This window comes from Bombus vosnesenskii, unplaced genomic scaffold, assembly GCF_011952255.1.
Source record: "Bombus vosnesenskii isolate JDL3184/JDL3185 unplaced genomic scaffold, Bvos_JDL3184-5_v1.1 scf7180000013266, whole genome shotgun sequence".
Classification (NCBI taxonomy): domain Eukaryota; kingdom Metazoa; phylum Arthropoda; class Insecta; order Hymenoptera; family Apidae; genus Bombus; species Bombus vosnesenskii.
The window spans coordinates 3,475-289,235 of NW_022882926.1; the positions used below are offsets into that span (position 1 = coordinate 3,475).

The 285,761-nt window shown below is 33.1% G+C and overlaps 15 protein-coding genes and 3 long non-coding RNA genes across 51 annotated transcripts in view; 10 read left to right on the plus strand and 8 right to left on the minus strand.

Moving 5' to 3' along the window:
• The window catches only part of LOC117230313 (protein crooked neck), a 3,798-nt gene extending 1,691 nt beyond the window's left edge, over positions 1–2,107 (minus strand). Inside the window, exons 1-8 of the mRNA XM_033487610.1 lie at positions 1,769–2,107; positions 1,568–1,657; positions 1,250–1,410; positions 922–1,118; positions 551–852; positions 367–481; positions 101–276; positions 1–17 (exon numbers count right to left, since the gene is read on the minus strand). The exon at positions 1–17 is cut by the window's left edge and continues 84 nt beyond it. Coding sequence (XP_033343501.1) covers positions 1–17; positions 101–276; positions 367–481; positions 551–852; positions 922–1,118; positions 1,250–1,410; positions 1,568–1,657; positions 1,769–1,804 — 1,094 coding nt within the window. The 5' untranslated portion in view covers positions 1,805–2,107. The remainder of the gene's footprint in view (positions 18–100; positions 277–366; positions 482–550; positions 853–921; positions 1,119–1,249; positions 1,411–1,567; positions 1,658–1,768) is intronic.
• A 6,494-nt stretch (positions 2,108–8,601) lies between these two features.
• LOC117230314 (odorant receptor 4-like) lies at positions 8,602–12,432 on the plus strand. Its single transcript, XM_033487611.1, has 6 exons — positions 8,602–9,398; positions 9,806–10,058; positions 10,626–10,729; positions 11,015–11,347; positions 11,435–11,710; positions 11,842–12,432. Exons 1-6 carry the CDS (start codon positions 9,204–9,206, stop codon positions 11,908–11,910), a joined length of 1,230 nt encoding a protein of 409 aa, XP_033343502.1. The 5' UTR covers positions 8,602–9,203; the 3' UTR covers positions 11,911–12,432.
• Positions 12,433–13,026: 594 nt separating this feature from the next.
• LOC117243597 lies at positions 13,027–13,837 on the minus strand. The gene is made up of 3 exons (XM_033511239.1): positions 13,628–13,837; positions 13,184–13,412; positions 13,027–13,110 (listed from the first exon to the last, which is right to left on the minus strand). Exons 1-3 carry the CDS (start codon positions 13,762–13,764, stop codon positions 13,027–13,029), a joined length of 450 nt encoding a protein of 149 aa, XP_033367130.1. The 5' UTR covers positions 13,765–13,837.
• Positions 13,838–14,456: 619 nt separating this feature from the next.
• Positions 14,457–16,490, plus strand: LOC117230319. The gene is made up of 3 exons (XM_033487622.1): positions 14,457–14,723; positions 15,603–15,765; positions 16,195–16,490. Exons 1-3 carry the CDS (start codon positions 14,683–14,685, stop codon positions 16,399–16,401), a joined length of 411 nt encoding a protein of 136 aa, XP_033343513.1. The 5' UTR covers positions 14,457–14,682; the 3' UTR covers positions 16,402–16,490.
• Positions 16,491–16,534: 44 nt separating this feature from the next.
• Positions 16,535–18,787, minus strand: LOC117230320 (keratin-associated protein 16-1-like). Its single transcript, XM_033487623.1, has 4 exons — positions 18,436–18,787; positions 18,297–18,375; positions 17,118–17,755; positions 16,535–17,003 (listed from the first exon to the last, which is right to left on the minus strand). Exons 1-4 carry the CDS (start codon positions 18,522–18,524, stop codon positions 16,751–16,753), a joined length of 1,059 nt encoding a protein of 352 aa, XP_033343514.1. The 5' UTR covers positions 18,525–18,787; the 3' UTR covers positions 16,535–16,750.
• A 150-nt stretch (positions 18,788–18,937) lies between these two features.
• Positions 18,938–28,020, minus strand: LOC117230312 (DNA helicase MCM8-like). The gene is made up of 14 exons (XM_033487609.1): positions 27,816–28,020; positions 23,896–24,036; positions 23,536–23,777; positions 23,337–23,469; positions 22,997–23,247; positions 22,458–22,562; positions 21,995–22,138; positions 21,698–21,917; positions 21,225–21,388; positions 20,858–21,070; positions 20,656–20,780; positions 20,356–20,578; positions 20,101–20,238; positions 18,938–20,030 (listed from the first exon to the last, which is right to left on the minus strand). The coding sequence occupies exons 1-14, from the start codon at positions 27,889–27,891 to the stop codon at positions 19,830–19,832; spliced, it is 2,376 nt and encodes a 791-aa protein (XP_033343500.1). The 5' UTR covers positions 27,892–28,020; the 3' UTR covers positions 18,938–19,829.
• Positions 24,350–25,513, plus strand: LOC117230322. The gene is made up of 3 exons (XR_004492751.1): positions 24,350–24,758; positions 24,826–25,063; positions 25,437–25,513. It is a non-coding gene; the product is annotated as an uncharacterized LOC117230322 (long non-coding RNA).
• A 160-nt stretch (positions 28,021–28,180) lies between the features above and the next one.
• Positions 28,181–30,207, plus strand: LOC117230317 (cyclin-dependent kinase 20-like). Its single transcript, XM_033487618.1, has 5 exons — positions 28,181–28,886; positions 29,011–29,199; positions 29,433–29,669; positions 29,746–29,973; positions 30,037–30,207. The coding sequence occupies exons 1-5, from the start codon at positions 28,701–28,703 to the stop codon at positions 30,190–30,192; spliced, it is 996 nt and encodes a 331-aa protein (XP_033343509.1). The 5' UTR covers positions 28,181–28,700; the 3' UTR covers positions 30,193–30,207.
• Positions 30,208–30,383: 176 nt separating this feature from the next.
• Positions 30,384–33,634, minus strand: LOC117230316 (39S ribosomal protein L37, mitochondrial). Of its 5 annotated transcripts, none has more exons than XM_033487614.1 (7): positions 33,597–33,634; positions 32,873–33,046; positions 31,839–32,045; positions 31,607–31,726; positions 31,415–31,521; positions 30,939–31,121; positions 30,384–30,852 (listed from the first exon to the last, which is right to left on the minus strand). In XM_033487614.1, exons 2-7 carry the CDS (start codon positions 33,034–33,036, stop codon positions 30,431–30,433), a joined length of 1,203 nt encoding a protein of 400 aa, XP_033343505.1. In that variant the 5' UTR covers positions 33,037–33,046; positions 33,597–33,634; the 3' UTR covers positions 30,384–30,430. The 5 variants fall into 5 exon arrangements, with proteins under 5 accessions (XP_033343505.1, XP_033343506.1, XP_033343504.1 ...); XM_033487615.1 differs by lacking the exon at positions 33,597–33,634 and adding an exon at positions 33,423–33,555; XM_033487613.1 differs by lacking the exon at positions 33,597–33,634 and adding an exon at positions 33,225–33,391.
• On the plus strand, positions 33,621–34,602 carry LOC117230321. Its single transcript, XR_004492750.1, has 2 exons — positions 33,621–33,720; positions 33,824–34,602. It is a non-coding gene; the product is annotated as an uncharacterized LOC117230321 (long non-coding RNA).
• Positions 34,603–35,461: 859 nt separating this feature from the next.
• Positions 35,462–44,086, plus strand: LOC117230311 (E3 ubiquitin-protein ligase Su(dx)). 2 transcript variants are annotated; one of them, XM_033487607.1, is made up of 12 exons: positions 35,462–35,787; positions 36,061–36,196; positions 37,088–37,534; positions 39,010–40,054; positions 40,140–40,371; positions 40,493–40,806; positions 40,889–41,131; positions 41,212–41,371; positions 42,835–43,109; positions 43,180–43,405; positions 43,488–43,584; positions 43,705–44,086. In XM_033487607.1, the coding sequence occupies exons 2-12, from the start codon at positions 36,139–36,141 to the stop codon at positions 43,875–43,877; spliced, it is 3,270 nt and encodes a 1,089-aa protein (XP_033343498.1). In that variant the 5' UTR covers positions 35,462–35,787; positions 36,061–36,138; the 3' UTR covers positions 43,878–44,086. The 2 variants fall into 2 exon arrangements, with proteins under 2 accessions (XP_033343498.1, XP_033343499.1); XM_033487608.1 differs by having other exon boundaries at positions 35,462–35,635.
• Positions 44,087–47,557: 3,471 nt separating this feature from the next.
• Positions 47,558–51,105, minus strand: LOC117230318. Of its 3 annotated transcripts, none has more exons than XM_033487619.1 (6): positions 50,901–51,104; positions 50,425–50,505; positions 49,465–49,583; positions 49,250–49,373; positions 48,862–49,136; positions 47,558–47,841 (listed from the first exon to the last, which is right to left on the minus strand). In XM_033487619.1, exons 1-6 carry the CDS (start codon positions 50,963–50,965, stop codon positions 47,732–47,734), a joined length of 774 nt encoding a protein of 257 aa, XP_033343510.1. In that variant the 5' UTR covers positions 50,966–51,104; the 3' UTR covers positions 47,558–47,731. The 3 variants fall into 3 exon arrangements, with proteins under 3 accessions (XP_033343510.1, XP_033343511.1, XP_033343512.1); XM_033487621.1 differs by having other exon boundaries at positions 47,723–47,764; positions 50,901–51,105; XM_033487620.1 differs by lacking the exon at positions 50,425–50,505.
• Positions 51,106–52,032: 927 nt separating this feature from the next.
• LOC117243584 (protein SYS1 homolog) lies at positions 52,033–53,439 on the plus strand. 3 transcript variants are annotated; one of them, XM_033511224.1, is made up of 2 exons: positions 52,033–52,163; positions 52,779–53,439. In XM_033511224.1, the coding sequence occupies exon 2, from the start codon at positions 52,863–52,865 to the stop codon at positions 53,343–53,345; it is 483 nt and encodes a 160-aa protein (XP_033367115.1). In that variant the 5' UTR covers positions 52,033–52,163; positions 52,779–52,862; the 3' UTR covers positions 53,346–53,439. The 3 variants fall into 3 exon arrangements, with proteins under 3 accessions (XP_033367115.1, XP_033367114.1, XP_033367113.1); XM_033511223.1 differs by having other exon boundaries at positions 52,101–52,450; XM_033511222.1 differs by having other exon boundaries at positions 52,101–52,340.
• LOC117243585 (NADH dehydrogenase [ubiquinone] iron-sulfur protein 6, mitochondrial) lies at positions 53,427–54,175 on the minus strand. The gene is made up of 3 exons (XM_033511225.1): positions 53,926–54,175; positions 53,656–53,832; positions 53,427–53,580 (listed from the first exon to the last, which is right to left on the minus strand). Exons 1-3 carry the CDS (start codon positions 54,058–54,060, stop codon positions 53,518–53,520), a joined length of 375 nt encoding a protein of 124 aa, XP_033367116.1. The 5' UTR covers positions 54,061–54,175; the 3' UTR covers positions 53,427–53,517.
• A 638-nt stretch (positions 54,176–54,813) lies between these two features.
• LOC117243586 (60S acidic ribosomal protein P1) lies at positions 54,814–57,146 on the minus strand. The gene is made up of 4 exons (XM_033511226.1): positions 56,904–57,146; positions 56,205–56,349; positions 55,098–55,202; positions 54,814–54,908 (listed from the first exon to the last, which is right to left on the minus strand). The coding sequence occupies exons 1-4, from the start codon at positions 56,973–56,975 to the stop codon at positions 54,895–54,897; spliced, it is 336 nt and encodes a 111-aa protein (XP_033367117.1). The 5' UTR covers positions 56,976–57,146; the 3' UTR covers positions 54,814–54,894.
• Positions 57,147–57,615: 469 nt separating this feature from the next.
• LOC117243495 (PHD finger protein 20) lies at positions 57,616–68,711 on the plus strand. 8 transcript variants are annotated; one of them, XM_033511032.1, is made up of 16 exons: positions 57,617–58,160; positions 62,245–62,761; positions 62,858–62,992; positions 63,142–63,168; positions 63,917–64,017; positions 64,139–64,224; positions 64,740–65,142; positions 65,253–65,657; positions 65,737–65,748; positions 65,907–66,635; positions 66,714–66,839; positions 66,985–67,065; positions 67,294–67,717; positions 67,791–68,191; positions 68,273–68,512; positions 68,578–68,711. In XM_033511032.1, the coding sequence occupies exons 1-16, from the start codon at positions 57,827–57,829 to the stop codon at positions 68,703–68,705; spliced, it is 4,149 nt and encodes a 1,382-aa protein (XP_033366923.1). In that variant the 5' UTR covers positions 57,617–57,826; the 3' UTR covers positions 68,706–68,711. The 8 variants fall into 8 exon arrangements, with proteins under 8 accessions (XP_033366929.1, XP_033366923.1, XP_033366924.1 ...); XM_033511034.1 differs by having other exon boundaries at positions 57,618–58,160; positions 68,294–68,512; XM_033511039.1 differs by lacking the exon at positions 57,617–58,160 and adding an exon at positions 61,579–61,633.
• Positions 68,712–69,411: 700 nt separating this feature from the next.
• Positions 69,412–155,717, plus strand: LOC117230338 (serine/threonine-protein kinase mig-15). Of its 18 annotated transcripts, none has more exons than XM_033487659.1 (21): positions 69,412–70,188; positions 71,067–71,132; positions 114,547–114,603; positions 120,329–120,373; positions 120,472–120,754; positions 120,885–121,096; positions 121,207–121,435; positions 121,517–121,777; positions 121,896–122,074; positions 127,282–127,302; positions 130,012–130,191; positions 131,603–131,706; positions 133,267–133,358; positions 134,291–134,367; positions 135,468–136,265; positions 144,327–144,479; positions 150,852–151,065; positions 151,182–151,402; positions 151,550–151,867; positions 151,951–152,250; positions 152,377–155,717. In XM_033487659.1, the coding sequence occupies exons 1-21, from the start codon at positions 70,123–70,125 to the stop codon at positions 152,458–152,460; spliced, it is 3,960 nt and encodes a 1,319-aa protein (XP_033343550.1). In that variant the 5' UTR covers positions 69,412–70,122; the 3' UTR covers positions 152,461–155,717. The 18 variants fall into 18 exon arrangements, with proteins under 18 accessions (XP_033343550.1, XP_033343549.1, XP_033343555.1 ...); XM_033487658.1 differs by having other exon boundaries at positions 69,413–70,188; positions 121,893–122,074; XM_033487664.1 differs by having other exon boundaries at positions 69,413–70,188; positions 121,893–122,074; positions 150,897–151,065.
• A 13,280-nt stretch (positions 155,718–168,997) lies between these two features.
• Positions 168,998–171,980, plus strand: LOC117230230. The gene is made up of 3 exons (XR_004492729.1): positions 168,998–169,220; positions 169,287–169,427; positions 170,957–171,980. It is a non-coding gene; the product is annotated as an uncharacterized LOC117230230 (long non-coding RNA).
• The last annotated feature ends 113,781 nt before the right edge of the window (positions 171,981–285,761 follow it).

Sequence of the window (285,761 nt, forward strand, 5' to 3'; positions counted from 1 at the left end):
CTCCAAAATAACTTTTCCTATGAAAAATGATATCCTCATACTAACATTTATTTACGATATATGTACAAAATGCTAAATACATTAAATACATCTCTCTTACTTTAGTTGGTGGTACATTGGCTATCGCACGTTCGTAAGTTTCCCTAATGACATCCACATTCCCTTCTGATTCTACTAATCTCAAGTAATCGAACCAGGCATCATAATTAGAAGGATTTTCTTTCACTTCTTGCTCGTATTGATATTTTCGTTTACTTACTATTACATCTTCAATACCTATAAATAATAATACAACATGATTGTATGCATAAATATATATTTATAAAATATTATTCAGTATGATAAATCAAAAATAAATTATAATACCTGAACGATCTCCATATTTTTTCTCATGTATTGTGTATGCTTTATAAATTTCCTGTGTTTTCTCTTTTGGAATATGATCTAATGCATACTTATAAATTACTCTGGCTCGATCATGCTACAACAAAATAATATAACATGCGTTAAATTAAACTATGCGAAAAAAATAATTTTGGTCCTTCCTTACTTCTCTTTGTCCTTCCTCAAACTTTGCAAATGCAATAAATAGTCTTTCATCCAAATTTTCGTCGCCATAAAAATCAATGGCGCGTTCATAAACATTGCGAGCACCATTAATAAAACCATGGGATTCTTCAAATCGTGCATATTTTATCCAGTGCTTAACATCAGGATGTACCATTACAAAACGTTCATAAATTTGTCTAGCTCTCTGAATTTCCTTATATCTCAATTCGAATTTGATGTATGTTTGCCATGCCTGTTCATCAGGTTCCCATTCCATCCATCTTTCAAATACCTGACGTGCTCCTAAATAAATATTTCAATCAATAAATAGTCAATATACTATGTTAGATTAAAATTAAAAGAAGGATTTACCAGCAATATTTTCTAACATTTCTTCCATATAAGTGTATTTGTACCAAAATTGATTTGCTCTAGGTAATATAGTAACAGCACGGTCCCATAAATTTCTGGCATGATTTACTTGACGATTTCGCATTTCCATTTCTGTGTATTTGAGCCATAATGTAATGTTTCTATGGTCAACATCTAAAGCACGTTCATATATGGATCTAAAATTCATAAATAATACAATTAATACTTTTATAATTAATACAAAATAATAATAATGCTGTTTATTTTTTACAAAAAAAAAACATTAATCATAAATATATAATCATGATGACTTTAATATATTTCATACCTTGCTCGTTGTATCTGCTTTTGACTTTCTTCCCATTGAGCATATTTTATCCAATTTGAAATCACCATACGATTTTTACGAATATTATCTTCAAAAGCTTTACGTTTCCGATGTTGATAATCAGCTAACTCATGAGGATCAGAAATCTTTTGTTTTGGTGGCTGAAGTAATAGAAATATATATAAATATTCATTATATATCAACTTTTCAGCTGTTCAGCTTCACATATATTAAAATTTATATATGGATAAAAATTACATAAAATTAATAAAAATAATGAATGGTCAAAATTGAATAAATAAATGCAAATATACTTACTGGTGGTAAGATTTCTAGGTCCCGTTCTTTTGCCTCCCGCAAAAGTTGCTCTGCTGTTATTTGAATTTCAGCAGGTGCTTTATTTTTAACCTAGAATAAAATATAGTTAAAATAATTTGATATAATATAAGAATTATTTCATTCTCATATATTACATTATATGATTTATATGTGTACTAAATATTTAAAAGTGTTACATACCTTTGCCACTTTTGGCATTTTCTGTGATTTTTCCATGATATTAAATTTAGTTCAATTCTTTCTACACAATAAATATTTTAGAAATATTTTTATCCTCCTGGTTAATTCAATTTTTATAATATATTTATGACAAAGAACAATGTATATTTTTTAAACTAACCATGATCTAAGAATAGCAGGTCCAAATACTATTTCATGGGAATTTTTATACAATACACCGATAATATTTATAATTATTATTGATATTTACAATTATTTTTAATTATTAAAATGTACTTTAGTAAACAAATATCAAATGGAAAGGCTAGGTATAACCAGCTATAACCAATATATAACCATCGATTAAGACAAGATAAAAGAGAATAGATGTGACATTAAACGGGATTTTGTGTCTCAGGTTCTGAAATACCGACCTACAAAAATATCATGTAGCAGTACATGATGATAAGAGTTCGCGACTGTGCGTGGTTTATTTTACCAGCTTAGTATTGGAGAAGTCACTGTACGTGGTTGCAGCTTCGGCCTGTTTAGTAGTTTAATTCAATCACAGATATATTTCTATAGATTTCCTCTTTGATATAAAATAGATAGAACATGCAATACTTTTTCGTACTTTTAGTTATTGGTACATATTACAATATTATATGCACGATCATGTATACATATACTCAGATTACATACAGATCCAGCAACGGTGAAGAATGTCATTATTTTAATTTGATTTGTTTTGATGTATTTTAGTTCTCTTATAAGCTACATATTATTACCATGGTACTACCACAAAATTCTTTCAGGTCAATACGCGGTCTTTTTTGACAGATCTTCACTGATTCGAAAACGTAGAATTATCTTCCAAAGCTACCACGAATAATTTTTTGATACTCTGTACATGTACGTACTACAAAAGTATTAAAAGTATATTTGATTTAAATTGCACTCTTTTACAGGAAATATTTTGAGATTTAAGAATTTCGTTGATGCTTTAAGCATTGACTAAGGAGAGGATAGACGTGGCATTAAATAGAAATTTATTTCAGTTTCTCTAATATCGACGAGGAAAAAAATCAGAGTACATATTTCTTACGCCCTCTGTTATTTAATACGGTGAACGTAGGACTTATGATCAACTTAATCATCAAATGCGATGAAGAGATAAGCCTCGATTACATGCAATTCAATACACAATAAATAATATCGGCCGGTACTGATAAACTTCAACTTGGTTTATATGTCTCGCATCGTACATCACCCAGAATATAATGGATCGAGGTTAACGAAAAGAAACGAATAAAATCTAGTTCACTTATGTGAATTATTTCAAAGCTATATTCAATTCGACGGGCAGAAACGGGATAACATGAGCGGAAATGGGATAAAAAGTGTAAGGAAATACGAAGTTCGAATACCTGGTTCGACCGCCTGTTTTTCGTTACCTTCGGATATGAGAAAAAGAAAGCGTCAATATTAAAGGCGCCGTAAATTAATCCCTCATCCGCATGGTGTGTGGACCAGCGGTCCCAACGTCTTGCGATTGTGATTGCCTGGGTTCCGTCATGCTGGGTTCTAGTGAGAGATAGCGAAGTCACTTAGGGATGTTGAAAGGGACCCTCTCCCTCGCTAGCGCACAGGCTGACGAGCTTTGACCTTCTTCGCGGCTGTAACGCCGAGGGTACCCAAGCATTCTTTGCACAATCGTCACAGTGGACAAACGTAAAATTAAAATCATGCGAGTTCGTCATTTTTCGAGTTTGCAGCACGTGCTACAAACAGGATTATCGTGAATTCGCTTTTAATGCTTCTTATAAACAGATGAAAACAGGAACAAATGGGAGAAAACGGGAGGACGCTAGTGAAAATGGGCAGAAACGGGAAAAATCTCGCGAAAACAAGAGGAAACCGACAGAGACGCTAACCCGTCTATACAATGGATCCCCAGTCAACACTTGTTAAAATTTTTTATGTACATATTATATACATTCACACATATATGTATATTTGCTATATGTATATTTGCTTTTCAAATTAAAGTAAATGTAGGAACTGTTTTCACTGAAGAAATATCATTTAAATGTTTAAATAACGGATAAATGCAAATTATTTAAATTCACCAATAAAGGTTCAATTAAAAACATAAAGTATGAGCAAATTTTTTTTGTTTTAGATATGTTTTTTCTAAATGTGTATTTTATACATATATTTAATATAAAAAAAAAAATCTCTACTGGAATTCGAACCAACTTTTTTCAGATCGGTAAAATAAATCTGTGCGCTTATCTCCTAAAATTGTTACATTTGTTGGCAAACATAAGTATTAATATATCTATTTGTCATATTTATTAATTTTATTAGATAATTATAACAAATTTTACCTTATATAGTGTTTCTCGTTACAAAGCATATACGATATTGTTATGCTGTTACGTGAACGTAGTCTTAATGTGATCTTAGTCTAGAAAAGTCGATATATACATTTGGCACGTAATTTGAATCGTCAATCAAATATGTTTTAAAAGATAGCATGTATTTGAAGACTGTCTCATGTCTCGGTGCGTAGTACAGCGATAGGAAAGTTAGAACTCGGGAATAGAAATGCTTTGTTTAGCAAAATTGAAGGCCTCCTCAACAGGTTGCTTCTTCCGAATTTATAAATATATACCTTTTTTTCTTTACGTCATAATTTTCAATTTAAAATTTGTTTACTATCGCTTTCTATAAATTGATCGCTATTACTTACTTTCCGATCGCTCTGTTGTGAATACATCGAATGTAAGGATCAGCAAAAAAAAAGAAACAATTGAGATACAGTAAAACATCTCACAGAATTAATATTTCGACAGACCAATTTAAAAAAATAAAAATTAATTTAATTCTCATGGTTTAGTTCGTTTGGACTAACCAACAAAGGACGGAAGTTCTTGATGTTACAGTGATAAGAAACTGAACGTGTTTCTAGGGTAAATTACACTTTAGGGGCCATGAAATTATTGATATTTCTATTTGTAATCTTATTTTAACGTGTTTTGACAAAATCAAGTTTTAAAGTGCGGAATGCACTGATTCAAAAGTTATGCGTATATAAAATCGAACATTTTTAACATATTTTACAGGTTATTTTGATGTCACGCAGGCTTCTAACCATGCTCTGATTAGTCGACACAAATGAGCATGCAAATGTTCACCTCTTCCGCTTCCCTTATTCAAAGATATACTGCTTGCGTATTGCCTGATCAAAGATCGCATACCACCAATTTGATACACTTTGCAATATAGCTGCCACAGAAATTCGCATAGGCGGTCGGAAGAGTGTCATTATCGTGAAAGTGGTCTTTTCCTCGCATTCAACCCTTTGGTCTCCAATTAAATTGTATCTTCTATACTATGGATCCCATCACTAGCTGTAATTAGACGAATGAAAAGTAATTCAAATCTAATTCAAATTTCATTGTAGCTTCCACACTGTAATTCACTGTTTTATGAATGAATCATTCTGCAACGAGACCCGCGTAACTTCGAAAACAGTCTGTGTGGATCTTGCTGCAACATGTTTCTGTATACGGAAATTAACATCGTCGTTTCGCTATTCTCAACCATCACCATTCTACAATTGATATTTCTGATATCATCTAACATTCAGTGTTCTTCCACCCTTCTGCGGTCATTATATTTCCGCTTTCCAAATTTTACTTCATCATTCTGTTAAATAATATAAAAATAATAATAATAATAATATTAAAATGGAAAAATAAGTAATATAAGAATATAAGGATATAAGGAACATGCACAACGCCCGAACATCCACATTTGGATATCTCTCACAATTTTGGTTATCCGGCTTGCATTTTCTTTTTTTTTTTTTTTTATTAACATGGAAGAAATCCGCACGGACACCAGGCCACTTCTGGGGAAAAGCGGCGTGGTAGAGCCGGACTCCAACCGATTAAAACCTCCACGATGACCGTCCCGGCTGCGATCGAGAGGGGCCCGGGAACCGGTGTGAACGACACACTCCCGCGCACAATACATCCCCAAATGGAGCGGCGTGCGGCCATGTCACATAGCGCTTCGTCGCCGGAGCCGCCGTGCCAGGTAGTCCGGTTCCCCTACTGGACTGCTTTGCGGCCCCGAGGCGCAAAGCTGCCAGCACCTAAATTTGACTACCGGAGGGCGCGGCGGGCCTAGCGCGCCTCGCCGAAACGCGTCTACGGCCTCTGCCGCGCCCTCGCCGGTCGATCCTCTCAGGGTGGGAGTCCCGTACCCTCACCCTCTCCGCCCTCTCTCGCTCACCAACAATGCCTCGAGGATCGCCGGCGGCAAGAGGTCCCATCCGATTTCCACGATGAGGTCGCGGCGCGGCAACGCCCACGCCGAGCAGTACTGCAGCGTGTGCTGCGCCGAGTCCACGATCGCATCGCAGTCGCGGTCTGGCATAGCAACGCGCGGTCGCCTCTTTCCCGATTCGGTGCAGGTACTCACCGAAACAACCGTGTCCGGTGAGCACCTGCATCATCCTGTAGGTCAGGGGAGGCCCGCCACCGTCCAACCAAACGTCCCAGTTTGGAAGGACAACCTCGAGGACCCTTAGCCCCGGCGCACCCGCTCTCATGTCGAGGCTGGCGCGCCATCTGTTGAGCAAGGTCCGCCGAACCCGAACCCTAACGTCGGCGCCCACCGGGCCGACCCCGCCCGACGGATCCCGAATGCGGAGATAAATCTCGCGACACCTCAGGGCCTGCAATTCGAACGGGGGAAACCCGGCAAGCACCGCCACTGCTGCCGCCGAAATGGTGCGGAAGCCCCTCACTACCCTGATGGCCACCGTCCTGTGCAGCCTCCTGACCGCTAGGAGACTGCGACGGTTGGCATTCAGGTCCTCCGCCCAGATCGGGGCTCCGTAGAGGAGCCTTGATCGCACCACGCCGGCGCACTCCGACGCCGGTCCCGAGTCCCGCCCGGCCGAGGCGAACTGTTGAGAAAAGTTAGGTTAGTATGATCGCTAGTTACTACAAGCTAAGTTGGTACGACTTTTAGCGACGCTCTTTTGTCTTAGAAGTCGACCACGTGTTAATTGATCAAGTGTATCCTGCGAGTTAAGACGTGTTGTACAAGGCGGAGAAATATAAAGAGAAAATCGAATCTGAGTGAAGATTCGACAGACAGTGCCAGGCGCTCGAAGTGGGCGCCAAAGGTCCAGTGGTTGTCGAGGCTCAGGCCCAGATACTTCATGCTGGTTTCGACCCCGATCTCAACCCCCTCCAACCTCAAGCGATAACCCGCTGGAGGCGTTCCGTAATCGGCCCTGCAGCAAAACCACATTGCCTCAGACTTCTCAGGGGACACCCTCAGTCCCAATCTCTTGATCTCGGCGACCACGCAGGCCACCGCCAGCTCCGCCAGACGGACGGTTCTGCCCCACGCCGTGCCCCAGACTAGCACCAACGTGTCGTCGGCATAGTACGCCAGTGCCGAGTTCGGAGGCATCGGCGTCCGAAGCACCGCGTCATACACGATGTTCCACAGCAACGGACCCAACACCGAACCCTGCGGGACCCCGCGATACAACGCACTCCGCCCCGGACGGTGTAGACGATACTCCGGTCCCGGAGGAATGCCTGGACCACACTCCGCAGATATGTGTGTACTCGATGAAACTTGAGGGCCCGGCATATCCTGTCCCAGAGGATGCTGTTGAAAGCGTTGACCACGTCCAGCGACACGACCAACGCCACGTAACCACGCCGCTCAGCCCATCCGGCTTACATTTCTAATCTTCCACTATCATCTCGCGACAGTAGTGGAAACACGCCGCAATTATGGATGGTAATAAAATTGTGACACTTTCACCTACCACGACGTTACAAAATTGATACGCAAAGCAGTAGATCAATCTTTAAAGAACTTATCTAATTTTTTAAATAATTTGAAGAATGCGTTAATTACATATTGGTTACTATACTACTACTTACTAGTTACTATATTACTACTGTACGAAGTTATTTTTCTTTAACGTATTACACGTCAAAAAATTTGGAAGTTCATCGACATACATATGTTAAATTTGCAGTATTTACAAGCATCTCACGCAAGACACATATTCATCAAGTTTTAATGAATTGGTTAACCTCGTGGGATTTAAACATGAGCGAAACAGTTTTTTTTTATAAGTGATAATAGGCCAGCCTTAGTAAAAGCTATCAATAAGAACACAAATTGGACGTGTACTCTGTGTTTTACACATTGCTTGCAACTAACAATTAAGTTCACGTTGTAAAATCTTCCATAGTATGAATTGCTAAGTAAGAAATGCAGAACAATAGTAGTTTTTTCTCCGTTCTTCCACTGCCTAAGGAAAATTTACACAAAGATAATTATCGCTAAACCAAAATGCATCAGCCCTACGAGACGTGATAAAGTGCACGCGTACCGAGCGAAAATTCAAAGTCGATTTTCTCGAAAACAAAGCCTCAAAAGAAAAATTTTTATTCTATATTTTCGACTTCTTTTTTCGCGTAGAATCACCCCCTTTCCGCTTGTACCACCAGTTACCAACCACCCTGTATAATATTCTCGCGTTCAGGACAATCGTAGTGCGTGTGCAAACCTTGTATAAATGTCGCCTATGTGCTATTGTTGCGATTCTATTATAAATACTCGCGACCGGGACAATCGCGATGCGTGTGTGACTTTGTTGTGGATACTCACGGACGGGACAATCGCAATGTGTGTGTGATTTTGCTGTAAGCACAGTTTACGTCTCTGAATATCATGGTCTTCTTCACTACACTTGTATGAGGTAAGCTGTCGCCCATGTGTCGTTGGGATTGAAGGTTACTATGCGCCCCACTGCTCAGGCTGACCTTCCTTCTTCGTGTAAGGAGGTTTACTTGCGTGCAGGGGCATTTTGACTGATTTTTAATTGTCAATAACTAGAAAGCAAAGCCGATGATTTTCATTTTATTTTAGCTTCAAGAATCACCACTTAAATTTTTTTACACCTATAACCGAACATCCTGTATAAACTTCTTATTATTCTTATAGCACCTACTATTCGGTAAGTTCAATTAGATCTTCCATATCTACCTTTTGTCTTCGTACCCTTCTATATTCTATATTCAACGGTGTAATCAACTAATCCATTTATAATTCCATTTCATCAGCAAATTGCCACAAGAACGAAGTAACACGACGTCTAACGTTCGAGGATTTAACACAGACCTGTGTTAATAATGAAACAGAAATCGATCACAGCGTAAATGTACCTGTTATTTATCCGTCTATATCTAAAGATAGCAATCAAACCTTTATTTCACGCCCTTTGTGTTAAGTCGATATTAGAATCATAGAAAGAAGGAATGAATAATCAAGGCAACACCTGTTATCATGATTCATATGTATTGGAGCATACGTGAGCGACAGCTTTAGAAGTCGATCAGACACCATGCAAACGGAACAAGATTTGGACATATCGGTCATCTTCTCGATGTTTTTCTTGAGGAACATCGGCTTATGGATATCCGACAATCGCGCGGAAAACCGTCGGATGAAAATAAAGCTAATGTGCACACTATTCAATTCAATAGATGCCTCGATCGTCATTATGAGAGATTTCTATTTTACTTGGTTATACAAAGGCGTGAGTATATTTGATGGATCTAATTGTATTAAATGAAATTGCGTACATGTTATACTGTCGTACGAATAATCTAAAAATTTAATAGTAATTTATTACGCATAGAAAAATGAAACAATTAATAGCGTTAAGTTCTAGAAGATATTTGGCAGGTGTAGTCAATATTTTTCTAATTATTGTTAAATCATATACGTATGTGTACAAAAAATATGTATTAATTTCTCGATGCATGGATTGTTTTCAATTGGCACTCGTATTCAGTATTCGTTTCTATTTATTAAATTAAATAATACTTAAAACCGTTGTTATACGTAACGTGGATAGTAGTTCGTAACATGCGTAATTCAGTTAAAACTCTGTGAAACAAACGACTATATTATATAAGAAAAATTCATAATAGCTCATTTCAGGACATTCTTTACGTTACTACCAACATATTAACTGTGATAATGGGTCTAATCAAGATATGTATCATATTAATGCATAAAAGGGAATTTATAAGTCTGATTACGTACACGCAACGAAATTTCTGGAATGTTAACTACGATACACGCGAGAAAGAAATTTTAAAGAATTGCAGAAAGACTTGCACCTTTTTCGTCTGTTCTGTCAGCGCCATTGGCATATGTGCTATGCTAGCTTACCTGTCAACACCGCTTATTAGTAGGTTAAAAATATTCTATTTGTTTATAATGTGTTGTTTAGAACGTAATACCAAAACACCAACGCTACGTTGTGATAGAATTAAGTAAAAAGCTAGGGACTAAACGAAAGAACAGCTGACGGCAGATTACACGCACTTCTAATAAAATTAAAATTTATTATTAAATGCTTAAAATTAATTAACAGAAAAGACAAAGAATTTAACACCTAATGGCTAAGCCATTCTAAGGGCTAAGCACGGTTGTAATGTTGTGCTGTAGCGCGTACGATTAAAGCGATTAGAACAAGTTAAGATCAAGAACGGTATATAGATAATAATATACTTTTGCCACAAAACTCTTATACTATATAAGAATTTGTTGTCGTATAACTTAAACAACCCTTTTTTTAAATAAAAGAATCTTGATATAGTATTGCTGCATTTAGATGTTTAAAAATTATATATACTGACAAATATTTCTCTACCCTCGAAGGCTGAAAATTTCATAAACAGAAAAATATACCTAACGATAAATAAACAAAACATTTGATATAGAAAAAAGTACATCATCTAAGCGTTTATTACAGCAAATGCTGGGAAAAATAAATCAGAAAGAATATTGCCATTCAACGTGTGGCTAAATTTACCAGTATCTATATCACCTTACTACGAAATAGGATTCCTTATACAGGTATTTAACTTCTCGTAAATTTTTCTAACGAATGTTACTTTAGTTACCTGCGTTATATGTATACCTTTATGCACTACGTCCAACTTATTATACAATGACTTATACTTGGATACTCACGGAGGTAAAATGTATTCGCTGTTAGTCGAAGTACACTCTTAGAATCTTCTATAAATCTATAAAATCCTTCGTATCGATGATTATAGTATAAGCGACATATCTGCGATTTTGTAAGAATTAATTTCTTCCACGAACTGCGACAGGAGAAATAATTTTTACTTTTTGCAGACGATAAGTTTGTATTACATAGCGGTCAGTTATTTTTGCTTCGATAACGTTTTCTGCATCCTCGCCGTACATTTGACTGGCCAGTTTCGCATACTTCGATACAGGTTCGCAAAACTGTGTGACATGGAACATCAGATAACAGAGGAAGACACGGGATTGATGATAATAAAGCATGTGCATACATTTTACAAGCAATTGAAGTTGTACATTCAACAACATCAGACACTGATTGATTTTTGCAACAGGCTTGAAGACGTATACACGATGCTAATATTTGGACAAGTGTTGGTATTTAGCGTGTTAATTTGCCTGTTTGCTTATCAGGGACTAGTGGTTAGTATTTACGTGCCATAATACATTGCTATATTATGAAATTTTATTAAATATTTGGGAATTTCTAAATGAACAATTTCCTCTTAGGTTGCTGCTCCTTTTGCGAGACGTTCCATCTTCGTCTTTCTTTTAGTCGGTTCAATGGCTCTACTGTTTATGTTCACCTATAGTTGTGACGGTGTGATAGAACACAGTGAGAAAGTTGCTATAGGAGCATATTCGGCGCTGTGGACGATCATGCCAATGAACAAACCTGGTAGGATGCTGCGAAACGATCTGATAATGGTGATTGAACGATCAAGACGAGTTTGTTGTCTTACTGCGAACAATTTTTTTCCTGTATCATTGGAAACTTACACTACGGTAGATATAGTATCAACTCTAGAATAAATACTTGTTGCGATCTATAAAATTTGAAGTATAGGACATTTTAAAATACCAGAAAATTATAATTTCTGATATTGTGAAATAATTTACTTATTAACATTTTGCAGATTTTATCTACCGCAGTATCGTATTTCACGTTGTTAAGGAATAACGTAGAAGATAAAAATGTAGATTGATTGATAAAGCAAATCATCAACAAATTCCGTAGAGTATTCGAAGAAAATTGCCTACGATACTATACAAAAAAATTGCATGTTTACACTTAATTAAGGAAAAAAAAATTATTGAAGGGAAAATAACTGCTAATTTAATCTCAATACATGTATAATCAACAATCAATATGGAATTTTTCATATATGATTTCAATACCTTAATATATCAGCCAATCATTAGCAATACGATATGTGCTTTTCTTAATATTAATAATAGATTAGTAGTAGATTCAATATCATAATAATGGATTTTATTCAGTACTCTGAAAATCAAAAATAATATATAATATACTCATAAATATAATGTATAATATACTCATCTAATTTATCCAAGTAAGCTAAAATTAAGTATTAATTGCTGTTAGTTGTTGTTCTTGGTTCTATAGTTTTAGGTACCTTAAGACAGCATAATTTACATATTATTGTCTGCAAATAAAGAAGCCTGTCTTCATGTTACAAAATATACGTGCTAATATACAAAATAAATGAAACTGCGTACTTGTTATAATACATTGCTATAGAATTAATATACATTTTGTGATCAAAAGGAAACTCAAAGGAAATGATCTTTATACACCATGCCATGACTGTACATTTAGAGAGGATTACATGTGTTATACTTTCCAACTGCATTTATTTTTCTAGCGAGGAAGTAATCAATATGTGACAAACTGCTAGTTATACATATATTATAGGAGCCCTCTTCGAAGCATATACGGGGTGAGTCACCAAAAGCAAGCCACTTAAATAATTCTTTCAATTTATACGGCGAAATGTTTGAAAGAAAAGCTTGAAATAAAAGGTTTCGACAGGAAATTATTACGTGATGGATTACACGTTCTGAACATCACCTCCATTTTTTTTAATTGAGCTATATATTTTTGAACATCTACGATTGTAGCCCTTCTCATGACGAATTTTATATTATATTTTATAAATAAAATACGATTTATCGCTTGACGAAAGAAAGATACAAATAACAACTTATCATTAAAATTATCAAATATAAACGACCATAAAAATCTGAATAGCAGATGTTTACTTTCACGTACATTATCTTTATACATGTATAATATGTTTTTAACATTGTGGTGCACAAGGATGTCGTACTGAACAATTTGGCTGTTGATTGTAGCATTGGCTATGCCGATACCATTTATCTGTCTGTTAAAAGAAAACCAAGTTAAACCAAGTTAAATGTTATAACTGCTCCATTTGGTTAGACACTTTTACATACACCCTGTAATAGATAACTTCGTCCTGGAATAGGATAAAGCAAATCTGTTCCAATGCTATCCAAATTTGATGTCATTATTATATCAGCAGTAGAGCTATATGTAATAAGAGGTCTTCTCATAGGCATTGTCCAAATAGGTTTACATTCGTCAGGACTAGGTTTTACATGCCATGCGTCTGGGTCATATAAACAATTATATTTTACACACATCATTGGCTTCCTAGTTTTCCTGAAGATTTCAATGATATATCATGAAAAAGTACTTTTCAGATAATATTAATTTTATATCTTTATATGATCTAGTTTATTTCTAATATTCTAATTCGTCCTTATCTAGTTTATATTTAAATTTATTTTTATCTTACATTTTTACATTACTTAACAATTTAATACGTTACAGAAATTAATACATTCGAAGAAAACATTATAGAATTCATTCCTTACATTCCATCCATCTTATTAAAGAGACATCTTAAACGTCTAAGTTCTTGACCAGAATTTGAGACTCTGTTAGAAAAGCCCCAACTTCCAAGTGTCTCTTCTATACTAGCACCATTGCTTTTTAAACATTTGTACGACATCTTTGATTTCTTTTTCGAGCTATATCAATGGTATGCAATTAAAATTAACGAAATTAATATAACAAATAATAAACTTGGAAATTTTTTGATGTAAAACATCTAAAAATATATTTTAAGAAGATATTACATTATCATCATATGTTTTTTATTTTATTTCTATAATCGCAAACTTCAAGTAATATTAAAACGCTGATATTCATATTATATGTATTGTGAAATGTAATTTATGTATATACTTATAACAGTAGTGAACAAGAAACAAAGAAGAAAGCTGACAAGATCTATGCTTTCTTTGTAGGTTTTATACCATTAAAAGTGTAAATAACTTCATAATATGTTGTGTATCAATATATAAAATAAATGAAAGGTTTTTTTAGAAAGGGATGAGACTTCTTATAATAAATGTTGTTTGATTGCATTCCTACTAATTTATAGCTTTACAATTAAGTCGTATATTTATCACAATAACAAATATTATATACATACATTTTTCTATGATAATATGTACAAGTAATCTAGAAAAGATTATTTGAAAGAATGAAAATGTAACTAGTCGATGCTACTTTAAATAAAATAAATAATAACAATACTTTCACAAATTTTTGCTTGTTTTCAAAAACTATATTAAACTAAATTATATTTGCTTTAAAACTATTATAAATATTATTAGTGCTTTTATATTATATAAATTTTATTAGTGCTTTCTAATGTTGCTTAATTCAAGAATGTTAATATGTATATAAACCACAACAAAACACGATCGTTAGAAAATTTAACCTAAAATTCATCAACCAACAACATTCCAGAATATTTCACTAAATTTTAGTTTAAATAGAACACTTTCTACAACATGACAAATTAACAAGTACTTTGTTCTTAATAGTGCTCCTTAAACATATTACAAAACTGAAACACATAATGCAAACTACTGCAACATTAGAGCCAGCATCTTCAAAATGGTTAGTTTAATAATATATTAATACTATGTCATATTCTTAATTTCCGTAAAAGTATATGTACATAAAATAATTAACTCTCTATAGTAAAAAAAGAATAAGGTTGCAAGTAGCTATAAAAATAATAATAGTTCATGCAACAAATGTATTTGCATTGTACAGTTACTTTACCTTCAAACACTGAAGCATTGTTGCCATTTGTTGCAGCTTGAATATGCCTAAAAAATTTCTTTCTAACAATAACATTTAACTGTGCAACAGCTTTTTATCAAAAAACTACACACTAATATTCGGACACTTGTTATCGTTCTGCAACTAGCAATTCATGGAAACAATTCGAATTGCAAAAAATTTTTTTAATAATTATTTTGTATGATTAGTACTAGGAAAAATTAATATTGATATTTTTATAATACATTAAGAAATTTAACATGTCACGAAGAGGAAAGAATACTAACTTTAAAAGAAGAAGATCGCCATCGAATTTAAGAAACAAGGAAAACAACTTCTGTCCGCTATTGTACAATTCAATGTAATTGTTACAAAGGAATTGTTCATGTATTTACGAGCAACATAAATGATTCATATTCTCTTAGAATAGGCAACACTATATTTAGATCGTCATCTCATATACAAAGCTACAAATATGGAAATAGTGCTGTATCCGAATATTAACATGAGTCATTGTACATGTATTCATGTAGAAAATTTTACCAAGAATCAGGGATACTTGAGCTGATTCTGAAATATCAATCATTTCAAGTTACTTTGACTAGGAGGAGCATCCCTTAAACTTTTTGTCATTTTCATCCGGCTATCTTTTCTTATTCTCAGTAACTTTATCTTCGCCATAAATGAAATGAAATTTTTTCTGCTTGATAGTATCCTTCGCAAATATCCAGTGAAGCAGGAATGTCACGAAGAAAAAACACCACTTATGCTACCGATATTTCTAATGATTCCTTTTGAAGAGAAGTCCTCTGAGGCGCCAAAAACATCGCACAAACAAACAAAGACGGGTGTGAGTGACATCCAAACTTCAGAGGTAAATTGTGGTCAGTACGTAATGTAAGGCTGATACAATTATAATTCAAACTTGATGATCCAAATATGTAAATGAAAAAGCACGTGTGGTAGCCTGTGAAAAATCGTAAATAAATTATATTAAAAATCTATCTACTTCCTGAAATCTACCTGTGCATATCAGGATCTTCGAACATAAATTTCGTACATAGACCATGCATTTACAGTAGCTCGTATTAATATTCGGGCACCATGGCGTGTAGGGCATTACTATTATATTCTCGTAGAATAAGTAACACGACATTTAAATCATCCAGTTTTATATGATGCATCAAATACAGGAGTAGTGCCGTGTTCGAATATTAATGCGAGTAACTGTGCATAATACGTACATCGATAATATCAACATAATGCAGTTCTCATATGTACTAAATATAAATATTTATTTCAGCTCAGTCGTTTGAAATTTCCTGAAATGAGAAATGGTATTCTATCCACAAGATGTCATTGTGTACATAGAGATGGTCTTCAAGATTCTTGTCCACTGAGTCAATGTCAAAAAGAACCCGAATGCCTTGATAAACCATGGCCTAGTTGCTTACCAGCAAAATACTTACAATCTCGACATCCAGAACAGTATCCACCATCCAAAAACTGATACTGTCAATACTCTAAAGCTTATGTAACTTATGTGTATATAATACAAATATAATAAAAATAGTAATATATAATAGTTGAGTAAAATAACCCATTTATTATTTAAATATATTTATTACTATATTTATTGATGCTTTTACAACATACATTATTTATATGCATAAAAAGTATGCAAATATTGGAGAACACGTATAAAATTTTTAGATACATTTGTGATAACTGATATTCCACAGAAATATATAAACTATACATAGTAAAATAGACTCATAACAGAATGATGAAAGGAAAATGTATATTTGGCACATAAGAAATAGAATATAATAATGGATACATACTGATAAATATTTTGGTTAACATGGTAATGGACACAGCGGTAGACATGGTGATGGACACATTGATAGACACATTGATGGACAAGGTGAGGAACAGCATGGTGAACATGGCGGAGGACATGGTGATGGACATGGTGGAGGACATGACGGTAAACATAGTGACACACGCGGTGAGCATGGTAATGGACATAGTTGACATGGTGGACACGGGGGGCAAGGCGAACACAGTGGCGGACATGGCGGACATGGTGGACATGGTGAACATGGCGGACACGGCGGACACGGCGGACACGGCGGACATGGCGGACACAATGATGGACATGGTGGACACTGTGGGGGGCAGCATGGTGTACATGGTGGTGGACATGGTTGTAGGCATGGTGGTGGGCATGGTGGTGGGCATGGTGGTGGGCATGGTGGTGGGCATGGTGGTGGGCATGGTGGTGGGCATGGTGGTGGGCATGGTGGTGGGCATAGTGGCGGGCATGGTGGTGGGCATGGTGGTAAACATGGTGGTGGGCATGATGGTGGGCATGGTGGTGGGCATGGTGGTGGGCATGGTGGTGGGCATGGTGGTGGGCATGGTACACAAATGTTGAAAGAAGTACAAGGTGGTACACAAGGAGCAATACTGCATGGTTGACAGGGTTGACAGGGTGGTAGTTCGATACATACAGGCTTACACTTCGTATTGCTTGAACATATTGCCTTTACATTTGTACAGCAAGATTTTTCTGCACCATTGCAGCATACCAATCTACAATATGCAGCCAAAGCAGCTTCCCTTGCTTGATCAGCACAATAAAATTTCCTTAGTGCAACTTCCATATCTCCCAATTCTGTTAATTTCAACAACGCGTTGCGCCCTGGCATACAAACGGGATATAACTTTGTCATACATTCTGGTCTACCCATACAATCCCACACCATACATCTATCTTGTAAACCATTCCTTTTGATACATTCACATCTATATATAATACCTGCTCGAAAATCAAAACTTTTACATTGTTTAACTGGAATCTGAAATTTAATAATTAAAATTTAGCTCCATATATAAATTGATGTATTAAAAAATATAAAATGATAGAAGGCATTTTTTCCCAAATTTGGTTACAATTATTTTTAGTATTATTCTATTTTGTAACAAGACACTTTCTGTACTGGTACTGAAATATTAATTAATGAAGATTTTAATCTTCATTTTAAAATAAAGCGAAAACCATATTCAAGAAAGTATCTTCAAATTTTAATGAAACTTAGTATATGTACTGTACATGTGCATTCGTTGTATATGTATATATGTGCACATATACTGTATATATATTGTTGGTTTCTATCAGCAAAACTGACTCAATCGATTTTTTTGTTAAGAATAAAAAAAATTTATATTGTAAAAAATTTCTTACGTTTCCTTTAACCAAGATAACTGTATATATTATGTTTATTTTTCGTATCCCTTACTTTTTATGACAATAAATGATTTATACAAAAGCTGTGATTATTGACTCAGGTTTCTTCCCTACTGTACACATTACGCATTTTTAAATCGATTCGTACTTACACAATCAGAAATAGATGCACAAGGTGAAGAACAAATAACAGGTGGAGGACAAGGTGGCTCATCCCATTCACATGCTTTTCTATAATGAACAAATTATAATTTTATTCATGTTCGTAATTTAGTTTCAACATTTTCTTACTTTCTTTCCATAGAACTAATCAAACATTTTAATTGCGCTAATAATTCTCGTCTTCTATCACAATTAGGATTTTTTCCGTCACAAGGCATTTCTAATGGTAATTATGTTCAAATAATTGAAAACAAAAATTTTGATTTCATCCAAGTTTTATAAAAATCGAAGAATATGAATTTTGTTACATATTCATTATATTTTTAGCATATTTCCACTCTATTTAATTTATTTTTCGTTTTATAACACTGGAATGATTTATTTAAAAAAAAACGACTACATCGTCTGAATATGTCTCCAACACATAATAAATGAATAATATCTTCGCATAAATTTCAATTGTCAGCTATTTCGTATAAATGGTATTATCAAAATTTCATGTATATGACATCATAAAAAATAATATACAACAAAAAAGCAATAAAAAAGGAAAACAATGTCTTGTGGAAGAAGTCCATTATCACGTTGCACACCATCTTGCTATCCGCCTCCTGCATCCTGTATCCAGTACCAGTTACCCTCTTGTCCGTCGTGTGTACCTTACCCATGTGTTCCACCAACTTGTGTAGCATGCCCACCACCATGTAAAATTACGATATGTACGCCACCAGTGCCGTGCGGACCTTGTCCACCAAAATGTATTCCATACTGTCCACCTGCATGTGCTGCACGATGTTTAACTAGAGTTACAGCACGATGTCTTAATTGAATTGTTTCAATGTTAGAAGAATAAAAATTTATGTTGTTTTCGTCCGTCCGGCACAAATTAGGAACGATTACTATGCTAATTTGGATATCAATAATAAATATATTTTATACTTTGGTTAGCAGCAGAACCTTAGATATATATGTATATATTTATATATTACATATAACACTATATAATTATGTAAATGAAATATATAATCATTTATACATGTTAAAAAAACAAGGCATAAGAGAATTTTATTACACAGATTTTGCAAGGTTACTATACCTCCAGCACGTGTTTCAAAACCAAAGATATATATCTCCAAAAGACCTTGTCGCAGACCTGGTTGTTTTCATAAACCAAAACCAAGATGCTGTCTGTACCTGTATTGGCGTCTTCCGTGTAAAGCTGACTGTTTTGAAGTGTAAAACCGTGTAGAAACTGACAGATAATATAATGTAATGTAAATTTGTTTATTTTATATTATCAACAATAATGCCAAATATAATATTGTAGTACAATCTTATAATAATTTTGAAAAGCATCATCATATCACAACATTTGATGCTAATCATTAATGCTGATCACTGCAAAATATTATTTATTGTTTATTACAATTATAGTGTCCTAAAATTAATGTAACAACATAAATTATTTGGATCTCGAGAAATACAATGAAATAATATAATAAACATTATATATATATATATATTTAATCTAAAGAAATAAATTTGAACGTATTACTATCCATTTTCAATAAAATGCCGTTTTCGTTTAATTTCGCAATAAATTCAGAGAAGTCACTCATCAAAATTTTCTTATCCGATACGATTTCACGCAATCTTTTCATAGAAAATATCTTACTATTGTTAGAAATTGCTTCTTTTCTTAGTATCTGTATAAATTCTTTAATCTTTGAACAAAAAATGCATATTAGTACATCACAGTCTCCCGTTATTGTAAATCTATATTAACCTACTTACTTTTCGATTAGTTATATTTCTTGTACTTGAGGATTGGCAATTTGTAATTTTGTCATCAAACGTATGTTGTAAAATTTCTATCACATCCAAAGCATCTGTTTCTATTGCCTCTGTACGTAATTCCAATTTTGCTCTAGCCTATGTAGGAATTTTAATTTTCGTTTCATGAGAAAAAAGATATTTCAATTCAAAATCTATACATATGTATATGCATAGATTAAAAATTCAAAATAACAAACACAAAAATAATGGAACCTCTGTTAATCGTATCATAGCTTCTAATTGTCTATTACAGACAGATAAACCACCAACTTTATTATTCTGATCTCGAAGCTCTAAATAATAATTTTGTAATATGTTAGCTGCTTCTTTAGTTAACTTCGGCTTAACATATTGCCGTGCGTATGCAATATATTTTCTGAGAATTGACTGTGGAATGATATTCGTATTTTCTGCTATAGGAACTTTCAGTCTATCTCTAAAAAATTTATTTACAAAAATAAATACATATTTATATATGTTGAACAATTATTATGTCTAATATGTTTTAATTACCTTAATGAAAGTTTAGTTGTATGTGGTATATTTATATGTTGAGACGTACTATTTTGCACACTATTAGTTGCGTTGAAATCACCATGAATTGACATAACATGATTACATAATAAATCATCTATATGCTATTGCAAACAGAAAATATAATCTTAATCAGAAGTATTCACTTGTGTATGTATAACTATTAAATATTAAGTAACACCTTATTCGGTTCATCTAATAATGAAAATATTAGATCAAAACGTGACAAGAGAGGAACACTCATTTTTAAGTTTTGCAATACTGTTTTACTTCTATTAAATCGACCACCAATCGGATTAGCAGCTGCGAGAATTGATGCTCTAGCAGGAAGAGAACATATTATTCCTGATTTAGCAATGCTTACGCTTTGTTGTTCCATAGCTTCTAATAAAACCTATAATTTAAACAATTTGCTTTTTAATATAAAGTGATAAACCATAATCAAGTATTCATTATACGAATATGATATTAAGAATGCTAAGTTTTTATTAATTTGATATTTAATAGTTTTATAGCAAAACAGCTCTAAATAGTTCTAACAGCTTTACCGAATGTTGTTTATGCATTTTGTCAAATTCATCAATACAACAACAGCCTCTATCTGTCAAAACTAATGCTCCTGGTTCTAAATTAAATTTATTATTTTTATTTTCTTTTGTTAGCGTTATTGTCAAACCAGAAGATGTACTTGAATTTCCACACACATATACGCCTATAAAAATCATTGTTACAAATTCTTCGATAATATACATATCGAAATATTGGCATCTTGATTTACATCACTTTTATTACCCGTAGCGATTAATGTATTAAAAGATATAAGATTCCATTCAAAAAAAAAGTTGACCTTCACATAATCTTTACGTGTTCATCTACAGGAAAATTAATAACATCGGAATATAAAGCCATTCAACTTTTATAATAGTAACTTCTAAAATAGCGACGTAAACCAAAAAATCAATATCTGCTCAGACATCCTCTATACAATTATATAATAAAATTCTTATTCATTTTGTTGTACCTTTGACAGCAATTCGCTCGCAGGCTTGTAACATTTGCGATTTTCCAAGACCAGGATCACCAACTACTAATACGTGAATATTTTCTCGTGATTCTGAGTTTTCTACATTTCCACCAAATAAGCTCAACATCAGTCCGGCCTTGACAATTTCATGACCATATATACTTGGACATAAAGAATGTACCAACAGTGGAAATATATTTGGTGTGTTATATACCTCCTATCAGAATTAATAAAACATAAATACTTCACAGGATAGATTACTTAAATTATAACATATATTTTCAATTCATATACCTTTATTGCTAAATAATCCTTTATTGACATTTCATTATTTATGATATTTTTATCCTGAAGTCTTTGTTTATTATTAATTATCGTAATAGCTTCCATGTACAAAGAAAATGAGATTTTATTTCGAGGCTTTGCATTATTATTACCCTATGTAACAAAGTATGTCAGATCATAACATTGTAATATGAATAAAAAAACATAGATTATATGTTTTTAATAAAATATAGGCGAATTATCTAAAACTAACGATGCAAAAATATGCTTAAAGACAAAAATATTTAGTTAAAATGAGAACATTATAAAATAGAAAAGTTAGTTTCTCAAAAGAATTATTTGAATGTGAAACAATTCCTGTATATAAATGCCCTAACTTACTCGAGAATCGATTACAAATATAAATTAAACACTTAATTGCAAACATTGAAACTCTTTCGTAATCTACCACATATATCTAAGTACACTTTACCTTTATAATTCCTGTTAAAGTAATATCATCTCCAGGCATACAAGTATTGACTAAGTCATCCATTAATTCGATATCAATCGTTCTAGGCATACTTCCTTTACTGTTCTATACGAAAAAAGATATGTACATATATAAAAAACGCCAGCAATATTAATGAGTTATAAGTTAATTCATTTTCAACAGTTTTTAAATCTATAAGTAAAATTATTTATTATTTTGTCGCAATATTATTCACACGATCTATATGAAAGAGTAATGCTATGAAGAATCAATTCTTTTATATTATTTACGTTTATGATGAATTATTATGATGAATTATTATGACTATTTTAAAAAATATAATTTTAAAAAATTGCATTTGAATAAAAGTATAAATTTAATTGTTCGAAACAATTTATTCAAAAATTATTGAGTAGTTTCATACATAGTATATAACATAATAAATTTATTAAAATGAATTGTAACTCTGACCTTCATTTATATAAGCATACGCGCAAAAAATAAAAATGATCTTTTTTATTTGTAATAGAAGTACAAACCTGATCGTTATTTGAAAGTTCTTGTATTTTAATCGTTTGAAATGAGATACTTTTCACCAATGATGAATCTAATATCACACGAAATTTAGATATGCCACATGTATTACATATTCTTGGAACTGTATAAACTCCTAATGGCTGTTTCACTATTTTCTGTAAATTACATTTACGACAAGCGAACATAATCCATTGCGCAAGATGTTTTATGTGGCCTACTCTTATTACACAGCCTCTAATTGATACTAATCTCCCTGTTAAGAAAATTAAATATACAAAAACAGAATTAGGTCAAAATTAAACAAAATTATGATCTTTATTACTCAAGGAATTGTATACATACCGTAAGAATTTGCTTTCAAATCTTGCAAACACATAATCGGTTGATGATTTAATATTTTTATTCTAACAGTAGAAAGTGTACTTATAATATTTGCAGAGCTTAGACTTTTTCGTGGTACTGTACTTAAAATTTGCTAAAAATACAGAACTTAATATTTCGTGAATAAATATACTAATTATAAAAAATATTATAGGTATACCTGATGTACAGCCAATTTAAAACAATTTAAGATATGCAATGGATTTTCATATATATCTTTCTTAAAATCAGACCATTCATCCATAAAAATTGTATCATTGTATAATTCACATATGTCAATAATAAAAATTATGCCATTTTCTAAATTTTCCAACGAAAGTAATGTTGACAATCGTTGATGTCTGTTTATAAATCTTTCTACTATTTGTATTTTTTTAACAGTATCAGAATCATTTTTATAAACTAAAAGACAAATTATTTTTCCAACATTATTACTTATCTATGAATTATTTTTATATAACTATTGTATTTCAATTTGCCATTAACCCAATTTAATAAAAAATATAAAAAATGTTTCTACCTTCATCAGAAAAAAATAGCTTCCATCCATAGTATGGAATATTGAAATCTACGTAAGTACTATCTACATTTAATAAATTATATGTTTCAATAGGGTCCAAACGTTGATATTTCTTTTCATCGTTTTGATTGTCATTGTAATCTATAAATTATTAATTATATAGATATAACATAAATAAGTTTATATGTATATCAAAATTAAAATTCCAACAAATAAAAGTTTAATTATTATGCCATTAGAATTTAACGTTTAATGCTTAAATACACTGCTTAAAACAATTAGAGGATTGCTATTATGAACGATTTTATTGCATCAACCAATTAAACGAAAGTAAAAAAATCCTACGGTCTTAATATATTGACATATTATTCATCATTATTGTAATAAAAAATGACTTTAAGTCAATCGTTAAAAGGACTTGCAAACATGAAAATGAAAAACGTCAAAAATCAAAATAAAATCATTCCATACACTAAATTTAACAAAGTGAAAGTAAAAGTATTTTTTAAATTAATCATTTTCAAATATAAATACTTCAATATGTAAGCGATTTCGAATAATTGATGTATGTGTTAGTGGCAACACATTTTCTTAACGATATTATGGCAAGTAGCCCACCGCTATTTAGGAGGAGGAATCAGTAACGGTCTTGACAGGATGCTCGACTGAATATTTGGCAAATCGATCGCCAAGCCGTTGCACTATGAGATGTTGATAATATGACTATTTAGTTAGATAAAGAGTAAGATAGTTTACTAATGGCAAGTGACCCGACCGTGACGTCATATTGCCAGAGGATAAAGACTATGTCTAAGGTTCCAACAGATCTGGCCACAGAATAGGGAAGACAGTAATGCTTTTCGGTAAGCGAACCTATTTTGACAAATTTCTAATATACACAAAAGAAGACATGTTTTGGTGTATGTACAGATAGAACTCAACTTCTCCGATTTCGATGACACTTTTTAATATGTGGTTGGAGGCATGATCCTGAGCAACTTTTTCCTACACATGTTAGTGGTGAACGGCCTCGTCGTCGAAGAAAAGACTTTCACAAAAGTATGGTTCGGGAAAACTCCTTGAGGAACTGCTACAGATTTATATTGTGCCTATCGGAATCATCAAATCCGCAGCACATGGTTTATTATAGTTTGGAGTTTTTCAACAGGTGAGTCATGGATCAGAATTATATAAATTATTTACTATTTACCATTAATATTTTCTATCTGTTATTTATTATTCCTATATTTATTAAATTTGCTTTTTTGCAAATTGTAAAAATGTTTGGTGATTACATGAACACAAACTATTATTCAGATGGTTGAATAGTAACAGTAAAAAAGCAAAAGAATATTTTTAAGGTATTGAAAAACATAAATAAAATTATTAAATTTTGAGTTTCTGTCAAATATTAACAATAGATACACAAAACAATAATAATACATACACATATGTATTAGATACAGAATTATGCATTTATTGATTGTTCTTTTTTTTGTTATTCATTATTCGATAAAATTTTAATTGCTAATCATTACAAGTTTATAGACTGACAACTGACAAGCAGAAACAATAGCGTGGCGATCAGCCGATGGTGGCATAGATGCCTAGTCCATGCGTGTAGAAAGGGAAAGGCTCCCTGGTAGGTCACTGAGGTCTCCGAAAAATCGCTTACGCGACAACTAAACTTTGTTTTAGTAGAAATGATTTTAGAAAATTGATTTTTCAAATGGCTGAGCTAATTTAACTTGTCAATGGAAACGGATATTCTTTATAAATGCATTAAAGCAAATGTCCTTGTATTGACTTAACTTGCCAGTGAAGATATCCAGCTGAACACCGCTCACGGCCAATTGTATATTGTAAAACTGACGACGTGGGTTTTGGAACAGATACATACAAAGAGTCTATTTACGACATATTTGCGAAAAACTATTACTACTACATAGAGAATTCTACATAGAATTGAGCGTCTGTGATAGCGTATACGTCTATATTAGTTACCAACGAACGGATAAAATGACCTGGTCTCGAAAGCTTTTATTTATATATACAGAGGGTGGAACGTGCTTGAATATTCGAGATGAAAGTTCGTACGTAACATGCATATGCGAGGTTATAAGGAATGTCTTATAACTCAATTAAAAATGAATATCATCAATGCATTGGGTTTGAATTTAGGTTTTTCCAATCGCTTCCGTAAAATGATAACAATTATTCTATTTCGTAAGATAATATCAATTATTCATTTACCTATTATTTTTATAATTAATTTGTTATTATTTCACGTAAGCCCCGCTGTATTGAAAATTCTCACAATAATACACAAACTAATAACTACAGTATTTTTCTAATAAGCATGTTACAAATCATAACACTGTGATACAGTACACATATTCTAGTTTATAATAATAGTTATTTTAATTTAAACGTGATAATAATAAAATAATTTATATAATATAATATTAATATAAATATAATAATAAAAAAATAAAATAAGTTAATGGATATCAAATGTGTACAGGTATACATAAAAAACTAATCGAAGATCCATCTTCTTTCTCCTAGATAAGGTAAGCAGTTTATTTTATAGAACTATTTATTTTGTAGAAAAGTTCAATATGCCAATTAAATGCCAAAAATGAAATTTGCCACCCCTAATAATTTAAGAAAAAACATTTCTTGACATTATATTTGAACCACTCTATATAAACATTAAGTCTAATAACTAGACAAGATTATAGCTTTATTTTAAATGAAGGTGGAAGAAAACCACAATAGAAAATTTTTTATAGTTCAACAAATTTTATCTTTTTATGATACAACTATACTTACAAATGTATCCTTAAATACAACTGCACTTTTTGTTAATAAAATCCCATCTTCATTATTTATATTTCAATATTATAAGTGTTAATTTAATTGTCGGTTGCTTCTACATATAAACACCTCTTAAAATATAATGTTCTATACTTGTTACATTTCTATTGTATATTCCTAATTACGACATATTATAATTGAATACAAATTGCAATTATTCTTTTTCTATCTTAATCTCTTATATCATGAAATGTTAGTAATATATATTATATCTATGAAAATACTTATAAATTCTGATAGTTAATCAAATAGATCAATACCAAGATTATGTAATTAAGCATACATCCAAGCTAATTAAGAATGCTAAATAAAATGAGAAAATTTAAAGATTATTATGTTATTTAGATATATCATATAGTGGCAAACATCCTAATTATTAGCTATTAACATATTGATTAATATATAAATCGACAAAGATTCACAATTATATTTTCTAAGAGACTACATGGGCTACTACTAATTTGCATTCATCTATTATGAAAATCACCTGTGGTCTACAAGCATATCTTTATTTACATATACACAATATAGGCTATGTAACCTAAAATACAAAAGTATATGATATATGCATAAAAACATTATATACTTAAGACACTGAAAAAAGTATTAACACTATAGCAGTCAATGTTGTAACAGTCAAATTAAGCATAATAATTAAACATCTAAGATAATTTAATAACTTAGAAACCCATATTGATACTTTCATTTATGTATGATCTCCATAAATTCATATTGGCTTTGAGTCATAAATTATTGAGCTTACCTTAATAAGTTTCTTTGAATATAAAAAGAAGCGATATGTGATAAAAAAGACGATCATCATTTCTTCTTTTCACATATAATTAACGTAATTTTACTACATTACAACACACTAAATAATCAACACTTAAAAAAACGTTTCGTATATTTCAAATATTAAAATAAAAATGTGATATACATATGTACAAAAAGTAAAAACAAATTCATTAATTGTATTTGATTATATTTCACTAAATTATTTAAAACTATAGATTTATCAAAATGAACAAAGAATATCTTACTCTTTTTAGATTTTGATGACTTCTTACCAAGATACCATTTGTTCTTATAAAAATTGTTCAGTTTTCTATTACTCATAATTACAAATATCTAATAAATCTCCATTAAAGTTACTATAAAATTTTAGCTACAGAATATATTCTATTCCAATTCCTACATTTCATTCATACATTATAGATACATATATAATTTGTCACGTTTGAAATTTACTAACATATATTATATAAATAGACTATAACTGATTTTCCCACTTATTGCCTTTACTGTTTACATTCATTGACTGCTATAAAACGCTTTGAAAGGATTTAGGGCTCTTTTCCATTTGCGACTAATCGTACATTCTAGCAGCAAAATCACATTCAGTAACGCAATTGTTCTGCATGTGAGTATAGCACGTATATATTCCATATCTATGCTTTATAGTCTCACAGGACTGTTCTGACGTCTGATGAAAATTATGTCATATTCGACAATGGGTTTTGTCGTCTTGCGGGACTACTCGCAAGTGGAAAACAGGCTTTAATCACACTAACCAAAGGTAAGGTTAGTCAAGCATTTTCAATTGTAACTATGGAAACCATTAGTTGACATCATTAACGTTACTATGTAACGAAACCGAGACCTGGTATTATTACGTATAAGCTTTACAATATATTTATTCAGTTTTTCGTTTATTAAATTATGTCCATAAATTTGAATGAGAGGAAGAGAGAGAAAGATAAAAATTTCAATGAAAGAAAATATATATACTATAAACTTATAAAATTATGTCATATATTTTAACAAATATAGTATATTTGTTAAAAAATAAAAATAGTCTTATTTATCTCTAAAATGCGGAATTATTTTAATATTATAATTGATATTAACTCATAAATATCTTGAATATGGATAGATATATAGTCACAGGGAAAATTGGAAAAGGAGCACAAGGTATTGTTTTAAAAGCACATGATGTGGAAACAGAAAAGGATGTTGCATTAAAAAAGTTATTCTTAAGGAATATTGATAACGGTATATCCATATCCATTATTCGAGAAATAAAAATTTTAAAACAATTAAAACATCCCAATGTATGTTTATCTCAATTATTTTATATATAATATATACATATATAATTCATATAAACAATTTTATAAAAAAGAACTTTATTAATAATATAGAAATAAATTTAATAAAAAAGATTGTTTAATACAGGTCATAGAGTTATTAGATGCTTTCCCTACTGGTTTAGATTTTATAATGGTATTTGAATATATGCCAACAGGGCTATGGGAAATAATAAGAGACAATGATATATTATTAACTCGAGTTCAAGTAAAAATTTATACAAAAATGATTTTAGAGGGCATTGCATATATACATGGAAAAAATATAATACATAGAGTAAGAAATATTTATATTTTTTAATATAAACTTAAGCATAATAATAATAATAATAATAATAATAGCAACAACAACAACAATAATAATAATAATAAATATACCTGAAGAACTTTAATTACATACATATTAAATTTATACATAGAATGTTATATATTTTTAATTTTTGGTTTATTTACTTTTTACCTTTAAAATTCTATTGAATTATAGTGAGAGTACTAAAATACTATTTTTAGGATTTAAAACCTGCTAATTTACTAATAAATGAAAAAGGTATTTTGAAAATTGCTGATTTTGGTTTAGGAAGATTATTGTGGAAGAATGTAACAAAACCATATTCTCACCAAATTGCCACTAGATGGTATAGAGCACCTGAATTATTATATGGTGCACGATATTATACATCAGCGATTGATATGTGGTCTATTGGATGCATTTTTGGTGAATTATATAACAGATCACCATTATTTCCTGTAAGACATTTCTATTTTTACTCTACTATTGATGGTAATTTTAATATGAATTATATAGTAAACGTCAAACTTACAGGGAGAGACAGATATTGAGCAATTAGCAATAGTTTTAAAATATTTAGGTTCTCCTACGTCAGAAACATGGCCAGATTTAAGTATATTACCTGATTATAACAAAATTACATTTCCATATCATAAGGGAATATCATGGGATGAAATTCTTGAAGATACTGAACAAGAAGCTCTTGATCTAATTAGTAATATTCTTATTTACAATTCATCACAACGTCTGACAGCTGATGAAGTGTGTAATAAAATAAATACAGCAAGCAATTACTAACAAAAATTAAAATATTTCTTATTTCAGGCATTACAACATCCATATTTTCATATTAAACCATATGTTTCTTCAAAACATTTGATAAAACCACAAACTAGTCATCGCTGTCAAACAAAGCAGAAAGAAATTAATACAAACATCCAAGCTACTACCCTTTTTAAAAATCTGTTAACTATTATATAATAAATGTTCATATTACACATATAATTAATAAAGCAGAAATATATACACTAAGATATAATATATTATAAGTAACCACACAAATAAATTATACGTTTAACTATAATAAACTTCGAGATTATTTAATTTTAATCATTTTAAAGCTGATAGAATAAGAGCTATAAATATTTTTATAGGTACATAAAGTTTGAATATTTTCTTAAAAAAGATGTACGAGTTTATTGTCAATAATTATCTTATTTTATTTATTTTTATAAAATGCAAGAAATCTATTAAAAACATCACGATTGTAGCCTGTAAGACAAGGTTGCCCATTTTCATATAGAGCTTTTTCATATAATTTTATTGATGGTTCTGACCACCAAAAATTTTTGATTCCTTCTTTGCCATCAATATCTAAGGTATTAAGTTGGTATACAGAGAAATGAAAATTTTGTCCATCTGACTGAACACATTGCACAACAATAGGTTCAGGTAACTTCTTCACATTTAATCCAAACTTTTGTCGGGCACAAGTTGCTGCTACAGTAAATGATTTCATCATTGAACGTGCGTGAATTTGATCTTCAGTGACTGGCAATTCAGTTATATTTTTAACTTCTTCTAGATTGTGATTTATAAAAATAGTGTGAACATTCATTAATGGCGATTCCGTATCAATTGCTATAATGTTAAAATGTACATGTTTAAATTTTCTAATTATGATTTATAAACTATAATGTACTTTTCTATAACTATAATCAACTTACGATATAAATCCTCAGTGTTATCAATATCTAATTTAGATAAACCAACAGTACAATGTAGTGGGTGAAGATTAGGAAATGCATATTTGTTATCCATATTTACATCAGCTATAGATGCTAGAGGTATCGAAGATGTCATCATTATATCCATTTTTAAGGAAAATTTAATAAAATCGTTTTCTTTCCCTAAAATATACGAAATGACAAATTACGAGCTTGTAAATAGACATATACATGAAAATGTGCTAATAAAATAACATAATTAACTTGTACAAATTATAAAACTAATGATTTTAAAGTTATGAATCATAAATATTCCTAATTGGTTTATAATAATCGTAACTGAAAAAATCAAATACTTTATAATATTATTGTCTTGCATGATCATTAAAAATAGAAATATTATATATGAATGTGCAACACATATAATACATGAAGTTTAATGTATATTTTATAATATTTTTCTTTTAATAATATACCTATACACATAGATACAAGTCCATCATGAACTATTGATTTGTATTGTACATCATTTAATCCACATAATGATTCACAAAGTTGTAAAAACTTCTTTGTTAAATTATGCCTACAACATATTCTTTGTTATAGAATTAAAATTTTAAATTAAAAAATATGAAGTAAATGTAATCATACAGATGATTCATACTCACATTTTTCTTGTACTAGATATACCATATACTCTTGGAAACACCCAAGCAGGTCGATTAGGATCTTTCAATCGTGGTAATTTTACTTGCTGTGCATCATATATTACAGATGTATAAACAAATCTGAGTAATTAAAATGATTTTTAAATTGAGAAAAGAAAATCATTAGTTGTACATTTCAAATACAACGACTAATGAAATTATATGAAATATAACCATATTTTTATTAATATACCTTTTTAATAAATTATCTATATTATCTGGAACGTCAGTAATTAGCTCTTGTATATTCTTTGGTAATGCATCATCAAGTTTTAGGGTTTTCGTTAATACACATGCTTGTGGTACACCTTCTTGTAAAACATTCCAATCTTCAATTATCAAACAACTTTTACTATTGGAATTAGGTTCTGACTTATTAAAAACAGTTGAATGTTCAATTCTAATATGAAAAAGAAGGAAATGTATTTATAATAAAACTTTATAGCTACAAATTAACAAAGTGTTTCTCAATTTATAAATATATATTATGTCAATTAACTAAAGAAAAATTAATAACATATATATATATGAACACGAAATACTGTATTAAGGATTCATTAATTTCGTTGAATACAAACGAATATTTAATAGCATTTGTTGCTAAGTACTTATCTTAAAAGGAGTTTGTAACCTTCTATACAGTTATATTATAGTATTATTGGTGTTTTTATAGATATCAATGTCCTTAAAAATAAATTCTTATAAAGTAAAATATTATAATTATTAATAAGATTTAATATTCATTTCAATAAGATTTAATATTATTATATTAATAAGATTAATATAATAATAATAAGAGTTATAATTTAATATTCTTCCAAATTTCGATACAAAAGATACATTTAACTGTAAAAATTACTACAATGTCCAAAATTACAAAAAGTAAATACATCAAGCAATATCTTTCTCAAAATAATCTTTCTATAGAATAATTTGCAAGTTAGGTAAATTATATTTATATTATTTTGTGTCACTTGACAAAATAATTTTTAAAATTAAGTAACATTCAATGATTTAAGTTATGAAGTTATTTAGATTAAGGATATAAATATGTTATTAACCTTTTATTATTAATTAAGTAAAACAATGTTTTCTAGAAATTTTATGAAACAAACAACATAAAGTATAAAGAAATAAATATAAAAACAATGAAAGATAAATATTAAAATAACAAATTAAATAAGATGTATATTATAATATACCTCAGTGATATATGAAACATTTTACCTTTTTGCTGATATTAATTCTGTAGCATCATGTACTGTAAAATTCATAGATTTCAAAATTTTTTCTGCTTTAGTTACTTGCACGCGTCTTTCTCGTTCATGTTGCCATAAATATCTTATTGCTTTACCTATGTGTTGTTTATATAATAATTGTGTGAACTTCATTATAATTTATCTAAAAAAAAAAAATGATAATTTACATCATTATAGAGAGTAACTGAGAGTTTTGTTTAATTAAATTTCATTTCACTGTTTTTAGTCAATTATGTACTTTAGAATATTGCTAATATAGGTTAAGTAGAACTAGTCTTTTCTAAGAATAAGAAATACATAGTATTTGTTTCCTACTCTACCTCTTTCTTCTGCTCTTCTCTCCCTTTTCAAAATTATTGAAACAATTTTAACTCCTTAGTTTAAATTAACAACAATTTAATAATTATTATATGAGTAAACTTTTATCCATATTACAATGTATCTACTATACAAATGTATGTTTAATAATTATATTATGAACATGATAATTCCATTAATGTTTTATATTAATATATTACTGAGAAATATCATGACGGTAGATATGAATACAATATTGTCGAGATAAATTTGTAATTTTTAATATCAATAATTCAAATATCACTCAAATACTATCAAAGAATATATACACAGACTACAGTCATACATATAAACAAGTCTGGAGACTTGTTGGGGAATAACAGAAAAGAAGTTACCTCTCTGATTTTAGTATGAGTGTTGGACCTATTTATACATATGATCATAGCCGAACCTGTATACACGACTGTGATGGCAACACTGCTTTTGTATGCATCGAAAGTCCTATTTTATTGCACTGAAGTAAGTAGATTATCATTAATATCTTCCTTAAAAGAATTGATAGAGATATACTTAACTTTTAAAATAAGTTATAATAAAAATAATGATATTAATATAATTGTAGGGCAATGAAAATGAAATATAAATATTGGGAATAATAGAAATAACATATGTATAAACCTTTGGAAGGTATTAAAGGTGTTTGCCTGTATGTAAAATATTTACACTGTTTAAAGGGAATGTAAATGTACTGCAAAATAAGTAAGAATTGAAGTATAGCTTCAAAAATAAATAAATAAAAATATTTAAAAAATGAAATTATCTAAATGAAAGAGGTTAAGTGAATACATAGCATAAGTGAAAATGAGCCATGGACATAAGAATATAGGGAACGAGTAATAACTGAGGGGTGGTGAAGCTATTTCTGGGGAGCGGGGAACGTAGTATTTTGGGGCCGCATTGATAATTAGTCGTGGTAGCGCAAACGCAATCTCTTAGTCTCATCGAGTAAGAGTAAATTAATGTAACTAGTTTTCTCCTTCTGACATACATCATTGAGTCAGTCACTAAGTCACCAATAACCAATGTAGCCCCAAAGTATCACCTGACCATGTTCCCAGTTCCCTGGAAGTAACTTCACACTCCTTGCCTGAACTAGACATTTAAGCTCGATTCTTATATTCCTATGTCCATAAATAACTGAGCAATAAGAATAATTCACGAGAAATAATTAGAATTTTTGCAAATATGAACAAAATTTTCATATCAATATTTGTAAAACATGATAAATTTCGCACACCACTCTAGAGGTAGCGCATTATCGTTTTTAATTTTTAGTAATAATATAAGTGCTAGGATTTCATAATTCTTCATTCTTTGGAAATAACAAAAACAGAAACACAATTATTTGATTTTGAAGTCCTATCATAATTTCCTTTCCAGCCAAGAACACATCAATGTAATAATGTTATTAATTTATAAAACTTTGTATAAAGCTATTATATTGTAAAAAGCTAAAATAAAAGATATAAAATAAGTATTTAAAAGCTTTGACTTTAGAGTCTATTTCACATACACTATTACATGCTATTATATACATTCTGTTGCATTATACTGTAATTGTTTTATATTAGTATTATCACTTACTGTCACAACATACATATATTACACTAATAAACATTTATAGATTATAGAACTGGCTAGATTATATTTATATCAGAAGAAGTTCCTAATATTGTTGTTAGATTCGCTTTTATTATGAAGCGTAAAAGCCCAATCTTTAGAGTTCATTTTAGATTTCATTTTATAATATTTTTTAATGATTTCTTACAATATTACAAACTGATATCTTTTAATATTATTAAAACTAAAATTAAAATATTGAATATCATTATGCTCCTTTTTAATATAAAGTAACAATCATTTTACTTCATTTTGATAATAATTTTAATGACGTAATAAGGCATACATATTTTAACAATTTCCTAATTATGATTTTTATGTTTTCTTCTACTTCTTTTATGTACATATATATTATCAAATATTTTCAACAACTTATTTTAATAACAAATAAATACTTTGACATGTCCAACATTCACGAATTATATACTATTTTTTTAGTAAATTCATATTTTATGCTATTAAATTCTAGGGAATTTGAAATATAGAGACTTAATACAGTTTACATTTTCTGTGAGATAAATACATAATATATGCGCGCGCATCCACATGCTATACTTTTATACCTAGTGATTTGCATATTATAAAAGGTTCCTACCTTTGATGTGTGAAAAGATGGTGACCTACTGATAACGAAGTTCTGTGATAAAAATTGTGAGTGTGGAAGAACCTTTTCTATCATATAAACGTTAATATCCTAGATACAGGCAATGCATTGGAGCTGGATACACTTGCAACAGTCATGATAAATACATCTGTATGTTACAATTATTTGAGTATTTTAATATCCGATCATTAGAAAGGATACCAATAGCAGTAGTGTTTTTAGTATGTGAAAACGATAAAGTTTTTAAATCGTATTGTACTGTATTTAATGGGTAATGTGTGTATTTACTACTAATTATATATGTAAGTGCATTTCTTCACAACATGTTATTTAGTGTTTATCGCCATTATAAAATATCTGAAATACGTTTTCATTTTGGTAATTTATATATTGATGTAGCATAATTTACCAACTTATGATACTGGTTTAAGTATCTCTTTTGTTTTAACATAGTACTAGTTGTTTTCACAATGTCCTTTAATTTTACCTTAAATTATTTTTGTAATTTTTATTTACGCACTTATGATAAGGGTGTTGATACTTAATTGTATTATTAAGGTTATAAAATATTGCAGGTAAAACTTACATATAAATAGTTAAGAAATTATGAATTCTCAAAAATTATCTTATTAAAATATACTAAATTGTATACAATGTCTCATTGTGAAGAAGAAGTGGCATCGTCTGGTTTTCACCAATTAAGCATTACTAGTAAGTTTCTATATCCTTATTTATTGTTATGTATATTTAACATATTTTTTTGTGTATTGTATAGTTCATGCACTATCGTGCATAAGTATTTGAATACTTGGTGCAGTCCAATCTGAACATAGATATTTTTATTATATGTTTAACATTATGATAGGAGAATATTTCTCTATTGTTAATTCTTTATTTCTTGTCATAACTGAATTCAAATGTTCTGCTAAACTAAAACTGAAACAAGGAATATACATGTATCAATCAAGTTCCACATTTATCTGTAATAAATACATGAATCTTCATAAAGTATACATAAACTATTAAAATGTGATTGGAAACACTTGTTCTCATTATTATTGTAAAATCTCAATGTTGAACAGATACACTTAGTTGCCTATCTTAAGTGTTTCTCTCGAAGTATTTTTCATCCTACCTATCCTACTCTAATCTTATCATATTCTACTAATTACATTTAAGATACTGTACTAGGATCAAAGGTAAAAATTAAATTAAAGAACTTTATTTGGGATAAAGTTCCAAGCACCATCTATGTCCAATCAAGACAAAATTTGGTGGATGTTATAAGAACAGAGAGTAGACTCAAAATATAAAAATTTCAGTTTTGACAATTCATGCATTTAAAAGATATAGGAAGTGTCCAAATACCTATACATAGTAGTATATATATGAATATGTGTATATACATGTACATGGTTTTACATTTACATAATTTAACAGTCATAATTTTACAGTATAATGTAGTTTAATTTTAATTACTTACCAGATAAATATTAAACATATAAAAATTGTTAGAAAAATACATAAAAAACAAATTATATAATATTACTCTTAAATATTAATACTGTTTTAGGTACATATAATAAAATTTTATTATTTTAGTTGAAGGTGCTATATTAAGAAGTTCTACATTTTTAAAGCCTAATCCTTACATTGAATTTTCTGTTGATGATAAAAGTCCTCGGAAGACAGAAGTTTCAAAATCCACATATCAACCAAAATGGAACGAGGAATTTACAATACTTGTAACTCCATATTCGCAATTACATTTTCGATTGTTAGATCACAGTACATTCCGAAAAGATACTTTAATTGGAGAAAAAAAAATAAGTCTTTCTCAAGTATTATCTCATTATAATGGGAAATTAGAAAATATGGAAGTAACGTTTGATTTAATGACTGAAAATAAACATGATTCTCAGTTATGTAAGGTTGGAGAATTGATTACAGTATTTGATGGATTAAGAATTAACATGCCAAATACGTCATCACTAACTATTAATGAATCACTATCGTGTCAGACGCAATCTGGCTGTATGCCTTATGATGGTAAGAAATTAAGATCAAGCATATAATAATCTTTAAATAATAAATGAATAAATAATTTTTAACTAATGATAAATGAGACAGAAATTTTTACAAAATTTTAAGGAAAGAATACCAGGATAATGAGTATTATCTAAATAAGTATTATTAGGTTGTCTGAAAAGTGTTTTTCTTTTACAGACACGTCTTTTACAACAATGCACCTTTATACAAACATGAAACCTAATCTGTCGAACGTTGTGATCTTTATTTTGATAGAACAAAATGGATCATACGTAATTCGATAAAATACTATAAAACGGAAAATGTTGTGCATCCATTATTTCCTTATAAAACGAAAGAAACTTTTTGGGCGATCTAATATGTGTAGTGTATGTCATTATATGACATTATATGACATTTCAAATATAGCTGTCTATTATAGAATTTAATAAAATTTTTAAAGCATCTATATTAATTTTTAAAAATCAATAAATTAATGAAACAAGATATTAAAAATGTTTCTCTCTTCTTGGAAAAGTTAGTTACTTTAAATGTTTTAAATAGGGGCATTCTTACTTTTAATTTTATAAGGAATAGGGTTATTTAATTTCCACTGTTACACATACATCTAAAATATTTAATTATGTGATCACATCTTTACAGAACTTCACGATAATTTTTCAATGATGATCAAATTAACAAGTGTAGTATGATATACTATGATTGGCTTTGAATTTGCAGTATATTTCAGAATCACTAAGTAATCAATTTTTTATAGAGAATCATAGATAATTATATTACGATTTCGTAAAAAATATATTTTCTACATATTCTACACATATTTGCTACATACATATACATATAAGATACTTCTAGTGTTGGTGTTCTTATTGCTTTATAATTAGTAGTGTAGGTTTGGAAGAACTAACAGACTGAGAAATAAGTAAACATCTAGTAATGAATAAATAATATTTACAGCAAAATGCAAATGTGATATGTGTAAATTAAAGTATAAATTATTTTTAAGATATTGCAATCATCTGTATAGAAATTATCATTATATTTTATTTATTTGTTATAATAAAATATGTTTAAAGTAAGTGTTATTCGCATTTAAATAAAGTATCAGAAAATACACAAATTTTTTCATTATTCAATTTGGAAGAATAAAAGGAGTTGTCTTCTTTTTTAAGTTATTTAAAATTGAACTTGAAATATCTTTATAATGTATAGTAAAATATAAATGATTGAATAATTTTAAATATAAACTAAACATACATGCTGAGTTTTGTTTTTATGTATTTAATAAGTAATAGATTTCTGAAATAAAAAACCATACAGAATAATTTTATAATATAAATTACATAAAACTTTTGTGCACCTGTATGTATAATAAAAACAAGTTTTATATATTCTAATTATATATCTTATGTATACACATATATATAAATAATGAAATTGTTCTTAATTTAAGTACAAACATAGTCATATTTTAGGTGTTTCAAATAATGATGCTGTTAGTAATAGTAGCATTCTTAATGGAGGGATTCGTGCTCGCATGAGATTACATGAACCTAAACATGTTGCATCATCTACATTTCATGGAACATTACCAAATGTTTATCAGAACTCTACTTATAGTAGTGGAAGTAAACAGGCCAATGCCAATAAGAATAATGAACAAATTGAGCCCGCTGCATCGCATTCATTATCAAATGGGCACGCAATATCGCCTGCAGACAAATCCATTGTAACATTACCAGGACGTTTTACAGGATCTTTACCAGATGGACGTCAAATGTCTCGAATAGAGCATGTATCGACATCTGGTATAGTAGATGGAAGATTTGGTACATGTACAGAACTATTTCCAAAGGTTTCTGTCTCGGAAAGTCGTAATATTTCTCAACTTGAACAATCAACAGTATTACCTGGAACAGTTGGAATACCTAGATCAGATCAATTAACTGTAGTTAATACAGATATATGTTCACATAGTAGAACAGACCAGCCTATTTCTAATGAACGTAACTCTCGAACAGAACAATCTGTAACTGGTCCTCTTTCAGATAGTTATGGAACTATGAGAACGGATCAAGATACTACTTCTTTAGTAGATGGATGTACAGTTTCTAGAGTAGATCAACTTAGAAATTCTGGATTAACTGATAGTCAGGGATATTCTCAAACAGAGCAATCTGTAGTATTTACTTTATCAGATGGTTCTCATTTAGAACAACCTACAGTGTTTCTTATGACAGATGGACGTGGAATCGCACGTTCAGACCCATCTTCGATATTATCCTTGGATGATGCACGTAGAATTTCTCGTACTGAACAATATACAAATCCTACAACTACTCGTTCAAATTCCCGAGTAGTACATCGGGTCGCTCCATTAACAGGACAAACTACTATGATACCTGGTCAGTCAACTCAACCTGAATCTTCAATAGTACTTGCTGAAGTTGGTCCTACAAATCATTCTGAAGAGCCATTAGCTCCTGGTTGGGAAATGAGATATGACATGTATGGGAGAAGGTTGTACTATTTTAAAAAATTATTCAATTTTTACATTTTTAGAAAATATATAATATTCTCTTTTTTATGGTACATTTTTAATTAGGTATTATGTTGATCATATGACACGAAGCACTTCTTGGGAAAGACCACAACCTCTGCCACATGGATGGGAAGTTCGTAGAGATCCAAGAGGCAGAATTTATTATGTAGATCATAATAGAAGAACTACAACATGGCAAATACCAAATACAGAAAGATTACAACATTTTCAACACTGGCAAGGTGAAAGACAGCATGTGGTACAACAAGGTAACCAACGGTTTCTTTATCCTCAAGTAAGTAATAAATAATTATAACATATATATAATTTTATTTTTATTTATATTTTACATTGAGTTTTAAAAATATAGATATTTAACAATCTAATATAGAAATAAATTTAATATGTATATATAGGCACATGGAAATCAAGCAGCTATAGCAGGACCATCAACATCATCCATAATCGATGATGATGATGCTTTGGGACCATTACCTGCTGGCTGGGAGAGACGTAAACAACCAGAAGGAAGAGTTTATTATGTAAATCATAAAAATCGTACTACACAATGGGAGGATCCAAGAACGCAAGGACAAGAAACTGGAATTGATGAACCACCATTACCAGATGGCTGGGAAATGCGATTAACTGAAGATGGAGTTCGATATTTTGTAGATCATAATACAAGAACAACTACATTTCAGGATCCAAGACCTGGAGCACCTAAAGGGTTTGTGTAATCTTTTTTTATCAATCTTTACTAGTTTAACTTTTTGCCTTATTATGTTCTTCACTACTATATTTTTATTTAGTCCTAAAGGTATTTATCGTGTACCAAGAGCATATGAAAGATCATTCCGATGGAAATTATCACAATTTCGCTTCTTGTGTCAAACTAATGCATTACCGAATCATATAAAAATTAGTGTCAATCGACAGACATTATTTGAAGATTCTTATCATCAAATAATGAATGCAGAAGCTTTTGCATTGAGGCGCAGATTATATATCATATTTAAAGGGGAAGAAGGGTTAGATTATGGAGGCGTATCAAGGTAAGAATTGAATCAGCAATTCCATGGAAAAAATTTTATTTTGTAAGAATAAAAATAAATTAAACAAATTCTGATTTCAGGGAATGGTTTTTCCTGTTGAGTCATGAAGTATTAAATCCAATGTATTGTTTATTTGAATATGCCAACAAGAGTAATTATAGCTTACAAATCAATCCAGCATCTTATGTCAATCCTGATCATTTACAGTATTTTAAATTCATTGGAAGATTTATAGCAATGGTATGATAATTTCTACTGTTAATAATATTATATTTGATAAAATCAATGAAATTAATATACGCTAAATATAATATAGTGTATATACAGGGTGGTTGGTAACTGGTGGTACAAGCGGAAAGGGGGTGATTCTACGCGAAAAAAGAAGTCGAAAATATAGAATAAAAGTTTTTCGTTTGAGGCTTTGTTTTCGAGAAAATCGACTTTGAATTTTCACTCGGTACGCGTGCACTTTATCACGTCTCGTTATAACGGATCTCACTGTAGATCAAGAGAGCGTGGTGGCCAAGCTACTGTTCCAGCACTACCAATCCAGCCTTGGTAATGTTGGTTTAAAAAATCTGTCACATGACGACTAAAATGTGGCGGTGCACCGTCTTGTGAAAAATTAAATTTCCTCTAGTTCTCAGCGGTACATCTAATAATTCCGGTAGTTTGTTTTGTAAGAAATCGAAATATGCTGCTGACGTTACATGTCCTTCGAAAAAATATGGCCCAATAATTAGATGTCCGATTATGCCAGCCCAAATGTTTACGTTCCATCTTACTTGAAAATGTGTTTCAAGAATAGAGTGAGGATTCTCATTTTGCCAATTATGCATGTTATGGACATTGAACATGCTGTCCCTTGTAAATTTCGCTTCATCTGTCCATAAAATTTTTAACAAAAATTCTGCATCGTTGGCATGCTGTTAAAGCAACCAATGACAAAATGCCTTTCGCGAAATCTTATCATGAGGTATGAGTCCTTGTACCCTGGTGATATGATAAGCATGTAAGTTGTTTTCATGTAGAATTCGAAGAATCGTGAAGCAACTAAGATTATACCGCAAAGAAAGGTTTCTTGCACTTATGTCAGGATGTTCCAAAACGTCCTTTAGTATTTGCTCTTCAACATTTACACTAACGCGTCGTCGACGACCACCATGTCGTCTAAGTTTTTCAAAAGAACCATATTCGCCAAGGGTTCGTTCTGCTCTTTGAATAACACGTCTGTCAGGATGTCGACGATTGGGATACCGGTATCTGTAATGATCAGCTGTGGTGCGTTATCACCACACGCACCTAACGAAAGTATCATGTCCGTATATTCCCGATTGCTGTATGTAGACATGATGGTAGACTAATAGGTACTGATAGTGGATAGCGATAAAAGTCGGATAGTAAGTTAACAGGTAGGAAAACACTGCGGTCACATTGAAAGTGTTTATCTACATAACGTCAATCGAGAAAACGATCTACAGTGAGATCCGTTATAACAAGACGCGATAAAGTGCACGCGAACCGAGCGAAAATTCAAAGTCGATTTTCTCGAAAACAAAGCCTCAAACGAAAAATTTTCATTCTATATTTTCGACTTCTTTTTTCGCGTAGAATCACCCCCTTTCCGCTTGTACCACCAGTTACCAACCACCCTGTATATATAAATATGTTATATATAATAAATATAAATACATTAATTGTAGGCTCTTTATCATGGACGGTTTATCTACAGTGGTTTCACTATGCCGTTTTATAAACGTATGTTAAATAAGAAATTGGTTATGAAAGATATAGAATCTATTGATCCAGAATTCTATAAATCTCTTGTGTGGATAAAAGAAAATAATATCGACGAGTGTGGTCTCGAATTGTATTATAGCGTAGATTTTGAAATTCTTGGTCAAGTAATACATCATGAATTAAAAGAGGGTGGTGACAAAATTAGAGTTATTGAAGATAATAAAGAAGAATATATTAGGTACTGTTATAATTAATATTAACATTTTACATCTTAAAAAATAATTATTCATTGATTATTACTATATAAGGTTAATGACAGAATGGAGAATGACCAGAGGTATAGAGGACCAAACTAAAGCATTTTTGGAAGGTTTCAATTCGGTTGTACCATTGGAATGGTTGAAATATTTTGATGAACGTGAATTAGAACTTATGCTCTGTGGTATGCAAGAAATAGATGTAGAAGACTGGCAACGCAATACAATTTATAGACATTATACACGAAATAGCAAACAAATCTTATGGTTTTGGCAGGTTCGTTATTATGCATACAAAATTATTTGTAAGATATTATTTAATATATATATCATTTATTATATTTATATATTTTATTCAGTTTGTAACAAGAACAGATAGTGAAAAACGAGCTCGACTTTTGCAATTTGTAACTGGTACCTGTCGAGTACCTGTTGGAGGATTTGCAGAACTAATGGGTAAATAGTAAACATCAATAACTAAATAAATATGAAATAATTTATAGAAATCAGATGATTTATATTTGAAACTATTTTTTGTTATCTTTTTTGTTTTTGTTCTTTTTTTATTCTCTTTAGGGAGCAATGGTCCTCAAAGATTTTGCATAGAAAAAGTAGGAAAGGATACATGGCTACCTAGATCACATACATGCTTCAATAGATTGGATTTACCACCATATAAGAGTTATGATCAACTAGTAGAAAAGTTAAACTATGCAATTGAAGAAACAGAAGGTTTTGGTCAAGAATAATTAGAAATATACCTTATGAAACGTAATATGCCACTGCCTATGAAGCGATGAAGACAAGTTTAGTATAGTGGTACAAGGTTTTAATGATTTTATTTATCTTGTTCCCAACACAACAAGATACAATTGTTAAGTAAAGAAATTTCTTTAAATTAATGAATTGAAGACGTTTGTATTACATCTTTATAAAAAAATCCTTATATTCTTTTTAATTGAAAATGTTTTATTTCAAAATGTATTTCATTTATTTTATGTATGTTGTAATGGAACCTAAACATGTAAAAGTCGTAGAAAATATTAATGAAATGCACAGAAAATATTAACAAATTTGTATATATTTAGAAAATAAAGTTTATAAACAATGCATAGAATAAAATGAAAGCAAAGATGCCAAAATAATTATCTTATAATAATTAATTTTTTAAAGATTAATTTTATTTTATTTTCTTGTGTTTTTCTGTCTTAATAAGAGTTATAACGATAAAATATATCCTGTCTTTTAAGTGTTAGATATTGATGCTTTCTACGATATTTTAGTAACAGTCCCTATGGAAGGGCTTGAAAATTACAGTAACAAATGCTGTACATATTAAGCCATTAATATATTGTATTTTATGTGACAACTCAATGATAATAATTTCATGTTTTGTCCTAAGTAGTTATAAAAACTGTATTGAAAAAATTTTGTACATACATTAGGAAATGAAAAATACTAGATCCAAAAATGGCTATTTGCATAAACTAGATAATTTATAAAATGTTTAACATATGAGTCTATAAAAAAATAATGTCTGATAATTACAGCTTACATTTCAAGTAACTCTTTTTACTGCTTGAAATATTATAAACGAAAAAATACTATATTTTATCGTGAGAATTTAATTCTTACAAATAATATTTTTAAATTATTAGCATTTATTAATATTCATAATGTATAAATTTCAGTTGTTTCTGTAACAGATACCACTGTAAGAATGTGATATAACAAAATTAATGATAATAAACTAAAATATTTGACTATCTCTATTTGCTTATAATGTTTTATGTTCCCAGATAATAAAGCATTAGTTTGAAGATATCAAATTAATAAAAGATATTTATTATATATGTTCACATAAAAATATAGCAGGAAAGATGAACTTAAAGAAATATAAATCCGAATCCAAAAATTGAATGCCTTCATAGCGAAATATTAATTAACATTTGTAAAATATTTATTATATAAATTAACATATAAAGTGAATTTTACATAAATTTATTTCAAGATATGATACAATTATAAATTATAAATTTATGCTTACAGAAATATTTTACAAATTGTTGAATGTCTGTATAAAAGTGGTGGGATACATTTTTTAATTATTTGTTTTTTGATTCAAAACAGTCCATAATGTCCAATTTCACTTTTATGTCCAGAGCTTTGCTTGTGTATTATTGTTATTAAATTAATGTTTAATATTATAACTATTTCTTTTATAACATTTACAATATACCTGTTTGAATTTTTTTTAATTCTAGTATTCTTTATATTATAATCTTAGGACTATAAGCATGAAATTTGTTAATGTTTTCAACAGTAATTTGTGTGCGCATGTATGCATCCGTATATGTACAAATAGATATTGTAATTAATGTAAGAATTAACACATTTAATATACGTGCAATATAAAATTGTATATGTGTGCACACAAATTAAATTCATGGAATGTGTATTCGAACAGTAATATAATATAAAATAAATGCATGACAAATTTATAATAATATTAAAAAAAATAAGTTTACTCATTCATTGATAAATCACTTAAAATACATATAAATACTTGTATTATAACTTCTATATAATGTGTATTCTAAGCTTCATAACTTAATGTATACAATGTATGAAACTATTTACTGTTACCTTCTCAAACTATTAAAGTGTAAACTTTTAATTGAATGAACTTATACTTTACTTTCTATTATTTTAATGTAACTACATTTTATTTATTGTTTATCATTTTTGGGTTGTGTAAAAATTTTTACAATAATAAAAGTATTTTAAAAGGAGAAGAAACAGAAGATATAATTTGTTTCCCAATATTATCATTTAAAATCTGTCCTTTGCAGAATTTGAAAATGACTATGAAATCTGTTTTGAAGTATTATAATTGAAAAATCTCTTTTGCCAAATTTAAATGAGGATGTAAAAGTATAGAAATACTTTAGATTCCGTAAAACGTATTGATATCTATTTTTTCTAAATATATGAAATTAAATATGTAAAATCTATCCTGTGTATATTTCGTATTTTATAATAAAATATTGTACTTTTTTTTATTTAAATTGTTGTTATATACGCATCCACCACAGAGCGAAAACGTGCGCTTTTAGTCTAGTGCACTCCACAGATAGAAATCATTCATACCACATGTGAGCATATCATGTTTAATAGACCATGATATTATAGTGTACCTCATCACAAGATTATCAAAATTACAAGATTTGTAATATATATGTACGGAACTAAATCTTGAGCAATTTTAATTACATTAGGTAAGTCTCATCACTTTTCTTTCTTCCTTATTTACTAAATAAGACTGGAACCCAAAACTAACAAAAAAATGAAGAACAGAAATTTTTGCTCCACATCAGAAGTCATCCCAATAAAACACATAAGAAACAACAACTTCAATCCCTACATCAACTATACTTTAATATATCAAATATATAATATGTATAATGTATACAACAAAAATTTGGAAGTAACCATGTTAGCCACAACTGCACATTTGCATATAAGTTTGAAGCTCCAAGACGTAAGTGAATAATAAATCATATTCATATATGCATATGATAAATTCATGATCCATCCCTACCATGAAATTTTGATATTTTTATGGTATATAAAGAATCGAAAAATCATAATCCTGATACAGAACATCTGCAAGACGTCACGAAAAGTGTCATCATGTAATTTCGCATCGCGTTCGTTAAGAGTCAGTAAGTAAGATCGGGCTAATATTCTTTCATCAACTGTTGACCCTATAGAATCCGCGAATTGCAATTCCCTATCTTGACGTACGTTTCATCCATCCAGAGCCTTGATTTTTTAATGGAGAACCATGTCGAGTCCCGACTATTGAATGGTTCCCCGCCAGTGATCCTTGTACCTGTGAGTGGAAAAACCTGCAAGATGACATCGCATGGCAAGTCCTACAGAATTGGCCCGAGCACCGATCTTTAATGTATTCCATAGGACACTTCTCTCCGATGCAATGCGCCATTCCGGCCGAGATATTCTATTCCCGAAGATAGACCCCGATAACCCATCTAAGATATATGTCAAATAATTTTTATTTATGTATCCATACTCGGCTTGATGCCCTACTAGGCTCGGCATCCATGGGCGCGAAGTTGAAATACGCCCAACCCGTCTATGGTAATATAGTCTTCCAGGACAGAGAATTGAAGGTGTTGTTAAGGGACGCCGTCAACGCTATCTTAACCTACGCATCATCGGTAAGTACAGGATGAACAAGATTCTCCGACTTATCCGACGGGTGTCTAATTGTACCTAATTAATAAGTCAAAGCTTACCATAGGTATATAGTAGTAGGTGTATAGTAGGTATACAATACCGTTCGCTATTCATTTCACGTTTCACGAATATGAAGGTTTTTTATTTTTATAGAAATGATCTACTCTTCTACACAAATACACATATTTATAAAACTACTTTATATATTATATTGAAGTAAATTTATTACATATTACATACATCTCAAATTTAAATTGCTTGACAACAATGTATTACTTATCATTCCATTAATCATTTATACATTCTTACTATAGATAACTATTATTTAAATACTATTTGATCATAATTTCGGATTGGGTTTAAACAATTTTTCCCAGGAAAAGAAATTGAAATGAATATTAGGAAAACTATTTGTTTCATTCAGTAACTTCCTTTTTTCCAATAAATCACCTGAAATTCATATTGCATTCATATAATAATAAATATTCAAACACAAAAATCAATCAACACTGTCTATGTTAAATACTATATAATTATATGTAGAATGATTTTAATTAATATAATGATCCTAAATATTTCTGTTGTTTCTAACAATATCTAAAATAAAACGCACATGGATGGCAGCATGTAAAAAAAAACATTCCTTCATTAAAAAAAGCATGAATAGCTACAAGAAATATTCGAGATATATTCGAAAATAATGACACAATTAAAACAATATAGATCTATTATACAATTTTCGAAAGAGACTATATATACCATCATAAAATATAATTTAAACAATTTAATATTACTTTTACCATCTCTTTCTATAAACATTACACACATTTTTTCATCATATTAAAAACGACAGAAATATTTAGACTTACTATAATAATTGATGATGATTATACAGGGTGATTGGTAACTGGTGGTACAAGCGGAAAGGGAGTGATTCTACGCGAAAAAAGAAGTCGAAAATATAGAATAAAAGTTTTTCGTTTGAGGCTTTGTTTTCGAGAAAATCGACTTTGAATTTTCGCTCGGTACGTGTGCACTTTATCACGTCTTACAAAACAAACTACTGGAATTATTAGAAGATGTACCGCTGAGAACTAGAGGAAATTTAATTTTTCACAAGACGGTGCACCGCCACATTTTAGTCGTCATGTGATAGATTTTTTAAACCAACATTACCAAGGCTGGATTGGTAGTGCTAGAACAATAGCCACCACGCTCTCCTGATCTACAGTGAGATCCGTTATAACGAGACGCGATAAAGTGCATGCGTACCGAGCGAAAATTCAAAGTCGATTTTCTCGAAAACAAAGCCTCAAACGAAAAATTTTTATTCTATATTTTCGACTTCTTTTTTCGCGTAGAATCACCCCCTTTCCGCTTGTACCACCAGTTACCAACCACCCTGTATATAAATGTAAATAATGTAAACAATTATATATTCAGTATCAACATTTTATATAAATTACTTACAGTTACTTATATCAGAAATATCTTCTATTTTGGTTTCTACTCCATTTTTGTCTATTTTTGTAACAATAGTATGAATTTTGTCACCAATTTGGTGTGATATAATAGTTTCCTCGTTTCCTTCATGATCTTTAATAACTTGTTTTTGTTCTATTGTTCCATCAGGTTTACGAACATATTCTTTCCTGATAGATCTTCCAATTATGGAAGGTCGTGCTACTTCAAGTTGTGGCTTGTCAGACTCACCCCAAACATTGGAAAAATTATCTATAGTAACTCTGTTAAAAATATAACATTTTTTCAAACAATTATAAATTATACCTATCAATTATATCTAATTATTTTATAAAGTGATTAAATTAACTGCAATTCATTAAATTTAGATACTAACTTTCCATCTAAATCTGTATCTAATTTTAATTCCATCTGATCATTATTTGGTTTTAACATGTTATCACGTAAAGATTTTCTCTGTGAGGGTATAAATGAAAATACGTTTGTATTTGCATCATTACCTGAACAAATTAAAAAAATATTTGTATGTATGTAAATGTAAATCTAAGTTTAATTACGCGTAAGTTAAATACAATAATTATATGACCATACCTTCATTATTAAATCCATAAATAAAATTCATCATTATATTCTCCATCTGAGACTCAAAATATCTTGTTATTTCTAATGGATCACTAAAGATGTTAAAGTGATCGACTCTCTCGAAAAATCTATTATATATTATATTATATGAGATTTTATGGTAAAATTAATCATTTAAAAGAGTACAAAGTAAATAAATAATACATTGTGGGCAGTAGATGCTAATATCAATAAATATGTAAATGCTGATTATAGCCATAATATCAAGTGCTGAGACATGTTCCATTTTTTAATTAGTAGGTTGCTGAAATTAGGTTGCTGAACTGGGATTCATACATGAATTTTTTATTTGCCAAACAAGTGCTTTCCCAATTGAACTATCCAAGTCATTTGTGTATATTCTCTCCCAAACTCTTAAAACTTAATATGGGTGCTGTCTACAATGTAGATATCATGGAAAGCAAATTGACATCTATTAACGTAAATGTTAAAATAAATTTTTGTTATAAATAAACTAAAGTTACAGTTTTAGGTTAAGTTCTGTACAATAACAACATTTCATCAACGTTGTAACTAAGCAAAAGTATACTGATATTAGCATGCATCTGATAATTTACATATATGAGCTATGTCCTTATCACCAATCACATATTTTTAATTTGTTAGTTACATGATTAAAAAATGAAGAAAATGTTTTAAATAGTATTCAATAAGATAGTTTATACATAGAAGCGTTCAATTCTAACAATTATGTAAATTTAAATCTTGAAAATCTAAAATTCTTCACTACTTTTTTACTACGCATTTTGCAGCATTCCTTAAATTTAGTCATGGTGCAAGTTACTATTTGTTTAACATTTTGTTTTATTCTTAGCTAATCTTTAAAGCATTACTTTACTTCCTACAGTAAATTTATAATAAATAATATGCAGTTTTATACTTTGACATAAGATATAAAGTAAAAATTACCTGCTATCATCATGAATATCAATTTGAGACATTGAGTTTTGAAAATTATCTCCTCCATAATTATTTTGATAATCGTCAAATCTGAAATATTTAGTAATGCAAGTTTAATTAAAATAAGGGTGGAACTGTAGAAAAGACCCTCGTTTATATTATCGAAGATAAGCGGCTGGAGGCATCCAATACTGACGCATATGCTGCCACAGACGCACAACTTTGGCAGAATTTACTGTAGTGGTACTTATAGTTTTTCGCGAATATCTTGGAAACTAAGTTAACCCATTCTTTAAATGTATAGGAAAGAGTTATTCAAAATGTTGTGTTTTACAATATATTTAAAAATCGTTGAAATCGGACAATTCACAAAAATGAGAAAGAGGATTATAATTGATTACATCGTAGAAAATGAATGAAAATAGACTATCGAAATACAGATAGTCCGTAATATAGATATAAATAATGTTTATTTAAATATTTACCCATTATTAAATTTTTCTGATCTTCGCCTACCAAATATATTGCGAATGAAATCCCACAACTCCATTTCTTACTTTTTTAATTCATTCACTGATCCGAAACAAACTTACATCATATTGCAATATGTAATATGATAATATAAACAGATCGCTACATCACGACTAGTTGTGAAAAATCAACATGGCGGACAAGAAAGTTCTCGTCTTGCGCATGAGTGACATGCTATGAATGCCTCAGTAAGAGACAGAGACAATTTATTCATCTCTGTCTGTCTCGCAAGAACGCAAACTTTGTTGATCTTCCATACTGATTTTTCACGATTAGACACGACTCAATTTTGCGACGGTTTTCCCTAGCGAGTGTCGGGACCTATTTACATATATGATCGTGGTATATGCATATATTCTCAAATTAAAATATATAATCAGATTGTACATAAGTATGCTGCATTTAGACACATACTGCTATATTCATCATATTGTATTTTTAATTCATCCACGTTTCATCCATCCGTGCCATCCCTGTATTATGTCTGTAAATATACAATAAATAGATTGGCATTTACAATATAAGAAATATCGCATACATTTAGGCATCATCTAGGACAAAAATTTAAGTCAGATATAGTCATATAAATACATGTTTATTAACATTTGTAGGGTAATATAATAATATTTAAACTTGTGTTTATCATTATTATAATGACCATAGTTGACATTATTATTAAAATTATATATTTAAGAATATAGATTGTATATTAGTTTTGTCCTTGAAAATATTTTATTTATACGATTTAAAAACGGGATATATGAATAGAATGCAAGATATATGTAGATCATACATGTAAATTCAACTTTTGTAGTAACTCATATAAAACGAAATTAAATTTATTATTTGACAAATTAATGTAATTTAAATATAGACAATTTCTATATTTGTAAAGATATTAATGATAATAATAATTTTAATAATGATTCCCTAATAATATAATAATATAATATCATGTAATCAAAATTTTATATAATAAATATAGTGCAAATTTAAACATTTTAAATTGAATAAAAATTAAAAAATTCTAAATTTGATTGAGTACATATTTATTTTACCTTTACAATGAACACAATACAAATAAATATAAATGCTTTTGAATGATAGATTTAAAATTGCCGCCAAATGTCTGTTCATCCCTATTTATATATTAAGTACATATATGTATACTAGATTCATTATAAGAAAATCTCATGAAATGACAGAATTTGAAAAAGGTAATCATTTTGATGTGAAGCAAGTTTATTAATTACAGTTATTAAAATACAGTGTCACAATTTTTATGTTATACCAATATATAAAATCCAGTGGAATTAGATCTTTTGAATCTGTCATATTGTCTGATTGAGTTGTATATACAAATAAATAAATAAATAAGTATTTTATGTATACACGTATGTATCAGGGAAAAGCATCATTTTCACGTAGTAGATAACCATTTGTATTAATTTAAACGTCTGAATTGTCATAATTGTACCATAAATATTTTATTATTTAAATTTATGTGAGTGATATTTTATTATATAAATTTATATCAAACATAAATAATACATTGTATAATCATATAACGAATCAATATAATTGTATATGTTTGTGAAATAATCGAAGTAAACCCTTTTGCTTTAAATTAAATTATACTACAAAGTATTAAACAAATTTAATGAACCGCTGTAAATTAAACAGAGTTGGTTTCTTATGTGATTTAAAAATTATATAATGATTTTTATTCCTCTATATCTTTTTTATAATTTATAACATAAATCATAAATTTATTGATAATTATAATATATGTTCATCTTCCTGTAAATTAAAAATTCTACTTTTTGTTTTAGATCAAAAGAAACTTTAATATGATAAAGTATAAAACATACAGCATAGGATTGCCTTAGACAAAATTAATATCTCAAAGATAAACAATGAATAATATTTCTGGACAATTCCGTAAAACAATGTGGGATCCGTTCCTTATAATATCTCAAATAATTGCAGTCCAGACTGTGATGTACTTCTGTCTTGGATTATGGATTTGGATTGTTGCATCATACTTAGGATCCACAAAATCATTAGATTATGTTTTCCATTATAAACAAATACACGTTAGAGATTTTGCTGGACAGTTTATAATAATTATTTTTATCTTAAATGCATTAATTGGAGCAATCGCACTGTGGTGGTTAGTACAAAGGACAAAACAGTGTATGGATTTTGCCTGTACAGCACACTTAATACATTTATTATGCTGTTGGATATACAATGCAAGTTTTCCATCAACTTTTAGTTGGTGGTGTTTAAACATTATATCTTTAAGCATAATGTGCGTTTGTGGTGAATTCCTTTGCATGAAAACTGAATTACAAGCAATACCATTAAGCATGAGCAGTCAGAAAACAGCCTTATAAAAATTTGCCAAAGTGAAATTGATGTTTAGTAAACAATATCATTTTATACTAAAAAGTTTAAAATAGATAAATAAAAGACTATTTGTTTTTTATATATATATTTCTAACATTAAATATACATTAAAATACATATATAATATATAATTTGACTACATGTATTTGTCCTATTTGTTTAATGATGTTCTTTATAAAAGCGTAAACCACAATATCCACAAGTATGATTACCAGGTTTATCCTAAAATAGAATTATATATTGTAAATAAAATTAAAGAATGTATCTACTTACGTTGTAAATACATATAACTTGTACCAAATTAATGTAAACTTTTGGGTGTCCTAAAGGTCCACCTCCCCCATCACACGCCACAATTTTATCTTTCACTGGTGTAGCAGGAACTTCCGCTATTAATTTAATGGCCCAATTATCATTAACCTCCTTTGGTCTATTTATAAATCGTACATTACGATAATCATCCTCATCATATATCTATTACAAAATAAACGATATTTATTAAAATAAATATTATGTATCGTGGAAAGTTGTAACGATATAAATATATTTTTATCAATATTATTTTACCTGACCAGTATGGGTAACCTTTTTAGCAGATTTTGTAGTTACATCATGTACATTTCTTGTTATTAGTCCTATAATATTAGGTTTATACCTTTTGTTGGAAACTTCTAAAAATTTTACGATTTTCAAATTCGCCATATTTTTTAAAATGTTTTTACACTTTTTTCTTTGAGGTATCACAGCATGTTCATTAGATGCAGGATTTTAACCAAGAATACATATACATATATATATATTCGTCCCAAAGTTAGGCTACGCTACGACATCCACTACAATATTTGTCGAATTAACATTCATGTGACTGGGCTTTTAGTGTGCAACAATTTTTTCTGAGGTCACTATTAGAAGAAATGATTACCTTGTCTTTCTTAAATGAAATGTGATATTAATTTCTAGTACTCGGATAGCTCATTCATTTTAACATCGATTTTCAAATAAATTAAATATAGAAAAGCAATACATTTCATAGAATAAATTTTAAACAATATCAATGTCTTCTTTAGATATTTTATTTAGAAAATTCCAACATAGGATTTTATATATACTTTGTACATAATTTTCAGACAATTAAAAACAACCATTTTACATAAAAAGTTAATTATTTATAAAGATTAAATTCTCATAAAAGCAAAGGAAGATGTGCATTGAATAGTTTGTAATATGGAACTTTGTTTACATTACCAAAATGTACAAAAATTAATAGTAAACGGTATAAACGAAATGTGATTCTTATAAAAATAGAAAAATCTCTAAGATGTGGGGTAAAAAAATTATAATATATAATTTAAACATTTTATAATCATTAAAAGAAATATATAAAATATAATCGTGAGTAGGATGAAAATAAATGAAGTGGATCTTTCAATGAATGAAGTGTATATCACTAGATGATTTAATTTCAAAATATTTTATTTATTGTACAATATAACTGTACAAATTAGGTAATGGACCAATACATTGCGATCCTTAAATTTAGTCAAATAATCCTGTAAAAAAAAAAGATATTTATTAAAACAAGTTCTGTTCCCTATAATGTACCGTAATTAAAAAATAATATTCTCATTTTTTTCATGTCATCATATATAATATCAGTAGCTAATACATAATAATAATCATTGAGTATTAATATTTAACTGGAATATTGATATTATATTAGTTATAAATATATTACATACCAAAGCCCATATCATCGTCAGATTCTTGTTCTTCAGGTTCTTCTTTCTTCTTTTCTTCCTTAGGTGCACTTTCTGTACTAGCAGGTGCAGCGGCTGCTGTGGGAGCTTTAAAAGATAATAAGAAAATAATCTCATTGTTTGAAAATGCAAGTTCATAGTTATGAAAGAAAATGTTGATCTATAGTGTTGTTGTATAGAAATATCAATCACATTTCTAAATATGATTCACAATTTTCTAATACTATTTCTTTTTCCTCTTTTGCTGACCGCTCTACATAAATTTATGTAGTATGGTGGATGTAGAGGATTTGTACTTCTGTGAATGATACTAATATATACATATGTAAGTTTATCATATCTGGGAAGATTAAACTTATTTCATGTATATTTATAATTTTCGATAAAAAATTTTGATAGTGATATAGCTATAGTTGGTGAAAGATATACAACAACATTCTTAACTAAAATACAAATAGCACACGTTTATGCAAGAATATCTAGGCTCACATTCAGTGTTTTATGTTTTTCAATAGAGACTAAATTGAAGTTAAGTTGTATTTCATACATATATTCTATTTCATATATTAAGATTTGATTTTTTAATCTTTTCAATCTTTCGTTAATGCACTTACTCAGACATCAAAATATCTTTTAAATCAATTCTACATATTATACCTCAACTAACTTTCAATGTAGTATTTGTACAATCCAATCAAATTTACCTACTAAAGTAATCATTATGTGTATCTGTTTACAGTCAGTGATCCGACTTGTTAAATGAAATCAATATGGCATCAAAATAAGCTATCCAATGCCTATTTTTATAGACATAACTTTCGATTCCATGATTTCCTAAATTTGAAACTGATATTTTTAGATTATTAGTTAAATACTATCAAAATGTAAATAGATAAAAAATTTGGAAACGCCTAAAATAAAGCGGTATAATTCACGTTTTTTCCATTACCAACAAATGTATATTGTATGAAACATATGCAGTACTTAGTATATATAAAATAGTAAAATTAATTAAGTATGCCATATTTTATATTATGTATAAGGTAGAAATGGTATATGGTATATTATTAAAAATCCTATTTTTAAAACCTGCTGGTGCACTTCCAACTCCTGATCCAATCTTTGTTATCAGTTCTTTTATATTGACTCCTTCTAAAGCCTTGGCAAAAAGTCCGGGCCAATAAGATTCCACATCAACAGCGGCAGCTTTTAAAATTGTTTGAATCTTTTCCCCCTGAGCAATAAACAAAGATTTTAAATATTAGTATTAAATATACTTTGTTCTTATATATTTATTATACTTTTGTATTTTGGTACTACAAATAATAAAATAAAATTGTCGAATTGCATTGTTGATGCTTATGCAGTTTTGGGAAATTTAAACTTCTAAAAATCTAGAAAATGCATATAACATGTAAAAATATATAAAATACCCAACAAATATATTATAGTATTATATTATAGTATTTAGTACATATGATAGAAAATGTTATATTAATACAATAGCAACATAGATATATGTAATAATTTAGAAAGCAATCAGAATTGTATTGCACGTGCACATTTGTAACCAATTATTGTACTATCTGCTTAAAGCCTCAAACAGTGATAAATAATAGCAATAATACATAAAATATCCAAAGTAGAGCACTTATTATAATATTTAGTAGATGAAACAAATTTATATTTTGAATCTATTTCTTTAATCATGTTTATAAAAATATAAAATTGCATAAACATTCAGTTTATTCATGATATTAAGAAATCACATGTATGACTGGTACTTACAGTTACAGCAACGTCGTCATCAACAAGTATCAATGTTGAATAAATGCAAGCAAGTTCAGCTTTGGAATTCATGTTTATTGCTTCTATAATATATAGTTAAACTGGATGGGATGATAAAACGGTGCAAGTCGCTGATTTAGCCTTAGCTCAATAAAAGAGAACAAGCACCCGGCTTCCACTTAATCCAGCTAAAAGGAAAGAGAAATGCGTTGAAGGGAAATCACGTGACTTATCTTTGGGCAGCATTTTCAATACAACTAGAGAGCGGACGTAATTCTATTGGTTAACCTGGTGATATAATACAAAGTATATTCCAACGCATTTAAGATATATTTGAGATGTATTTTTTTATTTATCTTATACATCCAATATTACTATTTATCTTATACATCTAATATTACTATTTTTTTTCATTATATTATTATTATTTTTCATATTATTATAATATAAAATTTTCATAGAAATATGATGGTGGAGGTATTAACATACTTTATTAAAACAACCTTTTTATCTAGTATTAATATTCCAATGATTTTAATAACGATAAAACTTATTTGAAATTTCTTAGAGACAGGGTATTTTATTTTAAATAAATATAAGAGTTCAAACTTTTAACCAATTAATATTATTTCACATTAATGCGGATATTCATGTAAATAGAAGAGGGCGCCACATATTGATAAGTTTGTTTAATAAGTAGTGCATATATACTCGATGTTCTTCGAAAAGTGCAGATCGATTAGTGGATCATATACGCAATTGAGCTAGTTCAGTGTTTTTGTGAACGTAAGTTGAAATATTTTCAGTTAGAAGGGTGCGTGTCAAAGTGGTTGGTACACGACTAGTTCTCTCACGTTTAAATTTTACTTTTACGGATATCCCGGGCAATGTTCTTTTGTGTTACGTTGCTATGTAGTACGTAAATGAAGCGACGACGTGTAGCGTCGCATGTTAAAAGGATATCGCTTGTGAGAACAATGAGAATGGCGCGCAAATGTTGCGTGCGTAGCTGTGAGGCCGATGTGCAAGATGCGCGTGCTAAAGGGTTACCGCTTCATAAATTTCCAAAAGATATTAATTTAAGAAACAGATGGTTGACTAGTGGTGGATTCGAAGCGAGCTTTAAACCTTCACCAGGTCAGGTTGTTTGTCATAGACACTTCAAACGAGCCGACTACGAAGCTGCTAAAGGACATAAATTACTTCTACGTAAGGGCAGCGTTCCGTCGGTTTTTGCAGACTATGACAATCATCCAGGTGTGTATCATTTGTTATTTACTATACTAGGATTTTAATATTACTTTCTTGTGAAATATTGCCAAATAAAAGAATTGTATATCTAAAAGCTTTAATTTACACGTGTCCAAGTTATTATTTTTCTTTCTCTTAATATCTTTTTTTAGTCAGTTTCATTTTGTTATTCTTCTTTCATTCTTTCATTCTTTTTTCATACATTATTAAATATATTTAATTTATTCCTAAATTTCTTCCTTTATTCAATATACAATTAAATAAATAAAATAAATGAATAAATAAATATATATATTGTAAAAATAATAAATGCATAGAATAGAAGGAAATATTTTTATTTGTTATTACAATACTCAGTTATTATCTATTGAAATGATGTAGTATGCTATGTAATTTAATTTAGAATCAATACAATGTTTACTGAGTCATATGTGGAATGTAATAGACAGATTACATACTAGCTTATACATACCTTCACGTACAGGACAATTTATGTTAAAAATTTCATATGAATATTTGAGTTATTAATATTATTTAAATGTTAGAAGTAATTCAATTGGACATTACAACTAATTTAATGTAATGTACTAGACAATGTTGAGTTAAAACAAAGGATTTTATTAGGACAAACGAGGTAAAGAACGGCTATGAACAAAGAATGCAATTTATTTATAGGATATGCCTATTATTTTTTTGAATATGTAATTAAAACATATTTTTAAGTGAAGAATGCGCAAGATACATATTTCTTACATATATGAGATACATTTTTATATTGAAATAAGGACAATGTTAGAAATTTTTAATTTTTATAGAGTATAATCGTAAGCAGATTAATCTCACTGTAGATATTCATTAAACATTATAACAAGTATTATACTTTCAATATTTTCCATATTTTTCCATATTATGTGTATTCTGTGTATTTTTGTACTATTAAATTTCCTATAAATGCATGAAAATTCACAGTCTAATAATAAGAAACAGAATGTACTGTGCAGATGAGAAGATAGATAAGCAAAGGAATGCAGATCTGTTTGGTTATTTTTGATAGACCCAATAGAGTCATAAAGATAAGTATTATTGGACAAAGGTATCACATATACAAATATGGCAATAAGACAATAAGACAAAGCATGACAGAGGATAATAGAGATCAGTACTGCTCTTGTCCTTATGCTATCCCTTGTAATCTTCTCACCTACCTGTAGTACAAAACTTTAGACATGGATGAGTAATCAATACACTAAACAGAGAAAAGAAATCTCAGTTTACAATGCAGTAAATAGAGAAAACAAGCTTCAGTGTACAATAGCAATAAATCTGAAATTGATCATTCACAAAACACATTATTGAACATAAGGATTATTCAATCAAATATTAAACCTTTATACAAAAAATAATTATTTCAATTTTATAATTTAAATTTGTAAAATGTCCAAATATTTTTGTGAAAATTCTTTTTTACCATTTCTTCTCATGTTTAAATAATTGTATATAAAATAAACAGCTTTTTATTATTTATGTCTATATACTGTATTATAATATGTTTAGTACATTATGGTTTCATATTTTGTTTAATATATTATGATTCTTTGAACAAAGAAAGATTTAATAAATGTAAACCTAAAGTTTTCTTTTTATAAACATATTTATAGTCTATCTATATAGTTGTTTGTAATTTCTAAATCTATGTGAAAATTTGTCATTTTAGAGGACATTATATTGGTTTAAAGATCATGAAAACCTTTGTTTTATTCATAAGTAATAATATAATTAATAAGTTTTATGTTGTATTGTGGTATTATTTACTATATATAATAAAGAGCATAATTGAACTAATGATCACATCTTATAAATATTATCTTCTATTAATATAAATCACTATCAATAGAAAAATTGCACATGAACAAAATATTTTTGAACATTTTGATATTACTCTTATTTATATATATTTATATGATGATAAAAATTAAAATGGTGATTCTTTCATTATAGTTGAAGAACTACTGTTATTACTGTTATTACTAGTTATAATTAAATCAAGTAAAAATAACAAACTATAAAGTATAATTATTTTGTACATTACGCTTGATAAAATTATTTGTTTTTTACATAACTATGTATCAATCTATTAGATTTTTGAAAAATATTCTTCAAGGCAATCAGCTATTCAACATTGATTGGGCTACCTGTAGTAGAAGGATGAATGAAAACTTTGGGGGGGGGATAAGGTTTTAAAATCTTTTTTTGCATTTTTTTCATTTTTTTAATTGAATGCATAACATCTTAAGAATATTGCGTCAAAATTTCAAGTTGATTGAAGTAAAATTGACGAAGTTACGAGTATTTTTATACATGTCGGATGATATTACCTACCCGACCCGAGCGTGCTATTGTTACTTCGCAGACAATTTTTTTCTCTATATAATACCTAATCTTACCCCCAGATCTATTTATAGTACTTAACGACTTAAGTACAAACCTCCTTATACCTGTACTGTATATTTTGTCAGTGTAGGGTAAAAAATTTAGTGTAGGAGTAAATATTCCATTTTCATTAAGTTTTGTGTTAAATTATTACTAAAATGCCTAAAAAAGTTACTAGATCTGATAGACAATCAACTGGTTCGGGATTATATCGACCTAGAAAAATTGTATCTCCGCTTAAACGTAAATACGAAGGCACTTCAACAAGTAACGCGTCAACTAAAAAAATAAAAATAACCGTTGAAGATCAAGTTACGAAGGATCGTGAAAAATATTATAGGATAATTGATTTTTTATTAGTCTTTTCAACAATTGCTACGCTCGTGAAGAGGTAAGCCGATAAAATTCGCTTATGAACGTTTTATACTAGATTTTTTAGTGTTCAAAACTTTAAAGCGTTTTCCCCACAACTCACGTTTTCAAAGTCGGTGCCCCCAATTACTTCAAAACTACTGCACCGATCCTTTTGAAATTTTGAAGACTATTTCTGTACATAATTTGCGAGGTAACGCTGTAGAGTTTTTTCAAATTTGTTAATTATTTTTATTTTAAAATAACAAATTAGCCGCAAATTTTCGCACAAAATCGCGTTTTTCCCTTCAAAGTGTTCCAAAAAAGTGAAAAATTGAAATTTCGAAAAAACCTTCGCAGCGTTACCTGGGGAAAACTGTTACCTAACGAATGAACTTTAACTTTTTGATTTCTGATGATCCAGCACCAAGTTCTGAGGGGCACCGCAATTATACTTTTTTCCGAGACACGTCCGAATAATTGCTGCCATTGCCGTATTTTTTAATATTTCTCCGTGAAAATTTTATACAATATTCTTCGAATGTCATACTTTAATGTACTATTGGTTTTAAAAAAGAAATTTTAACTGTATCGTCAGAAAAAACATGCCTTTTTTTGTACGAATTAACCTTACCCCGCCCTTAATGAATGAAGATATAAAACATTGAGTGCAAGTATGGTTAATGAACTTTTAAAATGTGCATTTATGTGCATTATATGAAAGTATATTTGATAGAATTTAATCAAATTACTGCATTTCATATGAAATTCATAAAAAAGAATAGATAGAGGCATCGAAAATATATCTCATAGTTATTGAAAATATATAGTTAATTAAAAAAGACGTTAAGATTTTCAACATGATTGTAATTTTAGATACATGTATTATCACAATATGAAATTAATGAAGCGTTTAACAATTTTCTGTTTTTAAGTAACTGACTGAAAGTTTTGATCTGATTCCTATTGAAAAAATATGTTGTTATTAGTTCAGTTATGCTTCTCATACAGTATATCATTAGTTTTTAATACTAATACTGTTATCTATTATTCTGTATATTTTGTTTCATATTTATATATCTTTGTGATAGTAAATTATTAAAAATAGTTTTTAATAGTAATATCATACAATTTTATAAACAAATATATGTAATAAGAAGTATTTTAGTGTCATTTAAATATTTTATTTATAAAAGATGTTTATTAATGTATATCATCTAAGAATATTTTAAAATTATTGTAGAATAGAGTATCGTTTTTGAAAAATATCTCTTGAAACTTTAAACTTATATATTAATTCTTTTTGCAGATCCTGTAATTATGTCTGTAAAATCATCAACTTCTTATGCACAGGAAGATTTAGATCTTATTAATTCTGAAATTCTGAACTTAGAACAATCTACCTCTTCACTGAATTCTGGTCTCAAAACATTAAAGTCTAATAATTGTGGAGAAACATGTTCTTCTCGACCAGAACCATCAGTTAATTCCTTCAATTTACTAGATTCAACAGAATTACTTGATAATGGATATAGGACCTGTAGTGTGAAACAAGAAAATGTATGTACTGTGCAACAAGAGATAAATAAAAATTCAGAAATAGAAGTGAATACTATGGCAGTGCAATTAGGCATTGTTGAATCTGATATAGCAATAAAACATATACAAAAAGATTTGGCCATTAAAGAGGAACTGAAAAGTATGGAAGTCGAAGATGAAAAAATATTTGATAAACCAGAAGAATTAAAACCAAAAATTTTTAATCGAGGTGGACTAAAATTTTTTCCTGGAGCCAAATTGGAAGCAAAAGATTTCAATGAAAAATGGTAAATATTTATAGAACAGTTAGTGGCAATTATATAATTATGTTTATTGTAATAAATATTGATGAAGCATTTTATTTATTTGATGTTATATTGTAGGTATTCAGCAAAAGTAGTTGAAACTGATTGGGATGAACGAGAAGTATTGATACGTTTTGACAAGTGGAGTTCAAGGTTTGATGAATGGATACCAATGGATAGTTCAAGATTACGTGTATTGCAAACACAATCAAAGTAAGTAAAGATATTCCAATGAATCTACCACAAAATTATTTGAATTAATAGATACAGAAAATAAAAATATGTTTACGTGAATAATTTTTGCCTTGATTTATTATATAAATTATATTCTGCATTACTCATAGACCTATTCTTTTTTAAAGCGAACAAACCTGGAATCTACCATCTCAGTAAGTGGATATTGTATAATTATTAGCTAGGTGAAAAGAATTTGTATAATCTATAGTATTTTTTATGCAGTGATGAGAAATGTTATTAAATTATTTTATTTTTTACGTTACCAATAATAAATTTTCTCCATTTTTCTTTTATCTTTTCAGCTAAATCTATAATTTTAATAATTTTCATAATTTTAAACTATAGGTATTCTACATCATCCTATTACCTAAAAAATGGAAAAGAAATTTTTGTGATTTAATAAAACGGACTTATTATTTTTATTTTTCCAAAATGTGTGTGCACAGTTGTATATACACATATTTTAAATACTTCAAGCTCCTTATTTTATATTTAGATATCATTTCATAAGTCATATTCATAGAAGCTGGGATATTTAAAACAGATTCTTTTTCAGAATACATTTTAACATTATATAAACTGTCGTTCACAATAACTTTTAAGAATTATAATTACAATGCATTAGTGTTTTTTCTTTTCTCTTGTTCCCTCCGCCCCTCTCTCTTTTTCTTTCTCAAATGAATGTAGTAAAAAAAATGTTATTAACAGTCATACAGACTTAAAAATATAAAGTAATCTATATTTACATTAGATCCTTATTTATTTTTTGCACAGTGTTTAAATATTGTTAAACAAAGTTACTGTTTGTATAAGAAATTAATCTATCATTTGAATCTATTTGTCATAATAATTAACCATATTTTTTCCAAATATGGTAATAAATAAATTTGAATCTCTTAGGGAAACAAAAATGAAAGATTTTTCAATGGGAGAAAGGATACTTGCTACGTGGGCTGATGGTAGAAAATATCCAGCTAAAGTAAATGCCGTCTTAGGAAACGGTAAGTGATCTAACCTTAACTACGTATGAGAATTACGTATATTGTTAGTTTGACGTTTCGTGATAGGACATCCTTCTAATTCGAGAAATGGTACTTTTTTAATTTAAGATTATTTTTACAGATAGATATGATGTACTGTTTGATGATGGATATACAAAGACAATTAAATCGTCAAAAATGACAAAAATCGCTACAACAGTCACAAAGGTACAGTGTTTGTAGTAAGGTTATGTTATATTATCGTTAATGTAAAATTCAATCAGCTATAATTACTTATTTTCTTGTCATTATTAGTAACAGAATGTACAGTAAATTGAGTTTTAAATTTGCTTTATTCGTCCAAACATTAAAAAACAGTGATAATTGTTGAAAATATATTTTTATAATCATGCACAACTTCCTTAAAGTCAATGAGAAAAATATAAAATAATTTTATAAATATGTTATATATGAGTTCAACAGTTATTACATAAATAATATACGATGTTATTATCATAAATTAAAAATTTTATATGACATGAATTGTTTCCTTTTTTTCCTTTGAACTAAATTTCGCAATTAAAGAATTTATATTATTACAGAATAAAATTGACATTAAAATAGATAATTTATTTTCTATCCTTTGTTTCCTTGAAAATTGTTTTAAAACTTGTAAAATGTATGTATTCAATAATAGTAAAGAAGATGAAGAAAGTGAAATTTCATTGTATTATTTGTAACAGCAAACTAGTCAAACTGAAGAATATATAGGAAGCAAGCAAGAAAGAAGAGATAAGAAAAGAAAGCATACAGTGATGGAGTTATTTCATACACATTATAGAAGACGTTCAAAAAATGAAACAGATAAATTAATAAAAAAGGAAGGAATTATAGTTAATGAAAATGTAGAATGCTTTTCGGAAAATAAAATTGATTTAGATGGAACTTTATTTGGGCCTTGCTATGATCCAGGCACAGATTTATTACGTGGGTTTGACACCAATGTATCTAAAATGAAAGCTTATCCTAAAAAAAGTAAAAAGGAAGTATCTAAGAGTGAAATAGATCAAGTAGAAGATGTGGGTCCCGAATGGATTGATGGAGAACCTCAGGGAACTGAATCTTATATAGTGGATGGAAATGATGGTATGTCAAAAGAAATGGAAATTTACACTCACTATTCTTATTCTACATTATTATCATTTATGTATATGTGTAAAAATGATATGAACGTGTAATATGTTTGTTTCTTAAAGGACCACGTCGATCAATAATAGTTGCAGACAGAAGATTACCACCTGGATGGCAAAAACATTTTACTCAAAGAAAAGCTGGTACATCAGCTGGAAAATGGGATGTCTTATTTCTTCATAAATCAAGTGGAAAAAAATTTAGATCAAAAAATGATATTAGGGCATTTATGGAAAATCAGGGGCAATTCGACTTTGATCCAGAAAAATTTGATTTTTGCATTCATCGAAAAAAGAAAAATCAAAGTCAAAAAGTAAAACAAGATATCGTTGTGGATACTCCAAAAAAGATTAAGACTTTATTGCCTAAAACAAAGGCAACACCAATAACTGAGAATTCTTTACCTGTTCCCCCAAGTACACCAGTTACAACATTATTATCTACATCAAGTACATCTATTAAAGATGGTGGTAAGATTCCATTTCTTTGTTTCATTTTTATATTTTTCATATTTTATTGAGTTTACTTTTTTATGCTTACCTATATTAGGAGTAATTTATTGTAAGTATTAGTAGATAATATTATTTATATATATTACGTATTATTAATTAACCAAATTAGACTAAATATATTTTTATAAATAAGTGTGTAAATAAGTAGTATATAAACTTTGTTTAATGTGTTGTTAGAAAAATAATTCTTTGTTTATTTGTTGACAGCTGTTTTTATTGGTGGACTTCGAGTAGAAATGGAGGACAGTGCTTATAAATGTCCGAAACAAGGGTGTAGTAAAACATTTAGGAAGGAAAATCTTCTACAAATGCATATAAAACATTATCATCCAGAATATTCGAAATTTTTGGGATCTACGCCAAATGTTGCAGATTTAGCTTATGCAAGAACAATTGGGGAATCTGTTGAAGATATTATTCCAAAAAAGTCAAATAATTTGTTAGAAAAGTGCAATAAATTTGGGAAGAGAAAATTTATTCAAGATAAATCATTGTATGTTTCATCATCTTCTGTAACAAATACTCTTCAACCTATATCGCCAACAGCAATTGTACCAACAACAGTAGAAACAGAGGATGAAGTAGACCAAATGGAAAAATCCAATGATGTGCAAACAGACGATATTAAAATGGATAGAATGTCTCCAAGTTCTAGTCATAGTTTAGATATGGATGATGAAATTGAACAAAAACAGGAAGATACGTGTGCAATGTCACCAGGAACACTATTTGATATGAAAATTAGGGAAGAAAAAACGCAAAGTGGCATTAAGACACTTCTTCCGGTAAGACCAGCCATGTCTTCAGAAGCACAGCGAATTGATAGATCAAAGTCTTTAGATGAAGCTATTCATCTCGACAAAATAAAAGGTCAAAGGAAACGACAATTATCAGAATATAGTTCTGATGCATTAAACAGAAGTAAAAGGCGACATGGTAATAACTTAGTCATTATAATTTAATCATTCTAATAAATTAAAAATATAAAATGTTATTTTTTAATGGGCATTCTAGAATTTCCGGATGAGTATGGTGATTTAGATGATAGTACTATGGATATAGAAGGAGCAGGACCGACACCCACGTATAGGTATAGTCGCAGAAAATCAGATTCAAAATCAGATGAAAATAGCCAAAGTAGTAAGTTGCTTTTTACTTTGATATGCAATTTTCAATACGAATAATTTTATATTGAATCCTACTTTTTAATTTTGCTATTAACATTGGTTTATTTCCATGTAATAAAGACGGTATTTTACTGCTTTATTATTTTATTTTTCTTTAGGTCAACTAAACGATTCGCGTGTTGAAAAGGATGATCCTTTGAAAGGGAATATTGGTAAAAAAGATACTAATGATGGGGAAGGTATATTGTTTATTTTTTCAATGTTTTTCTTTATTTTATGTTAAATTTATATTGATCTTAGGTTTGAGTTATAAAATGTTTCGATGTATAGAGTATTTTTATTTCTCATATTTTGATATTTATTTCATAGTTTCTTTTAGTTTAAGCATATATTTAAGCATGAATTGTATCTTTAACCATAAATGATAATTATCTATTTATGGTGACTTAGCAATTGTACTTTTGTAGAGAATGAAGGAGTTATGATGATGATCAATGGTGAAATGGTGAAAGTGGAGCAGCTTCGTAGGGAAGAAATAATAAATTGCACTTGTGGATTTATGGAAGAAGATGGTTTAATGATTCAATGCGACCTTTGTTTGTGTTGGCAACATGGTCACTGCAATGCAATAGAAAAGGAGAGGGATGTACCTGAGAAATATGTTTGTTTTATTTGTCGGAATCCATATCGGCAACGATTATCCAAAAAATATTTTCATGATCAAGATTGGATAAAGGAAGGGAAGCTACCAACATTATCTAGCCGAACAAAAAATCAGCATCGAGTTAATCAAAGAACAGCTATGTTAAAACGTTCTTATGATCTAGTTGCTGCTCTTTTACACATTCAGCAAGTTTTATACAGTTTAAGAGTAAAAATCAATGTAGCTCAGTAAGTATTACATAACTATAATTAAATTGGAAAATATAGAAAATGATTATTAATAATAAAATTTGTGTGATAGAAAGAAAGATCATCCAAAGCTATATCTGTGGGCCAAAAATTGGGAAAAAGTTGAAGTACCAAAACCAAATGTTACACCAGTACCAATCATGGAGATTATGAAAGTAGGAAAAGAATGTACAGATATTCCAAGTGAAGGTTTTCATCGAACTGAAGTAAAAACGGAAGCAAAGTTCAGTTTAAGAGATGATCATGATGAAAAGTCGATAGCCTCAGATTCAGAATTAATGAAGATATTAGAAGAAGATAATATAACTCCAGATGAATCTAAAATTAACGGCAAAAAGGAAGATATTATACATCAAACTAAAAGTAATATTCTTCTCGATGCACTTACGAAAAATGATACTTCAGAAGGAAAATATACAAACTCATTACCTTCAGAGGTGAAAACAGATACAGGTAGAAAAAGAAAACAAATAAAACAGAGATAAATAAAAATATATCTTTATTTATAACAAAAAAATAATATTTTTGATATAGATTTGTTAACCAATCAATCAGATATATACGAGAATAACGTATCACCGACAACTATATCAGCGAATCACATGCATGAAGAACTAAATGAACATGAAATATCAGCACCGTTGCAACCTTTCATACCACAACCAGAAGCGCCAATTGACCCAGGAGAATGTCGAATGCGATTATTAGAACACATAGAACATTTTCAACATCATATAGATGCAAAATTAACATTTATCGAGGCAGAAGTTTGTGGTTGGTAAATTTTGTCAACGTATTTTATAGATTGGAAAGAAAGTCAAATACAAATCTTTTTTTAGCTTTAGAAGCTATGGATCCTGAAGATACATCTACCTTAGATGTTGAGCCCCGAACTAAACAAACGGTTCAAATGCTTGTTCGAGATTTAAACACCGTACGAAAATTAGCTGCTTTATGTCGAATATAAATAATATTTTTAGAAAATATTTAGAAATAAGATTTCTAAGAATATAGTCTGTATGAGTAGAAATTCTAATATGAATCTAAAATCTTATTTTTTATAATGTTGAAGAATTATTATGAATATAATTTTGAACAGCTCAGTGGATACTCAATTGAGACTTACAATTAGGAACACCATACAGCTGTATTTTATATTGTAAATATACACTGTTTTATGTGCAATTGTAATTAAATTGATTAAAAAATTATTTGTATGTAAATACATTGCTGTTATTATATCAGTCCTGTATTTTCTAAAAATAAGTATAATCATAACATAAATTACTCATAATGGAAGTGTTACAAAAAGAACATACATAAAAGTATTATTATTCCAAAGATGTTTCAATGTTATTTAAAAATATATTAGGTTTTAATGAAAATTGTATTAAAGAAAGAATGTTAAACGGTCATCTTTTTTATTTTTAATTATTTAAATTTTCCATTTGTGTGAAATATGGTGTTATACATTTACAAAAGAAATAATCATTTATGAAATATACAAATATTATTAAAATATATCATACTTATTAATTATAATTGGGAAATAGTGAAACCATCAGTGAAATGATTTTTTGATTTTATTTTATGATAGGAAAATTAGGAAGGGAAGTAAGTACTTGTCGCCATCATAGTTGGGCTGATGACGTCAAGAAGCATAGTGGTATACAATCGTAGCGCACGAAAAACAAAGACGGTGAAAATATTGTCTACATTAATAAGAGAGAACAGAAAAAGCATGTGTGCGCACGCATAAGAACGATGAAGATAGTAAGAGAGTGCCAAGGAGGGAATGAGAGGGAATAGAGGCGTGCAGCAAGCAGTACGACAGGACGTAGAACGGCCGCTGCCGTGGTGTTTGGGCTCGGCTCGGTTGTGCCGCATCCGTTATGACGATACGATAATCCAGCGCTTAGCGCTGTGAGTGTGTAATACGTTACTTGCCATTACGCATTATTGATATTTATATTTTACGAAAAATTCGGGAAGAACGTGATGGAAGTGTATTGTTTTCTAATCTGATTGGTAAACTGTTCCTTCGTTGATCGTTAGAGTTCTTTCATACGCCATGTGCCATTGCTCTATGTGTATTTCCTTTCTCTTTCGGTTGTGTTCGGTTAAATTTTCATGAAAATATTCGTGTAACCAGTTTACCGGTGAATTATTTTAATAAAAATTTTCTATTAGTGATCCTGGTGTTCTGTGTAGTGTAAGTGCGAAGACGAAATTTTCTTCTTTCTATATCTTTACATTATTATACGGTTTAAATTGCAATAAGGAATAAGAACAATAACGAGAGAAGCAGAAAAGGGGATAGACGGTGGATTTGTTGAGCTCAAGTGGAAAAGATATCTCGCAAGGAGCGCAAGTGGCGTATCAAGATGGCGCATAATTTGGCACCGAGCGTCAACTGTTCGCTCGACGACATTGATCTGAACGCTTTGAAGGTGCGTTACGACTTTTAATGCTTTTTATTTATCAGGCATAATCTAATATTTAATGATATTTGTTTATGGACGCAGAAGTCTATTTTTTGTAGTTTCTATGAATTCAATGATTGATAATTAACCTCATAAGAGTAAACGATGATTATTATTTCTTGGTAGCACCACAGCATAATGAAGAAATAAGGAAATAAGAGAATACAATTTTGTTGAATTTCTGTACAATTCTTTAAAATTGCTTTTTAAATGCTTTTTAAAAAATAAATTAAGGAGATTCGAAGTTGTTTAGTTAGTCATTTTTGTATTTTGTTCGCGTTTACAGTTTTGAACTGATTTATACAAATTATCTAAAAATTAAGATTAACAGTTAATATTGTGAACAGATATTACACATACAATTTTTACGTACAGTATTATTAAGTAAATATAAAATTATAGTTAGTTATTATTATCTCATTTTTCTCTCTTTCATTATTGTATTATTTTTCATTGATGCAAGAATTTTTTATTCCTAATAAGTTGTAATATATATAACTTTTTTTAGAATGTGAACTAAATATAGTGCATACATGCATACACTATGCAGATGTGTATACATGTACCTATTAAACAAATATTAACAGTTCATATTATTTGAATATTAAAGATTTAAGTATTGTGATACATCTATTTCTTAAGGACCTATAAAATATTTAACAGTATTTTAGTATATGAAAATAACTGATTGAAAATTGTTGATTCAAATATTATTTTATACATAATATACATCATGCAGTGTATTGTATATATACATTGTACAAAAAACACGATATACAAATATAATTTATACTTAAATTGTATATGCATGTATATATACTTATATGTGTGTATGTGTGTTATAGGAACCAGCAGGTATTTTCGAGTTAATCGAAGTTGTTGGTAATGGAACATATGGCCAAGTTTATAAAGTAAGTATATATTACAAGTTCATACATAGTAAAGTTTTAGATTTGTCTCTTTCTTATGAATAATATGAATGAATAATAGAAAATTTGTATAGAATCTTGATCAAGAATTCAATATATTTTAAAATGTTAGATTACATAATAATAGTAGTTTATATGTCAAAGATCTGGTACTGTTCTTTGAAATGATAATTGCTTTTAGTAATTTATGGTACTGAAAGTTATGATTTTAGATTTTTATTATTCAAAGAATAACTATAGTTTGTCAGAATAGTTAAATGTACGTATACAAGTAGTATACAGTATTAGGTAACTTATGAGTTTTGAAGAATAGTTAAATCTCTGACTTTCTTAATTTTTTCCCTTATTTACATTACATCTAGCTATAACTTTTAATTACTTTATTTTTATACACATTACTATGTTATATATCTTTTTATATATATGTGATTTTATGAAATAAATACATATATAATACATATATTATGAAATAAAAAAACTTTAAAGCTTGATTGTACAAGAGATAAATGCATCTATGACTTTTAAAATTTTTATATAATATGTATCAAAATTAGTGGTAATGAATTATAGGTTAATACAAAATGATATTTTTATGACTACTTGATATTTTCTTAAGATCCATACACACATATGTAAAGATTCATGTACAGATATTTACATATAGATTTATATTAACTTAAGCATAAAAATAAATAATGATTTAGCTGACTTAAATCACAAAATCAAAGAAAATAACCATTCATTTCGAAAGAGAATTTCTCGCGAATTATCTTCAATTTTGGAAGAAAAATATGTGTATAAGAAAACGTAAATTTCAATCGGAAGAATGCAAAAGATGCATCATACGATGTTAAGGTATAAAGAACAAGGCAGGCTCTAGCATTATTAATGTTGTTTTACGTGTATATTTTTTGTATAGTGTAAATTATATCATACATTAATTTATGCTTTTTACAGTGTGTATAGTTTTCGTACTATCAGAGGTTGTTATAATATGCTGAGTACATTGGATGTGACATGATGTGCCTAATTTTTATTTGCATATTGGTTAAACATTAATTTGTACATTGTTATGTTGCTCAGAGACATTATTATGATTCTTACTTTTGTATGTGTATGATAATAAAGAGTAAGAGGGGAATGAGGAAGAGTGCGATGACCTACTATTGATGACGACATAGAACGAATGAAACAGCCGTGCGCATGAGTACAAACGATTAAACGCTGTGTTGTCAATTTGTTCTGATTCCTCAATTGCTTATATCTTTCACAGTCAAAGAATTTTTGAAAAAATTTGTATAAGAAATTAATCAGGAGAAGTGATAGCTGTGTCACATATTTTAATGTTATCGGTAGAGTATTGTAATATTTTATAACGCTAGTATTTTCTTTCTCCTCACTTTCTCTCTTTTTCGATAAAATGTATGTTACGTTAGATCAACTTGTAACTTAAATAAGAATTGAAATAATAGTATATACATACAGTAATATAAGATTTATCTTCTATGACTATTGACTGTCATTAAAATGGAAATTACAGATTTAAATTATGTCAGATCATTTATTCAGCATTTTAGTGCAAGTGTGTGCACTTTTGAATTTATGGTCATTTTAATAAAATTGTTTAATATTTTTCTTATCTGGATTCATCCCCTTCGCCTTCCTCTTTTATTTTTGTATTTAATTTAGTTCCTCACTTTCTCGACTGACTATCTTTTTGTTAATGTACTATTTTAATGTACGTATGTCAATTATTCAGTTATATAATCTCATGACTTCAAATATTATTTTTTGGTTTAAAAAGAGCGATCTCTTTTTTTCTATATTTTTTATATACCAAATTTTAACGTTCATTTTAATTTATATGCATCCTTATTGGGATAGAAAAAGTAGTTCTTGCGAAATATATTTGAAGAAAAGATGAGAATTGAGATTATATTTTTTAGAATATTTTGGGAACTACAGGCTGCAAGACATCTTTTAAAACCCCTAACGGTCATTGTTAGTTTATACACAGGTGCTATATATGCTATATATAGCACCTGTGTATATGCTATATATAGGTGGTATATATGCTATATATGGTCGAAATTAATTTTCAATGAATAAATAGTAATAACATAATGGAAGACAAATAATAAACAAAATTTATTGTTCTTTTCGACTTCACACACATATGTGAAATAATAACATGGTTTCATTTGATATAAAAATCATATTCTATACTATTCCATCATAGTATAGTATCTCTCAAAACATTCTCCGATCCGATGCTCTAGTGTTCGAGGACATGTATCACGAAAGTAATTAGTTTGTTGCAATGAACAGAAATTTTAGATCCAATAATTTTTGTCTCCATCGCGTAATTAATTTTTTATCGATGCTATCCTTTAGGCGTGACATTTATAACAGTATTCTCATTCTCATCAGTTTCTTCTATTCATTATCGCCAGAAATTATTAATTACGTCACTCGTCTTTTTATTGGAACTATGTCACTCTCGGAATTACTATCATAAATATTTTCAGAATAACCGTTATCACTTTCTATGTAGGTACATCACAGGAAATGTTTTGAGTCAATATAAAATTCGTCACCATACTATTAATTTTACGATATACGTTTCTCGTTAACACTCAATTTTCTTCTAGTCATTTTAGAATACTATCCATTAAATGTTATAAGGAGCCCGAGTCTCTAATTGCGTTAAAAAGAAAAAAAACGTGTAAAGTGTTATTGAGAGCCTTGTGTATAGGGTACTCCGGAGTGTGTCAAGATTTTCGATTAAAATACATTTGAACAAGAACAAATTATTGAATTTATAAAGATCTCGAAATGTGACACTGACTTTTTGTTGAATATTTACATAATAAAATTGTAATATGACATTATTTCGTATTCCGAGTGAAAGTGAAAGTGAATATGTAAACTTGGAACTTTAAAAACAGAGCTCTCATTCAATATGTATGATGTTTATATTTTGAAGATTTTTCCAACTATTTTGTTTTATATACACTTTATAGTTGAAACAGTACAAATACTACGTTAACGAGATAACATATTTAAATATTAATTACAGGTAGTAGATTATGTATATATGTAAGAAATGGTGAGAAATGCCGAGAAATGGGATAAGTTTAGAACCAGTAATAAAAACAAAATTACGAATTTTGGCAATTGTATATTTTGACATTTTATTCCACGTATTTCGATCATTTCTGGTATGTAGTTACAATTCGAAAGATAAGCAAACATAATTCTAATGTAAGAGGACAAACAATTTTAAAAACAGATTTTCTTTTTTGGTCTATAGTTCATGTATTTATATAAATTTAACTGGAAATGAGAAACAAGAAAAATGATTAGACATATTCAAATTTTTAAATATATATTTTAAATAAATAACTCTTTTCTTTAAACTTTGTGTCTGATTTGTTTTCAATAACATGCAATTAAAAAACACACATGCAGCTTTCAAGATTCGAAAACTATTTTCATTTCATTGATAATTGGATGATTGCCAATAAATATACGCGCGGTACAGTTTTCTAAGAACTATGTATTTCCCATATAAATTTCAATAAAATTGATGAATGCTGTTTTGAAATGTACCTTTATACGTAGTTTAGTTTGCAAGTGATGTCAGTTATCTGTTTCCAGAATTGTAAAGGATTAAATTTATTTTAATCTCATCGGAATTATTAATAAATCCCGTTACTATAGTTTTACATATTTTGTGGGAAAATAATATTCATTATTATTTTATTGTTCATAATTCGTTAAGTATCCATCTATTAAATAAATGATTTAATTTGAGATACACAAGTAAAATTTAGAAGACGCTATATTAAAACTGTGTTTCAACGAAGGATTTGTCTCTCAATAAATGATTTCAAAAATACAGTGTCAGTATTTGAAAATATTAATCGAAGTTATATTGGAAATTTAATAAACAATAATAATTTAAATATATATATTTAAGTTATTTTATATATATATATATATATATATATATATATATATATATATATATATATAAATCATGAATGAATAAAAGTGATATGAAAAATTCGAAGTTTTTAACTTCACATTCAAGTCCATTAATATTTCATAAAGTAATTTATACAGTACCATGTTTGAAAACGTAACTATATTTTTTACATAAACCCAAGATATTTTTCATCAATTTATACATTTCAACGGTAGTTTTCAATATCTTTCAATAAGCAAGAAGGAAACCTATCTTTAACGATTCTATCGAAAATCCATATTTATTTTTAAGTATGTACTAACGACTTGCCTTTTTCGACGGAAAGTAAGCAATGCTAAAGTTGCGATCATTAAATACGGATATCTTGAAAATAAAAATTTATAATAACTCCGACGTTATTCTCTACTTTATTCAAACACACATGCCATTATAAGGCGTAACGTGTCTTTAACGTGTGTTGTAATGTCTTATGCGTTCACCGCTAATATAATTTATGTTACGGTTATGCTATTAGAAGGTATCTGGCAGTTTGAAAGATGGTAGAATTGCGTGTTTCTAGACATAGAAAGTCAGCTTTTCGTTGGCAAGCCACATAAACGTGCCATTGGTCAGAGATTATCGAAGAGCTTCGATAAACGCCATGCATCAGCATGCAAAGAATAATTGACCAAAGCACAGAAAATTTCGAAACCAGGAGAAAACTTTTCAGAATAGTCACAAGTACTACATTAAGTATTGTTGGAATCGCCTCACCCCATCTGAAGCATAGGCGGGTATAATATCAAACAATCATGGGATCTAGTTCAATTATTAGTCATGACTCATAACACGTATAGTGACTCGCAAGAGTATTTATTTATTTACCATATAAAACTTTTATGTTGTATGTGCATATTATGCATGTTACATAAAACATGAAATTTCATTAACCCTATTATAGGACGCAATTGCCATGATTATATTGGCGAGATTTGAATTTAATCTGAAAATAAATGTAGAAGTTACAAGATATTTACTCCAAACTTATATTTAGGAAAAAATTAGTACATGGTATGAATATAATACGTGTTAAAGATGTTTCCACTGAATATTGAGACGTATTAACGTTGTGACTGCCTGTTTAAATACTTTCGTGATCTCTGTAAAGTATTTGTATACGTGTGCTAAATATCTTATAACTTCTGTATATATTTTTGGAATTGTTTATAACTTCACCAATACAATCATAAGAGTTGCATGCCATTACAGAGCTAATGAAATTTCAAAACGTCTAATATAACAAACATAATATGTTCATGAGATGTGATGGCAAATGTGCGAATACTTTCAAGAGCCTCTGTAGTTTGATTTATTGCAAATTTTGATTAGAAGATATAAGAATTGAATAAAGGTCAAGTTATGTTTTAATCAGAGACTTAGAATAATCAAATTCTATTAGTTTAAGGTAGTTTTAATTAGGCAGCTAAGATTTACTAGGAGTTTTAGCGTAGTTTCGATCAAAAGACTCAGTCAACCAATCTCAATCTGGAGATTCATTACTTAGGAGAATCCTATTTAGAAAAAGCTCTATTTAATACCGTTATGTGCTATTGGCCAGTTGTCGATGATCATTGGATGCAGGAGGCTATGAACCAGGCGTCGATGACTACGAAAACATGAATGACGCATGAGCGATTGCCTGATCGTCACTTAAATCAAGTGCGTTAAGTAAATTATATATACCACCTTGATCATATACAAATTCAAACAAAACGTTGATATTTTTATTATATTTTGAACATTATGATAGAAATATGTTTTTCTAGTGTTAACTCTTTAATTCTCGTCGTAAATGGTATTGCTAATGATTTCTGCATTTCGGGGTGATGAAATGTAAGCATTCTGAAATGTAAAACATTTATAAATTAGAAGTATAAAGTTATGGGGAGTGGTACATTCAAAATTCATAGCATGTATGTATGTATGCATTAATAATTCACTGGGTGAAGTGCACGCTTAGGCATATGTGTAAATGGATTTCCTGATGATAAGAAGTAATGTGGTTGCTTTTTATTGGTGTGCGTCATCACATACTTCATCACAGGTTAATATACAAGCAAAAATGCCTTCGCTCTTCAGCGGAGGGCCAAGCTTCCATAAATCACGAGTCACCACTTTCCCAAGACTCCACAGTTGTATAATTTTCTATAGATAAAGCGACGATTGCATCTTTGTTACCACAAAACCTTGTAGCAAGTATTATTGAATTTTTATTAGTAGTATTTCTCAAATCGTTATCATGAATAATAATCTGGCATTCTTTCCGCGACTTACTTTCAAATTTGGCAGCTCCCGTTATCAGCTTTTGAACTATTTTTATGCAGTCCACTCACTTGGGTGCGGCTGGTGGTTTTGACTGGTTGCATCAGGTCGTGAGATATCTCGTCTAGTGTTATGAAGGGGTTAAAGTACAATTAGGAAAAATTCATCGAATCAAACAGCAGGCGAAAGAAATGCCTAAACGGTTTTCTAAATATGGGGAAGTTTGTCCAATTACTTGATCTATTAAAACCCGATGAACAGCTTTCATTTTCTTTAAACACATTCTAATGTAACGAATAGTCTTTCTTTTACAATTTCTAACAACGAATGTAACATAAAATTGGACATGAAGCTGACGATATTAAATATTTCTTATTCAACATATAATATTCTAACTTAATAATCTGATAAAGGAGTTTTAGTAAGTATAACTATATTTCGACAGAGATGAACGAGATATGCTGTCCTCAAGTACGGATTTACTTTTACAAATTTCATAGTGTAAATAGAATTGTTACCTTTTTGACCTTTATTAAACATAATTGTAAATATTTTTAACTACCACGGGTAACTTCGATTCGCCGAATAATTTCGGCTCGATATTCTGAAGAAGAAAGTTGTGTTTAGGAACATATATGGGAGATCTAGGGTGATATCGTATAATGTAGCCAGAATATTGATAGATGTAGACGTTGAGGTAAGAGGAATGTTACATACATTTTTAAAAGTAAGATTATATTTTTTGACGCATTGATAGATGTAATTCGCTATTCCTTAAAGAAATATTAGCTTGTTATGGGGGTGTCCTAAATTGTAACGTTATAAAACAGCGTTTTTTTGTGATTTTTTTTTTTAGAAGGGAAAGAAAGAAATGAAGTTATTGAATTTTGAAGTATGGTTTTATATATATTTAACGAATACAAAAAAGTTCTTTTTAAAGTAAAAAAAAATTATAACAGATTTCTAAGCCTATTTCATGGGCGTCTTGTCGCTGCAGTCTTCAATCGGCGGGAAAGATCCGCCTCGTAATTCTTGACTGAAACAAAAAATCAAAAAAGGATTAAATTTTTGTTTTCTTCAGGGTGAACTAAAAAAAGGCAGAAAAAAATGTGAAATTAAAAATTTCGGCGGGTTTAAGAAAGAAATGTGTTTAAAAAAAAATTTAAGGCGCTATAGCAATTATTTAAATAAACTTTTTGATGAACTTTTTTAGTTCACTTAGAAGAGAATTTAATACTGAAGGAAAAAATTGTTGGTTGAATTAAATAAGTCGTTTAGTTTTTTTGCTATTGCGCCCACCAATTTAGAAAAACCGTGAAAATAAAAACTGGTGAAAACGCGTTTTAAAGTTTTCAATAGGAAAAAATATCAATTTTTAGTTACTTACGTTGAAAATCTGCTACTCAGCTATTCCTGGTCAATATATCAGTCCTTCTTTTGATGCATTTGATGGAGTCTACGAGCTGTATGAGCCTCTTTACGGCTAAATGCCTGGCGCTTGTTCTCTCTCTCGATCCGTCGCGTGTCAGCGATATCAGTAAACATTTTGCACTGCTGGTCTATATTCAAATTAAGCAACTGCATGACACTCAGAATCGCTGAATACCCTTCGTTGAACATACCTGCAGCCGTGTAGGCAGCAATTTCAACGATCTTTTGGCCCGAATTGAGGTGTTTTGAAATGATGAGCCAAATTGTTGAGTTGAACGACTCATTGGAATTTTGAGTATAACCGCATAAGCATCGCGTTAAAAAGGTTACCGTCTGAGAGATCTTCATAAATTGGGCGAATGTGTTTCTCAACTTCTTTATTAATCAATCGATCGGGATGATTCAGCGTTGCTGTTATAGCTTCTTTCATCTTTTGGACAGAATCCACGTCCCTTCTAATGGCCAAACCATAATATTCTTACGATGTGTACAAATTCTTACAATCTGAACAAAACTAGTTATTAATGCTACAAACTAGTAGGTAAAGTCACGTACACTAAATGAATCATACACATTTGTACTTCTATTAGACACATTAAGACTCGACTGGATACAACGATGGATTATAACTATTGTATTGAACAACCCTTCAACCTTTTTCAGGTATGAAACTCTGAATAGAAAGTCGGAGTGGCGAGCGCTCGCATACCTGCTCCACGCTCGTTTGCTTTATATTCTTGGAAATATTTAGAATTGGCCTTTATCACTTTGCAAATATATTCTTAGATAGTTTATCTATCGATTTAAGCAATAAAAAAAAAACACGATTTTTTGACATTTTATTTCAGGACATCCCCTTATGTCAGAAAACTGTTACTTTCTTTTAAGAAGATGTAAATATTTTAGAGACGTATGTTAACGAGTACCTGCATCAACATTTACGTTTAATGATTTAGTTTAACGCTACTGCTCATTTTATAGCATATGTTCAATAATTCGTACATCTCCGAAAATATTAATAATAATCATAATTTTTAGTTTCTTTGGAAGATAATTAAGACATTTGTTGGGTAAAAGATAGTTGGTAGATATCAGAATACGATGATATATTTACATTACATCAAAATTATAAGCTGTGATTGAAATTCTTTCTAAAGGATTGTCAGCAATTGTCTTCTTATAAGATTAAAATATATTCTATTATATTTTCTTTTAATTCAAACTGTAGAGTATTTAGCATTTTCTTTGGCTTCTAACGCGTCTAATGTTATATTTGATGTTTCCTTTACATTTTATACAAATGAAATTTGGTAAAACTTGTAATTTTTTGCAAAATTACAAAAATAAATAATTTTATACAAAACATCAGAATAGAGATCACAGATAAATGTGAATAATTATAATAAATGCTAATCTTTTACTAACAAATTGCTTCATAACTTGAAAACCAAAGCCGACGAAAAGTTATTGAGAATGAAAATCTTGATAATATATTTCACAGTTATTTAAATCGGCGAGGTCGCCATTCCCAATAATTAAACTCTTAATAATAATTTCGTTTAATAAGACAAATTATAAAGAATACGAGATAGAAGAGGGGAAGAAGAAGCTAATTTGTGTATTGTATTTCTTTCTATATAATATGATTTTATAAATATAAATTTAATTCCAAATCAAGTTTTGCACAGATTATTTACGTATCCAGCGGCTTTGGTAGGTACTCGCACTGATAAATATCCATCGATGTATGGGATGGGATACATAAATCGGAACACCTAAATATTTTCGTTTTTAGTGGTTTCATAGAAAAAACTACACAGCAGTAAGTTGTGCTATATGGAGGAGCACACACAGTGATAGATAATGTTTTTTCTGAAAGTCATTTTTTAAATAAGATTTTAAGGTCATTATCATTTTTTTGTGGGACCATATATTTGTTTAATACATTAATCGATCCATCTCGATATTCCCTACAAAGATTTAATTTAACAGTTACTTTAACTCTAATTTTTCAAATTGAAAATATGAAAGTCAAAGAGAACGTAAATACAAGGAGACCATTTCGCATCTTTCCTTGTTTTCCATATATTGTTGATTCTTGATTATCGTAACTCATAATAATAAATATCAGGATATTAGAAAACAGCTTCTCGTATACCGATTGTCATATATTTCAAACTAAATGGTACAAACAAACAATTCAGCGCTACATAAAATCTTACGTGTCCCATACCTTTCTTGTCAATAATACATATTATATTAATACATATTATACATATTATAATACATATTATAATAATACATATTATATTAATATATTTTTAAATATATGTGTCTTAATATAAGTAATTCCTCCTAATTGCTTTCATTTTGTAGTTCAAACCATCTAAGCCTTTTATGGAGAGTTATTATCAAGTAAATTTTCAAAGTTCGTTCGCCTCTGTATTCGTAGCTGCGTTTATAAAATCTAGAAGAGTTTCCTGGATATCATCTTGTGTGTCGGTATTATGTTCCTTATCAGTTTCAAACCAGTTCATCACAGCGATACTGTCGCACCCTCCGCATCCTGGTATTTTGTTCAGTTTAGTAAGAGCTTCGTCTATGTCTTTTTTTTATTATTTCGGGGTCTTCCGAACTCCGTTCGCTTTCATCTTTCAAAAGCTTGTCCCACGCGTTTTTCAGTATTGGACTCTTGATTTTTGACCAAGCATTATGTACCATACGACAGCAATCGTCTATATTTAATTGGGAATAGATGTGTATAAGTTCTTCCTCTGAAACGCTGTTAGATGTTGGCATTAATGATTCTAGCAATTCGTTTCTGTACATTCGCTTGAAACATGCGATTATTCTACGATCTATTGGTTGTATGAATGGTGCAGCCTCATACGAATAGTACATGATTTTAACAAATTCATCTTTTGTACTTATTATCCTGTTTTCGCGATCCGAGCCACCGTTATTTAACAACAACAGAGTTTTCTCTCTGTGTCCGTTTTTCTGTTGTCTTTCTGTAACTAATTTTAAGAAACATTTATTGAACCATTCATTGAGTATGTTACTGTCCATGAAAGGCTTGGTGTTAGTTTTGTTCATAATTGATGGATCACTTGTGTGAAAACTATTGAAAGATGGAAAATGCTCAATCGTGGCGATTATTAGTACCGGCAGCTTATGACATCCGGTAGCATTTGCACAGAGAAATGTAGTAACTTGTCCTTCTCCCATTCTTCTCCTTGATTGCGATTTCTCAAAGAGCAGAGTTTTTTCTGGTACTGCTTTCCACATTAGTGCTGCGCAGTCGGCATTGTAAACATTATCCAATGTGTACTCTCCGTCTTGCAGAAGTTTTCTAATCTCAGCTTTGAAGATATCCGCTTCATATTGATTTCCTAAATCTTTACTGATATCTTCTTTACGGAAATTGGAATGTTCTTTAAATCTTGTCACCCAACGGAGACTGCCTTTAAGACTATGATTTGTGCGAAATTGTGCATTCAATTCCCGAGCTTTATCCTTTAACATTGCATTTGTTACATTTCTGTTTTTTTTGTACATTGTGTGTACCACTGGTGAAGAGCTTTGTGGAAATTCGCAACAGAGCATCCCACTTCTAATACTGTTGTGTAACGGCTAGTAGCTGCTGAGTTGGTCTCAAATAATTTTATTATCTCTTCTCGTCTTGATCTTATAGTGGACGCGGTGGCACGTCCAATTCCATACTTTTTGCTATGGATCTATGAGACTCACCTTTGTCTATCATCTGAAGGATTTCATATTTTTTCTCAACTGTCAACCGTAACCGTTTTCGTGTTGGAGCCATTATTGTTTGTAACGTTTCGAATGTAAATACCGCACTGAAATATTGTGACGAGATTTTATTTCGACAGTTACAGTCGTTGACAATCTTAATAGGGGAAACAATTACTATATGGATCATATACCTATATAGCTATATACGTATAAATGTATATGACATACACTATGGAGAATTATACGACATTCTAATGATTGAACGTTGTGATAATGTATGTATGTGATTAATAATCGAGGTTATATTCTATATCAAAATAACATTCGACTAATAAAATAATATTCGACCAAGAGTTGATAGAAGCAAGCAGCGTGAAAGTGAGAATAATGAGAACAATTTTTTTTGCAAATAGTTTATAAATAAATGCTTCTTTGTAACTGAATTTATATTTCTGTCTATTCTACAAACGGTAACATTTTCGAGAATACTAATAATCCATTGTTTCTGCGAATATTGCAAAGCTTCTTTTCATGGTTTTATTTTTCGAGTATTTTTACGTAATTTTGTAAGAGCAAAAGATAATGATAATGATTGTTTTTAATGCTTGTGTGGAAAAGACTACACGAGACAAAGTTACGCTATTTCGAGGAGCAAACGCAGTGGTAGATAATGCTTTTTCTAAGAGGCATTTTTTAAATAAGATTTGAAGGTCATCGTCATTTTTTTTGTGGGACCATATATTTGTTTAATACATTAATCGGTCCATCTTGATATTCCCTATAAAGGTTTAAGGTAATAGTTGCTTTAACTCTAATTTATCAAATTGAAAGTATGAAAGTCAAAGAGAACGTAAATAGAAGAATACCATTTCGCGTCTTTTCTTGTCTTGCCTATATTGCAGAACCTTGATTATAGGAACTAATAATAATAAATATCCGGATAGTAGGAAAACAGCTTTTCGTATACCCAGTGACATATATTTCAAAAAAAATGTTACAAACAAACAATTAAACGCTACATAAAATCTTACCCATCTCATTCCTTACTTGACACTAAAACATATTATATTCCTTTATAAATTTAATGTATATGTTTTAATATAAGTAGTTTCTCCGAGTTACTTTCATTTTGTAGTTCAAATCATCTAGGCCTTTTATGAAGAGCTGCTATCACCAAGTATATCTTCAAATTTCTCGTCAGTTGTTTTGTTCGCTTCTGTATCCATAGTTGCATTCATAAAGTGCACAAGAGAACTGTTGAGATCGAATTAATGTTGGGGCATATTTCTTGTTAGCTTCAAACCAGTTCATCACATCGATACTGTCGCACTCTCCGCATCCTGGTATTTTACCCAGTTCTTCAAGTGCTTCATCTATGTCCTGTCTTATTTCGGGCTCTTCCAAACTCTGTCCGCTTTCATCCTTCAGAAGGTTGTTCCACGCGTTTTTCAGTATTGACGTGCTGACATTTGACCAAGCATGACTTGCCATGCGGCAACAATCCCACATATTTAAGTCACACTGGTTATTTACCATTCCTTGCATTGTATAGGGTTGAGTACATGGAACTAATGTTTTCAGCAATTGGATTTTGCACTTTCGCTTGAAACACTCGATTATTCCATGATCCATTGGTTGTATGAGCGGAGCAGCTTCGTATGATAGATACATGATTTTAACTAATTCATCTTTTGTACTTACTATCCCGCTTTCGTGATGAGGGAAAACGTTATCTAGCAACAGCAGAGTTTTCATTCTGCGCCCTATTTTTTGTTGTCTTTCTCTAACTGATTTTAAGAAACATTCATCGAACCACTCATCGAAAAGGTTACTGTCTATGATAGGCAGGGCGCTACCTCTGTAGATACTTGTCAGAATTCTGAAGGATTTTAAACATGGAGGATTCATTTCTGTTCCGACTACTAGTACTGGCAACTGATGACTTCCGGTAGCATTTGCACCAAGAAGTATCGTAACTTTTTCTCCGTGCGGGGTACGCATCTTTTCTGATGCCTTATACAGTGCAGTGTTTTGTGGTACTGCTGTCCACAGTATTCCTAAGCAATCGGCATTGTAAACGTTATCCAATGTGTATTCTCCGCTTTGCAGAAGATTTTTAATTTGAGCTTTGCACTTATTCGCTTCATCTTCATTTCCTGTTTCTATATTTTCAGGCGTATCCCCTTCACGTAAACCGTAATGTCTTTTAAAACTTGACACCCAAGTCGTACTGCCTTTAAAATTAGCAGCACCGCGCATCTTTGTATTCAATTCCCGAGCTTTAGTCCCTAACATCTCATGCGTTATTGTTATGTTTTTATTTCTATATCGTATGTACCACTGGCGAAGTGTTGTTTCGAATTTTTCATTAGCTTCATCTTTTGTAAAAGCTACTTTGGAAGTGCTAGGACCCGGTAAGCTGTTCTGGAATTCTTCTATTATCCCTGCACGGTTGTCTCTTATTATGCCCAGAGTTCTAAATGAAATACAGTACTGATTTACTATGGTATCACGAGTCTCACCTCTTTCAATCATTTGAGTGATTTCGTATTTCTCGGCAACTGACAACATTCCCAAGGGCCGTTTTGGAGCCATTATTGTTTGTAACGTTTCGAATGTAAATACCGCACTGAAATGTTGTGACGAGATTTTATTTCGACAGTTACAGTCGTTGACAATCTTAATAGGGGGAAACAAGTACTATATGGATTATATACCTATATAGCTATATACGTATAAATGTATATGACATACACTATGGAGAATTATACAACATTCTGATGATTGAACGTTGTGATAATGTATGTATGTGATGTATAATCGAGGTTATATTCTATATCAAAATAACATTCGACTAATAAAATAATATTCGACCAAGAGTTGATAGAAGCAAGCAGCGTGAAAGTAAGAATTTAATATGAGAATAATGAGAACAATTTTTATTGCAAATAGTTTATAAATAAATGGTTCTTTGTAACTGAATTTTTATTTCTGTCTATTCTACAAACGGTAACATTTTCGAGAATACTAATAATCCATTGTTTCTGCGAATATTGCAAAGCTTCTTTCCATGGTTTTATTTTTCGAGTATTTTTACGTAATTTTTTAAGAGCAAAAGATAATGATAATGATTGTTTTTAATGCTTGTGTGGAAAAGACTACACGAGACAAAGTTATGCTATTTCGAGGAGCAAACGCAGTGGTAGATAATGCTTTTTCTAAGAGGCATTTTTTAAATAAGACTTGAAGGTCATCGTCATTTTTTTGTGGGACCATATATTTGTTTAATACATTAATCGATCCATCTTGATATTCCCTATAAAGGTTTGAGTTAACAGTTGCTTTAACTCTAATTTATCAAATTGAAAGTATGAAAGTCAAAGAGAACGTAAGTAGAAGAATACCATTTCGCGTCTTTTCTTGTCTTGCCTATATTGCAGAACCTTGATTATAGGAACTAATAATAATAAATATCCGGATAGTAGGAAAACAGCTTTTCGTATACCCAGTGACATATATTTCAAAAAAAATGTTACAAACAAACAATTAAACGCTACATAAAATCTTACCCATCTCATTCCTTACTTGACACTAAAGCATATTATATTCCTTTATATATTTAATGTATATATATATGGTTTAATTCTAGGATAATTCAGGGATCGATTCTGAAAATCGAGTTTATTGTGAAAATACTTAAATGAAATACAGGAGTAAACAACAATTAATAATTAACCACAATTAATAACAGTAATAATTAAATAAACAACAGCCAATTAATAACAGTAAACAATAAATAGCAAGTTCTGTGCAATGTCTACCTGAAAATCGAGAATCGATTTTCAACGTCCTGAGCTACCAATCTTTCTCCGTCAATCTTCAATGTTTTAAATAATTACTCTTTCTTCTGTGATCTTGTCTATCTCCGATGTTGATCTCTGTCCGTCCGTTTGGGAAATGCGTGTCTCTCAAAATGGCTTTCCGTAAAACAAAGAAAGCCGCTCTGCTCGTGAAACAAAAGAAGTCGTGCTGTCCGTAAAACAGAGAAAGTCCCCTTGTTTATCCGCACTTGAACTCTTAGAGAGTTTACATATATGTCCTAATATAAGTAGTTTCTCCGAGCTATTTTCATTTTGTACTTCAAATCATCTAGGCCTTTTATGGAGAGCTATCATCAAGTATATCTCGAAAGTTCTCGTCAGTAAGTTTGTTCGCTTCTGTATCCATAGCTGCATTTATAAAATCTATAAGAGTACTGCTGATATCGACTTGTATGTTGATATTATGTTTCTTATCACTTTCAAACCAGTTCATCACAGCAATACTGTCGCACCCTCCGCATCCTGGTATTTTGTTCAGTTTTTTAAGTGCTTTATCTATGTCCTTTTTTATTATTTCGGGGTCTTCCGAACTCTGTTCGCTTTCATCTTTCAAAAGCTTGTCCCATGCGTTTTTCAGTATTGGACTCTTGACTTTTGACCAAGTATTATTTACCATACGACAGCAATCGTCTATATATAATTGGGAATAGATGTGTATAAGTTCTTCCTCTGAAACGCTGTTAGATGTTGGTATTAATGATTCTAGCAAACGTTTCCGTACATTCGCTTGAAACATGCGATTATTCCATGATCCATTGGTTATATGAGCGGTGCAGCGTCATTTGAAAGATACATAATTTTAACTAATTCATCTTTTGTACTTATTATCCCGCTTTTGTGATGAGTGGCAACGTTATTTAGGAAGAGCAGAGTTTTCTTTCTTCGCCCGATTTTCTGTTGTCTTTCTGTAACTGATTTTAAGAAACATTCATCGGACCATTCATTGAAAAGTTTACTGTCTATCATAGGCTTGGTGTTAGCTTTGTAGATAATTGACAGAACTCCGGAGGATGTTAAACATGGAGGATCCTTCCGATTACTAGTACCGGCAACTTGTGACATGCGGTAGCATTTGCACAAAAAAATGTAAGAACTTTTTCTCCGTACGTGCTTTTCTTTGATTGCGATGCCTCAAAGAGCAGAGTTTTTTCTGGTACTGTTCTCCATATTAGTCCTAGGCAATCGGCATTGTAAACGTTATCCAATGTGTATTCTCCGTCTTGCAGAAGATTTTTGAGCTGAGCTTTGGAGTAATCCGCTTCACCTTCATTTACGATTTCTAAATCTTCATTCGTATCCGTATTACGGAAACCATAACGTTTTCTAAAACTTGCCACCCAAAGCTTACTGCCTTTAAAAGGTAAAGTACTGCGAAATTTTTTATTCAATTCCTGAGCTTTAGTCGCTAACATCTCATTTGTTACTGTTATGTTTTTATTTGTACAGCGTATGTACCACTGGCGTAGAGTTCTGTCGAAATTCGCACAAGAGGCTGCACTTCCAAAAACTGTTGTGGAACTGCTAGTAGCCGCTGAGTTGCTCTCGAAACATTCCGTTATTCTTTCTTGCATTTTTTTTTATATTGCATATGGCGCCTTTTGAAATATCATACTTTTGTGCTATTATTTTGTAATGGACACCTTCTTCCATCATTTGGAGGATTTCCTGTTTCTTTTCAACTGACTACCATTTCCTTCTTTTTGTTAGAGCCATTATTGTTTGTAACGTTTCGTATGTAAATACCGCACTGAAATGTTGTGACGAGATTTTATTTCGACAGTTATAGTCGTCGACGATTTTGATAGGAGGAAACAAATACTATATGGATTATATACTTATATAGGTATATACGTATACAGGGTGGTTGGTAACTGACGGTACAAGCGGAAAGAGGGTGATTCTACGCGAAAAAAGAAGTCGAAAATATACAATAAAAATTTTTCGTTTGAGGCTTTGTTTTCGAGAAAATCGACTTTGAATTTTCGCTCGGTACGCGTGCGGTACGGTATAACGGATCTCACTGTAGATCGTTGCCTCGATGGAAAAATTAAAAAAAAAAAAAAAATTAAAAAAAATGTTTATTGTATATTTTCGACTTCTTTTTTCGCGTAGAATCATCTCCTTTCCGCTTGTACCACCAGTTACCAACCACCCTGTATATGTATCTGACATGCATTATGGAGAATTATACAACATTCTGATGATTGAACGTTGTGATAATGTATGTATGTGATGTATAATCGAGGTTATATTCTATATCAAAATAACGATTAATATTTCACCGAGAGTTGACGGAAGGAAGCAGCATGAAAGTAAGAATTTATTATGAGATTATTATGAGCGGTAACCTTTTCAAGAAGACTAATAATTCATTGTTTCTGCGAATATTGCAAAGCTTCTTTTCATGATTTTATTTTTCGAGTATTTTTATGCAATTTTGTAAAAGCAAAAATAATGATTCTAACTACGGAGACAGTCGAATCAGAAATAATTCTAATTTTAGACATCAGTGAATTATGGAACTACACGTATCATTGTGCTTTATTGTTAATATCGAGTAATTTGAAAACAGTGTCTTCTTCCGTAAAAAATTTAACGTAGATTATACCTATGAAATTTGAATTTTTAATACGTACTGGCAACTTGCCTTTTTCGATTGCAAGTAAGCAATGCTGAAATTGCGATCATTAAATATAGATATCTTGAAAATAAAGATTTATGTTAATCCCGATGTTATTCTGTATTTTATTTGGGCGTTACTTAGGAGAATCCTGTTTCAAAAACTCAATTTAGTACCGTTCTGTACTATCGACCATTTGTCATAAATCACTAGATTTAGGACAATAGGAACCCATGCGCAGTTGACTACGAAAACATGAATGACGCATAAGCGATTGCCCGATCGCTACTCAAATCCGGTGCATTAAGCAAATTATATACACTGCTATATGCACAAGTATGCGAACACTCGGTGCAACTCAAACAAAACGTTTATATAATTATTATATTTTAAAGATTATAATAGAAATATGTTTCTCTAGTGTTAACTCTTTAATTCTCGTCGTAAATGGTATTAAATGTACTGCCAAATCGAAACTGGAACGAGGAAAATATACTTTTGCCAAACAAGTCCCATATTCATTACTAGTAAGTAGCTAACACTTGATAAAATCTATATAAACTTATAGAATGTAATTGAATAAACGCATATTGCAATCATTCTAAACTCTCAACATTGTACAGATATGTATGCTTACAGTCACTGACCTTAGCTGTTTTCATGGAAGTAATGTTCATTCATCTTCAATTGTGTTTTGCTTTTTAATTACACTAATGAATATCAACTATTGTATTGGACAATATCGACTAATCGCACAAGGTTAACAGAGATAAGATCAGATGCGAATGTACATTATAGAGCCTTATTTCAAATATATTTTATGTACTTGCAATAATTTGGAAGTGTCTTAATGCTTACGCACGGTAGTATATACTCACTCTACGAACAATTTTTATGATTTCCCGTTGTGAAACCAGATTTGCCTAAAGCAGTAAAAATTAGTTTCTATTCCACGCAAGAAATTGACATTGACGGAGGAATTTTTTTTTTTACTGAAAACTTTCAAGTCGTCGAATTTCACCGTCTGATTTTCTATCTGTTTAAAATTCGTGGAATTTTAAATCAAATCTGTACTTCTATTAGAATGATTTTGGACATGTTAGATTTTTGGCCATCTAACCAACATGTTATCATGTGGGTTCTTCCCTTTTTACACTGCTGTGCGATAGCTAATTTTTCATATTCAGTATATCGCATGTATCTTTGAGCGGATAATAAATCTACAAACATTTAATGCTTTTTAAAAGATTTCTTATTATGAAGGGCTAATCTTGTTCAAAAGATATGTCTGTAAATACATCCGTTGTGCGCAGAAACATTTTCTGCAAACTTTTTAATATATAAATTAAGCGTTTTAATATAAAGGGTTGAATCGACTAATTTGGCGTCGTCAAATAATTTGAAAATTACTGCAGAAAGCATTGTTTTGAGCAAAAATCAGATAGGACTCATGTCAATGTAGTTTTCTCTTATTCTTTATAACGACGAGTAACTTATAAATCATAAACAGATTGCAAATATTTATGTAAATTTATATTTAATTATATTTATCAGTAGTATTTGTCAAATCGTTATCATGAACAATAGTCTGGCATTTTTTGCACGACTCACTTTAAGATTTGTTATTCCTCGTTTTAAGTTTTTGAACTATTTCTATGCAGTACATTCACTTGGGTGCGGCTGGTGGTATTGACTTTGATGATATTGGTTACGAAATGGCGAATTCCAGCAACTTGAAAAGAATTGCACTTAGTTCTTTTTTTCAGTTGCGTGACGGAATTAACTGCGAGACGTTTCATCGATAGAGTCAAACCATTAGTATTAGATGACGAGATATCTCGGCACAAACGTTAAACAGGTGGTATCGAGCCGCGAGGCATCTCGTCTAGTGTTATGAAGGGGTTAAAGTACAATTAGGAAAAATTCATCGAATCAAACAGCAGGCGAAAGAAATGCCTAAACGGTTTTCTAAATATGGGGAAGTTTGTCCAATTACTTGATCTATTAAAACCCGATGAACAGCTTTCATTTTCTTTAAACACATTCTAATGTAACGAATAGTCTTTCTTTTACAATTTCTAACAACGAATGTAACATAAAATTGGACATGAAGCTGACGATATTAAATATTTCTTATTCAACATATAATATTCTAACTTAATAATCTGATAAAGGAGTTTTAGTAAGTATAACTATATTTCGACAGAGATGAACGAGATATGCTGTCCTCAAGTACGGATTTACTTTTACAAATTTCATAGTGTAAATAGAATTGTTACCTTTTTGACCTTTATTAAACATAATTGTAAATATTTTTAACTACCACGGGTAACTTCGATTCGCCGAATAATTTCGGCTCGATATTCTGAAGAAGAAAGTTGTGTTTAGGAACATATATGGGAGATCTAGGGTGATATCGTATAATGTAGCCAGAATATTGATAGATGTAGACGTTGAGGTAAGAGGAATGTTACATACATTTTTAAAAGTAAGATTATATTTTTTGACGCATTGATAGATGTAATTCGCTATTCCTTAAAGAAATATTAGCTTGTTATGGGGGTGTCCTAAATTGTAACGTTATAAAACAGCGTTTTTTTGTGATTTTTTTTTTTAGAAGGGAAAGAAAGAAATGAAGTTATTGAATTTTGAAGTATGGTTTTATATATATTTAACGAATACAAAAAAGTTCTTTTTAAAGTAAAAAAAAATTATAACAGATTTCTAAGCCTATTTCATGGGCGTCTTGTCGCTGCAGTCTTCAATCGGCGGGAAAGATCCGCCTCGTAATTCTTGACTGAAACAAAAAATCAAAAAAGGATTAAATTTTTGTTTTCTTCAGGGTGAACTAAAAAAAGGCAGAAAAAAATGTGAAATTAAAAATTTCGGCGGGTTTAAGAAAGAAATGTGTTTAAAAAAAAATTTAAGGCGCTATAGCAATTATTTAAATAAACTTTTTGATGAACTTTTTTAGTTCACTTAGAAGAGAATTTAATACTGAAGGAAAAAATTGTTGGTTGAATTAAATAAGTCGTTTAGTTTTTTTGCTATTGCGCCCACCAATTTAGAAAAACCGTGAAAATAAAAACTGGTGAAAACGCGTTTTAAAGTTTTCAATAGGAAAAAATATCAATTTTTAGTTACTTACGTTGAAAATCTGCTACTCAGCTATTCCTGGTCAATATATCAGTCCTTCTTTTGATGCATTTGATGGAGTCTACGAGCTGTATGAGCCTCTTTACGGCTAAATGCCTGGCGCTTGTTCTCTCTCTCGATCCGTCGCGTGTCAGCGATATCAGTAAACATTTTGCACTGCTGGTCTATATTCAAATTAAGCAACTGCATGACACTCAGAATCGCTGAATACCCTTCGTTGAACATACCTGCAGCCGTGTAGGCAGCAATTTCAACGATCTTTTGGCCCGAATTGAGGTGTTTTGAAATGATGAGCCAAATTGTTGAGTTGAACGACTCATTGGAATTTTGAGTATAACCGCATAAGCATCGCGTTAAAAAGGTTACCGTCTGAGAGATCTTCATAAATTGGGCGAATGTGTTTCTCAACTTCTTTATTAATCAATCGATCGGGATGATTCAGCGTTGCTGTTATAGCTTCTTTCATCTTTTGGACAGAATCCACGTCCCTTCTAATGGCCAAACCATAATATTCTTACGATGTGTACAAATTCTTACAATCTGAACAAAACTAGTTATTAATGCTACAAACTAGTAGGTAAAGTCACGTACACTAAATGAATCATACACATTTGTACTTCTATTAGACACATTAAGACTCGACTGGATACAACGATGGATTATAACTATTGTATTGAACAACCCTTCAACCTTTTTCAGGTATGAAACTCTGAATAGAAAGTCGGAGTGGCGAGCGCTCGCATACCTGCTCCACGCTCGTTTGCTTTATATTCTTGGAAATATTTAGAATTGGCCTTTATCACTTTGCAAATATATTCTTAGATAGTTTATCTATCGATTTAAGCAATAAAAAAAAAACACGATTTTTTGACATTTTATTTCAGGACATCCCCTTATGTCAGAAAACTGTTACTTTCTTTTAAGAAGATGTAAATATTTTAGAGACGTATGTTAACGAGTACCTGCATCAACATTTACGTTTAATGATTTAGTTTAACGCTACTGCTCATTTTATAGCATATGTTCAATAATTCGTACATCTCCGAAAATATTAATAATAATCATAATTTTTAGTTTCTTTGGAAGATAATTAAGACATTTGTTGGGTAAAAGATAGTTGGTAGATATCAGAATACGATGATATATTTACATTACATCAAAATTATAAGCTGTGATTGAAATTCTTTCTAAAGGATTGTCAGCAATTGTCTTCTTATAAGATTAAAATATATTCTATTATATTTTCTTTTAATTCAAACTGTAGAGTATTTAGCATTTTCTTTGGCTTCTAACGCGTCTAATGTTATATTTGATGTTTCCTTTACATTTTATACAAATGAAATTTGGTAAAACTTGTAATTTTTTGCAAAATTACAAAAATAAATAATTTTATACAAAACATCAGAATAGAGATCACAGATAAATGTGAATAATTATAATAAATGCTAATCTTTTACTAACAAATTGCTTCATAACTTGAAAACCAAAGCCGACGAAAAGTTATTGAGAATGAAAATCTTGATAATATATTTCACAGTTATTTAAATCGGCGAGGTCGCCATTCCCAATAATTAAACTCTTAATAATAATTTCGTTTAATAAGACAAATTATAAAGAATACGAGATAGAAGAGGGGAAGAAGAAGCTAATTTGTGTATTGTATTTCTTTCTATATAATATGATTTTATAAATATAAATTTAATTCCAAATCAAGTTTTGCACAGATTATTTACGTATCCAGCGGCTTTGGTAGGTACTCGCACTGATAAATATCCATCGATGTATGGGATGGGATACATAAATCGGAACACCTAAATATTTTCGTTTTTAGTGGTTTCATAGAAAAAACTACACAGCAGTAAGTTGTGCTATATGGAGGAGCACACACAGTGATAGATAATGTTTTTTCTGAAAGTCATTTTTTAAATAAGATTTTAAGGTCATTATCATTTTTTTGTGGGACCATATATTTGTTTAATACATTAATCGATCCATCTCGATATTCCCTACAAAGATTTAATTTAACAGTTACTTTAACTCTAATTTTTCAAATTGAAAATATGAAAGTCAAAGAGAACGTAAATACAAGGAGACCATTTCGCATCTTTCCTTGTTTTCCATATATTGTTGATTCTTGATTATCGTAACTCATAATAATAAATATCAGGATATTAGAAAACAGCTTCTCGTATACCGATTGTCATATATTTCAAACTAAATGGTACAAACAAACAATTCAGCGCTACATAAAATCTTACGTGTCCCATACCTTTCTTGTCAATAATACATATTATATTAATACATATTATACATATTATAATACATATTATAATAATACATATTATATTAATATATTTTTAAATATATGTGTCTTAATATAAGTAATTCCTCCTAATTGCTTTCATTTTGTAGTTCAAACCATCTAAGCCTTTTATGGAGAGTTATTATCAAGTAAATTTTCAAAGTTCGTTCGCCTCTGTATTCGTAGCTGCGTTTATAAAATCTAGAAGAGTTTCCTGGATATCATCTTGTGTGTCGGTATTATGTTCCTTATCAGTTTCAAACCAGTTCATCACAGCGATACTGTCGCACCCTCCGCATCCTGGTATTTTGTTCAGTTTAGTAAGAGCTTCGTCTATGTCTTTTTTTTATTATTTCGGGGTCTTCCGAACTCCGTTCGCTTTCATCTTTCAAAAGCTTGTCCCACGCGTTTTTCAGTATTGGACTCTTGATTTTTGACCAAGCATTATGTACCATACGACAGCAATCGTCTATATTTAATTGGGAATAGATGTGTATAAGTTCTTCCTCTGAAACGCTGTTAGATGTTGGCATTAATGATTCTAGCAATTCGTTTCTGTACATTCGCTTGAAACATGCGATTATTCTACGATCTATTGGTTGTATGAATGGTGCAGCCTCATACGAATAGTACATGATTTTAACAAATTCATCTTTTGTACTTATTATCCTGTTTTCGCGATCCGAGCCACCGTTATTTAACAACAACAGAGTTTTCTCTCTGTGTCCGTTTTTCTGTTGTCTTTCTGTAACTAATTTTAAGAAACATTTATTGAACCATTCATTGAGTATGTTACTGTCCATGAAAGGCTTGGTGTTAGTTTTGTTCATAATTGATGGATCACTTGTGTGAAAACTATTGAAAGATGGAAAATGCTCAATCGTGGCGATTATTAGTACCGGCAGCTTATGACATCCGGTAGCATTTGCACAGAGAAATGTAGTAACTTGTCCTTCTCCCATTCTTCTCCTTGATTGCGATTTCTCAAAGAGCAGAGTTTTTTCTGGTACTGCTTTCCACATTAGTGCTGCGCAGTCGGCATTGTAAACATTATCCAATGTGTACTCTCCGTCTTGCAGAAGTTTTCTAATCTCAGCTTTGAAGATATCCGCTTCATATTGATTTCCTAAATCTTTACTGATATCTTCTTTACGGAAATTGGAATGTTCTTTAAATCTTGTCACCCAACGGAGACTGCCTTTAAGACTATGATTTGTGCGAAATTGTGCATTCAATTCCCGAGCTTTATCCTTTAACATTGCATTTGTTACATTTCTGTTTTTTTTGTACATTGTGTGTACCACTGGTGAAGAGCTTTGTGGAAATTCGCAACAGAGCATCCCACTTCTAATACTGTTGTGTAACGGCTAGTAGCTGCTGAGTTGGTCTCAAATAATTTTATTATCTCTTCTCGTCTTGATCTTATAGTGGACGCGGTGGCACGTCCAATTCCATACTTTTTGCTATGGATCTATGAGACTCACCTTTGTCTATCATCTGAAGGATTTCATATTTTTTCTCAACTGTCAACCGTAACCGTTTTCGTGTTGGAGCCATTATTGTTTGTAACGTTTCGAATGTAAATACCGCACTGAAATATTGTGACGAGATTTTATTTCGACAGTTACAGTCGTTGACAATCTTAATAGGGGAAACAATTACTATATGGATCATATACCTATATAGCTATATACGTATAAATGTATATGACATACACTATGGAGAATTATACGACATTCTAATGATTGAACGTTGTGATAATGTATGTATGTGATTAATAATCGAGGTTATATTCTATATCAAAATAACATTCGACTAATAAAATAATATTCGACCAAGAGTTGATAGAAGCAAGCAGCGTGAAAGTGAGAATAATGAGAACAATTTTTTTTGCAAATAGTTTATAAATAAATGCTTCTTTGTAACTGAATTTATATTTCTGTCTATTCTACAAACGGTAACATTTTCGAGAATACTAATAATCCATTGTTTCTGCGAATATTGCAAAGCTTCTTTTCATGGTTTTATTTTTCGAGTATTTTTACGTAATTTTGTAAGAGCAAAAGATAATGATAATGATTGTTTTTAATGCTTGTGTGGAAAAGACTACACGAGACAAAGTTACGCTATTTCGAGGAGCAAACGCAGTGGTAGATAATGCTTTTTCTAAGAGGCATTTTTTAAATAAGATTTGAAGGTCATCGTCATTTTTTTTGTGGGACCATATATTTGTTTAATACATTAATCGGTCCATCTTGATATTCCCTATAAAGGTTTAAGGTAATAGTTGCTTTAACTCTAATTTATCAAATTGAAAGTATGAAAGTCAAAGAGAACGTAAATAGAAGAATACCATTTCGCGTCTTTTCTTGTCTTGCCTATATTGCAGAACCTTGATTATAGGAACTAATAATAATAAATATCCGGATAGTAGGAAAACAGCTTTTCGTATACCCAGTGACATATATTTCAAAAAAAATGTTACAAACAAACAATTAAACGCTACATAAAATCTTACCCATCTCATTCCTTACTTGACACTAAAACATATTATATTCCTTTATAAATTTAATGTATATGTTTTAATATAAGTAGTTTCTCCGAGTTACTTTCATTTTGTAGTTCAAATCATCTAGGCCTTTTATGAAGAGCTGCTATCACCAAGTATATCTTCAAATTTCTCGTCAGTTGGTTTGTTCGCTTCTGTATCCATAGTTGCAGTTATAAACTGCATAAGAGTACTGTTGAGATCGACTTCTGGGGCGGCATGTTTCGTATTAGTTTCAAACCAGTTCATCACATCGATACTGTCGCACTCTCCGCATTCTGGTATTTTACCCAGTTCTTCAAGTGCTTCATCTATGTCCTGTCTTATTTCGGGCTCTTCCAAACTCTGTCCGCTTTCATCCTTCAGAAGGTTGTTCCACGCGTTTTTCAGTATTGACGTGCTGACATTTGACCAAGCATGACTTGCCATGCGGCAACAATCCCACATATTTAAGTTATGGTGCTCATTTACCGCTGTTCCCTTTGTATGGGATTGAGAATGTGGAACTAATGTTTTCAGCAATTGGATTTTGCACTTTCGCTTGAAACACTCGATTATTCCATGATCCATTGGTTGTATGAGCGGTGCAGCTTCGTATGATAGATACATGATTTTAACTAATTCATCTTTTGTACTTACTATTCCGGTTTCGTGATGAGGGAAAACGTTATCTAGCAACAGCAGAGTTTTCATTCTGCGCCCTATTTTCTGTTGTCTTTCTCTAACTGATTTTAAGAAACATATATCGAACCATTCATCGAAAAGGTTACTGTCTATGATAGGCAGGGTGCTAGCTCTGTAGATACTTGTCAGAATTCTGAAGGATTTTAAACATGGAGGATTCACTTTTTTTCCGACTACTAGTACTGGCAACTGATGACTTCCGGTAGCATTTGCACCAAGAAGTATCGTAACTTTTTCTCCGTGCGGGGTACTCATCTTTAGTGATGGCTTATACATTGCAGTTTTTTGTGGTACTGCTGTCCACAGTATTCCTAAGCAATCGGCATTGTAGATGTTATCCAATGTGTATTCTCCGCTTTGCAGAAGATTTTTAATTTGAGCTTTGCACTTATTCGCTTCATCTTCATTTCCTGTTTCTATATTTTCAGGCGTATCCCCTTCACGTAAACCGTAAAGTCTTTTAAAACATGACACCCAAGTCGTACTGCCTTTAAAATTAGCAGCACCGCGCATCTTTGTATTCAATTCCCGAGCTTTAGTCCCTAACATCTCATGCGTTATTGTTATGTTTTTATTTCTATATCGTATGTACCACTGGCGAAGTGTTGTTTCGAATTTTTCATTAGCTTCATCTTTTGTAAAAGCTATTTTGGAAGTGCTAGGACCCGGTAAGCTGTTCTGGAATTCTTCTATTATCCCTGCACGGTTGTCTCTTATTATGCCCAGAGTTCTAAATGAAATACAGTACTGATTTACTATGGTATCACGAGTCTCACCTCTTTCAATCATTTGAGTGATTTCGTATTTCTCGGCAACTGACAACATTCCCAAGGGCCGTTTTGGAGCCATTATTGTTTGTAACGTTTCGAATGTAAATACCGCACTGAAATGTTGTGACGAGATTTTATTTCGACAGTTACAGTCGTTGACAATCTTAATAGGGGGAAACAAGTACTATATGGATTATATACCTATATAGCTATATACGTATAAATGTATATGACATACACTATGGAGAATTATACAACATTCTGATGATTGAACGTTGTGATAATGTATGTATGTGATGTATAATCGAGGTTATATTCTATATCAAAATAACATTCGACTAATAAAATAATATTCGACCAAGAGTTGATAGAAGCAAGCAGCGTGAAAGTAAGAATTTAATATGAGAATAATGAGAACAATTTTTATTGCAAATAGTTTATAAATAAATGGTTCTTTGTAACTGAATTTTTATTTCTGTCTATTCTACAAACGGTAACATTTTCGAGAATACTAATAATCCATTGTTTCTGCGAATATTGCAAAGCTTCTTTCCATGGTTTTATTTTTCGAGTATTTTTACGTAATTTTTTAAGAGCAAAAGATAATGATAATGATTGTTTTTAATGCTTGTGTGGAAAAGACTACACGAGACAAAGTTATGCTATTTCGAGGAGCAAACGCAGTGGTAGATAATGCTTTTTCTAAGAGGCATTTTTTAAATAAGACTTGAAGGTCATCGTCATTTTTTTGTGGGACCATATATTTGTTTAATACATTAATCGATCCATCTTGATATTCCCTATAAAGGTTTGAGTTAACAGTTGCTTTAACTCTAATTTATCAAATTGAAAGTATGAAAGTCAAAGAGAACGTAAGTAGAAGAATACCATTTCGCGTCTTTTCTTGTCTTGCCTATATTGCAGAACCTTGATTATAGGAACTAATAATAATAAATATCCGGATAGTAGGAAAACAGCTTTTCGTATACCCAGTGACATATATTTCAAAAAAAATGTTACAAACAAACAATTAAACGCTACATAAAATCTTACCCATCTCATTCCTTACTTGACACTAAAGCATATTATATTCCTTTATATATTTAATGTATATATATATGGTTTAATTCTAGGATAATTCAGGGATCGATTCTGAAAATCGAGTTTATTGTGAAAATACTTAAATGAAATACAGGAGTAAACAACAATTAATAATTAACCACAATTAATAACAGTAATAATTAAATAAACAACAGCCAATTAATAACAGTAAACAATAAATAGCAAGTTCTGTGCAATGTCTACCTGAAAATCGAGAATCGATTTTCAACGTCCTGAGCTACCAATCTTTCTCCGTCAATCTTCAATGTTTTAAATAATTACTCTTTCTTCTGTGATCTTGTCTATCTCCGATGTTGATCTCTGTCCGTCCGTTTGGGAAATGCGTGTCTCTCAAAATGGCTTTCCGTAAAACAAAGAAAGCCGCTCTGCTCGTGAAACAAAAGAAGTCGTGCTGTCCGTAAAACAGAGAAAGTCCCCTTGTTTATCCGCACTTGAACTCTTAGAGAGTTTACATATATGTCCTAATATAAGTAGTTTCTCCGAGCTATTTTCATTTTGTACTTCAAATCATCTAGGCCTTTTATGGAGAGCTATCATCAAGTATATCTCGAAAGTTCTCGTCAGTAAGTTTGTTCGCTTCTGTATCCATAGCTGCATTTATAAAATCTATAAGAGTACTGCTGATATCGACTTGTATGTTGATATTATGTTTCTTATCACTTTCAAACCAGTTCATCACAGCAATACTGTCGCACCCTCCGCATCCTGGTATTTTGTTCAGTTTTTTAAGTGCTTTATCTATGTCCTTTTTTATTATTTCGGGGTCTTCCGAACTCTGTTCGCTTTCATCTTTCAAAAGCTTGTCCCATGCGTTTTTCAGTATTGGACTCTTGACTTTTGACCAAGTATTATTTACCATACGACAGCAATCGTCTATATATAATTGGGAATAGATGTGTATAAGTTCTTCCTCTGAAACGCTGTTAGATGTTGGTATTAATGATTCTAGCAAACGTTTCCGTACATTCGCTTGAAACATGCGATTATTCCATGATCCATTGGTTATATGAGCGGTGCAGCGTCATTTGAAAGATACATAATTTTAACTAATTCATCTTTTGTACTTATTATCCCGCTTTTGTGATGAGTGGCAACGTTATTTAGGAAGAGCAGAGTTTTCTTTCTTCGCCCGATTTTCTGTTGTCTTTCTGTAACTGATTTTAAGAAACATTCATCGGACCATTCATTGAAAAGTTTACTGTCTATCATAGGCTTGGTGTTAGCTTTGTAGATAATTGACAGAACTCCGGAGGATGTTAAACATGGAGGATCCTTCCGATTACTAGTACCGGCAACTTGTGACATGCGGTAGCATTTGCACAAAAAAATGTAAGAACTTTTTCTCCGTACGTGCTTTTCTTTGATTGCGATGCCTCAAAGAGCAGAGTTTTTTCTGGTACTGTTCTCCATATTAGTCCTAGGCAATCGGCATTGTAAACGTTATCCAATGTGTATTCTCCGTCTTGCAGAAGATTTTTGAGCTGAGCTTTGGAGTAATCCGCTTCACCTTCATTTACGATTTCTAAATCTTCATTCGTATCCGTATTACGGAAACCATAACGTTTTCTAAAACTTGCCACCCAAAGCTTACTGCCTTTAAAAGGTAAAGTACTGCGAAATTTTTTATTCAATTCCTGAGCTTTAGTCGCTAACATCTCATTTGTTACTGTTATGTTTTTATTTGTACAGCGTATGTACCACTGGCGTAGAGTTCTGTCGAAATTCGCACAAGAGGCTGCACTTCCAAAAACTGTTGTGGAACTGCTAGTAGCCGCTGAGTTGCTCTCGAAACATTCCGTTATTCTTTCTTGCATTTTTTTTTTATATTGCATATGGCGCCTTTTGAAATATCATACTTTTGTGCTATTATTTTGTAATGGACACCTTCTTCCATCATTTGGAGGATTTCCTGTTTCTTTTCAACTGACTACCATTTCCTTCTTTTTGTTAGAGCCATTATTGTTTGTAACGTTTCGTATGTAAATACCGCACTGAAATGTTGTGACGAGATTTTATTTCGACAGTTATAGTCGTCGACGATTTTGATAGGAGGAAACAAATACTATATGGATTATATACTTATATAGGTATATACGTATACAGGGTGGTTGGTAACTGACGGTACAAGCGGAAAGAGGGTGATTCTACGCGAAAAAAGAAGTCGAAAATATACAATAAAAATTTTTCGTTTGAGGCTTTGTTTTCGAGAAAATCGACTTTGAATTTTCGCTCGGTACGCGTGCGGTACGGTATAACGGATCTCACTGTAGATCGTTGCCTCGATGGAAAAATTAAAAAAAAAAAAAAAATTAAAAAAAATGTTTATTGTATATTTTCGACTTCTTTTTTCGCGTAGAATCATCTCCTTTCCGCTTGTACCACCAGTTACCAACCACCCTGTATATGTATCTGACATGCATTATGGAGAATTATACAACATTCTGATGATTGAACGTTGTGATAATGTATGTATGTGATGTATAATCGAGGTTATATTCTATATCAAAATAACGATTAATATTTCACCGAGAGTTGACGGAAGGAAGCAGCATGAAAGTAAGAATTTATTATGAGATTATTATGAGCGGTAACCTTTTCAAGAAGACTAATAATTCATTGTTTCTGCGAATATTGCAAAGCTTCTTTTCATGATTTTATTTTTCGAGTATTTTTATGCAATTTTGTAAAAGCAAAAATAATGATTCTAACTACGGAGACAGTCGAATCAGAAATAATTCTAATTTTAGACATCAGTGAATTATGGAACTACACGTATCATTGTGCTTTATTGTTAATATCGAGTAATTTGAAAACAGTGTCTTCTTCCGTAAAAAATTTAACGTAGATTATACCTATGAAATTTGAATTTTTAATACGTACTGGCAACTTGCCTTTTTCGATTGCAAGTAAGCAATGCTGAAATTGCGATCATTAAATATAGATATCTTGAAAATAAAGATTTATGTTAATCCCGATGTTATTCTGTATTTTATTTGGGCGTTACTTAGGAGAATCCTGTTTCAAAAACTCAATTTAGTACCGTTCTGTACTATCGACCATTTGTCATAAATCACTAGATTTAGGACAATAGGAACCCATGCGCAGTTGACTACGAAAACATGAATGACGCATAAGCGATTGCCCGATCGCTACTCAAATCCGGTGCATTAAGCAAATTATATACACTGCTATATGCACAAGTATGCGAACACTCGGTGCAACTCAAACAAAACGTTTATATAATTATTATATTTTAAAGATTATAATAGAAATATGTTTCTCTAGTGTTAACTCTTTAATTCTCGTCGTAAATGGTATTAAATGTACTGCCAAATCGAAACTGGAACGAGGAAAATATACTTTTGCCAAACAAGTCCCATATTCATTACTAGTAAGTAGCTAACACTTGATAAAATCTATATAAACTTATAGAATGTAATTGAATAAACGCATATTGCAATCATTCTAAACTCTCAACATTGTACAGATATGTATGCTTACAGTCACTGACCTTAGCTGTTTTCATGGAAGTAATGTTCATTCATCTTCAATTGTGTTTTGCTTTTTAATTACACTAATGAATATCAACTATTGTATTGGACAATATCGACTAATCGCACAAGGTTAACAGAGATAAGATCAGATGCGAATGTACATTATAGAGCCTTATTTCAAATATATTTTATGTACTTGCAATAATTTGGAAGTGTCTTAATGCTTACGCACGGTAGTATATACTCACTCTACGAACAATTTTTATGATTTCCCGTTGTGAAACCAGATTTGCCTAAAGCAGTAAAAATTAGTTTCTATTCCACGCAAGAAATTGACATTGACGGAGGAATTTTTTTTTTCCGGAAAATTTTTTACTGTCTCGACTTGGAGCATGCATAAATTGTATAAATTAAATTCATCTACTGTAAGAAAGAATCCAAAGCTGAGGACGGCATTAAATTTGGTCGCAATAAAGAGGATTTTACGGGCGCCTAATAGCGGTTTATTGGGGTTATTGTGAGCCTGAGTAAGCATGTTTGCACATTTCGTTACTATTTAGTCCGAAATCGAAGATTTGGGTCGCAGGAATTAACATGCAACATTGTAGAAAACTACTGGGAAAATTTTAATGGGCTATAGGTACAATTGAAAGTGTTGACAGGCCGGAAAAGACATATTATCCCGGTGAGTTATATGGCCTTTGGAGCAGCGACTAATTATAAAGGTATACCTAACTGTCTTGGGTCCTTAATAGTTGTAAAATGCATGTGGATGGTGGGAATATCGGAAATTTTGGTATAAAAGGACGTTTCGGTAGAGAGAATAGCCAGTTACGAGTAAGTTGCGAGCAGTTGCAGTTGCGAGCAGTTGAAGTTGCGAGTTAGTCTTTCCTCGGTAGTTGTCGAGTTGTGAGTTGTTGGTCATGAGCTTCAATTATTATAAATAAATCTATATAATAAATAAAATCTCATATAATTCTGGGACCCCGTGCCGGGATTGAACAAAACAGAAAACGAACTATTTAACAGATCGTGTTAACTAATTTAACTATTGGCGTAGTAATTGTGCAACTGAGTTGATATCAAGTCGATATCACGATGAGCGAAGGATCAAATGCGGACAATACCATGGTGGATATCGAAGAAAAGTGCATTGTTAACGATAAGCCTGAACGAATCGATACAGTGAAAGTTGCGGAGTTCAAAGATGAACTCCAGAAACGAAGATAAAAAGCAGTTCGTAAGAAGAAAGAACTGCAAGCGTGTAAGAGCTTCCATTGCTTTGAAAATTGAGCATGGACGAAGAAGACGAAGAAGATGAAGGACGAAGAGCGCAAAGTGTTTGAAACACACGTAAGAGTTGACAACAGAAACGCACTCGTCTTAATATTCAAAGCTGGTAACAACGTCAATGTGCAAAGCTGGTCGCTGGAATTTGAGGAAATGTGCCACCTTTGTGATTGGATTGACGTGCAGCGAGTAATATACGCGATTTTTACGCGTTCGGCAACATTGTTCGTTAACTATGAAATGTGCTTTAAAAGTTGCAAAATAACGAAGGAAATGTTGAGTACCGAATTTGCGCAAAAGGTAGACGCGCACAAGGCGCATAAGGGATTGTCGCATCGAACCAAGGACGCAGAGACATACCAATAGTTCGACATACCTAAGCAAGTGAATGTGGAGAGTTCAGTTGTGATAAAATATGTCATCGACGGAATTTGTGACGAGGAAGACCGACAAAATAATACTGTATGGCGCCAAGGATATTCGCGAATTAAAAGAGAAGTTCGCCCCGTGCGAGGCCATGAAATAAAACGCGAAGACGGAAAGAAGAAAAATCCGAGAAGACGAGTCGCCACAGAGTTGCACAGAAACCGGTGCGACGATGTTTTCTGTGCGAAAACAAAGATTATCTAAGTGCGAAATGTTCAACAAAAAGCAAAGCTGCTAGATGTTTCAAATGTCAAGAGTACGGGCACATCGCATTGCAGTTTAACAATTTAAGTGTATCCTCTGAGGAGGCGTGTAGTGTGTCGCAATTATTACAGACGAAGTGTTGTAGAGACGTTGACACATCGTCAACCGCGCGCGCGTAGTATCAAGGACTAATGTTCACTACTTAAAAAACAAAGAAGTCTAAAAATTATTTAAGTGGTCAATTATATTTTTCGGTAATGATTTTATGTAACAATTTTACATACTGATTATACAAAGAACAAATTAAAGGTATTAGGTTGTCCGAAAAGTTTTTTTCGTTTCATAAGGTGACAATAGATGAACAACAATTTCTGTTTTATATTATTTTATTGAATTAGATATTATCCATTCTGTCATATTTCTATTATTGTGTTCGTGCATAATTCAATAAACTAATATAAAATAAATAACATTGTGCATTTATTATTTGGTAATCTATTCAGTGTTGCAAGTTCTTCATCTATGTCCTTTTTTATTATTTCGATGTCTTCCGAACTTTGTTCGCTTTCATGCTTCAAAGGCATGTCCCACTCATTTTTCAGTATTGCATTATTGACTCTTGATTAAGCATCATATACCATGCGACAACAATCGCTCATGTTTAATTCGTAATGATTATCTATCAGTTCTTTCTCCGTATTGCAGTTAGGTAATGGCATTAATGTTTCCAGCAAATCTTTTCGGTACATTCGCTTGAAACATGCGATTATTCCACGATCCATTGGTTGTATGAGCGGCGCAGCGTCAAATGAAAAGTTGACTTTTCATTTTATGTTGCACCGCTTATCCTATCAGTGGATCGTGGAATAATCGCATGTATTAGGCGAATGTATCGAAAAGAGTTACTGGAAACATTGATGCTAATACCTCATGGCCATAAGGAAGACAATGAATAGTTCGAAAAATATTTCTTAAAATCAGTTAATACAGTGCTCGCAGAATTATACAACGTTCAGGTGACAAAACGTTCCGATAATGTTTGTATATGTATATGTGTGTATATAATCCAAGTTCTACTGTATATTAAAATAACAAGCAATATTCAACCAAGAGTATAGAAACAAGCAGCATGAGAGTGACAATTTATTGCGAGATTATTATAAGAATAACAAGAATTATTTTATTTGCAAATAGTTTATAAATAAATGGTTTTTTGTAACTGAATTTATATTTCTGTCTATTCTACAAACGGTAACCTTTTCAAGAATACTAATAATCCATTGTTTCTGCGAATATTGCAAAGCTTCTTTTCATGGTTTTATTTTTCGAGTATTTTTACGTAATTTTGTAAAAGCAAAAAATAATGATTCTAACTACGAAGATAAAGGAGTCAAGAATGAATTGTAATTTTGGACATCGGTGAATTATGGAACTGCGTGTATCATTGTGTTTTATTATTACTATCAACTAATTTGAAAAACAGTGTCTTTCCATAGAAAATTCAACGTAGATTATATTTATGAAATTTGAATTCGTGGAAACAAAGAATTTCATACTTCTCACATAAAATGATTCATACTAGTGTTAGTTTGATTCATTTTAGAGGTTTCGATCCATCTTCTTGTAGCGAATAATTCCTTCTTTGTAATTGAAACTTGTAATTTAATCGTTGATCTGACGATTTTCATTAATAAAGTATTTAGGATGCGATTGAAAACTCATTTACGTAAAACTTTTGTACATTGATCTCTCTAACTGCGTGTATCGTCCATATAACAAATGTGTGAGTGACATAATTTAACAATTAGTCGCTGTTATGATGTAAAGATTGTTGTATAAATGTATCGGTGATTATGAAAGTGACTTAAGTCACATATTTTTTGTTTCAGGATAGTTAAAGCTTCGATGCATGAACTGAATTATGTTTAATGATACGTTTCGATTACTGTTACTTTGCAAAGATGGTTTCAAATTATTGTGATGTAAATAGACGCGACGCAAAATAAATGATAAGCTCCTTTCTTTTTTTTAGATTCTCGACTTAGATTATTTTCATAATCATCGACACAAATATGTATGTACTGATCTGTTTGTCAACATTATCTTACATCGTCAACGTATGATCAAATTTAATTGTATATTCGTGTTCTAGAAATCTGTACTAACTGTATTTATTAAATTAATTTCTTTATACTTGACATATGTTTTGCTTAAAACTTTAGCTACATGTATTTTATATTTTTATAAAGGAAAATAAACAGGAAGTTTATTATATATCTACCGAATTTTGTCTATTCAATTTACCTAAGAAGTTAAAAATGCATTTTTTAATAAAATTATTTATGTTTACATATCAGAATAATTTTTTTCCTAAATATAAATTTGTAGTAAATATCTTGCAACTGCTATGTATATTTTCAGATTGGGTTCAAATTTTGTAAAATATAGTCTTGACAGTCGTGTCTCATTATAGTGCCAGCGAAGTATCAAGATGTTAAAATACAACAATCTTCAGATAAAAGTTTTTTATAACAAGAATACGAATACCTTTGCGAGTCACTGTATATGTACAGTGAGTGTGACAGATGGGCGAATACTTATGTGGCCAACTGTATATATAAACAGTACTAAATACATAGAAATAAAAATTAATGAAAAAATTCAGGATATAGCAATAATATTTTCCCAAGATAGAAATATAGGTATACTATCATTAAGTAATATTAATGTTAAAATTATCTCCTTAGATTTCCTTTTTATCCAATAACATCTTGTAATCTATTTGGTATATATCGTTATACATTTTTTATTGAAAAAGTTTTCTGTTCTCTTTTTAAAGATTTCTTGAGATATTATTTTAACGATGTACGATATTGGTGCATCTATTTTCCAAGTTTCTATCATACGTGTTCATTTATGTGATTGTGAAAGAGTAGCTATTGTTTGGTAAGTCTGCATGTAGACGTCATTGACGCATTATACGTTACCTTGTACGTTGGATCATGACCTTATTGGGAATAAAATGCGTTTCGAAATCCTAATATGTCAGCACTTTTTTTATACAAATTTTTCTTTATAATACAGTAGAACGTTTATAGAACGGTTATATGGACTAATTGAAGTACAAGAGTACGGATAAGAATTTTCGAATTTTCGGATAACAAGATACTTTATGTTACGTCGCGTAACATTCTACCTAGCCGAGGCCACACACCGCGGGCAATATGGCAACCAGATGTCTTCGGATACTCGCAGCGTATCTTCCATGATTTCAAGGACCTTCCATAAATCACATAGATTTCCTAGAAAAGGTCCTTCAAACGAAACAAACATCTGGTTCGGAGGAATTTCTAGAGACTATTGTCTACCACGGCTTAACAAGGGAAAGTCAGTTTTTGTCACGTCCGCTGCAACTTTCCTCCCACTAACCACTTTCTCTCGAGGGCGGTTAAGACCCTTCGTTTAACCAATTAAAAACGAAGCCTATTCCCTCACTCTCCTAAATAACATCGGCACCAACGAATCCGATGGTCCCGTGCGCTAGACACACTCATCCTTAGCTCTCCTCCGAGACAGCATCGTCTCCCAAGAGTACTGTTTTTGCATCCTTCGAACGGTCAACATCCTTCGAGCGGGTATACACACCCGCAGATCACTCAGTCACTCATCTCGTACACACGCACCAGTGTAACTATCCTCGCTATAAGTTGTGGAATAAACGGTGAAATATAACTTACTACTGTGTCATATTCAAATCAACTACCTCTGTTATCCTAAACGAAACAGGGGAACGACTACTTCGCGGCGTCGATTCACCGAATCGTAGCGAGAAGTTACGCCTCTCGCTGACGCGTTTTCCTCGCGACCGCGTCTCTCCGCGAACGGTCGTAACACTTTACTTTCAAGATACTTTATTGATGTTTATCTTTATATTTGTATTTCAAGAAAGAACATGGAATGCAAAAAATATGGAATTCAACTAATGAAACTAAATATTTGACTAAAGATTTATTGGTTTCAAATTCTTTTAGCTACTTAATCGCTCAACTTCCTTTGCAAATTTAATTCGATAAACTTACATTTCTTTTGTACCTCGTATTATCTGAACCCCATACCTAAAGCCTAAAATACTTCAAAATGTTAGGGAATGTCATCATTGCCGTTATATTCGTGTTCCAATTCATTATTCCAAGCACACATAACAATGGTACCATAGTCAATTATTGAAGAAGTTTCATCACATTGCAACCGTTCTATCACGTCGCGTCAACGTTATCACAATCACTGAATCCTAGTATTGTACTCAATGCAGAAAGAGCTTCTTTTACATCTTTCGTAATATTATCTTTCATTTTTTCTTTATGGTGTCTTCAATGTAGTTTACTAGCTTTTTTCGTGTTCTTTTTAGCGTCGTACATTTAACACCCGCCCAAGTGTACGTCGCCGTATAACAGCAATCCTTTAAAAATTGCTTGCAAAGCTGTATCATCCTTTCGTCGGTATTATCGTTGGTAGTCAAAAAATTTTTTCTATAGAAGATCGAATTGTTTACATACGAAACGTGTTCGGATAATCGTGATTTTATTGTATAAACTTTTATTTTCAAGCGTGAAAAGGAACGTGTTCGCAGCTGTTAATCCGAACATTTCGTTTGCCATTGAATGGGAAAGAGTTTTTGCACAATTTGCAGAAAATCTCCATGTGCCGTTGTATCTTCTCGCTGAAACTAGAGCTTACCGTGTTCCCCGGTATCAGGAAATTCTAGCAATATACATGTATCTCCCAGTGACATTCCCCTCTAACTTACTGTCACAGTCTGATTATTTTTCTCAAAGTAAGGTTCAATGATACCGAAAGGTGACACTTGACACTCAGTTGTTACTTCGACATTAAATTGAACAAGACTTAGCCTCTTTATAAATCTGAGATGAATTCAATACAGAGAATCCTACGCAACTGGGCCAAACTGTATTTTTGAAACTTGTTCTCTTCGCTCATTCTTCACATTCGTATTCTATGAATACAGAATATTATATATATATTTTATTAATTTTTGCCTGTCGGCTACAAGATGATATTGATCTATATAGATTTCTCACACATGCTTTCATTCAACTTCGATATACACCCTATATTAGACTATTACCTATTATTTATTAAAACTTGTTCATTACGATTTAAAATTTGCTAAATCATTTTGATTTGTTAGCAAATGTAGAATATTTACGTTGTCTTCCGTTGCATTTTAAATATTTTCTCATTTTTTCTTCCCCTTCTTTCACACGGATTATTATACGAGCTGCTTTATAATACTTTTGCAATTGTTTCATTGGAAACGCATTTCATTTCGAAAAGAATACATTTACTCCAGGAACCCTTATCTTAAATTTCGCTACTTCCTCTAATGATGTAACGTTCCTTTATGATAAATTTTATAGTTTCTTTTTATCTTAATCTGCTTCGTTTTCTATTCGTCTTTCCTATGCTTCTTATAATCTTCCCTGTTATTGTATAACTTGTATAAATAATCTTTGCAATCTTTTTGTAAGATTTTTCGTTCGATAGATAGATAGATATATTTCGTATATTTCTATATACAATAATAAATAAATAAATAAATAAACAAACAAACAAACAGACAAATAAATAAATAAATACACGCACACGCACACATACAATTTTCGTGCTTTATAAGAAATTGCAAATATTTCAAATTTATAGCAACATTATATTTTTCTCCTACTAAGAAACACATAATCGTTATGAATTATTGGATTATAATATATTAGTTTTACTTTCGTCTGAGTACAACGCTGAATTTCGAAGTTCGATAGTTCCGTTTTTCTTCGTTAGTTTTATTTGTATAATATTTCTTACCTGCGATTAGTGAAGAATACAAGGTGTTCAAGGATGATTTGTCACGAGCACCGTAGCGTTATGCTACACCTCTGGATCGGTGAAGATCTGCAAAAAAAAAGTAGCCGCAAAATTGACTTGGTCCTTGAAGTTCCAGGCAACATTTTTTTTTCATTGCATTGTATCCTACTCATCGCGAGGATAAAAAGTGTCAGAGGAACCGTGTAATTTGCAACTCCTCCGTTCTCTTGGAAAAGAATGTTAGTTCCGAACTAAAAAAAAGTTCCATTGCTATTCCAACTCGCTTTATTTTTAAATTTTCCTGCATCTTGCAGTCAGATGCAGGAAAAATACTTTTTATAGTCTAATGTCGCTGGTAAATACCTCAGAGTCACCATTATATATCCCATGTCCTCCTGCTTTTCTTTCTTTCTTTCTTTCCTGCTGTTTAAGCGGCGCCGGACTCGCATTTCTACATTCCGTGCATGTTCCTACCGAAGAGTACGCATTGACTTTAGACGATGATAAAAGTGGTGAATCAGTCGATGATGGTGCTCCACCTATCTCACACTAGTCGACCGATACACCAGTTTGTGAATGAAATATTTAGATTGTGTGTCGTCTTCTAACTGCTGCCTTTTATTTTTTTTTGCGGAAGAAAAAGAATTTAAAAAAATTGTTCAAAGGTAAACTATTTCACATCTACGTTCCTGACTGATTAACGCCTTGTTCTTTTATGATGTATGAATTTCGTATAATATAGCATATGTAATAATTATGTCGATAAACGGATCTATTTGTACTTCGTCAAGTCAAACATCGAAATTTAAAAAAGTTTCACAAAGTTATTCCACATTTACAAGTTTGACGCTCGCAGTAGTCCGCAGTTATTTTATATATTTACTGATCGTGAGATATACAGTTGGGGTAATGAAAGTTCCCAGATAGATTTTCCGATATGTAAACAATTTTTAACTAATAGATACCGTTTTTAACTAATAGATAGATAATTAAATAATAGATATTATGACCGCGTGACAAATGAAGCAAACTTTCGTGACAAATAAAGATCGTTTATTGTTTTGTGATAGACATTGTTTTTTATTTATTTGTTTTCGTCATCGTGTTTGTACAAATGACATGACGACAAAATATTACCAAAGATCTACACTAAAATACATAAATCTATTTACATTATGAAATGTGTACAGAATTTTCTTATAAAGCAGTCGGAGATCGTAAATAATTTGAAAAAGTCTGCGATAGCTACGAAGCAATAAGCAATCTTCATCTATAATATTTTTTTAAATATTATTTTACACTTTTAGCTGGAATATCCGAAATCCAATATTGAAACTTGTTTCAGATATCCCAGTTAAAACATCAAGCGAAAATTTTCCCACGCAACTGTATGTGCTATTCGCTCTTCGCGCAACGATGAATTGCGGTTTTCGCGATAACCATCACGCGATTGTATCGCTTGACAGATTTCTTAGATTACGTGCAGGTTTGCATAACCATTTGTACATTTGCTTTTCTTATTGAACCGTGGGATTTTTCACATTGTTTACTGTTCCCTCGTTCGTAAATTTATTTCCTAATTTACCGATAATTATATGTATTACATCTCCTTTCAATTCCTATCATATCGAACAATGTAGAATGGTCTCAGGAACTACAGATGCACCCACGAAAAATTAATTCAATCGTTTTCGAAATTCTTAAGAGAAATAGCTATTTGAAAAACACGCAAGATATTGCGCTCTGCTATATTTTAGTGAATAATACGTGACATAGTAAGCATCTATGCACCATGACGTATTACTTTGGCGAAACTCCAATATTTTGGGATATGGTTCGAAGCAAGTACAGTTGCTCACGAAACTACTCGAACGATTACCATAGAAAATTTGTACAACGTAAGCAGAAAGATATTCGGCTGCTTGTCGGACGGATGTTTTTTTCGATTAAGTTAGCCAGGCCTTCGACGAATACTTCCTTCCAAACTTCTGCAGTCGGAAATAGCTATCGCCTGTGATAAATATATTATGTTCGTTATACAACATTTTTTGAAATTTCATTAACACTGTTCTGAGACGCGATTATCGCAATCGTACGGGTAAGATATAAAGTCAGTCCGAAAATGTATTAAAAATGATTAGACATTTATTACAGATCATCCACTTAGTAAGAAATTAGTATACAGCATAAATGGTGGTCTTAAACGTATAATTAATGCTAAAATCGGTCTCACTAAATGTTCTTACATATTAATATAGCAAATGATCGGTTTAAAATACTTGGGTGATCTTTGTGGTGTGTATGCTTGGGTTAAATATCTTGCATCTGTTATACACATATTCAAAGTCGTTTCAAAGTTTATCAATATATTCATGACAGTCGTGTGTCATTAAATTGCTGAAATGCTAATGAAATTTCAAGATATTCCCTACATTCGACATGATATAGCGATGAAAAGTTTCTGTAAGTGTTCAAATACTTTCGCAAGCCTCTGTATCTTTAGTTAGATGTTAATTACCGGGCTATAAAGAAGATATAACGCCGAAGCTTGGAATTTGGAACATCGATGGATATGTAAAAAAAAAAAAAGAAGAGAAAGAAAAAGAAAAAAAATAATTGAGGAAATGGTCGATTTGGCGAAGAACGTTCGTGAAAAAAACAAACTATTCAAGTATTGTAAGAAATATTTACCTGTTGTAAGGTGCCTGAATTTTTTATGAGTTTAGATTTACAAACTTTTCTGACTTTGTGTTAAACAAAGTTCAGACCGGCTTTTGACTATATCACATCCTTGATTCATCGATGATATTTCAAAAACTATTCGCGTGAATTAAGGTGCAGGTAATAATCATCTTATTCGTTATATATATCGTGTTATCACTTTCTAATCACGGAGATTAGATCCTTCTTGAGCTCTCCTTGTAAGTCTTGAATTAGCCACGCTGGTCCACGACTGTCGCGTAACCAATTACCTAGTAAATTAATACTGAAACGACTGTTTCAGGATAGAGTTTTGAGTCCTGAAGGTGCCGCGACGGTTTAATTTATTATGTAGGATGAACTTTATGCTACCGAAACGATGTCCTGGATAATTCAATTTGGCGAGACGATGCTTTTTGAAGGTCGATTTCTCCATTACACGAATATCAAGTCGATTTTCTAATAACAAACGATAGAACTCTGTCAGAATTTTGAACGATTCTTGAAGGACGAAACGACTGTTTTATCGTTCGATGTGATTTAGTTGACGATTGGACTGATTCTTTCGACAATTGAAATGATTCTTTCTCGTGATGATCGGAGCGATTCTTGTAATAATTGAAAAGATTCTGCCTGATGATTCGCGCGATTTTTACTTGCCATTATATTAAAATGATTAAACTATTAGTTATTAAAATTAAGTAATATCAATTTATTTTAGTCATTTAAGTAAGGAAAAAGCAGATATTAATTTTGTATCTTTTGTTGACTGGCAGTGTATTTTTGATTATTTAACATTAGTTTTATTTAAACACAATACTAATAACTTGATTTTTTATTTTGCAGGGCCGACATACCAAAACTGGACAATTGGCAGCCATCAAAGTTATGGACGTTACAGAAGTAAGTAACTGTCTTTAAAACATACTATTTTTGTCTCATAACAATGCTTCCCTTTACGAGACACACGATAGTCTACTATAGCACGATTTAACACAAATAATATAAAACACTAAATAAGAAACTAGTTAACATTCTTCTAACATGACCAAACTTTAACCTTCTATACTTCTACTTTTCTTCTCGGATCGTCTGTTTTTCTTTTATTTTCCTCTACTTTCCGATTTCCAGTACCCATTTCATTCCTTTGCTTTCTTCCGCTATAATTTCTTCTTTCGTTATATTCATCGCTTCAGACTTTTTACATTTCCTCCATATATGTTGCCATGATTCTTTTTTCTCCTCGCATAATCTACACATATTTCGATTCACTTCCACCCAGTATCTACTTCCTTCCCATTCATTTCCACGTCTAAAATCTCGCTATTGTTTTCAGCTTTGTGACTTTTCCCTTCTCTTCTCGCTATTTTGCTCCACCTTTGTTTTCCACTTGTTGTATTGTTTCAACGATCTTGATCTCTCTATTTTCTTCCTCATTTCCTGTATCTTTTTCTTTCCGTATTTCCTTATTCACTTTTCTATGGCGTTAATACCAACGGTCGTCCTTTGCTTCGCCCATTGATCAGCTTCTTCTTGCTCATAGAATTCCTGCATTTTTCCCTCCATTTCGTTTTCCCCTATTCCTGGCTGTTTATTTCTCCTCTACATTCTTTCGGTATTTCATTTTTCGTGGTCGTTTTCATTTTCTCCCAGAATTCTAGAGGTCTGCCTCCAGTTTCTTCATTTATTTGCTCTATTTTGGCCTCCTCTTTGACTATATACCCCGGTGTGCATCTAAAATGTTATAATAATAATAATAATAATAATAATAATAATAATAATAATAATTACAATCGTAACGATTTTATTGTTATGATAACAATAATTATATTAAAAATGAAAAAGAATGTCTAATGATATTTCCTATGTTGTCCATAGTATCCGTACGCTTACACAAAACTTTTACGCCGCGTTTTATAGAAGAAACATTTTAATGTTTCATTAGCGTTATAATGAAATACGCGACTCTCATGATTATATTGGTAAAATTTGAAGCCAATCTGAAAATATATATACAAGTTGCAAGATACCTACCGTAAACTCATAGTTAGTAAAAAATTAATGTACGATATGAATAGTGACTTTAAGTATATAAAGCGTTCAAGATAATCGATGAAGATAAGCGTCGTTGAATATTGCGATTTATTAATATTGCGAATAATTGCCTGTTTAAGTAGCTTTTTGATTTGTGTAAAATATTTTGCAACTTTTTGTATACATTTTCAGAATTGCTTAGAATTTTGCCAATGTAACCATGATAGTTGCGCGTCATTTTAGTGCTAATGAAATTTCAAAATGTTTCGCATAACAGGTACTGTGATTATAAAATATATGCACGCGAACGAATACTTTCGGCAGCCACCGATTTAGCTATAAAATTTCCCACTGTTAACTACGTGTATCGGTAACTAGCAACAGTCTCTCAGTGACTAAATTCTTCGACGTGTATAGTTCACAAGAATGCATACACGACAAATGCATTCTTTACAAATTTTCCGAGGAGAAGAATGCACGAATATTGCGAAACAGTTTGGAATAAAACTTCGTACAACAATAACAAGACGCATCTCTCAAATATTTTTGAGAAATTCAGCTCCAGGGCTAGCTTTGATCTCCACTTATCAAACTGTCTGAATATCTTAAAACAAGGAACATCCATTTCAATTTTAATCAGACAACCTAATTAGACAAGGGGAAGCGATTAAGAAACGTGCGGTTAAAATAAGGGATCGAGTGAGATAGTAGAAGTTATCGTTCAAATAAAAATTTATTCCAATAAACAACACTGACGTAACTTGAGCATTGATGGCGTGTTTAGATTTGTTACACTGTCTTATTGTCTCGTGTTTAGATCAGGCTGTACACGATTACTGTAGCTTATATGCTTTGATAATTACTGTTAATTCTCAAGTTAAGAAAGACTAGGCGCGTTAAAAAAAACACTGTTAAAGTTATGAATATAATAAATATAAACCAGGAGAGACTAATTTAAGAATAAAATGAAAGATATTAAAGTTATATTTTCGCCAGAAAAATAACATTTTTTTATAAGAAATTCGTTTTTAAAAGATATTTTTTAAATTGTAAGTATCTAGTTTAAATGATTGTATTAAACTGATGTCTGCTGTTTCTAGACTCGGGGGAAAGTATTTCTAAAAAATTGCATCATTGATTAGGTATATCTTACCAGACCATTTGTAAAACTCGGGCGCTATGGTATAATACAGAATGATTATGCTAGTAGGTCTTAAGGCTATTTTTATTTTTTTAAGCAATAGTAAGGTAATAATATAATAAAATAAGGTAATTTTTTTTTAGCAATTTTTAAAAAATTATGTTCTCGTTTAATTACAATACCATGAAGTTCATAATATAGATTGTTCAATTCGTATTGACTTTAACTATCGTTCCACGATGATAAAAATATCTATCCTCATTAAGTAGAATTCAGTAACCTTGAAATTCCAGGAAAAAAATTTTCCTCTGAAACTTTTGCTTATCATAAAAGATAAGCGAGATATTTAAAACGCCGAAGTTACGCGGGAAAAGTTGTACGTATAGTCAACCACATAAGTATCCATTAGGATGCTCATCAAATTTTCTTTCAAAAACATTTCTTTTTTTTACCGTAATTTCTAAAAATACGACACTTGGTGAGAAAATGATATCTGGGAAACTTCCAGAGTGATCGAGTAAAAGGAGCCTGTGCCGCATTTATTTAAAGTTTTGCAATTTTTGTAATTTCACGTTAATTCCGGATTACTCCTTAATTACTCTTGTCGTTTAATTCTAGAAACATGGTACGCAACGATTATAAAGAAAACTGTCAAGGCCGTAGCTGTAGATATCTATCTAAGAATTACGATGTAGGTTTGTGTACTGATAGATTTTTTAAAACTTATCATATATATTATGATCATTAAATGCGTTATACATGAAGTACATTTTATTGTTATCATTCGTGCGATAAGCGAATATCGTACCGAATACAACTTGTAATGCTCTGTCAAAACGCATTGTAGATAAAGTGTTAATTGAATTGTATTTGTATAAAGGAACTCTAACATCCTATCAATATCATGATTTGTTGAGTGAATTGTATCCACGATTGATAAAAAATATTTTAGATAGTATAAAGTAATATTTATTAAAGATAATTTAACACGTATTTTTGTTTAGGATAGTTAATTAATTTCTTAATAAATTGAATATCTAATAAATTAATCTAATTGTATAATCTAAATAAATTAATTAATTGATAAATTTAAAAAATAAATACAATTGCGTAACTATACATATGCTTAATCTTATTGATTATTAAATGTTTGCTTAGTATGGCTTCCGGCTTACATCATATTCACAATGTTTACTATATATGACACATCGGTCTTCTTCGGGTTTACGTAGTTGACAGTTTAGTCATCGAATAATATTAGGTTGTCCGAGAAGTTTCTTTCGTTTCATAAGGTGATAATAGATGAACAACAATTTCTGTTTTATATTATTTTATTGAATTAAGTATGATCCATTTCGTTCTGTTTCTATTATTATGTTCGTGCATAATTCAATAAACTAATAAAAAACAAAAAGCATTGTGCGTCTATAAAACGAAAGAAACATTTCGGACAACTTAATATCTCATGACTAACTCTTTCGCTACGAACAGCGCCTATAGACGCTCAGTCAGAGTATCTTTCTCCGAGCATCGTGCGATCCGCGCGACTGATCTGCCACTGTCACACCGACTGCTCAGAGAGCAATTCGCTTCTGAGCGCTGCGCAGCGAAAGGGCTAGACTGCAAGTTTTGATGCATTCATGCGAAATTTGAAAATGTAAAACTACAGAAATCATACGCATCATACGCAAAATATATAAAATATCCAAAGTACAGTGCTTTCGATAACGCTGTGCGAGTAAAATAATTTTACTATTTCAATCATATTCTGACAAATATAAATTTGCATAAAGATCTACAGTCCAGTGGTGACATTAGAATTTTTTTCTCTGTTTTTAAATAACTTTTAATTAATCAAATAAATCATCTAATGAAATGATACGATGATATAAACATTCAGCTAGTTCTTTAATGCGCTAAGACACATTTTAAAAATGTAACGCTATTTATTCGCTTCTACCTTTATTAAGAAATAAAGCAGCGAAATAAAAATAAGACAATATATTAGAAAAATTACGAACACCTGTTGTATCTATATAAAATCATAAAAATAATAAGTAACATAATATTATATCGATATAGTAACTATAAATAATATCATGTTATCTTCTTAGCGTTGAAAAAATTAATGGTTTGCAATCTCTAATATATACATAAATACATTCATGATAATTGTATTAATATGTAAGTATAAATAATTTTCTTACAGAATGCGTTTTTAGTTTCTTTGATAGGCTAGAAATACACAAAATTCGGTTAGTATATGTAGGCTTTCGTGATTGACGATGTGCGACTCCTACTTTAGTGTCACAATTAATTTCAATAATTTCCTGCAAACTATAGAACACTTTTTCCACATTATACTTAATTGCTTATAAAATTGTGACGCGATTTGAATATAATTTTTAATATTGAATTGAAATAACATTAAATGATAGAAACACGTTTCTCAATTAAACAATATAATTACAAGTAATACACGTATGTATTTTCAAACGAAATTTTCAAACGACGTCCTTCCCACGTATTTGCAAGCGAAGAATTACATTATATCTATTTTTGGAATACTTGTTTGGTCAGCATTCTATGTACTTTGTAAAATGTTCAATCAACAAATGAATATATTATTTTTATTTATACCGTTAAACTTACTTATCTTCCAGACAATAATCAATAGTATTCAACTTAGAGGTATTTCTCATAATATCTTGATAGCCATCAATGTTCCAACAAACAGTTCAGAGGATCTCGTTTTAGTCAGAAGATATTCGTTTATAACGTTCGTAACTTTCTTAACACTTTACCGACTGATAGCCGAATCGGCTTTTTGTCGCCGACGTTTACCGATCGATAGCCGAATCGGCTTTTTGTCGCCGACGCTTACCGACCGATAGCCGAATCGGCTTTTTGTTACCGACGCTTACCGACCGATAGCCTATTAATCAGCTTTTTGTCCTCGACAATCTTTTTCATTATTTGAGCAGTAATTTGTTATTACTAGTACTAAGGTACCTTGCTCAGTTGTGTCCGTTGCGTTGCTTTGTAAGCTCCCACAGTTTTATGCCAATTTGAAAAACTTACCGTTCGCGATGAACGAAAAGAATGGTATTGTAGAGTCTAAACCGAAACAGAGCCGGCGCCAGGGAGAATCTGCGCCTGAGCTGCCGGTCGGACGTGCGCATGCTGTTGAACCGCTAGCGGTCAGTAAAGTGTTAACATAAATATTGCCGAGCATAACAATATAAGTAGAAGTATTCTTATACTGTATCTTATATTATATTTGAAGAGTTTTTTCATATCGAAATAATTATTTAAAATGAGTCAACTATCAACTATCAAGTATCGAGAAGACGTCTCGAAGATATGTGATAACTATGGTTCTCAGATATCATGAAAATTAATTGCAAATTATACGTGTTACGAGTAAGTAATTTCCGTTATTATCTGTTTCAGGACGAAGAGGAAGAAATCAAATTAGAAATAAATGTATTAAAAAGGGTGAGTATACCACTGTCGTAAAGAATATGAATATTTCCTTGCAAAACGGATTCAAAGAGGACGAGATCACATTATTTGCCTTCTGTCGCGTGTTGCAGTATTCGAATCACAGAAATATAGCAACGTATTACGGTGCCTTCGTGAAGAAGTCATCACCTGGAAAGGATGATCAATTGTGGTTGGTTATGGAGTACTGTGGAGCTGGCTCCGTTACAGACCTTGTCAAGTCAACTAAAGGTCAGAGTTTAAAGGAGGAATGGATTGCTTATATATCACGGGAAATATTGAGAGGGCTTAGTTATCTTCACAGCAATAAGGTTATACACAGGGACATCAAAGGACAAAATGTTTTGTTAACCGATAATGCTGAAGTTAAGCTTGGTATGTTCCTCGACCATCTATATCTTAACTAAAGTATATAGTACTTGGACGATATTTCAACTCTATACAGCGTCGTTTGTTGCTAAATCGTTTGAATGATTAAGTAACCGTTTATCCCGTTATGCCGTAGTTGATTTTGGCGTTAGCGCACAATTAGATCGGACAATAGGTAGAAGAAATACATTTATTGGAACGCCATATTGGATGGCTCCAGAAGTAATAGCCTGTGATGAAAATCCTGATGCTACATACGATAACAGAAGCGATCTTTGGTCATTGGGAATTACTGCTTTAGAAATGGCCGAATCACAACCTCCGCTTTGTGATCTTCATCCGATGCGAGTAAGTATTTCTAACGGCTGTGAATCTCCTTCACTGTTCTTCTACATTACTACTCTGTTTTAAAAAGGGTGAAATTTAATTTTATTAATTATGCTTAATTCACACAAAAGGCTTTATTTCTGATCCCACGTAATCCACCACCAAGACTCAAATCGAAAAAGTGGGCGAAGAAATTCCACGGTTTTATTGAAACGGTTTTAGTAAAGGATTATCATCAACGGCCGTATACAGAGCAGCTCCTTAAGCATCCGTTTATTCGGGACCAACCAACCGAGAGACAAGTTAGAATACAACTTAAAGATCATATTGACCGCTGTAAAAAGCGTAAACAGGAGAAAGGTATGAAAGACACGCCGAAGCGATTCGTCAACGATAATTTGCTTAATCGCTCTAACCCGTTATCTGTAATTTGTCACACAGAAAGAGACGATTACCGATATAGCGGTAGTGAAAATGAAGAAGACGAACCGGCATTAGCTGGTGAAGCGTCATCCATTGTTCAAGCACCTGGTGGTGATACTTTGCGTAGAAATTTCCAACAAATTCAGGAAGGTAGGACTCTAACCCAAGAAGTAAATCCACAACCACCCGCTGCTAAAGAAAAACCGAGTAGCAGAACTCAAAGAGATATACCAGAACCAGGGCCACCTGCACGTCCTGCTATACCACACAGACTAATCGGTGCGTTTGATAGTACACCGCTAATTATCTTCTACGTTTTTATGTAAAATTTCTATCCATTGTCACACCGAATGAACTTTTTTAAATGTTACGTAATTACTTTTGCACTGTATAGTAGTTCCAGACCCCCAACCACCATCTCGGCCATTACCTCCAACACCCAGAGATGATCCACGGCAACCTCATAAGGTTTCAACACCGCCATCCAATCATCAACCTTTAATTGGCGGGGCTGGTAGTGGAGGTTCTGGTGGGCAAGCTGCATCGCAAAGAAACAGTCATGTGTTTAAGCCTATGGTAAGTCTTTTCAATTTTTTGTTTTCGCAATTATCTTTTCTTGTATCTTATAACTTCTCCTCCAACACTTATTTTATGTCAATAACAAAATAATAAATAAACTGAGTTATTTAACATTGGTATCTTATACGTCTGACCGATTATGTCAGGTTTATTTAGATTTAGATTCGAAGAGGAAAAGTATTGATAATAATATCGATCAGAGCACAGCTCACCGATTTCGATGATTTTCAAATGCGTTACCAACGTCGATATTCTGAGCAATTTCACTTGTACGTTATGCGTATAACCGCCGCCCAGTTGTAATTTCCGGAACGTTCATAAAGATATTTTGCTCTGATCGTTATAATTACTAAGATATTCATTATAAAAAGACGAATATCACGGCAAAGAGATTTTTCCACGCGATTAATATTTTCCAATATTTGCAAGATTTTTGGCGTTTCTTGTTTGATATATGTATATGTATATGTGTTAGTAATAATCCATAGTGAAAAGAATCTACATAGGCAGGTACATGGAAGTATCCAAACGCTTACCTTTGCAACTTTCGACAAGTCACATACATATGTGGGGCAGTCCTCCTTTGGCAACCGAAACAAACATGAACGTTGATATGCAAGTTATAAACAATTGAATTTCGGGTTAGAAATCTCTGTACACAGGCAATTCGCAACGTTAACACGCACGCGCGCACACACGCACGCACTTGTACTTATATTTTATAGAACAGAAATTTTTTAATGTACTGTCAACTTTCTTTTTGTTCAACGACGTTTTACAAGTTGTAACAGATTTTGCTATATTCGGCATTGTAAGTTAATACGACATATTATTTAAAATCGCAAATGAATCGTTTCTTGGAACTGAGATTAAATAGGAGATTTTCGATTAAACGCAGTGAACGTATTTTCCAAATTCATAGATTTCCTATCACTTCCGAGGTTTCTCCAAGGAAAACGATATCAACAATCATTGTGTATGACTCAATTTGAATTACATTGGAAATTGTGCAAGTTTCAATACCAACGAACTTTTATCTCTGTTTCACTTATGCTTAATGTTTCTTACTTTGAGAGCAACGAATCGAAACAACGGAAACATCATGTTCACACTTCAATCACGCATTCATACTGTATATGTATATTCACCAAAAATGTACTGTTATAATTGTCCTCTCCGTGACATAGATGACGTATAAATGTCCACATAGTACTGCAAGGATAAAAATCAGAATAAAATTATTTTATAAACATATGAACGCATGCTAGTACTAAATAATTTTAGTTTCAGTCGCAATTTATCAACCGAAGGAAAAATATCGTGTTATCATCGATGCGTTCGCGTTTTATGTTCGTGTTAAATATCGATATCTTACTGACAGTCCTTTCTTCCCCCTCGGATACTTGAATTTCTGGGACACTTATCTGGACGAGGCCGGGCCTTAAAAGTGAGAAATATGAGCTATGAGTAAGATAAAGAGAAATGTTCGTCAACTGATTCACTGATACTAGCATATACCTAAAATAAAATTATTTATCTTTTTCCTTTTTGATACACGTGCATGCTTGTATTTACCAGAAATTCTAGCAATAAATGTAAAAATTTCAGTATCGTTAGCTTCCATATCGTAAAAATGGAGAAAACAAATTTTTCGGATTTTCTTCTATATACGATCATTATTACTCGACATTTATCATGTATCACGTTACAGGAAAAACACAAATAACAAAAGTTATAATCAACAGCGATATAAATATATGTATGATTCAGCTATTTAGGTAGTGCTTTGCGAAAAGTTTTGTCAGTAGAGTATCAACATTTTTTTGCAATTAATAATTTCAATTAGGTGTAGTTTCTTTATAGTATTTTCGATCGAATAAAAGCTCGATCCTTAACATCTAAGATATTTTACGTCCTTAATACCTCGATATCATCGATGATATTTTATCGCAATAAAAATACAAAAAAAAAAAAAGAATAAATAAATAGAAAGCTTGATCGCAACCATGGTTTATAAACCATGCAACCATCTCACTTTGTCAATGCAGTTTCGATAACATTGCTTGTATACTCACAGTACATCATTAGGTACGTAATTTAAATCGTCTATATCTTTAAGCGTATCAAGTAATTACATCTGACATTCTATACATATCGTTAAGAATCTTTATCCTTATTTTATAAAAATTCAAAATTCAATTCGTTAAATTCAAAATTTTCTCTTATTGACATCAATTGAGTTTATTGCTCGTTATATCTGATGCGAAGATTCATCGTAAATATTGTTTATACGCATTCAAAAATACTTTCGTGACTCGCTATGGATCTGTGGTTATAATAAATTTACTCTAAACAAATGTAGATATGTAATGGTGAATTTTCCAATTTTACGGATATGATTTAGAATCTACGTACTTCTCTTGCATTTCCTTCTGTAGATGTGTCATTGTTTTAAATACTTTTGTCCGACGTACATGTTTGATTGCGTTAAAAGTTGCAAATGTAAGCTCGAATATTTTCATATGGCTTTGTGTCTGTTGACTGGATAATAAATTTGTTGCGTTCTAAACATGGAAACATTGTTTCCATAAAATAGATTACTTTTCAGAAAGATCGCTTGATCTGTTCAAAATTGTTTTATTTCAATAATACAACAATAAAAACATTGCTTTGTTTATCAGAGAAAAATACAGACGACCTTAAAACATTGGAAAATATGATCACGCGACAAAAATTTGTTTGTCATAATATTTTTTCTTTTATAGCAAATATCTTTTCCTTGGACATTTTCTGGTATCATTAAAACTGATGAAGAAATGCCAAGTTCTGACGTTAGATGACTCAGCATACACATGTTATATATAGATAGATATAGTCTACAAACTACTCCAATTTATAAAGATAGTAGAAAAGCACATGCTATTTTTATCCTACTTTGCTTTCTTGCTGCCTTTCATCAACTTAATGTATTTTGTGTATCATATATTTTGTTACGTATATATATACAGTTTGTTCAATTTAAATGGAAACGGTTAAATATCTCGCAGAGTGTGCAAGATACAGGAACGTACGTTCTAAACAACAGCTGTAAAATATCAGACGTTTAATCTTGCAAAGACCTCGAAAATTCTTGAGAATAGCATGATTAATATTTCAAATGGAAACCAGTATTCAAGCATATTTTCGAGATGGTAACGTTCAAAGGTAATACGTGGCTGATTATGTAATATCATTATAATATTAATAACACATACGTGATAATAAATCGGAAATAAAATATAAGAGTTTTTTAAAATAGGGCTTCATTTCTGAGAAAATAATCGTTCCAATTTCGAAAATCTGGTAGATATTCGTGTATTTAACTTCGATAAGTCAAAATCGATAATTCTGATTCGATTGATTCTTCATATTGATAACAAATCAGTAAGATGATAAGTAAGAACGAGATTAGGTATAACATGTATGCTCAGGAATAAATTTACGTACATGCAAGTGTTATTATTAGACTGCGGATGTTATGTGTTTATGAAAAATTTACAGAACATGTACACATATCGTAAAAAATATATGCTTAATATCCGAAATATAGCACACGTTATAATATCTAGTAGATGAAAAAAGTCTCTATTCAAGTTGACATTTTTTTAATTGCGATGATAAAGATATAAATTTGCATAAATACCCTCACTCTAATTATGATGTTTGAAAAGTCAAATCTCGTATAAGTAATACTTGAACTTCGAGAGATTAGAAATTACGTACATGCAACAGATATGCTCATATTTGAATTTTATTCGAATTCTGTATGAAAGTAAAAAGTTATCGCAAGCTTCTGTTAAATTATTTATGAAAGGGTATTTTGAACCTAATCGTCAAGTTTCGATTATATTTGGAACTATGTACTTATTTACTATTAGATTTGAGTTTACAAAAATGTATTCCTTTTCTCTCCGTTTTCTTTACCAAAGTAGTTACGAGATGCTTGAAACTTTCCAGGAAGGCTCGATTCTGTTTGCGATGATCTTAATACCACCTCTAATAATAAATAGTTAAATGTGTTGTAAATATAAACAGTTATGTGAAAACAGTTATATGCTAATCAACTCATTGCGCCGTAGTTTTTATTATTACGCGGCAGAATTACGTCCTGTTCGATAATATCCACATCTTATATACAATACTTTTCAAGACATAAGCTACGCCATCGTTCACAAGTATCTGGATGTTTTGGTCGATTTGTACTAACGGTACGTGAATTTTACCAAATTGTATAAATTAACGATGAATTAATAGTTAGAAGCAACACTAACTACCTTTTTATGGAGTCGTCAGAAATTTATATCGGGTATTAAAAAATAAAACGACGATTTATTTCACTGTATATACTAATATATACATTTTTATATATACATTAGGTGGTAATGACAAAATCCGCAATAACTTAATTGCCTACCCAGTATAACGTACTATTATACGTAACTAGAGTGATTACGAAGAATCAATTTATCGGAATTTGATGAAAGCTTGCTGTAGCTTATTGAAAGTAAGCAAGCGTCGGTATACTTTTGAGCGATAATGTACAAAGTCCGGACGAGCAACCTTGCGATCTACAATGTCAAGTAATATTAACGCCGACAGCGTACAACGTTTAAAAACTAATATCTTGGGAACAGTCTGTACAAAAGATACGGATGGTTATTATTTTGAAAATACTTGTGAAAGGTATGATAGTATGCAATAAAAGATATTGGTTTCTCTCGGAACATTTGATTATGATTTTCCTCAGAACTTTCATGGCCATCTATAACTATTGCCTGAAATACTCTTCCGCATCTTCCATATCATTTGAGATATTTAATTGGTTTCCATCTAAATCAGACTATATTGTATATATATATATATATATCTTTATATCTTTCTTTTGCTACATACTCATAAACAGATACATATTTTAATCAGTAGTACGTAGACTTTCCTTCTATTTTGCTATTAAGTCGTTGGCGTGCACGCAAATATAATTGCACAATTATTTCCTAGGGCGCGTATACTTGATTGCATTCATGAACGCGACACGTGCACACACATGTTACACGCCTATAAACGCGCACATAGATATATCCACATAAACACATGCGCGCGCTTCTTACACGCAGATTTGAAATTATTCGGTTTTTGTTTTTTTTCCATGTTCACACGTACCGTAGCTGCCTCCAAGGAAGCCAGAGGTAAGAACACGTACACTTATTTTCCTCTTTACATTCCCATTTTTACATTTATACATACAGTTACACGTATTCTTATCTCTACGCGTAACATTTTTAATTGTTTATACATGCAGTCTATAAAACAGGTTACACGCGCTATGACGCAGTCTTGGTATTACTATATAATTTGCTTGGTTTATTTTTATACATACGAAGTTTCAACAACACTTCTGAATTTTATCTTTAGCAAATGTGTACTATTTACCGCTATCGTGCTTAGTCCCCATTACTTAGACGATATAACGTTCTTGAATGCTTCAGACAAGCTCCCTGAATGTATGCTTTCACGGAGATCGATTACACACTGCTTAAACGCATTAAGTGCAATTCATGGTTGTGTTTGTAATTGTTGATATTTTAAGAAATATATCTTTAACATTTTTATCAACGTACGAGATATTTCATTAAACCGACATTAAAACTATATACAATTTGCTATTATTATGGACACATATCGGAACAAGAACTAACAATTACGATTGAGACTATCTTATCCCTGTTGGCATTCTTTCTTTTTCATATGTATATGTGTTGTGTTCCGGCGAAGAAAAACAAATTCAGAAGTAACATAATAATTATTTAATGTCACCATTTAATGTACTATTGTCATAATGTTAGTTATCAGGGAAACGAACAAGTTTATCATTGCCATTTTCGGTTTATGTTATAATTTAACTTAATCATGGTTTGATAATAATTGAACGCTGTTAAAGAAAGAAGTAACAAATTATCACAATTTTATTGTTTTTTATTCCTCGCGATAGATACGTTGCATTAATTATTTTTTCATTTGCGTTCTTTAAGTACGTTCTTAACATAATAGACCGATAAAAGTGTAAGATAAATTAGTATGATTTATAAACACTTTTGGAAAGTTTTCTCATATAGGTAACTATAAGTATTGAAGAAGATAATCAATGGGAGGTCAGATAAAGTTATCTGTAAAGTATGGTCATAAACTTCGATTATTTATACACAATTTTGCCACACGTAAACGATCTACTTATCTATTTTCCTTAATTTAGATTTGTAACAGACAAGACCAATAATATACATATTGTTGTTTGTAGCTGTGTTTCTTTTAAAGAGAATTTTACTAGAAAAAAGCGTTATCTATTTCTAATTGATTCCGTACTTATTTAAAAAAAGGGGAAAAAAATAGAACAAGGTTGAAATAGTACAGCTTTCGATGCAAGTCTAGAATTTTTTTCGATGAAGTATTCTCGTAATTGATTTTCTACCGATATCATATTTTTGCTCAAATTATCGTCTATTCATATTCGATTCACGAGGTACTATAGCTATAATGCAAATTATATTTTTTTTAGCGTGTTTGTGTCCTTTGATCGTCTACGCTACTGTGTTTAATTTAAAACAGTTTAATTTGTTTTACGTGTGCACAACAAAATGTGTAAAATGTAACTCGAATGTGAGTTAGGATTATCCATCATTGTATCAACGTATCATTTATAACATGGTTTTTTCTTTTTATTAAAAATAAGGGTCATATCAGTAGTTTCTTATACAGTATAATAATATAATCGTTTTCTAATTTTCATTAAAGATACCGGAGAAGGAACAATCCATTCATTTTCATGATCCACCAATGTATCTGTTCGATAATCGTTCACAATGACGAGTATCGCTATAATCACAGGCATTACGTATTAATCCATGATCCAGTAATTATTCGAGATCATTAGGAAATATTAGTATAAATATGTATATGTACTTTGAGATCATTGCATTATTGTTAATTGAATCTATCATTTTGATATAAAGGATAGTATCATATACAGGGTGGCTAATCGTAATCTATAAACGCAATTACCTATACACGATACGTTAAATGTTAACACTTTACCGACCGATAGCCTATTAATCGGCTTTTTGTCCTCGACAATCTTTCTCATTATTTGAGCAGTAATTTGTTATTTAGTACTATGGTACCTTGCTCAGTTGCGTCAGTTACATTGCTTTGTAAGCTTCCACAGTTTTATACCAATTTGAAAAACTTACCGTTCTCGATAAACGAAAATAATGGTATTGGGGAGTCTAAACAGAAACAGAACTGGCGCCAGGGAGAATCTGCGCTTGAGATGCCAGTTGGACGTGCGTATGCTGTTGAACCGCTAGCGGTCGGTAAAGTGTTAAGGAATATTTTATTAAGAAAAAAACATGGCGATTGTCATTATTCGAACTAGTTTCTTTCGTACATGTAGCGAAGTCGTTTATTAAAAATTCCTTGTACACAACGTACAATTTACTTTACGTAGCGTTTATCTGAATTTTCGCAAAGTAGCGTGTTTCAATTAATTCTCTTTCGAATTAGAATTAAACATAACATTACGAACCAGCAGATCTAGATTATATGGATAATAATTAATGACTAACTTTGGACCCGAATTATTGTTTCTTACCAATCATAAAAAAAAATCGGTAATCTATTCACGAATTTCATCGTCATCTCAAATCATTCAATTCGATTTATGACAAACAATTTGCACTGTACTACAGAGAGTGTAACAGTTTCACATAAGAGTAGCTTGCATCTTTTGTACCATTGTTAATTGCTTCGTCTGGCTGGTTGGTGGCGGCTTTTAAACAATTTTTGGAGGTGTCTCGGAACAGTGACTAACGGGGCTGTGCGTGTGTGTGTGTGGGTGGTAGGACTTGGACATGCTGGCCGCTCAACTCAACGAGCTTGGTGTGTCACAGGGCCCAGAGGCCCCGCCAAGGCCGAACAGGCAGCATAAGGCTGCGTCATCAACATCCAACTCCGGTCAGCCTGCAAGCAGCAATGATCAAAACAATAAACAAATGCCACAGTCTTCCAGTATACTCGATCAAGTAAGTATTACTGCGATATACACTATCCTGCGTAAGTATTAGGGTCCTTCTAGATTATTGCAAATATATAAAATACACTTTAACACGTTGACGCTGGCGTGCACCATCGGCGGGCCACACGCGTGTTTCCCGTGAGATGGTGTATCTCTATCTATCGATGACACTATCGATGGGTCACTCGAGTTTGTTCCGTGGGGCAGTGTGCATCGCGATGGATCACACATGTATTTCACAAAATAGGTAGTACAAAATAGGTTTATATTATTTTATCTCAACATTATAACACACTTGTGATTTTTGGAAGTAGCTAGCATACATACTGGCTTTTTGTCAGTCCATTTTAAAAATTTAACGTAACCTAACACTATTTTCGTCGTGCATGTTCCTCACGCGCGCTAACGTTCTCCGACGAACACGCATGACTATTTTTTTTCCTGTACGGAATTGAAAATTTTTTTGATTCGCGCTATGAACGTTTCTTATAGAAAAATGTTCACAGAATTGCGTGTGATGGTCAGAATTCGCGCCAGACCTCTACTTTTTGAGAAAAATCGAAAAGAGTACCAAATTAGAACCAAAGCTGGCCCCGTCAGTTTTACTTAATATTTATAGATATATGAAAATTGATATTGCCAAACTATCGTATATCAATGTATTAGTTGAAGTCCACGGAATTCATTGAATCCAACAGGAATCGTATAGTTTTTGTAATTTTACTATAAATTGAGCTCAAAGTTGAAAAATTGCGGTCGTGTCGAACAGTCTAATCTGACGCTGCGTTTCCCCACGAAACAGACCGTGCATTTGGGCACCACAGAGAAAGCCATGAATATCGGCGCCGGCGTCAACGTGTTAAATAACGCTGTGTAATCTAATTTTCACCTCTGATCTTATCTCACTTAGCTGTATACTCGGTTAGTAGGTACCGATGAAAATAATAGTTGACATCAGTAAGCATAAATAAAAAAGCAACATGCATGTTTAGTGACTTTAAGGCTAAGTATCTGTGTAATGTGAAGATCTTACGATAATTAGAACATACGTTTAAACTTTAAAGTTTCTACAGATTCCAGGAAGTGTCAGCTACTTATTAGAGACTAGCATGGAACTTGATTGGCACAAGTATATTCCTTGTTTCAGTTTCAATTTAGCAGAACATTTGATGCCAGTTACGACAAGAAGTAAAGAATTAACAGTGGAGAAACATTCTTCTATCAAGATATTGAGAGTATAGTGGAAACATCAATGTTTTGATTGGATTACACTAAGTGTTCAAATACATATTACTATAGCGTTATAAGGTTCTTCGAATGTTTCAGTTTCTTATTGGATTAGTATCGTAGCGCATCGCGTAATTCAAAATGCCGATTAAAACTTGCTTTGTTTTCAGACTATTTCTTTCGCTTTACAGGCTTTGTCCGTTGAAAGCGACAGCGACGACGATCTTGAAGATGCAGGGGGAAATAACGCAAGGAACGATGGCACATTACTTGCTAGCGACCCACCGAAACCTTTGTAAGTAGAGAAATTAATTTATCAATTTAACAGCGACAAAGGAGGAATTTACATTTACCCTTCAGTGATAGATGGTCGTCGCTATTTATAACAGAACACGATCTGTTTTCCCGTTCTTTACTTCATCCTGATACAGCGTATCTCGTATATTTCGAACTAAATTATTTCCACTGTTATACGAAGATTCAAATATTATAATTGAGAGATCGAAAGAAACTTTTAGTTGTTGAAAGTTCAAGATAATACATATTTGCTCCTGAAAATTTTGTGAAAATCCATGCAACGCGTTCGTGTAGTGCAAGTAAGAATATCAGCTTGATACTATATGATTTTACACAAATTTAAAAAATTGTTTATAAAGTTCTAATGCTTGAGATCATCTTGACTAATTTAATAGTAAAATGATTGCCCCTGGCATCACATCTGTTGCTGACTCAGCTCTTTGGATATCATATTGTAAACTGATCATAAATATTATCTAATCGAATATTATGAAATCTTGTACGATTACTCTTGTAACGATTATTCGTAGCAATAGATTTCAATTTTAGTATTTAATAATGGTTCCGTGTTTCTTATAGCGATATTTTTGTAAAATATTGTCAAAAAATTGCAGATAAAAGGATTTGTAAGATATTTCCAACAGCTTAATATTGCGTTGGCAACTAAGTGATTGCGGATTTTGTCAATACTACCTAATGGCAAGATCTGCAATCACTTAGTTGCCAACCCAATAATTGTGACACGAGGCTCGTTCAGTTGCAAACAATTACGTGAATAAGTTAATTACTTTAGGAAACGAAGAAGGCTATCTTAGATGAAAATATTATGTAGGACTATAGAATAACGATGTATAATAGGTAAAAACAATAGGGTGGGATTGTAAAATCGGTCAGTGGTTAAAGTTCGCAACTGTCGATGATCGCAAAAGTTATCACGAAAGGAACATAATCATAAGACTTCATTACTGCTAGGATAATAACGTTTTCGTTATCAAATAACAGTTATCATGTATATCACTTCCTATTTTTAACAAAGATTGTGCAAAGAAAATTATATTCAATTATATCCAGCACAAGATTATTTCATTAAATTATATTCATAATTATATCAACTTACAAAACAACAATGTAATATTGTAAATCATCAATAAATAATAAGTTAAGTTGTTATTCAGGGTTTCTGTATCGATGGGAACTTTACTTGTATTAATAATAAATTTTTCGTTTGAAAGAAGAATTTTAACTAATAGAGTAATCATTTAACAAATAGTTGGACAAATAGTTGGACAAAGGAAAAAGTTGAATCAATGTGCAGTAATTAATGTTAAATAACAAACAGAGAATAATTTACAGTTAACTTTATATGTTTATATATTTTATATGTAAGAAAAAATGAAATTAATTTTACCGATGTTGTTTTGTTTGATTTCATCTTTCATTCCGCTTCGACACGTTGCTTCGAATCGTCGTCTTCGCCGCATCGCCACGCAACATACACTACGCATTCCGCATCGTTCGTGCGTCATCATGATCCTCTTCATTTCTATGTGTGCTGCAGACCCGAATTTTCTCCTTTCAGACCATCGGCAGATCCATCGTCGACATCGTCGCACAATGCTCAGAATTCACACCTCGAAGGTAAGCCGAAAGGTAGGACATCGAACAAGAATTTTTTTATATTTTTCACGAAAATGCATACTATTTATATGAATGTCTCAATTAAGTATAATTATGTAAATATTGTATTATGTAATTAAAAGATTAGAATACAGCATGAAAAAACACTTTAAATGTACACGGTGTCCCATTGAAATTGTTTCGGCGGACACCCGATACCATCGACGAGATCGGAAATATTTTAGATGAAAGGTTTTGAGGAATATATATGTAATTTGATACGAGCAATTTTGTTGTAGAAGAGTAGAGAAGAATTTGTTGCAACATTTTTTTGTATCCTCAAAAATTGATTTTGAAAATTCATTATCTAGACGTACTTTTCATATGAGACGAAATAACGAATAAGAATTATTTTTGCATACGGAAGCGTATTACCAAAAATAAACGGCATAATCGTTTGTGATATCGCAGGTTATGAGTTTACTAATCATTGTAAAAAATGTGTTTTACTATATCTTGTAAAAAGTTTTGAAAATCCTGTAAAAATATATATTGGGTTGTCCGTAAAATGTCTTTCTTTTACAGACACGTCTGTTACAGCGATGCATCTTTATACAAACATGAAACCTAATCTGTCGAACGTTGTGATTTTTATTTTGATAGAACAAAGTGGATCATACGTAATTCGATAAAATAATATAAAACGGAAAATGTTGTGCATCCATTATTTCCTTATAAAACGAAAGAAACTTTTCGGACGACCTAACATGCACATGTAGAAGCTGAGTTGCAAGCTTCTGTTTTAGTTTATTCTTAACTACGTTTGAATGAATATTTGGATGATATGGAAACAGAGCTGATTCTAGATTTCTTTTTCCTGTCAAAGCTTTTTACGGGATGAAGCCTACAACAAACTTCCATCTCGATTGTAAAGTAAATACTTTTATTTTATTTTTTGCGTGCAGGTGGAGCACCAAATCGACCTCTTCCACCGACCCCTGATGAAGAAGAATCAGGAGATCGTACGCTAGTCATGAAACGGGTAAGTGTTCTCCAATTATGGGTCAACCTAAATGCAAGTCAACGTAATATGTTTTAGCGCCTTCTTGTCGTTTTTATGTGTATTGATGATGACACGGATCGGTCAATTTTCGCATACGGATTGAATGTAATATTTACTCTTGTGTCGTTTATTTACATTTTCATAGAGCGATCCATGTATTTTTTCAATTCTTTCCATTCTTCGAAAACGCTTCAACATTTTCGAGATCAGATTTTAATAGAATCGGAGGAGAGAATGAAGATACAAACGATTGCATTGTATTTATGTTTCCCCTTTTTATAGATATATCTCTCAGATGTGTTATATATCTATCGTTAGTCGGAAATAGTCAGAAACACATGTCAATTTCCATATTAATTATTCTTGTGCAATTCCAACGATCGAAACCGCTTTATTTGTATATCCGTTGTTTTCACACGATACATTATATGCTTGGTGACTATATGTTATGGTATACAAACATATATTCATAACGCCGCTACATATATAATATTAGCACCGTTGTTAAGCAGTAAAAAGCCATACGAAACATACGAAGAATATAAATATAAAAAGAGGAAAAAGAGGGGATCGGCGAAATCGAGAGCCAATCGATAACATCACGATGTACAGTGTATATAATGATCTATTCGCAGAAAGATTATAATTACGCGAGTATACATCGAGCGTTGCTCGAAATAAAATATTCCGAAATTCGCAGCTGAAAAGTTCCTTTCAACGACGCTTGATCATTGCTCGTAGTAGTTGGATAGATGAGATCAATCGGAGTCTCACGATTTCGTTTCATCATGTAGCTTCGTATCGTGGAATGTTTCTCATGACAATGTCGCGCAACATCGTATAAAATATAGTAGATGTTATTATTTATACATTATCTTGCTTCGTGTGGAACGTGTGTCAGTACGTTAGAAAATGAATTCCATTGACCGGTTGATATAATTACACTTGATCGCAATGCACTGCCATATCACAGCTAGCTCGCGTTATGTATCACCGCACGCCTATGATTTTCTTCTTTTCGTGTGAATGTTTTTTTTTCTTTTGTCACTTTGTTTATCGCCCTCGTGCGCGCTCCCTAGAAACTTAGTCAGATGTCAGACGATCGCGGCACGGCTAACAACAACCGGCGCTCCGAGGCGGAGGAGCAACTTCTACTGAAGGAGTGGGATTTCACCCGCTTCTTTCAGGGTTTTAACGAACGGTTGGATAAAATGAAACAAGAACCTTCGCAAGAGACAACGGAGACGAGCAAGTCTATTAATGAGAATCACCTTTCTTCGTCGTCCACGGAGAAAACGTTAAAGAGGCAGGATCAGTTATCGTCTCGTAGGAAGTATGAGAATCATTCGCAGCAGCAACAGCATCATCAAAAGCAGCAACAGCAGTTGAAAGCAGCGCATAGACGACAAGAAAGCGATTCGAAGCTTGGCAACACGTCCAGCGCTTTTGCACGTGCTTTCCGCCGCGAGAATTCCGACTTTTTTCCTTCCGCGAGACACTCTGCATATTTACAGAAGTCAGACTCAGCAAGATCGAGCATATTCTCAAGCGGTAACCGGCGTGGCAGCGAGATAAGCGTTGCCGGTATCGTCGGGAAAAAAGGGAACGTCGTGAGTACCGGCGAGCCGGTTCTTACGGACTTTTCGTTCGGTCGTGACGGTCTTCAGAGGCCTAGAAGGGAAAAAACTGAGAGCGAAATCGTTTTCGGTAGTAGACACGAGGCCAGAAGGTTCGACTTTGGACGTGATAAAGACGACACTACGAGAAGACGCAGTTGTAGACCATCAGATGCTGTTTCTGTCAGCGTTGACGAAGCAGGAACTATTAAATCTACGGCCAGTACAACGGCTAGCGAGTACAGCCCCATTGTCACCCAGGTCAGTCCCCCCTATCAGCCCTGCCTGTGTGCTTGCCTGAAAAATATATACCTATTGCATTACCTTTATCTCTACCTTCGATTTCTCTACCATCGTGTCAATTTCGATACCCTGATTCTTATAAAAATCCACTCTCCTGACAAATGCCTCTCGATAAATAAATCGTAATATCTTATCCTAACTTGATCTTGAAACTGGTCGAGTCGCAAACTTATCTCGTTAAATTATTCGAGCCGAGTACCTACATTTTCTCATTTCGAAATCGCTTAACGTAATTCTCCGCCATTACATTATTTTGCTTGACAAAATGCAAATTCCTTTGACACATCAATTTTTTTCAAATACAATCAACTTAACCAGCAACTTAATATTAACATAAGCTAACCGTTCGAATTGTACAATGTATTTCATCACTTGTATCTTACTTTCTGATGTCACATCGACAGGCATATTTTGTCATTGAACCTTTACACGTTCGTTCTTCCAACATCTAACGGCATACAAAAATCAACATAGAAAGCTAGTCAGCTACGCTCGAATTTTAGGCGCATTTCCCCCCGTTACCTTCCTTCTTTTTATTTCTTCAGATTTACAAACATGAGTAGGATACATAACTATTAGCGCTATGAGTATTCTGTTACCAACAATTACTATTATCCTATACTATCTTACTAGATTATTCATTCAGACAAGGTCGCACAAAGCTTCATAGAGGAACGTTAGAACTTTGATAACGTATACCTGGTATAATGGAATTAACAGTATATCATTTCACGTTACTAATAGTATTTTAAGATTGTTATCTTGTAACCTAGGAAAGGGAACATTTTCACCTTATTAACGAAACTTCTTTTTCTCGCTTCTCATTCTGTTTCTCGTGCTTAACGATGTTTTCTCATATTACAGTATCTGTCGAGTAGTATTAAAACGACACATTAATCATTCTCAGACATTTTTTTTTGATCGATCTCAATCTCATCACTTCTACGGTATACTTTGATGTTTAACCCTTTGCTATATAATTTGCATCTTATTGAACAAACTCGTCTTCAAACTTTGTAAGATCAGTGCAAAGCCAACGATGCGACGATTTCAGTTTATCTTGTATATATATATATATATATGATTAGAATCGATGATTATATGAATTACACAGGAACTAATGCTTTTTAACGATTAAATCGCACACATAGTGCGTATTGTGTTGTCGGATATGTCTTGAATCTTTTCTGGTGTGAATTATAAATTTCATTTTAAGATCTTGCGACAATATACGATTGAACCAAATGTGCATTGATTAGTATTATTCTTAGCAATTCTGAGCAAATTCCGACAACTCAATAAATCATAACTTTAATTTAAAAGAGATACTTAAATCTAAAAAAAAATTCTGTCTACAACTCGAGAGTCTGGCAAATTCACCGCGACAGAATTACACTTTCTGATACACAGGGTGTGACATAAAGGTTGAGACAAAAATGATACTACGTATTACTGGGGTCAAATGGATGAATAGAGTTCGTATAAATTTGCGTCTGAAAATGATTTATCGAAGAATTCTAAGCGCTTAGAAATTTTTATTAATTGCTTTGGTACTTTTCTTATCTATTTTATCACATTGATACGTAGTGTAAGTTTTGCCCCATTCTTCTCGGACACCCTGTACATAGATGTTACTTTCTTAGTAGCAAAGGGTTAAATCGCATAGAAATTCTTAGTTTTGTTATCATCTTAAAGGTACTTGTATGGCTGGTGCCGTCGTTATTACTATTACCATCATGCATATTACTAACAGTATATGTATTGCTACAATTATTGTGTAATAATAACAATATTACTTACGCTCACACCCTACTATAGCAATATGGATATAAGTTAGTATCTCTGAGTTTTATCACGAGCTATAAGAGAATAAAAAGTAACTTGGTTTCTATTGTAATTTATATCTACTAAAATGTACGAAATATTTCTATTAACGAATAACATCTATTTTTTTTTATTTTACTAATATCATCCTATATGGCTTGTTAATGTTTTTTACCTTTCGCGTCCAATTGTAAAAGTGATTAATGATGGAGGATAAGATTAACGATAACAATTACCGAAACTATGTAATGTTTCACTAACTTCATTGTGAAAATTGTTAGAAACATTGTTGACTATTGTGCACCTTTGAGAAATAGTGTCGAAGTTTTACGTGAAAGAACTTCAGTTTTTTATGTCCCCGTGTTAAGTCCAGTGTATAGTACGTATATTACTTCTTCCGATGAATAAAACTTTATCCGTATAAACAAAAGGATTCCTTAAAATTGTAACATTTCTTAAAACGAATCCGCCAATTTCTTCTACACGTTGTTAAAGTAAATGATAAAATGGAGATGAGAGAAGTGGGAAAGAAACAAAGAGAGGAGAAGGAGAAGGAGAGGGTGAAAGAGAAGATCAGGAAATATTTTTTGGATTGAAGTTAGTGAAACTGCATGTACATATGCATTTTTCTTAATAAAAATGATTAAGCTTGTCGCGTAAAAAGGTATTTCCCATCAGAATATTATTTTGAATAACAAAAATCGTTGTAAATAACATTGCTTATCGGTTTCAACGAACATCAGAGTCGATCATTGGCCATAGAAACATGTAAAAATAATCGCTTTCATTTTCAGGAATCCTAATATCCAACAAATACGAATACAGTGCGCTATTTCTAGTACCATATTTATTATCCACTAACATTACTGCCATCGATATCATCATCGTTAGCATCACTATCGCCACTGCTACTATCGCTCCGTTTCTTTTGGAACTAATCCTTTCCTTCCTTTCGAATGATCTACGATACTTAATACGGAGAAAATACGAGAAACCCTATCGCTCTACAACGATATTTATCGTTATTTCAAATTCCGTACCTGAGACAGGAGGATTAACCGCATGGAATTTCTTTGAGGACGTTCGTCTTGTTTCTACGTTACATCACCGTGTGAAGGGAAAAACTGCTAGCGTTGCTACGATCATCGCAGCGAAACATCGCGGGATTCAGAAAAAGAGCAGTTCAAAATTTGTGAAAGTGTGTCTTACGTACGTCATTTTCGTTAAGTTCACGTTACGCATATTTACTACACAGGTTTCACGTTGATTTCATCACGTTTCTTTCTTCTTCTTCTTCGTCTCTATTTACTTTGATTTTCCGTTTCCTTTTTTTTTAAAGTTAAGAGGAAGACATCGTCGTTTCCACAGGAGCGAATCGTTAGGAAACAAAATGTTCCTTGCACTTTTGCAACATTCTCGTTTCGTATAAATATAGGCCATAATTGTCGCAGTAGATATTAAATCCGATCGTAAAAAAAGAAACTTTTACGTAAGAATTATTGCGATGTAGAAGTGATCAGCAACGAAAATAGCAACGAACGTTAACTTCCAAGCTGATAATTAAATCGAATTTCACGCATATGCTTTCATTTGTATAGAATCAATCGCTAGCTTTTTCGGTGTATAAGCGTGCATTCTAATCGATTGTAGTCTTTGCTTTAGAAGAATCTATAGGATCTTTCGAATTGATAACTACTTAATTTGATAATAAACATATCAGTTATATTATTTAATCTAAAAAAAATATCATAAATTTAAAAAGAAATATTTTAATATTATATTTATATATAGATATAGATATAATGCCTTACAAAAAGTTATAATTTTACGATGATAATAGCGATCAAGTGTTATTTTATTACTTTCTTGCATGTCTGTTTCTGGTTAATCGATTCAAATTTTCAAGCGATTCATGTCCTTCGTTCTTCATTCATTTGACAATGTTATCATAAGATACCGATCACTCAAAGCTGTATACGTGTAATGCATGTTTATTCACGTTCCTGTCGATTAAAAGAAGTTCTAAACAAGAAGACAGGGTAATATTAATTGTTACATCGATACTATCGTATGAAAGTTATTCGACTTATATCGTAGGAAAAAAAGGGGGATGGGATAAGTTGATGAGATAGAATCATTAATCCAGTGCTGTCCATGGACGAGATTCGTTACACAGCTTTCTTCTTCTCTGCTAACTTTACCTCTACAGATATTTGTTTATGTTTGATAAGTACGAATAAAAACGGTTAATGGATACATCATTTTTTATTAAATTTGCTTCAACAAACCGAGCGATTATGCTATGCCGAGGATGAGAGAGACAAAGCGGCAGCCTCTAGCACCCGGGTCAGATTAATTTTGAGGGCTCAATAAATGATCGATCAACGGAAATTCGAATTTTTATATTTTTTGTGGATCCCATGTTAAATCGTTATTGTCATTGTTGAGATTCTGCTAACAGAAAAGAATCCAACTACGATCTTGTTCGGGATTTATTACGTTACATGTAAGACGAAAATATTATCGTTATATTTTTTCTTTTACTTTATTGATAACCGAATGAGTTTGTATTCGGACACATTTTGATTGGAAAAACTCTCAACAACGTAGCGGTAGCTTCCTGAAGATCTAATAAAAAATATAATAAACGTAAATTTTCATTATCAAATGACCAATCTAAACTAATGGGTACTCAAAATTTAGCTCTTTCAGTCGCACCATACTGGAAGAACATTCACTCGGAGAGGAGGATGGTAAAAAAATGGCAAATTTGTACCCTTTAAAAATTGTAAAACTCCAATAAAACATCATTCTATAAGTGCAAACGTATAAAAGTACAGTGATTTATGGCAAACGTGATGGAAAAATTGTAAAAAATGTAGATGAAGTCGACGATGCCACGAAATACATTAAATACATTCCATCTCGTTTCAGAATTAACCCCTAAACCTACGATTTACGTTCGAGAATTTTGGGCCGAAAACGTAAACAAGCTATTATACAGGGTGGTTGGTAACTGGTGGTACAAGCGGAAAGGGGGTGATTCTACGCGAAAAAAGAAGTCGAAAATATAGAATAAAAAATATTTTTTTTAATTTTATTTGTTTTCTTTTTTAAATTTTTCCATCGAGACAACGATCTACAGTGAGATCCGTTATAACGTACCGCACGCGTACCGAGCGAAAATTCAAAGTCGATTTTCTCGAAAATAAAGTCTCAAACGAAAAATTTTTATTCTATATTTTTGACTTCTTTTTTTGCGTAGAATCACCCCCTTTCCGCTTGTACCACCAGTTACTAACCACCCTGTATATTATATTATATGTTATATTTGGCCCGATCATCCACTACGGGCTATGCCCGTAATGTTTACGTTTGGTCCGATCATCGTACTACGGGCTGTGCCCGTAGTTGTAAGTTAAGGGGTTAAGTTATAGCGTAATTGGAAACAGATTTCATGAAAGATTCACATAGTAATATCATATCTCAATTTCTTGTTTCTATTAATCAAAAATTTGAGTAATACGTTTTTATATTCTACATATTATTATATAAATATTTATCGACTTTCCTTTACAAAACAGCGTTTGAACTTTTTTTTGTATTATTTTATTCATATAATTTTAAAAATATATTTTCCATTCATATAAAGATTCTGATCGTTTTAAGCCAGAAAGTTCCAATTCGCCTCTGAGAGCACCGTGAACTTCATCTACATCTTTTACAACTTGCCCGTCACATTTGTCACGAATAATTGTACTTTTACGATAACACAGGATTTAGGACTTGTAAAATTCTAGATCCTAGAAACGATACAAATTTCTCCCTCTTTTTACCATCCTTTATCGTGTTTTCTCACTTAACGCATCTAACACACGCTACGTCTTCTCTGAACGACGAGACATTTGCTTCGGTTAACACCAAATGTGACGAATAAAGTAGCTCTTGGTTGTTCCAAAGGAGGCGTACGTATTTGAAATTCCACGTACGAAACTCGTACTTACGTTGGATACGCGACAAGCGTTTTCACATCTCTCGTACGTAAATTAAAGGCAGTGATGGGAATGTTGGTTTGCTCGCGAGTAAAGTTTGGACAGCACTGCGTTAGTCGTCAATGTGGATTGTATACGTAATGTGTGTTCTTGGTTAACAGTGTTTTTATAATTATTTTGAGAATTGTAGAATTGTACGTAAAAATAAATTGAAAGGAAGAGAAAAGCCACTTAGAAGATAAAGAAAGGGAAATACTGCTGACGAAAAGATATTTTAAGAGATGGAGTGCTGTTGTATGCGTGTGTGCGTGTGTGTGTGTGTGTGCGTATGCGTATAATTCGCGCGCATTTGTATGTTACACGTCACATGCATAAATGTCAGCTTGCAAACATTTTTGTGGTAGCACTGTTACGAATCATGATTGAGACTTATTGTCTTGCATGATGCTTTTCATTTTATTTGATGTATGCGATGTATGTTTGTAACGCTATGTCCCAGTATACGCCAAGCATGCTCTGTTTTTCATTTTATGTGTTTCTTGGGCATGGTATGAATTGTGTTTTTATTACTGTTACTCGTAAAATCAACGTACAACGAAGGAAATCGACAATTTTGACGCTTCCGCTAGAAACTGATTCTTCAAAATAGCATTGTCTGTCATGTTGCGATAAAAATCCATCGATACGATAAAAGTATCTTTAATTTTTACTTGCGCTTAATAGTCGCACCTAACGATCCAACCACATATCACACGTGTAATTGATTTCAGATATTTCTTATTATAATCTTTATTGGTCTTATCGATAAGCGTTGAAATGTGATTTCTTTTTTTTTATAAGCATCAACAACAAATAAACGTACGAACGCTACGTACGTTCTCAAACTGTTTATTGTTAATTTTGAAACAAACTTTTAGTCACCGTTCGTGTCAAAACTGGAACAAATACATCTTTTACGATTAAGTTATTCGTATCATTTACGAAACGATTTGTTCGTATTTTAGTACGTAACTGTGTTGTCGGATTATAGTAGTGTCATTTTATTGTTTGTATCCTGTCGCACAATAAAGTGTACACGGTGACAGTAAAATGTGTAGTATTTTAAGAGATGTGTATTGCGTTATAAATACTTAACATAAAATAATTAAAATATGAATGCAATCACTATAAACGCGAGTATCTATAGAAACCAATGTACAATACGATAATTTCGTGCCAAGATGTTGTATTTCATCCTATTGCACGCTTTTGCTAATGTTACGAATATAAAAGCGATCCTGAGATTGCTTATCCCCTGCTTCCGTCATTACTTTAGAAAGTGTGTATTGTTATATGTTTTTTTTTCTTTTTAATGCAGTAGACGAGTGAACCAAATGTTTATTATTTATTTTTGTCAACTTTCTATGCACGAACCCGGTTTACTTACGTTTCGCGCAATATTTTACATTTAATTGTAACAAGTACTTTCTCGTCAATCGAATATATAAAAATCAAATACCAAATATATTTTTATTGTTGTAGACTTGTCGTCGATGCATTAGCGATTTTAAATTAATAACGATTATACTTAGTATTTACTTTCTCTGTTGCTTCCTCGCGCACTTATTCATTTTTTTTTAAATAATTGCGTTTCACGTGTTTTGCTTGTCTTTTCTTCTCTTCTTCGATCCTTGTAAAATCATTATCCATAATTTCATTGTTTTCCCTTCCTTTTCGTTCTGCATTCTTCTTCGCCTCTTACAATTTTTCAATTCGATCTTTGACATTCACTTATTTCATTGCAATTTGCTTGATCGTCTTAAAACCTGAATTTCAAGTAAATACGTGTATTTTTTTGCGCAACAACAGAACCAGACTGTTGACGTTTATCGTAGACGAAACGTAATTCGTATTGTAGGTGAGAGAAAAGAAAGAAAACGAAGACAATCGTTGCGTCCATTTCGTTATCAAGTTGTATGTATAGATCGCTACAATCAATTACACGTCTTTTTATATCGAAACACACGAATGCATATTCTTACGTATCGGTAAGATTTAATCTATCGATCGAGATGAAGATCTCCAGCTTGCTCGAAGATTATCGTTCAAAAAGAAATTCAGGTCTTAAATCTTGAGCAGATTTTATCGTTGTTCTTTTATTTAGATTTTTTCCTATTATATTAATAGCGACGACCGATTGAAGTATTAATCGATATTTTTATAGAATCGGGAAAGTGGTGATCGTTCGAGAGGCGGAGGAAGTGGCGGTGATTTTCAGAGATCGGATTCATCACCCGGATCACGGCCCAGTTCCGTCTTGCCGGATCTTCTTACCTCGTCACCAGGTCAACGACAGGATAAGACAACAAGTGAAGAGGTTAGATATATACATATTTACACACATATATAATTGCATTTCTTTCTATTACTTCATCTTCTCCATATATGTAACCGCGAATGTGTCAATTTCCACGCATTCAGATTCGTCTCACATGTTTGATGCTACGTGGGAATCATTATTGTCCATGACCGCTGATTTTGTGTTATTCTTATAGTGTATGTAACTCGCGTATCGTAAGCCTATTGTACGCATTTCAAAGATTACAGATATAGCCGCTATATTAAAAAAAAAAGGAAAAATAGATTTAAAAAATTAAAAAAAAAGGGTGGTATTTTTAGATATAAAAAAGCGATGACATACGAGCGTTTCAAATGCAAAGAATTCAGATCGTACTTGAAAATCTAATCTTCTTCTTAGGACAGTTTCGTAATAGTTGCACCCTGTGGTCGACCAATTATGTTTTCTCTTTCTTTCGCTTTGCTTCGATGCACTTCTTTTATTTTAACAACAAATGTGAAAGAAATAAGTTAAAATTGTTGCTTTTTTTTTAAATCATAGTAGTCATTGATAATGAGCTTAATATTTGAATCATAGTATTTTTTTCTTCTTTTTATATAATTTTAGGCAAAGTATATTTTTAAATTGCATCCTTTGATAGAATTCGAGTAGTTATAGGAGAAGGGTCCAATGAAAATTTAATCTTCAATTTCTTCAAATATGTGACATGTTTTCACGATACAGCCAATTCTGTTTTTATACGATTTTCTTTTACGCAATTTTGATTCTACACAGTTTAAAAAATATTAAATCTTTTTGTTACACGATTTAATATGATTTAATGCATTCACATCGTATCCTGTACAAAAAAAGAAAGGATCATTTGACGTTAATCTTTTTTGCTCGAAGCTTTTTTCATATTTTTTTTCGTAGATTCCTATTCCAATTTTATTTTACATATCTATTGAAATTTAACTGCTAACTGGCTACTGCTTAGTTATTTATTTTTTGTTCAAGTCCCACTTTATGGAAAAGTCATATAAAACGTATTTCGAAATTGAGTGGTGACGTCGAGTTTCGGTAATTCCAAAATTAAGAAAACTTAATTAATAAACGTATGTCGATTCTGATCCTCAGATTCAAAGTGTATTAAGTCCACTTAAAAAAAAGAAAGAGAACAATGATTTTTATATCTTTGCTCTATCAAATTTTCTACTCTATCCAATGGCAAAATCACTTTCATTCCAAATCGTTTAGTTTTTAATATAACAATCTAAAAATGATACCAAATCTTGTGTATCTTGTTACAAGGTTTTTGCAACATCGATTTACTCTCCTTTAGGATACTTTCAGACGATCAATAATATCGTCAATATTTCAAGATTTTCTACGAAAATGCGGTTTGTCAATAAATATTGACACTATACATTGATCCCTTTAGTTGAGAAGCTGGAAATATTGTCAATATACACAGAATGAATATGAAGTTTGAAAAATGTGACTTAATACACTGCAGTTCTGAGGCCCAGAAACGTAAGTCATATTCTTTGTCCTTTTGTATTCTTGAATTAGTGGTATGTCACTTCCTTTATATGAAAAATAATTTACTTTGTCTATATGTGTTCATGCGTATATAACTATCTTCATAAGTTTCTAAAATAAAAAATATATTCAAATAGATAAGGATGATTTGAAGATTTAATTAAAGATTTTGGTACAGTCTGTTGAAAAAAATATATTGTTTGTTTTCATATCACTGATTTTTTTGAGTGTGAAACAAATTTTCTTTTTTCTTTCACGTGCACTGTATCTTTTTTTTTACATAACTTCTTTTGTATAGTTTCTCTTTTTTTAACAATATCCTACCGTGTAAAAACAGAATTCTCTGTATAAGCCATAAGTGTAAGCCATAGTAAATGTACAATATTCTGTATTTTGCTAATGTGTACTTTTAACCAAAATTTGGTTTCATTTCAATCCAAACGTAGGTTAGATGTAGTGCAACATAGTTTTATTCATTTGAACGTAGCTGGTTCTATTTGAAATTCTCCAGAGATTTAAATTGTTAGTAATGTCATTTAATTCTTAACTAGTGTCGCTAACTTTATGAGACTAAATATTTGCAACAATATTGTTCAACATATCTAAACACAAGAAACGATAAGTCGTTCTTGCAGCAAGGAAACTCACAATAATCGCAGAATAATTATTTATTATCCTTGGTGAGCTAAATCACTCAGTTTTTTGTATTTAAAGAAAATAGTATTTGATTTAACGTAGTAAAGTTTAACGTAACGCCTTGAGCGTAAATCGTTAATGTCGAAATATAGATGTGATATGCTGAAAACATTGTGGAAATAATTTTCAGTGTTAATGTTACAACTCTTACGTTTTCAATGGTTTGGAATTTATTAATAGTAGGAGAATCTTGTTTAACTGTAAAATATAACGCGCTTTAAAGAATATATTTTGTTTTTAATTACACTTTAAAAGTAGTAATATTGTCGCATAATCTAAATTTTAAAGAAGTTGAAATTTTTCATTACAAATATGTGATTATTTCTATGAAAGTTTGCGCTTATAAATTATAGACAAAAGTAAGAGATACCTTATCATGATTAAAATATATAAAGTATGCTTGTCAAAATTTTCACACATTTTATCCAAGATACAATTTTTCTATAAATACGTACACCATGTAATCAATACCATAAACATTATAGTTTTGTGTTCCTCTGAACAGTTACAACACTTGCTTTATGTGATTTGTTCTTGTTATTTTCTATTTATATCTTTCATTGTAGTTTCAAATCAACACGTTGGAAACATATAAAAACGATCTATTTTTGAAACATTATGTATTACGCTATTTCTTTTCTTTTCTTTTTTTGTTTTCTTTGGTAGTACTACGTATTAGTGAAAATATTTTAGTATGCTGTTTTTCTGCGAGTTACGTCCCGTATATGTGCTTATTTATATACATATGTATGCGTAGAATCATCGAATAGTTGCGTATTAGCGTGAATGCATGGTGGTAAAATTCTACGTGAACTGCCATGCGATGGACGAGAGAGATCTGAAATATCTTGACAAATATGTTGTACACATCGTGCTAAATACGATAAGAGAGCTTTCCTGCTATGTCTTCGAGTGTTAGTAACGAATAATTCTGTATGTGTATACACGTTAAAGACGCTTCTATGAAATTGGCATGCGTGGATTGTAAAAATCGTTCTTCAAGGTGGAAATGCAGGAGAAACTGAACTGATTTTCTAAAAAGCGGCTGTACGTCCGCGAGAACAACAAATTGAGCAAGATTTTCCCTAACAACAATATTACATACGACTGCTGTTAACAAAGCACATTGAATTGAGGTATTTTATTATCTTGACATGGAATTAGTACATAGGCAATTCTTTATAATAAGGAGAAATATTGTTTCGAAATATCTTTTAATTAATAGCGGTAGTTTCCATCCGAAAATTATTTCCACAATTTCCTAAACGCGATTTTTCGTAGCTCGCGCAGAAAATATCATTTTTCTCTCAATTAACGAAAGAAGTTCAATTTGGTCAATTTCGGGGCAAATGTTAGTTACGTTGTAAACAGAAACTTTTATCAGGTGTAATAATAGCTGGAAAAGTATCGGAACTATGGAAAATCCTCAATTACTATAAAAAAAATTCTTAACTAAACCTTGTAATTGTAAAAAATTACTAAATTACAAATCATTACTTTTAAATATCAATAATTACAAACGAACAAATGATAGAGAAGTAGAAATTAATATAGTTTCTTCAAAACATATAACAACCACTAATAAGTGAACGATGTTTCAAAGGATCGTTGAAAGCGAAAGGCGAAACGTGAAAAATTTTTCTTTCTCACACGTTCGATTCGACATTCGATAGTAAAAATTGTATATTTATTTTACACTGACTTACGCAACATTTTTGAAGTTGATTCTTCCCTGACTTTCCGGTATAAATATCCGACTACACATTGCTAGTCAATGGACAGAATTTCTCCTTAAACTTGGCCCGCATTTGGCCAGATGATGAGATCAACTGTCACGTTCAACGATTATTATAAAAACGGCAAAACTCGAAAATTATCGAAATTTTAAAGGAAAATTCCAACCTGAGATGAAAGAATTTTTCGTATGGAATTTTTGAACGCGGTTTCAAACGAGTGCGAGTGACAGATTTCTTTGTTTCAAACACATCCATAGTTTTAACGGGGATATTTCAACGAACGCATATGTAGTATTCGTACACTTAGAAAATTTGTATGGATATGTTATGTGGATTGTACGAAAGTTTTGGAAATTTGGAAATTAGTAACAGGACACAACTATTCCAATAATTTCATTAAAAAATATGAAGCTTATGAGAGAAACGTATTTATCGTTTCCATTCAGTTGCAGGATATTATCGAATCATATTCGTGCGTGACTTGGTTGCCAAGAAGGAACTTTAGCACATTTTAGGATAATTTTTTGAGTGAGTTATTAAGAAAAAGTCTATTAGAATACTTATAACAACTGTCATTACAGCACTGAATAGAAAAAAATTGTTGCTGTTAAAATTGGTGCTGTTTAAATAAACGAAGATGACCTGTTCTTTTTTTTTATTGACACAACAACTATGTCGAAGTTTGTGCTAAATATCCTGTATATGTAGTGTACGAGTACTGTATTAGTACCACTGTTTAAGTACACTGATTCTGGTTGCCACGAATAAAATAGTAAGAATATAATAAAACAGGAGTTCACTTTCTCGCTCCATTTATCTATTTATGTAAACAAATTCAATTAATTTTATACTCTGTATGTTTAAATGACATTGCCGACTCATAATCACACTTCGAGTCAACTGGCAAATACTCTCTATATATCAATATTGCTTTACTTTCAACGATATCTTTTAATGATGATTGCAAAAACCGAGGAAATATTGGAAACGTTAGAATTAATTACCGAATAGTTACAATTAATAACCGAAAAGTTACTTTCAATTGATCTTCTTTGATCATTTCAATTGATTCTCATTCTACATTTTTCTTTAATTCTTCGATTTTCTCATTTTTCTTTGGACCATGAAATTATATAGTAATTATAAATTTTGCTTTAGAAAAAGAATACGGAGATTATGTATGGTTACCTTTCCCAACACAAGCTCCGTATCTTTCATCTTTAACTTTCTCGATTTTCTTTATTTGGATGCAACGCCGTGATCGAATTCCTAAAAGTTATACTAATTGTTCTATCTCAACGGATCGTATACGAAGAGTCGAAAGAATAAATCGCTGAAAGTAATAGAACTTTGCAAGAGTTATTGCAATAGAAATTTGCAAGGAAAAGAAAATTTGATATTGTAAGAAAGTCAGCGTACCGGATATTATATTATTTTACATTGTTTTATTGTGCGTAAATATCTGCGCACATAGTCGCATTATGTTTGTCAGCGTGACTAATTCAGGATTCTGTTGTGTGTTTGGGACGCGTGGAAGCTCTAATCCGAAGAGCAGGACCCTTTCTACTGACCATCCCAATCCCAATACTAATTATCATGTAAGTATTCAGTCGATATTGATTTAGCTCGGTGTTGCTTCTGCCTCCTTTTGTAGGATATTTTCTTGCGCATAAAGGACGGAAACGCAACAAAATCCTCTACTATTTTTCTTAACTCTCACCGTGCATCGTGCATGGAATGTCAATATCTTGTACACTATCTCGTCGTATTCTCAATTTGGTTTTATGGGCCCTTTCCTAGATATCGTACGAATGAAATGATTTTCTAATTCAATTACAATCACAGCGCTTTTCTCAGCTCGTTCTCTCTCTAGCTATCACTTTCTTTCTCTTCCCACCCTCTATCTTTCTTACGTGTTTGCTCATACTCCTCCTTTTTTTTTATTTAGGCTTGCTACCTATTTTCCTACTTTTTTTCAACTTCTATTATCCCTTTTTACTCTGAAATTTACTTCGTGTTTCTCATTCTAGACTCCAGGATATATATGACCTAACCCTAACCTAACCCATAAAAAGTACAATACTTTCTGTTTTCTTTTCACCGTAACAATTTTTTACGTTGTACACTTGGTATTTGTAGTGTGTGAAACATGTATATTTGTTGTATGTATGTTACTCGCTTCAAATTGTTTGGGAAATCTGTATGATCTCTGTAAGTCTGATAAGTATCATCTACTTCTTTTATTGCATGTTACTACCTCATTAGGTGTACGTTTTATTGTATTTTCTACTTTTTACACCCTATCAGTTGTCGTATTTTGTCTCTTGGTTGCATCATCTCCTGTAATAACACGTGTATTTTTCTGAATGGTTTATTTTGCATTCTATCCTCTAGATCTATGTATTCCAGTTCAATTTTAAGATACTTTCTGTTGCAGTATCGGCAAGCAGTTAAATCACCACAACCACTTGCATTTCAACAGAAGCAAAGATCTTTTCTGACCTTTGGTTTCGGCGCGGGACCAGCTAGAAGGGAGTCTCACGTAAATGTTAATGTGACACCAACAAGCCACGACCTCGCGTCCGATACACCTGAAATACGTAAATACAAGAAACGTTTCAACAGTGAGATTCTGTGCGCTGCACTTTGGGGTAAATTCATTACATAAGGAATACAATATTTCAGAAACGAACGTGTTACCTTACTTTATTTTACGCAACCCTCTACGCAATCCTTATTAATTAAAACAACGTATAAATATTTGTAGGAGTAAATCTACTAATTGGCACTGAAAATGGCCTGGTGCTATTGGATAGAAGTGGTCAGGGCAAAGTATATCAGTTAATAAGTAGAAGACGGTTCCAACAGATGGAAGTTCTCGAAGGACAAAATATTTTGGTTACAATTAGCGGAAAGAAGAATCGAGTACGGGTATATTATCTTTCTTGGCTCAAAAGTAAAATCTTGCGAACCGATGGACACAGTGATGTAAGTCGCTTTTTTGTTTGTCGATTGATTTCGTTGATCGATGATTGATTTAATATGTATCAACGATACATACACACTGCATTTTATGTTTAATATGGAAACACTGGAAATATGTTTAATATGCTCAGACTTTTTTTCATATTTCAGCAAGTTGAACGACGCAATGGTTGGATTAACGTTGGCGATCTTCAAGGTGCGGTACATTTCAAGATAGTAAAATACGAGAGAATAAAGTTTCTTGTCATCGCACTGAAAGACTCCATAGAAATTTACGCTTGGGCACCTAAACCTTATCACAAATTCATGGCTTTTAAATCATTCGGTGAATTAGCGCATAGACCACTACTTGTCGATCTTACCATAGAAGAGGGTACAAGGTTGAAAGTTATTTACGGCAGTGCTGATGGTTTTCATGCCGTTGATTTAGACTCAGCAACGGTCTATGATATTTATCTGCCAAAACACGTGAGAGAATACTTATAATATGACTTAAAAATAGTCAATGCTTCTTCCTGTATTTACATTAAGACGTTTGTTATCGATTGCAGACTCAGGGCCCCATTTGTCCACATTGTATTGTGGCATTACCAAACAGTAACGGCATGCAGTTACTGTTATGTTATGATAATGAAGGTGTATATGTAAACACTTATGGTAGACTTTCCAAGACCATGGTTCTACAATGGGGAGAAATGCCCACTAGTGTTGCATATATTGGTACAGGACAAATTATGGGCTGGGGCAACAAAGCTATTGAGATTAGAAGCGTAGAAAGTGGACACCTTGATGGTGTGTTCATGCACAAGAAAGCTCAACGGCTCAAGTTCCTTTGCGAGCGTAATGATAAGGTATGTGCATGTACATACATATTAAAAAATATATTATTATGATAGTAATAATGAAAACATACATATTATAATTAAACTGCCTTTATTTTCTATAGCGTAGTTTCACCTTGTGTTTGTTTATTTTAGGTATTTTTCTCGTCAGCTAAAGGTGGAAGTGCGTGCCAGATCTACTTCATGACATTAAATAAACCTGGCATGGCTAACTGGTGATCCCGAATAAGGCCAAATCTGGCCCTCAAATTATCTTTACGAATAAGGACACAAAACCTTTCTCGTGTATCGAGATACGTATCATCGCCATTCATGTTAATTCATTCTTCACTGCCAGGATTTAAAGCCATGGAAAGCAGACAATGTTATTATTGGAGTCAACAACATTGTCATTATTTTCAGTCTTACTACAATTGTCATTATTATCATTATCATCGTCGACGTCGTCTTCGTCGTCGTCTTCTGCGCTATCATCGACGTCGTCGTCGTCGTCGTCGACGACGTCATCATTGTTATCGTCATCGTCAACACCACCGCCATCATTATTACCATCATCATCATCATCACCTCCATCATAACTACTATCATTTTTATCCACATGACCATTATAATCTATATCGATATGTTTGCTCGAGTAATTGCACGTTAATAGAAAAACACCAAATGTTCAATGAAATATCTCAACAATGTCTTCGATTGTTCTTGCAAAGTATACAAGGGACTTGTATAAAAATATCACTTCATAAAAATATTTCTGTGCTTTTTTAACCGTTCATCTTACGTGATGCAACTTAGCATATGACAGAAGAAATGTTCCTTCTTTACCGTAATATTCCTCTTGATAGAGAAAAGTAAATAAGAAAAAAAGCTATCATATATGCACAAAACTTTATTCTACTTCATAATAATTAATTTATCGTGTTACTAATTGCTAAATATATTTCTTATACATGAAAGAATCCTTTGCATGAATTATAATTTCGAAATAACAAATAACAAGAAAGTACGATTTAAGACAAGTCGAATTTTTAATTTGAAATAATTTTAAAAACGAACTCGATACGTTATTAGTGACTCGTAACAGGAGTTATATCGTACTTCTCTAAGTGCAAAAGAACTGTGCAATATCAATGCTTTGGTTTGTATGGACGAAGAGATTTTCCGTAATGAGTTTGTAACAAGCGGCTGAACTTTTCTATGATAATAAGAGAAATATGAACTATTTCGATAGCTGTAAGTGCAAATACGCGAGCAAAATGCAGTGTGAATGGATTTTTGCGATTTACATTTCGAGGAAGAAAGAGTATAGAGAGAACGCGCGCGCACAAGAGTGAAAGTTGGAGCGATATAACGAATGCGAAGGAATGTATGTAACGTATGTTTTTAAAGTAATTTTTTATTGAATTTATTTCCTTTCCATTCATAAAGATTATTATAATTGACGTACTATTAACTTTTTTTTCTGGAAAGATTGCTCTCATGATATACACATATGTAATCAACATATATGTATTATTACATCAAGCTTATGTTAGAATAACCTAAGTGGAAGAACGACATTGTTTTTAACAGTAAAATAATGGAAGAATAGCGATGGTCTAAAATGTTATAACTAAAATTAGGAATAAGGGAGATAATACTAATGTTATTAACTGTATAGTTTGTAGTAATCGAAGGACTCATATGTTCTACTTCTGCAATTTAAAATAATGACGATGACGATGATAATACGACGATATAATATGTGGCGTTGGATAAATTGCATTTTTTACAAGTAATAGATTTATGTTAGCAGTTTTTGAGACGTAAAATGATAAGGTGCAAAGAAAACATTTTTTTTCTGTTTCATTATTTTTTCTAAGATTTACTAATATACTTCTTACGTTTAACTTGCACCCTCCTCTTTGCGAAAGGTATTCGCTTGGATATGGTCGTGTGTTATTTACTTCTAGCAAATAATACAAGCAATCAAGGAAACGCGTTCAATATTCGAATAAAGGACAATTTATATTATATTATATATGATAAGACGTCATGCATAGAAAAATGGTAATTTCCTTTTCTTACCACTTACTCGCTCAATATTATACGAATTAACGAATATTATTCATCCGCAAATTCATAATTTCAAAAGTAGAAGTATTCATGACGACGGTCTTATTGATCAAACTGAATTATAATGTTGTACCTTGAAATTGTGACTTTTGTAATTAAGAAACAAATTAAAACACGTCGCACGTACATATATCGCAAGTGCGTCCTACCATTCAGACTGAAGTTTTATACGGAACTTTCTGCTAGAAATAATTTTAGTTTGAATAGTTCTATGTGTAATTTACTTACATCGGGCTTGCCTTTTTAAATACTTTTGACTTTGTATCAAATGTAAATTGGAATAAGAATGGTTATGCATTTCATCTTTTCTTTTATATAATTGCAGTTTTTTTATGTCGTTTCTGATTGAATTTCGATTTATACCGTATATCGTGTACAAAGTTTATTACACATAAGCTTTCCTCTTAATCGTTGAGTAATATTGGAATTGTAAGTCAGTAATTATAAAGTTGATTTCGTTTTTATTACTATTAAATGTCGGGCATATTTTGCTTAATGTATCATCGTAACTGAAAAATAAAAAGTCTACGGCAATAATGTATCAATAAGGGCGAGATTCGAATTTCGAAAAAAAAAAGAGAAAAGAAAGAAAAAAAAAGATACGTAATGTACACTCATTTATTTATTTGTATGTAAATAAATATATGACGTGGTATATGATAAATAAATAATACGTCATACTTATTTATTTGAATGCGTTTCAACATTTTTTTACGATGTTCTTGAAATATGATGGTTAATTTTTAAGAAGCTTTATTTTTAATATTTTGGACATCGGAAACACTGGAAAACGCATTCGTAGTAAGTAGATGCAAAGAGGAGGACGTTTAGCTAGTGCAACGAAAGACTGTTTTCTGGTGGAGAAAAAGAGTTTCTATTACGCTGGGATGGAAGGAAAGGAACAGGGAGTGATTAATCGATTGCGCGCGCAGAGTGTATGCGAGTAAGAGAGAAATAGAATTTTTAGCGAATGCTATACGTATGGACGGTCATTTACAAATAATAGGGATTCCAATATTATTATAACGATAATATTGCTACGTTAAACAGATTCATGAATTAATTTCGTGCAAGAATTCCTCTATCACTTTCGGTTCCTTTGGTTAATACTACGTTCCATCCATTTACTTTTACTTTATCATCTTGCACATTGTTTCCCAAAGATGGTAGTGATGATTTTTAAAAAATACTATAATAATTATTATTTCTATAGTTCATAATTGCATTATTGTTGCAATTATTCTATCTATCCGTACGCCATTATGACCATCACCATGCGGTATATTATGATTACAATGATTAAAATTACTACTATTATTACTATTAGTGAAGTCAAATATACGGACAATTTGTAATTGATACGACAGCAGTTTTTCATATATCCTATATATGTACATATCATATATATATAGGATATTATTATATCCCATATAGCCGCTTATAATAAGAATAGCTTATGACTTTTCAATTTTATAGTAACATAAAAACAACCAATTGCAATCATTAATCTCGAACAAATGGAAAACATTTATCAATGGAATAAAAAAGACTATAGACAGAAGGCAAGAAAAAAACAATGGGAAAATAAATTGATAAGTATGACATAGATACAGTATCTACAAATTTTGTTTCTCTATAATTTTTTAATTCTAATATATTGGCCTCTTCGAGTCTCATATATATTTGTTTTAATAAATTAATAATCATATATATTTGTTTTAAAAAATATACCATAATTATTAAAGCATTATGCGACAAGAAATTTTGTATGTTTGTATCAATTCTGATTCCCTTTTGGTAACACAAACCTTAATTCGATTAGTGCCAATATAACTAGCAGCATAATTTGTCAGTGACATTAGCAGTATCTTAAGAACTACCTTTCTTCTGATACATTTGTATGAATGTTTGCTCACGTAAGTTTAATGTACTGTAATTATTTTTCATTTGTTCTAACTAAACAGGAGTGATTAATTTGACAGCTATGTGTACTATAATTTTTTTTATAAATAAAGCACGTTGAGTAGCTGGCTATCAGAAATGACGTAACAATTAATAATTTTCGTTAGTGTCGTTTCAAGTACCATCATGACGAATTTTATAGTAGTCAAAAATACAAAAATGCGAACATTTTCATTGAAGCTAGTTTACGCTTTTTGTTGTTTTCCATACGATACAAAAATGTTCCTATTATATCAAATGGAACGAAAAATAAACAGGAGATATTTAAATCTATGGTTGGAGAAATGAAGAGAAATGAAAGAGAAAATTTTAGGTACTCAGTAAGTTATTTAATAATGGAGGTTTATATTTTTCTTTAGATCCTATTGCTTTAGATGAGAACTAATAACATTTACAATTACAAATATAAAACTTCGAATTTTGATTGATGAATGGCGAGTCAAACGAAATAGGTGGCTGGAAATCATTCTTTTTAATTCGTCACTGACTGATCACACTGGCTTATCGCATGATGCTGGAGTGAATTATATGCAACTTCTTCCAAATAAAAACTCTTCTTTATTCTGGAACTCCTGTACAGTTATTAATGTCGAAACGTTCAAATTCGGTAAGTCTATTTTTATTTGAAGAATTAGTTCAAGAATTATTCGAGCTTAGCTTATATCAATTAACCTCTTAGGTACTTGCGCCACTATAGTTGCTTTCGCGGATGTCATCTTATATTACGACGCGCCATTGTAGTGGCTCACTCTACTGACTTATACGCTCACCGTTTGAACTAAATGATCTTTTTCATTTGTCTTGCTCAAACAATATTTTTCCCTTGTAAAGATAATAGCATTTAGCAAGAAAAATTAACGAAAAAATTAGAATTTCTAATACGTTATTCTCCATCTCAAACGCATAATTTCAAACAATTTTTTACTACGCTTTTTAGTGTCGAAGATAGTCTAAGAAACGTATCCTTCAACCCTCAATTTTGAGCAATACTGTCATCTCTTCGATGTGGATGATGTCCAATATAAAAAAATACGTGTCAAATATTTTTTCGGTATCTATCCCCCATATGTTTTATTAAAATCGGCGAGTTCGATATATTCCCTTTAAGCATATTGGTAATAAATATCTCATAACCTCTATATGAATTGATGGATTAGTTTCAAAATTTAGTCTCATAATCGCGATAGTTGCGTGTCATTACTGAACCAACGAAATTTAAAAAAAAGTTTCGTACAATGCGCATAATACACCGATAAACAGAATTCCGTGGTAAGTGTTCGAATGCTTTCGTGTGCTATTGCTTCCATTAAATTTCATAATGAAAATTTCATTGACTTCGTCAATGAACAGAAAGTTGAAAACAGTCTTCTGAGACGGCGTTTGTCTTATACGCATATTTAGTGTATTTAAGAGGAAGACTTTAAGTAAATGTTTTACTTCTAAACGTATTATCTCTCTTATGTGTAATGGCTCGTGTTCTAGGTCCTTATACCTTAAGTCAAGAAAGTGAGAAATATGTCACTCGAAGTTAAATCCGTCGTATATGTCGCAAAATTACACTTTACTCGAATTTGCTGAAAATTGTGAAATTCACGTTATAACGCTTTAAGAAGATATTGGACGAACGTATTAACGCTTTTGGTGAATTGCACACGTGTAACGTTGCAGATGCGGGTACCTGTACATGTTTCGCATTTACGTTATTCACATTCATATTCGGACACAGCGTTATCTCTGTATTTGTCGCTTTCTATAAGATGGGATGATTTAAGTATCGTGTCGTCCATTCTACGAAAATATGAACTATTTATTGCAGTTTGAAAATACGTAAATGTTGCTTCCTAATAATAACGCTTAACTGTATTTTTCACGTCGCATTAATATTCGGACATGTTATGAAAAAGAAAAATATTCTGTCTGCAGAAGTTCGAACATGCGAAATGTATGATGATGAGCGGCGACAATATAAACCGCATATTTTTTAATAAAATAATTATAATGTACAGGGTGTAAAAAAGTTATTTAGTTGAGACCATAGAGTTGTTTTATGGATCACCTCTAGATTTGTGGACATCTGCAAAAAAATTAACCGCAAAATTGACCTAGACATTGACCTTGAAATTCAATGTAATGCGTGAAAGTAGAGCCCATGTAATTTAAAACGAGCCCAAGGGGGCTGTTGCATGACTTTTTCTTCACGAAGTTACAGCAGTTCAAATATCGACAATTTTTCGGGCAAAATTCAGTAATTCTTTAAAAAGTGTTATCGTAGAACAGATATTTTAGGATTTGTATAATAGAAGCATATATATATTTTTCATAACAAAAAAATCATAGAAACTAGTATTCACTATCTGTTACAATAATAATTGAGAAGTTTTTTTAATATTGATAAGCAAAATATCCGTTCCTGCTACAGAAAAATTTTTGCTTTCATATTTTATAAGATCTGTCGAAAGTAAAACTTTTATTTTCAGGAACTTTCCTTTGTATCTGTCCTCATAGGAACTCATAACGTGAGAAGGTTCTCTAAAAAAGTTTCACGGTCCATGTTTTAAACAAAGCCTATTAGAAAGTTCCATTACTCTTTGGCTCCTTGGTTTATATGATCTCTTTCCGTTGCACAGGCTGCGTAGAACACCGTACCAAAGTTTGGTCACCTGTTTCTGAGGCAGCCTGTACGGATATTAGAAATAAATGGTGGTTATCGAGGGAGATACTATTGTTCCACCCTCCTAATGCGGCTTAACAAGTTGACGTACAAAGTCGCCAGATCGAATTATCGAAGCTTACGCCGAAACCACGCTAGATCAGTTATTTATCCTGGACAATGAACCACCAATGCCAGTTATAGAGACCGTTGAGGGATATTAAGTGACCAGGGGATGGAAAATCCACGCTCACGGGGTTATGCGATAACAGTGCTTTGGAGTATCCGATAATAATAAGAAAGTACGATTTTTCAACGTGGCATTTCAGAATTACACGTAAAAAGAGAATCGGAAGATATCGAATTATCTTCGATGTAATTAGCGTTCCATAAATTTACTTCTTTGATTTTTCTTTATTTTCACAAAGTATACAATGTTATACAAAGAAAAGTTGAAAATTTATATTTACTACTCACAGTAACTTTTGCATTAAAAATTTATCATCATATTCGGAATAGTCATTTATTCCATTTTACGTATAGTTTTCATTTATCGCTCTTATTCAATAAGAAATCGTTTTTTAAAAATTACGTTGTCTTCTAATTCTTCTTATTTTATAAACTTCCTTTCGTCCGCCACTGCTAGTAACCGCCAATAGTATATTATAATATAATATTTAAACCTTTGTTCAAATTTCTATTATTTCGCTATCGATGTAGTATATTGTTGTTTTGTAATTCATGCATCTTATTTAATCAGCTATTACCGAAATACTTTTTGTTTACAAATAATTTATTTCATGTTGCTCTCCCAGTTACAAAATTCTAATACAAACATGAATTTTCTATTAATGAAGTGTTAAGCCAACTGGTCATCACTTTTTGTATACAGAAGATTAATTAGTATAAACATCAAACAAATTTGGCGAAATTTGATACTAGGAAATTCCATAAAACATAAACTTTCTATTCCATCACATTTATCCTTACAGATACACCTTCGCAAAGACATGGGCACGACTTTCATCCGAAAGACAGCCTGTAGGAAAAATAAGCAATCACTTCTATTGCGTTTCGGCAACCAATCAAATTAATTAAACTTAAGGTCAAATATAGAAAACTGATGAAATATGGAATGGTATACCTAATTGGAGTAGTGCCGTTTTTAAAAACCTGACAAACGAATATCGGTCAGGTAGCTATAGGCTATCTCACTCGCTCACTGTGATGAAGAAATATGGATCAAGCGCCTAATGTGCGGACTTTGAAGATATGATGAATGTGTTGATGCAGAGTTCGACACTTGGATACGTGACTATCGCAAATAGCTATCCTTTTTATGTCATTCTTTTTTACATGTGATTTTATAACTAAAATGCCTTGATCAATAAAAATAATAAAGAAGTATAGAATAGATAGAGAAGATAGAATAAAAAGAAAAATAAAAGACATTGTATCTGATTTCAGGTATTCCATATTTGGCCACTTTCCCCTATACCGCCTCCACAAATTCAGTTTCACGGAAAGGTTCGCCAACAGATTAACGAATTAAAAAACGGAAACACTTGCGCATCGTTTAAACCCTATTCAAACATCGTACAAGATACTTCCATACTAATGTTAATTGACTATAGTTACAAAAACCAACGGACGAATAAAACACATTTCCCTTTGAGCAATTTTTCCACGTTAATAATTTATTGTCACGCGACAAGTATTTTATCGAGAGTAAGCGTAACTCTTCTTCAGAGTTCAATTCGCTACCTTATTCGTATCGAAACAGCGAGAAGATTGAATATTTTTCCATATGATACCGTTGGAATATTTGATTCAAGAATATTATGGTCGAACAACTTTTATTCCGTAAATCGCGTTCGAAACTGTAGAATTGTTAAAACTTTTCAAAACGAACGATGCACTATTACAGCAAAGCGTCGCAAGTGCTAGTGTATACGAGTTTATCTACATATGACGTGTCTCAGGCGATGCAATTGAGCGGGAGGCAATTCTTCGTGCACAAATAAATTAAAAAAAAAATTGTCTCGTTTCAGGTCTCGTTTTCGAGAAAATTGAGTTTGACATAGAATAGGATATTCATATTGGAAATGTCCGATGGGGTGTACGTGAGTACTTGTTGAATTTTCAAATTCAATTTCCTCGGAAACGAAGCCTCAAACGAACAAATTTCATTCTCTTTTTCGATTTACAGCGCTTCGTGAAAATATTCGTACACTTGTCGTCGAAAACTTCCACGTGTCTACAGTATATCATTGCGCACGTGTTATGCTATGAAACATTTTGAAATTTCATTAGCACTGTTATGAGATGCAATCGCCATCATTATATTGGCGAAATTTGAATCCGATCTGAAAATATATGCCAGAGTATACATACATATGCGCAGGCGGTGAAAACACATATTTTTCTGTCTGCAGTCATTTTCGGATCGTCGAGTGCACGTTACGATAACAAATAATGCGATTGAGACTTTTATCTTGCTTCTGTAATTCATTCTTTGTGAACTTCCATCTTAGTCGTTTACTTTCGAAATCTTATGAAACTATTCCAAAGTCACAAGGGATGAGTCATGATTAGATGCGTTTTGATCTCATTTTTTTAATAGTAAATAAGGAAATAGGTTACTCCGTTAAAAAAAAAAAAAAAGAAAAGACGTTGCAAATTACTAAAATTTCGAAAGATGTGACCCAGAGATGACATTCATTTTCATAGCCTAATTTCCCCCTTACAATACAATGACCTTCTCTCGAAACATTTTCTTGTATCATGTAATATTGTACGATATGTTTATTGTATATTTTATATTTAACAAATAAGAGAGTAATTAAGGGAGGTCGAGTTAAACGGGACACCCTGTATACATGAAAAGTTTTTGGGAGCGTCCGAATATTTTTGTGTGCCACTTTGTATTGTGTACAATACCTAGACCAACGACTATTTTAAGTAGCTTAATCATATTCAAGGGCAGCTGCTCCATTCTTGCTACCGTGCTACAGTAGGCTACAATATTTCGGAAATCTATATATACTATAATATACTATAATTTTTGCTTCGCGCTGTTGTTTCTTCGTGGCTTGCTGTCGGAGCGAGTTGATTCCTTGCGTAAACGAAGCGTGCGTTGATGCTCACAGCAGCCGCAGCTTGCCTTTCGCTCGTCAACATTCGAAAATCGCTTCTAAACTGAAGAAAAGTCTATGGCTGTCCATTGGTATCGATAAGTTATCTTCCCTCAATCTCTCACACTTTTTCTTCCCTCAAGATGTTCTATTTCATACTGCAGTCAGCGTCGAACGACCTACATGTTTTTGTGGTTGCTGTGAATGTTTAAAAGCTCTGTTCTTCACTGTGTTGATTTAATCCGAATCTCAATCTGATACGCGAGTATTATCCTTAAAAGCAAATTCCATGGATTCTTTGTTGAGATAACAACTTTCTACGCGACCTTTCGAAGAAAAATATTAGAACACTGGGAAGGCTACTCCTGATTCGGTTATCAGTCAGACAGCCAAGAAGAGAAAAGCTGTTCCACACACATCGGAATTACCGATATGTTCGCAGCTCCCTCTCACCCCGCTCCCAAAAAACATCAGCTGATTTAATAATAATTAAATTTAATAATTTCAGTCTGTTCATGATCACACATGCGTGTGCAGCTCGCAGCACGCAGCTCGTTAAGCGTAAAATCCGCTACGTTCATTTGAAGGCGAACACGAAGGTAGCATAATTGATAAACTGGTTCGAGAGCAGTCGAGGTACGTTTAATTTCGCAAACGATGTAGAGGGAGGTAGACTTTCGTAAGTGATGTAAGGGACTTACGTAATTGGTTAATGGTTGATTAAATGACAAATTCCTAACACGAAAGTGACATATCGATAGGTTAGCCGAGCGATTAGACAGTTCTAGCGAAGCGTCCTCTGCGTCGTCAAGGAAACCAGATTACGTTAAAGCTACCGTATCACGTACTGTTAACCAACCTCTGGGCCTCGTTGACGATTGTCTGTCACGGAAGTCTCTTTAGCACGTGCCCCTAAAGCGGCGCTGCTTACGCGGCAATGCACGACTCTCAGTATACATGAATTTCACGAAACGGCTATCAGTTTCAAGTAACCTACGGCGAAATATATTGCGATACGTGTATCGATCTTTAGATTTCACGAGATAGCGTAGTTCGCGTTTTGATGCGCTAACGTCGGGGCATAGGATCTTTAGGGATATATGAGATATCTTGCAACGTTGGTGTTACGAATAACGACAGATAAAGTAATAATGAAAAAAGAGTCACAGGACTTTACTTACCGATTAGGTCTGTAAAAAGTGATTCGTGCGAAAACCTCAACTTCCTCATCGCCCAAATCACCTATTCTGCACGAGAGATGATTCGCCAGCAAGGTAATCAGAGATACAGGTATAACATATGGCTGAAACCGTGACTTTTGTGTTGACGAAGATAAAAATCGTCGTTAAATGTTTGATGCTGTTTGGACTTCGCCATATTGTTTCTCAATATTCGGCGCCAATTTTAGAAAACGATAAGGATACATCATTGTTGCGCGGACGAAGGAGTATAAGTCAGAATTGTGGTATTAGTTTTGCGGAGAAGCGCATACAATATCCTAGATGCGATATAAAATTAGACGTAGGTGGTTATGGTTAGGTGCATTGAAAATATTCTTCATAGAAATGAGGCGAAGAAGGATAAAGTAAAAGGAAATTTCATGGCATTTTGAAGTTAAGAAAATAAAATTTATCGAACTCAAGAATGTTGATGTCTATGAAGAGAAATTAAAAATGCTAAACTTAAATTAAAAATACTCGTTAAACGTTAATGAAAAAGGAAAGAATTATGGTAGAATTATTATGGTAGTAGGAAGAGTAGTGGACAACTTTCTGCAGTTTATACAAAAAAATGATGCAACCGTTTGCTTGCTGCGTCATTGTTAAATTGCTGAAAAAATTGGAGTTGAAACTAATCCGAGAATTACTTATCAAATACAATCGTGGCTCACGAAAGCGTTCGAATTCTACTCGAAAGTATTTATGTGTATATTACAATTCAAAATATTTTCTAATCTCATTAGTAACGAGATACGACCATCGCGATTATGTTGCTAAAATTGAGAATGTATATAGAAGTTAGATCATTATAGAGAGTAAGAAGATATGAGCAGGAGTCATTTATTCACTGTTAACTAAACTAGAATACGTGGCGAGACCGTCTTTGGCACTAATTGCATGTTTAAGACCGCTATTCACTAATTTTTTATTCAGCGTATGATTGCAATAAATGTCTTCTAGCTTAAATATATCTACGAATTGGTTTCAAATTTCGCTATTATAATACGATAGCCGTGCCTCATTACGGTGCTAACGAAGTTTCGAAAAGTTTCACGTAACGTGTCTAATATATTAAAAAAAAAAAAAAAAAGAAAAGTTATATTCTGAAAGAATGCGAAGAAAATGGCAAAAACGTATCGTAAACGAAATTCCGTGCCAAGCGTTCGGATACTTCCGTGAGCTACTGTGTATTCTAGACACGTGACAATATTAAACGACTGAAACAAAAATGAACACATGCATCGTCAGCAAGGCATCGATTAACTTTTGACTCGTACGATGGAGGAGGAAGTGACGAAGAATTATACTTATCGATGAAAAATATTTTCAATCTAGATGATTTAGATGGCTTCGATTATTACGATGTATCAGTGCATAGAAAAAGAAAAATTACGAAAGCGCGGCATGAAATGGCTGCAGGGATTACAATACTTTGAGCAGGTATTACGATGGAAAGACTGATATTCATCCCGAATTGTACGAGATAGCAATCGTGAAAAGAGCTAGTGCGGCCATAAACGAGACTGCCTATGTACTTCGGACACAGAGATCCGAACGCAATTAAAGAATTGGAAGAAAAGAGATTCGCGATTGGTATCAAAATGAATCTCGTGGAAACGAGAAACTTGCGAGTGTTGAACCGAAAGGAACGTGTCACGAACGCCTTATCCAAGAGAATAAAAAAGCAAGACTCGACCGATTGTGGATCTTAAGTACCGTTTTCAGCGAAGCAGCAACGAGAAACATTTTGTTGGTGTTCCGTGTTTCTTGAAAAGGTCGCCGTTTGTTGTCGAGCGTTTCTCCAAGTTTTTCCTTGTTTCCGTTGCTGGCAACAAATGTCGTCGCTTGTTTCCTGTTCCCATTGGAAATGGTAAAGATCAAAGAAAAATAGGCAACGAAAACAAATGCCCATTCAGTGTATACACGTTACTGGCGACGAATAGCCTGGAACCTAATACAAAATTCAAATGTTCCTTAGATTACGTTGCCTCGGTGTGGACAAAACGTGTCTATAAGCTGCTATTCGTTGGAAATGTCTTGGAACATGTAGCGAAAAGACGTTGTTCGATGTTGCATCAGGAGGGGGGGGGGGGTGGTAGAACGTTATTCACACATGGTAGAACAGAAAAATAGATCGTTGCTTGAAATGGCACGCCGCGTGCTGATTGTCGCAAATCTCGAGAAGAAACATTGGAGCGAAGCCATAAATACAGTAACTTGCTTATAGAATAAACTACGGAAGATAAGAGATGACGTGCCTAAAAGAGGACACGCTTGACCATGGTAGATAAAATGGATATGAATGTGAAGCATTTCGATGCGAATACAGCGATTTAGTATATACATATACAGCGTATACATATTCAGCGAATGCTGCAATAGAGAATTGAAGGAGATAATATGTATACATAACGCAACCCGAGGGCTACGCTGTCTCAGGTAAATGTGGTTACGTATGCAAATTGAAAAAGGGCATCTGCGGATTAAACAAGCGGCAACGTTATGAAACGACAGATGTAGGATCCTGGTTTTAAGAAATGCGTTTATCTTACATTTTACTAAGGATATATTTACGTTACATATATTTACGGTGTTAGGTTTAATTTTAAGCTCAAACATATTTCCTATTTCGTTTTTTCGATATTTCCAAGAAAGTGAAAAGCAAAGTTGTTTACGTAATGCGTCAAATGTACGCTATAGGATTACACGGCGAGTTATTGACTTTCGTAACTGAAGTAGAAAAAAAAAGGCAAGTTTTCAACAAGACAACGCTTTTATTCGTATAGCCGCCGCTGCGGAAAAGTGGTTCGATTTTGGAATAGAATTATTATCGTGGCCAGCGTCTGTGCTGGATCTGTGTGGAGTGCTGATCTGAAACCGATCGAGAACCTGTGGGGAATTGTAGTAAGAAAAGTTGACGATCAGGAGAAGCCAACTATAGAAAATATCAAATTGAACTGAAAAAATGAGTAAAATCCAAAGGTCAGACGGATATCCCAAACGAATAAATTAGTGAACAGTGTTCCCAACAGGTTGATGGAAGTAATCGAAAGTAAAGAAAAACCCGCTAAATATTAAAGGAAACGGTAACAAAGTTAACATTGAGTTCCTACTTTTCCACAACCAGAACTTATTTACTTACTAAATCTTGTGTACTCAGGGAGAAAAAGCAAATTCGCAGTTTGTTTACGTGAGTTTCAAATGATTCAAAGCGCAGCCGAAGCTGCACGAAACATTAATTTTGCATTTGGTGAAAGAACGATAACCGGAAGAACGCTATAATTTTGGTTTCAAAGATTCCGAAATGGCGATGAAGGACTCGAAGAGAAAGGGAATCGTATCATCCCGAAAACTCTAGATTTCTATGATCATGGAATGCAAAAAAGCTTGTATCTCGCTAGGAAAAGCGTATTCAATTTAACGGATGTTATTTTGAACATATAAATTTATTTCGAATAAAAAAGCACAAATTAGGGTATCATGTTTGAAGACCGCGATTTATTTCCGAACTACCTAATAGCAACGCGTGACGTTGGGTGATAGAGCAGTACTCTTGTGCCTTTGTGCCGTCCCGCGAGACTTCTTTTCATTTCTGTGTTATACGTCACAGTTAAAGCTATTTTTGTCTTCGCTTCGTCAAATTAACATTAAAGGAAACGTTTTTATAAATCCTATTTGAAGTTATAGTGGATGCGCATCCAGATGTGTCATTGTAATTATAATCCTATTTCGCCGCACTACGGATCTAATAGGCCTAAATAACTCACCAGGGACATATCGCGGATACATTGGAAAGGAATGACCTGGCGTTGGCTCCAGTCGCAATTCCACACATAGTCAGTGTTCCATCGATAGAAACAAAAACATCCTGAGGATTTTCGTGGCTAATTTTATGACGCACACTTCCGCAGACAAGAGGCTAATTTCTAGGTCGGGACAATGATTTTAATTTTCCATGTCCATGATGTTCTTAACAGCCAAGCCTGTCATAAAACGGCACCCTCTTATCTAATTGATCGCAAGCTTCACGTTCGTCCAAGTATCGCTCACCCTTTTTCCGACAAGTATCTCCTGTCGGGCGCACGGAAGTGCATTAGCGACACCCAACGAACGAGTATGCTGATTGGCTAGTTTCTTATGTTTGGTGAAAATCAAGCAACATGTATATTTTTGCATCCTTTTTGCGCCTTGCTAGGTACTCTAGGTCAAATCTGGCAAGATCAGTCTCGTGTCTTTCACCTGTAAACATCTCCAAGCATTCGCAGAGTTGAAACGATCAGTTGAAACGATCGGTTGTCAGTTTCAGTCGAGTTTTATATCTCGAATCGACTTTAACTCTCAGTGGTCAGAATAAGATATCGTGTGACCATTCATAACGACCATTCGTAAATCTTGTCTCAGCAATTGGAGACAGTTCGAAATTTTCTTATCGTTCGGGGGTATCGTACCCTCAGTGTCGTCGACAGTTTACCATTCGCCACTCCTCCTCGTGAGTATATCGCCCAAGATTAATTCGACGGGTGCAGTGCAATGCAGTGTCATCGTTATCGGATACACATAAAAATACACACACAATCAGTTTTCAGTTAAGTCAGTCACGCTTCAGTTACTTATAATCCAACGGTCAGTCAGTCAATCAGTGAGATACAATTCAGTAGTCAGGATTAGACTTCGAAATCAGGATCGATCAGTCTACCGCAGCAGCCAGAGCATGCAGAACATCCACAACTTAAGTGAGACCAGTTGTCAAACTTTCATGGACAGCACCTGTTTCATCGATCATATTTCACGACATTCAGGTTGATGGTCGCATTGAATACACCATAAACCAGTATTCAGTGTATTTCTTTTCCCCGCCAAGGGGTGGTCCTTCGAAAAGTTAGGCGATACGAAGTGCAATATCCTAATACATTGGGTGAATCAGCATCCGTATATTATCCATATACGGTGTTCTGTATTTGCATATGATATATTCGCGAGTATACTGGTTAAGCAATTGTCTTCAGAGCTAATAGGATAGTCGGCTGTATTTCGTTTCAATATTATTTTACCTTTTCGGTTCTTCATATTCACAATGTCGGTTTCTGTTCCAGGAATGGATATTACGTACAAGGAGATCAACGAAAACTAATGATAAGCGCTATTGCGTATTTATAATTGAACGAAACATTCATCCACGCGTTAGGAATTTCTATAATCAAATTCAATTCTCGTCTTTCCAAGTGCCTATGTTCGTTTCGTAAGTATCCAGTAATGATATACAGGGTGGTTGGTAACTGGTGGTATTATACAAGCGGAAAGGGGTTGATTCTACGCGAAAAAAGAAATCGAAAATATACAATAAAAATTTTTTGTTTGAGGCTTTGTTTTCGAGAAAATCGACTTTGAATTTTCGCTTGGTACGCGTGCACTTTATCACGTCTCGTTATAACGGATCTCACTGTAGACCATTCTCTCGATTGAAAAATTAAAAAAAAAAAGTTTTTATTCTATATTTTCGACTTCCTTTTCGCGTAGAATCACCCCCTTTCCGCTTGTACCACCAGTTACCAACCACCCTGTATACGAGGTCTTGGTTAATGGTATTACATATTTGGCTAATGGAAGTCGTCGATATGCTTCTGTTTGCGAAGAATCGTAAATAATTGTTTTGGTCTTAAAGTATAAAGTTCGAGGCTTATTTGTTGAGAAAATCGAATGTTCCGTTCTTAGACGAAAACGTTTGTTTATAGAATCAAGTACCATTGACGCTAGCCGTTTGGACACGAAGAGGACAATAGCAAGGCCTAATTTCGCGAACATGGAAAACGTCGAAGCCGAAGACTTTCAGGCCTCCCACGTAACGAGATAAATTGCCCTTGTACCCGTAGCGGACATAGACGATAACGCCTTAAAAAGGTTGGTCTAGAGAGTCACCCAATCAACCTCGTGCAATTTTTAACAGAATCGGCTCTATCCATCTAGGAACTGCTCCTCAGCCTCGCAAGTTCGCTTGAGGAGCCAATCAACTACGAACTTCCAAAGCAAACACATAGTCTGCCGCGATAGTTCAATGGAGTCACATGAATTACAGAAATGAAAAGGGATTCGATCAAATTTCTCTATGTAAGTTGTCCTTATTGCCTATGACATAAAAAACGTACATCATTGACGATCAAGCTGAAGCGTATGATACGTTGAATTCGAAATTTCAGTGTGTCGAGCGATGTGCGACGTGTATCGCGTATGTATACAAGGTTTCCGCGAATTCCTCTAATGTTTCGTTCACGCGAGCTGTTAGTTTCGCTTAATCGCGACCATGAGATACAGGAACAAGGAATATCTCGAGATAATCAAGACTTTGAATGTCTATAGCGGTTATTATTCGCTGCTGTTCGCTATTACGGAGAACGTTGTGCCAACCAACGTGTTCTTGATGTCAGAAACGCTCTCTTAGAAAATGCATCCTTTGAATCTCGGTATCGACATTGTAGTCGTACGCGCGGACGTGCCATCGAAGATGATGCTCTAGATTCTAGAAGATTCATATTTATAACAATCCTTGATTAACACCATCGATATTGAGACGAGACTCTGCACGAGTGTTCGTTAGACCCAACTAAGGAATTTAGCCGTAATTCGTTCGTGCTTTAAGGGAGAAATCAACCCTCTCGTCCGAGTCGGCTTTCTATGTGAATGTTTATAGATCGTAAACGACAAGAGATATGAAAAAGTAATTCAAATTAAAGTTATATCTTGTCTTGATACCTGTTAATTTGTGCGAAAAATTTATTTAAAAATGTTAAAGTAAACAGAGGATTCGGAAATACAAATAGTTTACTTTATTTCACACACAACAGCTATACATATATATTACACTCTGAAGACCTCGATAACCTTCTTGCACTCACGCTTGTTGTCAACCAGACTCTTCTAGAAGCTTCTCCCATCTGGCAACAGTCTTTTGTCTCAACTAAGACCTGGACGCCCTCTAACGTTTACACACACATTCACACGTACAGTGTAAATGTATCATTTACCTAACAAAAAAATCATTTCTTTGCGAAAATTAAAGTGCTTGCCCGCTTTTCTTACAGAAATTTTAATCTTCTTCGAATACAACGGTGTACCACAGTACATAATTATTGTAATTATTCCTTGCAGAATCGTCACTTTAAGTGCTGTGCTGGCTGTTAATTCAATATGTAGTTGCGATGTTGATAACTTTTGCGATAACGATCGTTTCTCCATACGTTTTACATGAAATAACCATAAGATTAATTTTATCGTAACTCGTCGGGATATTAATCGATGGATGATAACATATTGTGCACACAAATCTTTTAACGAGATTTATCATGCTGAAACAATAAAAATGCAAATCTATTTAAGACCTATTAATATACAGGACCGAAGGGAATAATTTGTTTTCATTTAATAATTGACAAAAGATAAGTAAAACCAAACTGCAGATAGTACAATGTTACAAAATTCAATGCTTCAGTATTTACCAAATTATATTTTCTGATGTTCAAGAATGTGTTTCACATTTATACCTACTAAATAGCAGTAATTCTGCGTTTGAACATATTTTGGGTTAGATAGCACTGCTCTGCGTTTTAAGGTTCATTCATCTAACACGGTTCATTGTTCAGGATTGTCTATTCTCTAATCGCTCTTCATCGCATACAAGTTGTTGAAGACTAACTCGCCGGATAGTCGGTCGTGCGAAGATCAGGCGGCCGTGTGACGAACTATGGATCCAAAAGAGGAACAAATCCATGTGAGTCAACCGCGACACAACATTTATCGTATTTCAAATGAATCTCTCCTATAATTAAACTGCCATGTTTACTGGTAGAATTTCTTTAAAAATATTTCAATAATCATTTTAATACACGCATAGTCGAGCTTGTTTTGAAATTAATCACAAATTTCGTCACGAAAAGAAAATTGGTTTCCATGTAAGAAATCGAGGACAATGTAGAAATGTCAAAAAGTGTGAGTGATAGAAAAAAGTGTAATGTGAAGCAGCGAATAAGAATAAAAAATGGAATTATTGAAGTGGTTGTAGCCGCTACTTGTCACAGCTTGTATGTGTACACGTACATTTCTGTATATATATAGATCAAGAAAAGGAAAATGTCCAATAAAAAGTTAAAAACCGCTCTTACAAAGCATTAGGTAATGTTGTGGGAACAATAGAATTTCAAAAGTATTTGAGAACGATATTTACAAACCGCCTATCTGTTCCTATACTGTATCGAACGAAAACTAGTCTATTATTATTTCGTACTGTTGTTGTAATTTTTCAATTAAAGAATTTTTTGGCATGTTTGTATGACATGTACGGACATGCCACATGTATCTCGTTGAGTAAGTAACAAAACTTGCTAGGCCAAAGTACATTGAAGTACTAAAAGAAAAACATTCCAGATGAAGCATTGCGATTGAAGTTGAGATTTTTCATGCACCAAAGACGTTAATGCGCCTATACACCTTTTAAGTGACAAATAAGTCATTCTTACATAATCTTTGGAGAAAAAGCAAAGAGATACAGAAGGAAAGCCTCTTTTATATTTTCTAAGCAGTGGAGCATACTAAGTGATTGAGTATTCTTTTAAAAGCAGTTCTTCTTAAGTTTTTATTAACTTTATAGAGAAGGGATTTTAACCAAAGTTTGCACGCACTATGTTTCACTTAGAAAAAATTCACAATAGCTTTATTGTTGTTGGTAGCCTGTGGATATTTATGTTACTGAAATGTGTAAAAAAATATGTTAATATAATACGTAAGATATATTGGAAATCATATTATTTGAACATCAAAGGCCAATTTACGAGTAGAGAACTATCGTTTGATATTATAAGATGTAACAGGCGCATATCTTTTACATCATTAACGATTTCAGCTTGTAAGGTGTCATTAATTCGTAATATAGTTTTGAAACCGAAATTTTTCTTCAAAATTGTGTTCCATTTGGACATCGTCTTCTTCGAAAATTTCTGAAATACATTCATGTACAGCCTTTTGTACTCATTGGCAGGATTTAAAAATGGTTCTTGGTAAGTATACAATTTTTTTAGTACATATTGGAGTATACGTCTACTATATATATTGGTCTTTTTCGCATCTATATCAAAATATTCAATTATGCGATTCAAAACAAAATTCAACTATTGAATATGTTACAAAATACAATCTCCTTAATCAATTTGGAATTGATTAACGGCTTCTTTACATATACAGTGTAGTACAAGTAAAATAAATGTGGATATTTAATAGACTATACAAACGGTTTTAATCATTTTGATCGTTGTCTTTATAAGCTCGAGAGGGTTTTAAATGTGTGTGCCAGGATTGACGTCCATCCGCTATAGGTGCTGAAATAGACATCCATTAAAATGTTTCAAATGGAAATTCGAGTAAGTATTAAATCAAATATTTCCTCTATAATCTATATTAGGAAATCGTCAATTGTTGTCAGAAACGCATCGTTTTTGTTTTTTTTCTTTATTAGCCAGTAATAACAGTACGTATGAAATGTGTGACTTGTATTGGTTCGTACCACAGACTCTTAGGAAGAATGCGCTTTTATCTGAAAAGATTGAAATATTAAAATCGTGTATGAAAAATAAAATTCTTAGCTTTAAATTGTTATACGACGATAGGTATATGAAGCCAAACACATTTATTAAAAAAGAAACATGATAATTAAGATTTGGAAAATTGGTGCGATAAAATTCGACATCTCACAACCTAATGAATGTTACGAGCGTTTGAAGTTGGTGATAAGTGAAGTAGTTCTACGCGAATAAATGTTAAGCATCCATTAATTATCCATTTTTTTAATAAATATCCTTATTATTCGTGTAAAGTATATAATTTCGAATTACGCGTACACTGAGTATTACACGTTGCTTCCTGTTCGTCGAAATAAAAATATGCAGCAAGCAAACGCTTTGACAGTTGATCGCGGTCGACCGATATCGCGATAACGTAATTCACCAACGGAACAGTAATAAGACTAAATTACAGTAATAAGTTATCTCACTTGTTTTAGCATTTAGTTCGAAGAATAATCGTTTGCTAGTTACCCAAGGAGCATGATCAATCTACGTTGTTAATAAGAATTATAAGATAATAATGTAGTCACTCGTCTATTCTTTGAAGAAGCTTGAGCACGTAGTTGCCTGTGGCAATAAAGCGACAGAGTGGTCAAAATGGAAGAGAGAAGGAAGCTGAACGAACGGTTGCTCGGCACGCGCGCGATCGAGTTCATGTGTACGACAGAGATAGCTAGGACTGAGAGGAAGGTAAGGGAGTAAGGACGAAGTAGAGGGAGAGGAAGACAGAAGGTTTGTTCCGTTGCTGAAGTTAATGGCACGGGAACAAGTATAGGAGAGACTAGCTGTGCGTGTGCAAGAGGGTGCTGGGGATCGGAGAGAGTCAGAGTGGATCAGGGGCAGAGTGGCGGTAGAGCTGTATCGATGTCCGGGCGCGTTCACCACCGTCGGCACACACGCCGTGTCGGTATCCTGCAAACGACTAGCACACGCCGTCACCTCTCTTCTGCACACGTTCGAGGCCAGTTTCAGCTTTCTCTTTCACTAACATTATACCGTCGTTTCCACTACTGCCGATAACGGCGCCACTATCGCCATCGCTGAAACTGCTACCTATCTTTCTTCCACCTGCACCTTTTGCTGCTTCTGCTTTTCCTTTTCACTGCTCGCATGGAAGAACGCTCTACTCGCTAACCTCGATGTTTGCACATTTGCATGTTAGTCGTAAATTAGACGCTTACATTAACAAAGAGATAACGAAAAATAGACAAAAACAAAAATTCCTTGGATTTTAACTTCGACATCAACGAAGGATTCGGATTCGTCAATTTTACGAGTTAATGATTTACAATTCTGCCCGTTCTATTCGTTGACACATAGGTATAATCTGTCTTTTTTACTTTCCTTGTAAACCATCGTTTCGCTTCCTTGGTGGAATCTCGAAGCATCTTCATTTTTGTTATGAAGATACTTCGATTTATTATACTGAATTATCTTTGATAAATTTGATAAGGAAGATACCTTAAATGTAACATTATATATCGAATGCTGTCATACAGACCTTCTACTAATTTCTTCTGTTTTGAATTGTAACTGTAAACGATATATTTATTTATCTTTTTATTTTTTCCAAGCAATTTGCGAACAGATCGCGAACCGTATTCGTCGATGGTACAAGCACTTTCGCCAGCAGCGAACAAGTAATGAATTCGTCAGTAAATACCGTTTTCGCTTAGGAAATGGTAGATCAAACGGCCTGCTTCCACCAGGCCAGCTTATGTTTTGTTCGTGAGTTGTTCCGGAGGTAACAAACAAGTTGATGCAGACGCTGTATAAGAAATATTAAGAAATAAATAAGTACATACGACGATACAAAATATTCGACTCACACATATCTTTCTTATCTTAGCTTTCGTTTTTCTGTACAGGTACTATTTATAAAAAAAAAAAATGCTTGTTTGTAACTTCGTATTATAGATACTGTAGCATGCATAGTAGTATGCATAGTGTATACTGCGTTGACCAGAAACTTGAGGTGTTTAGGGATACTTTTTATTTAGGTGTATTATTACTTAAAGCAGTGATTCCCAAAAGGTGCACCTCTGGGATAAAACTACGTGCGCTACCACGAAAGGGCAACACCTTTTTTCTTTTTTCTTTTTAATCGCGCAATTGCATCTGTGTTGTAGATTCTGGAATTTGTATACCAAGTGAACGCCAGAATATTTGCACAGTTTCCAAAGACCACCGCGCCGTGACTAAACAAATTTTGGGAACTACTGACTTAGAGTTCTATCTTGCGTTACTTTGTTGAAATGCGTATTGTTTGTACAATTATTATTATGAATTTATACATAAATTTTCCTATTGTAGATATGTTTCTTTGTTTGAATTTTTCTTAAATTACTTTTTAACTATATTGTGTTTAATATTTTTCTTACGTGTATTTAGTAGCTTTATACATAAAAAATAGTGTTGTCATACTGCAAGAGCGAAAGCGAGTACCATGTTAAGTACAGAATACGATGAGTACAGGTGAACCGATAGTGGCGTTACATACTAAAGCCGCAATTTGGCCGCGTTCAAGTTACTTTACGCGATTTCCCATCTATAGTATACATATCGGAGGTTCTCTCTGACATCGCGAACGGCTTTTTTTCAACGATCAGGTCAGCTCTCGCAAAACGAAGGAACAAGACACGCTTTCGCAGAAAAACTATTTAATACGTATTTTTTATTCTTTTTTTCTAATATAATACACGAATATTTATGTAATTACAAACTTTCGGGATCCCAATCCCGTTCGAATCTATATACATCGAGTACACGCGACCTTTGGTATGTGCCGCTGTCTCTCGAGCGACTGCGTGAATGTTATTATTTGTTACTTGCAGATTGTGTTTTGATGTTTATCGTTCCTCTTCCTTCTAGTTCTGTTGGTAGGCAAAGACCTCCTATGCATGTATGATTTAGGCAAATGGTTCTTGTCTTATTCATGATTGTTCTTGTTGATTCTGTTTAATTGGTTCATGTTTGTGTTGGTTTTATTATGCTAAATGTATGCATGTCAGAGTTCCTACTGCATATATGATAACTTTGTAGGATTATGTAGTTCCATAATTTCTATTGATTATAGACAGGTACGCTTAAATTTTGTGTTTTGTTTGAAACCGGGATATTAGAATATTTAATCCGTGACATGTTGTCCTTTACATTGGCTATTAAGTGTTTCTGTTCCTTCTATTTCTTTCTACTCCCTTTTCTTACGCGTAGCATTTTTCAATTTCGAAATGTAAGTGTCTTTCTTTGCTTATTCCCTCTGTATTCTACAAGAGTGATTTCATATGTGTGTTTGTGATGTAGCGTATAGTTCAACGTCACCTACATATAGGGTGAACCAAAATTTAGAGGAGAGCTTGAGAAGTCAATAAAATTTTATTAATGAACTAATTTCAATGATATTATATACAATAAATACTTAACGTATAGAGTATTTTTTTGACAAAATGTGGAACATGACATCTTTTAAACGAGCTCCACTTGCTGCTCTTTCGATTGTTTACTATTTGTATTATCTACTTAGGATTCAAACGTTAGTTTCATCGAAGTTCCTGACTCTATCTGGAGATAACAACGTATTGAACTAAGATCCAAGTTGTATTTTGAAAATCGGGGAAGCCTTCTCCAGACTCTGCTCAATTCTTGGTGCCTTCCAATTATGTGTTTTCTGTATGACTATCGTTAACTAGTTACTAGTATAACCTCTATTTTAAGTGTTCTCCACGATATATCTCGACTGATCACGTGTCGATATTTCTGAGAAAGTTTTATTTTGGGCAATGTCTTCTTTCTCCGTTTGATGTTTTTTTACTTAACGTAATACAATTTTCTGTTTAAACGAATCAATTGTAAGTTCAACAGGTTCTGTATTTTTTCTTAGTTGTTGTGTGTAGTTGATGTCCTTATTTGACCGGTCTTCTTCTGCATATGTAGTGTGTTAGTCTTTCTATGTTTGTTCATATTTGTTTAATTTTTCTCTCAATTGTTACTTGCTATGTCGGTTTGTTATTCTTTTGAAATGTTTGATTTGTCTTTATTTGATTTCTTTCGTGTTTCATGTTTTCTGTTCCTGTGCTTTTATTCTGACTGTTGTTTGTTTCGTAGTTTACTGTTGTCTCGATTCTGGTATTGTTCATGTACGTCTTCATACTATGATATAATTTGCGAATAATTTTATCAGTAACTAGTTTTGCTCTTGTAACTAATTAGCTCTGTATCGTAGCTCTAAACGTGAATATTCCACTATGCTTCTGTCTAGTCGGGTTTCAATATTGTCTTGGAAACGTTCTTTGTACATTATATGCTACCGTTGTATTTGGATATTTCTAAATCATTGCGAGTATCTGTCTAAAATATATTTCAGGAATAAAATTCTTTAATGTAATTTTAACCTCCGATGTTACCTGAGACAGGAAGTTAGTAGATCTTGACAAAAATAGCAGCTAACATTAATTAATCGAAACAAGAAGATAGTAATTGAAGGCGGGCGAAAATTAGTTCTGAAGAGAGATTTGAGTTAAGTAACTCTGATTGTGTCTGTTCAATTTAAAGATAAATAGGGAACTCGAGTAACGCAGGCATGTTCTTTGTTTTTGTTCAAATTTGATACAACGTTTGCGGCGGTGAAGTAAAGGGAATTGAGGGTAGAAAAATATTCCCCGATCATAATTTTAAACATTTAATAAAGTTATCAATTTTTTCATCGAATTTCACCATGTCCAACCAAACTTTGACCGAAAAAAATTGTCGATATTCGAACAACTGCAACTTCGTGAAAAAGAATCGTACAGCTGACTTCATCTTAAAGGGTGAAATCTCTGTTTTCTTATATATATATTCTTGAACTCAATTTTTTCCAAAACACCTTTTTCTTACAAAACTGAGTGGGGAAACTGAAGTAGCTTTCCCTCTTTCTCAAATTTTACGAATTCAAGCGACTCCGCAAAGTTTAACAACCTTTTTTCGGAATTCGTTCTAAGATGTGTTTGTAAAGGCGAGTTTCGCCTTTACAAAGATCGCTAAAAAGTTGATGTACGATTCTTTTTCGCCATTTTATCGCACTGTAAATGAAAACTGTGCCGCCGGCATTTGAATAACCCAAGGTATACTACAAGAGGTTGCGCGGTCGGACTTGTACCTTATGTAAGATATGTATTGTGTGTGTGTGCATAAAACGTATGAAATAGTAGTACATGAATGATATTGTACTGTGTTTTGTATGTACAGTTTGATGATTTTTTTGTAGTAATGTAAATTCATTTGTTCAAGTTTTAGTCACATTCTACGTAACTTTCCTAATTCTAATCAAACACATGTGTCACCACCAGGTAGCTCCCATGGTTATGGGTTGATTTCCCGACAAAGATTTATCTCCGGCCATTTTTATTAGCCAGTTCGTTATTGTTTTGGCTGTGCTGGTCTTTCCTGCGACATTCTCGATCGTTACATCGTAGGGTTTACTCTTTTTGGAACCAGTTATTTCACACCAATAAGGTAGTTATTCCATAGTGGTAGTGCGTAGTTAAGATCTGCGGGTTTGCCGAGCCCGTATGGTCGAACCAATTATCCTTTGTGAGTTTATTATTATTTTAAAGAATCGGAACTTACTATCGTAATCTCGTAGAATAATTTTGACGATTGCGGCGTTGTGAGGTATTTTAGGTTTCAGAAAATTGGTAATCATAGATCGAGTGATCCAAAGTGAAATTAACTTTCCACAGGTCTCATAAATTTGAGGAATGTTAGATTCAGTTCTTAAGCGTTTGGTACAACTGCTATTATTGGAATTATTCATTTTGTCTGCATAGGAAATAACCATTGTACGGTGTAGCGTAATTGAATCACTCATGTACGTAAATTTATAGTTTTATTCAGATAAGCGTGATACCAGTCTAGATTTTATATAAAATCTAAGCAAATTTAGCAATTATTTCTTTATGAAGAAGAACAGAATTTACATGATGATGCATAAACGTTTGGTAAAAAAGATGAGCACAAAAGTAATAATTTAAAAAATATTCTTCAAGTCAAACATCTTTCTTTCGATTACGTGGCTAAATTAATCATTTAAAAGTATAAAATTCCGTTCTTTATATCATTTGTGGATTTTTGATATTTAACAAATGATCTCTCTCTTCTACTTCTATGCGATACATAAGAATATTACAATATCCATAAATAATGTATGATCTCTTATCGCGTATAGAAAATGTAATAAAATTTCTTGTTCGTAGCTTTCGCAAGTATCTGAAAAACATTATGCAATTAACGATAATCGTTAATTAATAATTTTGTAATGATCTTTAATAATTCCATCGCTACAAACACTCGCCTTTAGAAACATATACATATATAAGAAAATAATATAAAAAAATGATAATTTATCTATATATTTCAAATTCAAGTTTTCTGATTATATTCTGTTTTTTTTCTTTTTTTTTCTATCACGGACGCGTATATTCAATGAATCAGATATGAGTTCGTACTATACTGGCCACGTGAAAGTTAGTGAACAACAAATATGTTCGGATTGGACTTTTGATATCGACATGTACACTCTCTCTATATGCTATGTTTTACGTGATTTAAATTTTGATTAAAAGATTGAAAATTTTTATTCTCGTATGCTGTCTGTTAGTTGGTACCTGTTTAATTTATTGTCAATCGGATAACGGTAAAGCGTGAACCAAAACCGTCAGTATATCGTAGTTCGAGGCAAATTGAGACGGCATGTTTGGATAAAACGGGTGGCATAATTTTGTATGAATCTACGCCTGAAAATGTGTGTTTTTTTTAGATCTATGAAAAATTATTAATAAACAGATAGATTTTATTTTCAATTTCTAGAAAACCATCTTTTTATTTTATTCTATACAATATACATATGTAAGCAGAAATCGATACCACAAACATGTTTTGTCAATCAGAACTGTTTACGTGTCCCACACATACATTTTTACATGATCAGATATGGAAAGTATGCGTGTGTATTGCTAACAATAGTAAATGTTTCGCGTGGTTGCCAGTCCATTAGCTGTTTCCATAAGTATATGTGAATACAAAAATAAATCAACTATATTGAAACCAAAATATAGTAGTTGCCATAAAAGCTATAAAACTTCTTAGTAGCGGAAATCCCTCGTTCGCCAATATCAAAGTATGCTGTTACATGCTGATGATATCACAGAATCAATTTAAAATCAGCAATTCCACAACGTATAAATCATTTCCGCCAAAGGCTAAATCATAATTCGAACAGCAGGTTATCAGCTTTAAGTATTATTTAACTAAAACATGATACAATAAAATAAATATTAAAATTATCCATAAACAACAGTAAATTATTAACAGTAAATGATTTCAATCTGATGATGACAGATATATTTAAAAAAATAATATTCGTTTTTGCTCAATAAGATCTCCTTTAAAAGCTGGTATGACAGAATCGGAACACTTCCACATGTTAAATTTTGGAAAACAAGTCTATGTGGACGTAGAGATGTCAATTACGAATTTATTTTTAATAGTTTAGAAGATAGAAACTACCAAATTTTGATCACCTTGGATTTTATGCAAATGGTAAGGACACAGTTAAACAATATCTCCTTAATGCTAAAACAAGCGGAAAGTCTCTTACCAACATATGCTCCCTTACAGTTACATAAATTATAGAACCGTCGATCTACAAGAACAACATTATGGAAATTGACACAGTGGGATTGCCAGTAGCGTTACCACCAATAAAACATGGATTAACCCCTTAACCTACAACTACGGGCATAGCCCGTAGTACCATGATCGGGCCAAATATAATATATAATATAATATATAATAGCTTGTTTACGTTTTCGGCCCAAAATTCTCGAACGTAAATCGTAGGTTAAGGGGTTAAAAGGCCATTTTCACAATCATCAGTAGGAGCTACGTGCATCACAGTCACGTTAATTGTATTACAATCATTAAAGGAACTGCTTGCTAAAGATGGATGGAAAAGCAAGTAAACATCGTAATAAATCTCATAACTGCGACAGATTAGATGAACCGTTCGGAGCAGTGAGACACGAGATCGAACTTAATTATATTCAACAAAAGCGTTCTGAAAGGCGTGTTTAGATCGTTCAAGTCGATCGGAATATTTAAAACATATGCAAGAAATACATCTAAGTGCAGAGATCTAAGCAGAAATGATAAAAAAGGTTTGTTCTATACTGAAAGAACACAGCGTTAAAGAACATAAGTTTCTGATTCTCATTATCATTATGAAGATTATATTATATTATGGAGAAACTTCAATCTCGAAAAATCCGACAACATTATAGGCAGCTAGCTGGTCGACGTATATAGATAGCAACATATAATCAAACCACAAGTTATCTTTCGCGTTAAATATATCACCACATGTATCGCGAAATCGATAATAAAATAGAATATCAGCGGATTATCGCGCAAACACATCGGGATATCAACCACGAGAAGTTATATCCGATCTGAAATCGATTCAAGCCAGGAATTCTTTGTTCGGAAGAAATGTATTTCAACGAACATCAACATCCAGGGTACAAAGATTATTTTACCTTCGCGAAGAAAAAGGGATAATGAAAGATAATCAATCAAGCTAAATATAGCTTTATCGAGGTTCCATTGACCACTAATTTAGAAGCAATTAGAGTAGCTATCCGATAATTATCAATAGCGGGAACAAAAATAAACATTTGTAACACATATATGTACATAGAATTCTGAACAATCAAACGTTGGACTTAAACAATTTGTAAAGCAAATTTTGCTATTGTTATTGATGTACTTCGATAATTACTGTTCCATTTTGGAATCATCCAAAGGAACAGATGCAGAAAAAGTGAAAAATTATTCGAGGACTTGTACTCAATACACTTTGAGTTCAGATATTCAGATAATGCAACATAGACTTATTGGTAACAGTAGATTAGTACAAAATACGAAATGGAATATTTTAAAGGACTGTGGTGATAGTCATCATATTTCTTCATCTTTGCTTCTATAACGATTACATATCAAGATATTTCCCGATACTAAAGATCGTATAATTCTGAGTAGTAAGAAAAAATCTAATTGATATTTTAATTCTTTGTAGTAAAATCACGACTGGTTTCAGTAACTTTTACATGACAAGTGATCGATTTAGGTAAATTCTCCTAAAATTCTTTTTCAATTCTTGTTTATTTATAATATTATGTTAGTCATATCAATTTACTCTTTTTGTTTGACAGGAGCGTTTCTACCAATTTTGATTATACGATATAATACTCACTTCTTTTCTTATAGAAATTATGTTTTAGCTTATTATCGATGTAAAAATTAAAATCACCACAATGTCCCTATCTCGCATTATTCTCTAGTATGTTCAGATAATTGCGTTTATCCATCTCTTCGTTTATGGATACCAATATCCTTCGTCAGTCAGTTGGGGATCTTTACGCTCATCTTATCGTTTGATTTGTATCATATTATAGCATTATTATCAGATGTAAATCCTATTTTAGTTGAATATATTTGATTTAAAATGTGTACTTTTAACATAAATTTAGCTACGTAGGCAAATTACGTCAAAACTATTAGTTACTGACAATTCAAATAGCTTGGTTTTCTCATTTAATAAGATTCATAATAGATATAGTGGATGTTTTATTTGGAAATCTGCGCGTATAAAAATAGTTATTATCCAATAAATTGGAACATCGCTATCGATATTTGAAAGTATCCACTTGCAATTAGCGAATAACATATGCATCTTGTTTCTTTTATAATTTTCAATTTTGTAACGAGAACTTGTCATGTCGAAAGTATATCGTGTACATATACATTACAGTGGTGTCTTGTTAACCGGTCGCGTGTTGGAAACTAATCTGACCAGTTAGCAGAGGAAGGTATACGTATACATGCCAAGAATGTTGCTTCGGCATGAAATGGATAGAGAAATTGAACGAGACAGAGATACCTGATACCCAACTCGTGATGCGGAAGTTCTAAAGTCAGAACCTCGAAGCTCCACACAATAAAGGCACTTACAAGAAATGGTGGGAATAGCGACGGCCAGTTAGCGAGATACTGTAGTAAAATTTATCGCGTTCAGTAAATCTTTTTCCTGATTTCTTTCTAATTCCACTGCAAGCTCCTATTTTATAAATCTCCAAGGAGTAAGTGTTACTTAACTAAACGATTAACATCCAAAGTTTATATAATATCATTTATTTATATATAATATTTTATTTATTCTTCATTATCAGATACAAGATTAGAATTAATTTCACGATTTAGATTTGTTATTTTTCTATATTTGATTCCTTTTTCTTCATCTTTCAATTCTACGTTGCATCTACTGGTAGGTCGCTGCAAGGAAATTTTCATGATTTTCTTTTCTATGGGAGTAGGTAGATTTTGTGTACATGTTTTACAATTAATACTTATTATTATGAGTAAAAACTTATTAATGTAACTACCAGTTATATCGACTAGTTGACTATATAAATTAAACACAGATCCTGTTATCTCAATATTTCCTTAGCGGATTCCAAATATTTCCAACTTTCCACGCTCAGAATTTTTTATTATCGCATCTGAAATTATTATCGGTGAAGTTACAAAATAGTTACCTCCTCACCTATTTTGATGCCTTATATGCCTTATATGCCCTATATGCTATATGCTATATACCATCAAGGTTACTATTCTGAACAACTTTTTACATATATAGGGTGGTCGGTTTTAGTTTTCGAGCTATACACAAAAGTAAATTCGAAAGAATATATAGCGAAGAATAAGTGAAACAGACGGACAGTATGCAATGACATAATGTCAATCTTCAAAATATGTAAAGGCGAATTTGTACCATTTCATTTATCAGAAAATATTGTCTTCATCCGTATTCCATGCAAAGTGATTATCCAAAGTGATCAGTGAACAGAGTGGAGCCAAAATAGACAATAATTCGTTCGTATTGAAACGCCACTGACAAGTATAAATTTATCCGAATCCGTATTCGGAAGAATTCGGAAGAAATGAATATAGATTCCTTTCATCTCTTAGACGGCACAGATATTAAGTATTTAAGTTTCAGAGAATATTTCAGACTAGCGAAATGATTTCAACCCGTGAACTGATGTGAATAATTTCATCTTTTATATTCATTGTGAATGAAACAGTCACGATGATCATCCAAAGTGGACAGGTGTAGATTCGGCTTAACAGTTAATCGACGGAACGTGCGATCGTTGATGGGTTGCGCATGGCTACCGTCTCTCGCGATTATATAGCGTGTGCATTATCGTGCGAATAATTAGCGCGAAATCGGTTGAAGTTGGGCTGAGAATAGAGCGGTGAAGTGGCTAAACGTTGATCGGGCTCCGCTATTCGGACTGATACTCGCAGTATTCAGACTGCGAAGCAGCTGCATGTTGACCAGACCTCGCCGCTCAAAATCAAACTTCAACGCTGATTATTGGACATCAGCAATCGCGTATCAAATTCTGCTGATTGCGGCCCGAATTTTGCCGCCGACGAAATCACAACCATGCAATACCCTTCCGCTAATTTTCCTTCTGTCACGATCGACTTCCCGTAAAAATAAAGCATATGGAATAAAAAAATAACGAAGCGGGGAATAATGGGACAAAGAAGCCCGTAAACGAGCGCTTCCTAAAGCCATGTAAACCGTAATAACTAAACCGCAATAATAATACCACGTTGGATGTTCGCAGCTTCGAGCGTCCTTTCTATGAAATATCTTGTTTAATGATGACGCAAAGTTTGCCAATTGTGTATAGATTAACCGAAGAAATATGCACTATTGGAAAACCTTCATTGATTTCACGAGATTGATTACCAGGCGATGATTAACAATATCTGCTGCGGTTTCATTGGGTTTCATCAATTTGTCGACGGACATATAACAGGCGGAAGTTCAGGTTCAACAATATTTAATAGAAACGTTGGCTCTTTTGCTGCAGTATCGTTGAGTATTCGTACAATAACGCAGTAGTAGACACGACGACTGCCATGTACGTTTTATACAATAATCAGGACTACTACTGAAAAACCTTGTTTTATAATCAATCGAATGGTTGTGGTAGAATTCTCATGATCCCCAAATTTCCAGATTTCCTTTGGATTGTACTAGAAAACGAAGTTTATCATGAACCATTATGAAAATCGTGCAACGTTTACTAGAGGCTTAGTTGAATCAGTAGCGTTATCTTTAATCAATAAGTGCATGGAAATCGATGAATACGTACTTAGAGTATCTAAGTATACGCAATTAAAGTACAATGAACAGCCAGAACAGATAACGATTTTACAAATAGCATTTAGAAATATCTCATTAATCAGTGTTTTGATGTGGTTTAGAAGAAAAATAAAACTCGATGCACGTATTTACAAAAAATTCAGAAAATGTTCTTTTAAATTGTGTTACATATTTTAAATTGTAATAGAAAAATAAAAGTATGTGCGTATTTTTTGAAACACATTTTGGACTTCTTTAATTTTCCATAAATAAATAGATTATTTAAAAAGAAGCATTTCAACGTCGTACGTCCCATTCCAAATATTATCCGAAACCTACACATAGGTGCCTTTTTATCCCTTAACGGATGTATTTTACCTGTAACGTGACATTATAACTTTACCGTATCGGACGTGTATGTCTCGTGGAAGGGAGGTTAAAAACTTGAGCCAAAAACATCAAGTCGTATCGAATTATAGATAGATTCATGGGCAGCGTGGGCCACGCGAGTCATTATGGATCTATGTATCCTTGTTTGCGGAAGTCGTTAAAACGACTTCTACAATTTTTTGGGGAGCGAGCAGAAGCAAATATATATTTTTATAAAACGCGTAAGAGAACACGACGTTCCTCCATGTTCCTGCATGTTGTGAAAAAACACGACACATCGATAACATGTAAATAAATAATCAAAGCTTGAACGTATAGATCGCGATGAATAACGTTAGAATAAACGTTTCTGTGCTAAAAGTATGTTCTCGCATCTAACAGTGTTAGCAACATTTTTCACGCAGCTACGAAGTAAAACGGCGACCCAGCGGCAAGTCATGTGCGAAGCGTTAACGTCCGTTAAGGCTTGAAATATATGCTTTGAAAGCGTGGACGGACAAGCTGCATGTTGACTGCGTTATTTCTTATAAAACGGCAAAGCATATCTTTACGCTGTAATATCGAAAATTTAACGATCTCGTTTAGTCGTAGCTACAAACGTAACGAGAAGCGACGAAATTTTTCGGATCAAGCAGATGACAGCCGCCGAGCTGCGATTTGCATTCATTGAATACTGCCGATTAAATGTCGCGAAGAAAATTTTCTTTTTTCTCGCAGCTAGTTGGTAACGGCAGTGATTGGAATTTTCAAGTGAGCTCCTCCTCGTTCGACGAGAATGTTCAAGTGGCGTGCTGCAGGACCCTCGGCGATGAGGGAAAGATCTTCGAAATTAATGAAACTGAAATTCGCCGAGAGTTTCCTTTCAACGGAAATCAGGGAAATGTCTATCGATCTTGTGCCGCGGATTCTCCTCCTCGTCATCGCAATTAACGAATCAAGAAGACTTTACTCTTTTATGAGCCGAAACGAGAGGAATCACCGGTAACTGGAAGGAGAAAACGGTTGCAGAGAGGAAGGGGCTAGCTTTCGATGCTGTACAGAGAGACAGGGGAAAATCGCCTCCCGTGAATCGAGGCTGAGCGAGGTTGGTCGAAGGGGAAATGCGAAGCAGAAACTAGTTGTCGCGGAAATCGATTTTCACCGTCAGGCCAACATTACCCAACGGAATTCGTAACTTAATATTATTCGACGTTACCATTCGCACGATTGTTACTTAACAATGACGCTATCTCTCGATGGGCTACTCTCTCAGAGAGATAAAACACTTCCTACTACGTTCCTCTATCGCGTCTATATCTTCTAACGTTCTAACGCGTCCACATACGAAATCGATATAAAGATTCGATAGCAATAATACTATCCTTTGTTCATTTATATTATATACGGTATTTTTTGATAATTAACAGTTTATTGGGAGAATGTTTTGCGAGCTTGCGCGTACACGTACGAAAGAAAAATTGAACGTTTCTTAAATAGATATAATTAGTTTTAAGAATCGAAAGTAGGAAAATAATTTTTTGCGTTACAAAGCTGCTTCGTAGATCTTGCTCCTATGTACAAAATTAATTTTGTTGCATACGTATACGATGGTTACGTGTGTTATACGAAATATTTTATAATTTCACTGGCTCTATAATTCCATTTAACTATCATAGTTGTATAGGTACAATTTTAAATAATTCTAAAAATGTATGTAGTAGTTACAAGATACTATACAAGCATATATCTTGCAGGGATCACAAGAATATTGAAACAAGAAATTATGTACAATATTAATAAATTTCAGTATTCAGTGGAACCATCTTCAACACTTTTTACATGGATAAGGTAACTATTGATACTGTGTATTAATATTTTACTAAATATACGTTTGTAATAAATATTTTGTAACATGTACATTTTTAGAATTCAAATTTTATTTGCTATCAAATTGTATCTCATTACAGTGCTAATGAAATTAAAAAATATTCTATACAACATATACAATGTGAAGATAATAGTTTTCTGTGGTAGTAAGTGTTCAAATACTTCCGTGAGCCAGTGTATAATATTTTGTACAGGCTTGCGAGAAACTCTGGGGACGAAATAACTTATCAATCTTCAATTTATATATCGCACAGAGTATAACACATGTTAAAAATTTCAGGAATATTAATTTGATTGTAATCCATCCCGACTACAAGATCGAGTGAGATTGATTAAGTATTTTACCTCGATTCATCTCCCATTTCAGTACGGATATTATAATACGAATCTCGCAATGCAGTTAATAGATTATAAATATTAAGCGAAATTAGTGTGCTTCTACCGATCGATATCAAATTGAGTGATATTCGATGTCACATTCAGCAATGGTCCTTTCCATGTTTGTGTTAAGCAATGTTTGATTGGGTCCTCCGATTTGGAGTTCTAGCTCCCTCTAAATATTCTATCACAAATAGACATTCCTTAAATTAAGTCAAACATCGTGGGATTTATACCTGGAAATTCGTATGTTCCGCAGTTATTCGTAACAGCACTTATTTGGAAAAATGAACTTAATTTTATCGCACCAGGCTGAATAAATCTCAGTCAAAGTCGAAAATAATTCGCGGAAGGTTTCGAAATATCGTAGGACGCTCATCAATGCTAACAACTGCGCTGACATTTTTCATTTCAATTTGTGCAACTTTATAAATTTTGCAACGAATTCGTAACAGCGAAAATATATTAGCAACGTTAAAAGTAAAATTCTGTGAAAACAGAATCTACGAAGATAGACGGCAACGATTAGAAATGGTTTGATAATGATTCAATATATATATATATATATATATATATATATATATATATATATATATATATATATATATAGAATTTGCAAGATATTGACTGTAAACTCATATATAATAAAAGCTTGGTATACGGTATGAATCATTTTGAGCATATAATAAGTATTACATACGTTCGCTTTGAATACAGAGAATTATTAATATCGTGAATGAGTACTTGAACAGGCGTTTAAGTATTTTTGTGATCTCTGCGAAATATCTATTTGTACTAAATATCATGTAACCTCTGTGTAACCTTGTAGAATCGTTAAAAACTGTACCAATATAACTATGATAGTTGGGTGAAATTACAGTATCAATGAAATTGTAAAATATTTCGTATAACACACGCGATTTAACTATTAATATCCACAAAACGAATACTTTCACGAGCCATTATATGTATTTTTAGGTAATCAGTTTCTTAGTAAAAGATATGATCTTGAACTTCTAGGTCAAGGTCAGTTTTGCTGCAGCTTTCTTGCATTAACCTCGCCCAAACGAAAGGCATAGAATGTCCTGGTAGTTGTGACACTTACTCTTATAGCACCCTGTACATCTATGTGGCAAACTCGATTTTCTCTAAAAGTAAGTTTCACGCATAACTTTCGATCACACCTCATATACCGAAACTACTTATAAAATATTCTTTTCCCGCATATATTTAATGTCACGGACTTCTAGTGAATATGACTCGTCAATTATAAACTGTGTCAAGAGAAACAACGTCCATTAAATGCAAATATAACAAATAATTGACATAATTCGTAAAGGAATTTTGGTTCACTTTAAGAACATTTGTTACTCGCAATCGTCGTTATCGTCTGGGATACGTAAATAGAAAATCTTAAAGTTGAAATTCATTTCACACTGTATTCTAATCATTCCAGTAATTGTGTTTTGTATTTTAGAGTTCGATGAAGAGTAGGAGGGGATATTGATATTGATACGACGAAACGAACGTGAATATGTATATCGGCGTTCTATATCGATTTACCGATATAATCATATTTTTCTCGTTAGTAGTACGTGAACTATCTTCGCATCTATGTCAAAGCTATTTCCTTTTTTTTTTTACTAGAATATTTTATAGAAATTCCATCGTTTAACGAAAATGTAATCCTGTCCTTTATCATTTTGTTCATTTCATTGTATTTTATAAAATAGATTCCTTTACGCCGGACTAATTGTAATTGTATTGACAGCGAGTTGAACAGAAGGTAGCGAATGAAAAACAAATTTCATCGTTTAGATTCGATTCGTACAGGAAGCAAATCGAACAAAAACGAATGAATGTTTCGGATTTGTATAAATACCGTCAATAGTGCTATAATAGCCGATCTTATGACATATCTATAAACAAGAAATATGTAGGTTAGTGTAACGTGCGTCGATCCATCGATATGATCGTACAGTACAGACGATGCGAGAGGAATACGTACGCGTTTGTGGCTTAGCCACTTCAGACGCCTTGCTCCGATTCCTCATGTAAATTGCGTCGTTTCCGGTTGGCGGATCACAACCAGACGCGAAACGCTGCGTTGCCTATGTATAAGATACGCTCGAATCGATCTTGCCTCCTCATTCTCATGCTCACCTTCCGTTTCCTTTATCCCTCTTCCTCGCTTCTTGTTACTTAACTACAAACCAAGTTGCATCGCTGCGTATTCTCTGTCTCACTTATTTAATTGTTCAGCCATTCTCTCAGAGTTTGTGCAACTTATTAATTCTAATCCTATACAGGATGTCCCAGCAACTGCGACACGATCGGCGACAGGAACGAATAGCTGCGAAATATAGGGTAAAATTTGTTCGCAGGACGCTTCGTTTTCGAGAAACTCGAGTTTGCAAATTTGTCGAATATACAGGAATTTGGCTAATTCCGGATCGAAAATGGGGGAATAATCGGCAGGAGGTTATTTTACGCGTGAAAATAAGCGAGAAAGGTAGAATAACAGTTTCTTCATGGCAAGCTTTGTTTTTGGGAAAAATAAATTTGAAAGTTTATACACTCTTTCCATCGAACATGTTCGAACTATATTTCTTTTTTTTTTGGAAACGAAGCTGGAGACGGGAAAATTTTACCGCAAATTCTTCGTCTATCTCCCGCATGTAGGACAAACTGTTGCTGATTGCTTTCTCATACCTGGTCTGATAATCAATCAAGTTCAAGTATGCTTGACAAATTTTGCAACTCGTTCTTCTCGAAAACGAAGCGTCGCACGAAGGAATTTTGTTTTCATGTAGAATTACCCTATTGACGATTCTATTAGGTTGTCCGAAAAGTTTCTTTCGTTTCATGACAACAATTTCTGTTTTATACTATTTATTGAATTAGGTATGATTCATTTCGTTATATTTCTATTATTATGTTCGTGCATAATGCAATAAATTAATATAAAACAGAAAACATTGTGCGTCTATTATTTCCTTATAAAACGAAAGAAACATTTCGGACAACCCAATATCTTTTCGTTGTTGGGGCATCCTGTATATTTTCCTTTTACTCTCTTATCTGCCTTTTGGAGTTATTAATTAGTCTTTCTTCGTTAGAATTCGCCGTTGACCTGTACTATTTCTTTTTAATGTCTCTAGTTATAAATGTGTGTATATAAAATCTGGTTATAAATGTGTGTGTGTATAAAATATACGTATAAGCATCTTACAACTTCAAGCATATAGGACCTTTGACTCTTGAAGGTTCCAAACACTTGGCCGAGCGCTAATTTAAGGAAAATGAATTACCTCGTCATTAGCTTTTTGAGCTGCCCTTTCATCCGAGTGTGTCTGGCAAACGGCGCTTTGACTGCAAGTTCATTTTTGTTCGTTCATTTTTTAAAATAGACGGCAACGCTAACTGCAACATCTCTTTGCTTATTGGTAAGGGCAAATTACTTAAAGAAATCGCTTCGTTTCGATCTCGAAAGAAGAAGCTAAGTCGTCTCTAAAAACATTCCAATAGCCAAACGCAATCAATTGTTTGCAAATTGTTCGCTTTTCGTTCCACTTTTAAGAATATTATTCGTTTTCTCGTCACCTTTATCTGCTTACTTAGTACGTATCTGTAACTGCTTATTTTTACGTTTATCACATTGTTTAATTTGGCTTGTATTATTACGGGGATTGCTAATCATACTATTTTAGATACATACAAAATTTGTTCGTTTCCACTCTAAATAGTATAAATATTCTGTGTAAGAGTATTAGGTGTTGATATTATCGTTGGTAACATGGTCTGTTTACATGGTCTGGTAACATGTAATGTGGCGGATCGGTATCAATAGGACGCCGACAGGTCGAGGCATCAACGCGGCGCAGCACCTCCCGGGCGATCCGCTGGTACCAACCGTCAACACTAGAGGGCTACGACGACAACGAGCCTGTCTATCTCGCTAGCGGTCGAATATACGAGCGAGACTCCCTCTACGTCTAAGGTAGGGACTACCGGGCATAGCCTTACTGACGAGTCCACCGGTAGTCCCGGGACGAAACGCACAACTCTCTTTTCATCCGCCACAGTAAAAATTTTAAAAACGTATGGGAAGTTGTACAAAACGACGAAACTGGTTAATTGGAGTTCGATAAACAGATTGCTTTCACACTTTGACAAGTGCCAGTTATTTTGATTGGTATTGGTATAAGTAGCCTTGACACAAAATTATTTTGAGTTTGAATACATAAAAAACAAAATAAAATTCATTATATTGTTCTTTTACTCATCGTTGCAAAAGTCATTACATCACTGCGGGAAAAAATATAAAATGAAGTAGAAATATTAAAATAAAATTGTAAAACCAGTCAATTTGATTGGTGCGGTAATTCTATTGTTAACATTTCATTAGATTATATTCGCGCATAATACGCATGTATGTGTAAGAAATTAGCCCGCGAGTATGTTATCATTATGAGTGAAAATAGTTGTATATACATGAATACATGTTTCATATATCATACGTTCAAATATATATGTCGGGTCATCATTAGGATTTAAGGCGCGTAATGATTCTTCGTTTGAATTAGCCATTGTTTTACAAAGCAGAGAATATATTTACTCGAATAAACAAGATTTTACAAAATATTATGAATAATGAGTTTAATAAATGATAAGATTAACAAACGGTAAGTTTAATTAATAATTAAATTAAAGAATAATAAGTTTAACGAACAATAAGAGAAACGAATAATATGTCTTACGAATAATGAATTTAACGAATAATGAGATTAACGATTGATAGGTTTTACGAATAATGAATTTAATTTACGCTATTACCAATGTTCCGGGGTTCAAACGAATCCACGGTCAACGGGATAACTCTTTACTATGCGTAGAATAATTTTAAACACAAAAATACGATTGCTGAGACACTCGGTAAATTGCTCGATGTATCACTTTCCAAGGCGATCACACGAATGAATATCTGATGAAAATCTTTTTCGCTATACGACTACATTTGTTTGTTATATGCTCGCTGGAGACATCGAGAAGGTTCCAATCGTTGTTGCTAGGCAATTTCTGTCAAAAGTTTGTTGTATACTCTTTGGAAACATCGAGGAAGATCCAAACGCCGTTACTAGGCAGTTTCTGTCTCGAGATTGATTCCTAATACAACGTGTGTCCCATTATATCAACATCTCTAAAGTACAATTCTATGTGATTTCTAGGGAGAACAATACAACCGATCCACACCTTCGTCAGGCAAAACGTTTATCCCGTGACCGTGGCTACGTTCGGCGACCAGTTGTCACCTCGAACCCACTTTCGCTTTCACAAATATCAAACAATTACAAATGACAATTGCTTAATTACAGTTATGATAAAATCTAGGCTAAAGCATTAGAAGGCTTCCTCAAAATTGCAAAGGGAAGGCTCCGGTTTTCCTTTCATCTCCGACATATATATTATTATAAATATATATAAATATATATAAAATATATAAGTATATATTTTACTAGCTTCTATTTTTACAATTAACGAATTTTTAAATTTATCGCACGATCTTTAGTTCACGATGTGTGAAACACATGATATTCAGATAACAACGTATAAGTTGAGTCTCCTCCATGTACATCTACATATAATCATATAGTCATAATTTTCCTACGATATACATGTATTACATGCTTGCGTGTCATGAAACGTAAATGCACATTCCTCATAGGAACGCATAGTTTGATTTATACTCACAAACCTCAGTAGTGTTTCATGTTACCAATACTGCATATATGCATAGAGAAATACTGTGAATCGTGCCACCTTATCCATAGAAAATTACCTGTCTGTTGCAACTGATTTCATTTTCTCCCATTAATTATACATTTACACTGACATGTAAATGACTAATTTATTTGTCTGTAATTATCTTATTGCATTTAAGTATTTATCAATACTAATGAATCGTAAGCTACATAAATTGTACAGTGTTCGGCAGTATTATATATATATATATATATAATTATATAAATGTAAATATATACATTGCATAGTTATATATATATTTACTTCTAATGTTTAAACTTAAAGTTTAAACAAAATATCCCCGAGGTCTACAGAAACGAATGTAGCTCAATCCACATATATGATTTAAATACGATGTTCTTCAAACCCAACGGCGCATGTCTGGCAGCTGACCTGCACTTCATAAAAAAAAAAGAAATTGTAGATTAAACATTAAACTTGCCTACTCATAAAAATCCATAAAAGAATATCAAACTCTATCCCGTGTAATTTCCCAGTGGAGAGGATTAATGTCATTGACAGATCGCTTTGTCCACATAATTGCAAAATAAGGCAATAAATGTATACTATACAGGGTAATCCTGGTTTTATCTGTAACAGTAGGTCTCATGAATAAAAGGAAGACAAAAATGTCATATACACATAAATTAATAAATACTTCGTTAAAAAATCACAACAAAAATAGGAAATAACACCGATGTAGTTTTGCATTCAATAAAACATAGAAGCAAATTGGCCATGTTATTAGTTCCATTTTAAAGCACTTCTTGGTTTTATGAATATTGATATCTATGAATTTATCACATTATGAATTTTTTTGCTGGTTTTTCTTAACTTTTAATGAATGCATCATGAATCTCTCGTATAATATAATACCTAAAGCGTATTAGTTCTTGGCCGATAAGCCGAGGAAAGTTTAAAATTCCATTCACGAATAAAAATTCGGTTACGTGATATTTAATGACCAAAGAATCTCGCCGAGAAGAATGTTAATAACCTCCATCGTTAAGGTTAATCCGCGGTCAAGCATTATGTTAAATAAAAACACGTGTGTCATTTCGTATATTTGCAAAAATTTTTTAACAAATTCTTTCAACCTATATTTTTTATCACATTTTTTCAAATCTTATCTCATACAGTATGTCAATTGCGTTTGACGAGGAAAAATCAAAACACCTCGTATATACGAGTCACTGAAAAATATGTAGTTACTGCACGTTATATTACTCAGGTATACTTGCGCATTCATGAAGTATAAAGTGAAATCTTGGGCCGAATATCGGTATCACTGTCGCGCTTTATCTCTCCATTCATATCTCATTGAGGCAGAGTTAATACAAAGCGTCCCTTGATAATAAGCCAAAATCTTTGCGAATCCATGGCCAATTAGCAAGAGAGTATAGAACCTTTTGCTTTAATATTTAGAAATGTTGTAACTCATGTTCGTTCGTATCGATTCAATTTGTTTTCGTCAAATGTTTCGTTGTTTAGGAATTTTGCAGATTCTTTCGATGATCTGTGAATTTATTCGAATGATCGCCTTGTGAAAACAAAGACCATCGTTTTTCCTGATTTTTCGCATTTACTACTTTATTCTGACATACGTATACAGCTTTCGTTATTTGATCTTTCTTTTTAATGCCCTTATATTTCAAGTTCTAATTATTTATTGCTCATCCTAATCTTAGATTAAATAAACTAAATAATTAATTTTAGGCTCTGTTTTGTATCTTTCTTCTTCTTCCAGTTAACGTTACTTCTACTTATCATTATACAACTGACACTATACAACATGCATCGAGCAATCAACGATATTGGAAATGTTCAAATCTTTCGAGAGTATGCGCTTACTTGGAAAGATAAAAAAAAAACATTGAAGTGAATCGAATTTTCATAAACATATTATAAAAAGTCTAGCGATGTGTCTGTACCTAAATAAAATTAAAACTACAGAAAATATCAGCGAGCACGATAAGAAATATTAGAGCTGTTGACAAATATACGTACACATATGTGTATCGTGTGGAACATTTAAATAATATCACCTGCAGATTGTCGATATTTATTTTAGACCAGATATCCTGAAAGCGATAATTGTTGCCAGTACTCGACAATTTAAATTTAGAGAACCCACCCGTCAGAAATAGAAATAGTACGGGCCTTACATCCTTCCATAGGAAAAAAGGATATGGGGACGATGATCTCGAGGCTGCTTGCACATCGAAACTATTTCTTACTATACGTTACTACTATACTTACTATACGATAGTTGTTTGTCGTTAAAGAAAAACTTGATGTGAAAAATAATGAGTAGTTTATTCGTTGTTTAAAAGCGTAATTTTCTTGACGATGAATCACGAGTTATGTATTGTTTCAAATACGTCAGTATTTTCGTTATAAAGCACCAAAATAATTCTTATTCACTTTTTTTATAATGGCAGGGTTGTATCGCAGCGATAAATATTGCAGAATGGATAGGTTTGTAGGATAGGATTAGAGAAGGATTGCGAATACTCAACGATGAAATATTAAAGACAATTTTCTTGTTTTCCACTATTGTTACATTTTAGTTCACAATGTAACACCTTAAAATGTTCAACAGTCTGTACGTCTGGAAAATTATATCTACGCAAGCTAATAAAAAACGAAGGATTTTTCACGTCGCAATAGTTGAAGAATGGCGCTGGTATACTCTGCTATACTTTTTCAAATCAAAGACACTGAAATTTTACACGTGGTATGTAGCGCGTGTTTCATACAAATTCGATTTAACGCGTTCATCGAGGATAGCTTCGTTCATTCAGAATAATGCGAAAAGAGGAATGGGAAATTTTGATGAAAAATTGTGGAATTTTGGTAGAGAAATGTTGCATATAATTGATATTTCTTGTATTTGCTATAATCATACTACACTTGGCGGTCACAATCATTTTATCGAAACCATTTCATTCGTTTTGGCGAGGCGCACGTATGCTTTATATTTTAATGTGCTTCATTTCTATAGACGAGATTTTTCTCAACGATCATTTGTTTTGCCATTTAATAGACGAGAACACCGCGCTTTTGAATACCATGATACGTAATTAGTATTAATCCGGAAATCGATAACTTCGACTACAATTAGAATACCAAACGACATTAATAACGGGCTGGCGAATTCGGTTGTTATTAATTGTGCATGGCAAAACCAAGGTGGTAGCCACGATGGCCAGATATCGGTACGTTATAACGTGTTATGCATAGAACGTTTCCACGTGTTCGCACTTCTGCACAAGCGAATGAAGCAATTTGATCCCAATTAGCGAATCTCGAATTAAATCCGCAATAACCACTAATTAAAATTGTCGCATTATTAAATTTCTTTCCTGTTTAATGACAAAGTGCGTGTACGTATGCGTATAAATATATGTACGTTGTATCGTACACGTACACGATGCTGATAGCCAGATGAGCGTGCGAGAGGAATGTTTGCACGTAAGAATAGATAAAGCGTGCTTCGCGAGGATTTTAATGAAAATCGATGAGGCGCATGATCGGAGGTATATATAGGCTCTCGAAACTATTCGTACACTTATTGGCGTCTTTTATGAACATATTACGTGCGTTATACGAAACATTTTGGAATTTCATTGGTACTGTAACGACACCTAACTATCACGGTTGTGTTGATAAAATCTTAAAAGATTCTGAAAATCTATATGAAAGTTAGAAGATATTTAGTACACCCGTACAGGATGAGTCGTACAAGACGAGTAAAAAAGAAAACAAGTTATTTGGTTCCTAGATGATCGTTATTTTGTGACGAAAATGTATATTATAACACGGATAATATGCAGAAAAATGTTCTATAGCAGGCGTGCGTATACTTTTGCAAATGACTGTATGAATCACGAGGGACGAGGGCGTTATAACAATTAGCATAAAGACTCTAATTGGTGAAGATCTGAAATGACAAAATCAATTAAGCGCTTTAAATATTGACTGCCGGATAAAGAGATATTTCAATGAAAGGATAAATAGGTGGTCTGAAAATTCGAGTGTACATACCTATTCAGTCTTATGGTTGGAACAAATCAAATTAAAGTTCGGTTATAGAAGGGCTAAAGTAAAACTAACATTTATCTGCTGAGTAGACTTTCTTACTAGTTATTTAGACCTCTTACTTCTTTTTGAACGAAATACTGACAAGAATAATAGAATCACAGAGGATAAATCACTTTCAAAATAGATATAGTGGCTACAAAAAGTATTTGCACTCCATTGTATTTATTGCAGTATTAATATATTAATTAGTTAGGTCTACGTAAATATATTTATTAAATTTCATACGATTTTTGTTGATGGTACTTTTAATGCCATAATTATCTACGGAATTAGATTTTTACCTATATGTGCTTAAATAACGAATTAATACTTTAGGAATATATGTATATGGAAAAGGAAACGTTTGATTTCAGTCGAATTAATATAATGTAACATGTACATGTACGAGCGTAGCCGCATACTAACACGCACAACTAAACTATTTATGGCTGACTCATTCTCCGAACACTTTGATTTCGGTTTTCCACCATTCTAAATTCATAACATCATCAACTTTCCAATTCGTTCGATCATCACGCCAACGTGTAGATTGAACTTAATCATTTAATTATTTTTAAACCATTGCTTAAGCATGCAAATACAATTAGTGACGCAATATAGTCGTAACTAGAGAATAAATAGTTAACAGAGAAAATAATTACAGAACTCGAATTATACAGGACAAAAAATATTTGAACAAAGCAAATTTCGTGTATCAATGTATCTAGTGACATATTATATTTTATAATTAGACTGCGGATTTTAGTATAGGAAATTCGAAAGTGCAGAATTGCGTAGAATGCAGTGCATAACAAGTCTCTACCGAGATTCTACTTTTTTAGTAATGTTCCCAGAAATACGAATTACCATAAAAACCTACAAACCGTTTGCACACTTCAGTTTTATTATTATAATTCTCGATTCAGCATGCCTGTTTTTTTATATAGTTCTAACAATTTTCTAGAAAAATTATCACAAATGCATATCAAAAGCAACGATACTTTAGAAAAACATATTGACACGTAAATTCATTTAACAAATAAATGTGTGTAGCTTGTTTGTTCCGTTATAGATAAACTAGATTTTTTATATTTTTTTTCGTATATAGCAGAATTCAGCGATATCTAACGTTTATTCATACATGGTACATTTGAAATAAATTTTGATTCTATAAAAAGTCGATGGGGCGAAAGTGATGCGTGATTTTCGATTTGCAGATATCGTTCATTGAATTTATACATAGAATAAATTGCTTTTAACGGCACACACTTATCATTTTGAATAAAAATATCGTCGTAACCTAACAGCTTATCCGTTGATCTGTCAAAATTAAATATATAGTTGCAGCGTGTGAACAATAATTATGTACACGGAATAACAAAAAAGATTGACGTCACTAGTGAAACATATTGATAGATAAAATAATACATCATTTATTTATTTTCTTCTAAGCAATCCTCAAGAATATACTCAACGCTTGTATTATGGTTATAGTATCTGTTTATGACGATCGTATAATCGTTAAAAACTCCTCGAAAGTTCGTACAATATAAATCTATTGGTGGAATTTGCTAAATATCAAATACGGATTTCGAGAATGTTGTATCTTTAATTTTAACTTTTACTTCGAGAAGAAACAAAAGGTGATTGGAGAAATTAGAAGAATAGAAAATAACAGTTAAACAGTTCAGAAGGATTTTCAAGAATCTTTTTCATAATCGAAAATGTTACAACTTTAAAGTGTATCAATAATGCAAACGAAACGATATATAAAAGTCACCATGTGGAATGGGTGTTAAAATGTCATCGCTTTCAAATAAACTAGTTGTTTGTTTTAATAACTTGGAAACGTTTTAATAACTTTTGTGCAAAAATTGTTAACTTTTCCTGTTTCATTATAAAAGCTGTCATGCAGCCATAGTTCAAGTCTCGTAGCTTTGCTGGCCAAGTGCGTGAACCAACAGAGAGAGAGAGAGAGAGAGAGAAAGTCAATGTTAAAAAAGGGATCGAAGGCGACCACTCTCTATAAATGACCACTATAGGCGGCTTAAATAATTTGCAACAATGGTCCTGTGTAAATGCGTGCAAACGTAGAGTATATCTTCGCGAACTGTACTGATCCAACCGCCGCATCTGTGTGTAATTGACGATTGTTTCGCCACTTCAACGATTAGCTTCTTTTCACTCCTGCAGATGGTCCACCGGGCAACTAGCATCACCTACTTTGTTCAGTTGAAAAAAAAGCCAGTTTGCTAAATACGTCTACATAACGGAAAAACGAAATATCGACTATTTTATTGGAACGTTGTCGTCGTTAAACGTGCCAGCGTGGATTTAATCATGTTGTTTTGTTGGCAAATTTTGCCAGTGTATTTTATTGATGAAAATAAGAGTAAAAATTAATACTGCGAGAAGACCATAAACGCTTCGTTAAGAAGTTGCAATAAAACGTACAACGAAACGTAAATCTACATGTAATTACGTATTTCGCATTTCGAAGCGTCAAGTTGATAGATAGCGTCAAGCAAAGTTGATATCGATGTGCTATTGAATCTATCGAGAACCGAATTCCATGGCGATTTTTTCTCGTTTCTTCGCGTGTAATTTTTCTTTTTGTAATTCAGATATTTCATTTCACGGATACATCCACATTGTAAACTTCCTAGAATCACGCACAGAAGCACTAAACACATGTATAACTTCTAGCAACACGCGTCATGAATATCGCGTACCTTAGATTTCAAACTTTCTCGATGTGATGCCGTGATATCGGTCTTTCTCGCAAATGCAAATGCAATAGGATTGTTCGCGAGAATCCAATATCATGATGCTATGTATCTCGTCTTATGCTGTATCAAACTAATTGTAGAAGAAAGAGTACCGACGCACATATTTGTCGCATTTCGTGGTTTTTTCTATAACTTTTCATTTTTACTTTTATGGATATCCGAGAAGTGTCTTTCTTTTACAGACACGTCTTTTACAACGATGCATCTTTATACAAACATGAAATCTAATCTGTCGAACGTTGTGATCTTTATCTTGATAGAACAAAATGGAACATACGCAATTTGACAAAATAATATAAAACGAAAAATGTTGTGCATCAATTATTTCCTTATAAAACGAAAGAAACTTTTCGGACGACCTAATACATATATTACAATGGGAAAGTTCGTACATCGAACCACAGGACAATAGTATGCATAGTGTGATCAAAGCGAAGTATTATAGAAATAGAACCTTGCTATTTTTGAAGATACACACAAGATACATTTTAGAAGAAGAACATAAAGATTATGCAAAAATAGACGACGAGACAGAGAAACAAGCTGATGGGAAGGAGAAGCGGGCGGGGAATGACGAGACGGAGTACCAGAGGTAAATTTATTTGCATAGGCCCCTTGAGTCTCTTTCGAGCGGAAATACAACTAATTGGATTCCCTGGCATCAGCGTATGCTTATATATGTGATCCTAAGTGTGTATGTTCAAGTGAATTGCTCCTTTTTTAGTCAAAGTAGAAAGAAGCTAGAAGGACCACCAAGAAAAGTACATTGGCTAATGTAATTTCGTCTGTATGCAGTAAGCTCGCGTGCCTTTTTCTTTCTTTTCTTGTCCTTTACTATTCTATCTCTTTTTCTGTATATTCGTTTTATCCTTTTCTCTTCAATCCTTTTTACGCCCGTCGACTGGTCCAAAATTTATTTTTCTCTGCGAGAGCTTCGCAGAAACCGTGCTAAACTCTCAAGACCTAGTACAGATTTAAGCATACCCTAAGGTTGCTTTCGTTTGTTTTCTTTTTCCTTTCATTTCTCTGCTCTGCGCTATTTTCACTTATTTTCCGGCTCTTTCAGTCGTCGTCCATTTGTTTATCATTTTAACGTTGCGCGTTTAAGTGAATTTCGGTTAGAATATCTGCCGAATTGTTTCGATCGTATTTTCTGATTTACCAGCAATTGCAGTAGCTTTTTGTAGTGAATCGCTCACCGAGCGATTGTTACGGCTATTGTGAATGACATTTTATTCACCAACAATTTTTGCCGAATAAATAAACTCTTATAAATACGGAAAACGTAGCCGGTAACAATAATTCTCGTGCGACATATTGAAAAATATTCTTCGTCGTTCAATTATTAATGAAAATCAATGAGAAAAGATTTACTCTCTATACATAAAGTTACTGTCTATATTAATATTCTCCTGTTTGATTTATTTTCGTATACCCAATGAACAAGTAATTGTACAAACTAAATAATATCATAATAAACAGTTGCAACAACAGATATATAATACACACAATAAAATATTAAAGAAACGAATTAGTACAGAAATGTGTTGTTTTCATTCTCCTCTGTATAATCTGATAGAAACAATTAAATTATGTAATAAATTTTATTGAGATATGTGTAATTTTGTGTGCTACACTAGATTAGCCGCGTAGTAGTGACACACATATATGAGTATGAGTGTGTGGGAGTATGTGCGTGCACAGCGTCTCGTAAAACAAAAGAATCCAACTGTTCCGTTGGTAGTGTGGTATAGAAGATGGTGAGACAAAGAGAGTGCTGAGACGCGTGCAAATATGTATCGACAAATATCTTGTAAATCACATGTTAAATAAATCTGAAACTATTTTTATATCAATTCCAAGTGCAATCTAAGTGTTCCTATACGTTTATTTCGGCGATTAAGATGCACAATTCTCAACAAATTTATTGTTTCATAAAATTTCCTTCGAGTATGGTAATACATAAAACTATTGTCCGTTAAATTTGTTTCCTAATAAACTTATAAGGAAAACTTATAAGGAAGTGGTACATAAAATGCACCAATATTTTACAGTAAGAATGAACAGATATGTGTCGATTTTTACCTTATTTTTTAAACAAATGAATTTCTTTAAACGTCGATTATTTAAATAAGCCGCTTGCTTAAAAACAAGCAATTTTTATGTATAGTTGGTGTCTTCGAAACTAATGATTTCCGAGATAATCCGTGAAATATATTTCCAACCGCAAACTTCTGTTTCCACACTTTTGACACGAATACGTGTTAAATATTTTTTCACGAACCACGTCATACATAAGTTTTCGCTTGAGAATGTTGCCTTATTAGACGAGTATCGTATGGCAACCGCGTGCAGATAATTATCTGTCTTACTTCGTTTTGTCTACCATCCTTTATTTCAATTTACTTTATGTTATCGTTTTCACATTGCAGAAGGTACTTCCTTAAGTCACTCCGTTCTACGGAATCACGATTAATCCGAGCGTGGGTGAAGTAGATCAACACCAAGCTGGTGCAAACTTTTAACTATCAAGGAGCTGGAGCAGGAAAGCGGTAAGAAAGTTTTCGCGGAGTTCGTCTATCCGGTAAGTTTCAAGAGTCCGAGATATCGTCGAGCCATCAGCTGCCCTCCTGCTTCTCCACTCAACCACCTTCTTCTACTGACGCTTCTCCTTTCCGTTTCTTCCCCTTGCTATCGTGTCTTTTGGAAAATTAAATTTGTGTGAAATACCTAGAAGAAAAAAAGCTGTACCGCTTGTCCTTAATGATTTTATATTTCGAAATTTGTAAACTCATCGCCACGAAACTTAATAGATTATTTTATAATATTTCGCTGCCCTCGATTTATTTGAACAATATCGAGGCTTTCTTTTTGAGATCCTTGTTTGCGATAAACAATTTTTATTAATAGAGATTGCACAATTTTTTTGTTTTCTATCACTTAGACGATCGACTTGCACGTTTAGATTGCAGTGCAGCTTGTTTCGAAGAGTCGATCGAACGATATAAAATATGTTCCAGCATTTAAGCTTCAGCTCCTATATTATTTGATTATATTATTGTATTATGTGGAATTTTTAGTTGTATATAACATATTGTGTATATCGTATATTGTTATGGTATAGTTTTTGTATCTCTCTGTATTATACGATGTTTGAATTGCTAGTTCTGTAACACATAGGGGTATGTGGAATTCTTCATAATCCCATAGGAGAGGCGATAAAGAAGTCTACCTGCTTTGCGGTATACAGAAGTTTGTATGTTTTCTTTTAGAAAAATATGTTTAATAAGGCTAAAGATTTGTTGTTATTCTAAAAAATAAATATGCCGTAATAGATATAGATACAGTCGGAGTATTTACATTCCATGTAAAGAAACTCTTCTAATACGACTTACTTTTGTACCCAACAAATTTATGTCGTATCGAAATATATCATAATAATAAATGTTTATACATATCAACAGACTTTCTGTCATTTAACAAATCTTTCTCAAAAAAAAAAAAAAAAAAACGATAAAATTCTCGGCGTAAATGAGCAGTGCGTAGACCGAGTGTTTGAAACTACGTGTTTTTCGATAACTGTCATCATCATCATCTAGACCATCTAGAAATATCTCTGACGAATGCAGAGAGAAGAAGGTAAACAAGAATAAGAATAGTAGAATGTAAAATGTATTGCGAGCCATATACAAGAGCCACTATAAGAGGAGCAGAATTAAATCCTGAAATTCCATAAGAGTCTTGAGAAAGTTAAGCGAGTTCATAATTTCGAGTAGTTACTAAGTATATTAATAAAGAGATATTATTATAATCAAACGTTTGCAATGTGTTACCTTATCTTACTGAACTACCTTCAACGTAAATACCGTCATGCAAGATTTAAAATAATCTTCACATTATAAAGACTGTTATTTCTTACTGTTATTCTATTCTAGTAACAAATATCCTAGAGTTCACAAGAATATCCGAGTTACAGGAATCTTACGTTTCTGTAAGCAGGGAAACAATTTTGATAACATTATATAATTTAATGATTAATTTATTATAACTTCGTATTAATTTACAGTGTGCACTTTGTCATCGCAATTATCAACTTACAACTAATATATATTATAGTTTCAAGGGAAGTTTAACCTTGTATAATGCCATGTAACTTGGAAGTTACCCTTTGTGTACACACATACACGTGCTTATATTGTAAAAATTTTCATTCACTTGTATACTAAAATTTAATAAATTTGCTTACTAAACCGATCGATTTATGGCAGCCAATTAATTTTCCGATTCTAGATAACGGTAAAACATCGTAATCAGATGAAATTCTTGTTCTGGAAACTAGGAACGATTAAAAATATTAAGATATTAATGGCCATGCGTGGAACAACGAAAAATAATGTCGAATTAAAACGTAAACTTTCTATTTATTGATATTTATCTTCTAAAAAACGACGTATCTCTAAATCGTGTGAAAAGATCGTTTCGCTGAAATAATTCTTTAAAACAGAATTCCTTTCACAGATGTAATTTAAACAAGCAGACTCGAAAGTAAAATAATTGTGGAAATTATACATATCAGTCAAAGTTAACTTTTGCAAATGGAGGTTTTTAAAAGTACTCCATCAGCGTACACATTCGAGGAAGAAAGTAGGAACTAAATAAATAGAAAATATTGATATAGAATCTGAGATAGCACTGGATTCGCGTGCGTTATATTTTATGTGTAAAAGGGTTTTGATGCACGTTTTACTATTCTCCAATCAAACGCAAAGAGTGCAAATATTACCTTTCTATGGACTGAAATAATTGTGTTCGGATATAAGAATACCAATATGTGTATTATTGCATATGCATTTTATTGTTTTTAAGAATATTACAAATCTTACATTTTTACGAAATACCAGCTTTAAGTCGGCCGTTGCCTCGTCCGTATTTTTCTTTCTATAATTTCGATAGCACAGCTACCTAACGATACTTTGTATTAAATTTTCCTTATATCGCTTACTTCCTAATACGCTACATTCGACGTTTTTTCGGCGTAAATTTTGTATCTTTTTCCTCCATATGTGATAAGACAACGTACAATTATCCACGTGAGAAACAATTATCGCGTAAATCTACACCGACACACTCGGAGGATTGTCCTTGGGCTTTGTTAATTGCCATTGCAAACAAAATTTTTACCGTTTGATATTATGAATTAGAAAGGCATATCCGACGGAATGATAATGAAAATGTTAGTCTCAATTATACTATTTTCGAAAGCTATCAGCTGCGATCTTGTCCCATCGCAAAGTTTCAGAGTATGCAAGTTCCGTAATAACATAATTGGCGCACCAATTTTGATAATTAATTGGTGTGATGGTAGTCTAGGTGGGTTTAAGCGTTTAAAAATTCTCGTGGATAGTGTCCAATGTCATCAGAACTGACGTCGTGTTGTCAAGCAGCATCAGTAGCGTAACTTATCATCTCCACTATTACAGTGGTCAGGCATCCTCATTATCGCGCTGTTGAGCCGATGGTGGTACAGCAACGATTCAGTGACGGAGACAACGGAGTTGACTGACATTTTTGTTCCATAAGTTTCCTTCTGTAACAGAGTTATATTAAATAGAGTATAATAAATAAGTAAAAATCTTACGTCTTTATGTATTAGCGTAGAAGTGTAGATTAATTTCGCACAATAATTATCTTATGGAAATTTGTTGGAATTTTATTTGACTATCTCTGGTTTGATAGAAAGACGGGGTTATAGGAGAATTTGAATACACAACAATAGAATTATGAACAAATATGGTAGATAGTTTTTACCTTTTAAACAAATCAACTGATAATCAGTCAAAGTATAATGCGAAATTGTCGCTCTGACTGTCACTCGTTCGTAACTTTCAATTTCATTTCACGATTATCTTCGACGATTTTCTGATGCGTGCAATTTGCACGCGATAAATTCTAATTAAATGTAATAAATCTGCACACTACTTTTCTCTCTATTTTTTAATTTTTCTTTATTCATTCAAGCAAATTAATTGGACTTTTCTAGGACGTATACATATAGTTACCAAAATCTTCGGATTTAAGCGATTCAATTCATTCTAATCGTATTTGCTCGGTCTTTCCACGTATTTCTATTGTTCGATACTCGAAACTTGTAAACAATGGCTCGCAATAGTTTTATGAAATTTTTGTTCAATAATGATATTAACTACAATTTAACGTAAGCCTTATTTCCTTCAAAATTTTCAACTATTTAGCTTCTGTAAAAATCGTTTTCATTTTACTTTGTTCTGGTAAAAATTACAAGATTTAGTCATTTGGACTACTTCAAGATATTATCATATTTATTAAAATATTTGAATAACGTCAAGTAATATTTGTTTCTCATGTGCGGCCAACAACCTTAAAAAATGATACAAAAAGAAATTCAAATATTAACGATATTCACTTTCGTAATACATATCGATTCTTCTTAGACGTAACGATGAGTTACGCGAGAAAATGTATTTCTATTTCTTCTTTTCTTTTTCGAACAACGCCATATATCTTTTTTATGTAAATCGATTCTTTCGAACATTTTGCGTGTATAAAAGTATGAACGCTTTAAGATAATGTACTCGACAGATTTGTCGAGGATTACGTTTTAGTCCAAAGCGTTGTTAACGTTTGTCAGTATCCTAAACATTTCCAACGTTGTCGTGTTCCTGCTTCCGATGCGTGAAAGCAAACAGCAGCGAGGAATTACGAAAGGTACCTACTGTAAGTGGAAACAATATAGCACGATCGTAAAATCAACGAAGGGATGAAGTTTACATGTTTCGAGTGCTGAAACATATAATCAAAGATATGGGAGAAACAAAGACTTCAAATTCACTCCAGAGCCGTGTAACGTCCTCTATGCTTCAAAAGTATCTCTGATTTTTAACATTTACACGCAGCATTTTTACCCAACATGACTTTATCAATTTTAAATGTTTACTACACCACATGGATTTTAATACCTCTAGGTTTAATGAGAAATTATGAGCAGAATATATATATATATATATATATATATATTCTGCTCATAATTATATATATATAAGTTTGTAATATTATTACATATATAAATATATATATATATTATATATATATATATTATATATATTATATGTTATATATATATATATATATATATATATATATATATATATATATATATATTACAAACTTATAAATAATTCCTCCAGTTCAAAATTTAAATCGCCTGTACAGTCCTGGATGCGGCCGCATCAATGGATGTACCTTTTTAAGCTTTAATTTGTGGGCGCACAATATCGCTTTCACCTTGTATATACATAAAAACTCTTCGCCGAGCAGGTCTTCGGTAGCATTCAGTTTTCGATGGCGTGCTATGTAGATGTATGATATTCTATTCATAAAGTGAATTTTTAATTAGTTCGCTTTATACCTATTCACAAAATAATGGCTAATCAGGAATACCGTGAGTGCAGCGCTTAAGGCTGCTTTCTTTTTCCCGCATTTCTCATCTATAAAATATGTCGCACGTGCGTTTAAACATTTTACTTGTCACTTTGTTACAATGAGTTGAACAAAGCAAATACGTTAATAGTGACTTATATCCGGGCAAGAGCGTATTTATTTCCTCCTCTCCGTGAAAAATTAAGCTGTGATGTAAAAAGCTGCACGTGGTATAATCCGAGACAAAAACGATATCCACTTCCGATTATTAATCGATTTAACTTTGCGAACGTTTTGTGCATATTTCCTTTAACCAATATTTGTATGTAAAGTATCTTTTGTTCGAATATGATGCATTAATACTTTCAACGACGGAATATTTCCTCGAGCCGCATTTCATGATAGCCGGGTAGCTTTCAATTGAGTCTGCAGGCCGTGTTTTGTCTTTTTTCTTTTTTTTCGTTCCGTACAGATGTAATTTCGATATCTTGTTATCTCGAAGTATACAATAAGTTTGATGGTTGAAACTTCTGCGAAGGGTTGTATACATATGTTTAAATTATCATCGTCACCTCTGTATCACCTATCCACTTGTCTAACGCTTTGACTGTTACGCCGAAATCACATGTTTCGCTCAGGACGCCACGGGAGTATTTTTATTATTCAAAGCATATAATGGCAAAATAATAATAAATTGATGATGTAAGACAACATACTTCCCCAATGAACCGTTTATCTTATTGGTCGTCACGGGTGACCACCGTGGCGCCTTGGTAACAGTTGGTAGCGACATATTATAACAAGGCTCGTTTATTTCAACAAACCATTCGCATTCGTTATTTCGTCGTAAGCAAAACGTCCAGAATATATTGTCGAAACGTGTAGAAGATATTAGTAAACGGTATTTGCTCGTTCTATATGTAATAGTAAGGTATGTTCACACTTCTAACTTCAATTATACGATTATAAAGCAGCATTTACGATTATTTTCTAAGCTGTGTTTATAATAATATTCGTAGATTACCCCTCGAAGATATGGATGCAAACACAGTGCACCGTTAGATGCAAGATTTGTTCTCTTTTTTTTATTGATGTTCTAATAAAAATGTTTAATTGCTCAATAGGGCACTTTTTATTTCAAAGTATCTTGTATTCATGGGTTATATTCAAAATGCCCTAACTGTCAATTTTCATTCAATTTTTACAATTGTAAGAAGTTCAAGCGCTCCAGTCACCAATTCTATTCTTCTCGATAGCGAAACCTTGTCCGCGAATACTTTGCTTTGCACTTTTGACTTGTCTTTTCATAAGAAATTACCTTTTCCTCTGATACGTCATAATTACAAGGATGCCCTATATTTATTTTGTATAACGTTAATTCATTTCTATTTTGCGTAATTAGTCTGCGTAATTATGCTATACATAGCGGAACACCACGTGCGATGTACAAGCGAGCATGACGCAATTCCTTATGGACAAAATAAAAGGGAAATAAACGGCGAACTTTTCTAAAATTTTTCGATAAAACCGAGTTTTAAAATTTCTCCAGTATACTTGGATTTGGCTGATTACCGACTAGATGAGTAAATAACCAGCAGAGATTAATTCTATATGGGAAAATAAGTAAAAAATGTGGAATACAATTTTTCCGTTTAAGACTTCATTTTCAAGAAAATGGGATTTAGTTAAGAGCACGTTTAATTAAGAATCGATTTAGTTGAAAAGGTCAGTTAAACGATCTGGCTTCAGGTCTATATATTATTTTTGAGAAACAAGAGTATTGAACAGGTACATGTTATTATAATTTCGTCTCAGATTACGCACGAATCCCGTACAGACAATGTCATTGATTCGTTTTGAATGTTAACGCAATAAAGCACACGTATGGCGGTGAGCGTTCCAAGTAAATTATTGTGCGATGAGTATTCTGCTGTTCAATTTTAGTGCGGATCGATTCAATGACATCTACAATTAGTGTGTACATTATGATCCGTTCTATTCAGTTGCCCTGGTTGTTTTCCGCTCTAATTGTATTTTGAGTCTTATAATTTAGATTGCATATTGTATAGATACTATAGGCCGATAGATACTCGGATTACACAATTAGTACAACAATGATTATAGTCATCGAATGACTAGCAGTAGCGATCGAATGCTTGGCTTTCCATCATGCCTATTCTTTATAATGCTAATTTCCTTTACCAGTAGTATGAGAAATATATACATATTTTTGTATGTAAAGATGACAATACACAGCTCGAATATGAAAGCAAGCAACTAAATCAAAACACATTGAATTCTCTAATAAAATTATAATTCGCTAATTGTAAGTTTTATGTATTGGCGATAAGAAAAAAATGTTTTTCAACAGATAATTATCATATTATATGTCTATATATTGTAATATGCTATGCAACAATATATTTATACATTTTCTCCAAATATCGGATACGCATGTAACATAAAAGACGTTTTACGTTTACGGCTACGGTTTTGTTCTTCGATAAATTTTTTAGCGAAATATCTTTCATCGATAACTTACATTGGCCAAATTGCCACCTCTAGACGTATTTTAAATATGTGTCTTTTTAATAACGCTTTTTCTAAGATTTTCACATGTCTCCTTATTATTTCTTCAATTTCCTGGTGAATATTGCCTTTTACCTATTCAATCCCGATTGGCCTGTTCGCATTGACTGTTCCCTTTAAGTACCTTCAAAATTAGGCGAAATTAAATTAGACGAGGTTAAATTAAGCGAACGAGGAGGCCAATCAATGTCACTACTGTTTAACGTAATTCGAACGATTCATTTTGATCGAACATGTTGTTACGACAATATGTTGCTGAAGCGGAACGAACAAAGCCTCATGAGAAAATTGGATGTTCTTGTCGAGAATTTTGGATCTTAATAGCCGAAATAATGGTATAGGAATACTAAATTTACACTTGGAACTAATATTAGAATAGAACCTGGTCTAACCTGGTCTAGCACATAAAATTATACATATCTCAATAGTTCTATATTGTACGAGTGTTATTACTAGATTGTGAAGTTTTATACAAATTCATATTTTTTAGAGAATAATTACAAATGTAGAATCTCGATGGATCGTTTTACCAATCAACTATTATAGAAAGCACTATACTTCCACTATTTTATTTATATTTTCTATATTTAGGAATAAGACAAATTTTGTAAATTTCTAATTATCCTAAAAGATACAAATGAACATCAGCAACATTTGTAATTTCACATTCGTTCGCTTATTGGCACCCGTGTTGCGTGGCGATTTTTCCACAGACGAAACTACGCTGACTATCAAACTTCTCGGAAAGCTCGTCTATTCGAATAAATATGTCTATAGAAACAATTGACCTGAAAACCGATTAATATTTAACCCCAGTTCAATTGTTTCTAAGGCAATAGAAAGCCTAACCGATGAAACGCGTCTCCTCTCCTCTTCTCGAACATTTTTCCTCCTTTTGCCTTCCTACGGTGTTATTATGCTGAGCTTAACGTAGCGTTATCGGATTTTCCAGAAAAATTGATTTGTCGTGCGATATCCATCTTTCAAGTGGAATTTCGGGTTCTATAGAAAGAGGCATGCGTGCATAGGTTCCAGGTTCGTTCATTGATCAGAGAGCGTTAGGTAGCATCATGCTGTTTATTTCACACTACACAAGAGGGTATAATAACTTTACAGTAGTTCGACATGGTTAGGCTACATAAACTGAAAGGAAAGTTGGATTTAGTTTCGTGACGTAGTTTATATTCATCGTTTATGGAGTTCACTAATTTATTTTCATATACATATTTATACACATAAGGCTGTAAAGCGTGAAACAACGAAGGATGTTGGAAAAACGAACTGTGTCGTCCTGGCTCTGTTAGAGGACTCATCGCTAAGACTAATTTGCCAGGCCCATATCTGTTTTTTTAAACAGATATTTTTTTATTTGTCGCATTGGATTGATTTACTGTTATAAAATATCAATAAAGATTATGTTTTTTCTTAGTCCTTTTTTCTTTAGATTTCTAGTCATGCCTATAATCTCTTATATGTTTTCTTCGACGAGTATGTTATTGTTATTTTCCATCTAGTTCGATTCTTTGTTTCTGTACATGCCAACCGTACCGTTCCAACAACATTATTTGATCTGTTTTGTAGTTCGGTATGTTGCATGAAATAGGACACGCGTTACTTATTATTGATCAGACTCGTGCCTTTTTTAGCATGTTTGGTGGGATAGAAGAAATCGAATCGGAAGTTCTATTTATCGGAACTGATAGACGAAAGGTGCGCTCACAAGAAAGACCTTTGGTAGAGGTGAACGAAGCGAGTGCCCCTACATACATATGCATGTCTACTTTCAACAGTCAAAGTACGTTAAATTTTCAGTGTAAAACGAACGCACAACCATATATCTTTATGTAGATTGTGTGGATTGAATCTTGATCGTTGTGCGTCGAATTGTAAGATTACAAGTCTAGCTGATGTTATGTATGTTTTAATAGTTTACTGCAGTCCAATTTATAACTTCTCCAATTTCCTGCCGGTTGCTTATGATTCAACTGTAGATTTATCCGCTACATTTAACTTTCCTCGTGGCTGTTTATAATTGACTTGTAAATTTGCACGATATTAATAAAGCCTTAAACAAACGATACTTGTCGACTTCCGTTAGACTGTTTTCGACAGTTAAGGTATGGTAATAGACAATTTCTACAGCAGATAGGAATTGTTGTAGGCGTTAATTCTCACCAAAAGTAATCTGCCTGCAAAATAAAAATTCTGAAGATGGGAAACTTGGGAAAGTTAATAGACGTTTATTATCTTTATAAAGTGTCATATATTAGTGACTACGCAAGTAGGTTCACTTTTAAAAACAAAACGTCTATACTGCAAGTAGCTAGTGTTAAACAATGTCATCTATAAAATCTTCTACGAATCCTGCGACAAATTCTTTACGATTTCAACAGCTACAATCCTTTGTGGAGTTCCTACAACACCAAGGCAAGAAGAATAATCATGGAAAGAATAATAAATTCATCTACACTGAATGTATTCAATACTAATCTCCTTATTTCAGCGTAGAATTTTAACATGGCCGTCTCGCTGTAATAAGCTTATCATTATATATACATACAATCCCTGAATTACGTAGAATATTATATAGAATAGGCGATTTATATAACCTATCATTTAAATCCTAAAGATCAAGCTAAAGAAAGATATAGAAATTTCAATAAGTAAACTGCCAGTCGTCTCGTGATATCCGAACTTTAAGTTTCTTACTTACATATCAAATCATACATTTCCACATCACAAATAAGACACTCGATGAACTTACAAAGAGATGTAACGTACCTTACGTGTCTATCTTAAAAACATATATACACTTTGCTATTTGCTACTGTTCATTAAAAGTACGCTTGACTTTACCGAGATCGAGTTTCGGTTAATACTTTGACTGTCACGCCGAAATCACGTGTTTCGTTCAGGACGCCACGGGAGTATTTTTATTATTCACAGCATATAGTGGCAAAATAATAATAAATTGATGATGTAAGACAACATTCTTCCCCAATGGGCCGTTTACCTTATTGGTGGTCACGGCTGACGACCGTGGCGCCTGGGTAGTAGTTGATAGCGACATATTATAACAAGGCTTCGTTTATTTTAACAAACCATTCGTATTCGTTATTTCGCCGTAAACAGAACGTCCATATATAGAATATATTGTTGAAACGTGTAGAAGATATTAGTAAACAGTATTATGATTATTTTTATGATTTCGACGAAACATTCGGCTGAGATGATAGAAGTAAAACAAAAATCATGTTTGTGATAAATCAATGGTAGTGGTAGATTACAACAGAAGAAAATGTGCTATAGATTTATCAGGTCAAATGACAGCATATTCTACACCAAATAGGAGAACCCTCAAATGGTATGTAAAATTAGCTTTAGAGTTATTGTTAAATACATCAATTTCAAACGCAATGATACTCTATAAACAAGCAACAAAAACAAAAGTCAAGATATCAGACTTTAGAATGGCACTCGTAATGCGCTTTACACGGTGCCACTCACCAGAGTAGTCAAATATACTTATTCGACAAAGATTGCGACACAAAACTTAGCACGAAAGTTTTGCAGAGAGTGCTATAAAAAAAAATGTTAAACAGTTAGGATGAAAAATTGCTAAGAATCGAACCAAAAAGGTGACCACCTTTGTCCAGATTGTATTGATGAGACACATTTATGTTTAAAGTGTTTTAACACAGTGCACCGTTAGATGCAAGATTTGTTCTCATTTTTTTTTATTGATGTCCTAATAAAAATGTTTAATTGTTCAATGGGACACTTTGTTGAGGAAAATACTAGGTTGGTATGATCACTAGTTCCTACATGCAAAGTTGGTACGACTACTAACGACGCTCTTTTGTTTTTCCCCGTCCGTCACGTGTTAATTATCAGTGAATATCCGGTGTGTTGTAATGGTTGTACATTGTGGTGAAATACAGAGTATACAAAACTGAATCTATGTGAATCAATTAAATATCGCACTCCAAAACCTATTTAATAACAAACTTTTTGTTTCAAAGTATTTTCTATTTATCGGTTATATTCAAAATGCTCTAACTGTCAATTTTCATACAATTTTTACAATTGTAAAAAGTTCAAGCGCTCCAGTCACTAATGACCACCGTGGCATCACAGGAGAAACCGTGGCCGGTCATCTATGAGCAACGTGGCAGTCAAAGTGTTAAAGGGTTGAAATACACCTTGTGTACGTGTGTGTCTATCATCTACTGCACAAATATTGTATACATGTCCACTTCCAGAAATTTCGAGATTTAAAAATTCAATGGTTCTTCGTACTTAAATGAAAGTCTTTCGCATTGTCTTTATCTTGATCGATGCTATTATAAAATTGCTAGCAAATTCTGCATCGATCCTTTTTAGGAACATAAAACGAGCGACAAAAGTGGATGATTGTTCTTGAAAGTGTATGCTAAATACAATAAACGACTATATTCTTTTTGGCAAATTATTTGTGAAGTACCGACGATCGTTTAGGTGATCACGGACTAGTTGTCCACCTTTTCAGAAGAGAAAAGGGGATAATGTTTCGAATATTCGATAAACACGCGTATCCTGGCAGAAAATCAAGAAAATTGGTCCACAGCGATACTCCGGATATCGATCAATTTCTACTTACTTCCCATTCCCTACCGTAGTATGTAGGATCTTCAAAAACACGTAAAGGGAGGTTTTTGACAAGAGATCGTAGAACGTGTCACTTCGATTCGCTGTACATTTTGTATATAGCTATATACTTGTTGCGTAGTTAAACCTTGTTGCTGTAAAACGTTGTACCTGGAGTTGTACCAGGTGAACGAAATATACTTCATACGTTGAAATAGGAGGTTTCGTTCATACGGTTTCCAATAAACTTCTATAGCAAGCAGCAGTTTTAAAAATAAGAACATGACGTATAAAAGTCATTCATGACTACATTCTCGGTATACGTGATCCTCTCTTACGTGAAATAATAGATTTATTATCTCCGAATAAAGGAAATATCGTACTTTAGCAGTTTAAATCTTTCTACTGCTGAATATACATATACGTATACGTATATTTCTGCGACAGGACGCTCTGAATAAATTTTGCGATTATCATTACTCGGCTTCATTTAATAGAATTCTTGGCCTAGATGATGTGCGAAGATAAAGCAACGTTCAGATGTCTTGGAAATCCCCTTTCCTCCTACGAAATTAATTAAAACAGATATTAAATAAGTTTTATATTTCTAAGGTAATATCTTCAATAAAACATTATCGATTAATCACAATATACTCTATGTCCGTGAATTTGATATCCGGTGAATTTATGGGTTCAGCAGGGCGGACGCGCATTTCACAGAACGTATTATTATAGTTTTAGCAGTGAAAGGGTTAATATCAAAATTACTATAAGGCAAAATCTTAAGGGCAATAAATCAGTTCGACCTGTATTAAATTATTTATTAATTGTATAGAATGGAACACGCTTCAAAGATTTTAATTATTTCGACACATATTGTCGAAATCAATGTTCTGAGTAATTTCAGGTATATGACACATGTATATAGTGATGTAATATGGCTGTACGTGTAGAATGGCTCAGCTAAATGAGATTACGTAAATATTAGGTCGTCCAAAAAGTTTCTTTCGTTTTATAAGGAAATAATGGATGCACAACATTTTCCGTTTTATATTATTTTATCGAATTACGTATGATCCATTTTGTTCTATCAAGATAAAGATCACAACGTTTGATAGATTAGGTTTCATGTTTCATTGTATAAAGATGCATCGTTGTAAAAGATGTGTCTGTAAAAGAAAGACACTTTTCGGATAACCTAATAATTGCTTTATTTGTTGTCGTATGATTGTGATACAACTACTCGTTTCGTTCACATTGACTTAAGACACCGTAAAGTCAATGATGAATAGGCTATCTTCTTCTGTCACAAGTTCAACATCGAACTTCGAACTTTCACGGTAGTGAGATATTTTGATATTGGCTTTTCAGGATACGCAATCACGTTTTGTCTTTGCACTTGCACTTTGCACTTGCATTCCGGGCCAACGCTTCGTAGACATTGCAGTCTACTTCTTCAGGGTAGACCTGAAACTGAGGATGTCAGCCCTCACTGTTTCCATTTATACCGCGCGATGTTTCGTTTGGCTGATCAATCTGACGACTCAACTCGGAAGTTCCAACCGGATGCTCAATCCGGACGATCTTAGCGGAAGTTGTTTAATTTGATTGGCCAATCCAATAAAAAAATCAGAATGAAATGTTGTCAGCTCGGCTTGATGTTACGCTATATGCCCCTGTTCAAATTATTCGAATTGTCCTATATTTCGATCGCCTCGCGGTGTTTCCTGGCGAAGTATGTGGCTGTTTTCGCTATTATATGTATTTTTATTTTGTTGTTTTTTCGAGGTATACGGTGTAACTTGTCTCGATATGATGTTCTGCAAGGGCTGATTCACCGAAATGCTTTAAGCGAATTTTGCCCTGCTGTTCCTTCGTTCTTTGGCCAACCATTCTCGAAAAATGAAGTCTACCCTGAAGAAGTAGACTGCAATGTCTACGAAACGTTGGCCCAAAATACAAGTGCAAAATCTAAATATGATCGTTTATTCCGAAAACCAATTTCAAAAGTTCATTATTGTCCGTATATTCATTAGCGTTAACTTAATTTTTATTACAAAAGGAAATGGTCTTCATTCCTTTACTTTGTTATTCCGCTTCAACATTAGAATTAATTAAACGTTATTTTTTGCATTTTTCTGCTTTTCTTGTATGTCTGCCAAATCTTTATAGGAAAATGACTATTCTGAATGGGTACCTTTTGTGCTTTATTTTCTATAGGTAGTGCATTTTCTTCCTGTTTTTCTTGATATTGCTCTTGAGAATGGCTCTTAAGATATGAGAATTTATGGGCGATATGATAGGGGAAAGGAGGTAATCAGAGTAAAATTCAGAAAAAGGAAGCAGAAGAAAATGAAAGAACAAAAAATGGGCCACTAAAAGCTTCAACCTTTTCAACTTCTGTTTTTAAACATTCAATTACAGTTCTTTGCCAAATTTGAAAAATTATTCATCATCTTGGGGACCAAACGATTATAGCATAATGTACACGTATATTATTTTACCAAAATTAATTGATATGCTTGATGTTAATTATATAGAACATATTAAATTATAAAACTATTTATCAAAGTTAAAAATCTTGTGAGTAGTTAACGCCGATATTAAAAAAGCTAAAAGGAATTTGAAGTTGATGTACCTGAATTATAGAGCAAATAAAAATGATTATCAGAAAATTTTTAACTATCTTACTAATTCTTTACTAATTGTTTTACTAATTAAGCCACTAATAAAGTTCTGGGATTTTTCTTAAATTACAGGAACGAAAAACAGAAGAGATGTAGAAAGAAAGACACTATATTCATCAAAATATTTACTTTCACACAATTACTTTTATCTTTTCTTCGTAGAAAACACGCTCATAAACATCGGTTTTATAAGACACAATGCAACAAATCTTAATAACATCACTTCAACTGTAGTATGCGTTAGGATTATTAATAGTTCGAAGGAATAATGAAGAAGAAAGAAGAAGTAGACACGTACGAAGTTTCCACAAGTCTGAATCTTGCATTACATATAGGAAATGCGGTTTCGTGTTATCGTATGGAAGCGAATGGTTTTGTGGTTTACCAACGTTGGTTATTTTTCCACAAATGCTTTAAAAAGCCGCTGTAATTGGTCACGGTAAATATCCACAGAAATGAACAATTCCAACTGCAATCGCCAACATACTTTTCTTTGATCTTTTTTTAAACTGAAGCAATCAGCTGAAACACTAAATAGACAGGCTGTAGACGTACTGTTGAATGCCTAACGTTCTTCATTTTCCAAAATAATTTTCCACATTAAATTTCATAAAACGGTTATCTAAACTCGTTTTCTATTAATGAAAAGATAATTGCGTACGATAATGAACGAACGAATATAATAAAAAAATTATTTCTTCAATTATAAGGTACCATTAAATTTCTAAAACTGTCTTTCTCGAAAATGCTAAAAATGGATTTGTAACATTCGTGTAATAGGTCATCGATATATCATGTGTTGCTTCTTTATAATTAGACGTTTACCTATGAACACTTTAACATAATATAGATACTTACAAAATGTGCTATATAATATATATTGTACGATATAACGCGCTATATAGTACGCTTCACATGGATGATTCACTCAAGTTTGAAACGGGTCTTATCTCGTAACGTCTATAATGTAGCGAAGATGTAAAGTCAATCAGACGTCAAAATTTATGTTAGGAAATTTACATGCGCTATGTAGCTGCTTCCTGTGTAGTTAGCCTGTTATCGAAAAACTTGGAATAGTGCATGCGAGCGCAGCGTCAATCAATGCCACTACTTGATACGTTCATTTAAGATCTGGCTATACCGTGAAATTCCCCGTACATCTGCCTCGCTATCTCCCTTTTTCTTCAACATTTCAGTGCGTTGAAACAACAAATACCTGTTGTTTGTCAATCGCTCATGCGTATTCGCTCCGTACAGTTCTGATTGCGATTTTCACGCATACAGAAGGTTGTGTAATTTCATGCTCGGAATAACATCTCAAATTCCTGGATGCGAGGAATTTGCCGCGTAAAATCCGTAAACGGTGGTAGATCGGCACTGCCTTCATCTTGTGTAGGAACACCACCGCGAGTATTTACTTATTACTTCCAGTGACCGACGAAGGTGATCAACAATTCAGGACCAGACTGCAAGCAGGCACATTACCATCGCTCGAGACTAACAATAAGAGCGAAAGTGAGATTTGTAAAAGCCCGTCTCACAATTGATGTATTTACCGCGTCTTAAGCCTTGCTGCCTTCTCTGAAATCCCATTCCTTAGCGATAAGTTTAATCGACCAAAATATGCTGTATAATTCTAATTTGTCCGGAAGAATAGTTAGAATTCCGGAAGAGTAGATGAGAATAATATCAACAGTCGTGTTTTTTTTTCTGAGCAATTCCTTTTTAATTTTAAGTAAAATAAGGGAACAGTTAAGAACGCTGTAAAATTTTATATCGCTATATCTGGCTGTAATTAACAAACATGTGCTGAACGTGATACTTCAGAATACAAAATAAATCTGAAATTTAATACGCAGATATGCTACTTATTATTTTAAGAGGGACAATAAAGTTTCAGATTTATCTTTTTCCGCAGCTGCAAGGAAGGAAGGCGCAATTATAAACATTTAAGCATAGAGGAAGCGTTTTGATAGCCTCAGATAGCTTTTTTTGTATTTGAATAGGAAAATATTTTCTTGACTATAAAAAATATCTTATCTTTGTTCCAGAGAGAAATACATTTCCGTTGAATTTGGTGACTGGATATTGATAATTCTGAAATCCCTTTTAAAGCGATATTCAGAAAGGAAACTTCCAGAGTCAGCACTCGAAAGAATTGAATATTCGTTGCCATCTAAGCTGAACTCTTATTATATTATATGATGATAAATTTGTATTCTTTATATCAGCGAATTAGTTAATTGAATTAAACGATTACGTAAGAATTAGGACGACATATTTGCAATTCATTTAAAATACGAGTTACTTTAGAAACGAAATATTTTTATCTAGGTTCAATCAAGTTCTGTTGTGAATTTATCTAAAATTAAACATGTCATTTCTCGGCTTAGGCCATAGATTTTGAGAAAAAAGATACACACGACCGACGATTAGTTTTGATTTTTGATGTGGCAAACGAAAATGTACACAGATTATTTCACAGGAATAAAGCAAGTAAACATGAAAATTTTGGGATAATAATAGCTTTAAATTTACTTTTTTACAATATGCATGAAGCATGATTATTTTATTTCCCTACGTTTTAACGACGCGCTGTTATTTTGTTCGAAATGATTAGCTCCAAACCGCTGTATGGCACACATCTGTCTAAACTAATACAACTCCCTAAAATGTTATTTCAATTATATTTAGACGAGACGATTGCTTTCAAAAATTTATCTGTCCTACATTTTATTTTCATTTGTACATTTGTATTTTACAAATATGCGGTAACGATCAAGATTGATACTTTATCGTTCCTGTTCGCTTATTGTCGTTACTATCGTTCAGTGTGTACTAAGTAGTTTTTCAATACGATACTATTCATGAATACACGGAACACACAGATATGATTCTTGCATTTGCAACATGTGGTGGCAACTTCATTGGCATGCGCTGCTCGTTCTTACAATATCCAAATGATAATATTTATCGCGTTCAGAGAAAGAGAGAGAGAGAGAGAGGGAGAGAAAGAGAGAGAGAAAATTATGCATTTCGAGGAGATTATTTATTACTTCTAGCTATTATTAATTTATTCATTACGATGTATAAGTTTACATAAAAAGTGTTTCATTGAAAATATGTCCTAATATTACCTGCTTAAAAGATAAGCAAGATGATTAGTAAGTACTAGGAGTGTTTTTTATTTTTAATAAGTTTCAATACGGGTATCTCCTGTACAACGCAATTCCCATAGAAAATGGCATGTAATTAAAATTATTAAATACAAGTGTTTTTCATTTGAGTAAGCACATGTATTGTCTCAGTTTGCACACGGGATTTTGGAATATTGAAATTTTTATTTCACTTTTAGCTCGTGGAATAATAACCCTTTGCACTCGAATGTTTCTTGCTATAGGGAAGTAGCAACGTTTTTGATAAAAGACTTTTCTGGTAAAAAGTCGATGATATTTTTGTTCAACAACTGGCGTATATAGAAATCATAGATAAATTAATAAAGCTCAGAAAATTTTGCCAGAAATTTCTCGTTTAATAGTTTTTAGCAGCGGTGAAAAACAGAACAATATTAATATTAATATGCAATCCTTTCGATTAATTACTGATTGCTTGAAACCATATCGTAAAATATGTATTGCTTAAAAATTTTAGAAGCTAATCCTATTTTTCATATTAATTTGCTAATCCTAATTTCATATTAATTAATTAATCATATTAATTTTCTTTCGTATAACATGGATACACATAACATGGCATTTTTCCGGAACCTAACTATTGTATAGTTATGCAGAAGATGCCTGTATTGTACATAAGTATGATAAGTACATTTGGACGTTTAGCATCATGTATTTATTATTTGTACTTGAATATTCGCACTTAGGAAGTTATAAATTGTTGATAGCGTTTTCTTTTTTATCCTAAACAACATTGTGTTCTTCATATTAAATCACGAACTTAATAAATTAGGTCTCGAACATGAAAGGAATTCTGCCTTGTATTACAAATGCCTCTTACTGATTGTATTTCCCAAATATGCGAACATTTATGTAATATATCTCTATAAGTAAAATTCAAGCGATGTTCAATCTGCAGTTCACAGTGACCAGAATAGCATTTCATCGTGACCTATGAAACATTTATAGTTGGTCCAAAACATTTCTCATTTCCCGGTGGAGATGTACTGAAATTTCATGGTGAAAAATTACATTCTGTTTTATTCCGAGGAATTTCAGCTATTGTCCTAACAATTTAGGGAACTTGAAGCGTAAGAATTCAGAAGAAGAAAAAGAGAAAGCTAAGATACTGTCAAGAACCAACCAACCAAATCAACGAAAACATTAAAACTCTAGCTGTATCGAAAATGCATAATTGAAATAACAAGCGAGTGTTCTAACGTCCATCAACATGTATTGTAGATGTTATGCATCGCATTTCTTACGAAGCTTGCTTCGCTTGTGCACAAAAGTCTGAATAAAAATTGTCTATCCGGAAGGATTTGTTGCAGCAGTTAACGAAAATATGCTATCCGTAATGTGAAGTCTCTTGGCATAAGTCTACGTACTCCGAGGATATGATATGAAGCCATGTCATCGTATAGGATATGACATACCGTAGATCGGCCAACGTCGTGCCACGAAAAAAGATTTTTTACGATAATTTAATGTTCACCAGTTCCACTTTATTATTAGTTTTTATCCGCTTACAGCAAACTGATCGACTATCGTAACAATCTTTACAGATTGTGAGATAACTTTGATCAAGAAGTGTCTGCTCCACCCTTTGAATAATGCATTTATGTGTGACCTGTCAATCGATGTTCTCACTGTAACGTCAAAGGTCGATACCGTTCCTGTATCATCGACGGTTACCGCAGCAGAATTCATTTCAATGACATGATACGATTTCAGTGCACGTAAATATGTTTCGGAATAAACTTTTGATTTCTCGGCTGTGGCGAATTCACTTTGAGCTTCTCATCGATATTTTAATCGAAGCTTATGCGATACTAGCTGCAGCGGCCGCCGTTGCTTCGGGAATATAGTTATTCTGTATGAATAATAACAATATCCCAGATTCATGCACACGTAAAGAAAAATTGTTTATATATTATATATATTATATTATCGAAGACAGCGAACCGAGATATCTAAGTAGGTAACAAAATAAGTAACATAAATAAACAATGCCATTAAACGTGACAGTAAATCAAAATATATCAAAGAAGAAGTCATCAATCATCGATGTTCGCCTGACTGGAACTTGCAGCCTATTAGAGATATCTTTACTGTGGTCTTGCTATTTACGTACCGATGGCCAAGTGGTTCATGCGCATTTGAGTTAGCGGAGAAGCGAGGATGGAGGCAGATAAGGACGTACAGTACGTTAAATATACCTAGAAATAGCTTTCGCAAGTTTTTAATCATACGAACGTGAGCTAAGCGAAGATAAATAGCCTACGTTCTAATCCGGTATCTGAACTATGCTTATGGCAATTTTCAAGCGAATCGGTTCGGTAGTTGGGGCATTATCAAAGAGTAAACATTTAAGAATTAATCACATTCATATTTAAATTCGTGTAATTTTTGGTATACTAGTACCATAATGAAAATTCTGTTTGGATATTCTTACGCGATGGAAGGGCCATAGTCTCGACTACATATATCTCGACCATAGTAGTTTCGCCTACATTGCTTACTTCCAACCGATGTACATATTTCACGGAAAATGTTAAATACCCTAATTATATTGTGATTCGAAATAGAAAATTAATCGAGTGAATTTTATAAAATGTACGTTATGCATACAACGAGTAACTCATTCCAACAGACAGAGTCTGTTCCCGGTCGTTCGAGTACAATTAGATAAGAAAAAGACTCGAAGATCTGATACATAAAGTTGAAGAAAAAACAAAGACAAAATTAGCCCTTTCGCTACGAACGTCGCCTATAGACGGCATCCGCGTGACGACCTGTGTGGACGGGTGCCACCTATAGACGACGTCCGCGGGATATCACTTAACCATGAGCCCCGCGCAACATATGAACGCTTTCCGTCGCAGTGCTCCGTTCAGTATCGCTATTTCGGCGGCACTGTGGCCCGTACAGCGGTATCACTCCGACGGAGCACACTGCCGTAGCGAAAGGGCTAGGGAACATAACAGGGGTTATTACTCAACAAATTTCACGACAAAATTTATGAACTCCTCTATGGCATTCTAACGCAAATAAGTAAAGAGGAAAACAGAAAATGAAAAAAGAGTGTGTTTCTTGAGGAGCCTGCTAGTGGAATAATCAGCACTAAGACATCTAATAACGCCTTAACACTTTGACTGCCACGTTGGTCATATATGACTGGCCAATTTTTAAATTGTAAAAATTGAATGAAAATTGACAGTTAGGATATTTTGAATATAACCGATAAATACAAGATACCTTGAAATAAAAAGTATCCCATTGAGCAATTAAATATTTTTATCAGAAAATCAATAAAAAAGAAAAAAAAATGAGAACAAATCTTGCATCTAGCGGTACAGTGTATTTACATCCATATCTTTGAGGGGTAATCTACGAATATTATTACAAATACACCTTAGAAGATGATCGTAAATACTGCTTTATAATCATATAATTGAAGTTAGAAGTGAGAACATACCTTACTATTATATATAGAATGACCAAGTACTGTTCACTAATATCTTCTACACGTTTCAATAATATATTCTGGACATTTTGTCTACGACGAAATAACGAATGGGAATGGTTTGTTGAAATAAACGAGGCCTTGTTATTATATGTCGCTATAAACTGTTACCAAGGCGCCACGATGGTCACCTGTGACCACCAACAAGATAAACGGCCCATTGGGGGAGAATGTTGTCTTACATCATCAATTTATTATTATTTTGTCCTCATATGCTTTGAATAATAAAAATACTTCCGTGGCGTCCTGAGCGAAACATGTGATTTCAGCGTGGCAGCCAAAGTGTTAACCCTCTTTTCATAGTGTACTACAGGGACAGTATGCTTTTTCCATATGGTGAAACTCGCCACGAGTATCCACTTTAGGTCGCGACTACACGAGCGTTAAGCCGACGCGACGCTGCGTTACATGACCTGCTTTGTAGAAACGTATACTACTATTAGTAGCAATGAATACATTACAGATTGCTACACACAAGCGTCGTGGCACATTTTGCGTTGTTTGAGTCTATGACGCAGAGACACAACTGGCAACTAAGTGTTGTCAATACTACCTAATGACAAAATCCGCAATCACTTAGTTGTCAGCCCAATAGATAGGGCGTAACAGTACTTCTTTCCTTCGTTATAATATTATTGTATAAATATTATAAAATATTGCTAAATATTATATATGTATAAAATAGCGAGAAACGGGAAAAATGCAAGAATCCTTTTATTAACGCGTAATCAAACGCAATATGAATGCGATTGTTACAGGCGCTGCGCAGTCGGTACCAATTACCGAGTGCCGACATTAGACGGTACTGCTATGCACGACTCATTACATGGATGCCGACTATAGTTGGCATTCGTATTCACAGGTCGTAGCATGGATGCCGATTATAGTCAACGAGGAATGAAAGGATTGAGCATCGCGATAGTGGAAGCCAAATTGGAAGATGTATGTGTAGGAAAGGACAGTTAAACGAAGGCTCTCAGGAGTATGTTTTTCGGTTGCATCGCTATGAATACGAGTATAGCAGTGTAGCCTGTAATCAGCACTATAGTAATTTAGGGTTTGTATGCACGTTCGCTGAATCGATCGTTGCAAAAATATTTTAAGAATTCTGTTAATAACTCGGCAGCGAGTTTTATATTGTAGAAGAGCATTGATTATCGAAATATCGCTCGAAAGTTTCATGTTAATTTGCTGTCTCTTTCTTGACTATAGACGTTAACATTAATCTACATGTAGGAAACTACGTTGTTAAAGATTTCAACTAAAGTGAATCAATGGGCTCAATTAGTTTGCACAATTGTAGCTGAATGTGGAGAAGTACGAAATCCGCGTGGCCGGTTATCACAAAATGCAATTTATATTTAGGTAGGTACCTAACTTCGGTACGACAGAGTAATTCATCTCGGTCGCAACTATGATATCAGTGGTTGGCTTTTCGTTTGTCGTGTAATCGTAGAAAGTGGAATCACAAGGATTTATGCCTCAGCTGCAGATATGTAGTTACGAAGGATATAGATATATTGCTTGACTACTTGTTCTACCAAAGTTTAGCTTGATTAGTATTATTTATGTTTCACCGTAATTTTTATTCCCGCTGTACAGCTAAAATCCTATTTAATCTTTTAGCATGCATTACGTATCATTCCATATGTGTTTCATTAATGGAGATTCTACTTTATTTAGACAAGATTTTATCCAAAATCGTGCAGACTGTGTAGGAAACTGTGTAAATCACTAACAGATGTTTAAGCAAAATTTTCCAAACTTTAAACTAATAATAATCTAATGTGCGTTATAACATTACTTGGTACTCCAGGTCTAATTACATAACTTAACTGACAAAGCTCCTTACTTACTTATATAATGTTAAAACATAGAATTCTCAAACATAGAAATTTTCATGTTTTAACTTATACACATTCCAACTGATATACGCTTTTGTTTATGTTAGAATTTAATCTCGGAATTAGGATTAATATTCTGTGGAAGACACAATGTTTATGTTGAAATAATACAATGTGATATTTATTAAACAATTATTTCGAGAGTTATAAATGTGCGTTCTGGAATGTAGACAGTTGGCTAGTTATTCACAGACTGGTTTAGTGACCCATGGCCCTTGAAAAGGTTTAGAGCCCCACTCTCTATGCGGTAATGAGTGTGACCTGTGTGGGTGTCTGTGTGGCGTCACATGTGGCACAGAACCTTCTAGTAGCTTCTCGACGTGCCCATCTAGAATGTTCCATCCATATCCTCACGCAGTTCGCTGTGGAGTGCCGAAGCGTGCAGACGTGTCTCTAGTGCCCAGCGTAGTTCGAAAACAACACGTGTCGCCCAAACGTCGAAAGAGAACACAGCTAAGTGCCCCTTACCCCCTAGGGAGAAGAAAATCCCACGCACCTAACCCCAACACGAATACTAGCCTCACAGCCTCACGACTAGTTGTTCATTCCGAATTAACTAGCTCGATGATGGCCCAGCAACCGCGACCAGGCTCTCCGGAGCAGACTCGCAGCTACCCCGAGCTACCCCCCCCCGTGGCAGAAGTGTAGCAGAACTCTCCGCACTAACGACGCTAACACTACAAAGAAGAGGAAAATAGAACCAGCAACGCAAATAAACACACACAACAGGTTCGCCGTATTGGAATCCTCAAACGACGCCATGGAAATCGTAGAACCGCCATCAAACCAACACTCACAGAGAATCCCCCCTCCCCCACCAATTTTTGTGGACGACGTCATTGACATACAGACAATGACCAAGTCCCTAGAGAGAGATACCAGCAAGGAGGAATATAACCTTAAGATAAGCAACAACAAGGTGAAAATACTACCGACGAACCCAGAAGCTTACAGAAAACTCACCAAGACACTCAGGACCCTGAACGCCAACTTCCACACCTACCAACTTAAACAGGAAAGGCCTTTCCGGGTGGTCCTACGAAACATACACCACTCAGCAGATATAGACGAACTAAAATACGAACTCTCAAAACTCGGCCACGAAGTCGTCAACGTAAGTAATATAAGGCATAGAGTCTCGAAAGACCCGTTATCCTTATTCTTCCTAGACATTAAACAAAAACCGAACAATAAGGAAATATATAACATCAGTCGCCTAATGAACGCGATAGTAAAGATCGAACCACCGCTCGTGAAAAAAGAAATAGTGCAGTGCAAAAGGTGCCAAAGGTACGGTCATACGCAGAAATACTGCAACCATACTTTCCGCTGCGTTAAATGCGCAGGCTCTCACTCCACTGACCAGTGCGCCAAATCACCGGAAACCCCAGCGAAATGCATCCACTGCCAAGGGGACCACCCTGCCAACTACAAAGGCTGCCCAGCATATAAAACACTATACACGAACAGGTACCCTAAGTTCAGAGCAAAAGAGGTATCCAACCAAACACCCAGTCCGCCGAAATTCACGACTACCCCAACCCCCTCAACCAACCAAACGCACAGTCCTACCAAATTCATCTCCACCTCAACCTCCTTTGCCCAAGCAGTACAAGGCATCCAAAATAACCCGAACAGCCAAAGGAACCTTCCCCAAAACAGTGACCCCAACCCACTAAACACAGACAACTCCTCAAGGCTTGAAAAGCTAATAGAGAAACAATCGGAGCAAATAAATCACTTGCTATCGCTACTAACACTCATCGTGGAAAAATTAGCACGCCCCGACTCAAAATAAAACCAAGGCGCATAGCACTCTGGAACGCCAACGGTCTAGCGCAACACAAACTTGAACTAGAACTCTTCTTAAAACACCAGCAAATCGACGTAATGCTCGTGTCGGAAACCCACTTCACCGACAAGAGCTACCTGAAAATAAATGGTTACAAATTCTACCATACCCAACACCCCAGCGGAAAGGCCCACGGTGGCACCGGAATAATAATCAAAGCAAGTATTAAGCACTACGAACTCCCATCATTCCAGAAAGACTACCTCCAAGCAACAAACGTAGCAATAGAAGACTGTCATGGCTCAATCACCACCTCAGCAGTATACTGCCCTCCCAGACACTCCATCGCCAAAGAAGACTTTGATAACTTCCTGGACACCCTGGGCAACAGATTCATAGTTGGAGGAGACTATAACGCCAAGCACATCTAATGGGGCAGCAGACTGGTTACAGCAAGAGGCAAAAACCTCTTAAACAGCATAACAAACAACAACCTCAACTACCTCACCACATACGAACCCACATACTGGCCCACTGACACCAACAAAATACCCGACCTTCTCGACTTCTTCATAACTAAAAATATCCCATCAAGACACGTCCAGATCAACTCCTCGGCTGATCTCTCCTCTGATCATTCTCCCGTGATAGCAACAGTCAGTTCAACAATCATCGAGAATACACCTAATGGCTCCATTCACAACCAACACACCAACTGGCAGCTCTTCAGAGAAGTCTTTACACACTCAACCTCAGCCTTCACCCCACTAAAAACAAAGGAAGATATCGAAGCAGCCACGGAATACTTAAACACGAGCATAATAAACGCAATCCGCCTCTCCACACCGACAAAGCCATCTAACAGCAAACAAGAATATCCCCATTACATACTAAAAAAAATAGCAGAAAAACGAAGACTAAGAAGAGTATGGCAGACCCATAGAACACCGGAGGACAAACGCAAACTTAACAACGCAACTAGAAAGCTATCCAGAACCCTAAGAAACTATAAAAACGACTGTTTCCATAAATACCTCGCCAGCTTATCCCCCACAGCCGACGCCAACTACTCACTATGGAAGGCCTCCAGGAAACTCACACGCCCCCCACAAATAATCCCACCTATCCGCCGTCCGCAAGGTGGATGGGCGCGAAGCCCCATAGAAAAAGCCGACCTGTTTGCAAAACACTTGTCAAAAGTATTCAAACCCCATTCCCCCCAAACCGCCGCGGACGTTACTGAATACCTGCACACCCCCTTCCAAATGTCCCCTCCTATCGAACCCTTCTCCTCTGCTGAGACTATAGAAACAATCAGTCGCCTAAACCCCAAGAAAGCAGCAGGACACGACCTAATAGGCAATAGAGCAATCAAGGAACTTCCCACAAAAGGGATAGCACTCATCACATCGATTTTTAATGCTATCCTTCGCCTGGAACACTATCCTAAGGCTTGGAAAATCTCATTGATTACCCTCATCCCTAAACCCGGTAAACCGATATACGAAACCTGCTCCTATCGCCCAATCAGTCTTTTACCTACCCTGTCCAAACTATTCGAGAAGATGCTCACGAACCGACTCCTTCCAATCCTAGAGAACTTGAAAACACTCCCAGATCACCAATTCGGCTTCCGAAAACATCATTCTACAGTAGAGCAAATCCACCGCCTAACTCATACGATCAGCCAAACACTCGAAAAGAAAAAATATTGCTCAGCGGTCTTCCTAGACATCCAACAGGCATTCGATAAAGTATGGCATGAAGGGCTACTATACAAACTTAAAAAGATCCTACCCCACCCCTACTACTCCATCCTAAAATCTTACCTAACCAATAGGCAATTCATGGTTAAATACCTAGACGCCACTTCCGCAACATTCCCAATAGAAGCCGGCATACCCCAAGGTAGTGTCCTCGGACCCCTACTGTACTCCATCTACACTGCCGACCTACCTATATCAAATGATATAACAATAGCGACATTTGCAGACGACACAGCGCTATTAGCTTCCCACGCTGACCCGGTAATAGCCTCATCCACTCTCCAGCGAAGTCTCGACTCCATGGAAAAGTGGTTTCACAAATGGGGCTTCAAAGTCAACGAAAAGAAATCCACACATGTAACCTTCACGCTCCGAAAACAAACCTGCCCCCAGGTCACCATCAACAATGCAACAGTTCCTAGCAGGGACACAGTCCGATACCTGGGCATGACCCTGGACAGGAGACTAACGTGGAAGACACACATCTCAGATAAAAGGAAGCAACTAAAGGACAAACTAAAAAAACTCTATTGGCTCACGGGCCGACGCTCCAAACTAAATATACAGAATAAAATTACCCTCTACAAGACCGTAATAAAACCTGTCTGGACCTACGGAATCCAACTATGGGGAACAGCAAGTAACTCCAACATTGAAATACTCCAACGCTTTCAATCGAAAACGCTAAGATCCCTAATTGACGCACCTTGGTATGTAACCAATGAAACAATACACCGCGACCTCAAGATACCCACCGTCAAAGAGGAAATAGCAAAATATAGCAACAGATACAGCAAAAGAATCAACAAACACCGAAACCCCCTAATCACTGGACTACTCGATACGACGGACCAGACTCGCAGGCTGAAGAGGCACTACCCGCTAGATCTAAACGTCAGATTCATTTAATTATCCAAACTAAGCATATGCACTTACTTATAATACTTTAAATTATACCTATCTATAATAGTATTAACTTATTGTAAATAAACAGCCATGTCACTGCGCCACGCCAGAAAAATTACTGAAAATTCTCAACGCGAGAATTGATTGTAATTTCAACAAATAAATAAAAAAAAAAAAATATCCTCACGCTTCTTCCGGCGTCTTTTTGAAAAAGCATGCACGTGCTAACTGCCGTGGTGCGTCTCACGAACGCACGCTGGTGGGGATGGCGCTGGGCAACGAATGGAAGAATCTGTACGATTAAACACTCTATCCGCATGCGACTGATATCGTTGCATTCCAACAGTTTATATTTCTTCATATAAATAGTTTTAGAGTAATTTATAGCGATTAAGTTAGATGACTCGCTTGCTGTGTATTTGATTGTAAATGAAATTAAATAATTTACTTATAATGGTATAATTATTGCGTGAGTGCATATTGTTTTCTGTAATGTTATTCGTAACCAAGCGTTAAGCGTGGCGTATCCAAGCTAAGCTTAGGCCGCTTCTCCCTACTTCCACAAGAACTGGCGTGCATTCTACGCGAACGACTTTCATGGAAGTGCACGTAGTGTAAATGTACAGGACAAAGTAGAAATCGTAATACGACCGAGAACAGGATGCCTCTTTGTTGAAAAGTAAGTAAAAACTTTGATAAGAGATTTTATTGTCCAAAGCTTCGTTCCCTAGAAAATCAATTCTGAAAATTAATTAGATACACATACAGCTCAACAAATAACTATTATAATTAATAAATTATAATTAATAATTTCGCTGTCGCGTTTACAAATGCGAAGTTTTACCAATAATGGTCCTTCATATGATCTGTATATTCACGAATACAAGTTCCAAAACGCAGATGTCCATTTGAGAAATTCGTACAATAGATGATTACTCTCAAGAGTACTCTCAAATTGTATTGTATATTAATCGTATATTTGAGAATATATTCGGCAATTTTGACCCTTAGATAAATTATAGAAAACTTGCCGAGAGATTCGACAGAACTTGCAGAATCCACTTGAGATTCGCTTGTGCCTACTTTCTGTAGTTTGCGTTTCGGGCTCACGTTTGAAGTTATACGCTGAGCCTCGCAAAGTCACAAAGGTCGGAGCCTCTGACTTCAACTTTTCAATTCCGATTAACTAGCGGTTTTAGTAGTTTAATAAAAAGAAAAGAAAAAAATATAGCAAAGACCATAGTTTAAAATTTTTTAATCCTAATTTTTGAACGCAACAGATTAATTTCTACTAATAGGGAAATTATTATTATACAGTAGACAAATATTTTGTATAGTTTTAATGAAAGATTGTAAGTAGAATGTTGATCCATAAATAACTTTTGTAGCCTCAGATCTTCAATGCCTTTATAAAATACGTTCTTAAAGTTTGATCTACCGTGTTATTTCGTCTTCATATACTAGTACATCCTATCATATTAAGCACAGTAATGCTCTTTTAGTGGCCGCACTTTTTAATCCAGTTAACAGTTTCGTGTTATTCTTAGCAATTCTTAGAAGTTCGTCTAACAGTCACCATAATGAACCCTACGCTTTATAGTAAGTTACATTGGACCTATATAGTTTGATAATAAGTAGGACACTCGACTTCTCATTTTATTTTGTAACTTAGTTAAATCCCTAATAGCCTGAAATAAGAAAACAATCGGTAATACTTGGAAATGCATCTCACCAAATACTGCTCGTTAAAAGGTAGAGAATAAACTGAAGAGACAAAATAGTTGGAAAAAAGAGAAGCATCCGCGACTTTATCTCTTCGAACAGTGTTCGTAATAAAGTGCCGGACTGCGTACACTATTGTACATTAGCCTGCGATTTATGCATTGATATTACACGTGTATTTATGTGTTTGCTCTTCAACTTGTTCCTGATCTCATGGTTATGTATTTCAACATCAATATGCTCAATTATATTTCTATCACAAACAGAGCTGTATTTAAATTGACGAAACACAGTTCGGACGGCATCTTGTTAAATATGTCCATTTATATTTAACCCTGTGCATTTCGAAACATTATTTTATTGAATTGCATTATAAACTTTTCTTATGTTTTTACTAAAATTTAATTATTGACTATCTGATGCGTTTGTAATCCTATTCTGCATTTTATAGAACAACTCTAGGGAATATACTTCATTTGGGATAAAATAGTAATTTTTAATTCTAAGGGTTTCCTCTAATGCAATAGGAAGTGATAGAAAGAGAAAGAGAAATGCAACCATAGCAATCCTGCCTAGTACAGGATCTCCTCCTCCTAATTCTTATTCTGATCGAACGAGAAATAAGGTTTACAGTCGTGCCCGAGTTTTATGCTATCCTGAATGTCTTAATCGGATGAGATATATCTGGCGGTTGATGCAAGTCATTCAGAGTTGGTTGTCTCAATCTTTATCGTATTCGGACGTGGAACATGCTAATTGGTTCGTGGCGATCTAAAAGGGAAACGTCAAAGTGACAGAGTGCTAAATCTTTCCCAATTGCAGGGTCGCATCGCTTCAAGAATTTTTGGACGAGGTTACAAATATTGTAGCACTTCAACGTTTATGTCATAGCATAAGATGATCGCAAGAGGAATAGTTAAAAAAAAAAGAGAAATAGATTCGACGCATCAAAACATACGCTCATAGGAAACCTAACCGCATTAGCGAGATCTTTGAGATTCTCCTAGAACGAAGAAAAATGCGTGACACATGTGTCCAATTTCAGTGGATCAATTCATCTACCCGTTAACTTACTCCTATCCATTCGCCTAGAGTGACATTCAGGAGAAGATGTTCCTACTGTCACAAGAATCAGGACAGAGTTTCTACGAACTCATTCTTTTTTACGCGGAGGAAATCATAGACACGCGTGGTAGTGTCGGATTCCTTCCGAATAAAACCTCTACCACAATAGACTAAGTACAATGGAATATATGACAGTGTTTTTGCTGCGTCGAGGGAATTTTTTTTATACCTCGATTTCGCAGCGCTATAGTATAGTATAAGATACACCTCGCGGAAGTCATACACGATATACCTATCGTAGCAAAGCTCACTCCTTCAAACTGTAGTTTAGTGAATCGATCAATAGACATAAATGCAATTTATTGTAGCATGGCAGCAAGCCTAGGTACACCGGGAGCTGCAGTTCGATCAACGCTAAATACCTAAGATCGTTGATTGCAACCTGTTTACGGCTCAGTGGGGGAGTACCTGAATCAGTGTGCTGTTACACACTTTCGGGATGTGTACTACTGAATTCTGTACAGATTGATGCTTGACTCGATCCTGTGGAATCTACCATACGATGCAGTAGGCTTGTTGCGAGCAACCGTCTCCATATTTCTGGATGAGCAGGTGAGACCTACGTCAGGTTAAGAGATCGAATGAGACGCTAATTCGACGTCCATTGCTTGGCTCGTTAGGTTAAGTATCAATACTTGCTCACCTTCTTTCCATAAAGGGAAGTCTTCTCAGAAAGAATTCTATTAAGTTGATGTACGATTTTCGTCGTCATCTTATCGCACTTTAAATTAAAAGCATATTGATTGCATTGGAGTAGCCGAAGGTACATCAGGAGCTGTACTAGGACGGACCTGTACTTTGCATGTAGTGTGTGTGTTTTGCGTGCGTAATTTCATCTCAAGAATTTTGTGAATTCAATATTTGAATATCTTTAATTGTCTTTAGAAATCTACTAGTAATATTTGTATTAATATGTAAATATAAATAGTTTCGTGACAAAGTGTGCTTTCAGTTTCTTTAAGAAAATACACGAAAGGTGTATATAGATTTCCCTGACTGACTGTATATCGATAATTAAATGAATTGCTATTTATAAAAATAATTAGGAGCAACTTTGATATCTAAGTAAATAGAAGCCCCTAGTGTTACGTCGCGTAACACTACCTAGCCGAGGCCACACACCGCTGGCAATATGGCAACCAGATGTCTTCGGATACTCCCAGCGTATCTTCCATGATTTCAAGGACCTTCCATAAATCACATAGATTTCCTAGAAAAGGTCCTCCAAACGAAACAAACATCTGGTCCGGAGGAATTTCTAGAGACTATTGTCTACCACGGCTTAACAAGGGAAAGTCAGTTTTTGTCACGTCCGCTGCAACTTTCCTCCCACTAACCACTTTCTCTCGAGGGCGGTTAAGGCCCTTCGTTTAACCAATTAAAAACGAAGCCTATTCCCTCATTCTCCCAAAATAACATCGGCACCAACGAATCCGATGGTCCCGTGCGCTAGACACACTCATCCTTAGCTCTCCTCCGAGACAGCATCGTCTTCCAAGAGTACTGTTTTTGCATCCTTCGAACGGTCAACATCCTTCGAGCGGGTATACACACCCGCAGATCACTCAGTCACTCATCTCGTACATACGCACCAGTGTAACTATCCTCGTTATAAGTTGTGGAATAAACGGTGAAATATAACTTACTACTGTGTCATATTCAAATCAACTACCTCTGTTATCCTAAACGAAACAGGGGAACGACTACTTCGCGGCGTCGATTCACCGAATCGTAGCGAGAAGTTACGCCTCTCGCTGACGCGTTTTCCTCGCGACCGCGTCTCTCCGCGAACGGTCGTAACACCTAGAATTAAACAATAGTCGCGTCTCTACTGGTGCTACAAACCATAAGAATGAAATCGAATACCTAGGTACTCAGTGCACAAAACAAGCAGAAATTCTCGTAAGTATACTCAATGAACAAACTAACCAAGCCGTAGCTATGTTAAACACATTCTTGGAATTCATTTTTACTAGTGTAAGGACTTTTGTGTTTGTTTTATGGCGGTTGCCACGCACAGCATGCGAATGAGAACCGAGTCGATGGAACATGGACTAGGTTTACGATGCGGACGTGACTTCTGGCTATTCGATTCGCGTTAAGCTGCTTACGAGGTAGCACTTTTAATCGACAAACTTTCGTCACTGACTTGTCCCAATAACGATCGACGTACCGTAAACCCTGTCAACCTGGTCAAAACCGTCGAGTACTCGGTGAGCTTTTAAAGTATGTACATCCTTCAAGGTCTCTATCTTTCCTCTTTCCATCGATCCTGCAAGGCGTACATTTTGGTAAAAGAGCGTCCGATTGGACGAGAAAAAGTTACGCTCACATTTCGGTTGATCGTTGATGGCAACGTTCTGAAAGAAGTTGATGAAATCAAAAATCTGCGAGTAATTCTCACCCCAAATCGCGATTTCTTCAAACATCGTTATTATATTGCGGGACGTGCCACGAAAACTTTGGGACCCGTGAATCGCTTCTCATTTGATTTTCAATATATTAGGTTGTCCGAAATGTTTCGTTTTATAAGGAAATAATAGACACACAATGCTTTTTGTTTTATAATAGTTTATTGAATTATGCATGAACATAATAATAGAAATAGAACGAAATGGATCATACTTAATTCAATAAAATAATATAAAACAGAAATTATTATTCATCTATTATCATCTTATGAAACGAAAGTAACTCTTCGGACAACCTAATATCTCTACCATTAAGCTGTTATATGTTACATTTGTCAAATCTCATGTGGAATACTTCTCGGTAGTATGGAATCGTCCATCCAAGAAATACGATACTCTTATAGAAAGAGCATAAACCAGCATAAACTCTTGCGATTTGTTGCATTCAAACTTGATACGAGTATGCTCATCGATGACCGTAATTATGAGCTTGTTCTTGATGTTCTCAGTATCCTTCTCCTCGCTAATCGCAAGATACGTGACATGATTTTTCTGAGAAAGATCTTAACGTTTATATAGATTGTTCTCCTTTACTTATTGTTGGTATAATCAGTATGAGTGTATCTATTAGGAATACAAGGTGTAATAATATTTTCCATCTTAATGTTCAAATATGGGTGTTCTCCTCGTTTCGTCCCATTCTGAATTGCGCCAATAGCCTTGTTGATTGTCTTGACCTTTTTTGTCGGTCACTTAAATGCATTTTGTGTAATCTAATTGAGGGATGACAGTTTGACATTTTCCTTTTTGTACTTTTCTTCTGTTTCTATGTTTATATAACCCTATTTTATCTTTTTATATATACGTACAATTGCACTATTGTACGTAAATAAAATAATAAAAAACCTAATACGATAAGCGTGTCTGTGTAACAAAAAAGTGTACGTAGAATAGATTTAGAACCATGTAAAGAGGTCCTGTAATTTTTATTAAAGAATATCGTTGTATCTCCGTATCCCGGTGATACGTCCATCACTATTCTAATATACATATGTATCTCAAAACCATTCAATAGTATTTTGTCTATTTAATAAACTGCGAAACTCCTTAATTTATTTTATACTAAATTTCAAAATATGTTATAATATCACAACGCCAATACGAAATGTCACATTATTGCTACATATGTGTAGGTACATAATATTGAGCATTCAATTCTTTTTTCTTGTTTAATTTTATTTGAAACAATATAAGACATAAAATACCTGTCACACGGTATTTATCATAATTATTATAATACGATATAATATTACCATTAATTATTATATAAATTGTAATTATTATATTACCGTAGTGTTATATGTCAATCATCAAAAGTAACGTTATCACTTTCATAATATAATTAGCCGACCACATTCAATCAACAAATTTAGTAACAATGATAGGAATTAAAATGACTAATAATAAAATCAATATTGTCAGAGTCTACAACCGACTGAAATTGAAAAGAACAAAACAGCGCTACTTCAGTTTTCTTTCGTTCTCTCGGCTTGTTGTTTGTACCTGTAATTGTTTCGTAAAAATCTTGCACTAAGTAATGTTGCAGAAATGTGTTCTCGATGTTACTTATATCGTTTGAAGAGCTTTTTCATTGGTCTAAAAAACCGATCTTCTTGATTTTGCTGTTTATAAGAGTATTAATAAAATCCACCTGTTATAAAAGTCATACTTATTTTATATAAATGCAGAAATTTGTCTTGCGAAATTGTCCTGGCGAAATTTACTTGCAATTTGCTATTTTTTAGTCTAACGTACCAGTTTGAATTACATAACATCATTTTGAAATACGATGAATATTTTCTACTCAATGGAGTGAAACAGCTGTAATATCTATTCCTAAACCAAAGAAACATCCTTCTAACTCTTCAAATTATCGATCTATAGACTTAACAAACACTACGTGCAATCTGGTGGAAAATCTAGCTAACAACAGGTTAAAGTGGATGCTTGAACATTACAATGTAATGTTGGCATTACAGAACGGATTTAGGAAATTCCATTCCACTTTGAATCAATTCGTGAGTTTAGAAACAAATATAACCGATGCTTCTTGCAACGAACAACATACCATCGTTGTGTGAATATCGAGACAGCTTATGATATGGTATAAAAATCACGCGTTATTTCTATTCTAAAGAAGTATTGCTTTACGGAGAACATTTATCGAAAACTTGTTGAAAATCAGACAAATAAGAGTTATAGTAAGCAGTGAAACGAATCCAGAACTTGCGTAATTAAAAGTGGGGAGCTACGAGGCACAATGTTAAGTCTCACGATATTTTTCCTCTCTTTGGTAAACAACGTAACGGAATCGGTAGCTCTGCAGTCAAAGCTTTTCTTTATGCTGATATCTATAAAGCTATAGTACCAAAGGCCGTAATAAGATTGAAAATTGATTACGGCTCCGTTGTTTATTCCTCTGCGAAAACAAGAGTCTCGAGCGCTTTGAAGTATCAAATCCATTCGCCATTCTGCTCTCAGAATTGCTACAGCAGCTTACACAACTAGACCAATTACAAATATAATGCATGAAACTTCAGAGTCCTCCCTCCATTCCAGAAGTAAATAGCTTATCATATCTCAAGCTATCAGAATAGCTTAAAAGACTTGTTTTGTTTTTTTTTCAGCCACGTTTTTGAACCGACGATCCGGCGCTGTTCCATCGGAAGGAATAAAAACACGAAAGATTCCGTAGCTAATTTCATGACTATTTCTGTGTCGAGACTTCAGCATTCAGATCTTTTTACAAAGATTGTAACGGTCCTTTCTGTTTCGTGTTTTCAAAACTCGAATGCGTTATAAACGCGATCACTTTGGAAGGGCCATTAGCGACGCGTAATGGTCCAATCGGTGGAGGACCATCTCCAGCGATGTGACTCGATGTTTACTAAAATTGTTAAAATTCGAATCACTTTGAATAAGATTCGAAAGCCCAGAACTCCTGAAGTCCGCCAAAACTCTTGGAAGTCTTGGAAGTCATTCGCGTAAATGCATTTCCGATATGTTTCTAGATTTCCTACTGCTCAAATTAAAGCATTCGAAATGCTTGTAAAGTATTGATTAAACTAGCGAAGCTTTCAAGACTTGTCAAACCTAATCAAGTTCAAACGTAATATTCAAATATGCAAAAGAAACAAATTCTCTTCTTCCACATATTTTGCATTTCTTTTTTGCAGGGATAAGGGAAATATCCCCCGCGATGGTTTTTTAAAGATCTATTTACGCAGTCTACATTATGCTATCTACATAATTCTACCTTTGATATATCTCGAGACATTTCAGAAAATACGTTTCCAAGCCCAACTTCAAGAACTATTCTCGTTACTTGATCGTGGATTATGAGCCATATTATGCATTTGTAAAATTTCATCAAAATCGACGCGTTACATTCGAGTAATGCCCCTTGTTAGCCGATTCGTGGAAGATAGCGTTGGAACGATTTCATTCATCGAGGCGTAATTAAAATTGCATACAATTAAAACTTCTGGATAAATACATTGCTGGACGAAGCAGACGACGCGACGTCCAATTATACGGCTTCTGTAATACCAATGAAAAGGCGTACTGGATGAATAAATATTCATCTGTGGACTTTCGAAGCAAACAGGTACAATTTCAGCTGTCTTGTGCTCGAGAGTGGCATCTCTCAAGGTAGTCTTCTTACCAGTTTTAGAATTATGCTCATTAACTCACGTTGACTAATTCCAAGTTAGGTCACTTGGTATTACAGGCCACTGACATCTAATAATTTCACCATTTTCTGTAATCGTTTCTGCAGTACCGACGTACTTACCTATTGATTGTGCCGACTCACTAAAGAATCTCTCGAAACGAGTTAACGATGCCTTTACTACGTCACGTTTAGTCATTAAACCCTTGAGTTCAGTATCCATCATAGCGTGTGGTTGGCGCAGAGAACAACAAAGAAACAATTTTCCGTAACTGCGAAGAACGTGGTTGCAAGCGATGTTAACTGACTCAATTGCGTTGAGGTCGATCAATGTCTCCCTTGGAGTCTCTAAATTTAGCGCGCTACTGTTCTTTGATTACCGAGACGCCTAGCCGACTATTTCATCCCTGTTACAGATGCTTCTCAGAATTGGTTTTAGCCACAATTGATACTAGACCTCAACTCTTCGTGGATTAATGACTGGAAATTCCCCATGTTGATTATTCGCAAGTCCTTTTTGCAGATTGCCTAACGCAACGAGACTTCCAGACTTTTTCGCCTCATGGTACATACGAACCAATTACCAAATTATTGGTTTGATTGGTGTCATCTCTTTATTTGACAATCCCAGGGAAAAGAAAAGATAGTTAGGTATTGCATGTTTTAAAATTTTTCGTGGCACATTCGATGAAAATCGGCGGTCTAGCATAGTTGAAGCGACAAGTTCTACTAACTGAACGATTTAGCCTTCTAATTGAGCCTGAATCTTAATTGGATGTTGAATTGGTCTTCTATCAAAATTGCGGGTTTGATCGAATATTCTAAACCGAATTGTTTGGATTAACCAAATCGTTGACTTAATCTCATTTTCCCCTACTGCAAGAGGCAACCTTTTGATCGAGAGTTCATTAAAGTTTCTAGTTGGTTAGCTCCGTTAAAAACAACCCTTAAAAGTTCCGTCAGAGACAACATCAATCAACACCTTTGCGAAATCTCTTTGCCAAAGCTTTCGTCCTATCCGGAACGGAGACGAGTAATTATAAGAACTTCGGTATGATTTGTGATCTGGAAAATTCATGACAGTTCTTGACGATTGATTCTTATGTCTTTAGTCAACCATTTTTCGAGTGTCGGGGAATTAGCGTCTGCTGAAACGTCCCAGAAACGTCTGATTTATAACGCATCAATGGGTGTTATGCCAGTGTTCGTTTTCCAATTTTCCTAATACGTTAAGCAACGTGATACAGTGTAACATAAACCACGCTCGCAGCGAGCACTTATAATATCGATAGCATACTTACACTCCAGTTCAAAGGTCATAAGTTATTATATTTTATCAAGAACGGAAAGAAGTTATTGATGGATTATATCGTAATTATTCGTCTAATTTGATGGTTTATACGATAATAGAAACACATTTCACACTGTTCAGCATATCTGAACAATATAAAAATGTCGTCACTAAAAAATAGGTGCGTTTTGAAATGCATAATATGTATAAAATATCAAAGACGTTTTAATAATAAGAAAGATCTTATGACTTTAGGACGGATGTGTATGTCATTGGTCTTTTACATACATAAAATGTCGATGCCTTAAAAAAGAAGTTTACCATGTATCAAGAACGATTCGCAAAATTTTTACACTAAATTGAAATTATACATTTTATAAAAAGAATTCGTTTTACTTAAAAATTAAAATTGAATCCTGTATGAGAATCGCTTCACGACCAAATTAGTCACTTCCCTGCACGTTGGAATTTTATTCAAATTGTGCTATGTTGTAGTCAATATGAAAATATAAAGGTAGTGTTATGTTACCGTTCTACCTTTTTTACCAAATTCATTTAAGCGATGCGAACCGTTAAAGTTGCGAAAATAATACCTTTGCGGCCAAGATTCAATTTTCATATGGTCTTTATGAGTGGGCATATTCAGAGAGTCTTTTAATGGTTCCGCCGTAAGGATTACCAGAAAAGAGCGGTTGACCGAGCTCTGCACTCACTTGAATCGTCGTATACCGCAGCATTTATCAGTCTGGTCTGAGCGTAATTTTAGTTGTCCACAAAATAGAAGCGCGTAATTCGAAAAGAAAAAATAAAAAAATGTGAAAATATGTTTTTCACATTTTTCGAGACTGGAGCCACAAAATTTGTCAAAAACGAAAGCTTAACGCAGTTTTCTTATTTCCAATATTCGTCTTATCTTGAGTTATAGAATCTCTTTAACCCCATTTGTACTTTATATTTTCATGAAATACGGATTACCCTGTACATATGTACGTCGCTATTATACAAACTCAATTTGTTTGAACAAATCGCAATTAGAGTACTTCAGTTTTTATATGTTGCAGTCTGGTGTATCTCGTACATACATACGCTATTTTGTAATTATTTTCTGATATCTCTAGTGATCTGATTACTACAAGATCTTGCAAAGCTGAGTTTAAATAACATAAATTTTGTATTCCTGATAGCGGGTCATTAAATACGAACATAAACAGAATCTAATGCAGTTTGTATAGTTTCCGTGAAATGAAGGCAAATGAATTGTCGGTAAAGTTGCAGCAGATTGTGGCTTGCAGCGTGCGGTTAACGTTACTAGCTTCGATCGTAGAAATTCCTAACAATCTACTTTGTATACTGGAAACATTCTCAATATGTTTCTCGATATCAGCAATTAAGTCAAAATACATCGATGGCTTGCTGCACAAATATTATATGACCAGTTCCAGCGTTTTCGAGGAAAAGATGAATACATAATAATTAAATAAATACCGTTTGCGTTATACTTATCCTTATGAATGCTGTTATAAAATTGCTTATAAATTCTGCATTGATTTTTTTCTTTTTTTTTTTTAGGAACATAAAACGACGAAGATGAAAATATCTCTACACTAAACACGATAAACAAAAATATTATTTTTGACACATTTACCAAGTAGATGTGAATGTGATTTTTATACAGCAGAAAGGAACAGTCAAGATTTGTTCATTGCACGTAAAATCTCAAACTTCGCAAAAATTCTGTATTTGTGCAGTAAACCACACATGTTATTTCAAATTGTTTTTTTTTCTACTTTATGTAATTCTTCTAACACTGTATTTTCGCTCTATTTGAATTTTGTAGTGTATTGAATTTATCATTCAGAATCGTGTTTATTCCTATTCCTTCCTACAGAGGTGTGACATAAGACGTGTCAATGGAATTTTAAGGTTGGTGAGCCAAATAGAAGATAATCTTCGAATGACTGAAATATTATATTTACTTATTAATACTGCGTTGTCAATTGTTCAACAATTCGTCGTATTTTGCTGTTAAAGCAAGAAATTCGTTGAATTTCATTTTGTATCATTTAATGTACACACAACGTTAGGATAGAAAAACTGTCCTGTATTGATTGTGAGTCATCTTTTCTCAAATTCCTTCAGGGTCATAAGAAATATCAAAAATATAAATTTTTAGTAAAACAGATAAACAATAGCATTTCATTAAATGTAAACAGTATCCGGAAAGTTTCCCTGTTACTGTTAAATTACACTCTCCATAAGCTAAAAGCGTTTCAAACTTTTTCTCGTTGTTTCTCACGACACCGGTACAGTTTGCTTATATTATTTAATTTGAAGATACATATACTGTCTTCGAAAATGAATGCTCAGAGCAATTATTTTTTTTTCCTAGATCTACTTGTAATCGGATCGTCGAATATGCTCGTGAATTACGCGTATACGAAGCACAGTTACATAGTGCAAATGCATGTATATAAACTGTTGTTATGTTATTACTCATTGAGAATTTATACGCTTGCGCCATTCCGTTTATTACGGCTATTAGTATTGGTATTACGGCTATTCCTGACATTCGTAGAATTTGCTTGAGGCTAATTGTACAAATTTCTAGCTGGTATTAATAAACTTTTACATAGGAACATGGTATATTTAACATAGTATCATTAACTTTTATAATTATCCTATATTTTTGTAATTATCGGAGTAACTGGTAATAGTTCTACAAACATTATTCACAGCCACTGACCATATCATCGCGCTGTTCGCTTCTCTGAGAAATCATAAAACTTTGTTTCAAGTTTATGTATATTGGTTTTATTTTGCTGAGTTCTACACGTCGTATTGGAAGACGAAGAAAAGTCTGACGCTACCATAAAATCACACGAATATTTCTCAATTCGCTAGAAAAAAATTGAGAATTATCTATCAGACGATATTTAGATTCTATTGGAGCTTGACTTTGTTGTAATTAGTAACGGGCCGTTAAACACTTCGAATCGCGTCGGACAGGCGCGCATCTCGAGAATCATTTCAAAGAGGATTCGATACCTTAAAACTCCCGAAAGTCACGGAGGCCCTGAAGATCCTGTTGTCTTTGATAAGTTTTGAAAGCTTGGCGTGTAGTTAATATTTTACAAGCATTCTGAATCCTTTAATCCAAACAGTATCATTGCCATCAAGTATTAAAGAAGAAACAGGAAGTTCGAGATATCAGAAATGCATTTACACGACCGACTTCCAAGACTTCCACGGCTTTTAAGACTTTCAGAAGTTTTAAGCTATCGAATCCTATTCGAAGTAATTCGAATTTGTACAGCCTTGAAAAACACCTCGTGCCGTTTTGAAACTAAAGTTCGAATGCCCGTCGTTACCTATAATGCAAGGGAAAGCAGAAAGAGAGTGGAGGAAAGAGAAGGGAAGCCCTGTTTCATCCAGGTCTGAACTTCATCCTGCTGGTGGACTCATCAGGCAAGGACTCCTTTCCTACAGGCTCATGCTTTAGAGTTTAGACATTGGTATAGCGAACACTAGGTCAAAGGATGTATTTGAACGGAAGGGATGGTTAGCGAGGACTTTTGAGGAATTGTGCTTTGGTCTCTGTGCTCTAATGGCGAGTGCAAGAGAATCTATACATTCCCTTAATGCGTTCTAGGAAGTAGGTTCTCCAATAACACTAACAAAGGGAGGTCATGAATTGAACAAAGGTCTTTTTAAATGAGGCTATTCCTAGATTGTATTTTACTAAATGCATAGACGTACTACAGAATATTACGCATGCGAAAATCAGAAACCTTGTTGAATTTTATTTTCATTTCGGCGCTTTACCATTTATTTTATCTAACTACGTTTCTGTGTTGCTTCTTCCTGTTTTTGCCAGGAGCAACTTGTATTAGCTTGTCTGGAAAGTTTCTTTCGTTTTAGAAGAAAACAATAGATGCGAAACATATTTATATTATATTTTATTACACATATTAATATACTGCACGTAATGCAAAATGGATCATATGACGTAAATTGTAGGATAAAAAAATAATGGGTCAAAAGAATATAAAACAAAAAATATTGTGTGTCTATTGTTTCCTTGTGAAACGAAAGAAGCTTTTCGGACAACCTAATACAAAGAAATACGACACTCTGCATGGATATTCTATAACTACAAAATTGTACAGTCGAGAAGATTCAACTCAAAAAAATATTATTCGTAATGTCTGTCTATGAACTTAATCAGCTTAAAAAGCAATAACAACTATGGTGTTTATAACGCAATAAGTGTGCAAAAGTCAAGAACAAAGTAGGAAGCACATTGTCTAAATTTAATGTGATAAACAAAAAATTGGTAAAAATGGAAGGTGAGATTTATATAAAGTTCATAAAAGAAGGACATTTGAGATGAATAAAATCCGTGTGGACTTGCGCGTGTAAATACTTTCAACTCTGCGTGAGGATAGAACGAAGACTTTTGATATGACTATCATAACGGGCTCCGACAATTGCTATTAAACTTACAAATCCGAAGGTACCATATAAGACACCGGTGATCGATATTGTCAGAATTAACTATAACATTTAAATTAAAGAAAGATCCATACAATTATCAATACTTTTAATATTACTTTTGATATTACGAGGATAACACTAATGTAAAATATTAGATGCACCACAAAGCGCATGTTACGTGCGTGTGCATATTATAATATATTATGCTGAGGTAAGCAAGAGCCATGCAGACAAAATTTGCCTCATAGTCAATATGTAAATAATCGAAAAATAAGAGGGCAGAAACGAAAGATGTTTAAAGATAGTAGCCAATTCTACGATTATGAAATTCTACAATTGGCCACTGCGTTTACAGAACGAAGAAGCGGAACAATCATCTTTGAAAACATATTTGTTAAGACAATGACGTACTTGTCGCGTTTACGTTCGTAAAAATGACACCAAAGGACAAATTATCCCGTAAAGTATCAAAACGATCCTATTAAACTTGAAATACGTTGAAGAAAGGAAGGTAAACTTTCAGACCAGTTCCTATAAAAGCTACTGTAATATCTTAAATTATTATCTCGTTTCTCAATGGTTATATTAAATTTTCATCTGATTGCTGCATTATCTCATGTAAAGATGCTATTATTGCGTAGAGAAAAGAATAAAACCGAATGGACGTAAAATCGATAAAGCGTGCTTTGTTCAAGTACGTACACGTTCACGCGTACACGTTTCCTCGCGCACAAAAGGCACGTTTTGGTTGGTCGAAGAAGCAGAGGCACAAGTAAAATCCATCGATCGATCTTAAAGGTCTACGAGTCCAGCGTTGCTTGTGAATGCGTCCCATCCTTGACCGCGGCACTGGCTTCTCTGATAAACCATGTAATACAGAAAGGAACTCGATGTGGAACGGTTTCGACACAGGCTCCCTTAGGAGACCGCGAAAGCATCTCTACTATTGTACGGCCCGCTATACGAATAGTACAAGCATCCTAATCGTTCTTTGCTCCTCTCCTTAGTATTCCTATCGTATCGCCATTCTGCAATATTTCATCTTTTCAGACGTTTTATGTTCTCTTATGTAAAGATCACTTCTCGATAATCCCTTTTTAACACTTAAAGTGGAACTAGTGTTGTATTGTGTTTTTGTTAGATACTAAATCATGGAAAATTAAAAATATGTTATAAGTACGATATATGTAAATATTGCAGTACCAATAAAGACACGTTGTTAGTGTAGATACATGAGGATTTAGATTATCATATTTTTTGTTTTTTATTTTCCTGGAGTTTGTTCATGAGAATATTCGGTAAATTGATACGAGTTGGAATGGCAGCTTGTAGGCATATTCCCAGTAGTCCACACTTAGCTTTAGCTTTAGAGTTAAGTTTGTTCGTAGATTATCGAATGTCTTAGTTAATGAGATCATTGAAATATTTCTGGCAGTCTTCTCGGAATAAATGCACGTAGAATATAAATTGTTTGCTAGTAGATGATCGTTGTATAATTATAAATATAAATATGGTGGCAGATGAAAGAAAGTTTATGGAGAAAGAAGTGTAACAGGACACCATAATTTTACAAAGTAGATTTATATTTAATAAGAGCAGTGAATAAGTATAATACATACAGACCACAGAATGGTTGACCGTCATCAATATGGTAAAATACATTTAATACAGAAGTTACTGAGATTCATAGTGTACCAATTCTTCTTTCTTTTATTCGCCATTGTATATGCATGTGGAAAAGATTTAAGAGTCAAAGTTTTAAGAATAATTAACATTTAAATTAACTTAAACTTTAAATAACATTTCAAATTAATTTAAATTTAATAACATTTGCACACGTACGACGAATACGAGATACAGTTTGCGACAAATTTGTTCAATAATTCTATTCGATTAGAAAATATCATTGAATGAGTTTCTTATTCGTGCCTTATTTACATATTAATAAAAAGTAAGAAACTTTATATTTAAAAACGGCTTTTCAAGGAAATTATTGGAAGAAACGAGTTAATTTAATATTATTGAATTCGTCTTGGTGCCATCTCTAACATCAAAGAGAAAAGTTTATATCGTTTATGCAAATTCATGTTATGTAACGTTATGTAATTCATTAAATATAAATAAACGTCCGCTTCTATCAAATATTTTACCGTGTGCTTTATTTTATATATCTTTCTGTATGACACGAATAGTGTGTACTCTTGCACCTTCGAACTTTTTATAAATGCATAAAAATCCGCAATCTAATAATGCCGTGTGGAAAGTAAAGAAGATTATAAAATTTTGTCGAAGAAAAAATGTTTTTCTTAACTGTCGAATTATGAGAAATGAAAAGCTCGTAACAGCTGCTGCAGCTATCATTTTATATAATTAAATAACTGTATAACAGTTATTGATTATATATCTTCATACTTCATGTATGTATACGATCTCATAGAATATTTTTTGTTGCACAACCATCGTTGAGTTTTTTTCTGTTTTTATGGTTGTCTAACTATATCTCCACTGTAATATGTATGTACTGTAATACGTATTTCGTATATTTCATCGTTGGTATATATTTTCTTTCCATGCGTGCTTTATAGCTTGGTTCTCACCGTAACCTCGTTTGTTTCATAAAAAATTTATCTCATTTTCCCACTGTTTCATTTTCTTTGCCAATTTCTCCCGTTTTATTTGAGATGTTTTATAATTTTTTCTTTCCTGCAAGAAACTACGTTGTAATCCATCTTCTCTTTTCACTTTCTTTTTCTGCGAGTCGCATTGTATTCTGCAAATTCTTGAAATTTTTTATCTCTCTATATACATACAACTCTGCTCCGGTTCATTATACCATATATGATCGTTCGATTTTAATCAAGAAACATTCGATAATCGTGTTATTTATTAATCTTTATTAATTCTACGATTTTAACCTCATATATTAAATCAATCAAGCGATTGGGTTCAGGATGAGACACACGAACTATTGCGTGCGAGTGTCTTCTAAATAAAATAAAAGTCACAAGTGTTACGATTAGAATGAATGGATTAATCGCCGCACAATATTTCCAGAGATGGTAAGTTTTGAAATTTCAAAGTGTGTCTTGTATTCCAAAATGATAAATATTATTCTTGATCGTATTGTTATGCGTGACATACGGTAACAAATTCTATGATCGAAGAAATCTTAAGAGGTTACAGTTTTTGCCAACGAAATTTATATTTACTAATTTAAAATAATACTTATTTGTTAATAATGATTGTAAATGTTGCTATGTATTGACCAAATGTTTGATATCGTTATACGATAATATGCATTTGTTATAGGCATACGTGAATCCTTTGGCGGTAATCTACATCAATAACTTGAAATTGAAGAAATAATTATTACCGTTTATAAATTATTAAAATAAACTTTTAACGTCTGTAAAACATTAATACTTTTCTATAAGAATCGGGAAATGATATATAAAATATTAATAAATACTGCTAATAATATTGTTCTTAAAACAGTTTCTGTCGGATATCCGTCAAATAAAATATTGACAGAATTATTTTAGAAGTGTTATGAACTTGAATATAAATAGACATCAAGTGACAACTATTTGCAGTTAAGAGGCTTAGAGGAAAGGAATTCGTCAACGACCTAGATAATTTAATTTTAATTCAATGCTATTCGAGTTAAGCTCTGCAGCTTAGAGAGCTTTCTTCACTTTGTCGTCGTTACTATAGAGCGGAGGTTCGACAATGGGAGGGAGGAGGTGCGCTGACTGATATTCTATAACTACATGTAAATACGATTAGTTTCTGTAAGAACAAGATAATCTCTCTATATGTGACAATACAGGTAAAAAAAAGACGATCAACAAAGTGAAGAGAATCTTGTGCTATATTGATTGAAATTATAGAAGAGATTAGGTGATTTTCACGAGATTGAGAACTGAGCACACCAACCTTACACGTTCACACTTGTTAGCTTAAACTGATCTAAAAAAGTTCATTCATTGCAATTATATTTTCTCAGTGAATCATTTTATTGCAAAATAAAACCAAATTTTTCCTTCCACCTGAGTTTCACGTAATTCTCAATAATGAAACTGACTATGTAAGAGTAGTTAGAAAATAAAAAATCAATAAAATGACATTATTAAGATACATACATATGCCTCTCATTATCGTGTATCAATTCTCCCATAGATAGGCAAATTCGAGACATTTTGCGTGTTCCATACAATTTTTAACGCGTTCCTCGTTTAAACTGAAAAAAATTAATATTCGTTTTTGTTCAAGAATATAATTTTTATTCACATCAAAGAAATCACTAAAATATTTAGGTTTATACGATCTTTTCCTTGCAAAATGTATCAAATCCGCCCAGTCTTCTACATATATATGATACATAGCCAAATATCATACATTATGTATCACGTATGTATCATATATGATGAATAACTTATTATATCTTACGTAATGGTAATTGTTGTTAATAATGACCCTAAAAATGACTGGAATTTAAATACATAAATATGATAATAATAACAATAATCGGTCGAAACTAAGAAACCACATCGACCTGCGTGTTGCGTTTAGGATAAATATAAAAAAATAATTATTATTCGCTAGTCGCCCTTCTCTCTTTCTTCCATTTTTCTTTTTGCATTTCAGATTGTGCGTTCTCGCTGTTCGCACGTAGTCTATTCTTCTCGGACTTTCTCCATTTTCTCGCATTTTCCGTTTTCCTCTTTCCGAGCTCGTTCTTCCTGCGAGTTATATCCCGTAAACCGTAGTAGTTTGTTGGTCACGGTGTGCAATCTCACGAAGGGCCAGAGGGAGAGAGAGAGTGAGAGAGAGAGAGAGCGAGAGAGAGAGGCGAAGCGTAACACCTCCCTCCCGCGCCCTTGTAACCAGGAACCCGAATTCGGTGCATTCACGAGTGTGCGCGTACACAGGCGAGAGAGAAACATTTAACACAAGACTACGCAGCAGATGTATTTGGTGTGCTGCTACTGCTATGTAGTGGCTCGTATTTTCGTGTGTGCAGCGAGAATGGAGAATCACTATATGTAGAAATACGTTATACGTGTGTGGCTAAACAATATGTGCGGCGAAATGCAAGTCTATACACGAGGATGTAGACTTGTATAAGAAACAGATTAAAGAGACTATGCATGTAAGTTGATACTCGCACCGATAGGTATTCGTTATTGCGAAGAATAGATTTGCGTGAAAATGAACGCTTACTTATGCGAAACCGAAATTTGAAAAACAACGCTGGAGTTGTTTTAGAATCAAATATGGATGAAAGAAGTAACAATGATCAAACAACGATGATCCCAGAAATATGAAATAGACTGTGTATATACGTTTTTCGTTTATTTTTTAGCAGCGAAACTTTAAAATGCGTATTCGCTACGGACGAATAATTCGCTATGCAGACCACCTTCAGGTGGTTTCATTAAAAGTACGAGTAGAAAATTTGCTGTGTAAGGATTATTTCGAATTCATTTAAAGTATCAAAGACAAACTCAACGCTAAGAGATGGAAGATTGAAAACATGAAGATGAAGACTAGGGAACATTATATTATCCTTTGGTACAAGAGAGATCTACACGTGATAAGAACGGAATACGAATGTAAAACGTGTCTTTTGAGTTCTTTAGGATTATAAACTAAAACGAAATGTAAGATATTTAGCGTTTTACGAGTATCGTTCATGTTGTGGATAGAACAAAATACTGTGCTATTGAGTGCAATGATAGTTCGGTAAGTAAAAGAGTGAACATAGATTAATGATTGGATGAACGAATGTGGCGTGGATCTACGGACGAGAGTGGACTTAGTAATTCGTGAATGTGATAACAAGAAGAAAGATTGCTGAAGGGAATAAATGGTAATTCTTAATTTTAATTCTGATTCGAGAGAATGAACATTGTACGCAAAATTGTATTGCTTAAATCTAATTATTATCTGTACTTTTTTCTATCATACTGTCACAGTTGTATTTTTTGAAAAACTAACATTTCCGAATTATATCACTTTCGAAATAATGAGACGATATATATTTAGAATATCCCACGTAACTGGGACAGGATATAGCCCTGAAACGGTAGATGATAGAAAAGAATTTCATTAAGCAAAATTAAATGTTTTCGAATGAAAGATCATCTAATGTAGGTGGCCATTCCGCGACGGTTGAATATTTAAAGATCACTTCTGTTTTTCGGAACAAACTATTTTTATGTACATACGTCAACAGGCTTACTATTTTTGCAGGTTGAAAATTGATTAGTTTGAGATATCTTGATTTTTATTTTGTAAAACTTTACATGCGACAGATAGAAACAACGGCAAATACCACTCTAGTTTTTGTGTCCTTTTATATCCATTTCATAAATTTGTCAAAAATAATATTTTTGTTTACTGTATCTAGCGCGGAGATATTTTCAGGAACCATGATCCTCCATTGTCATTTTACGTTCTTAAAAAGGATCAATCAACAATTTGCAATCAATTTTACAATAGCATTGACAAAGATAAATACAATGTAAAAATTATTTATTTATTTGTGAAGCATCATGAATATCTAAACCTGTTTTTCTCGAAAACGCTAAAAATGGACATGCAATATTTAACATTACGTACAACATCGATGTATAACAGATCACTGCTGTTAACACTATTCGAAATACTTTAATTTTCTTTAATGAAACTTTCTCTATCTCCTACCGTTTCAGAGCTATAATTATACTTTTGTTTTAACTACGCGAAACACCTGTACATTACGATTTCGCACAAATCTCGCTTTCTCTCCTATTCACTTCTTAAATGTTGCTGACACGCCTATTCGCTGCTGGTTTGGAAACGTCAGTCGTCTCTACTGATGTTGTGACTTGCAATGTAGAAAGATCGGTTACCATCCAAATGCACTCGACGGTTTCTACACAGAGCGAAAACTCTGCAGGTTTATTATCGTTTACGGACTTCCCTTGGTGAATTTCTTCGTATCCGGAGATACTGAAACGATAACTATTGGATCGAGGGCGAGATTACACACGAAACTTTCTGTATACACGGAGATCGCCGCTGAGACTACATCGATCCGACACGTGTACACGATTTAGAGACAAAACGGTTTCCGTGGCTTCTGTACACGAGCTTCTTTCTTCTGACACAGATGGCGTTTCTAAGGCTGCAGAAAAACTACGAATATATTTGCTGAATTTATGGAATTGTATGTACATTGTCCACACCATGACGTGTCGATATTCGGACGCGTACAACGTAACGATTCGATTTCAGTGAATCGATGATGTGTTACAAACTGGCAACGGAGCAAGATAATGCACTTGCAATGCAAATGTAACGATGTTTAACAGAGAATATACGTACCTAAGTTTTAGCGAAAAAGCGTATATTGAAATTTAGTATTTTATAACTACCAAAATTTGGCATTACAAAAATCTACCTTAAAAAATTGTTAGATTGCGTATATCACGATCACATAAATTACATAATTCAAATAAGAATTGTCATAAATTTCATTTGTTTCGTCAATCTTCGTCGAGACGAACGAAAAATTACAACAGAAGATGGGAAGGGATAAAACTGCGTAAGATCATAGGCAAACAAATAAACCTTTATATTTCAAACTTCCAGTGATAATTGAAAACAGAAAGTATCTGAAACTTTAGTTTAATGGAACAAATAATGTGGAATAGCGGCATCCCAATTTAACTTTATTGTATAAAATTAAAAAAACAAGTAGATGATATAATTATTTCCCCTTACGATCTAATCAGGCACAAAAATCACAGCAGAAGAACTACCATTTCAGGTAAATATCAGATTGTGTGCCTCGAAATTTACTTGCGGTAGTCACAGGTGTAACTTGTCATAACCAACATATTTACAGTGTACCCGCATTTCACACGTGAAATCTGCTCTACACTGCATCTACTCTTCTCCTCTTTTGTCTTCCCTGTGTTTCACATTTCGGAAGAGGCACGCAGCACCCTTCCCAGTAGTTTCATAGCTTCGGTATGTAAATATTTCGAACTAGTAACTTGTCATTAAAACCTAAAATGTCTTGTCACATTTTGTATTCTCGGAATGTTGGCAAAATTGAAACTATAGGATTAATACGCAAATGAGTAGCTGAAGTAATTTATTCTCCTTCAAGATTTGAGTGATCCTCGGATTACGATACGGATAGCACTTCTGCTCTTTTTTCAGAAGTTGGAAATTCCCACCTTACAAAGGTGTGTAAGATTTACAATGCGGACTACGTCGAGAGGCTAAGTGGCATCCTAAGTGCTCGACGGGTCCGCTCTAAAGTGAACCACGCGTCCTAAACCTCAACACCCGATGAAAACGCAACACTAGACCAGAACTATGAATCGCATAAGACGCACCACATGCGAGACGCCCATGACAGTCCGACAGTTACAGGATTAGACAGAGACAGATTCCCACCTCATAGGAAACGTTGACTAAAACACACTCCCTAGACTAACGGTTAGAATATAAGCACCAGGCGTTTCAAGAGATGAGAGACTCATCACGTACTAGTCTAAGTTTAATTCTGTTACGTATAGTTCATAATCTTCAGTTTATACTAGACACCACAAATAAACCAACTAAACACCAGCTTAATTGACCTCTACCTTGAACGTTTATATCGTTCAAGGTGCGCGACTTCTGCAATCTGAATGATCGTCACCTAGTGACCATTCTAGAGTTTTGGCATATTTTGACCATGATCGCAATGATTGCAATATATGCTGAAAAATTGTTGCAAGCGACGTTCTTTTACTTTGCAGATTGAGTCTGCGAGTCGGGGATGTCAAAATTACGGTTCGTCTGCAAACGTCATTGGTTGACAGGTCACTTGTCTCTATTATTTACGGTGTTATAAATCAGATAACGTTAATAATGTCTTAGATACTTCGATATTCTAAATTACCAGTAAGGCTCCAAATATGCTATACTTCGTCTACTAAAATTATCCCATTTTTAAGAAGATATATTTAATAAAAGATTTACGTAATTTCTTGAAACTAAGATACTAACAAATATCGTAAAGAAATGAAGAAATACATACCAAAGAAAAGTAGTATAATATTTCAAGAATAGGATAACGACTACAATATCTGTAGACATAGACAGAAAGTTCATGATCGCAAATCGATGACACTAATCCATGGGATCAGTATGGATATTTATCAAGAACCAATCCCTTAGCATTAATAAATCCGGTTCGTGCGTTATTTCGTTAGCTACAATATCCGGCAAATACAAGAAAGTAATCGTTCACTTCTACTTATTAAACCATGATTAAGAATTTATTGTAAATCTTGTGTAATTTGACGTCGAATCTCTGTCGCCTTTTATCCAGTCTTGATGAAAAGAACTTAAAAGATAAAACGAACGTACGTTCGTCTTTCTTCATCTTCTTACTAAATGATAATATAAAGATAATATAAATAATATAAAAGATAATGTATGTAATGCAGCTATAAGACACTCTCCAATTATAAGCTCCGGAGCTGAAATTGGATTTATTTAATTTTCTTAAGATATATTATCTTCAATCAAGTAAATCTTCCACGTTTAATTTCACGAAGCTGTTTAAGTAATATAACTTTCTTACTTTATGGTTCAAATTCGTGTTTCATAATGCATTCATTATTCCAGTGTTCAGGACACTGGAATCATGCGTTTCTGAAAAATTATTTGTAATACAATGAAAGCACATATTCTAAGTGAATTAATTAATTAAATGGTTGTAATAGGGAATATTGAGAACATAAGAATTCACTAAGGAAAATAATTTATCACAAAGAGCTAATATCATGTCTTATTCTTCCCTCTAATTGTAAGTGAAATCATTGAAGATATTTGAAGACAGCAATCGTTATTTTTAAAATGTAATACTGCAGCTTTTACTATTTTTTCTCTATTTGCATAGATCTACAAAAATTCCTCTACGGTTACTGAAGTTCAATATAGCAACAATGTTAAGACGTAACATAACAGACTGATTAAACAAACTGACTAAACAAAAAATAAAATTCATGATAAAATGCAAACAAACCAACCACTTCCGATATTTCAAACTAATTCGTTATTAGTTAAAAATAAATTGTTGCAGCTTGAAAGAAATTTATAATAACTAGGACCACCGACTTTGTTAGTTTGTTCAGATGGAGGCCAAGAGGCTGAAGAAATCCAGCGTTGATAGCAAGTATTTTTCCAACGATATTTAAAAATAAAAAATTCCGAATCGTTAACTGTGACGTGTAACAAAAATTTTATCGTTCCAATAAATGCTACCGCCTATTCAAACTGGATTATTATACACGTTGGTCTATTAAAGAGACGGGTGATAAAATTGTAATACTCAGTGTATATTAAAGTCACTTTAAATACAAGTACAGAGACAGTGTATACTGGTCGTATATCGTCGCTCGCTCAAAGCTACTGTTCAACGCTACGCTCGCTATTCGACTGTATGATTCGCTATAACGATTGTCATAGAGTGCATTTGTATTGATCAGTGGTTTTACAAAAACTTTAAATGTAACTCCGGAGTTTATTTACCTTTAAACCTAGCAAACCGAAACAACGTTGGCACTCCAAGGCACAACAGTATGAGTCTCTTCCGATTTTGAATCTCCCATTGACTCATGTGCCGCTACAAAAGAACGTTCAAACTGTATAATAAACACGAATATGTAGAAAGTTAAGAAGAAAATCCGCTACGTGCTGGAAAGTGCGCGGAGGTCTCACCTGTTGACAGCCCTACTCGTGACTATGTGCGTGCCAGGGGTTCGTAACAATTTTGCCATTATGACAATTCAAAAACGTTTGGGGTGTTATATTACAAACCGCTGTAAAAATCATTATGTTTTAGGCGTTTCTTGTTACTTTTCATCAAATATTTCATTTTTTAATCGCGAGTAACCTATTGATTTTCTGTTATTCTGCAATTCATGCATTTCAAATCGCAGAATAGCCTTGTTTCGAGGAGAAAAGAAAGAATTTAAAGAAATTAGAAACTCAAGTACAAGTACACGTTCATTGCTTCAACACCGCATCTGAACATTGAACATTGAAAATGTATAGTCCGCATTCGATAAATCAATTTTACGGCTTGGAATAAAAATTAAAGCCAGAAGTTAATTTTGATACAAACATAGCCTGCCGTCGTATTTGAACGTAATAATTTAGCGTAACGGCAACAACGTACGGTGTGGCAATGACAGCTAAATGAGAATGTGTAGTTCTACCTGGCGCAGAAAAGCACGAAATAATTAAAGAACTTAAAAATGATAAAAATGCAACAGCATTGGTGAAACTACATATTATCGGGAAAGTTCCAGTTACTGACATTAAAAAATTAAGGCTTTTGATATTAAAAAAAAATCAAAGAGAATTGAGGAAGAGTTTTAATGCTTTGAGTACAAAATGCGCTGCAACTCCAGAGATATTTATATGCGTTAAAAAATGTATGTAGTTTAGCAATCAAAAATATATAGGGTCTTTAAATATTATCCCTGTATTAATTCGGTTATTGAAATTCTACGATATATTTTTACACAGCTGCGTATGCTGTTCATTTTATACACAAAATATTAAGATACCTGCTCCTTAAAGAAGTTATTTCTTTCATCGCCACAAACGTGTTATAAATCAGAGGATCCCGATGGGGCCGAGCCTCCGATGGAGCTGCGCAGCGAAAAATACTTGATTAAAAACTTGGAAATCAATTGTCAAGACCTGAAGGTGATGTCCCAAAGTAGCCAGATGGATCACTGCGAAATTCTTTTTTGGAGTGATCGTGAGGTCTTTCGAAGTTGTTAATGCGACGTTTACGGAAAGAGTGATGAATCAGAAACTTAGAGGATTTTTAACCTTCAGAGTAAGAGAAGCGATGCGTAATTCGTTTTTATAAAGAGATTTAGTTAATAAAGTTTAATCATACAGATTAGTCGAGAATTCTAAAGGTTCATTATTTAAGCTGAATTTGGTGTCTCAGCAGCCTCAATTAGAAGATTCAGGTTTAGTAGAAGTTTAGTTCAGTTTCATTCAGAAGACTGATCAGCAGTTTCATTTAAGAGACTCAATTTAATGCCAATCAATCAGAATTAGATGACTTTTCAAGCATCTGAACGTCATATAGAGTTCAATATCCAAGGTCACAGAGTATCGAAATCTCGATTAAATCTTACGATCCTCATGGAATGAACAAATTGTAAAAGTAATATTTATAGAATTTTTAAATATTATAGTTCTTATACATACAGAAGAACGAGATTCATTAATTGTTAAAAATGTCAATAGAATAACATAGAAAATATTATTTTGGTAAAATTTGTAATTTGAAGCAATTACGTGTTATTATAGTTCTATTTGACAGGATAATATTTTATAAGCAATTTAATAGTACGTGCGCAATCTCTTTCGTTCGTTTGGAACATTTTTTACCATCACTGTGTCGTAAAATTTCTAATGACATTGTAAAAATGTTTATAATGCGTTTGTATGAAAGCAACATTCTATGGAGTGAAAGATCATCTACTTCGGACAAAGAGTCCTGTCATTTTTAATTAGTCGTCATTGAAAGAGTTTTGTAAAAATCAGAACAAACAATACGTGAAAAATATATGCCATGAATAGGATGGATAAAATGAAACATTCCAATCCAGTTTAACAACTTTTATCGGATCCTTCCGATACAAAACGAAAAGCACAGTGCTGTTGCCTTTAATTCCTGTATTTAATTGGCAAACATTTTACTATTTGGTAGATTGTTCATAGCGAATAATTCCCTTCCAATCGCACAAAATACAAAGTGGGCCATTGGATGTAATCCGGATTTCGAACTGAATAGCGATGGACCGTTCCGTTATTTGGCAAAAGAAGACAAAGAAGACAAAAAAATATTTTTCATTATGGTTGTAATTATGAGTTTCGAAGCTACCTTATTTTCCTTTCCTTCCAATCAAACGAATCATATACCCAGCAGGATCCATCAAATGCTTCGCTGTTAAATCATCTAATACCCATGCGTCGTAAGAATGACGTAAGCAAGACAATTTAAATGTCCACATAAATGTTGATCTCAGCGAGAGTAACAATTCTCAAAGCTGCTCTCGGATGTATGTAAGCGTAAGTATGGTAAGAAACTGTCAAACGAACACCAAGTGATTTGTCAAGGAGTTACATTGTATCGTTATGTTTGGTGCACCATATCATATGCCATACACGTCAAGTCAATAACGAAAGGAAATGTTAATTGCGAATATCTAGATTATTTTTTTAGACTTGAAGCAACTTTGTAATTTGTTTTATGGGGACATTTGATAAATCTTTTTCGCCGAATAATAAAGTAAATATAACACGTAGATGATTTCTCACTAGAGAGCATCTGTACGTACAACAATTATGAGTATAGTAAATTTGTGAGCAAAAGTGTTGTTTTATTACTCCCAGAGAAGGCTATTAGCATGCTTTCTATGCTATCTTTTAGGTAGGTTCACTGTGTACAGTTTCTTGGCTAGGTCGTTAGGATGATTGTCTAATCTGGTTTTGTATTTGTCACTGCAGCGTATAATTTCCTCGGCGATTGAACTGATTTCCAGATCTTTACGGAGTTCGTCATTTCGCACATACCACGGTGTGTTTACTATGGTAAATATCTAGACAACATGCATTAATACTAATATGAGAGAGAGAGAGAGAAATGTAGCTTTATTAAGTTTCTTCATAATTCAAATATTTTTGAAAGACAAATTCGTATCGCCAACATTAATTCCTATAAGAAAAATAATTATCTGGACAGGAAGCAGTCACATTTAGTTTAAAATAAATCATGTGTATCGATGTTAGTACAAAGGTTCTTAACAAAGTGTTCTCTAATATATTTACATATCGCATAATCATTATGATGAAGTGGGATTTTAAAATGAAATCTAGACACAACGATCTTTTTAAGCAACTAAAAATGATATAAAATTGCTTAATTATTATATTATACACCTAAAATTAATTCGCTATTTAATGTAAATATTGTAAACTCTGCCCCAAACAATGGCTAATACAATTTCGTTTCATTGCAGGGAATTATTTTTAAATTTTATCGTGGTTAAAATAAAATATGAATTTTACACAATAACAGTTACTTAATAGCTGTAGTAATAATAAAACAATCAATCAATAATTGATACGAATATATGCATATATTAAGACTGAGTTAATGGCTAGGAAATATAAATAAAATAATTTGTAACGCGATTATTCTGTGAAGAATGTTTAATATGATGTAATTACACAAGTTTATGTGTTGATATTAACATGGAATAACAGAGAGTTAATTACGAGATAAAATGGAAATTACGTAGTTAAATACGTAAATAATAGTATTATACTGAGTTACTAATTATCAAATACTGAAACAAGTTTTTAGCCACAAAGTGGACGTTAATCCAATACCTTAAAATAATCTACAGAAATGTCGGTTGGGTAATATTAAAATGCGCTCTAAAGTCATCAAAGTTTTCAAACCAAATGCACCAAGTTTCGTCGCTACTTCAAGCGTTATATCAAAATTGTCCATTTACCCGGTCGCTGCCTTCTCTTGAATCTATTTGGAGCCAGTGGATCGTCAAAAACTTCTGTTTGCAAATGTCAGTTTCCATTGGTATAATCGTTATACGAGCAGGTTGGGTCGAACGACATCCAAATTTAATTAAAGATCGAATAGGATAACACTATTTATACAATTTAAAAATGGGATTTGAAATGTCATTGAATAAGAATATGATAATTATTAGGACTTTTATCTTTTGCTTGACGTCTAGAAATATTTACTTTTTATACTCGACGATAATTAATCAATTTTAATCTGGTATTATATTTCGGGTAGTGAATATGTATAAAACTTGGATATTCCAAACTATTTTAAAATTTCGATATTCTTATTGGACACGTTCTACCAATTTTAACATTTTATAAAACGTTATAAATGCAACATCCATCACATTTTTGTTGATTGAATTTTCTCTTTAATTAACAATTTCCTTTGACTCTATCTTTGAATCAAAACATGGCGTGTAATAGCCTTGTTTAACAGTTTATTTAAAATAATATGATTAAAGTAAAATGGCGAATGGATAATATGACGTTTATTAAAACCACTTCCTTTTAAAAACAATATGTTTAAATTTGATAAAGGATTTTATTGTACTACCTACTGAATATCGCGCTGAAATTTAAAATTCCGGCATGAATCAATCAGGTAGCTGTAAGTAAAACGATTGCCGTAGCTATTATAATCGGAATCGACTTTTGCAATTGAAAGCTTTCAAAAATCCTCTTCTCACCAACAGATTTGAGGAAAAAGTTTAGCAGCGTGAATATAGGATACGGATGAAAGTTCAGTGTAAGCAGGCACGAAGCGATTCTTTATGAGAAAGTACGAAAAAAAGTTGCGGAATAAAATTTCAGCGTTCGTAGATTTTGAAACTGGATTCTCTCGAAACCAGAGCCTGCAACAAAAAACTTTAATTCCATATTTTTCCTTTAACTTTTTACACACGCTTTGCAAAGATCGCTGAATTATTTGAATAATTATTTATTGCATTAATCCCACAACATGTGGCGAGACCATCTCTAGCACCGATTGTTGCTGTAAATAATTTACAACACATACAGTGACTCTCGAAAGTATTGGAACACTCGCTACAGAAAATTTCTGTGAGTATACTGTGTGCATTATACGAGATTTTTTGAAATGTTAGCATTTTAACCTAACTATCGCGTTTTTAATAGTAAAATTTGAAACCAATCCGAAAATGTACATAAAAATTTGGTTTTGACAGCGGCAGGTTTTAAGCCACTCGGAAATTCGATGTACATAGAAGTTATAAGACATTCATTGCAAACACACAGTTAGTGGAAAATTGGTATACAGCATTAATAATCTTGAGCATCCAATTAGTGCTAAAGATGGTGTTGCTAAATATTGTAGTTTATTAATATAGTAAATAACTGACTGCCCAAATACTTTGCAGATGTGTATGCTTCCAATAAATAGCTCGTAACTTCTATACAGATTTTCAAATCCGTTTCAAATTTTACCAATATAATCACGACAGTCGTGTCTCCCTACAGTGCCGATATAATTTCAAAATCTTGTATACAACATAATACACAGAAGAAAGTTTCTAAGAATGCTCGAATACTTTTCTGAGTCACTATACAGAGAATCTAGAACCAAAGTTGCGTATAACAATAATTTTACATATAAAAGCTTTACTCATGTACACATACCTATAAGACCTTAAGACTTCTCAAACTTTCTTCGTCTTTACTCGACTACGTTGAAAGATGACTTTCCTATGAATGGAAATAATGTTGAGAAACGAAGAAGGGATAATCAGTAGAAAAGTTCTCGACTACCTATAACTAAGAACCAAGCTAATATACATACGCAGATACATATGTATATGTATATTGTACATATTCGGTGGTTTGACCAGCCAGCCCACTTGCCCCTTTTTCACAGGCCAAAACGGCAATCCCCGTAAGCGTGGAAGTTCATTTCGGGTTTTACGTCCGTCACGAGTGTGTTCCTCCACTCGTACCATGGATTTAGCGCAGTAACGAGGCCTGATAAAGCCACTCAACTCCTCGCTTCGTACCACCGCGGAAATCGCGATGGCTGGATCGTTTCTATATTCCGTTTTTGGACCGACTGTTGTTTTTTCTGTTGGTTTTTCACCGGACAAGCTTCTGTCGACTATTTATAAGTTCGACGGTGTTCCATTCCCTTAATTATAGTTCAAATATATAATCGATAATCCCTAGATATAGGCGAACCACGCGAAACTTTAAAGCGGATTAGATATCCCTGCTACTGTAAAGAGAAGCGAGAAAGAGGTGAAATTGTGTTTTGTCCAGGTGTTTCGCCTTGCTAGTGGCTCGTCAACAAGGCTTCCTAGGTGGTCGTTTCTACATTGTTAGGTCCAAGGACAATGGAGCCAGGTCAAAGATTGCTTTTGTGGAAATGGAATGGTTAGATTGGGATTTGTGGGAATTGCTGTTCTGCTGTGATACTCCTGGTTTCAAGTCTTTCAGGATAATCACAAATCTATTGAAATTAGATACGACGATGAAATTAGATTAGAATATCGGCATGTAATTCGTGGACTAGTGAAATTTTAATCTCAGGCTTCGATATTATTAAGATCAAAGAACATTTTCAAGTATTGACGATAACTATCCTTTTCCTTCGCCATTATTTTCTGAAAAAGCATTTTGAAGCAGTATTATGATTTTTTTAAACATTAAAAAAAATTAACATGAAGGTAATTATAATTTTACTGTTATTCTATAAGAAGTACTTAGCATTAAAACAACATTTTATATTAATTACTTGGAAACCATTGAATAATTTCAAATAATCTGTGATACGTTCGCTTTGTTGACAATAAGAGTTTTCTCCACGGTAGCGTCGAGTAATTTTTTTAGTAAAATCATTTGTTATCTTCTGTCATCTTTCCCCAACAATTCCAAGCATATCCTCTTTTTCTAATCGTTAATTTCTTCTGATTCGTTCCAAGTTCCAAATATTAGGTTGCCCGAAAAGTTTCTTTCGTTTTGTAAGGAAATAATAAACGCACAATGCTTTTTGTTTTATATTAGTTTATTGAATTATGCACAAACGTAATAATAGAAATAGAACGAAATGGATCATACCTAATTCAATAAAATAATGTAAAACAGAAATTGTTGTTCATCTATTACCACCTTATGAAACGAAAGAAACTTTTCGGACAACCTAATAATATAATTCTATTTTAAAAGTATCAGTGACACCGAAATCTAAGAGAAGAGGAGTTGAAGTAGATTCCTCTTTCTGCCATTTCGTTTGCTCTACAAACAGTTAAACAGTTCAACTTTATCCTAAATAGTTGTGTTTGTACATGTGCAAATAGTCTTTGTCTTTGTACGTCTTTGAATAGTAATGAAAGGAATACTTAATTCAATGCGTCCCTATTATCGCATGCACAGATTATATTGCGCTAACCACGATTTCGTTGATCTACTTGAAATGGAATACTTCAGACTAACACGAGCTTGTAGTTTCCTAATCGTAGTTTATAATCTGTCCAGAGTTGATGTTATTCTCACGATAATTGGTAACACGAGTGTGGTTAGTGTGAGTGTGGACTTGGCTGAAATTTTAATACATTAAATATAATTTGATGAGATGAATTCAATATATGCATAAATCGTTATTCATGTATATTTTAATTAACAGTATAGTATACATATATATTTTTTTAACGCGACATATTTTATTAACGGAATATGTGATATCGAATATCTTGATCTGGCAATGAAACGATAATGATATTTGAAAAATATATTTATAAGAATTTGTTCCTTTCACATTTCCAAACTATGAGGTTGAATGACACGATGAGATGGAGATCTTCCTAATTTTCTTATACTTGTGAATAATACATGGAAGGCCACTTTAATTTCTTAACGTAAATATTTCGAAAAGTACGTTAACGAGGAAGAAAAATATTTTTAAGGTATTACAGATGCGCAAAAAAGAGATCTCTTTATGAAAATAAAATTTGCTAGATTGAAGCATCAAAGCGGAATCATTCATATGGTTTTACGCGTAGTACATTTTGTATAGTTCATAAATATATATATGATATATTCAATTGTGGTATCTCGTGTATCATTTTATCAAGGTAATCAAAGTTACGGAAATTTTTAAATATTTCAACGTTTAATAACACCGCATAGGAATGCTAATATGCATTTGTGTGTTCTTTTTTAACATTGTCACAAGCTGCTCTTGAAAAAATTTGTCATTTAATTGGAATGGATATTTTGTTACAAAAATTTTTCGAGAAAATGGTATATATGAAGGTGTTTTATTACTTCCAATTATTAATTAAAAACCTCGCTTACCATGTATTATTTAACGCATAATTAACTCTTATCTAATTTAATGACTGCAACAAAGTAAAAGTAAATATCGTCCATATCTACTATTACGTCTACTGTGTTTTCCTTTAATTGAAGTATTTAAAGTAACGTTTTCTAACTAAAGATATTGTCCTTTAATTAACATAATGTTCGTGATATTTGCATTAATATATTAAAACGACGCAGCCTAATACACTGTACACAATAAAATGAAACGGTGGAAAATCAGATACCAGTCGTTATCGAAGTTCCATTAACGAAACCGAACGTTCAATTACTGTTAATCGTCACGTCGGGAGAAACTATCGGGATTCAAATCTTGCATTTTCATAATACTTTAGTTCCTCGTGTATTTATATTTCAATACTTGTAAAAATAAGAATGTTAGAAGAGATATTTCTGTTATGTTTTAATTTAGAATTGAAAGTTACTTTGGATTTCGATGAATCTCTTTGTTTTTTAATTCCTTTATTGTAATATAATATATAAAAGAGAGCCCACAATATGCACATACCTTTTCCCGTACATACACGTTTCATATGATATATGTATCATAAAATATTAAACATAAATATGCATGGTGATGCACCAGCGAAGCAGATTGTAAATTCTCTTCGATAACTCCATACTAAAGAGAAAACACCCTACTGACCTCATTAAAGAAATAAAGTAGTCAAACTCGAAGATGGTATTCTGCTGGGGGTAGCCAGTACATGTTATTTAGCAATTAAGTTAGAAAAATTTATCAAATGTCCAACTGAACAAATTGTAAATTGAATACAAATTGAATAATAAAAAAAATAAGTAATAACTTTGAGATCTCAAGTAAATGACAATAACCGAAAAATTAGTTTTCTCTTGTAATAAAAGCTGTTGATAGTATTAGGATAAATCTTATGATACGTATTTTAACATGTTCATTAAATGTTCGTTCCTAAAAAAAACTTTGAAAAATTAACACTTTCATAAAAGTGATCGTAAAATTGTCCCTGACTTCGAATTTCAAGGTCGAATTTTTTGTTATTACATCGTAACAAATTTGTCAAATGAGCCAAGAGTCGCAACTATTTTCCCGGGAGAAACTGTTTAAGTTTCATTAATTGTATATGAATGTGTATATGTATATAATTATATACTTTTTATTAAATTTTTTTAATTACATATATATAAATCTTTATAATATACGTATATCTTGCAAAATAAAGTTAAATCGGGGACATTTTCTTTTTTACCTGATTGGTTAGCTCCTACGTTAGCTCAGTCAATTAGACTTCCGTTTATCGCTCTATCCCATCCCCTATTTCTTCCATCGTTTGCACGCTTTTTCAAGAATAGAGCGCGACTTTGCGGGGAAATTTGTTTACTGCACATCTGGTGACGCAACGGGTCTTCTCCGGAGTCCTAAAGACTTGATATACCCTGTCGGTGGTCGCTAGACTTTCGACAAGTGAGCTGTTTAGAAACTCGAGATTTATGATTCTCGCGAACGCAATTGAGGCTGGCAACGGAACTTTGAAAAAAAAAAAAAAAAGGAGAAAGTACATGCACGCAATCCAAATTGTAGCGACGAGTAGAAAACAGCTTCCTCGGAAATAGCTTCACTGCAGTGTGGTGTCATAAATTGTATCGGTCATTGGCACACAAATGGTTTTTACTTCCGCGTGCCTTCGCAATCACAGAACCCGGTTAACATCATCTATTTGTCTGACGCTACTTGCCGAAAATCATTAAAAGTGAAATCCTCGCAAGCTCTCCAGTGTTCGATATCGATATATTAAGATCGAGATCACAAAGTTCGGGATGACAACCATCTATCTTGTGATACACGAAGGAATCGATGTCAACAACACCCGAACAACAGTGAAGAGCAAGATCAAGACGGATTACTTCCTCCTACTTCTTTAATTCAGAACCAGGATAACATCTAGCTACTTTAAGCTGAAAGTCGTAGTCGTAGTCGTATTATACCTCAGGTTTTGTGACTGAACTGATTCTCGTGGGATTTATTAACACCCGTTGTGAAGTTTCTCAGCGGGAGAAGCGCGATACTCCTCGCCATCTAGCATCGAACTTTGTATTGCTGTTGCGCTGGTCATCTACGTCTCAAAGAGAGAGAGAGAGAGAACACAGCAGACTACGATGGATTGAACTTCTTCGTTGTTAGATTTGTACCTGCGAGCAGAATCACAAATTCTGGTGTTTAGTCTAAAATACTTCCAGTGAACAAAATGCAAACACTTGCACGTTATAAAGGTAAAAATTTGCTAATAATAGGGCACTGCATTCGTACCACTTTCTATATCGAACACGTGATATATAATGTCAAGTTTTTTTTCGCAAAACAGCGTCAAAAGTATTATAATGTACTTACATACATATGTATTTATACACATTCCACATACACGAGTGCATATATATATATATATACGAGCTCACAAATGCTATATTAGGAAGTTTTAATCAAATCTGCAATGGTGTTGTTACGACCGTTCGCGGAGAGACGCAGTCGCGAGGAAAACGCGTCAGCGAGGGGCGTAACTTCTCGCTACGATTCGGTGAATCGACGCCGCGAAATAGTCGTTCCCCTGTTTCGTTTAGGATAACAGAGGTGGTTGATTTGAATATGACACAGTAGTAAGTTATATTTCACCGTTTATTCCACAACTTATAACGAGGATAGTTACACTGGTGCGTATGTACGAGATGAGTGAGTGACTGAGTGATCTGCGGGTGTGTATACCCGCTCGAAGGATGTTGACCGTTCGAAGGATGCAAAAACAGTACTCTTGGAAGACGATGCTGTCTCGGAGGAGAGCTAAGGATGAGTGTGTCTAGCGCACGGGACCATCGGATTCGTTGGTGCCGATGTTATTTTGGGAGAGTGAGGGAATAGGCTTCGTTTTTAATTGGTTAAACGAAGGGCCTTAACCGCCCTCGAGAGAAAGTGGTTAGTGGGAGGAAAGTTGCAGCGGACGTGACAAAAACTGACTTTCCCTTGTTAAGCCGTGGTAGACAATAGTCTCTAGAAATTCCTCCGGACCAGATGTTTGTTTCGTTTGGAGGACCTTTTCTAGGAAATCTATGTGATTTATGGAAGGTCCTTGAAATCATGGAAGATACGCTGGGAGTATCCGAAGACATCTGGTTGCCATATTGCCAGCGGTGTGTGGCCTCGGCTAGGTAGTGTTACGCGACGTAACAGGCGTTATATTGGTTTTTTCTTTGACGTAACCAGAATTTAACGAAAATAAAGAATAAGTCGGAAAACCGATTGATCCTCAAGATTATCAAATTATCACAGCTGCGGATTTTTACTTGTAAGAGGAAAAAATTACTTACTATGCAGGAAATAATGCTGAGAATTCCTAATGCATCGAAATCATGGAAAACCAATGAGAAATTCGTAATTATAATAAATATAAGTTTTCGTAGATGTCAATTTGGTTTATGCTGAAGACGACACTTAAAAATGGATGTAATTTAAATATCGTCAATCTGCTTTTGTGTTTTATGAAACGAAAATCATGTTCGTACCTTATTCCGTATTTTCATTCTAATTTTTAATAAAGCATTCTCTCGACCCGAGACATAATTCTGGCAACCATTCGTTCCACTGTTCTTTCCTACGTGCCTGGCCTGATATCCAGCGTGATATCCCGATGTCTGACGATAAAGCACAGATCTACTAGATAGTCTAGATACTAACGAGTCCACTAACAGGTCTTGAACAAGACATACCGTCTTTTTTATGCTCCTCTTTCCTTTTCTTTCATCTTTCTTTATTATTTCTATTCACAGAGTAAGTTTTATGGAAAACATCTGCGACATTCTACATATATGATATTCGGACTAAAGTAGCAAAAAATTCAAGAGAAGTTCCTACAAAGTAAAGTGAAGAATAATTACGTTCCAAGCTTTGTTTATCAGTTATTGACATTTAAAGGTTATTAATGTTTCTTTCAGTCCTCGAATTTGCTCATGTAATGAAAAAGGAAAGATAACAAGCACAATGTACACTATACGCATAACATACGTGATGCACACGAAGAAGCATTACATAGTAATATTCATATAGGTACAATCGTGCACGAAATGAAGCGAAAGAACAAGGGAGGTTATAAAATTACAGTAAACTAAATCAAATTAAATTGATAATATAATTATACGTTAACTATATGTTAAGTTATTTGATCAACATTAACTTTAATGTTTATATAAATTAATTTCGTTACTAATTAAAGACAATATTAGAAGTATCGCGTTGAAATAGTTCTCTCAATATTTCTCTTTCATCGCGGAAATCTATTCTTTCGAAACTGATCTACGTAAGTTACAATACCTGCGAGGCCACTTGTAAACAAGAGTATGGTCATTGTGAAACTGGACACACGCTGTTCTCCTGATGTGTTTTATGAATCCAGAAATATGTAAGACATAATTTGAATGATTTTAAAGAGAGAATATCCAAGAAAAATTGTTTGTACGGGATCATTGTTTCCACATTTTTCAACACAGTTGATACATTTTTTATATTCAAATCTTGCAGCAGATGTAAAAACGTAGCTTTGAAAATTGTAATTACATGACATTTTTTAATATTGAAATAATAAATAAATTCCATGTCTGTATTAATAAATGGATTAAATAATACTCATCACTTCGTTTAAAACGAGCATTTATTGATTGATAATGTCTTTCCTCTTTTATTAATTTGTGTAGAATAACACCATAGACTCTACTAATCTCGTGCATTATGCCTCGAGAAATAATACGTTGTTATAGGTAAACATCTTCATTTAACCTTCTCCAAAAAAAAAAGAACGTTAATGGCGTTACATCATATAAATGTACTCGCCTTGATAAATGATAAATCTTCTTCATCATTTTATTGAATGTGATTCATCGTCATATATTAAGTTGCCCGATAAGTGTCTTTCTTTTACAGACACGTCTTTCACAACGATGCATCTTTATACAAACATGAAACCTAATCTGTCGAACGTTGTGATCTTTATTTTGATAGTATAAAATGGATCATACGTAATTCAATAAAATAATATAAAACGGAAAATGTTGTGCATCCATTATTTCCTTATAAAACGAAAGAAACTTAATATATGCAAAATTTACTGACAATAATATAATTTCCAAAATGTCAGTGGTCTTCACTTGGAGTAAGATATCTAACAATAAGTACAACATCTTTATGAAGTGCGACTGACAGCTTAGTTGGATTTAATTGTTTCTAACGTGAAATTTTGCAATTATGCGATTACCAGTTGTAAAACAAACATCTATTTCACTTAAATATACTACTTTCGATTTTCTTTTTCTCTTTACTTTACGTGTGCCAAACTTATTTCACAACTGCTATTTTTTCTGTTTATATGTTAATGAGTATACCTGAAATTTAAACATAAAATATTCACAGATATGTTATTTCTGTTACGTCGTAGATAATAGATGTCATTGGAAAATCAGATGAGTGATAAACTATACAGCTCGATATACAAGTTCCCGTTAATCGATCATTAATTTCGATCGTTTTGTTTGGAATTTGAATATGATTCACCGAGAATTCGAACAAGATTCGTGGCTACCAGAAATATAACAAACTGTCGTTTGAGTGACCGAACGTGGTTCTTTTATTATCTGAAAAAAACACATGTAGATTAGTTCATGTCCAAAATATTGGTTTTCCAATCAACAAGCTTCAACGGTATTGTGTTCACTAGACTGTGGATTTTTACGCATTTGTACAACATTTCAAGTTGCAAAAATACACGAAATTCATGTGATATACAGAAATATGTAAAATATCCAAAATAGAGAATTTACAATTTTTTATAAATAATGCGAGTGTAGTATTTAAGTTCCACTTTTTAAATTACGCTCATAAAATATACATTTTCTTTTTTATTATTATTATTTAATTTGTACTTTACAATTTGTCCAGCTGGACATTTGGTAAATTTTTCTAACTTAATTGCTAAATAACATGTGGATGGCTACCCCCAGCAGAATATCATCTTCGAGAAAATATAAATTTGAATAAAATTTCGCAGTCTACCGATCGCTATTTCATTTTTTTGTACGAAGAAGATATGGAATTTCCTTTATTATCCGAATACTCTCGTATCTGAACATTCTGTTATCCAAATAGAATATCTACTAGTAACAGATACCCTTTTCTGTTTAATGCGCTATTATTATACGTATCAAAATACAAACAGTAAATGAAAATGTCGAGGATGTGCCGTTTTTCGCCGAAAATTTATCTAGTTAAGCGACCAAAAAGTACAAAGTACAAGTATTACAATAAAATAAATTGACAATTTCTCTAGTCTCCCTTGAAACAAATAGAATTTAATACGAGAAAAGTAATTGTTCTATTAACTGTCCGAAAATTTTATTATCCGAACATCTTTGTCTTTATTAGTTTGGATATGGGAGATTCTACTGTGTACCTAAACGAACGTGAGATCTTTGAAAAGTTCTTTGGCAACGCCGCTGAATTTCCCCTACATCTGGCTTTCGATTGTACGTGCCGTGGTGCTGCTTTTTTATTGATTCTTCGAAAATATCGAATACATGACGTGTCTGTGGCTATTGCAAGCGAAGCTCTTGTTGCGGCAGGTTAATTAATATTGTCAGAAATAGACTGATATTTCAACAAAATATACGCAAACATATATCATCTTCGTGTTAAATGAAAAGATACTAACAAGTCGCGTGTATCGTTTCGTCGAAAGGAACGACGTTATTCTATTATTTATCGATACTATGCTTTGTCGAATGTACGCGTGGGAACGTGCGCCTGTGAGTATAATATTAAAGATGATAGAATATATCGATCAGATCGTTTCGTAGGAATTGAGAAAAAGAATTCTATGCTACACGGTGATATGAATGATCTTACCATATGTTATTACAAATTTACTAAATATCTAATCACTGAAATTTACAGAAACGTATCAAAATCTATTTTACTAAATTTTACTAGAATTTATGTTCAGGTTGACTGATAGAATAACGAGTGGGTGAATTTGTAATAGAAAAATATATTGAAATAAATAAAGGTATAAGTGTAAGTATAGTGTATGCTGATCCAGATCCTCACTCTTGCAGTGTTACAATACAATAGAAGAAGCTATGATAGGGAGCACGTTCACATACTTATAGCAAATGACATTACCACAAAGTTAACCTTGTAGCTCTAGCTGAAGGTTACAAGAAACAGCAATAGAAATCTACTTATAGCTCTTCTGTTTCTAGATCTTGTAATCCAAAGCATAATTTTATATTCAAGGGCACAATAATATGAACCTCACTGTTTTTTCGACCAATTGCGGGGAGACGTAATCGCGAGGAGAGACGTCAACGGGGGTCGTAAATCCCCGTTACGATTATAACAATCGACACCACGAATTGATCGATCCCCTGATTTCCGTTGAGATAATAGGGGTGATTGAGGTTGTATAACACTGTGATTCACAGAATTATAAATTATATATTTCCAACACTTAGGTTACACTGATGAGCATAGATAGATAGATAATCACTTATCGCACGAAGATAAGATATATATGTACGTTAGAGCAGGGCTCTTATAATTAGATTTAGTGTATTAGTGGACGTAGCACTATAAGATATTTAGGAGAGGAAATGTATGCTCGACAATACCGAGACCGACTTTCGCGTTATGCTTAGACTGCCCCGATGGGCATTAGCGGTATACTTAGTAGTTGACTTTTCCAACGATGTAGAAGAAGTGAAGTTGAGTGACGATGCTGTGTCGGAGGAAAGCTAAGGATGGGTGTGTCTAGCGCACGGGACCATCGGATTTGTTGGTGCCGATGTTAGTTAAGAGAGTGAGGGAAATAGGCTTCGCTGTTAATTGGTTAAACGAAGGGTCTTAACCGCCCTCGAGAGAAAGTGTTTAGTGGGAGGAAAGTTGCAGCGTACGTGAGAAAACTAACTTTCCCTTGTCCCGCCGTGGTAGATAATAGTCTTTAGAAATTCTTCAGTTCGCTGTGGAGTGCCGAAGCGTGCAGACGTGTTTCTAGTGCCCAGCGTAGTTCGAAAACAACACGTGTCGCCCAACCGTCGAAAGAGAACACAGCTAAGTGTCCCTTACTCCCTAGGGAGAAGAAAATCCCACGCACCTAACCCCAACACGAATACTAGCCTCACAGCCTCACGACTAGTTGTTCATTCCGAATTAACTAGCTCGATGATGGCCCAGCAACCGCGATCAGGCTCTCCGGAGCAGACTCGCAGCTACCCCGAGCTACCCCCCCCCCGTGGCAGAAGTGTAGCAGAACTCTCCGCACTAACGACGCTAACACTACAAAGAAGAGGAAAATAGAACCAGCAACGCAAATAAACACACACAACAGGTTCGCCGTATTGGAATCCTCAAACGACGCCATGGAAATCGTAGAACCGCCATCAAACCAACACTCACAGAGAATCCCCCCTCCCCCACCAATTTTTGTGGACGACGTCATTGACATACAGACAATGACCAAGTCCCTAGAGAGAGATACCAGCAAGGAGGAATATAACCTTAAGATAAGCAACAACAAGGTGAAAATACTACCGACGAACCCAGAAGCTTACAGAAAACTCACCAAGACACTCAGGACCCTGAACGCCAACTTCCACACCTACCAACTTAAACAGGAAAGGCCTTTCCGGGTGGTCCTACGAAACATACACCACTCAGCAGATATAGACGAACTAAAATACGAACTCTCAAAACTCGGCCACGAAGTCGTCAACGTAAGTAATATAAGGCATAGAGTCTCGAAAGACCCGTTATCCTTATTCTTCCTAGACATTAAACAAAAACCGAACAATAAGGAAATATATAACATCAGTCGCCTAATGAACGCGATAGTAAAGATCGAACCACCGCTCGTGAAAAAAGAAATAGTGCAGTGCAAAAGGTGCCAAAGGTACGGTCATACGCAGAAATACTGCAACCATACTTTCCGCTGCGTTAAATGCGCAGGCTCTCACTCCACTGACCAGTGCGCCAAATCACCGGAAACCCCAGCGAAATGCATCCACTGCCAAGGGGACCACCCTGCCAACTACAAAGGCTGCCCAGCATATAAAACACTATACACGAACAGGTACCCTAAGTTCAGAGCAAAAGAGGTATCCAACCAAACACCCAGTCCGCCGAAATTCACGACTACCCCAACCCCCTCAACCAACCAAACGCACAGTCCTACCAAATTCATCTCCACCTCAACCTCCTTTGCCCAAGCAGTACAAGGCATCCAAAATAACCCGAACAGCCAAAGGAACCTTCCCCAAAACAGTGACCCCAACCCACCAAACACAGACAACTCCTCAAGGCTTGAAAAGCTAATAGAGAAACAATCGGAGCAAATAAATCACTTGCTATCGCTACTAACACTCATCGTGGAAAAATTAGCACGCCCCGACTCAAAATAAAACCAAGGCGCATAGCACTCTGGAACGCCAACGGTCTAGCGCAACACAAACTTGAACTAGAACTCTTCTTAAAACACCAGCAAATCGACGTAATGCTCGTGTCGGAAACCCACTTCACCGACAAGAGCTACCTGAAAATAAATGGTTACAAATTCTACCATACCCAACACCCCAGCGGAAAGGCCCACGGTGGCACCGGAATAATAATCAAAGCAAGTATTAAGCACTACGAACTCCCATCATTCCAGAAAGACTACCTCCAAGCAACAAACGTAGCAATAGAAGACTGTCATGGCTCAATCACCACCTCAGCAGTATACTGCCCTCCCAGACACTCCATCGCCAAAGAAGACTTTGATAACTTCCTGGACACCCTGGGCAACAGATTCATAGTTGGAGGAGACTATAACGCCAAGCACATCTAATGGGGCAGCAGACTGGTTACAGCAAGAGGCAAAAACCTCTTAAACAGCATAACAAACAACAACCTCAACTACCTCACCACATACGAACCCACATACTGGCCCACTGACACCAACAAAATACCCGACCTTCTCGACTTCTTCATAACTAAAAATATCCCATCAAGACACGTCCAGATCAACTCCTCGGCTGATCTCTCCTCTGATCATTCTCCCGTGATAGCAACAGTCAGTTCAACAATCATCGAGAATACACCTAATGGCACCATTCACAACCAACACACCAACTGGCAGCTCTTCAGAGAAGTCTTTACACACTCAACCTCAGCCTTCACCCCACTAAAAACAAAGGAAGATATCGAAGCAGCCACGGAATACTTAAACACGAGCATAATAAACGCAATCCGCCTCTCCACACCGACAAAGCCATCTAACAGCAAACAAGAATATCCCCATTACATACTAAAAAAAATAGCAGAAAAACGAAGACTAAGAAGAGTATGGCAGACCCATAGAACACCGGAGGACAAACGCAAACTTAACAACGCAACTAGAAAGCTATCCAGAACCCTAAGAAACTATAAAAACGACTGTTTCCATAAATACCTCGCCAGCTTATCCCCCACAGCCGACGCCAACTACTCACTATGGAAGGCCTCCAGGAAACTCACACGCCCCCCACAAATAATCCCACCTATCCGCCGTCCGCAAGGTGGATGGGCGCGAAGCCCCATAGAAAAAGCCGACCTGTTTGCAAAACACTTGTCAAAAGTATTCAAACCCCATTCCCCCCAAACCGCCGCGGACGTTACTGAATACCTGCACACCCCCTTCCAAATGTCCCCTCCTATCGAACCCTTCTCCTCTGCTGAGACTATAGAAACAATCAGTCGCCTAAACCCCAAGAAAGCAGCAGGACACGACCTAATAGGCAATAGAGCAATCAAGGAACTTCCCACAAAAGGGATAGCACTCATCACATCGATTTTTAATGCTATCCTTCGCCTGGAACACTATCCTAAGGCTTGGAAAATCTCATTGATTACCCTCATCCCTAAACCCGGTAAACCGATATACGAAACCTGCTCCTATCGCCCAATCAGTCTTTTACCTACCCTGTCCAAACTATTCGAGAAGATGCTCACGAACCGACTCCTTCCAATCCTAGAGAACTTGAAAACACTCCCAGATCACCAATTCGGCTTCCGAAAACATCATTCTACAGTAGAGCAAATCCACCGCCTAACTCATACGATCAGCCAAACACTCGAAAAGAAAAAATATTGCTCAGCGGTCTTCCTAGACATCCAACAGGCATTCGATAAAGTATGGCATGAAGGGCTACTATACAAACTTAAAAAGATCCTACCCCACCCCTACTACTCCATCCTAAAATCTTACCTAACCAATAGGCAATTCATGGTTAAATACCTAGACGCCACTTCCGCAACATTCCCAATAGAAGCCGGCATACCCCAAGGTAGTGTCCTCGGACCCCTACTGTACTCCATCTACACTGCCGACCTACCTATATCAAATGATATAACAATAGCGACATTTGCAGACGACACAGCGCTATTAGCTTCCCACGCTGACCCGGTAATAGCCTCATCCACTCTCCAGCGAAGTCTCGACTCCATGGAAAAGTGGTTTCACAAATGGGGCTTCAAAGTCAACGAAAAGAAATCCACACATGTAACCTTCACGCTCCGAAAACAAACCTGCCCCCAGGTCACCATCAACAATGCAACAGTTCCTAGCAGGGACACAGTCCGATACCTGGGCATGACCCTGGACAGGAGACTAACGTGGAAGACACACATCTCAGATAAAAGGAAGCAACTAAAGGACAAACTAAAAAAACTCTATTGGCTCACGGGCCGACGCTCCAAACTAAATATACAGAATAAAATTACCCTCTACAAGACCGTAATAAAACCTGTCTGGACCTACGGAATCCAACTATGGGGAACAGCAAGTAACTCCAACATTGAAATACTCCAACGCTTTCAATCGAAAACGCTAAGATCCCTAATTGACGCACCTTGGTATGTAACCAATGAAACAATACACCGCGACCTCAAGATACCCACCGTCAAAGAGGAAATAGCAAAATATAGCAACAGATACAGCAAAAGAATCAACAAACACCGAAACCCCCTAATCACTGGACTACTCGATACGACGGACCAGACTCGCAGGCTGAAGAGGCACTACCCGCTAGATCTAAACGTCAGATTCATTTAATTATCCAAACTAAGCATATGCACTTACTTATAATACTTTAAATTATACCTATCTATAATAGTATTAACTTATTGTAAATAAACAGCCATGTCACTGCGCCACGCCAGAAAAATTACTGAAAATTCTCAACGCGAGAATTGATTGTAATTTCAACAAATAAATAAAAAAAAAAAAAAAAATTCTTCGGACACAGATGTTTGTTTGTTTTGAAGGACCTTAGCAGGTAAGTGACTCGGGTTTATGATGGGTGTTTAAGGCTATTGAGGGTACGCCGCACGGAAAAGCGGACATCTGGTGTCCGTCTGGCCCGCGGTGTGTGACTTGGGCCAGGCAGAGAGTCGCCCGGCGTAACACTCTCCTTATTTCGAATTTTTTGTTTCACTAAATTCTATTCTCTTCGTAACAGTGGTCTCCAGGTCACGGATATGCAAAAATAAAGATGCAGAGTTTTTTTTGAAGTAATTACTTCAACAATTTATTTTGTGGATTGGAGGACGATCACTGTCTTTCTTGGTATCCAAAGTTTCTCGCACGAATCGTTCCGACATTTAAAAATACCTATTTGCCCACAAAAAGTTCTGACATATTACGAATCTGTACATTGAATTTACACTTGCAATATTTATACCTACTTAGACATCGTAAATGTTACGGGCGATCTAATACACGTAGTATCATGCAGAACACTGAAAGCTTTCAAGTAAATCGTAATATTCGTTTCTAATTCTATAACGTATAAATCATTCAAAAGCAAATTTCATATAATTTCTTAATTTCACTTATGGATCATCTTACAGCACTCTATCCTTTTCTTATCTCCGTAATTTATGTATTTTCGTTTGAATGTAGATCGAGCTTTTACAATTTGTAGGTACAAAGCGTATATAAATAATCTGCGATAATAAAACGCGAAACATTGTATTTTTAAGCTATTATAATGTTAAATAATTTAGAATTCATATTTTCCACTCGCGAGTCACGAAGATAAACGTTATGGAATGTTTTCAGTTTAGTGTATCGAATATTGAAGTTTGAGTAATAATTTCCAATTGACGAATAAGTGATCATTGGCTAAATGATACCGCTTTGTTCCCTGGGGAATTGTTAAATTAACAATGCACGATTTCTATGTATAATACTAAAGTAACTGTTTTTGTTATAACGATGACAAATCAGAAAAGACTGCAATTTCTTATTAGATAAATATGTTTAATAATAATATCTATAACTGTAATATATCTGCTTTTTCTCTTGTTGTTGATATTTTTCAAAAATTGAGGGATAATACACCTATGATTTTGCGCAAAATTCTCCTTCTTTTTATATTCTTTTTTTCCCCTATTAAACACTATCTCCATTTCTATCTATATTACAAATATATACAAATTATAACAACTAAGCTAACTTCGAAAAGTATTAATTCCATATCCTAAATATAAATCGTGACTAATAAAAAACATACATATTCGATAGTTTTAGATGCTTCAGCTCTATGCAGTTTCGTGGAAGTTAACGAGTGTCAATAGATGGAGCGTACTCGTTGTTAGTAATACATAGGATAGAGTAATTCGTTAATTTAAATGTAAAAGGAAAATATTTACTCCCGATGTGGCTACTAATGGGCAAGCTTTCGCAGGTAAAACGAAGCTTTGTTACATTCTCTTTGCTGCGACAAAGTGAAAAATGGAATTGGATGTGATGTATTTTCGCTCAGTGGCACGAAGCTGAAAAAACTGGCTACGAGACAAATAGGTTCGTGCGGTTAACTCGAATTAAAGTTAGTAAATTTGTAGTATTGGTCCGATCAATATCGAGAATTAAATTACCTGATAATTTATAAGTTCCTAACTACCGTAATTATCGGTTGAATCAGTCTCACCCGACGTTTATCGAAATCCCAAGTAACTCTTAATTAACCTAAATGTATACCCGCAAATCGATGTCGAAAATTTAGTTTTCACGGTACATTCTATAGCTGAAATTAGCTATGCTTATCGGACCATATAAATTTCTGTTACGAACAATATTTATGTAACGCGGTGTAATCTCGATATGTCACAAAGATATATGATCGATATATGATACGGTCTCCCCTATAAACATTTCCAATTGGCGATGGCTCATTAGCAAGCTAATGATTTTTCTAATGCTAATTGAAACTGTATTCTATCGTTTGATCCTTGTTACTTTAATCTTTCAAATTTAACTGCATAAAAGCTCGTTTCAACAAGGTTCACTTCATTTGTGTAAGTCAGATTTTCTCGATAAAATCTTAATTACGCGTGGGATGAGATTTTACCATTTTTTATGATTTTCTTTAAAATTTACTATAATTTCAGTCAATATTAAGTCAACTAGGAATGCGTTGTTGCATATGTATATGGAAAGGTAAAACAACGTGTTCAATAAAAAAACTGTAGAGTTGCTAGATGCAAAACTGTGATTTATTTTTCTGCGTTGCTGTGTATCGCATAAACACCATATCACCAGCATAAACGTATGGCATCCGTTAATACCCGCGACTAGTCATTTTAATCGTTCGAGTCTCTTAAATTTTATCTAACCTGGAAAGAATTAGAAATCTCATTGTTGTAACGTCCTCCTTTTTTTATTCTCTTTTCCCTCGTATTTTTCTTTTATTGCACAACTTAATTGTTTGAATATCAATGTCGTTTTCTATGACAGGATGTTGTATTTCTTGAATAGAAGAATTCTAGATAGAAGTATATTGGCTTAATTAACCGTACATATAATAATTAACAAAATGCATTCGCTTTGTTTCTAGAAGATTTACTTTCTATAACATCAAACTCTGACCACGTGCTGGTGTGTACATGAAAATTTAATAACATTATATATATATTTTTTTAAACCTTCAAGAATGGCAAGAATCATCCGCCAGTTGCACATAAGTAGATAAATTTATATGTAAAGTATTTTTATTAAATTCTATGGTTTATTTTTTTTATGAAAAGTCACTAGTCTTACACTTTACATCAAACGTAAACATTGGACTGTCTTAACATTTTCATAATCTTCTTTAAATGCTAAATTATTGTGAACAATTGTTGTGATACTTTCCCTGAGTTTAAAGTGATATAAAAAGTTTACGCGTATATTTTAATTATTCATGATGGTCCATAACGAAGTTTCAATATTTCTATTAGAAAGCTTGTTAACTTCTTAATATATGTGTATTATAGCGAAGTAGCTGGATACTTTAATGTGGCTGATAATAGTTGACAATAGGTAAAAATTTAATGGATGATATGGATCTGTCAATTTCAAATTTCGGATAAACCATCTTTTATACGTATTAATCTTTTTTCGTGTTTGCAAACCACTATTGCGATTCATGACGCGGAAAGATCAGTTATATCGATGACGCGAAGGTAATTCTCATCTACAATCATTTGCGGACTTTATGCAACAAATTCTCTAGTTTTGAAGAGATTCTATTTAGTAATTGTTAAACCGCAACGAAAGAGATTATGCACTTGGTTTTCGTATACCATTCCATGTCGAATTGCATCTTCTTTCGTTACGTCACCAATTTTTTCCAACTTACAGTATTTTTATAACTTCCGCATATACTTGTTATATCACTATCATTCGAAATATTTTCATATATCATTCGAAAGCTACGATCATTTTGTACACTTTAACAATAGTGCTATGTATATTACAATTTCTAGAGATAAATGTGGAAGCATTATCGAACGATAGCAGAAATATCTACCGCGGTTCTTATATGTACCGTTGTCAAGCACAAACTGATATGCACAGTCCATGTCCCCACGCTGTAACCGTTCCGTGTCTGAATAGATAATACAAATGCTAAGTGTCTTTGCCGGAACGGAATCGTGCTGTAACCGTTCCGTGTCTGAGCAGATAATATAAATCCACCTTTAGATGTCAGATTGAAACATCTTTCAACGCAGCAGTAGCGCGGTCTTGTCCAAAATAGGGCACCGAACAACGAGAGAACAAGAATTAGTGCTACATAGCAATAATAAATCTGATAATTTCATAACAGAACAGCTATTGCTTGATGATATAACATTTGTAATAGAATGATGTATGGAATGAACAAATGTAGAGAAGTCTCAGTGACGATACCGTGAAAGATCGAAGCTGACGATATCATCAATCTGCATTTATACATCAAAGGAAATCCAATAATTAGCATATTACGCGATGGCATGTGTTAGGACGTTCAGTTCATGGGAGATTTTTAAGAATCCTAATAACGGTTGAATAAATTGGACTTGAAATCAATTACATGTCTAGCTAAAGGAAGATATATGTACACGTAATTCTAATCAAAGAAATAACACTCATCTCAAACTCCCTATAGATTTGTCGCTATTACAGGTACCTATGTTATTACAAGCTACTACAAGAATCCTAATATCAGTTGAATAAATTAAACTTGAAATCAATTATACGTTTAGCTAAAAGAAAATATAAATATACATATAATTACAATCAAATAAACAACGCTCATCTCAATCTCTCTATAGATTTGTTGTTATTACAGGTACCTCCCTCAAAACGGAATAAATTCTATTTGTAATATTTTTTCGAACAACGAATAGTTTCATTTATAAGTTAAAGTGAAGCAGTTTGTCTAGGATTAATTTAGTAAATGGTCCTTCGTGTCGGATACTCAGAATTTGGTAATGTTTGCGATCAGAACGGTTCGAAGAAAGCATAAACGAATAAGAAGGAGAGGTCGAATGGATTAGAGGATGTTTATACGATGAATAATGTGATAACTAAGGGACTCTATAATGTGGATGTGTATGCAAATTAAAGGTTATGTCTCCTGGAAGGTGAAATTTGCGCTGATTGTCGGACTGTTGACTGGTCCTCTCATATATATTCCGAGCTCGATCTTTCTCGGTGAAGGAACACAATCTAATTCAAGGATTTCGCTGGCCTGAGTTGTATTTCCAACGGTCTTTCCCGTGGTGTTGTACCGCCACAACTGCTTTCGTTATATTCGTTCACTATATTTGGCTGCTGATATTAGGCTCGTAAAATGATGAGATGAGTTGGGTCGAAAATCCAACACTTTGTGGACTGTATCATTTTAGGAAAACTTGTAACACGGATTTCCACGTGTCTGTACTAATGCAGATTCCCGATCAGAATTGTTTGGAGATATCACGATCAATAACTGTCAATGTTCATCGTCTGCGACCTATCGAAGGTTTATCATTTAATAAATAAGTTTAGCGCAATAGTATGTTCTCGATGTTGCGAGACGTTTCCAATTGTAAACTCGGTACTCGATATTTGGTACATCTTTGGTCTGTGTCAGGTAATGTTCAGTGGTTACGGGTTCGATATTACTTACTTTATGGCGTTGTCTTCCAGCACCGTGACTCAATGAACAACTCAAGCGAAGAACAGCGAACCTTCTGCCACTCATACTATCAGCTACTTCGTACCTTAAACGTGGTGGATTGATTCGGATAGAATTAGTCGGATGGAATTAGAACAACATCCAGTCGGTCTATCGACCCACGATACGAATTCAGGATATTTCGAGAACTGGTGAACGTCAAACCATTTCGTGCTCTGAACGCAAGAGTCGGTTCGAATATCGAAGTCTGATCAACTTTCAGCCGCTCCAATGATCCATGGCCAAGCAGCAGAGCTCGGTCAACTCAGCCACTCTTCTGATTCGCGCTGAAAGTTCCGGAAGCAGCTTTGAAAGCCAGACCCGGTCAACACTGTTGCCATTCCGATCCGCAGATTGTTATCGAGAGAAAAGAAGAACGTGGTCCTGGTTAACTTAGCGATGCTTGTCTTGCTCGCTTCTTACTCGTTTGTCGTATCATTCAGGTCGTGATCTGTTTAATGCACAATCGGGAGCATATTGTCAACGAGAAATTGTTATCTTACCTGTGTTAACTGAACGCTGTTTCTCATTAAGAAGTCTTTTGTAATTAGTGTTGTCATACTTTCCTTCGATAGACAAGTTTCTTCTATTCTTCAAACTTTTAAATAAACTTTAATAATCTATCTATCGATGAGCTATCGATATGAATAATAAGTACTTAAATTTGAAAGGTCCTATCTCTTGCACGTCGAAATATAGGAATAGAAACTGTGTCTAGGTAATATTCTGTGTGATAAGACGCGATGCACCTCAATTACGGCTGTGACCATCTAAAATTCACCTCGTCCTACCATTATATGCCCTCTGTGAGCGCTCAACCATTTATGTTCAGCTCCGCTTTTCATCTCCGTTACTTTTCTTAGAATTTGGTTCCGTATTTGGCCGATTATAATACTCCACCGTATAAATTGGCAGTCGAATTTTTTCCGATTTTCATTGTTTCTCTGTCGTTCGCAACGTAACGTGGGTTTTATTCTTTATGCGCTAGGTTTGTTCTATTTAGATGGTTGTTTCTCAATCAATAAATAATTAGTAGAAAATAGAATAAAATGTATGAGAATACAATAGAAGATATATCGGGTTGCTCGAAAAGCTCGTAACGTCTCCGGTAATCGATATTAAGTTCTGTTGTGTGCTTAGCGAGATTGGACAGGAATTATTTACTATGAGCGTCTGTCAAATGATGAAATGCCGAATTCGAACAAATATTGTTCGTAGTTGGATATTATTTGTAACAATCGAAGAAAAATATTCGAAAGACAACATTGAGTCTCATGCGTCAGCATTACTTACACTCTGACCATTTAACAACATGTTAGAGATTTTTAAATTAGATTTTTTCAAAGACATTATTTCGAGGCCACAGAATCTGCCTGACTCCGTTTTTATTATAAATCATTAGAATAGTATTCTATATTTAATAAATATAATTGTTACTAAAACTTATTATCTCTTAGAATCTTGATTATCGTTCGAATCGATCATGCGACAGGAGTTAGTCGCACTGGATGCAGACAATCATTCGAGTTCGTATTTCGACAGCAATCGATTGAAGTCACGCCTCCGATATAATCCATCATTTGGGATGACACAATACATTACATCTTCCACTCGCCCTCGGTATTGAAACAGTTACCTGATATATATTTGACGAGCAACCAATGCTGAAAGAATCACATATCACGATGGTTAATTTGAGATTTACAACTAAGAAGGAAAATAATTTATATGCTGCGATCGCAATTCAAATCAGATGTCATTTTGTGTTCAGAGATTGCTTGGAAAATCTAGTTTCGTTTTAGAGGAAACTGGGACGGAAAAGATGTCGATTGTTCAATTAATTTTCCCAAACATTAAAAGCTAGGTTGAGAAAACACAAAAATCAATTAACGTTGTTATCGTTTGTTCATAGAGTGATGTACAAACAATGTGGTATTTGGTGCTCAAAATTAGAAACCAAAAAGGAGAGAAAAAATACATCGTCGTCAGGTTAAAAGTGAATTACAGTCACATAATTCACAAGATGCATGATGATATACTGGCAGTATGGTATATATAGTATTATATATGTATATTATAATCATATTATATGATTATAATTCGCCTTTTATATGGTGATATACGTACCTTTTTCCATTTTTCTCAATTTTTAATTTTAAGTGCTTTAAGTTATTACATATATATCTGTATATATAAATCCTTAGGGTAAATCAGACAATCGATTCTGGAAAATCGAGTTTATTTTGGAAATAATTAAACTAAATACAATAACAGTTTGTTACGACCGTTCGCGGAGAGACGCGGTCGCTAGGAAAACGCGTCAGCGAGAGGCGTAAATTCTCGCTACGATTATGTTAATCGACGCCGCGAAATAGTCGTTCCCCTGTTTCGGTTAAGATAACAGAGGTGGCTTAATGATTGTAACACTGTATTAACAGGTTAACATAGAATAATATATTTTACAATAATATGATGAATATGTTACAGAAATTTGACTCGACTTTGCGATATCTCTAGATAAATTCGTTTGCTCGTCAGATTTGTCGAAGTGTCACGTTAGACTCGTCAGAAGGAACTGATTGCCCTTCGATTATTCCTTTGTCTCATTTGGAAGACGACCCCCACTATGCTCGGGTCACGCCACCGCTCGCGCCTATGATCACGTATGCCTCTTCTTGTGTGAAAAACGTAACGGTCAAAAATCGACGTTTCTAGAGCTCGCTGCTTGGCGACAACTATGCTCTCGTCGATACATTGTATATGATCCGGCGGGCAGATAAGACGGTCTGCCTGCGACGTTGTAGGACCGCGAGTGACGGTTAGAAAATACAGCCTGTGGTAAGCCTCGTGGCGTAACACAGTTAATAATAAATCTACTACAAATTTTACCTGGAAAATCGAGAACCGATTTACTAAATCCTAAATTACTGTTCTTCTCTCGTGATCTATTCTATTCAGCAAATGACTGTCGGTAAAACAAAACAAAAGTAAAAATGTCGGCTGGTCGGTAGTTTAAATTCTATAGAATTTACATATATATATGGGCAGAATGTGAAGCATAATAAGATAATAAAGAAATTAATAAATTAATAGAAATCGTCAATGTGTATAAATACAAATACAGTAAAGAAGATTATTTCAAATGTAAAAAGGGAAATGGAATTACAATAAAAGCATGTTTGTACGGAGAAAGGAATCTTTATGAAAAGAATTAATTATGTTTTATGAACAGAACAACGAGATAATGATATTTAATAGAATGATATTTAATAGAATGATAGTGAATATAAAATATTATGTCTCCTAAGTTTGAAACTGGTAAAACAATACCACTCATAAATTTTTGTTTTGTCATCACTTGTCACTAAAAGAAAATTAGGTACTTTATTGCAAGTGGCAACTATTAATTACCGACTAATATAATACAGAGTAATTAAACACTAAGGAAAATAGAAATATTATGATCTCCGTCATTAACCATTACCAACAATAAAGTATTTAGGAGTTTTAAGACAACTTGGAAGAAC

What these genes read in the sequence shown, in the direction of transcription:
- LOC117230314 (XM_033487611.1), top strand. Translation starts at nt 9,204, where the DNA reads ATGCAAACGGAACAAGATTTGGACATATCGGTCATCTTCTCGATGTTT. An exon ending in CCTGTCAACACCGCTTATTA is followed by an intron (nt 10,059 to 10,625) that starts GTAGGTTAAAAA and finishes CGTTTATTACAG; the next exon opens with CAAATGCTGGGAAAAATAAA. An exon ending in CATTGGAAACTTACACTACG is followed by an intron (nt 11,711 to 11,841) that starts GTAGATATAGTA and finishes AACATTTTGCAG; the next exon opens with ATTTTATCTACCGCAGTATC.
- LOC117243597 (XM_033511239.1), bottom strand. Translation starts at nt 13,764, where the DNA reads ATGTCGTACAAATGTTTAAAAAGCAATGGTGCTAGTATAGAAGAGACA. An exon ending in TTTAATAAGATGGATGGAAT is followed by an intron (nt 13,413 to 13,627) that starts GTAAGGAATGAA and finishes TGAAATCTTCAG; the next exon opens with GAAAACTAGGAAGCCAATGA. An exon ending in GAAGTTATCTATTACAGGGT is followed by an intron (nt 13,111 to 13,183) that starts GTATGTAAAAGT and finishes TTCTTTTAACAG; the next exon opens with ACAGATAAATGGTATCGGCA.
- LOC117230319 (XM_033487622.1), top strand. Translation starts at nt 14,683, where the DNA reads ATGCAAACTACTGCAACATTAGAGCCAGCATCTTCAAAATG. An exon ending in GAGCCAGCATCTTCAAAATG is followed by an intron (nt 14,724 to 15,602) that starts GTTAGTTTAATA and finishes TCTGCTTGATAG; the next exon opens with TATCCTTCGCAAATATCCAG. An exon ending in GTGACATCCAAACTTCAGAG is followed by an intron (nt 15,766 to 16,194) that starts GTAAATTGTGGT and finishes TATTTATTTCAG; the next exon opens with CTCAGTCGTTTGAAATTTCC.
- LOC117230320 (XM_033487623.1), bottom strand. Translation starts at nt 18,524, where the DNA reads ATGCCTTGTGACGGAAAAAATCCTAATTGTGATAGAAGACGAGAATTA. An exon ending in ATTAGTTCTATGGAAAGAAA is followed by an intron (nt 18,376 to 18,435) that starts GTAAGAAAATGT and finishes TGTTCATTATAG; the next exon opens with AAAAGCATGTGAATGGGATG. An exon ending in GTGCATCTATTTCTGATTGT is followed by an intron (nt 17,756 to 18,296) that starts GTAAGTACGAAT and finishes ATTAAATTTCAG; the next exon opens with ATTCCAGTTAAACAATGTAA.
- LOC117230312 (XM_033487609.1), bottom strand. Translation starts at nt 27,891, where the DNA reads ATGAGTAATAGAAAACTGAACAATTTTTATAAGAACAAATGGTATCTT. An exon ending in TATTAGATGAACCGAATAAG is followed by an intron (nt 20,781 to 20,857) that starts GTGTTACTTAAT and finishes TGTTTGCAATAG; the next exon opens with CATATAGATGATTTATTATG. An exon ending in GAAATATAACTAATCGAAAA is followed by an intron (nt 20,031 to 20,100) that starts GTAAGTAGGTTA and finishes TTTTGTTCAAAG; the next exon opens with ATTAAAGAATTTATACAGAT.
- LOC117230317 (XM_033487618.1), top strand. Translation starts at nt 28,701, where the DNA reads ATGGATAGATATATAGTCACAGGGAAAATTGGAAAAGGAGCACAAGGT. An exon ending in GAAAAAATATAATACATAGA is followed by an intron (nt 29,200 to 29,432) that starts GTAAGAAATATT and finishes TACTATTTTTAG; the next exon opens with GATTTAAAACCTGCTAATTT. An exon ending in AACGTCTGACAGCTGATGAA is followed by an intron (nt 29,974 to 30,036) that starts GTGTGTAATAAA and finishes TTCTTATTTCAG; the next exon opens with GCATTACAACATCCATATTT.
- LOC117230316 (XM_033487614.1), bottom strand. Translation starts at nt 33,036, where the DNA reads ATGAAGTTCACACAATTATTATATAAACAACACATAGGTAAAGCAATA. An exon ending in GAATTAATATCAGCAAAAAG is followed by an intron (nt 32,046 to 32,872) that starts GTAAAATGTTTC and finishes TTTTCATATTAG; the next exon opens with AATTGAACATTCAACTGTTT. An exon ending in ATATCTAGTACAAGAAAAAT is followed by an intron (nt 31,522 to 31,606) that starts GTGAGTATGAAT and finishes AATATGTTGTAG; the next exon opens with GCATAATTTAACAAAGAAGT.
- LOC117230311 (XM_033487607.1), top strand. Translation starts at nt 36,139, where the DNA reads ATGTCTCATTGTGAAGAAGAAGTGGCATCGTCTGGTTTTCACCAATTA. An exon ending in TGGCTGTATGCCTTATGATG is followed by an intron (nt 37,535 to 39,009) that starts GTAAGAAATTAA and finishes GTCATATTTTAG; the next exon opens with GTGTTTCAAATAATGATGCT. An exon ending in AACGGTTTCTTTATCCTCAA is followed by an intron (nt 40,372 to 40,492) that starts GTAAGTAATAAA and finishes ATGTATATATAG; the next exon opens with GCACATGGAAATCAAGCAGC.
- LOC117230318 (XM_033487619.1), bottom strand. Translation starts at nt 50,965, where the DNA reads ATGGAGTTGTGGGATTTCATTCGCAATATATTTGGTAGGCGAAGATCA. An exon ending in TCAGAAAAATTTAATAATGG is followed by an intron (nt 50,506 to 50,900) that starts GTAAATATTTAA and finishes TAAATATTTCAG; the next exon opens with ATTTGACGATTATCAAAATA. An exon ending in TTATGGATTTAATAATGAAG is followed by an intron (nt 49,374 to 49,464) that starts GTATGGTCATAT and finishes TAATTTGTTCAG; the next exon opens with GTAATGATGCAAATACAAAC.
- LOC117243584 (XM_033511224.1), top strand. Translation starts at nt 52,863, where the DNA reads ATGAATAATATTTCTGGACAATTCCGTAAAACAATGTGGGATCCGTTC.
- LOC117243585 (XM_033511225.1), bottom strand. Translation starts at nt 54,060, where the DNA reads ATGGCGAATTTGAAAATCGTAAAATTTTTAGAAGTTTCCAACAAAAGG. An exon ending in AGGTTACCCATACTGGTCAG is followed by an intron (nt 53,833 to 53,925) that starts GTAAAATAATAT and finishes ATTTTGTAATAG; the next exon opens with ATATATGATGAGGATGATTA. An exon ending in CAAAAGTTTACATTAATTTG is followed by an intron (nt 53,581 to 53,655) that starts GTACAAGTTATA and finishes ATTCTATTTTAG; the next exon opens with GATAAACCTGGTAATCATAC.
- LOC117243586 (XM_033511226.1), bottom strand. Translation starts at nt 56,975, where the DNA reads ATGAATTCCAAAGCTGAACTTGCTTGCATTTATTCAACATTGATACTT. An exon ending in ATGACGACGTTGCTGTAACT is followed by an intron (nt 56,350 to 56,903) that starts GTAAGTACCAGT and finishes TTTATTGCTCAG; the next exon opens with GGGGAAAAGATTCAAACAAT. An exon ending in AGTTGGAAGTGCACCAGCAG is followed by an intron (nt 55,203 to 56,204) that starts GTTTTAAAAATA and finishes TATCTTTTAAAG; the next exon opens with CTCCCACAGCAGCCGCTGCA.
- LOC117243495 (XM_033511032.1), top strand. Translation starts at nt 57,827, where the DNA reads ATGAAGCGACGACGTGTAGCGTCGCATGTTAAAAGGATATCGCTTGTG. An exon ending in TCGCTACAACAGTCACAAAG is followed by an intron (nt 64,225 to 64,739) that starts GTACAGTGTTTG and finishes TATTTGTAACAG; the next exon opens with CAAACTAGTCAAACTGAAGA. An exon ending in CAGAAGTAAAAGGCGACATG is followed by an intron (nt 66,636 to 66,713) that starts GTAATAACTTAG and finishes TGGGCATTCTAG; the next exon opens with AATTTCCGGATGAGTATGGT.
- LOC117230338 (XM_033487658.1), top strand. Translation starts at nt 70,123, where the DNA reads ATGGCGCATAATTTGGCACCGAGCGTCAACTGTTCGCTCGACGACATT. An exon ending in GTGATCTTCATCCGATGCGA is followed by an intron (nt 121,097 to 121,206) that starts GTAAGTATTTCT and finishes TTCACACAAAAG; the next exon opens with GCTTTATTTCTGATCCCACG. An exon ending in GTCATGTGTTTAAGCCTATG is followed by an intron (nt 122,075 to 127,281) that starts GTAAGTCTTTTC and finishes CACGTACCGTAG; the next exon opens with CTGCCTCCAAGGAAGCCAGA.